Here is a 288,358-nt window from a genome sequence, read left to right on the forward strand (position 1 = left end):
CATACAAAGGCCATAACATCCCATGATAAGGCAGCGTCCACCTTAGCAGCTACTCAGGCTGGGCCCAGGCGCCAGCAAATCAGAAAGTTATTTGGGCAGCTGGGAAAGTCGGCCATTCCTACAACCTGAGGAGGCCTTCTGCTAATTGAGCAGCCCTTCTGTCAAAGAGACTAGAGAGCCTCTTCCCTTACAATGGCAATGGAAGCCCCTGAGCCGGCTCGCCTCGGTTGACACATCTGCTGCGTGGCCCACGGGCTCCTGGGCGTTTCCGGTCAGCAGCCAGTTACGTGACGTCGCCGGGAGACTACGCCCTTCAGAGCCCAGCACCGCCCCGCTGCTGGCCGTACGTGACGTCACGGCGCCCGGACGCGCCCCGCCCCCGGCCGCTGTCGCCGGGGTCCGCTCCCTGCGAGTCTCCTAGGCAACCAGCGCTCCGCCCCTCCGCCCCTTTAACCTTTAGGGTGCGCGAGCGCCGCGTCCTGCGCCGGTTCCTCCCTCCCCTCCTTGTTGTCGCTTCACCGGTGCTGTCTCCGCCGGAAGCGAAGATGGCGGCGGCGGCGGCTGGCGCGGCGTCCGCCGAGCTGGTGATCGGCTGGTGCATCTTCGGCCTCCTCCTCCTGGTAGGGGAGGCGCTTGGCGTTCCCCGGGGCCTGGCAGGGGGACGGGGGCGGCCCCGCCGCTGGGTGCCGTGGCCCCGACTTCCTCGTCCCGCCCCTCCGGCTCCGGCGGCCGCCGCGGAGGCGCCGGGTCGGGACCGGCCGCCGGAGAGGCGCGCCGGCCGCCGGCTGAGGGCGCGGGGTGGTCCCCGGGGCGCCCCGGACCCAGGCCGGACGGAGGCCCCTACGCACGGGGGAGCGGGGCGCCGAGAGGACGGGCCCCGGGGGCAGGCAGCTCCCGCCTGCGCGCCCGCGGGCGCCGCGTCGTCGGCCCGCGAGCCGGCTCTGCGCTGGGAGCCGCTCCACTGTGTCCCTGCCTTTAGCGCTGTGGGGTCGGTCCGCAGCCTTCTCTCCCCCATTGTACGGTACTGCCTTGTTGACGTGCGTTCTGACGCCGGCTTTCGCCTTCCTTCCTGGCCCTTGATGGCTGAGACACCTGTGCCGCGGAGCTGGGGCCCTGGTTACTTCCAGGGTCAGGGTCTGTGTGCCCACCTGTCTGACCTCAGGTGCCTCCATCCCAGCCGCCTGACTCCTGCTTATCCAGGCAGCAAAACGTGGGCCAGACGGCCTAGCTTTTATTTCCTGAACCCACGTTAAAACCCTTTTAATTGGGAGTTCCCCTCCCGAGTCTCACTCTTCCCGGTAGTCTTCAGCCCAACTTGCTGTTGCTTCAGTGTCCCGAAGTAGTAGTGCCACTTGGTAGTAGGAAAACAACAAAATCAAACCAAAAAGAAAAAAAAAAAATCCGGTTTACTTGTTGAAATCAAGATTTGCCTCATTTTACTTTACTTTCTAGATTCTGTTACGGTGTCTGCAACCTGTATAGTATGTTTTTTCTTGTAGATGTTGTAACAGAAACGACCTCCTTCCTTGAGTGTGTGAAAACTTGAAAAGGTTTCTTTTGTAGCCTTTACCACCTGCCCAGAGAGTAATAATGCCTTTACCTTGGAACATGCTTTATTCTGCTTGGAGGAAGTGAAAGATCTGAAGGTTGGCTTTGGTTTCCTCAGCCTGTACTTGGGCTTTTCCAGACTGTTGTATTCACTTCACTTTGTAGGGGAGCAGAATTTGGCACCCCAAAATGTCTCTCTGGCTTGGGGACTAGTTTAGGCTGGTTATTTGTAAGAAACGGAAGACTCAGGAAATATTTCTTTTTACATCTGCCTTAGCCGCTGGAAGAGTTTAGATCAGGGCCCTGTCTTCAAAATAAGTTTTATCACCAGAGATACCTGCAAAGAATGTGAGCTAGGTGTGGTGGGCCTAGAGCTCAGAGAGTCCCTCTGTGTCCTTTTGTCCCTGCGTGGCCCAGCAAAAGTTTGTTTACCAAACTTTAGCTTTCTACTTGGATGTGAAGTGCCTTCCTCCCTGATGAGGTCCCAAGCTGTCACTTCCAGCATCCTCTGTCTATAACTGAAGGTGGTATTTAAGGTGAGGGCTTTGGCCATTTTGTTAAGTTCTCTTGGGTATCTCCCCTGTACAGTATACATGTTATCAAACATTTGATTTTCTCCTGTTGATCTAGCTCATGTCAATTTAATTGTTAGACCAGCCAAAAGAACTTAAGAAGGAAAAGTGAATTTCTTTCTTCCTGACAGTTGAGAGGAAAACAAAGGAGCACATAACCTGTATCAAAGTCCAGGGAGAATAACTTGGCAATTATCAATGAATAAACATTTCAGATACAGCAGTTATGCTATAGATTGTAGGAGGATGCAAATAAAACAAAATGTGGCCTTTAAGAGGGCCTGAAGATAGGTGAGAAAATAAGAGTTTTTGAAACAGGTCTATTAAGGACTGAAAACCAAAGTATGATTTTATAAATAGGACTTGAGAGAATAGAGAAGAATTTTGGGAGAAAGTGTAATAGAGGCAAACTTTGGATGGAAAAGGAAGGGAAAGCATTTAAGTTGGTGATATTACAGCAGGAACAAAATAAAATGAAATAGAATTAAAGGTTTGAAATTCAATGTTAGTATAGGAATACATTACAAATGAGGGCCATTGTTTAATTTTCTGCAAATCTCTTTAATTTGTGGATTATTAGAAGAGAACTGGATTCTTGTGTCTGCTTCTGCCTCCAAGCTTTTGAGAGGTTACTTTGGTTGACATACATGAGGTTTTAGTGATATGTAGTTGGAAGCTGAGTATCTTTTAGGTCACTGTGACATTGTTCTATATAATATCACATCAAAACTCAGTAAGTAGAAGCTTCTTAGTATGAAATATGGGATTTGAAACCCTATGAATGAACTTTTGTTCTTTCCCCTATGGGTGGTTTTATAACATGATGTGTTTGGTCATTTAGAAAATAACTGGTTCTCCGAGCTAAGCAGATCTTTGAAATACGGATATATTTCATTACATAAATCAAATATCACATCCATCAGTATCATCACTGATCTTGCCAGAAGAAATGTCTCAGAAATAAGTATTGAGAAATTGCCCAGCTTACAGTCATGGATACATAGTCGTTTGCGCTTTCAAGTGAAAATGTTGTTTCTTGGAAATAGTGCCTCCTTTGGCTTTCAGCTCTTAATATAGGGTGCTTTTTCCTGGAGACAGCCATCACTACTTGAGCACATTCACGTTTTCCTCCGTGGAATATTAAAGTCAGGGGTTGAAGTTTAATGAAGTTGACATTTACTGCTTTGTCGATTGTAGTTTTAAGTTAGTGATTCTTTCCTTCTGTGAGTGTGTGGTGGTTAAAAAAAAGTCACTACTGGCATGTTTGGTTCCATTGTTTTGATTTGTGCTTAATTGGCCAGCAGTTTTCCCTACCATTGGGTTTCCCTAGTGGCTCAGCTGGTAAAGAATCCACCTGCGATGTGGGAGACCTGGGTTTGATCCCTGTTGGGAAGATCCCCTGGAGAAGGGAACGACTGCCCATTCCAGTATTCTGGCCTGCAGAATATAGTCCATGGGGTGGCAGAGTCTGACAGGACTGAGGGACTTTCACTCCCCCGCCCCCTATAACTTACGCACCACGAGTGCAAATATCAATGTGGAAAGGGCAAATGACATTTTAGTAGTATTGTGAGAATAGTTTTCAATTTGCAGATCCCCAGAAAGAGTTGTGGGACTGCCAGGGGTCTGGGGACTTAACGCTTTGAGAACTGCTGCTAATCACCTGTTAAAGATTCAGAACACATTGACATTGACAACTTTGTAATCTTGGGCAAACAGGATGGACTTCATTTTCTTCTGTCACATAAGGAAAGGTTAGACTCAGCTCCTCCAAGCCTATAATTTAATTGTCTACATTTACTATATCAAATCTGAGCCCTTCACCCTAGTCCCCACACCCACAGGATTGTCAGTACGTTGGCTTACACCATCTCTCAAATTGCATTTCCCATTACTATATTAGACTGAGTCGTCCTTTCTGTAAAGCAAGTTTACTTTTGTTACTCCAAGTGAGGGGATCATCTGGGAACTTGTTAGAAGTACATATAGGGGACCCCAGCTCTGCGGAATCAGAATCTGCAGTTTGACAAGATCCCAGGCAGTGTGTGTTCCTTGATTCTCCTGCCTCTTCCCAGGTACTTCTCCTCCTGTCTCATTACAGACACCTGGGGAGCATTAAAAGCCCTAATGCTCAAACCAGTTAAGTCAGAATCACTTGGGAGGGGTTGGGGACTGTTCTATATCTTTCCTTATGACTGTTAGCAGAATTATATACTAGTTTCTTTTATGAAATCCTCTAAAATGTTATTTCATATGACATTTAATAATATTTGCTGCTCTTTGTTAAGCAATTACTAGCTCAGGCACTGTGCTAAACTCTTGACATTCAATTCCTATAACCTGCTATGAAAGAAATATCTTACAAATGAGGACAGTTGGTTTATTTTATAATGTGGTAACTATTGATAGATTTAACCTGAAAACAAAAAGCTCTTTGAAGTCTGTTTTCATAAAGTTTCCCCAAACCCCTAAAAGTTTGGGAACCTCTGGCTGAACTGTTTTGCTTAGCTTGCCCTTTTCCTACTTGTCTGGCTGTTATTGGCAAACTCCTTCCTCTGCAGTAATACCTACTGCTTCAAACTAAGTACAGATCTTCTTCAAGTCCAACAAAAAGTTTATTCAGTTTTTTGTCTTAGCTGCTGCTAAGGATGGAAAGGCTCATCTTCCAGTGACTTGCAAAGTAATTTGGGGAAAGCTATATTTGTCAATTTAGAAACAAACCCATTAAATATTAATATAAGTAACATTTTATAAAAGAATATTTTCCAAAAGAAAATGAAATTAATAAATTGTTAAGCCAGAATTTGATTAAAGATCTTTTTCCTTCCTTTTTTCCTCCTTCCCTCCCTACATTTCCTTTTATTTCTCTCTCTCCAACATCCATGTTCCAAAGTGCACATTTTTCTTTTCACTTTATTTTTTCTGCTGTTCTGACACCAACTGAAACGTTAGTAATGTAAAGAAATTACATGCAACAACTTGGATGGATTTAAAATTCATTAGGTTAAGTAAAAGAAGCCAGACTCAGAAGACATACTGTGTAAGTACACTGACATTTTAGAAGAAGCAAAAGCTGTGAGTGCAGATAATAGATAGTGGTTGTCAAGGGCTAGGGAGTGGTGCGTTTAGTCATTCAGTCATGTCCAACCCTTTGTGACCCCATGGACTGTAGCCCACCAGGCTCCTCTGTCCAAGGGGGTTCTCCAAGCAAGAATCTTGGAGTGGGTTGCCATGACCTCCTTCAGGGGATCTTCCCAACCCAGAGATCAAATCCAGATCTTCTGCATTGCAGGCAGATTCTTTACCAACTGAGCCTCCAGGGAAGTGGCAAGAGGGGTTAATTATGGAGGGGCAAAGGAGGTTTTTCTGCAATGATGGAACTGTTCTTTTCTCTTGATTCTGGTAGGAGAATTTGGAAACTGTAACTTGTTAGGTGGTGTTCTTAGTTCATTTTTGGCTCTTGAGCTATGATGCCCAAAAGGGAAATAACGTTACATGAAAAACTAGGTTTGCCTGTTGATGCATGTTGAGCCAGCAGACACAACCAACCCAAAGGTCAGGAGAAGGGAGAACACTGGGAGTCTTTCCTAGGGCAGTCCTCATCCTCAAGATTGGGGAAGTTTAAAGCTAAGGGTCATACATATGCATGAAGGGGCTTGAGTGGTAGACAGAATCCAAGAAGGGTCAGAAAAGATCGGCATCATCCCTCAGGTTCCAGGTGATCTCGTAGTTGAACACTCCAGGACAATCTTTAAAACAGACCTGGGAGTGTTTACAACTGATGTACTGTCTTTGCTGTAGTTACTTCTCTTGCCTGATAGAGTGGTTTGTTTCTGCATCATTTTATTCCCCCTAGATCTTTAATTACTGAGATCTGCCCAAGGGCAAGCATTGTGGCTGGGGTTAAATCACAAAACAGCTTATGCCAAAAATGTCTTCTCATATGTCAAGAAAGCCATGCCCGGATCTCTTTCTCTAGGGAACCCGTACCTTGTCTACACTGAAGTTAAATCTGTTGAAAAGTGTGGAAGGCCAGAACAAAGCTTGTGTCCTAGAGCTTTTATAGAGCTCACTTAAAACCTCGGTTCTCAAGTTTGCCTCAGACTGGGATCCCCAGTGCTGATGCCTGCAGAAGTCTCAGTCTATGATGAAGGTGATTTGGGGGAGGCCGTAAAGGAATTTTAAGTTTTTACCCAGGGGATTCTAACATAGCCAAGGTTGAGAATCACCCATTGAAGATCTGCTTGCCATCCCCTATGACTGAGTAAAGCAGAGATTCTTGAAGTGTAGTCTCTGGACCGGCATCAGCCTTCCTGGGAACTTGTTACAAATACAGGTTTTCTGGACCTTTTTCAGACCTGTTGAATTTGAAACTGCTGTAGCGGCCCTCCAGGGAATTCTGATGCCAGAATTTGAATTCTGATGCTAGAAATGCAAGAGTAAAGTCCTTTACTCTGTGTTAATTTCTAGAAAGATGTTGGTGACTGTTAGTTAAGAGGACCTGATGGATTACAGATGTCAACCTCAGTACCTCTGAGTGTACTTTTTTCCCTGGAAAGTTCCTTGTAATGCACATGCATCCGTTTTCAGTGTTCATTCTTCTTTGTTTAATGCTCTTTAAAATGTGAATTACAGTATAATACATTGATTGCATGGTGATTGTTGACAGTTAATCTTTAGCTAAATGATACTCGTGAACTGTCACAAAGGGACAAAAGTTAATTTGAGTTTTGGTGGTGTTTTGTGATGCCTCTGTAGTAAGAACAGGATAAAACAACTTTTTTAAAAAATTAATTTATTTCTCTATTGACAGATAATTGCTTTACAAAAGTTTATTGTTTTCTGTTAAACCTCAACATGAATCAGCCATAGATATACATATATCCCCTCCCGTTTGAACCTCCCTCCCATCTCCCTCCCCATCCCACCCCTCTAGGTTGATACAGAGCCCCAGTTTGAGTTTCTTAGCCATACATAAAAATCCCATTGCCAATTTATATGGTAATGTAAGTTTCCATGTTACTCTTTCCGTACATTTCACCCTCTCCTCCCCTCGCCTCATGTCCATAAGTCTATTCTCTATGTCTGTTTCTCCACTGCTGCCCTGTAAGTAAATTCTTCAGTACCATTTTTCTAGATTCTGTGTATATGTGTTAGAATATGATATTTATCTTTCTCTTACTGACTTACTTCACTCTGTATAATAGGTTCTAGGTTCATCCACTTCATTAGAACTGACTCAAAGGTGTTCCTTTTTATGGCTTAGTAATATTCCATTGTGTATATGTACCACAACTTCTTTATCCATTCATCAGTTGATGGACATCTAGGTTGCTTCCATGTTCTGGCTATTGTAAATAGTGCTGGAGTGAACAATGGGAAACAACTTTTAGTTACATCTCCTTTAGCTTGGGAAAATATATAGGGAAAAGTATTCAGAGCTAGTTATAACTGTAATGTGTCAACCATTAATGGTCATACAGTGTTTGTGAGGAAATATGTAACTGAACACTGTTACCAACAACCTTTGCTTGTTTTTTTGGTGTCTTGGCACCCCAGTGATGATGTACTGCTTTAATGAACTTGGCTTTGAAAATGATAAATCCTAACTAAGTTTTTAAGGGGTAGGGGACATCTCCATGCACATCCGAAAGCATCTTTACTTGACATAAAGTTTCCCACCGGGAACTTTAAAACACATTCTAGAATCAGTATTAGAGCATAGATAGGGCAGTAACAAAACATTTCTTTCTGTCTGTTTCAGGCTATCTTGGCGTTCTGCTGGATATACGTTCGCAAATATCAGAGCCAGCGGGAAAGTGAAGTTGTCTCCACCATAACTGCCATTTTTTCTCTGGCCATTGCACTGATCACTTCAGCACTTCTTCCAGTGGATATATTTTTGGTTTCTTACATGAAAAATCAAAATGGTACATTTAAGGTAATTATTTTGTCCTTTCATATTCTTGGTGATTAAGTATTTAATTAAATGTGTAGCAGGGCAGTGTGTGTTTTATTGTTGTCTCTGGGAATAAGCGAGAATGGAAATGCACAGAGAGGCTGAAGATGTGACAACTCACGTGAAACAGACTTTTCACTGATTTACAACCATCCAAGAAGTCTTTTTGTTAATCAGAAAATTTGCCAAGTGATCACAGTAGGTTTTATTTTTGTGCCTTTCGTGGCTCCCTTGAAGTCTGACTTCATTTGCATTATCTAATTAAGATAATTTAGAAGGACCTTTGTTAGTGGCAGACTATGGTCTTCATCTCTGTGTCATATTGAAGACCCTGAGTCACTGCGATGCAGGCTGAAGACAATCAGACCCGAGTTCTAGTCTTGGCTCCTCACTACCTAGCTTGTGTCTTTGGCCAAACTGAACTTTTCTGGACTTCATGTTTCTTATATTTAAAATGCATGGTGTTAGACTGGAAGGCTTCTGAGTTCCTTTTCGATTATGCAAATTACTTTTACATTTCTTACTAGTGTAAGCTTTATGAGATAGGAAGTGTGTCTTGTTTGTTTCTAGGTGGCCAGTGTCTGACACATAGTAGGCACTTAAATATTTGAATGAAATATTATTTTAATTAATTATCTCAGTAATGCATGGTTGCAAAATAACTTCCTGAATTGGGCCAACTGGACTTAAATAATTTGGTAATTTTTTTGAGTTAGGTTTGGCTAGATTCTAATTGCTGTGAAAACTGCAGTTCTTTGCTATAGATTAGTCATTCATTTAGCAAGTATTAATTGAGCTCTTAGTATGTGCTGAATGCTGTAGAGAGAGAGTAACTAGTGTCCATAGAGTACTTAGTGTATGTCAGACCCTCTTCTAGATGGTTTACATATCTTAATGTCCCAACAACCCACTGAGGTAGATAGTGTTATCTCTGTTTTCATGGGCAGGAAGCCAAGGTTCAGAGAGGTGACATATCCCATCTCAGGTTTGGGGTTTGAAGATGCTGTTACTGGGATTTCCTATATGCAGTGTATAATTATTGTTTGAGCAGGAGGGTTTTTTTTAATATTTAAATTTAGAATATTTGGTTTGTTTAGATTCTGTTGAATTACATTTTCATCTGGAAATTTCTAAAGTATTTTAATGAAATTATGAGCTCCCTTAGATCATGTAGTTATTCTGGGACCATGCTTAGTTTAGTAATCACTTTTTGGATACTAGATTTTTGTTTTATTTATTTCTTTTTAATTTGTGAGGTTACATTATACTTGTTTAAATAAGACTTTAGGAATTCACCCACCTAAAGAAACAGAAGTATTTCCCACTAAGACTTATGGCATTTATTCTATTAAATGCTCCATTAGAGAAGAAAATGTATAGCTGTAGTTAGTGTGGTTATTTTATGTTTGTTAAATCTACTTGTCTGCTGAGAAACCTACGTGCAGGTCAAGAAGCAACAGTTAAGAACAGACATGGAACAACAGATTGGTTCAGAATTGGGAAAGGAGTATGACAAGGCCGTACGTATATTGTCACCCTGCTTATTTAACTGCTATGCAGAATACATCATGTGAAATGCTTGGCTGGATGAACCACAAGCTGGAATAAAGATTGGCAGGAGAAGTAACAACCACAGATAATGCAGATGATACCACTCTAATGGCAGAAAGTGAAGAGGAACTAAGGAGCCTCTTATGAGGGTGAAAGAAGAAAGTGAATAAAATGGCTTAAAACTCAGCATTCAAAAAACTAAGATCATGGCATCCAGTCCCATCACTTCTTGGCAAATAGATGGGGAAAAAGTGAAAATAGTGACAGATTTTATTTTCTTGGGCTCAAAAATCAATTTGGATGGTGACTGCAGCCATAAAATTAAAAGACACTTGCTCCTTGGAAGGACAAACCTAGACAGCATATTAAAAAGCAGAGACATCACTGTTGGCAAAGGTCTATAGTGAAAGCCGCAGTTTTTCCAATAGTCACATACAGATGTGAGAGTTGAACCATGAAGAAATCTGAGCACTAAATAAGTGATAGTTTCGAATTGTGATGCTGGAAAGACTCTTTGAGAGTCCCATGGACAGCAAGGAGATCAAACTAGTCTATCCTAAAGAAAATCAACCCTGAATATTCTTTGGAAGGACTAATGCTGATACTGAAGCTCCAGTACTTTGGCCACTTGATGTGAAGAGTCAACTCATTGGAAAAGACCCTGATACTGGAAAAGATTGAAGGCAAAAGAAGGGGGTGACAGAGGATGAGATGGTTAGCATCACTGACCTCAGTGGACATGAGTCTGAGCAAACTCTGGGAGATGGTGAAGGACAGGAAAGCCAGTGCTGCAGTTCATGAAGTTGTGAAAGAGTCAGGCATGACTTAGTGACTAAACAACAACAAAAATCTAAATGTGGCACCAGTAATTAGAAGGGAAAAATTGCATTTTGCAAGGTTTTTCCTCTCTTTTTAAAAAACTTTTTCATTATCGAGGGATTCATTATTCAGCAATTGCATGGCCTTTGTGATAGCTTATGGTGAATGGTGTTGGGTTCGTGATCTCCAAAGAAGATTTAACTTCGGGACCAGGAACCAGGCTTGATCACTCACAAGCTTTTTTTAAATAGGGACAGAGAAAAAAAGGGGGAGAGAAATCTTCTGACACAGACATCACAAGGGGGATATAGAGTGCCCCCCTTGCTAGTGTTAGCAAGGAAGTTATATACTTTATTAATTGGTTATTACAGTAAATCAGAAGAATGGTTCAAGGTTGTTAAGATCTTACTAGACCCACTCCTATAACTTACATTTTAAGGTAACAGGATTAGCCAGAAGGTTTCCAGGAAGGAGAAACTGTCCTCAAGCAGGACACATTGTTGTTTTATAATCCTTAGTACAGAGTTTAAACTGAGTTGTTTGTTGCGTAATCATCAGTTCTGGGCTTGAAGAAAAAAATGTTTTATGTGACTAAGGAATGTAGACAAAAAAAAGATGTTTGTCCTCTCCTCCTCCTTGAGAATTCCAGACCTCTGTTTCCACTTTGAGAGCCCCAGACTCCTTTCTCCTCCTCGGGGACCCCGGACTTCTTATCAACATGCCTAGGAATTGACTCTCATTCCCTCCTTTTCTTTTAGGAGAATTATGTTGCCAAGGGAAAGGGGCGTTGTTTTTGTTGCATAACTACTTCCTGCTGTTGAGGGGTGTAGTCCCTAAATTGTTAAAGCAACGTATTCTGCTAATCCTCATATGGAGTGTCTCTGATTCAGGGGCCCCAAGTAATAGCTGGAGGAGGCTGTGGCACTCGTAGGAGCCTGAACAACCATTTGTAACTTAAAAGCTTTCAGATGGTTAGAAACAAACTCCATTTTAGAGTTACAGATGTAAGGCAAAACAGTCATTAAACAAGTTAAAACCTTATCAAAATTAAAAGTTACATTATGTCCATAGTTAAGGTACAATATGTTATACCAGTCCATGTTAGGATTGCTGGATGTCATCACAGAGTTGAAGAAAGTCTTTTGCTTGAAGTGGAGAAACCCACCATGGGAAGTCTTTAATTGATGAGAAGGGGTAGTGCTCCACAGACCCAGCAATTATGATTCCAGTATTATGGAATGTGGTGTAGAAATGTGCCCAGGACAGGAATGCGTTGTCTTGAGGGTCCAATGGCAGACTCAGGACTTTTGGAGTCAGCAGAAGCAAACCTACATAGATTCTCAGACCCATGTCCGTTCCTGGCTCAAACACTGGCTTGTTTGACTCAAAGGCTGGGTCAGGAGTTAACCTCCCGGTAATGTCACTGTAGATGGTGATTGCAGCCATGAAATTAAAAGATGCTTACTCCTTGGAAGGAAGGTTATGTCCAACCTAGATAGCATATTTAAAAGCAGAGACATTACTTTGCCCACAAAGGTCCGTCTAGTCAAGGCTATGGTTTTTCCAGTGGTCACGTATGGATGTGAGAGTTGGACTGTGAAGAACACTGAGTGCCGAAGAATTGATTCTTTTGAACTGTGGTGTTGGAGAAGACTCTTGAGAGTCCCTTGGACTGCAAGGAGATCCAACCAGTCCATCCTAAAGGAGATCAATCCTGGGTGTTCATTGGAAGGACTGATGTTGAAGCTGAAACTCCAATACTTTGGCCACCTCATGTGAAGAGTTGACTCATTCGAAAAGACCTTAATGCTGGGAAGGATTGGGAGCAGGAGCAGAAGGGGACGACAGAGGATTAGATGGCTGGATGGTATCACCGACTCGATGGACATGGGTTTGGGTAAACTGTGGGAGTTGGTGATGGACAGGGAGGCCTGGTGTGCTGCTATTCATGGGGTCGCAAAGAGTCGGACATGACTGAGCGACTGAACTGAACTGAATGTCTGTTGTAAAGGCTGAAAGCTGAGTCACATAGTTAGTTCTAAGGCTTTAGGACCTATGACAATATCTGTGTGCAAAACCAGTCTGTCATTGAGGTAATCCCATTTTGGGGGCAGTTCATACCCTCATTGTTAAAGGTATGGGTAAAACTAAGCCCACTGTCTTGTGTTTCCTGAGTTAGCTTACCAAGATGCCTCGTGATAATGTCATTAGTCTTTTCAACCTTTCCTGAAGATCGGGGTCTCCAGGAACTGTGTAAGTGATACTCTATTCCTAGAGCTTTCGACATGCCTTGAGTTACAGCAGCTTTAAAGATGGAGCCATTGTTCCTCTGAACTTTAGAGTTTAAGATCCCACTTACATCATGAGAAGTCAGTACATTAAGATTTCGCCCATTAGTAAACTTACGAGCTTTAGGCATTCGCAAAACAGTAGTAGCAATTACCCTTAGCCAATGTAGCCATAGCCTTTTTTCAGTAACAAACAAACTAAACTCTGATTCTATGGGCAAGCTCAAAGCGGGAGCCTGCAAGAGAGCAGTTTGAAGAGCCTTAGAAACCCTTTGAGTATCTGGGGACCAAATCAGCTTGTCGGTTTGGGCCTGCTGAGTCTCAATTATAAGTTTAGAGGCTGGGCAAATTCCCCATAACCCAGAATCCAAATGAGGCAATAGCCTATAATGCCCAAGAACCCTCTCAATCTTCTTAAAGTCATAGGTAGAGGATGATTTAGTATAGATTCAACTCTAGAAAGCAAACTTCAAATCAGTGACTAAAAAATATTTCGTTCAGTCAGAAATTTCAGACAGTGAAGTATCAGGATTAGGCACTTACTATTTGTATATCTTGAACAAGTCTTCATTTATCATTTAACTTTTTTTTTACACCCAAAATAGGAGTGCTGCATGGACTGTAACAGGGAATTAATAGTCCTTGTTCCTTTAAATTTTCAATGATGGGTTTTAACCCTTCCTTAACCTCAGGTTTTAATGGTTACTGCTTTTGATGTGGAAGTAGGTGAAGGTCTTTGAGTTTAATAACGACAGGAACAGCATTTTGTGCTTGACCCACAGTTTTTCCATCAGCCCACACTTTAGGATTTACATTTTCTTCAGTTATAAGCACAGGTTCCATATTCATGAAAACAGAGGCCTGGACCTTGTTCAGTATATCCCTCCCCAGAAGGGGTGGGGGAATCTCTGGAGCGATCAGAAACTTGTGAGAAAACAGTGCAGAGTCCTGCTTGCAGCTTAAAGGATGACTGAAATAATAGTGTTTGGCTCGTCCAGACAGCTGCCCCATTACGGTAGTGGATCGGGAGGAAAGTGGATCAAGGGCTTTAGTGAGCATAAAGTTGCCCCAGTGTCCAAAAAAGATCAATGGTTTGGCCCCCACAGTTATTAACACCCAGGGTTCCTCAGGTGTAATTAGGACGGGAGCTTGTATGGGGACCCCTGGGCACCTTCAGTCCTGATTGTCTTGAGAGTCCAACCCCTGGGATCTGTGCCTCTGTGGCAGTCTCTCTTCCACTGTGGTCCCTTGCAGACCGGACATGGAGCTGGGGGCGGCTTGGATGCCTGAAGGCAGTCCCGCCTGAGGTGCCCTCCTTTCCACAGTGATAGCAAGCCCATCCCTTTTCACCTGGGTCCCTCTGGGCATTCTTCTCAGGCTGTTTCAGAGGAGGTCTAACAGTCATGCTGGGGCTTCAGCCTTTTCCTGGTCTTTTTTTTGCCTCGTATTTTCCTCATATTCTCTACCATAATATACCATCTGAGCCAACTGCAACAGTTTAAAATTTTTAAAGACTGATTTGGTACAAATGCCTGTTTTGGTAACTTACAGTGGATATCTGGAGCCAGATGAGTGATAAATCTTTTAAGATCATTCCTCCCTCTGCACTTTCAGGATCAATGTCAGTAAACTTGTGGAGAGCCTCCCGGAGTCTATCTAGGAATTTACTAGGAGTTTCCTTCTCTCCCTGTTCTATGTCAGCCAGCTTAGCATAGTTTAGTCTTAGTGTGCGCTCACTTGAGTCCTTGAAGATTACTTCTTGCAAAGACTCTGATCCTACCTTCCTTTAGCCGTGTTATAGCCTCAGTCTGGCAGTTATGGGAACTGCTTGGCTCCCAGTAGGGAGGAGAGCTGTTTCATGTTTGCTTTTTCCCTTTGTCTCATGTTCAAGCCATTTATCTCCAAAAGCAGTAGCTTCCCCCAGAACTCGAGATCTCAAGTCAGGAGTCAGCGTCTGTCCTAAGACATAGCCTTTAAATAGTCTCGACTGCTTTGGGACTGTTTGAAATTCTACCTAGACGGAGGCAACCCCTCCTGGAAGGGTGCCCTGATCCTCAGCCTGTTCAGTTGGGAGCCCCAGATACAGGGGCAAGGTAAGAGGACAGGAGGGAGCTGAAGGTTTCACACCCAAATCCTTACCCTTAGGACATAAGTGTGGCATGTCTCACAGAGGGAAAAAGAGCAACACATATGGCACTTCTGCTCACATCTCTTGTTTTCTATGGAACTGGTCTGGTTGTAAAACAGTATCGTAATTAAGAGAACTTTCAACAGGCCAGCGTTTCCCCATCTTCTAAAGGACACTATGGCCATTCAGTATCACAGAAGATCAGTTTGGTATCAAACTTATCCCAGTTTTTTAAAATACATTGTAAAGGAGTGGTTCTGGAACTGTTAGCTCCCATCTGTAAGAGAGAAAAAAGTGGCATCCACAGCCGTGGCTTCTTTCCACCAGAAGCGTCCCTCCCTGCTCTAGGTGGGGGTGTAGACAGACTCTCCACCAAAGCTTTCCTTCCCTGGTCGGAGTTAGTCAGTCCCTTACCAAAGCAGGCATCTTACTCGTCCCCCCTGCTTGTATCACCGAGGCGGGGTGGAGATGCCCCAGGGGTAGGCCTGATAGCATCCCAGACTGATTTCCAGTTCCTTACCACCAAGACATTTGTTTGACTTGGCAGAGTAGTTTCCCGGAATGCTTCCAAGCTAGTCCTACCGGGGAAGCTTCCATCTTACACGTGCCTGTGCACATTCCTGAGTACAGTGCTGACCGCAGTAGAAGCGGTGAGTCATAAAGGGGCGGACAGCCACCAAGATGTCCCTTCTGAGTGTCGCCATGCCAGCATGTGTGACAGCAAAAGGGTCAGCCAGCGAGGAAAAAGCAGTTTCTGTCCTCAAGCCAGTCCTTCCAGTTCCTGTCCACAGATTCCACAAAAGGACTATCTAGGGAGTTGAGACAAAAGCCATCAGAGAGCCTTCTCTGGTCTGCTAAGAGCTGACACTACCAAAAGAAGCCCATTGTAATTCCAGTCTAACCACATCTTGCAATTCCCGATCTGTGTCCTCAAAATCCTTATGGTCACCAGCAGGGCCTCTGTCCACATAGATGGGAGACACAGCCATGACAGAGACTCACTTTCAGGTCGCTGGCCTCTGAGGCCGGCAGCCAAGAGAGTGACCTCTACACTGAAAGGTGTTCCTGGAGCTAGAGCTCTGCCTCGCTCCCAGACGTGCTCTTGGAACTTGCGGCTCCTAGCAAGGCTAGGTGCTTCCATACTCGGGGTCTAAGTAAAAGTACATAATCGCGGCATGGATTACAAGTCCCTTGAAAGTCCATGATCCGGCAGATTACGTTAGTAGTTCTAATTCCCCACGCAATTATGAAATGGTCAAAGAGACCAGGAAAAGGTGACCGAGAAGGGAAAGTTCCGTCCACATGCTTTGCCCATTTCTGGCTGCTCCCCTTGCAGGGACATTGGGTGTCTCTTGGCATTAGCAGGTCAGTATAAACCTCCAAAAAGGTTCCCCTTTTTGGGGCTGCCTTTGGTCATTACGAGGCACCGTGAAACTGCAGAGCAGGGCTCAATGCTTACTTCACGCAGGGGCGTATCGTCCATTCACACAAGCACACTGTAGAGTTAGTAAAGCAGAAAACCTGTGTACAGAGAAAGCAGAGAGAAAGCCCTGAGTGTTCTTACCTTGGCCTGAAGATCCCGGACCAGCCCCCAAGGTGATAGCTTACGGTGAACGGTGTCGGATTCGTGATCTCAGAAAACCTGTGTACTGAGATCGGATTCGTGATCTCAGAAAACCTGTGTACTGAGAAAGCAGAGACAGCTCTGAGTGTTCTTACCTTGGCCTGAAGATCCTGGACCAGCCCCCAAAGTGATAGCTTATGGTGAACGGTGTCGGATTCGTGATCTCCAAAGAAGATTTAGCTTCGGGACCAGGGACCAGGCTTGATCACTCAAGAGCTTTTGTCTAGCTGAGTTTTATTAAAGTATAAAAAGGGAGAGAGAAAGCTTCTTTATGACACAGACATCACAAGGGGGATGGAGAGTGCTCGCTAGTGTTAGCAAGGGAGCTGTGTATGTTTTTAATTGGTTATTACAATAAATCAAAAGAATGTCCAAGGTTGTAAAGATCTTACTAGACCCACTCCCACAATTTACATTTTAAGATAACAGGATTAGCCAGAAGGTTTTCAGGAAGGAGAAACTGTCCTCAAGCAGGACACATTGTTGTTCTATAATCCTTAGTACAGAGTTTAAGCTGAGTTGTTTGTTACGTAATCATCAGTTCTGGGCTTAAAGGAAAAAAATGTTTTATGTGACTAAGACTAAGGAATGTAGAGGAAAAAGAAGATGTTTGTCCTTTCTTCCTCCTCGAGAATTCCAGACCCCTATTTCCACTTTGAGAGCCCCAGACCCCTTTCTCCTCCTCGGGGACCGCAGACTTCTTAACAACTTGCCTAGGAATTGACTCATTGATTTCTACTTTTCATTTACTTATCAGTAGTTGTCTCTGTCTAGTTATGTTTATTTTTAGCCAGCTGAAAGCTTAGATAATACACCAGTTTTCCCCCAATACTTTGATGTATATATATTGATGTTTTAAAGTATTCTTTGTTTCCCTTTTTGTCTTGTCTCTTTTTTGGAGTGCTGGCTCGGGGACTAGTGAATTTCCTGAGTTGTCGTTTGAAGCTGGCCTGTGCTAATAGTTAAATGAGAACTGAAGAGGCTTTCAAAGAACTATGTCTGGTAAACTGTAAAGAGCATTTGCTCCAAAAAATTATTAATGAATTCTCTTGAGATGCTTAGTGAAAGACAAGAGTATTTAGATATTAGTATTTAAGAACCAGTTTCAGACTTCCTGCCATAGCTGTAGGTGTCTCAGGGTAAAAGTGTGCCGCAGCGTCTTTAATTTCTTTCATCCTTATTAAAATGTGCAGGTTGTTGTTTTCCATGATGAATTATGTTGTGGCGTAAGTTTTACGAAGTGCATTTCTTATTCTTAAATGGATATGTCTGTCATCTGAGTTTCTCAATGTCCACCTCGGATGTTGAAGCCTCTAAACCAATTAGGAACCTGCTTATCAGGTACAGTTGTTTGGAAACTCGAGATGTCGAGGACTGCTGACATTGGGCTTAGGAGCTGAGGACACCAGGCAGGCAGTCAGCTACACTTTCTCTGTTTTGTCTACTTTACCTTCCTAGTTATTTCTGCCTTCCTTTGGTCAAGGGTTTATTTTGATAATGTCTGAAGTGTTTCCGTTGACCTTTTTTTCAGCTCCTGGCACTATGAATGTTTTTCGCAAGATAATTTCATTGTTTCTAGTTTTTCTGTGTAATAATTAACTCCACAGATGAAAAAAAAAACCAAACTACAAAACCGTAAAGAATAGCTGGACGTTTTCCATTACACTGCCTTGTGTGGGTGGCCAGTGACATTGGCTCATGAAACATACAGAGTGTGTATGCTCAGTCGTGTCTGACTGCGACCCCATGGATGTGGCCCTCCAGGCTCCTGTGTCTGTGGACTCCTCCAGGCAAGGATACTGGAGTGGGTTGCCATTTCTTCCTCTGGGGGTCTTCCCGACCCAGGGATCAAACCCACATCTCCTGTGTCTCTTGCATTGCAGGCAGATTCTTTACCACTGAGCTAAAGTGTACTAATCAAGAAAAAAACAAATCAGAAATAGCCATTAACATGAACAAATCTTCTTTATTTTATACAGCGTATAAAATTAGTTAAGATGTGGCATAAAAATATTTGTTTTGGTAGCTAAAATATTCATTTCTTCCTTCCGTCCATCAGTGATTAATCTCTCTATGTCCTGAGATTATCAGGTGTTTGGGTTGAACGCTCTCCTGTTGCCTCATTCCTGCTCTCAGATACAGATAATTGTACCTTAGAACTTTGTATTCTTACTACCCCTTAAAGATATTCATGCACTTAATATTTACTAAGTATTTAATACAGACCTGACAGTTGTGGGCGCTGGAGGTTAATGATGAAAACCCATGAGGCCACTGCTCTCAGGCCGCTTGCATTCCTGAGGCCAGACCAGCTTGCTTCCTAGTGCTCGGTACTGTGAGGACGCAGAGCAGACAGATGTGCACGTCCGCTTAGGGGTGGGTACTGAGGTGGGAGAAGGGGAAGGCCAGACTGCTGAGGAGGTCCTTAAGGTGGGACCTGAGTGAGGGAGCCTTCAGGGAGATGCCGCAGCAGGACAGCGGCACTCAGAGACGTGCGTCTGGCCTGCTGGACTGAGGGGTGGCATTGGGATTGTGCTGTGGTACCAGCTGAGGTCAAGAGGAAGGGGGGGACCCAGTGTTTTTTCCTTTTAGGTCATGTTGATGGGTTTAGATTTTCTTCTCAGTGCAGTGGGAAGTTATGAAGGTTTTAAAAAATAAAGTTGACTTGGGATTAGGGTGGTGCTGGTGGAGAAAAGTGATTAAAGTCGGCATGCATTTTGGAGGTAGACTCATGGCTTTGCTGATGGATTAGATATGGAGGTGGAAGGGAAAAGAAAACTGAAGCAGTAATGCCTAGGACACTTGAGAGAAATAGGGATGCCTGGGGAATAATAAGTCCTGTGTGTGCACGTGGGCAAGTGAATTCAGTTCAGTCACTCAGTTGTGTCCAACTCCTTGCAACACCAAGGACTGCAACGCACCAGGCCTCCCTGTCCATCACCAACTCCTGGCACTTGCTTCAAACTCATGTGCATTGAGTCAGTGATGCCATCCAACCATCTCATCCTCTGTCGTTCCCTTCTCCTCCTGCCCTCAATCCTTCCCAGCATCAGGGTCTTCTCCAATGAGTCTGTTCTTTGCATCACGTGGCCAAAGTATTGGAGTTTCAGCTTCAACATCAGTCCTTCCCATGAACACCCAGGAGTGATCTCCTTTAGGATGGACCGGTTGGATCTCCTTGCAGTCCAAGGGACTCTCAAGAGTCTTCTCCAACACCACAGTTCAAAAGCATCAATTCTTTGGCGCTCAGCTTTCTTTATGGTCCAACTCTCACATCCATACATGACTGCTGGAAAAACCATAGCCTTGACTAGACAGACCTTTGTGGGCAAAGTAATGTCTCTGCTGAGGGGATGTAGAAAAAAGAGCTGCGTTCTGGACAGGTTACCTTCCAAGAGCGTGTCACATATATTTAGGTGGTGCAGTCAAATGGCGAGTTAAGCTCCAGGGAAACCTTAGTGGTGTCTGGAAGTCATCAGCACGTGGATGGTATTTAGAGCTGTGGATAGATCCATAGCTGGGAAGAGCGAGTGGTCAGAGAATTATGTGGAGGCCCCCACGGGGCAGGACTGCAGCCTGGGAGTGGGGAAGGAGGATGGAAGAGGGGCGCTTCTCAAAGGATGTGCTTCAAGAGCGATGCTGAGAAGTGGAGGGAGAGGGGCAGGGGAGTGACCCCTCGTCTTTGGTGAAGAGGAATCTCTACGGAGCAGTGAGTGGTCAGGTGGGAGTGAGCTAAGTGTGGGCAGGAAGGTGAGGGAGCATCCCGTCACTGCTCAGAGCTTTTCAGGAAGCTCTGTCCTCCAGGGGAGTAGGAGGTGGGTTGAGGGAGGGGTGTTTTTATTTGTGGTGACCATGGTGTTTGATGGAAACTACTGGAGTGTGTACACTGTAGGATTCAGTAGAGTGGGAGAGATGTTTGTCAGGGAAGGGTATCATTGCAGGCCCGATGTTGGTCCTTGCAGGAGCAGAGGGGTGCGGGCCTCAGCGTGAAAGGTGTGGCTGTGAATAGCGCTGGCACTCGGCAGAAGGAAGGGCAGGCGTCTGAGTGCAGATGGAGCGGGGTCTCAATTTGGGACTGAACTGAGTAGCTCATGTTTTTGGTCCTCAGATTATTTTAGAGAACTTCAAGTCCGGGTTTCTTAATCATTGGCTTCTGTGCTGAGTGCTGCTTTCCTGTAAGAGGTGGCCCTGTGAGTTGCAGATGTTTAGCAGACCCTAACCTCCACCTTCAGGGGCCAGTAGCATGCTGCCCCTTCCCCCAGCCCCACTGTCTCCAAGTCATTGCCAGATGCCCTCTTGGGGACAGAGTCATCCCTGAGTGAGAGCCACAGGTCTAAAGTGAGGTTATCTGGTAAAGTTAAGGGGACTTAAGTATAGCTTTGGGTTGGACTGAGCGTTTCAAAAGGTCTCCAGAAGGATGGAAAAGAGAGCTTTACATATACAAATCACTACCTTTTCGTTTCATGAACTTTATCTCCTTTTCCTTTTTTCTAAAATGTTCTTCTTGCGTATTCTCTACTTAGTATTAATTCTTGTTTCTCTCACATTCCTTTGGGTCTTCTGAAGTTTTTTTTTGGTCTCTACTTTGGGAGGCAGAAGTTTGTAAAATGTATCAAGGGCATAACTAGCCATTTTCAAAATGTAGAAGGAAGTTTCATAAACTGAGCTCTTTTGACAGTGAATCAGATACCTTGGAGGCAAGATTGTATATAAAAGCCAAATATACAAATAGTACTTGAGTGATGTTGTATATTTTACACATATTTTTGCTTTAAAATAGTAACAGTAATATTCTCTAACTGCTGCAAGATTTGGTTAAACAAAAGAACCCTTGAGGGTAAAAGACACTAAATGTCAGTGCACCTTTGAGTTTAAATTGTTGTTGTTGTTGTTTAGTGCTAAGTTGTCTGACCCTTATGACCCCATGGACTGTAGCCTACCAGGCCACTCCGTCCATGGAATTTCCCAGGCAAGAGTACTGGAGTGGTTGCCATTTCCTTCTCCAGGGGATCTTCCCAACCCAGGGATCCAACCTGCGTCTCCTGCATTGCAGGCAGATTCCTTACCAGGGAAGCCCATTGATTTTAAATTACCTTCAGTCTTTCTACTTGTGTCTTTTTTGAGGTTATTGTCTTCTTCAGTTTTTAAGTTTAACTTTTATGTGACTGTCGGTGGGTACATTAATACCTCATTGGGTTGTCTTGGAAATTGGTTGGAATCTTGAAGAGAAATAGCTTTAATTATCCTCTGTTTCAAAAAATCTTCAAGTTTCAAAAATCTTTAAAAATTTGTTTTGATATATAAACAATCACTTAAGAAACACAGCTTTTAGGAGCTGCAGTTTTGGTTGTGTTCCTCCATTTGGATACCTGAAGAAAACGTTTCTCGTCATTGGTTAGAATTCACCACAGCGCTGGTTCCAGTCTTGTGCAGTGAGCACTGCTGAGCTTTTATTTTTACCTTTCTGTAGTATATGTTGGCTGTTTCTCTGATTACATTTTTTAGTCAAAGATTGTGAGTGTTAAAGTTATTGATTGCAACTTGTTCTGTTTACCCCCATTCAGAAGTACTTCATGGATATCCATATATACCAGTTTATATACATTTTAGAGATTTTAAGGTCCATGTGGTATTCCACATTATAACTGTACAATAATACCTTTTACTGTTTCTCCCCAGGTGATTAGGTTGTCTCATTTTTTGTTGTTTCTTATTGTTTTCTAGCATTTTAAACAACATTATCCTGTTGTTCATCGGGATCTTTTTGTTGGGGTGCACACTTTCTAGCTGTGGCGCGTGGCCTTACTTGCCTGGAGGCAGATCGGATCTCACTTCCTTGATCAGGGATTGAACCCACGTCCCCTGCATGGCAAAGCAGATTCTTAATCACTGGACCACCCTGAATATTGTTGGGTGAAGAAAGATCAATCAACATTGATTGGTGGAGGCCGTAATTGATGGGAATAAGGGTCAGCAGGTTCCCACGTTCTTATACGCATCCCATTCTGGACGTGGTGAGCTTTCCCGAAGTGTGGGTGCTTCAGCAGAGGCGCCCCTGCCCACGGGGCAGGTGGAAGAGTGGCCTCAGGTAGACGGACACCGTGGACGTGGGTGCCTGGCCACGCGAGCTGGAATACCCACTGTCTGTGGGCCCTGAGGCACTGCAGGGGCTGAGCACTCAGTGCCTCTGGGCCCCTTGGTCCTGTGAGTGCCTGAGGCAGAGGATAGCCCTCCTGCTTGGTGGGGAGTGGATCTGGGCCTGTGAGCTGCCAGGCATCCCTCGGGAGGTCTTGAGGTTGTTCCGTGGGCAGAACTACTTGTTTCAGAACATCCCTGTGCATGATGTCTGTCCTGATTTGTGTGAATCTTTTTAGGACAGATTCCAGCAAAGATGATCTATGTCATGGACTGTCTTTCTTGCTATTACTGTGTGTAGATGGCTTTTCCTCCATGTTTGCCATTGCTGGATATTTTTAATGTTTTAAATCTTGCCATTTAGGCAAATGGAAGGTCACTATGATATTAATAATAGCTTTTCATGCTTTATTAATAAGGTTTAGTAATTGGCTAAATTCCTCCTTGTTGGTCTTTTACAAAAAATTTCTTAGCTCTTTGCCTGTGTGTTTTCCAGATGACTTTTAGAATCACCATGTCAGAGCATTGTCCCTGCTGTTGGGATTTTGATTGGCAGTGTATGGTTTCATGGATTTGGTATTTACAGCCTTTTCATGTGGAAACACTGACGTTTCATTTGGATCTTCTTAATATTGTGTAGTTAGTTGTTTCTTTACATAGTTAACATAATTTTAAAGTTTAGCCTATTCTCAAGTTTTTCACAGTCTTCATTGCTATTGGAGAAACAGTATTTTTATTGTACACTGTGTGTCAAGGTTTGCGTCTGTAGTGCTAAATTTGAGTTTTCCACACTTTTGTTCTTTTAGGCATTTTTCAATTAGAAATTCATAGATCTTGTTATAGGTGTTTATAAGTGAAAAAGGGGAAAAAAAGAAAAACCTAATTTTAGGATAATTAAATGTTACTACTCTGCCTTAAACAACTTGTAAGTGGTATTCTTAAAGTGTTGATGGAACGGAATTGATGTGAATACTAAAATGAGCCTTGTTACTTAATAGCAAGTCATGTAGACTCTCCAGGTTTAATTTTTTATATGCGTAAAATTAGGGTATTCAAAAAGACTTGCTATTATACCTCAGTTCTATTTAATTAATGCAGTTTTTTTTTAAATTTGAGATTAATTTGAATTTTCTAAATTAAATTAATAATTAAAAAATAATTGGGTTGAATGCAAAGGAGTTTAATTTACTCTCTTAGGTATTTTTGAAAAATGTATATTATGCTGAGTATCTTGTTTCTAAGTTACAAATCATACCTGTCACTCTGCATAACAGTATCGCGCTGCTTTCCGTTGCCCTCCAGACAGAGGCCAGAGGACTTAAGGTGACTCACAAGTCCTCAAACCTGCCCCCTGCCCTCCCTCGCTCATCTGTTTTCCCTTCCCTTTCCAGCGCTCTGGTGATTCTATATCTTGCTTCTTTGCAGGGTTTTCAGACTCTCCATGTATGTTCCTCTCGTCCCTCCTTCCCGCTGTGTCTTTCAGATCCTATTTAGTTGCCCTGGGAAGCCACCTCTGAAAGTCAATCAACTTCCATCTCATGAACTTCCTCACAACCACCTGTTCACGCTTGCTCACATTTAGCTGCTAATGAAATTGTCCTTTTACTCATCTGTCCCTCACTTCTTGAAGGCACAGACCATCCCTCTCTGTGTCGATGATACATTTTAAAGTGATATTCGATCATATTAAGACTTAAGTATAATTGTGAAGCAAAAGATGTTTCATTAATATTTCTGTTGTTTCCTTTCTGTCCTAGGACTGGGCCAATGCGAACGTCAGCAGACAGATCGAGGACACTGTACTGTATGGTTACTATAGTGAGTAAATTTCCATGTCATTTCCTGTCTGGGCTGCTCACCAAAGTGTAGAATAAAGCTACATATAAACTTTAATTTTGATATTGCATTTGAGATGACTGTTTCAGCACCAGAAATAAGTAGTATAGAATTCACCTAGTCATCTTGAGGCTTCTGTAAGGTACTTTGCTTCATTACGGTTAGCCTGCCACCCTTCTCTGTAGAGGTTTAGTCATGTTAAGTCTCAGCTCTCTGCCTCTGATACCCTTGTTTGCTAAACTTCCTTACCACTTTCCCCCTTGAAGTGTTGATTTTGAGTGTCTGTATGCCATAAATTTCTTCTAAGTTTTGGCAGTAATAGAGTGTACTGTCTGGGAGTTTGCAGCATCACTTTTTTTTTTTTTTTTATATTTTTGAATCTTCTTTCTCTTTTACTTTTTAAATTATAAAAATATGATAACACATCTATAGGAAATTTGGAAAAGACAGAACAAAGTTACATATAGTTACACCATTTATTACAATTATTTTTTTAAGTTGAAGTAAACTCTGCTAATACCGTAAATTAAAAAGAGATGAGTGATTAGGAGAAAAATAAACTAGGACAGGAGGATTAGTTATATGGGAGAAGGAATTTTTGGGTGGCTAGAGAAGACTTTGCTGAAATCAGGTGGAAAACATGAGAGGAAATCCTGACACAGAAGAATAATTCACAAGATCCAATAGCTGAAGAATGGGATTTTCAGCAGAGAATTGACAGAAAGAAGAAATAATAGAAGACACTTCCCATAGTTAGTGGGAGAAAATTAACCAGTTTTTCTACTTTACAAAGGATGAGAATCAAGGTGGTATCAGATTGTTCATAACTGGCAGTAAATCTAAGCAATGCGCCTTTTTTATACTCTGCAGCGCCTGTTAATCTGGGAGTCGGGGGGGGTTGGGGCTTCCCTGGTAGCTCAGCTGGTTAAGAATCCGCCTGCGATGAAGGGGACCCCGGTCCGGTTTCTTGCTCGGGAAGCTCCCCTGGAGAAGGGATTTCGGCTGCCCACTCCAGTATTCTTGCCTGGAGGATGCCCATGGACAGAGGAGCCTGGCGGGCTGCAGTCCATGGGGTCGCAAAGAGTCCGGAGCGACTGAGCTACTGAGCACAGCACAACAGCACGGTGGTCTGGGCCCTTCCATAGTGCTGGGTTAGGGGAGCTATTGATAAAAACCACTTAAGTGTTCCCCAAGTTTTTTCTTTGAAAACATATAAATGAGCTTTTTAAAAACGTTCAAGTGCTGAGTTAGAAAAGGTATGTCCTTTTTTTTTGGTCAGCAGTGAATCAGGAGGTTGAAAAAAATTTTTGTAGGACACTGAAAAAACATCTGTAGAAGTTTCTGTTGATAGGATGAGTTTTTCAAGGATGTCATTGGATTTTAATTTAGCTGCTTCGGCTCTAAATTTGTCTTTTACCTATCTAAAATCTGAAGGACCTATGAAATTCTATTTCTTTGCTATCAGTTCAATTCAGTTCAGTCGCTCAGTCGTGTCCGACTCTTTGCGACCCCATGAATTGCAGCACGCCAGGCCTCCCTGCCCGTCCACCAACTCCCACAGTTTACCCAAACTCATGTCCATCGAGTCGGTGATGCCATCCAACCATCTCATCCTCTGTCGTCTCCTTCTCCCACCTTCAATCTTTCCGAGCATCAGGGTCTTTTCCAATGAGTCAGTTCTTCACATTAGGTGGCCAAAGTATTGGAGTTTCAGCTTCAACATCAGTCCTTCCAATGAATACCCAGGACTGATCTCCTTAAGGATGGACTGGTTGAATCTCCTTGCAGTCCAAGGGACTCTCAAGAGTCTTCTCCAACACCCCAGTTCAAAAGCATCAGTTCTTTGGCGCTCAGCTTTCTTCACAGTCCAGCTCTCACATCCATACATGACTACTGGAAAAACCAAAGCCTTGACTAGACGGACCCCAAAGTAATGTCTCTGCTTTTTCATATGCTGTCTAGGTTGGTCATAACTTTCCTTCCAAGGAGCAAGCGTCTTTTAATTTCATGGCTGCAGTCACCATCTGCAGTGATTTTGGAGCCCAAAAAAATAAAGTCTGACACTGTTTCCACTGTTTCCCCATCTATTTCCCAAGAAGTGATGGGACCAGATGCCATGATCTTAGTTTTCCGAATGTTGAGCTTTAAGCCAACTTTTTCACTTTCCTCTTTCACTTTCATCAAGAGGCTCTTTAGTTCTTCTTCACTTTCTGCCATAAAGGTGGTGTCATCTGCATATCTGAGATTTTTGATATTTCTCCCGGCAATCTTGATTCCAGCTTGTGCTTCACCCAGCCCAGTGTTTCTCATGATGTAGTCTGCATATAAGTTAAATAAGCAGGGTGACAATATACAGCCTTGACGTACTCCTTTTCCTATTTGGAACCAGTCTGTTATTCCATGTCCAGTTCTAACTGTTGCTTCCTGACCTGCATACAGGCCATCTGTATGCCATGAAGTGATGGGACCGGATAACGTGATCTTAGTTTTTTGGATGTTGAGTTTTAAGCTAGCTTTTTTCACTCTCCTCTTTCACCTTCATCAAGAGGCTTTTTAGTTCCTCTTTGCTTTCTGTCATAAGGGTGGTGTCATCTGAATATCTGAGGTTGTTGAGATTTCTCCTGGCAATCTTGATTCTAGTTTGACAGGATATAAATCCCCTCATCAAAACAGTTCTGTGGGTGGGGCCTTTCTCTTTGTGACACCAATCTGCATTTGTGCTGCAAATCGTGACATGATAAGCCTATCTTATCATGATTTTATCTAGGTGCAGTCCAGGTTTAGGAACCCTATCTTATCATTGAACCTAGAGGCTACTGGATTGATCCATTGTAGCCAAGGGTACAAAGACTTCTGCACTGGAGTGTTAATTCATCAGTCTTTCCAGCTTGTTTTATAGAGAGAATTAAGTCTATAGAAAATGATTTGTGATAATTTTTCTTAACCCTCCTAAGGATAGTGTGTCTCTAGTGTTGTTTTAAATGCATGGGGAAAAATTAGTCTTTATAAACAAGATGACTTAGGGATTTAGGGTTTGATTCTCTGTATAATTTGGATTGTAGTGAGAGGCTACTTTGGGATAGGATAGTTGAGTCACTGATCTAGGAAAAAATTTTGCATGAGAAGCCAAATTATGAAAAAAAGATTTCCTGATGACTGTGGAATGAAGCAAGAAGATTTAATTTAATAATATTAGTGGTTGTTGTCATAAAGTTACTTAATTCCATTTTAGCTATGACTAGTAGGTCTTTGACTCGGATGATGACCTACAGCTAAGAATCATAGCTTTTGAGATGGTAACTGTCCTCCAGCCCAGCTGTTTCCTAGAAATGCTCGATAGTACCTGACTGCCCATTATTTCTCTTCTTCTGCATCCTGAGCGCCACACAGGTTCCAGAGCCTTCAAAGCACTGTTTTACTGTTCCCTTCTGTGAGATTCTGTAGTTGCTCTAACCTCCCGACATACCAACACATTTGCGTTGCCTGACCTTGCCAGGCATTGTGCAAGGCTTTCACATTCAGCGTTTTCTTTGATCTTCAGGAATGTCATTCTGTGGAGGTATTTTCTACATTTTACAGGTGAAGAAATCGATACCTTAAGATGTTACCGATCACCTTATTAGTGAGTGATTAGTCCAGAATGGGTATAATTATAATATTATTATAATGTTTCCTAAGCTGGAGCTTACCGTGAAGTGAGCTGTCTTTTAATAGACTCTTCTGGAGATGTTTGTTACCTATGGGAATGCTTAGCATGGAACCTCTGGGGCAGCTTCAATACCATGGACTACTAGATCACATCCAGAGAGCCTCTGATTACGTTGGCACTCTGTCAGCATGACCAGTCTTCTTATCAGAGAAGCACTTACGTGTTTGGAAGGATGGAAGGCTCCAGGTGCTGGATTCAGCTTTCCCCGAAATCTCTGATCCTCTCTGGGGACCTCAGGTTTGATCACCAGCAACAAATACGTGACAGGTCCACTTCGTTAATTTCTGAGAGAGTCTGCCTAATACTCCAATCTGGATGACTATTGCTTTTCTGTCCTTTGTTCTTTCAAGCGAAAATGATACTATTTGAGAAAAGTGCCTGATGTAGCTCACAATGGAAATAGCACTAGTGGTTCTAACAAGTATGCTGTATGTACACTTCCTTAAACACGGAGCTTTAAAAAGATGAGCGCTGATCGTGGACATCTCAGAGTTATTTCTGCTTAAGGGTACTTTCCTGATTACAAGTTCCCCGCGCTGGTGAGTGCCACGGGGTGAAGAATGTAGTAACTGCTAGTGGAAAGGGAAACAGCATCTTAACGTCATGAAGGTGATTTCATGTGCAGACACCCTGTTTATCTGTGCTGCTCTTGAGGTCCTGAAACCACTTTTTTTTTTTTTTTTTTGAAAAAAAATCAGTCCTGTGTCTTTATTAAAGAAAGTTAGAAAGAAACTAGATCTGACAAACAAGGGGTGAGGTGCTGGCTAGAAGGGAGGGGGCTGAGCTCAGGCCCTGAGGATTCAAGGGCAGACTGATGGCCGGGGAGGGACCAAGAAGATCAGGTCCTGGCAGCAGCTGAGGAAGTGCCTGAGGATGAGCATTCAGGCACTGGGGTGGGGCATGGGGGTGGGTTATCAGCTGGTTCTGCAGGGGGTCCAGGGCCGTCCTTGGACCCCTTTCTTGAGACCACCCTTTCTTGTCTACCTAGATCATCCACTGGTCCTGATCCTGTTCGTTGCCTTCCATGTCCACCTCATTAACCTCTCCATCATCAGGTGACTCATTGTAGTCATTCATCTCATCCATGTCCTGCATGTCCTCATCATCCTCTGAGTCCTCTTCACTATCCTCATCGTCATCTTCATCTTCCTCTTCCTCGTCGTCATAGTGCTCTGAGGCCGGCTTGCCAATAGGTACCAGGTTGTTGTCTTTCTCTGCAATGCTCTGGAGCCAGGCCTGATGCTGCTGTTCTTGCTGCTGCAGCTCTGTCTCCTCCACACAGGGTCGATCCAGATTAAACCACAGTGTCTCAGTCACACGGGGGAAGAGTGAGGGGAACAAGGTGGACATGGCTCCTAGACGCGCTGGGAGGCGGCAGCCGGCGGCGACCCGGAAGCACTTCTTTCTGCCTGACCGGAAGAGCACATTTTTAAAGAAACCACATTTTTAAAGAAACTTCTGTTTTATTAATAGAACTTTGGGTATTTTTTTCTGCAAACTTTGTAGAAGTGAATCCTGCTGCGGATACCTCAGCTGCTGATTGGTTATTACCAGTCTGTGGTAACTGAAGCTGCCTACAAAGACACAGCTTCCTGGAGCTCACAGAAGGCTGAGAGGGTAGAATAGCTTGTGTGCATGTGTGTGTGTGTGTGTGTGTGTGCGCGTGTGTGCGTGCGTGCCCATGCATGTGTGCACGCGTGCGTGCTAAGTCACTTCAGTCATGTCTGATTCTTTGCAACTCTATGGACTGTAACGTGCCAGGCTTCTCTGTCTGTGGAGTTCTCCAGGCAAGTATACTGGAATGGGTTTCCATGCCCTCCTCCAGGGAACTTCCCGACCCAGGGATTGAACCTGTGTCTCTTATGCCTCCTGATTGTCAGGCAGGTTATTTACCACTAGTGCCACCTGGGAAGCTGGTGATTTGCCTACTTCTGCCCCTTTAACCTGTACTCGTGGTAACCCTGTCCTCAGAAGACTGTCTCATCAGAGGATGTTGTGCCCACCCCAGAAACACTGACTCGTTTTTCTTTTCCTTTGGAATATTTTTGTTATTCATCTTTGCCTTCAAATTTCTCTGCTATTTTCTTTTAAAGCTTCTCTTGCCTGAGTCTTTGGCTCTCAGTTCTGTTTGAGTCTCACATTTTAGCCTCTTATTATCTTTTAACTCCTCTGTATATGTTTAGCCTTTTATTTGAGCTCTGTTTTGCCCTCAAATTAATTTTTATCTTTATAAATTCTTGCTTTTTATTTATTATAATTTAATGTAAATGTTTTTCTTTCTTCTCTGTTTTTGAAATTTTTAGTTTTAATTCTTTCACCATGTACTTTCCTTTAGTTTCTTTTAAGTGAATTTTCCTTTTACTTAATCATTTTTCTTTATGCATGTTTTGATTTTGCTGTGAGTGCAGGGCGGTTTAGACACAGGGAAAGCCCAAACCAAGAGCAGGGGTGTTCAAGGCTGTTGTGCTGGCTTGTCTGTAATTGTCCTGTCACTTGCTTCTAGCGACCCTGTCTCCTCTTGATGCTGATTTGCGGGCTGTCTTTTTTGTGTACATAAAAATTGAGTCATAGCCTGTGTGTCCTTTCCTATTTGGCCTCTTTAGTGCTCAGTGTTACATATGAAAATCATCCGTACTGTTGCAGTAACAGTACCTTGTTGATTCTTGTTGCTGTATAATGCTTCACTGTAATGATGTATCGTGGTTTATCCATGCTCCTGTTGGTGATCAGATGGCTGGTTGAGCATCTGGCTGTGTCCAGTACTGCTGCTAGGAGACTTGTATATATGTGTGTGGGGAGTGGGTGTAGGTATACTGCATTGTTTCCCATTTTATGGAGGCTGTTTTTCAAACAACCCCACATAGATTATTTAATAAATCCTCACTTTTTGCTGTTAAGGAATTCTATAGTGGAAATAGAGTTTGCCAAGTGTGTGCGTATTTAGGTGAGTTAAAGTATGGAACTGAGGAAAATAAGATTGGCCAAGAAGGTTTCAAACTGAAACCTTGCACATCAGATTTGGACTTGAACCCACATATCCAGGCTCGAACCCAGCCAAGACCCAAACTGGGGCTTGTACTCATGATCTTCTAGTTGAGATCACGATATACCTGGTCTCAGAACTTAACGAAACTCAGGGTCTTGATGTCTCGTCATGGAAGGAACTCGGTGAGAGACACAGTGACAGGTAATAAGTGGATTTATTTAGAGAGAAACACACTCCACAGACAGAATATGGGCCATCTCAGCAGGTGAGAGGAGCCCCGGGGCATGGGATGGTGTTTTATAGGGGTGGGTAATTTCCTACGGTAATGAGTCATGGGAGGACTATCCTAGCTATTTGGGGAAGGGCCAGAGATTTCCAGGATTGAGCCACCACCCAATTTTTCAATGTTATGGTCAGCCTTGGAACTGTCACGGTGCCCATGGGTGTGTCGCTCCGTCTGCTGGTGTGTTACAGTGAGCACATACTGAGGCTCAGGGTCTAGTGGAAGTGGACTCATCTGCCATCTTGGACCCATTTAGTTCTAATCATTTTATGTTGTATTCTCAGGCTATGTCGTTCTTTTAAAGGTTGTGCCTTGCCCACATCCATCCCATTTCAAAGCTCTTCCTGTGCCAGGCATTCTGAAGCACCTAAGAGGGTTTCCCACATGGCACTAGTGGTAAAGACCGCCCCTGTCATTGCAGGAGACGTAAGAGACACGAGTTTGATCCCTGGGTCGGGATGATCCCCTGGAGGAGGACATGGCAACCCACTCCAGTATTCTTGCCTAGAGAATCCCATGGTCAGAGGAGCCTGGTGGGCTACAGTCCACAGGGCTGCAAAAAGTCGGACACGACCCAAGTGACTTAGCACATGCACAACAGAGGTTTCAGGACATTTCTCCTCTCTCCCAGTTGGTTAGTTGCTGAAAACTTGTAGCTGGAGTTTATACAGTTATTCTGAACTTGCTGTCTAATTTGTGAATCTTGCCATGGTACCTTGAGGTCCCTTCACTTCTCTCTGACTTCTCCATGTGTGCGACGACGCTGGAGCAGTGCCTCTGCACCATGGTAGGAGCGTGAGATGTGTGAGCGCTGAGCAGGTGTCACTGGCCTGCAGACCTCTCTTGAACTTCATATCCGTGTCTAGTGGTCCACTTGACAATTTCTACCAAAAAGGTCACATTTCAAACTTAATATTTCTAGAGCAGCTCATCCTCAAGCTGTTAATATTCTATAAATTTCCTGGTGGTCAGTGAATCGCAACAGAGATCAATCAGTTCAGTCGCTCAGTCATGTCCGACTCTTTGCGACCCCATAGACTGCAGCACACCAAGCTTCCCTGTCCATGACCAACTCCCAGAGTTTACTCAAACTCATGTCCATTGAGTCGGTGATGCCATCCAACCATCTCCCCCTCCATCATTCCCTTTCTTCTCCTGCCCTCAATCTTTCCCAGCATCAGGGTCTTTTCAAATGAGTCAGCTCTTCACATGAGGTGGCCAAAGTATTGGAGCTTCAGCTTCAGCATCAGTCCTTCCAATGAACACCCAGGACTGATCTCCTTTAAGATGGACTGATTGGATCTCCTTGCAGTCCAAGGGACTCTCAAGGGTCTTCTCCAACACCACAGTTCAAAAGCATCAATTCTTTGGCGCTCAGCTTTCTTTATGGTCCAACTTGCACATCCGTACATGATTACTGGAAAAACCATAGCCTTGACTACTGAGTTACCTCAGTCCAGAAAGCATCTTTGAGTTTATTTTTTCACAAGTTGTATCAAATGTGTATAATGTTCTCTTGTGCTTGGCTTTCAAAAATTTATCCAGAATCTGGGAGTTCCTGGTGGCCTAGTGGTTATGATTGCAGGCTGTCGCTACCATGGCCCCGGGTTTGATCCTGTCAGGGAACTGAGATCCTACTAGTCGCAGGTGCAGCAAAAAGAAAAAGAACAATTATCCAAAATCTGACCACTTCTCAGTACTGTCTTAATCAGTTGGGGCTGCTATAACAAAAGCATTGTAGACTGGGTGGCTTAGCAGCAGACATTTATTTCTGTCTGTTCTGGAAGCTGGGAAACCTGAGATCAAGGTACTGACAGTGTGGAGTCTGGTGAGGACTTGCTTCCTGTCCTGACACAGCACAGTGAGAGCCAGCTCGCTCATGTGCCTCTGTCACGCACGGATCCCATTCACGAGGGCTCCACTCTCATGACCCAATTACCTCCCTCCTTCAAACACCAACACACGGGGGTTAGAGTCAGTGCCTGAACTCTGGGGAGACAGAAACGGTCCATCTCACTGTGGACACGAGGAGGGATCATTTGTCCTTCCATGTGGTTAAGAGTGAATGGTCTGGTTGGGATTGTGACTTCACACATGGCCCAGTAAGAAGGCGGACAGAGCGTCTCCCCAAAAAGCAATACAGAATTGACAAAAGAACAACTTCAATGCTTTGGAAATCAACTAGACAGAGGTCTGTTTATACTTTCAGACTGGTAAGGACAGTGGTTAGTGTGTAATATTTTAGACTAGGTCTGTTGCCTTCCTTCTAACCACTTCTTCCCTCCTCAGCTTGAACTGAATGAGAATAAAAATACTGCATATCAAAATTTACAAGGTGCAAGTAAGAGAAAACTTGATAAATTCTACTTTATCAAAATTAAAAATGTGGCCTTTCAAAAGACAGTTTAAAAAAAAGAAGTCACAGACACAATATTTGCAAATCGTATATGTCGTATAAGGCTTGTATACAGAATATAATAACAGTTCTTACCAATCACTAATTAGACAAACCGTTAAAAATAAGCAAAGTATTTGAGCATACTTTCATCAATAACGATTTCTAAATTGCTTATAAGCACATAAAAAGATGTTCAACATTGTTAATCATTATGGAAATGCAGATTAAATCCCCAGTGAGATAAACTGCTGCACACCCACTAGAATGATTATCTCAACTCAGGCTCTGTAACAAAATACCGCAGACTGGGTGACTTAAACATGTGTTTCTCACTGTCGTAGAGGCTGGGAAGTGTAAGATCATGGTGCCAACAGGTTCAGTTCCTCTCTTGACTTGCAGAGGGCTACCTTCTTGCTGTGTCCTCACATGGCACCGGGAGAAGGAGAGCGAGACAGAGATGGGCCCTCTCTTCCTTTTACCCTAAACACTCAGATCATGTCATGGAGTCCCACTCGTGACTTGATCTAATCCTGATTGCTTGCCAAAGGTCCCACCTCCAGATACCATCACGTTGGCGGTTAGGGCTTCAACCTGTGCATTTTGGGGCAAACCTGCATTCAGTTCATAATGGCTGTAATAAAAACCAGATACTATCCAAGTATTGACAGATCCAGAGAAACTAGAAAGTTCAAACACTGGTGTTGGAAATGTCACATGGTGTGTTGGGTTGAAAAGCAGTTTTCAACTTTCCTAAAAAGTTAAGCTGAAATCTAGATTGCAGTGAGAAATACCAATAACCTCAGATATGCAGATGACACCACCCTTATGGGAGAAAATGAAGAGGAACTAAAGAGCCTCTTGATGAAAGTGAAAAAGGAGAGTGAAAAAGCTGACTTAAAACTCAACGTTCAAAGAAGTAAGATCATGGCATCTGGTCCCATCACTTCATGGCAAATAGATGGGGAAACAATGGGAACAGTGACAGACTTTATTTTTTGGGGCTCCAAAATCACTGCAGATGGTGACTACAGCCATGAAATTAAAAGATGCTCCTTGGAAGAAAAGCTATGACCAACCTAGATAGCATATTAAAAAGCAGAGACATTACTTTGCTGACAAAGGTCCATATAGTGAAAACTATGATTTTTCTAGTAGTCACATTTGGATGTGAGAGTTAGACTATAAAGAAAGCTGAGCACCAAAGAATTGAACCAAAGCTGAACACCAAAGAATTGCTTTTGAACTGTAGTGTTTGAGAAGACTCTTGAGAGTCCCTTGGACTGCAAGGAGATCCAACCAGTCCATCCTAAAGAAAATCGGTCCTGAATATTCATTGGAAGGACTGATGTTGAAGCTGAAACTCCAATACTTCGGCCACCTCATGCGAAGAACTGACTCATTTGAAAAGACCCTGATGCTGGGAAAGATTGAGGGCAGGAGGATGAGATGGTTGGATGGCATCACCTGCTCGATGGACATGAGTTTGAGCAAGCTCCAAGAGTTGATGATGGACAGGGAAGCCTGGCGTCCTGCAGGCTTTGTGACTATGGGGTCACAAAGTCGGACACGACTGAGCGACTGAATTGAACTGAACTGAAAATGTTAAATTTTTAGTTTAAACTATGTGATCCAGCAGTTACACTTCAAGGAATATGTTCAAGAGAAATGGATATAATGTCCACATGAAGCTATGTGTGCAAATTCCACGGCAGCTTTTTTCATAATAGCACAGAACTGGAAAGAATCCGCATGTCCAGCAACCAGTGAGTGTGTAAGTGTAATGTATTCTGTGTATGCAGTCTAAGTCAGGGGTCAGCAAACTGGCATTCCTGTTTTCTGTGGTTACTTTCATGCTCTAACATCAGAGTTGAGTGGGTGTGACAGATGTATAGGCTGCAGAGCTGAAATGAGATCTGACTCTTCACAGAAAAAAAGAAAACTCTCTCAGCCCCATGCTTAGTAAAAGAAGCCAGATGCAAAGACTACGTCTTGTTTAATTACTTCAGTATGAAATGTCCAGAAAAGGCAAATCTCTGGAGACAGAAAGCAGATCAGTCCTTGCCTCAAACTAGGACTTGGAGTGGGGTTATTTGCAAAATGGCACAGAGCAGCTTGTTTGAGGTAATGGAAATGCTCTAAAAATGGATCATGGTGATAGTTATTCATCTGTATACATTTATTAAAAATCATTGCATTGTGAACTTAAAATTTGTGCGTTTTGTGATATGTCAATTTTATTACAAAGTTGTTGGGGAAATACTTAATGAGCAGATATAAGTGAAGAGTATAGCACAGTGCTGGATATATGATAGGCTGTCAGTGCAGGGTAGCTGCTATTATTATGACCTAAAACTTGAGGGGACTTGGATTTTTATGATTTCTTTTTATTTTCTAAAGTTAGAATCTTATGCGAAAAATGAGGCTGAAAAGTTATGAACTACCAAGGTTTTTAAACTGAAATGTGGTTCTTTGTGTATCACACAACATGGCTTCCAAGAATTTTCAGTTAGTAAGCTAATCTGCATTATGTCTATTTATGTACCGTTTATGTGTATTTTATGTACTGGTATTTCAGCTAATGTTTCTAAGTAGCTTTGGCGTCAACAGTCTAGTCATCATTAGTTTCTACACAATTGTGCGTTACACTGTAAATTGCTTAGCCTTTTTCCTGACTGTGTAATTTAACAATTTAACAGTTTCTTGTTACAAAAATAGCATTGCCACATAAAGCTTGGAATTAATTCGAGAGAGAGACGAAACAACCAAGCAAAATAGTCCTTAAGAGAAACGATTGTTCTTCAGAGGACTTCAGATGATGTATTCTTAATTTAGAACCTATAAAGGATTTTATTCTGAAAGTTCTATGCTGTCAGATCATGTATCGGAATGTTTTAATCACTTTGCTATGTTATCAGCAGAGGTGCTAATGATCTCTTGTCATGTAACGAGTTGCCCCCAAACTTCTCAGTTTAACACCACAGACGGATGTCATCTCACGTCCCTGTGGGTCAGGAGTCCCAACGCGGCCATCAGCAGGGACAGCGGTGTCCCAGGTGTGGGCAGAGGTGGCCTCAGGCCTTGGCTGTCTGTGTTCAGCAGTCAGCTTTTGCCGTGTGCACTTTGCATAGGGCGGCTCATAACGTGGGAGCAAGCAAGATGGAAACCAGAGTTTTTTAGTCACTCATCCTCACTTTGGTCATGCTCTGTTATCAGCTGTGAGTCTAGTCCAGCCCATACGCAGAAGTAGGGCGTGAGTATCAGAGATGTTGGCCGCTTTAGAGGCTGCCCGCCACAGCTGTTTTGCAAATGTTGAAAGCTTTGTTATTTACTCAACACGTAATACTTTTATACTTGCAGAGTATTTATTAAGCAGACAAGGTATGAGGTTTGAAGGCAGCGTTTTGCAGTCCCCTATGTGCCTTTCCCCAATGCCATCTCCTCCCCAACCCCTTAGAAATAAACACTGTTTAAATTCAGTCTGTGTTAATTCCTTACTTGCCTTATAGTGTTACCATGCTGAATCCTTAGTTACACATTTTTGGAACTGTATATGAAATTATTTGCTTGTTTTCGTTCAAGTCACGTGTTCCTAGGATTCATACATGTATGAAGGTGTAGTTTCTTTTCATTGTGTATGACTATATATTACATGCTGATCATTCTGGATATCTGGACAAACAGTGAATGTGTTTGTACACGTTTCCTGTTGCGTGTGTGCAAAAATACATACATGTAGTGGAATCAATGGGTCATATGTCATGTGCAGCTTCAACACCCTAAATAGTGCACTATCATTTTTCTGAATGTACCAGTTTAAGTCCTGTTAGGAGGCTCTATGCTTTCTAGTTGTTCTGTACCCAGAACTTTGATATCACCATGTATTTGTAGTTTTTGCCAGTTTGGCAAATGTGAGGTGATCATTCACTAATGTACATTTTTCTTATTTGGAAATGAAGTTGCATGCATGTCTTTTAAGATTTATCGGCTTTTTTAGTTTTCTACTTCAAGTGCCTTTTGGCAGTTGGGATGTGTTTTTGTTACTGATTTAAGATTTTTTTTAATGTACTCTGAGTAGTTTAATTTAGTGATTGTAAATATTTTCTTTTCCCCACTAGAAGTAAGCTGTGTGAGAGGAGGGAAGATGTGATCTTTGGTCCATGACCCCTAGAATGATGCTTGGAACATACTCAGTAGATGTTTGTTGAATTGAATGCATTTGTCAGGGGAGATAATCATGTGAAGTTTGTTTCATGTTTTAGTTCTTCTAGTGATGTGTTACATGAATAGATTGTTCTTAAACCATCTTTGCATTCCTTGGATAATCCTAGATTGGTCTTGGTGGTGTCTTTTTGGGTTTGATGTTAATTTTTTTGATAGATTTCATTTGCTGCCATCTTGTTTAGGATTCTTTTAAAGCTTGATTTAGAGGTGAAACTGGTCTGTGATTTTCTTTTATCTTTTTCTCATCAGGTTCGAATATGAAGACTCCGCTAGTTTGCTAAAACGAATCTAGAGGTGCCCTTTCCGTGTGGTAGAGTGTGCTGTGAGCCACCTTGCACTACCATGTGGTTCTTTTCTCCCGTAATCTGTTTACGCGTTACTGGTAACTAGGCAGTGGATGTTCGCATGGCAGTTTGTACTAGTATTCCTTGTGAACCTTTCACAAAACTGTTACTCTTCAAACCCTGCAGCTGAACTCTGCTGTTTTTAGAATTCTTTGTAGCCATAAGGGAATACTTTCAGCAAGGGTGAAAACAGTGGTTTCATCAAATTTTTGATGTTGTTAGTCACTAAGCCAGTAAATTGTGTCCAGCTCTTTTGAGACCTCACGGACCATAGCCTGCCAAACTCTTCTGTCCATGGGATCTCCCAGGTGAGAATACTCCAGTGGCTTGCCATTTTCTTCTCCAGAGGATCTTCCTGACCTAGGGATCGAAGCTGCTGCTTCTGCATTGGCACACAGGTTGTTTACCACAGAGCTATCATAGAAGCCCTTTCATCAAATTAGGAGGCATGATTTGTATCTGACCACAACAGGCATGATTGGCCTTGGAGCACAAAATGAAGCAGGGCTAAGGCTAACTGTTGTGAGAAGGCAGTAGCAAACACCCTCTTCGAACAACACAAGACATGACTCTCACGTAGACATCACCAGACAGTCAATACCAAACTCAGATTGATTATATTCTTTGCAGCTGAAGACGGAGAAGCTCTATACAGTCAGCAAAAACAAGACCAGGAGCTGACTGTGGCTCAGATCATGAACTCCTTATTGCCAAATTCAGACTGAAATTGGGGAAAACTACTAGGCCATTCAGGTATGACCTAAATCAAATCCCTTATGACTATACAGTAGAAGTGAGAAATAGATTTAAAGGACTAGATCTGATAGACAGAGTGCCTGATGAACTATGAATGGAAGTTCATGACATTGTACAGGAGACAGGAATCAAGACCATCCCCAAGAAAAAGAAATGCAAAAAAGCAAAATGGCTGTCTGAGGAGGCCGTACAAATAGCTGTGAAAAGAAGAGAAGGGAAAGGCAAAGGAGAAAAGGAAAGATGTACCTATCTGAATGCAGAGCTCCAAAGAATACTAAGGAGAGATCAGAAAGCCTTCCTCAGTGATCAGTGCAAAGAAATAAAGGAAAACAATAGAATGGGAAAAACTAGAGATCTCTTCAAGAAAATTAGAGATACTAAGGGAACATTTCATGCAAAGATGGGTACAATAAAGGACAGAAGTGGTATGGACCTAAAAGAAGCAGAAGATATTAAGAAGAGTTGGCAAGAATACACAGAAGAACTTTAAAAAAGAGATCTTAATGACCCAGATAACCACGATGGTGTGATCACTCACCTAGGGCCAAACATCCTGGAATGTGAAGTCAAGTGGACCTTAGAAAGCATCATTACAAATAAAGCTAGTGGAGGTGATGGAATTCCAAGTGAGCTATTTCAGATCCTAAAAGATGATTCTGTGAAAGTGCTGCACTTAATATGCCAGCAAATATGGAAAACTCAGCAGTGGCCACAGGACTGGAAAAGGTCAGTTTTCATTCCAATCCCAAAGAAAGGCAATGCCAAAGAATGCTCAAACTACTGCACAATTGCACTCATCTTACACGCTAGTGAAGTAATGCCCAAAATTCTCCAAGCAAGGCTTCAACAGTATGTGAACTGAGAGCTTCCCAATGTTCAAGTTGTAGTTAGAAAAGGCAGAAGAACCAGAGCTCAAATTGCCAACATCCGTTGGATCATAGAAAAAACAACAGAATTCCAGAAAAACTAATTTTGCTACATTGACTATACCAAAGCCTTTGACTATGTTGATCACAACAAACTGTGGGAAGTTCTTAGAAGAAATGGGAATAGCAGACCACCTTAACTACCTCCTGAGAAACCTGTATGCAGGTTAAGAAGCAACAGTTAGAACCGGACATGGAACAACGGACTGGTTCCAAATTGGGGAAGGAGTACGTCAAAGCTGTGTATTGTCACCCTGCTTGTTTAACTTCTGTGCAGAGTATGTCATGCAAAATGCCAGGCTGGATGAAGCTCAAGCTGGAATTAAGATTGCTGGGAGAGATATCAATAGCCTCAGATATGAGGATGACACTACCCTTATGACAGAAAGCGAAGAGGAACTAAAGAGCCTCTTGATGAAAGTGAAAGAGGAGAGTGAAAAAGCTGGCTTAAAACTCAACATTCGAAGAAGTAAGATCATGGCATCCAGTCCCATCACTTCATGGCAAATAGATGGGGAAACCTTGGAAACAGTGAGAGACTTTATTTTCTTGGGCTCCAAAATCACTGTAGATGGTGATTGCAGCCATGAAATTAAAAGACAGTTGCTCCTTGGAATAAAAGCTATGACCAACCTAGATACCATATTAAAAAGCAGAGACATTACTTTGTCAACAAAGGTCTGTCTAGTCAAGGCTATGGTTTTTCCAGTGGTCATGTATGGATGTGAGAGTTGGACTCTAAAGAAAGCTGAGCACCGAAGAATTGATGCTTTTGAACTGTGGTGTTGGAGAAGACTCTTGAGAGTCCCTTGGATTGCAAGGAGATCCAACCAGCCCATCCTAAAGGAGATCAGTCCTGAATTTCATTGCAAGGACTGATGCTGCAGCTGAAGCTCCAATACTTTGACGATCTGATGCAAAGAGCTGACTCATTAGAAAAGACCCTGATGCTGAGAAGGACTGAAGGCAGGAGGAGAAGGGGATGACAGAGGATGAGATGGTTGGATGGCATCACTGACTTAATGGACATGAGTTTGAACGAGCTCCCAAGAGACAATGAAGGACAAGGAAGCCTGGCGAGCTGCAGTCCATGGAGTCGCAAAGAATCTGACATGACTGTGTTACTGAACGACAATAACAGATTTTGGTTTCTTTATTCCATTGAGTGATCAGGCAATAATACCTCCCATTTCAGCTGGAGAGCCTGGTGTTTATTAGAGGACTGCTGATTATCAGGGGAAGTATGTTTTGAACCTGGACTAAGTCGCCCATCACAACGCTGCCATGTTCAGGGGCACAGACTAATTGATCTTCATCTACTGACCACTCTCAGGACCACCAAGAACGTGATAGCTCAGGGGTGAATGTTTGGGTTACTCCATTTCTCCTACAACATTCTATGCTGCTGTAAACAGATTGGAAATAAATGGCTTGAATGGTTCTTCAGTCTCATTTAAAGTAAGACTGAGAGAGGTCCCCGGGCTGGCGTGGCAGCCTTATGCAAGGCCTCTGCTCGCTTCCCTCTGCTCTCCATCCTTAGTACCTGATGTCCACCTCAAAGTCACCTCACACTGCAGAGACGTGGCTGGCGGTTAAGCTGTCATGTGTACAATTCAGGCAGAAAGTCAAACGAAGAGAGACAGAAAAGGAGAGTGAGCTGAAAGGAAAATGGGTGTTGTGTGTGCAGCTGGCAGTCTTGACCCCAGATCGCTTCAGCTGTTTAGAAGGCTTTTAGAGTTCCCAGAAGATCTTAATACTTTGACCCTCTAAAACAAAAAGCTTTGTAATGATTAATTATACTACTACAATATTGACAGAGCTATTCTATGTCTCAGATTTCTTATCAGTAGTCGGAAGGAATAAAGAATGTCTAGAAATTCTGAAGCCTGATTTGTCCCAAGTTAATTCTTGTGTGAGTTATAGTCTAAAAATGCAGTTTTCAAAAGATACGTTGTTTGCTTTGTGTGTACTTAAAAAAATCATGAGAATTATCATGTATTCTTTGCCACAGTTTTTGTCTGACTTTTGAGAGTTGACGGCTTTCTTTTCACTTGTTTTTGCTTGTTTTGTTTTAAAAAAATAACTTGTTTTATGAGTTTAATTTCTGCCAATTTCTGTAGACATGAGGTTTAAAATTTCTTTTTTAGTGTGTTTTCTTTGATATTAGTGGGGCTATTAAACCAAAAAGTCTGTTTATCTTTTACTTGTTAGTAGCAATCTTTTACGGAGAAGGCAATGGCACCCTACTCCAGTATTCTTGCCTGGAAAACCCCATGGACAGAGGAGCCTGGCAGGCTGCAGTCCATGGGGTCGCACGGAGTCAGACATGACTGAAGCGACTTAGCAGCAGCAGCAGCAGCAGCAGCAATCTTTTAACAAAAACTGTTACAAGTAAAATGTATTTTATAAAGATGTGAAGATTTGAGTGTGTCATTCCTGTTGGAGTTAAGAATAATTTTCCTTTGACAGTAGCTATCAGTTTGAAGTATAACTTTACAAGAATCAGTTTCTCTGTTTCATGATAGCATGTTTTTCATTTACAGATTATGTAGTACCGACTGGGCATTAGAACTGATCTGAAACACATGACAGTGTTAATGTATTTTTGGTTTCCTTCTTTACACTTGAACATTTACACGCTAAAGGAAGAAATCTTTTTGAAGGACGCTGAAAAAGCAGTCTGATTCCAAGCAAATGGCCCAGGATGTGGTGTCAGGGTGGCCCCGGACAGAGCCATACCCCAGAGCAGTCTGATTCCAAGCAAATGGCCGAGGATGTGGTGTCAGGGCAGCCCCGGACAGAGCCATACCCCAGAGCAGTCTGATTCCAAGCAAATGGCCCAGGATGTGGTGTCAGGGCGGCCCCGGACAGAGCCATACCCCAGAGCAGTCTGATTCCAAGCAAATGGCCCAGGATGTGGTGTCAGGGTGGCCCCGGACAGAGCCATACCCCAGAGTCTCCTCAGAACCATGTGTCGTCCCTCTTCCCTCCTCAGCTGTCAGTTCCTGGAAGCTTTCTCTGGATATTCCTACCAGCAACGTATGAGATTTTTGGTTGCTGTACACCTTCATGTCTCTTTATAGTCAGTAACTGCCCCAGAGACTTTTTTGACTTGGGTCATAATAAGCCAGTTTTGCTAGTTCTGGAACATGTTTAAGATGTACTAGAAGGTACTAGAAGGTTTGGGGTTCCCTGTGACTCAGCTGGTAAAGAATCTACCTTCAATGTGGGAGACCTGGGTTTGATCCCTGGGTTGGGAAGATCCCCTGGAGAAGGGAAAGGCTATCCACTCCAGTATTCTGGCCTGGAGAATGCCATGAACTATCCATGGGATCACAAAGAGTCGGACATGACTGAGTGACTTTCAGAAGGGGTACATCTTCCAGTGTCTGTGCTACTTTTATTCAGCCTAAGGTCTGTGAGGTCCATCCTTATCACAGATATTCATAGTTTTTACCTTTTTATTGCCATTTGTATGACTGTACCACTCAGCTTATCTGTTCACCTGTTGATGGACATTTGGGTCATTTCCAGGTTTTGATCACTGTTAATAATATTTCTGTCAACTTTCTTGTTGTGAATCAGGCTCGATATCGTTTCCCTCTCACATGTCTTCAGGGGGACCTGCTTACGTGGGTTACTCTCGACCAGTACCTGGGAACCTGGCCCTTGGATGTCACCTGGTGGTACTAACTGATGAGTGGACATGTACCGCTGAATACAGGACCGTGCAGTCCAGCTTGGTTAGACTGTTTGTCTATGTGACTTGTGGTACTACTGCTTTCCTTCCTGGAGTTTGTACTTTGGTAATCTTAACTGGTCACTCAGGCAGTTGTGCCTGCATCATAAATCACCAGTAGGAACCCTGGACTCTGGCACTCAGGCAGGTGTCTCTGGGCAGAAAGACGGTGCGTCTATCACTGCACTTCATTGCTGGGGGCGTGGAAACGTCTACTTATATGGTAGGTATATGTTAACTTGGTGAGAGACGACTAGACGGTTCTCTGCAGGGTTTTGCTGTTTATAGTCCTTCTTGAAAAGCATGGGGAAGTATGTTGTTCTGCATCCTTGTCAATACTTGGTAATGTCGGTTTAATTTTAGCCATTCTGGGGTCGGTAGCATCTCATTATGGGCTTAGTTTGCATCTTCCTAATGACTAATAATTATGAAAGTAAGGAAAGTGAAGTCACTCAGTCGTGTCCGACTCTTGTGACCCCATGGACTGTAGCCTACCAGGCTCCTCCGTCGATGGGATTTTCCAGGCAAGAGTACTGGAGTGGGTTGCCATTTCCTTCTCCAGGAGATCTTCCTGACCCTGGGATTGAACCCAGGTCTCCCGCATTGTAAGCAGATGCTTTACTGTCTGAGCCACCAGGGAATAATGATGAGCACCTTGTTAATGCTTATTGGCCACTGAATACTGGGAATGCTTATGAAATAGTCACTGGGCTCTTTGGCTGTCAAGGCCAAGGCCACCAAGTCATAGACACACAGACATGCTGAGGCCAAAGCCAGACCTTACTGCTATCTGTCAGTGTATCAAGCTTGGCATATGGCTATCAGCCCAGTAAACTCTGTTATAATTTAGGGTTTTTCCTATTCTTAACAAATTACTTGATCATTTCAGTCCTAATACTGATATAGTGTTTAAGGTGTTTATAGTACTTTCCCTTTTATGTTTAATTTTTTGAAGCTTTTTGTTCAGTTGCTCAGTTCTGTCTGACTCTGCCACCCTGTAGTCTGCAGCACGCCAGGCTTCCCTGTCCTCACCGTCTCCTGGAGCTTGCTCAAACTCACGTCCATTGAGTCAGTGATGCCATCCAACCATCTCATCCTCTTTCGTCCCCTTCTCCTCCTGTAATCTTTCCCAGCATCAGGGTCTTTTCCAGTGAGTTGGCTCTTTGCATCAGGTGATCAAATATTGGAGCTTCAGAATCAGTCCTTCCAGTGAATATTCAGGACTGATTTCCTTTAGGATTGACTGGTTTGATTTCTTTGCAGTCCAAGGGACTCTCTCTAGCCTTCTCCAACACCACAGTTCAAAAGCATCAGTTCTTCAGAGCTCAGCTTTCTTTATGGTCCAACCAGTATTTTGGTACTTTTTTGAATACTTGTTTATTTCCACTGGCTCTTAGATTCATAATAAAAATGTTAATTCTGGCTGCTCTCTGGTTTATAGTAGAAACATCAGTATTCATTACCCTTAAATATTTACTGTCATTTTTCAGTTCAGTTCAGTCGCTCAGTCGTGTCTGACTCTTTGCGACCCCATGAATCGCAGTATGCCAGGATGCTGTCCATCACCAACTCCAGGAGTTTACCCAAACCCATGTCCATTGAGTCGATGATGCCATCCAACCATCTCATCCTCTGTCGTCCCCTTCTCCTGCCCTCAATCTTTCCCAGCATTAGGGTCTTTTCCAGTGAGTCAGCTCTTTGCATCAGGTGGCCAAAGTATTGGAGTTTCAGCTTCAACATCAGTCCTTCCAGTGAATTCCCAGGACTGATTTCCTTTAGGATGGACTGGTTGGATCTTCTTTCAGTCCAAGGGACTCTCAAGAGTCTTCTCCAACACCACAGTTTAAAAGCATCAATTCTTCATTTTTAGTTTCTTAAAATATTAAGAGGCTGCATAGATTTCACAAAGTATCTATAGTGCTAAAATTCAGTATGCTGGCAGTCATGTTGTGATTGGGCAGTTTAAAGTAACTCTGACCTTTCTATCAGTTATTTAGAGTCTGGTTTGTTCTGAGTTATTTTTTAACTGTGTTGCATTTAGTGGGGGCTGTTTCATAAGTGACTTCCAGACAAATGAAACAGTGCTAGCTAGTATTTAGGTCATGTTTAAAAATTCTGTAATTTATACAATCATTCTTCCCAAGAGAATGAGTAATTGAGATTTTTTATACATTACTAATAATACTTTTAATTTGTTAGCAATTAAAAGTAACAATACTTTTAATTTGTTAGCAATTAAAAGTAGCTATTTTAATTTGTTAGTAATTTACTTTAAGTATTATATATTACTAACAAGCCTTTAATAATACTTTTTCAGATAAAGGAGTATAATGATTCTTATCCTGTGGTTCCTTTATATAATTGCATAGTCTCTATTTCGCATGAAATAGTGTATGAAAATAAATGTAAATACACAGATTTCTTAGGTTTCTTAAGTCTGAAAAGTTGTTTATGTTTTTATTTTAAATACTGTATCTATAGCTGTTGAAATTTCAAGTTCTATGCTGAATTAAAAACAATACTTTGACTACTGGTTGAAAGTATCTCAAATCTAATGTTTTTTTAAAGCAGATAAATAGAAGTTCGTATCAGTTAACTTTGAATCTGATTTTACTGTCTCTTACATTTTCTCTATCCTGGTTTTTTTTATAAGATCAGTTTCATAGCATTGCATATTTTAAACTTTGTTGCTCAGTCTCTGGGTCGTGTCCGACTGGTCCTGACGCCATGGACCACTGCGTGCCAGGCTCCCCTGTCCTTTGTCATCTGGAGTTTGCTCAGATTCATGCTCATTGAGTGGATGATACCATCTGACCATCTCCTCCTCTGCCCCTCTATTCTCCTTTTAGACATAGATTGGGGAAATTATTTGTAACAAAAGGATCATATCAGTTACAGCTGTTTCTTTAACTTGAGTGACTGGCAAATGTGTCAGCTGTACCCAGTATTAAGTTGGAAAGAATATAAAAGTTGAAGTTTATTTACATAAGATCGTTCACAGGAAGTTCTTAGTATTGTGGTGTGTACATCGTAAGACCTGAGATGTTAGGCCACAATTTATTGACACATTTAGTATTATGATTGTTGCTAAAAATTGCCCTAAAGTTAACTTGAATTATGATTTGCTGTGTGATAACAATGGTGTTGATTTCTTGAAACAGGGGTCAGAAAAGGTTGATTTGGATATTATACATACATATCAAGTTGCAGGTCTAGGAGTCAAATAGGGGAGTGAATTTGGAGTGTGTGTTCCGAAATGTTTGAAACGTTTGTTAAGTTCGTGTGTTTTTATTCTATCTCATCTCATTCTTTCTACAGCCTTATATTCTGTTATATTATTCTGTGTGTTCTTCTGGATCCCTTTTGTCTACTTCTACTATGAAGAAAAGGATGATGATGATACTGGTAAATGCACTGTAAGTAGCTTTATTTTAGAGGTCTCAATTTAGGGGGGAAGGGATTATTTCCTCCTGTTTTCAAATAATGTGACTTTGAATTTGTTATCGAGCAGTGTTGTCTAATAGAAATATAATGTAATCCACATGTGAATTTAAAATTTTCTGGTAGCCACAATAAAATAAGTAGAACAATTAAAATATTTTTCATGACACATTGTATTTAATATTATATGTTCGAAGTATTATTTCAGATAGTCAAAAACGTTATTAATGAGACGTTGCTTTTTTTCACATTCTGTGAAATTTAGAGTGCATTTTACACCTGCAGCACACCCCAGGCCAAACCAACTATAATCCAGTGCCCAGGAGTCACGGGGTGCTTGGGGCTGTTGCTCTCGAGCAGTTCTGCAGCTGGGCCAGCAAACTTATTTCTGTATGAGGCCAGTACTAAGTGAGCATGATGGTGGTAGGAGGGGCCGCGTGTGGCCCACAGGATGCGGCTTGCTGACCCGTCTTCTAGGACGGAAAGGGGGACTCGCAGACTGTCCTTACTAATCCCACAGTAATACAGAAACCTGATTGGCAGAGCACATGTGCATGCCCAAACCTGCAGACCAAGGTCACTTAGGTCTTGGTATAAAAATCTTCACTGAAACATTAGCAGGTAGAATTCAGAAGTATCTTGGAAGCACGTTAATATAGTATATAACTGAGTTGGGCCTGTCTCTGGAATGCGTTGGTGGTTTAGAACCAGCACTTCTATTAATATATAGTAATTTAATAAGTCTTAGAAGAAATTGTATGTTGAAAGGTATTTGCCAAAATTGAACACTTTATTTCTAATTTAAGGGAAAAACATCATAAAAAGAATAAATTTGTTTTATCTTTTTGTTGAGTTACAGGAATTTGTTTTATAACTTGTTTTTGGTTTGTAACATTTAAATACATAAGCAAATATATTCACTCAAAAGCCAGCATTAGGCATAGCTGTGCTTATTAAAACTTTACAGCATTTGCATTAAGATCATTAGCAAAGTACATCAGCAATATTTTAAATGATTCCCAGAGTGGTAGTCAGTGCAATTTGTTAGAGGAAAAAATGTTTAAATATTTATAAAGAAAGTTGAATTATTATCTGCAGTGCTGTGTGATTCTGTATTTGAAAACCCAGGATGTGTAAGGTAGAGGCTAGTCACAGACTCGCTGTTGAAAATGGGACGGGCAGGCACTTCTCTCTTTACTGCTTCTCAAGTGCATCTTCCCATCCCCTGTGGTTGACCCTCCTGAAATTTACCTCAGGCATTTTCCTAAAGACTATCTCAGCTCCTTTGTGAATAAGAATTTATCATATGAAGCATAAAGGTACATTTTAAAAGGTGATGATTTTAGAGATTTCATTAGGCTGATAGACAAGTCATGTTTTCTTTTCTCACTGATGTAGCTTTTCCTTTGAGTTTAACTTTTCTTTCCATTTATTTAGAGTGTCTAGTCCATGTTTTTGGTAAACTTGGCTTGCTTTATGGGTACCAAGCAAAGCAGAGATATTAAAGAACTGAGTGCTTGGTTTCAAGTCCTTGTTTAGTCCCTTGGCACCTGTGTGACATATGGTAAATTATTTAACCTCTGGGTGACAGTTGCCTTATCTCTGAAGCAGGGATGGGAATGCCTATCTCAGGGGTGTTGTAAGTATGAAATGAGTTTAACATATGTAAAGTTCTTAGAAACCAATCCTGGCATGGCATGTGCTTTATATATGTGTATGCATATTTATAAAATAAATTTTTATAAGTATATGTTTTATATATTATATATATCCAAACATATATACATTAAATATTATAATTGTTGCTTAATTATTACTTAACCCATTTTGATGAATTGGGGTATGGGCATTGTAGATTCTGATTGTTCCCTATTTTGAGGAATATTTTATTAAATATTCTGGTACTTATTAAAGTAAATTAATTACTGTTAAGTCTCCCACAAAGAATTAATTATATTTTAGGTGTACTGCCTTTTCATGAGATCATTGAAATGATTTAAAAAATCTAGAGTAAAAAAAAAAAAAATCTAGAGTAGTGTGAAAGATACTTAAGATGTGTTATATACATTGTTTTTCAATAAAGAGGAACTTTGCACAATTGAATATAAATGGACATTGGACATGAAAGTACTGTTACACTGTAGCAAGAATACTTTATATTTTAAAAGTTTTACTAAATGGAATGTTTTTTCTCCTTTGACATCTAGCAAGTTAAAATGGCACTCAAGTATACTTTGGGATTTGTTGTGATTTGTGCACTTCTTCTTTTAGTTGGGTAAGTTTTGATTTTTCTTTTCTTGAAAATGGAAATAGCATTATTTTAATAATGATAATAGTAATAAGGGCTCATTAATAAAAGTCCAAGAAAGAAAATCAAGAAAACCTTAAAAGAACAGACTACCTTTTATATCACCAACAATCGATAACCACTACATTGTTCTATCTAGATATTTTTTAGTGTACTCAAATATATGCAGAAAGCCCCTTCTCCCATATACCCTCTGTGTTGTAATTTTACACAGATGTGATTACTTTTTATGTGATTTTTGGTAATCACTGCTTGACATATTACAGGCATCTCTTCAGGATAGATGCATCAATTTTGTGTGTATTGCATTCCTTTCTTAGAATGTAACAATTTATTTGGCTGGTCTTCTAGTGATGGCTACTTGGACATGTATGATGTTTGCAGTTTTTCCATTTTTGTAAGCAACACTTTGATGAAAAATCCTTGTCTGTACCTCTTTTCAGATTTGATACATCAGTCTTTAAAACTTTGAATTAATCTTTGTCTTGTTAAGACAAAGAACTTGTTAAGTTCTCTCTATTTTTCTTTCTCTGTCTCTAGTCTTTGTTCCTCCCTGCTTCCCTCCTTCAGTCTCCCTTTCCCTCCCTTTCTTTGCCATACTGGGCAGCTAGTGGCATTTTAGTACCCCGATCAGGGACTGAACCCAGGCCCTCAGCATTGAGAGCATGGAATCATAATCACTGGACCACCAGGGAATTTCTAATGAGTTCTTTCTTAATTCTTTTTCCTTACATTTTTATAAACTTATATCAGTAAGTTTTTGTATATTTTTTAATACATTAAAAATTTTCATTTTGGAAAACATCCCTCTTAATGGAAGACACTTATTGTTGTTAAAATAGATCTTGATTTTTTTTTTTCCAGCAGCATTTTTAAGCTTCTTCATTTATTCAGCTGTAAACACTTAATAATCTTTCCTGGTGACTCAGACGGTGAAGAATCTGCCTGCAACGCGGGAGACCTGGGTTCAATCCCTGGGTTGGGAATATCCTGTGGAGAGGGGCATGGCAACCACTCCAGGATCCTTGCCTGGAGAGTCCCATGGACAGAGGAGCCTGGTGGGCTACAGTCCATGGGGTCACAGAGTCGGACACGACTGAGCGACTGACATACACACACACACACCTAGGTGCGCCAAAGAGCATGTGCATGTACATGGAAGACTATTAGGCTGAAAAAGAAGGCCTGCCCCTCCTGGGTCAAATTGTGGGCGTGATCACAATAATCAGTGTGACTCCAAGTACAGCCAGATCCAAGCAAGCAGAAAGGTTTCAGAGATGATAAATGGGCTTTAGAAATTAAAGTGAGACAGCATAAAACCTCAATTCCTGAAGACCAAGGAATTATAAAAAGCATGCATTTGCTGTAGAAGCAGTAATGAAATAATTTTTGTGAGGGAAATTATTTTAAGATCCCCAGGATAAACAGTAAGTTGGGAATCAGTAAAAAAATTCTTGGAACTGAAGATTTCAAACTTCTGTCTGTTTGTGCCTGTGTGCTGCCCAACTCATTCCCAAAAAGGAACCAGAGTCAGATTCCTACCAACGTAAGATTCCTAAGACATGTCATTTGTCATGTTGGTTTCTGCAGAAGCTGCATCTTGTGAAGCAGTCTTTAAAAATAAAAATGAAAAAAACCAAAGAGTACCATGAGAAGCCACTTTGTCCTTCCCACTGTAACTTTGCTTTGATTTGCTCTCTAAAGATTTAAGAAAAAGCAAAATCATTAGTCTCAGATTCTTGAATTACTGTGACCTCACTCCATGGCTAATGTGGCCAAGAGTAGATGCTTTTGCACAATTAAAACTGAAGGACTTTATATCAGCAGGACTTTAGGGCTCTGGTTCCATTGTGTTTACTATAAGGTACACTAATGACAGGGTGGAGGTTTGAGAAAGAGGTGGAAACATCCATCACAGGGTAACATGACAGCTAGCAGGGCCCTAGGTAGACTTTAAGGAACCAATTTTATTCTGGCAGGGGAAACCCACATAATTAAGTTTCACACTTGCAAAATTATCACTCTGAATTCAGGAATAAGAGGCATGGGGTTGTAGATACAAATCCATCTGTAGATACTAACTTTAAATTTAGAGAAGAAAAACACTTAGTGAATTAATATTATGGGTTGGGGTTTCTTAAGTGATTCCTAAATCCACCTGTGATACAATTAACAGCTGTGATAAAAAGTCTACCATAGCCCTGGCTCAGAGGTGATCTTTAGTTTCAGAAAGTCCATCTACAGGAACTCATGTAGCTGGCTGTCACTGCTAAATCTGTTGTTTGCAGAAGCCTCAGAGCTCTGTGTTTGCTGAGTAGAGTCCTCGCCATTTAAGCTCTTCCTACATACAGGACAATGGCACCCCACTCCAATACTCTTGCCTGGAAAATCCCATGGATGGAGGAGCCTGGTAGGCTGCAGACCCATGGGGTCGCTAAGAGTCGGATACGACTGAGCGACTTCACTTTCACTTTTCCCTTTCATGCATTGGAGAAGGAAATGGCAACCCACTCCAGTATTCTTGCCTGGAGAATCCCAGGGACGGCGGAGCCTGGTGGGCTGCCGTCTATGGGGTCGCACAGAGTCGGACACGACTGAAGCAACTTAGCAGCAGCAGCACATACAGGACATGCGTCATGGATTTCTAAGCACAGCACAATACAGCTGTTGTCAAAGTAGTGGTTTCAGGGTAACTATCGGACTTCCTCCTCACCTGTGTAATCCTCTTTGCATACTGGACACTGTGAGCCCTTGTCAACTTGTTCCTGAGTTATTGTCACTGTTGGAAGAGATAGGACCTTTTCCTTGTCAGCTGGGGGAGGCCCTGTGTTTTCCAGTTGTTGAAAGGATGTGTTCTAGTGGTTTGTTATTTATTTTAGCTCTTAAATATATTTTTAAAGTCATTTTTGGCTTTTAAATCAAGCCAGATCTAGTTATGTGAATTTGCTTTGTCAGTGTCAGGGGATCCTTTATCTGTAAGTCTGAATTACTTAGAATGGAGATCAGCAAACTTCTTAAAGGGTAGATAGTATTTCTGGTTAGGGGACCAAGTAGTCCATGTAGCACTGCTTGGCGCTACTCCTGTAGCTCTACAGTAAATCACAGGCAGTGCATAAACCAAAGGGCATGACTGAGGGCCAGTGAAACTTCACTCAGTAGTTTGCTAGCTCCTTATTGTGAACATGACTGAGAACCATCAGTGAAATCACAAATCTTCATAGTAGCCAGGATATCTTTCCCAGACAAAACAGATTCTGAAGTTTCTTCTGCAATTTATTGGTTCTTGGCAGGGGGTTAGGAGAGCAGAGAAGGAAAGGAAAGACTAGGCCATGTTGGGGGTATGACACTGAGAAGGCAGGATGAGGAGAGGCTTGGAGGAGGAGGTAGGGAGCCCAGCTGTGCGTGTGTGTGAGGGGAGGGAAGTGCAGTGTTCTCTACCTGGAGAAAAGGTTGGTGAGAAGGCCCGGGGTGGGAGTGCTTCTGGTGCCTTGAGGACAAGGCAAGGGCAGGCATGAGGGGTGGGGAGGAGGCTGGAGTGGAGGGGCTGGGCCCAGCCACGGTGCAGAGGAGGGGTCGGAGCTGCCTGAGTAGGGCCTGGGGGCGTTGGCAGGCCTCTGACGCTTATCCTCAGGGAGCAGGGAGTTGCTGAGGGCGTTTGCTCATGGAGTGAGGTGATCTGACATTTCGCAGAGATCCCTGGATGGTGTGATGCGAGTTGACTTTGTGGTGGTCAGGGTAGAAACTTGCGGTCTGTTAGGAGCTGTTGCGGTCACTCAAACCAGACAGGAAGGTCTCAGCAGTGAGGAGATCCTGCCCGTGGTTTGGAGAGAGCCGGCGGGGTTTCTGACAGGGCGGGCATGGAGGGTATGAGGGGAGGAGGAAAGGAGGATGCGCCTGGAGTTAGCCCAACTGCAGCCTTCAAGGAGCACTCCCCCCACTTTTGAAACCAACTGCAAGCTGTTTGGTGAGGGTTCCTAAAATCACCCTCAGCTTTGGTAATTCTCTAGAAGGATTCACAGAACTCACTAAGCAGTTATATCCATGGTTACCAAGGGCTTCCCTGGTGGCTCAGAAGCTAAAGCGTCTGCCTGCAATGCAGGAGACGCAGATTCGATCCCTGGGTCAGGAGGATCCCTGGAGAAGGAAATGGCAACCCACTCCAGTACTCTTGCCGGCAAAATCCCATGGACAGAGGAGGCTGGTGGGCGACAGTCCATGGGGTCGCAAAGAGTTGGACATGAACGAGTGACTTCACTTCACTTGTATTTCCCACACGGGATGCTCACATGGCGTTTTTATTGCAGCACATCTGAGTGACCAATAGCCTGTAATTGCCCTCATGGTCATCTCACCTCCATGCTGAATTGCATGCTGGTCTTTCTGGCCCACCACGTGAGGTTGGGTATGGCCAGCCCCTGTCCTGAACACAGATGCCCCATCAGGTATGACATGGATGACATGCCAGAATCATGGGCAAAATTCACATCTCGCTTTGGGCAAGGCCAGGTTCTTTACTCCGCAGGAAGGGCGACTCTGTCATCCAGAGGCGGGTCTGGAGGAGGAGCACGTTTGCTGAGGGACCCTCACGAGCGCGGCTCGGTTCACAGTCAGCCAGCCTTCAGGAAGGATGTGGGGTAGGCCGCCAGGTCAGGCCGTAGGAAGCTCGGATTTTCGTCTCTGTTCTTCCAGTAGTAGCACGCACTGAGAAATAGAGCCTTGTCCTTTGTGACGTGGGAAGTGACTTAGCTGATGGCCGTGCACTACTCCCTGTGCCGCCTCCCTCCTTTGCAGTCCTGGAACCCTCTTGTGCTTGTACTGAGAGCCTTGATGGTCAGGCGAGTAGCAGGTGAGGAGGAAGGGCGTGCAGAGTTCTCAGATGGTGGGCGGCTGTGATGGGGACGGGCGAGGGCGTTTCCTCCTTTTGTCTGAGAGGATGAGAATGAGAGTTCCAGGTCGGTGCCCAGGTTTTGGGGCAAATGAAAGGGTTCCTCTCTGATGGGCTCTGGTTTTCTCCTCCGTGTTTGCGGTGGTACATCAGCTGAGGGCCCTGGGAGGGGGAATGCGGGGGCTCCTCTAGCTTGTTTTCTCCTCCGTGTTTGTGGTGGGACACGTGCTGAGGGCCCTGGGGGGAGAGCGCGGGGGCTCCTCTGTTCCTCTCAGACGGGCTCTTGCTTTCTCCTCCGTGTTTGCAGTGGGACATCTGCTGAGGGCCCTGAGGGGGGGAGCGTGGGGGCTCCTCTGGTTCACCAGCCAGCAGCCTGTGACTAAAGGACACACAGTGCTCTTTGGTTTTCTCCTTACCCCGTGTGAGGGTCTGCGTGAGGTGCCTTTAGGGTAAGTGATCAGCTGCATTTCCTGAAACTCTTGAAGGTGACACACTTCTAGTTTTTGTTAAGTGATGAACCTTTTTTGATAAAACAGTAGATAATTTCATGGCCAGAATGTGCTCTGGGTTTAAGCAGATCATGCACTGTGGAGCCCCTGTGGATATAAAGATGGAGGGCTGTGAACTCTGTCCTCACAGTTCACGTGGAGAGAGATGCAGATAGATACTTGAGTTACCATGTTTAAGGACTCTGATAAGAGACAGATGCCAGGGATTGATGGTAGCGTAGCAAACTCTGCTCTACAGAATCAGATAAGACATAAAAGGAATTAATCTTTGAATCAGAATTTGATGAAGTGGAAATTGGTCAGCAGACTAGATAAAGAAAAATGATGGATAGCAGCTGTAATGTATGGTTTGCCCTTGAACATTGAGTTTGAGCTGTGTACGTCCATTTATACGTGGGTTTTCTGCAGTTGCACACACAGTCCTGTGAGGTTGGTTGATATGTGGATGTGGAACTGTGAGTGTGGACGGACCACGTACCTGAGGACGAGTGTAACTCATACTCGAGTTCTGACTGCCTGGAGGGTTGGTACCACTAATCCCCCACATTGTTTAAGGGTCACCTGTATTAGTCTGCTCACACGGCTGTGAACAGCATGTTTTATTTTCTCGCAGTTCTAGAGGCTGAGGTCGCGATCAGGGTGCAGGCAAGTTTGGTTTCTGATGAGGCCTCTCTTCATAGATGGTCTCCCTCCCGCTGTGCCCTCACGTGGTCTGTCCTCTGTGCTTCATGGCTCTCCGTCTTCTCAAGGGACATCACACCCATTGGCTAGGGTCCCAGCATTACGACCTCATTTAACTTTAGTTACCTCCCTACACACTGGTCACAGCAAACACCCTCTTCCAACAACACGAGAGGCGACTACACATGGACATCACCAGATGGTCAATAGCGAAACCAGATTGATTATATTCTTTGCAGCTGAAGATGGAGAAGCTATATACAGTCAGCAAAAACAAGACCGGGAGCTGACTGTGGCTCAGATCATGAACTCCTTATTGCCAAATTCAGACTTAAATTGAAGAAAGTAGGGAAAACCACTAGACCATTTAGGCATGACCTAAATCAAATCCCTTATGATTATACACTGGAACTGACAAATAGATTCAAGGGATTAGATCTCATAGATTGCCTGAAAAACTATGGGCAGAGGTTCATGACGTTGTACAGGAGACGGTGATCAGGACCATCCTCAAGACAAAGAAATGCAAAAAGGCAAAATGGTTGTCTGAGGAGGCCTTAACAAATAGCTGAGTAAAGAAGAGAAGGGAAATGCAAAGGAGAAAAAGAAAGATACACTCATCTGAATGCACAGTTCCAAAGAATACTAAAGAGAGATCAGAAAGCCTTCCTCAGTAATCAGTGTAAAGAGATAGAGGAAAACAATAGAATGGGAAAAACTAGAGATCTCTTCAAGAAAATTAGAGATACCAAGGGAACATTTCATGCAAAGATGGGCTCAATAAAGGACAGAAACAGTATGGATCTAACAGAAGGAGAAGATACAAAGAAGAGGTGGCAAGAATACACAGAAGAACTGTACAAAAAAGATCTTCACGACCCAGATAATCACGATGGTGTGATCACTCACCTAGAGCCAGGCATCCTGGAATGTGAAGTCAAGTGGGCCTTAGAAAGCATCACTACGAACAAAGCTAGTGGAGGTGATGGAATTCCAGCTGACCTATTTCAAGTCCTAAAAGATGACGCTGTTTAAGTGCTGCACTCAATATGGTAACAAATTTGGAAAACTCAGCAGTGGCCAAAGGACTGGAAAAGGTCAGTTTTCATTCTTATCTCAAAGAAAGGCAATACCAAAGAATGTTCAAACTACCACACAGTTGCATTCATCTCACATGTTAGCAAAGTAGTGCTCAAAATTCTCCAAGCCATGCTTCAACAGTACATGAACCGTGAACTTCCAGATGTTCAAGCTGGTTTTAGAAAAGGCAGAGGAACCAGAGATCAAATTGCCAACATCTCTGGATCACTGAAAAAGCAAGAGAGTTCCAGAAAAATATCTACTTCTGCTTTATTGACTATACCAAAGCCTTTGACTGTGCAGATCACAACAAACTGGAAAATTCTTAAAGAGATGGGAATACCAGACCACCTTACCTGCCTCCTCAGAAATCTGTATGCAGGTCAAGATGTAACAGTTAGAACTGGACATGGAACAAAAGACTGGTTCCAAATCGGGAAAGGAGTATGTCAAGGTGCTGTATATTGTCACCCTGCTTATTTAACTTACATGCAGAGTACATCATGAGAAACACTGGGCTGGAAGAAGCACAAGCTGGAATCAAGATTGCTGGGAGAAATATCAATAACCTCAGATATGCAGATGACACCACCCTTGTGGCAGAAAGTGAAGAAGAACTAAAGAGCCTCTTGATGAAAGTGAAAGAGGAGAGTGAAAAAGCTGGCTTAAAACTCAGCATTCAAAAATCTAAGATCTTGGCCTCCTGTCCCGTCACTTCACGGCAAACAGATGGAGAAACAACAGAAACTGTGGCAGACTTTATTTTCTGGGGCTCTAGAATCACTGCAGATGGTGACTGTAGCCTTGAATTAAAGGATGCTTGCTTCTAAGAAGAAAAGCTGTGACCAACCTAGACAGCATGTTAAAAAGCAGAGACATTGCTTTGCCGACAAAGGTCCGTCTAGTCAAAGCTGTGGTTTTTCCAGTAGTCATGTACAAATGTGAGAGTTTGACCGACCATAAAGAAAACCAATTGCTGAAGAACTGATGCTCTTGAATTGTGGTGTTGGAGAAGACTCTTGAGACTCCTTTGGACTGCAAGGAGATCAAACCTGTCAATCCTAAAGGAAATCAACCCTGAATATTCACTGGAAGGACTAATGCTGAAGCTTAAGCTCCAATACTTTTGCCACCTGATGTGAAGAACTGACTCATTGGAAAAGACGCTGATGCTGGGAAAGATTGAAGGAGGGAGGAGAAGATGACAGAGGATCAGATGATTGGATGGCATCACTGACTTGATGGACTTGACTTTGAGCCAGCTCTGGGTGTTGGTGAAGGACAGAGAAGCCTGGCATGCTGCAGTCCATAGGGTTGCAAAGAGTCAGACAGGACTGAGCCCCTTACCTGAACTGAATGAATCTCCTTACAGGCCCTGTATTCACATACCATTCTGTTGGCAATTGGGGCTTCAACATAAATTTTGTGGGGACAAATTCAGTCTACAGCACTCTGTTCTTTGGCTCCCCCAAAATCCATGTTCTTACATGCAAAATGCAGTTACCTCATCCTAGCAAGGCCCAAGAGTCTTAACCCAGCATGAAATCTGAGTCTTGAGTCTCATCTGAATGTCATCTAGATCAGGTGTGGTTGAGACCCGAAGACTCATCCTGGTCAGAATTCTTCCCCAGCAGTGAACCTGTGCAACAGTACAGGTTATGTGCTTCCAGATACTGTGGTGGGACAGGCACAGGATATGCATTTCCATCCTAAAGGGAGACATCAGAAAGGAAATTTGAATGTGCCAAACCAGTTGAGAACCTAGCAAGGTAGATTCCTTTAGATCTTAAGGCTCAGGAATAGTCAGCTTCCTTGATGGGTGCTTTGCCCTCCAGGCCTACTGAGGGGTGGGTCACTGTCCCGGCCCTCCGCAGCCCTGCCCTGCCCCACCCCCTTGATTCTGGGTGTTGGTCCTGCCCCCTTGACTCTGCATCAGCTTCTTGGCAGCTAAACTGAGGCGAGGACCCTGTCTTCTGAAACTGAGGAGGAAGCAGCTTTGCCCTCTAGTCTAGTAGGAGCAGCAGCTCTGATGATAACTCAAGTGTCTTTGGGGTCTTTCTTGAAGGATGAAAGCATATTCTCAGCTAAATAACTCTGTGACCCCATCCTGACAAATCTTGCATCTCAGGGCCTTCCCTTTTTATGTCTCATCTTTGCTCCCATACCTTAGTTCAGATTGACTGTCTCTGCTGGTGTCACCCTGTCTATTCCAGTCTTCTGTGAGACAGCTGATTAAATTGATGGTTTCCACCAGTACTAATCTCCTTGACAAATGATTGTTCAGCCAAGCTCTTAGAACATGCCTTCTCATTGTTTTTGAAAGGCTGGTTCCTTTTTGCTTATCTCTCTGTCTTGCATTTTACTATAAATGGTATGGAGAAACCAACTTGCTCCTTCCAGCACTTTGCTTAGAATTTTCCTCAGCTAAATATCCAGTCTTATCTCTTACCAGTAGTTCTGCCTTCCATAAAGCACTATAAAACTATTCAGCCAAGCTGTTCGTCACTTTCTAATAATGATCTCCTTTCTTTCAGTTTCCATTAACATATTCTTCATTTCTAGCTGAGATTTCCTCAGAATGACCTTTTGTGTCCATATTTCTACCAGCATTCTAACAGCTTGTATGTCTTCTCTAAGATGATAGGGGCTTTCTCTAGAACACTCTTTTCTTACTGAGTTCTCACCAGACTTGCCTTTAACATCCACATTTTTATCAGTAGTCCGTTCAGGGCAGTTTAGACTTTTTCTGGCATGCAACCTCTGTTGTCTTTAGTCCTTTCCCTATCACTGAGCTCCAAAGTCACATGCACATGTTTAGGTATTTGTTACAAAGTAGAAACCTGCTTCATAGTACCTAAATCTGTGTCAGTCTACTTGGGCTGGAAACAATGTACATGCCTGCTCAGTTGTGTCCAACTCTTTTCCACCCCATGTACTGTAGCCCACCAGGCTCCTCTGTTCGTGGAATTTTCCAGGCAAGAGTACTGAAGTGGGGTGCCATGTCCTTTTCCAGGGGATTTTCCTGACCTAGAGTCTGAACCCATGTCTTCTCCGTCTCCTGCTTTAGCAGGTGGATTGTTTACCACTTAGCCACCTACTTGAGCTGTCTTAACAGAATACCACAGGCTTGCTAGCTTCAGCACTGGACACTTACTTCTTACAGTTCTGGAGGCTGAAAGTCCATAGTTAAAGTGTCAGCAGGTTTGGCGTCTCTGGGAGCTCTCTCCGTGGCTGGCGGACGGCCGCCTTCTCCCTGTGTCCTCACACGGCTTTCCCTCTCTGCCGGCCACCCACGACCTCTGGTGTCTGTTCCTCTCCCCACAGGGACATCAGCCCCATCAGGTCAGAGTCGCACTCTAGGGGCCCTGTGTCAAGGCACCATTCACATAGGGACTTAGCACTTCAGCGTAGTAATTTGAGGGGGAGGGGACACAACTGAGTGTATTCCATATGGTACCTGAGAAACGGAAGTTAGCATGGAATAGGTAAAGAATGATATAAAAAGTGAAATGTGAATTTAAATCCTCCCTCCCCCAGTTGTTGTTGTTGTTCAGTCTCCAGTTGTGTCTGACTCTTTGTGACCCCATAGCACGCCAGGCCTCCCTGTCCCTCACTGTCTCCTGAAGTTTGCCCAAGTTCATGTCCATTGCTTCAGTGATGCCATCCAGCCATCTCATGCTCTGGTGCCCTCTTCTCCCTGCCCTCAGATCTTTCCCAGCATCAGGGACTTTTCCGATGAGTTGGCTGTTCCTATCAGGTGACCAAAATACTGGAGCTTCAGCATCAGTCCTTCCAATGAGTATTCAGGGTTAATTTCCCTTAAGGTTGACTGGTTTGATCTCCTTGCAGTCCAAGGTACTCTCAGGAGTCTTCTCCAGCTCCACAGTTCAAAGGCATCAATTCTTTGGTGTTCTGCCTTCTTTATGGTCCAACTCTCACATCTGTACATGACCACTGGGAAGACCATAGCCTTGACTATACGGACCTTTGTCGGCAAAATAATGTCTCTGCTTTTCAACACACTGTCTAGATTTGTCATAGCTTTCCTGCCGAGAAGCAATCTTTCTGATTTCATGGCTGCAGTCACCATCCACAGTGATTTTCGAGCCTGAGAAGAGGAAATCTGTCACTACTTCCACCATTTTCCTTTCTATTTGTCATGAAGTAATGGGGCCAGATGCCATGATCTTAGATTTTTAATATTTAGTCTTAAGCTGGCTCTTTCACTTTCCTCCTTCACCCTCATCAAGAGGCTCTTTAGTTCCTCTTTGCTTTCTGCCATTAGAGTGGTATCATCCACATATCTGAGATTGTTGATGTTTCTCCTGCCTATCTTGATTCCAGCTTGTAACTCATACAGCCTGGCATTTCTCATGATGTGCTCAGCATATAGGTTAAATAAACAGGGTGACACCAGACAGCCCTGTGGTACTCCTTTGTCAGTCCTGAACCAATCAGTTAGTTCCATACAGGGTTCAAACTGTTGCTTCCTGACCTGCATACAGATTTCTCAGGAGACAGGTAAGATGGTCTGGTATTCCCATCTGTAAGAGCTTTCCACATTTTGTTATGATCCACACAGTCAAAGACTTTAGCATAGTCGATGAAACAGAGGTAGATGTTTTTCTGGATTTCCCTTGCTTTCTTTATGATCCAGCAAATGTTGGCAATTTTATCTCTGGTTCCTCTGCCTTTTCTGAACCCAGCTTGGATGTCTGGGAGTTGTTGGTTCATGTAATGTTTAAGCCTGGTGTGCAAGATTTTAAGCATGACCTTACTAGCATGGGAGATGAGTGCAATTGTCCGATGGTTTGGTAGTACCAAACCATCTTTGGTACTACCCTTCTTGGGAACTGGGATGAGGATTGACCGTTACCAGTCCTGTGACCACTGCTGAGTCTTCCAGATTTGCTGACATATGGAGTGCAGCACTTGTTTAAAACAGTTTCATCCTTTAGGGTTTTGAATAGCTCTACTTGAATTCCATTGCATCCACTAGCTTTATTAACAGCCGAGCTTCCTAAGGCCCGCTTGACTTCACGCTCCAGAATGCCTGGCTCTGGCTGACTGACCACACCATCATAGTTATCCAGTTCATTAAGATCTTCTTTGTACAGTTCTTCCATGTACTCCTTCCATCTCTTCTTGATCCTTCAGTACAAAAGAAAAAAAAAATTGTAAGATGGCATTTCAAGTGTTTGTGTTGGCAAGTGACAGATCATGACCTTAGCCACGTAGGTAGGCTCCGGATCTTACATACAGTGTTTAAGCATTGAGTTTTATCCTCCTGAGCAACTGAAAGACAGTGCAGGTATGGATGTACTGGTGTTTGCACTGATGAAAGCAAATATGTGTGAACTTTTTGCAACACTGAAGGATGCATGGAAAGGGGCATTTGGGAGCTGGTCAGTGAGACGCAAATGGTGGGTAGGAAGATCAGTCAGTTAGCTACCGCTGTTGTAGATCAGGTGGGAGGTGAGAGTCTGAACTGGAGTAGTTACAGAGAGCAGAGAGGAACAAACAGGTAGGCTATTTGGAAGATAAGTGTGACTTGGTGATTGAGTGTAGGAGGTAAAAATCTTATTTTCAATTTTGCTAAATCCCTGATTTCAATTTCATATCTACTGAAATTCATTAGCCTTTCCTTTGTCTCTTCTTGAAGAGATAATCTGTAATAAGCTAATTCACTCAGATTGGGTGTTGAAGATTTTTTCTAAGCAGTTTTACTGTTGTTAAGAGCAGAAAGGAAATTTATAATCTTGAGGATTTCAGTTCTTAGCTTGATCGTGTCTTTGAAAGTTGAGGTTCTCTGTATTCATTTCTTTGTGCTGGGATATAGTTGATTAACAGTGATGGTTAGTTATAGGTTTACAGCAAAGTGATTCAGTTAGTGTACACACTACTATATTTAACATAGAGAACCAACAAGGACTACTGTACAGCACACTGAACTTGGTTCAATGTTCCATAGTAACCTAAATGGGAAAAGAATTTGATTAAAGAAGAGATACTCGTATGGGTATAACTGTAGAAAGGTATAAACAGTTTGCTGGATCCTTTTTTTTGTTGTTTGACAGAGAGACTGAGGTTAAGAAAATATCTGTAGCTTTCAACCACACAAATCTCATTACACTTTTGGTTTCTTTAGTATCTTCACCATTCAGTAAATGCCTGATAGTCATATAACTATATAAGTAAATGCCTCCCCATCAGAGTGAATGTGTCTATATTCTGGGCTCTTCCTGCTGAAAGGGCCTCTGCATCTGTCAGAACGTGCTTGCGCGGCAGGTCTCTGTCTAGGTCTTTGTCTGTGGGGCTGATATTTGACTGGTGAACATTGCTTGACCCCTTCTGGTTGTTAGAAGGTTGAAATGCTTCCACGTGAGTCAGCAGCTACTCTTGAGTTGCCCCACTCTTGGCCTAGTCTGAGGGTAAATCTCAGTTCAGCAGGGTCTTCAGAACCAAGGGCACCGTATGTTGCCATGTGAATGCCTTTGCCATGTGAAGTGAGTGAAAGTTGCGCAGTCATGTCTGACTCTTTGCCATCCCACAGACTATAGCCCGTCAGGCTTCTCTGCGCATGGGATTCTGCAAGCAAGAATACTGGCGTGGGTAGCCATACTCTTCTCCAGGGGATCTTCCAACCCAGGGATCAAACCTGGATCTCCCACGTTGCAGGCAGATTCTTTACCATCTGAGCCACCAGGGAAGCTCAATATTCATTGTTAAATGTTTTGAATATTATTGCCCATGACATATAGACATATTTAGTTATAACTCTTGGATTCTGCTTATGGATGTTGCTCTTAGTTTATGAGAAGATATTTTGTCTCTTTTTGGATTACATGGTCCTGGTGGCAAGGCAGCTGATGAACCTGCTTAGGGTTTATGCTTTAGCTGCTCCCTCTGGTTCTACCTGCGATCATAGTGCTGGAATGTTAGCGCTTTGCTGGTTGCTGCAGAGTAAGTGTCTTCCTGAAATCATTCCGACAGTCGTCTGGGTCATTTAAGACTTGGTTTTGGTCACGTCAGGTTTCCTCCAGGTTGTTATTCTCTAAATATTTGAATTGTTTAAGAGCCCTGTTCAGCAGCTTGAACATGAAAGTGTCAAGAGCAACAGTTAATTACTTTCTTCTCCCACTGGACAAAACCTTTGGTTACATAAAACTGATACAGATACTGAATATTCTAAGTAGGAATGCTGTTTTTAGATACTTGTAATACATATTTCTGTGTTAATAGTACTGGAGATGATATTTTGTGCAACATAGAATTTTTCCCCATATTCCAACTAACAAGTTCAAAATATACTTTTCAAAAATATACACGTACAATTTTTTCCATATATATATATATATGAAAAAACTGCATCCAAATAAAATAGATGAATGTTATATAGATTTTGGCTTGATTTATATTTTTATTCAAGTGCTAATTTATAAATTAATATCATTATAGAAGTATATTATGCACGAGCTGTTCTTTATTTTTTGATTCTATCTTAATGGTTTTATTTAATTGTTTTTGATTTTATAACCAGGGAAACAAACAATGAATTTTTTACATGTGTTGCTCTTTCCTTGTGGATAATCACTTTTCTCTGTAAAAGTAGTGAGAAGTAAGTCTACAAGATTGAGATGAGTGTAGTAAATTGATGTCAGTGCAGATAGAAATTTAAATAACCTCATTATGTGTCTGCTGATTCATCTGTTTATAAGGATAAAAGATATTGGTAGTACCAAGAAAGAGCTTCCCTGATAGCTCAGTTGGTAAAGAATCCACCTGCAATGCAGGAGACCCCGGTTTGATTCCTGGGTTGGGAAGATCTGCTGGAGAAGGGTTATGCTACCCACTCCAGTATTCTTGGGTTTCCCTTGTGGCTCAGCTAGTAAAGAATCCACTTGCAAGTAAAGATTTAAAAAAAATTTTTAAATTAGAGTAATTACTTTGTTTTACTTGCATACATTATCAGAATGAATATCTTAATATATTGTTGAACTCATTCAGTATTAGCCTTTACAAAAAAATAGATCTTACCGCTTTGCTTACAGTTAGGATTATGTTGGAAAGGAGGTGGTATTAGGAGGTAGAGTTCATATGCACAATCTAAAGGGGATGCTGAGCTTTTTAATCTCGTTTTGTTTCTGAGCTAGATAATAAAGTGCCTTCCTTTTTTTGTCTGTCTCTTTTTTTCAGTTGTAGATTGAAAAATAAATGAAACTGCTTCATTATATGTATTAGGTAGTAAAAATTACCCCTAGTTCTACAATGAGATATTTACTGTTAATTCCAGTGTATTTTCCTTCTATTCTTTTTTATGCATTTAAATATACTGAAAGCGTGACTTCTGTTCTTCTGATTTAACAAGAGATTCTTAACCTTTTTGTGCTGTGGACAAAATAGCTTTAAATGCAAAAAATAAAATATATAGGATTACAAAGGAAATTAATTATTACTGAATATAGAAATCAGACCATGAAAACAAATGTGTGATATGGTAAACATGTAGATGAGAAACTTCTCACACCCATCTGTACAAGGTACAGATTGGATTTGCTAATTCTTTGAGGGGGAAAGTTGACCTCAGCTTTAAAAAATTACTAGAAACGGAGTTTGAGGTCATTTCCTTTTATTCAACCTTTTGTCTTTAAAACCATTAAGCAGAGTTATTTTCTCCTTTGTAGTGCTTTCGTTCCACTGAATCTTCCTGATAACAAAAATTCTACAGAGTGGGAAAAGGTGAAGTTCCTGTTTGAAGAACTTGGAAGTAGTCGTAAGTATTCTTGAAAAAAAGTCCATTGTAATTCATATTTCATGATACTTGTGACTGACTTTGGAAGTTGTCTGTTTTTACACTGCTAAGAATTTAACTTCATAATTCTTTTAACTCATGGTTTAAAGGATGCTAGGCAGATTAAGAATCCATCTAGCTGTTATACAGCCAATATCTTGACTTCTTTATAAAATTGCCATGTTGAAAAGAAAATGTGATCTTCAAAGCATTTTAGCAGTAAAGGTTTTATAATTTCTGTTTGGTCTTTGATTCACTTAGGAAAATATAGAATAATATGTTAAAGAAATGTGCTAGATACTGGTTTTTATTTTTAAACTGAGAGAACCTTATATTGCTCTTTGATTATGATTAGGTAATTTTTTGTGGAATATAAATTGGAGAGGTGTTTGGGTTTGTTTTTTTTTTTTTGCTATTTTTGCCGTTTGCATTGAGGATCTTCATTTCCCAGCTAGTGATCAAAGCTGAGCCCCCTGCAGTGGGAGCACAGAGTCCTAGCCGCTGGACCACCAGCGAGTCCCTCAATTACAGAGGTTTCATGTGGATGAAATGATGCTTTATCATAAATTTACCTCACCAAAACATTTTGAAGTTCCTTTCCCAGAAGTTTTCCTTACCTTAATCAGCACAGCCTACATTTTTAGAAGGGGGAAGAAAACAGGTTTAGGAAGTCAGTTTAAGAAAGTTTTTTATCATGAAAAAATATAGTTAGTATTAGAAACTGCTATCAAATAAGAATGGGTATTTTGAGGAGGCGGTCCTAAGATGGTGGAGGAATAGGATGAGGAGGCCACTCTCTCCCCCACAAATTCATCAAAAGAACATCTGAACCCTGAGCAAACTTCACAAAGCAACTTCTGAATGCTGGCAGAGGGCATCAGGAACCCAGAAAAGCAGCCCATTGTCTTTGAAAGGAGATAGGACAAAAGATAAAAGATAAAAAGAGAGACAAAAAGAGTTAGGGATGGAGACCGATCCCAGGGAGGGAGTCTAAAAGAGGAGAAGTTTCCAAACACCAGGAAACCCTCTCACCAGTGGGTTTGGGGGAAGTTTTCAAATCTTGGAGGGCAACATAACTGGGAGGAAAAATAAATAAATAAAACCCACAGATTACGTGCCTAAAGGCAACTCCCAGCAGAGAAGTACCCCAGACACTCGCATCTGCCACCAGCAAGTGGGGGCTGAACGGAGAGGAGTGGGCGGCATTGCTTAGGGTGAGAACCGGGCCCGAATGCCCTGAGGACAATCTGAGGGAGCTAACCTGAGATAGCAACCTAAACTGTGGGATAGCCAGAGAGAGAGAGAGAACTATCCCACGAAAAGCCCAAACCTAAGGCACTGCCAGCCCGCTCACAGAACAAAAGACTGAGTGATACCAGAAAAGAGTTAGCCGGCTGTGGACTGCTCCATCTGCCCGCTGGACGCAGTGGGCAGGCGGGGCCAGCCAGAGCCGGAAAGGGGCAAACTCAGCCCCAGAGAGCAAAGACTTCTTGAGATTCCGAAGGGTTGACATCCGCCGGGAGGGTTGCAGCCAGAGACAAGCTCCCCAGAACTGACACAAGGCACACCGGAGCCGGGCATGCCCAAAAAATGAGGCTGAGACCAGGGAGGTGATAAGTCGCACCGCCCCAACAGGGGAGAGTGCACTCGCCAAACACCTGGCTGCCTGAGCTGCTCCAACTGGGGATTGGCACAAACCGCGGGCCCAACCGAGTCTGTGCCTTTGTGGAGTACCCGGGAACCTGAACCTGAGCAGCTTAGACCTGGGAAGTGCATGCATCTCAGGGCCCACTCCCCGGCAGAGTAACGTGAAGCCTGAGCAGGGCAGACTGGGAAAGCACACACGCCGTGAGTGGGGGCAAACCCAGTGCGGCTGAGACACTGCGAGCTCTCTACATACACACCAGTGATATTGGTCTGCAGTGTTCCTCCCTCCCCACAGCACGACTGAACAAAGGAACCTAAAGAGACCACCTCCGCCCCCTTGTGTCAGGGCGGAAATCAGACACTGAAGAGACCTGCAAACAGAAGCCAAATAAACACAGGGAGCTACTTTGGAAGTGACAGGCCAACAGATTAAAATCCCTGTGCTAACACCGACTACATTGGAAGGTGCCTATAGATCTTGAAAAGTATAAGCAGGAACAGGGAACTGTCTGAATCTGAACTGACCCCACACTGCCCACAACAGCTCCAGAGGAAGTCCTGGATATATTTTTACTATTATAATTTTTTAGATTTTTTTTACTTTTTTTTTTAAGTCCTCTATTACTCCTTTAATTATCATTTTTATAATCCACTATTATCTTGCAAAAAAAAAAAGACCCTATTTTTAAAGCAAACATCATATATATTTCTTATACTTTTTGTGATTTTGTTTTTTTTTCTTTTTTTTTTTAATATTGTACTTTTAAGAGTCTAACCTCTACTCTAGATTTTTAATCTTTGTTTTATAGTATTTCATATCAATTTTGTACATTTAAGAACCCAATCTTTAGTACCCGTTTTTACTCAGGAGTGTGATTACTGGCTTGATTACTCTCTCCCCCTTTTGACTCACTTTCTTCTCCCCCAGGGCACCTCTATCTCCCCCCTCCTCCTTCTGTTCTCAACCCAATTCTGTGAATCTCTGTGGGTGTTCTGGATAGCAGAGAACACTTAGGGAACAGAGTACTGCCCAGATCTCTCTCTCTCCTCTTGATTCCCCCCTTTCTCCTCCTGCTCACCTCTATCTCCTTCCTCCCTCTTCTCTTCTCTGTGTAACTCCATGAACCTCTCTGAGGTTCCAGACTGTGGAGAGCACATAGGGAATTGTTTACTGGCTAGATTGCTCTCTCCACCTTTGAGTCCCCCTCTTCTCCTCCTGGTCACCTTTATCTCCCTCCTCCCTCTTCTCCTCTCCATGTAACTCGGTGAACCTTGCTGGATATTGCTCACTGTGAGAATCTTTTCATCTTTAATTTAACCTAGAAATTTTATTATCAGTGCTGTATGGATGGAGAAGTCTTGAGGCTACTGCAAGAATAAGTTTGAAAACCAGAGACAGGAGGCTTAAGCCCAAAACCTGAGAACACCAGAGAACTCCTGACTCCAGGGAACATTAATTAATAAGAGATCATCCAAAAGCCTCCATACATACACTGAAACCAAGCTCCACCCAAGAGACAATAAGTTCCAGAGCAAGACATACCACACAAATTCTCCAGCAACGCAGGAACATAGCCCTGAGCACCAATATACAGGCTGCCCCAAGTCACACCAAACCCATAGACATCTCAAAACTCACTACTGGACACTCCATTGTACTCTAGAGAGAAGAAATCCAGCTCCACCCACCAGAACACCGACGAAAGCTTCCCTAACCAGGAAACCTTGACAAGCCAATCATCCAACCCCACTCACAGGGAGGAACCTCCACAATAAAAAAGAACTTCAAACTACCAGAATACAGAAAGGCCACCCCAAACACAGCAATCTAAACAAGATGAAAAGGCAGAGAAATATTCAGCAAGTAAAGGAAAATGATAAATGCTCACCAAACGAAACCAAAGAGGAGGAGATAGCGAGTCTACCTGAAAAAGAGTTTAGAATAATGATAATAAAAATGATCCAAAATCTTGAAAACAAAATGGAGTTACAGACAAATAGCCTGGAGACAAGGATTGAGAAGATGCAAGAAAGGTTTAACAAGGACCTAGAAGAAATAAAAAGAGTCAATATATAATGAATAATGCAATAAATGAGATCAAAAGCACTCTGGAGGGAACCAACAGTAGAATAACGAACGCAGAAGATAGGATAAGTGAGATAGAAGATAGAATGGTGGAAATAAATGAAGCAGAGAGGGAAAAAGGAAAAAAGAATCAAAACAAATAAGGAAAACCTCAGGGACCTCTGGGACAATATGAAACGCCCCAACATTCGAATCATAGGAATCCCAGAAGAAGACAAAAGGAAAGGCCATGAAGAAATACTCGAGCAGATAATAGTTGAACATTTCCCTAAAATGGGGAAGGAAATAGTCACAAAATTCTAAGAAACTCAGAGAATCCCAAACAGGATAAACCCAAGGCGAAACACCCCAAGACACATATTAATCAAATTAACAAAGATCAAACACAAAGAACAAGTATTAAAAGCAGCAAGGGAAAAACAACAAATACCACACAAGGGGATTCCCAAAAGATAACAGCTGATCTTTCAATAGAAACTCTTCAGGCCAGAAGGGAATGGCAGGACATACTTAAAGTAATGAAAGAGAAAAACCTACAACCCAGATTACTGTACCCAGCAAGGATCTCATTCGGATATGAAGGAGAATTCAAAAGCTTTACAGGCAAGCAAAAGCTGAGAGAATTCAGCACCACCAAACCAGCTCTCCAACAAATGCTAAAGGATCTTCTCTAGACAGGAAACACAGAAAGGGTGTATAAAAACAAACCCAAAACAACAAAGTAAATGGCAACAGGACCATACTTATCAATAATTACCTTAAATGTAAATGGGTTGAATGCCCCAACCAAAAGACGATGACTGGCTGAATGGATACAAAAACAAGACCCCTATATATGTTGTCTACAAGAGACCCATCTCAAAGGACACATACAGGCTGAAAGTGAAGGGCTGGAAAAAGATATTTCATGCAAACGGAGACCAAAAGAAAGCAGGAGTCACAATACTCATTTCAGATAAAATAGACTTTAAAGACTGTGAAAAGAGACAAAGAAGGACACTACATAATGACCAAAGGATCAATCCAAGAAGAAGATAAAACAATTATAAATATATATGCACCCAACATAGGAGCACCACAATATGTAAGGCAAATGCAAACAAGTATGAAAGGGGAAATTAACAATAACACAATAATAGTGGGAGACTTTAATACCCCACTTAAAACTATGGATAGATCAACTTAACAGAAAATTAACAAGGAAATACAAACTTTAAATGATAACAATAGACCAGCTAGACCTAGTTGATATCTACAGGACATTTCACCCCAAAACAGTCAATTTCACCTTTTTCTCAAGTGCACGCGGAAGCTTCTCCAAGATAGATCACATCCTGGACCATAAATCTAGTCTTGGTAAATTCAAAAAAATTGAAATCATTCCAATCATCTTCTCTGACCACAATGCAGTAAGATTAATCTCAATTAAAGAAAAAATCTATTAAAAATTCTAACATATGGAGGCTAAACAACACGCTTCTGAATAACCAACAAATCACAGAAGAAATCAAAAAAGAAATCAAAACATTCATAGAAATGAATGAAAATGAAAATAAAACAACCCAAAACCTATGGAACACTGTGAAAGCAGTGCTAAGGGGAAGGTTCATAGCAATACAGGCTTACCTCAAGAAATAAGAGAAAAGTCAAATAAATAACCTAACTCTACACCTAAAGCAACCTCTAGTTGAAATGAGGAACCCCAGGGTTAGTAGAAGGAAAGAAATCTTAAAAATTAGGGCAGAAATAAATGCAAAAGAAACAAAAGAGACCATAGCAAAAATCAACAAAGCTAAAAGGTGGTTTTTGGAGAAGATAAACAAAATTGACAGACCGTTAGCCAGACTCATCAAGAAGCAAAGGGAGAAGAATCAAATCAACAAAATTAGAAATGAAAATGGAGAGATCACAACAGACTACACAGAAATACAAAGGATCATAAGAGACTACTACCAACAACTATATGCCAATAAAATGGACAACTTGGAAGAAGTGGACATATTCTTAGAAAAGTATAACTTTCCAAAACTGAACTAGGAAGAAATAGAAGATCTTAACAGACCCATCACAAGCGCAGCGATTGGAACTGTATTCAGAAATCTTCCAACAAACAAAAGCCCATAACCAGATGGCTTCACAGCTGAATTCTACCAAAAATTTAGAGAAGAGCTAACACCTATCTTATGCAAACTCTTCCAGAAAATTGCAGAAGATAAACTTCCAAACTCATTCTATGAGGCCACCATCACCCTAATTCCAAAACCAGATGAAGATGCCACAAAAAAAACTACAGGCCAATATCACTGATGAACATAGACGCAAAAATCCTTAACAAAATTCTAGCAAACAGAATCCAACAACATATTAAAAAGATCATACATCATGACCAAGTGGGCTTTATCCCAGGAATGCAAGGATTCTTTAATATCTGCAAATCAATTATTGTAATATACCACATTAACAAATTGAAAGATAAAAACCATATGATTATCTCAATAGATGCAGAAAAAGCCTTTGACAAAATTCAACATCCATTTATGATAAAAACTCTCCAAAAAGCAGGAACAGAAGGAACATACCTCAACATAATAAAAGCTATATATGACAGACCCACAGCAAACATTATCCTCAGTGGTGAAAAATTAAAAGCATTTCCCCTAATGTCAGGAACAAGGCAAGGCTGCCCACTTTCACCACTACTATTTAACATAGTTTTGGAAGTTTTGGCCACAGCAGTCAGAGCAGAAAAAGAAATAAAAGGAATCCAGATTGGAAAAGAAGAAGTAAAACTCTCACTATTTGCAGATGACATGATCCTCTACGTAGAAAACCCTAACGACTCCACCAGAAAATTACTAGAGCTAATCAATGAATATAGTAAAGTTGCAGGATATAAAATTAACGCAGAGCAATCCCTTGCATTCCTATACACTAACAATGAGAAAACAGAAAGAGAAATTAAGGAAAAAATACCATTCACCATTGCAACGAAAAGAATAAAATACTTAGGAATATATTTACCTAAAGAAACAAAAGAACTATATATAGAAAACTATAAACACTGATGAAAGAAATCAAAGAGGACACAAACAGATGGAGAAATATACCGTGTTCATGGATTGGAAGAATCAATATAGTGAAATTGAGTATACTACCCAAAGCAATCTATAGATTCAATGCAATCCCTATCAAGCTACCAATGGTATTTTTTACAGAACTAGAACAAACAATTTCACAATTTGTATGGAAATATAAAAAACCTCGGATAGCCAAAGCAATCTTGAGAAAGAAAAATGGAACTGGAGGAATCAACCTGCTTGACTTCAGGGTCTATTACAAAGCCACAGTCATCAAAGACAGTATGGTACTGGCACAAAGACAGAAATATAGATCAATGGAACAAAATAGAAAGCCCAGAGATAAATCCACACACCTATGGACACCTTCTCTTCTTTTCCCAGCTATTTTGTAAGGCCTCCTCAGACAGCCATTTTGCTTTTTTGCATTTCTTTTCCATGGGGATGGTCTTGATCCCTGTCTCCTGTACAGTGTCACTAACCTCTGTCCATAGTTCATCAGGCTCTCTGTCTATCAGATGTAGTCCCTTAAATCTATTTGTCACTTCCACTGTATAATCATAAGGGATTTGATTTAGGTCATACCTAAATGGTCTAGTGGTTTTCCCTACTTTCTTCAATTTAAGTCTGAATTTGGCAATAAGGAGTTCATGATCTGAGCCACAGTCTGCTCCTGGTCTTGTTTTTGCTGACTCTATAGAGCTTCTCCATCTTTGGCTGCAAAGAGTATAATCAATATGATTTCAGTGTTGACCATCTGGTGATGTCCATGTTTAGAGTCTTCTCTTGTGTTGTTGGAAGAGGGTGTTTGCTATGACCAGTGCGTTCTCTTGGCAAAACTCTACTAGCCTTTGCCCTGCTTCATTCTGTACTCCAAGGCCAAATTTGCCTGTTACTTCAGTTGTTTCCTGACTTCCTACTTTTGCATTCCAGTCCCCTATAATGAAAAGGACATCTTTTTTGGGTGTTAGTTCTAAAAGGTCTTGTAGGTCTTCATAGAACCGTTCAAGTTCAGCTTCTTCAGCGTTACTGGTCAGGGCATCGACTTGGATTACCATGATATTGAATGGTTTGCCTTGGAAACGAACAGAGATCATTCTGTCGTTTTTGAGATTGCATCCAAGTACTGCATTTTGGACTGTTGTTGACCATGATGGCTACTCCATTTCTTCTAAGGGATTCCTGCCCACAGTAGTAGATATAATGGTCATCTGAGTTAAGTTCACCCATTCCAGTCCATCTTAGTTTGCTGATTCCTAGAATGTCGACGTTTACTCTTGCCATTTTCTGTTTGACCACTTCCAATTTGCCTTGATTCATGGACCTAACATTCCAGGTTCCTATGCAACATTGCTCTTTACAGCATCGGACTTTGCTTCCAGCACCAGTCACATCCACAGCTGGGTATTCTTTTTGCTTTGGCTCCATCCCATCATTCTTTCTGGAGTTATTTCTCCACTGATCTCCAGTAGCATATTGGGCACCTACTGATCTGGGGAGTTCATCTTTCAGTGTCCTATCTTTTTGCCTTTTCATACTGTTCATGGGGTTCTCAAGGCAAAAATACTGAAGTGGTTTGCCATGCCCTTCTCCAGTGGACCACATTCTGTCAGACCTCTCCACCATGACGCATCCATCTTGGGTGGCCCAACATGGCATGGCTTAGTTTCATTGAGATAAACAAGGCTGTGGTCCTTGTCTTTATTGACAATGCCAAAGCCTTTGACTGTGTGGATCACAATAAACTGTGGAAAATTCTGAAAGAGATGGGAATACCAGATCTTCTGACCTGTCTCTTGAGAAACCTGTATGCAGGTCAGGAATCAACAGTTAGAACTAGACATAGAACAACAGACTGGTTCCAAATAGGAAAAGGAGTACATCAAGGCTGTACATTGTCACCCTGCTTGGTTAACTTATATGGAGAAAACATCATGAGAAACGCTGGGCTGGAAGAAACACTGCCTAGGCTGGCTGGAATCAAGACTGCTGGGAGAAATATCAATAACCTCAGATATGCAGATGACACCACCCTTATGGCAGAAAGCGAAGAAGAACTAAAGATCCTCTTGATGAAAGTGATAGAGGAATGTGAAAATGTTGGATTAAAGCTCAACGTTCAGAAAACTAAGATCATGGCATCTGGTCTCATCACTGCATGGGAAATAGATGGGGAAACAGTGGAAACAGTGTCAGACTTTTTTTTTGGTCTCCAAAATCACTGCTGATGGTGGTTGCAGCCATGAACGTAAAAGACACTTACTCCTTGGAAGGAAGATTATGACCAACCTAGATAGCATATTTAAAAGCAGAGACATTACTTTGCCAACAAAGGTCAGTCTAGTCAAGGCTGTGGTTTTTCCAGTGGTCATGTATGGATGTGAGTTGGACGGTGAAGAAAGCTGAGCGCTGAAGAATTCATGCTTTTGAACTGTGGTGTTGGAGAAGACTCTTGAGAGTCCCTTGGACTGCAAGAAGATCCAACCACTTCATCCTAAAGAAGATCAGTCTTGGGTGTTCATTGGAAGGACTGATGTTGAAGCTGAAACTCCAATTCTTTGTCCACCTCATGCGAAGAGTTGACTCACTGGAAAAGACTCTAATTCTGGGAAGGATTGGCCGCAGGAGGAGAAGGGGACGACAGAGGATGAGATGGTTGGATGGCATCACCGACTCTATGGACATGGGTTTGGGTAAACTGCGGGAGTTGGTGATGGACAGTGAGGCCTGGCGTGCTGCGACTCATGGGGTTGCAAAGAGTTGGACATGGCTGAGCGACTGAACTGAACTGATAGACACCTTATCTTTGACAAAGGATGCAAGAATATACAATGGAGAAAAGACAATCTCTTTAACAAGTGGTGCTGGGAAAACTGGTATACCACTTGTAAAAGAATGAAACTAGAACGCTTTCTAAAACCATACACAAAAATCAACTCAAAATGGATTAAAGATCTAAACGTAAGACCAGAAACTATAAAACTCCTAGAGGAAAACATAGGCAAAACACTCTCCGACATAAATCCCAGCAGGATCCTCTATGACCCACCTCCCAGAATATTGGAAATAAAAGCAAAAATAAACAAATGGGACCTAATTAAACTTAAAAGCTTTTGCACAACAAAGGAAACTATAAGCAAGGTGAAAAGACAGCCTTCAGAATGGGAGCAAATTAGCAAATGAAGAAAGGGACAAAGAATTAATCTCAAAAATATACAAGCAACTCCTGCAGCTCAATTCCAGAAAAATAAACGACCCAATCAAAAAGTGGGCCAAAGCACTAAACAGGCATTTCTCCAAAGAAGACTTACAGATGGCTAACAAACCCATGAAAAGATGCTCAACATCACTCATTATCAGAGAAATACAAATCAAAACCACAATGAGGTACCATTTCACGCCCATCAGAATGGCTGCTGTCCAAAAGTCTACAAGCAATAAGTGCTGGAGAGGGTGTAGAGAAAAGGGAACCCTCTTACACTGTTGGTGGGAATGCAAACTAGTACAGCCACTATGGAGAACAATGTGGAGATTCCTCAAAAAACTGGGAATAGAACTGCCATATGACCCAGCAATCCCACTGCTGGGCATACACACTGAGGAAACCAGAATTGAAAGAGATGTGTGTACGCCAATGTTCATTGCAGCACTGTTTACAATAGCCAGGACACGGAAGCAACCTAGATGTCCATCAGCAGGTGAATGGATAAGGAAGCTGTGGTACCTATATACAATGGGATATTACTCAGCCATTAAAAAGAATACATTTGAATCAGTTCTGTTGAGCTGGATGAAACTGGAGCCCATTATACAATGGGAAGTAAGCCAGAAAGAAAAACACCAATACAGTATACTAATGCATATATATGGAATTTGAAAGATGGTAACGATAACTCTATATGTGAGACAGAAAAAGAGACACAGATTCATAGAACAGTCTTATGGACTCTGTGGGAGAAGGTGAGGGTGGGACGATATGATAGAATAGCATTGGAACATGTATATTATCATATGTGAAATGAATCGCCAGTCCAGGTTTGATGCGTGAGACAAGTGCTCAGGACTGGTGCAATTGGATGACCCAGAGGGATAGGATGGGGAGAGAGGTGGGAGCAGGGTCCAGGAAGGGGAACACATGTAAACCCATGGCTGATTCATGTCAATGTATGGCAAAAACCACTACAGTATTGTAAAGTGATTAGCCTCCAACTAAAATAAATTAATTAATTAAAAAAAATAGAGTGGGTATTTTGTTATTCAAAATTTCATGTACATTTGAACGTAGTAACTTTATTTTCAAAGAAACAGAAAATTTATAAACATGTGGAAAATTCTTATTGCTTTTATATTTCTTTTTAATAGGTACTATACATTCTTTGATCTGCACTTCTTTCTCTTTACCTAGATACAGTATTAAATGATGATTAAATTAAGTCTTTAAGTCTTTGGTGTACAATTTCTTAATTTTCTTGCTTTCCATTTAAGATTTCATCTTGTAAATTGTGGTCCATTAACATCTTGCTGATACCAGCAAGAAGATGGTAGCAGGCTTGGCATCTAATGATACTGCATGTCAGGATTTATGCATCTCAGCCTGTTGCTGAGAAATAAATTGCTTCTTCTCCTGCAGTTAACTCCTTCAGGTCTCTTGAGTAACTAGTCTTCTGCCTTGAACATTTTTCTCTTAAGTTTTGCTGGTCTTTGAGTGCTAGTATAACTTGAATCCCTGGTGGCTCAGACAGTAAAGAATCTGGCTGCAGTGCAGGAGACCCCGGTTCAATCCCTGGATTGGGAAGATCCCCTGGAGAAGGGAATGTCTACCCACCCCAGTATTCTTGCCTAGACAATACCATGGCCAGAGGAGCCCAGCAGGCTACAGTCAATGGGGTCGCAAAGAGTCGGACACAAGTGAGTGACTAACACATCACACACACATAACTTCAATCAGTAACTATATAGGTAGCATTATTGTTGTACAGGTAGCATTACTTGTTGTAATGCTACCTATATAATTGCTGTAATCTCTTTAGTCTTAATTAACATTTAAAAAACCTGAAATCTTAAACACTATATTTTAGAGTATATTTTGTTTATCACTGTTAGTAATATTAATTTTTTTGACTGGCTAGATATCTTAGCAGAACACTCCTCTTTATAAATTCTAAGATGCATATTTTTATATGTTTTCATATCTCTGATTTTATGATGCATTTTATAAGTGAAAATACCTTAAAATTGCTATTAGCCAAATGCCAGGCCTCTCCTAGTTGTATGAATACTTTTTGTTGATACTTTCCCTGGCATCAGTGTCTTTGATTTGGTAAAATGTAGTATTACAATTTAAAAAATTGAGGCTTAAAAATTTTCCTTGCATAGTTTCTGAACTTGTTAGTAATATGTTCTCCCTAAGTATTATATTTTAAAACTGAGATGTTAGTTTTAATATGGTAGGTCATTCTAATTTTATTATTATTTGATATTGATACAATGAATTAATTTAATAATTTGATTCCACAGGACCTACATTTAAACTAGGTCAATACTAGTCTATTAGAACCTGTATTAAAACTAGAACAATTAGTATTATTATAATTTGAATATTAGAATAATATTTAATAATATTAGAATGTTTAAGAATATATACATATTAATATTCTTAATATTTAAGAATATTCAAATTTGCATAGTACTTTATTGCATTATCTGGCATGTTTATTTGAAAGTGTCACTCTCACAACCCACTCTTTGGTCTTCCTTTAAAGTGAAAGTAAAAGTGTTAGTGTCTCAGTCATTGCTGACTCTGTGTGACTCCATAGACTGTAGCCCACCAGGCTTCTCCACCCATGGGATTTTCCAGGCAAGAAGACTGGAGTGGGTTGCCATTTCCTTCTCCAGGTGATCTTCCCGACCCAGGGATCAAACCGGGGTCTCCTGCATTGTGGGCAGACTCTTCACTGTGTGAGCCACCGGGGAAACCCCTTCCTTTAAGAGATTTCTTAAATATAACTTGTAGCATAGTATTTCTGTTTTCATATTATCTTTGAAACAATTTTCCATTTGTTTGCATTTTTCTTTTCCTAAGGGAGAATGCTAGCTCCTTTCAAGTTAACAAGGGAAATAAACTCTTTACTATTTTAGTTATAAACTATATTTTTCAAACTTGCTTGAAAGTTAAGAACAAAGAAACTAAGAGTTTGAGATTGAGCAGAAGGGGAAGAAATGGTCAAGGACAGTGACATTTCTATCAGGTTATTTCTCAAGGTCTGCCATTGAGAACGGCCAGGGAATTTTTTGGCCAACTTTTGAGCATCTAATATTCTGCTAATTTCTTTTTAGGCTCAATAGTTAGGCAATGATTTCCTTTAATTTTAAGAGGTGTGAGGGGAAAAAAAGTCTTACTCTGAAAGATCTTTAAGAATTCTATTTACGAAGAGCTATTTTTGAACTTTTCCGTTTGAAGTTAGCACTTCAAGAACGAGATAGTGTATATTGGGTTTATTCCTTTGGAATGTGTGAGAAACCCAAGTTTTATATTTATATTGATTTGTTGAATATAGACATTTGAATAGCTATATGTTTTTAACATTGTTTTTCTTCCTTTGCAGATGGTTTAGCTGCCTTGTCATTTTCCATTAGTTCTCTGACCTTGATTGGAATGTTGGCAGCTATAATTTACACAGTAAGTGTAATGGTGATAATTGAGGTAAAATTAAAGAATCACTTTATGAAGCAGTTTTTGCCGTATTAATATATTCAGTTTAGCTCTGTTTTCCTCTTTAATATTTAGTACTTTTCTTCATTTTTCTTGAGAAGAGAGTACATTTTTAATTACTTAGTCATTTTATCTGTATTTGTGAAATTTAGTATTCAGAAATAAATTTTATAAGTTGTGAACCTTGAAGTGGTTATATACTATGCAATAAGAGATATAGTGATTTATAAGCATATTAGAACTCTGAACCATAGATCAGTATCTGTTATGAATCAAGTAGATTTATCCTATTTGGGGATGGCGCTAGCAGTAAAGAACTGACCTGCCAATGCAGGAGACGTAAGAGATGGAGGTTCAATCCCTGGGTAGGGAAGATCCCCTGGAGGAGGGCATGGCAACCCACTCCAGCACAACCCACCCGGCAGTATTCTTGCCTGGAGAAGCCCATAGGCAGAGGAGTGTGGCAGCTGCAGTCCATGGGGTCGCAGAGTCGGACTCAACGGAAGTGACTTAGCATGCACGCACGTGTGTGTGCTCAGTTGCTCAGTTGTGTCTGACTCTTTGCAGCTCTGTGGACGGATTGTAGACCGCCAGGCTCCTTCGTCCATCGGTTTTTCCTGGAAAGAATACTGGAGTGGGTTGCCGTTTCCTCCTCTGGGGGATCTTCCTGACCTAGGGATCTAACCCACGTCTCCTGCATTGCAGGCAGGTTTCTTTCACTGCTGAGCCACTGGGAAAGCCCATTTGGGGATATAGGGCTTTTAAAGTCAGGTATTTTTCATAACTTGATGTTTCTCTAGTATAAAGAACCTAATCTTATACTCTCAAAAACTTGTGTTTTTTTTCCCCTTCAGTCTCTCTAGGAGTGGTATGACATGAATTATAGTAGCCTAACTTGTGTACAAACGGCTTTTTCAGTTTTTTGCTCAAATTACAGAGGAAAAGCTGGTAAAAATGCTTCTTGCCTGCCTCCCAAAAGAAAGTTGTGCAGGAAGCTTTAAACTAGATAGAACCTTTTTCAGATTAATGAAGTTGCAGATATGGAAAATACTGGTTATAAAGAAAACATTTTGAGGATTGTTCCAATGTCTTCCTTGAAACATAAAAGAAATGGGCTATTAGATAGCAGAATCTAGTTTTGTTAGATAATCATTCAAGTGTCATAATGTGTAATAAAAGAAGTCTGAAATATGTGCATTTTAGTATCTTTCATGCTTATTTGAGTACTGTTTTCTTATTCATTACCATTTTTGCTTTTTTCATGTTTACTACACAAGGAAGATATCAGCAGGTAGTTAATCTCCCATCTGACACAATATATGTACAGCAGGAGAATTGTCTTTTAGAAAACATTCACAAGTTAATAACATAATAGGGTTAGACCTGAACTCTATTTGCTGAACTGTGACTGATCTGTTACACTGATCATGGGTTTGTGTTTTACCCTTCGTGGGTCAATGTCTTCCCTGTTAGACGAGAATGAAAAATAACCTCTTAAGGATTTTTGAAGGTCCATGTCAAATGATACTTTTTGTAAAATGCTTTGAAAACTATAGGGAAATGAGGATACAGCAGTCAGTGAAATTTTAGTCAAGAGAAATGATCAGAAAAAGAGGAAACCAACAAGCGGGATCTTCATCAGGAACCAAGACGAATCTGCAACTTTCCCTGACTGCTACGATTCCATGGGTGTTGGTCAGAGAGGCAGGACTGCTTGTCGGGGAACTTTGTTCCCCAGCAGTAGCGGTAGCCACGGGACCACATTGTCCTGCCCCAGTTTCCTGAGCCCTGACCCTCACAGGGCGACATGAGGAGCACCCAGCGAGACTATCACAGAGCTGGGACCCCAGAGTGCAGGGGAGCTGCGTCTTTCCAATGGCCAGGAGACGTGCCTGCCCTTGCTCCAGAGGAAGATACTGTCTTCGTCTCCCAGGCTGTTTGCCGCACAAACATTCTTGAAAAGATTGTGCAGGAAAAAAGAGGGCAATGAGTACCTGGCTTGCGAGATGTGCAGAAGTGAGAGACCCACGAATTGTCTTCCGACAGTCAAGAGGCGGATGCTGTGAAGATACAGAGCGCAGACGGTAGTGAGCGCTGGAAGTAGCTTCTCTGACCTCCAAGCAGATTGGATTGAGGTGGATGCACAGAGCTGTGTGGGGAGGGCGGTGCAGGCTTCTCGGGAGGGCCCTGCCCTCTGCTCAGACGGGAGCAGGGGGTGCGGCCAGCCAAGCAGTCGCGGCTGGGCGGGGCGGGGAGGGCGGTGAGTGCCCAGAGAAGCGGCCGGAGGGCAGCTCTGCACGCCCTGGGGGCCGTGCCTAGGAGTTTGGATTTTATTCCATTGAGATGAGAAGCCACTGGAAGTTTCTTAATGGAAAAGTTAATAGGTTCTGACTAACATTTTAGCAGTGTTGTTTGGTGGGGCTGATGAATGGGAGTGGGGAAAGTGTGGGAAATGATTAAAACTCTTTGAAAGAGAGCTTCCCTATAGGAACAATATTATTGTTAAGGTAAATATTTCAAACTCATTATTTCATATTGAAATGGAAACTGAAAGGTACCAAGTATGCCATCAAACCAAGTATAATGATCATACTGGCTTGGTTAAGATATCCTTGTGCCTGCGTGCTGAGTCACTTCAGTCGTGTCTGACTCCTTGTGACCCCGTGGACTATAGTGTGCCAGGCTCTTCTGTCCATGGGATTTTCCAGGCGAGAACACTGAAAGTGGGTTGCCATTTCCTTCTCCAGTGGATCTTCTTGACCCAAGGATTGATCCGAGTCTCCTGCATTGCAGGGGAATTCTTGACTGCTGAGCCACTAGGGAAGCCCTTGACCCTGAATACAAGAAATTAATTATTAAAGGTAAAATCATATCTGTTCTAGAATCGGTAGCTATTAGTATAGAAACTGCAGAAGCTTTTGTAATATATGTGTCAGTTGAGTGTGAATTTCTTAGGTACACATTGTCGTTTAGTTCAGAAACTAGTTGATTATTTAAATTTTACTAAGATAATATCCACTGTACCACATCTAAAGGAATAGCCAAATAATTGGGCACTCAATTTTAGAAGAATGTCAAACGACATGTTATGTTACATAGTGTTTTCAGCTTAAATTGAAAGAGAATCTGCTACTTTTTAAATTTAAAAAAAAAAAAACAAAAAAACAGAACCTCTAGGCACAATATTTTATGCAGACACATAAATTTTTTAGTGCCACCAAGTGGGGAAATGTAGAATAATGCTGTTTTCATATAAAATGTATCATACGGACCACTGAAACGCCTATAAATGCAGAGACTACTGTACTTTTTCTTATGTACTTGCATGCTAAGTCGTTTAAGTTGTGTCAGACTCTTTGTGACCCTATAGTATGTAGCCCACCACAAGCACCTGTGTCCATGGGATGCTTCAGGAAAGAATACTGGAGTGAGTTACCATGCCCCTCCACCCCCAGGGGATCTTCCTGACCCAGGGATGGAACCTGTGTCTCTTACATCTCCTGCATTGGCAGGCAGACTCTTTACCGTTGTGCCACCTAGGAAGCCCTTTTAATTATGTACACTTACCAGTAAAAAAAAAAAAAAATGAACATGTCTTCCAGCAGTTTATGCATTATGTATATACATATGTATATATTTATGCTAAATGTGCTGTGCTTAGCGCTCAGTCTGTCCGACTCTTTGCGACCCTGTGGACTGTAGCCCACCAGGCTCCTCTGTCCATGGGATTCTCCAGGCAAGAATACAGGAGTGCGTTGCCATTTCCTCCTCCAGGGGATCTTCCTGACTCTGGGATCGAACTTGTGTCTCTTGTGTCTCCTGCGTTGGCAGGTGGGTTCTTTACCACTACACCACCTGTATAAATTTACTATAAATGAAACTAATGAATTAAAGAAAATTGTGGTGTTATTTAGTCACTAAATCATGTCTGACTCTTTTTGTGACTCCATGGACTGTGGTCCTCCAGGCTTTTCTGTCCGTGGGATTTTCCAGGGAAGAATACTGGAGAAAATTAGAGTGATAAATTAAGGATTTGAAAATAGAACGAAAGCAGTGGTTCTCAATAACCTTTGAGGACAGAACTCTGCTTTAAATGTGAAAGCTTTTCAGCCTTCCGTGTGACAGCGTGTGTCCCCGAGTCTCTGACCTGACTGTAAGGCGCGCCTCTCTTTCATGTGCTTCCCTGATGGCTCAGCTGGTTCCACTGTAAGGGAGAGGCCCCTGCCATGCTGTCCTATCATTTATAATGTTTGCTTTATATCAGTGACAGAAGTGTTTTAGCTTTACATACTTAAAAAATCATATCAATCTTCTTCATGCCAAATAAGGCAAATATATGTGAAATAAGTTGTAGAGGTATTCCTAAAACTTCGCATTTGGAACCTGTCTTCTGAATCACTTTTTTGGATTGACTGTTCATGTCCATGTTTCACTATAGAGTGTCTTTTGTGCTGTCAAGAGAATTGATGAGGCAGCTTTTCTTGTGTGTTCAACTTGTCTCTTGGAATTTCTTTGAAGCTGCTGACACACCCACTGTGTAAATTTAAGCTGCTTTTGGTTTTGTTTCATTATTGTTTCTTCTGTTGTAACCTGAGTAGCAAAATACAAAAATGTCTTCTGCTTTGGGTACCTTCCTTTCTTAAGCTTATAAAGCCTTTGACTATTGCATCGCGAGAAAATGTGGAATCATAATTGTTCCAGTAAATTTTTGCTTCAGTGCTTGCTCTTTTGTTCTGTTTCCTTACACATTAACTTTTTTTTTTTTAACTTTTTGCTTTAATGTCAAATCTGAGTACTATCTTATAAGACGTTGTAAGTGACAGTTTAACTCAGTATTTGTACCACAAATGCGTGTAACTCTACTAGAGAAGTAATTGTGATATAACCAGCTATGACCAAATTTGTGAATGTCTGGATAATGACCACTGTGCCATGACTTCTGCCTTGTCTGTGTTCATAAGACGCATTCAAATTTTGCTGGTGTTAAATGTGAGAAAAGAAAATACACACACACACAGAGCTTCCCTGGTGGCTCAGTGGGGAAAGAATCTGCCTGTAATGCAAGAGACCACCAGCAGTGCAGCAGCCCTTGGTTTGATCCCTGGGTTGGGAAGATCCCCGGGAGAAGGAAATGGCACCCCCCTCCAGTATGCTTGCCTGGGAAATCCCATGGACAGAGGAGCCTGGCGGACTACAGTCCATGGGGTCGCAGGAGTTGGACACAGCTTTACAACTAAACTACCAACTACACACACACACACACACACACACACACACACACACACACACACATATACACACACATACATACATGTATTTTAGAATCAGTGAACATTTAGACTGGAAGTCTTCACTGAATAAATGTTGAGTTGTTTCACTAGTTTCAGCATCCATGTCCTTGAATAATAGGTTTTATAAATATATGCAGGACATTTTTTCAGTTTATAGGCAATGCTTGGCGTTGTCTACAAAACGTAGAGAGAAATGGCAGGGAAAACGTGCTGTTTTCATGGGCAAGAGCATATTAGAAATGTTTTAGCTTGTATATGTGCTTTCAAAACATTTGAGTTTTAAAATGCAGATGGCGGTTAATTTTTGGAAATTGAAACATGATATTAAAGGCAAGTATGGCTGACCTGGAAGCATTTTAAGTGATATAATCTCTTTAGCCTTGTTGATTTTTTGGTATTTCACTAGAGGGCAGTAGTAAGCAATGAAAGTTTTGTGCTTCTGAAAAATGGTAGTCTTCGTACAAGTTTTTCAAAGAAATCTGAGGTTAAAATCAAAAGATTGTTGTTTAAGGATCTTAAAGTTGTAATGAATAAATACTTTGTATAGTGTGTTATGTCGTCTATCATAATCTAAATGTTATAGTTAAATTTCCTCATGGTCATTGAAACTTAAGCATGTAATCCAGAAACAAGCTAGGTAACCAAAAGAGTAATTGCTTTCTTTTACTTGTTCTCTTAAGACAGTAATTCCCCCAAAAGATGTTGTATTCTGGCCTTATGTTACCACAGGGTTTTGTGAAAGACATACATTTTTTTCCCCAAAATTTTTGTATTACTCTATTTATGTAAGCTAAGGAATTCAATTTAACTCTTCTAAAAAATGTATAAATTCCATGTAAGAAAGAGAGTTCATGTGAGTAAAGAACTCTTTAAAACATTTTTTTGGTTAAGTATTGTTTTCTTAGAGAAGTTATTTTATGTTCGCTCTTGGAATAAAGGTAGGAAAAAGAAAAACAGACCTAGTCCTTACATATCAAACGGTCTACTGCAGTTGTCACTCGTTTGGCTGAGAAGTCTGTCTTGTCAGGAACTTGCTGCGTGATTCTGATAAGTTACGAGTTTGGCAGACCTAGTGATAAAACAGATGTGCAGAACAACAACAATGTTCATGTCCAGTGTTCTGCACTATAATTGAATTACAAGCCAAGCACATTTACAAATCAAGGAAGGTTTCTCAGATGTGGTGTGATTAAGCTGAGACCTGAAGGGCATTGGACTTGGCTAGTGAAGTAAGATGAGCAGGGAGGCATTTTGGATAAGGCACTGCAGGTTCTGGGTGTGGCCCCGGGGCAGAGCTGAAGGCTGAAGCTGCAGTGATTAAGAGCTATGAGCATTTAGAGGCATGAGACCAGGGTGGCAGGGCTGGGTCTGGAAGAGCTTTTGTAGGCCAGGATTAGAGAATAGTGTCTAGTCAGAAGACTGGTAATCCTCTCACTGGGAAAAAAAAAAAATTGCAAAACTGCTTTTTCAAGCAGTCATTCGTGAAATTCTGATATATATAAAAATAGGTGAACAGAGTAGCCTCGCTCTGGCCGGAGTGACCCCAACCCCTCGTTTTCCTGCCCTCTTACCCACTCTGTTGGTTCTGATGGCGCCAACCCAGAATCCCAGGGACTCCTGCTGGCGCAAAGACCCTTATCGGTCCTGGGGAGTCTCAGTGGATGTTAGCTAGAGGAATGCCATAATCTAACTTGAGTGTTAGAGATCGCTTCAGAAATAGTGTGGTCTTAAGATGGATTTGTAGTGAGGGAGACCAGCAAACTGGTTAGGAAAATTTAGATTACTTTGTATTTGACAGTAAACTCTAAGTAGGGGCCACGTTTTTAATACTGAGTACGATACAGATTCCTTAGGAAATAGTAATGAGTTCTGAGGTTAGTATATTTAGAGATCCGGATCCATCAAACAGAACAGCTAGCATTGGGATAAAATAAGCCTTGTTTGAAACTGATTGGCAAGACAGAGAAATATACCTGGGCATAAACTGGGTTCAGCAAAATATTTTTTGCCTTGGCAGTTGGTTATAAATAGCAATATGGACTTGTGATAAAATGGCATGTGAGACTAGAGAATGAGTGAATGATCATCATGTAATACTCATCAAAGTCTTAAAGTATTTACTTTTTTCAATAGTGTTTAAAAGATGTGGAGCTACTCAAAAAACAGGAATAGGGAATAAGGGAATGGTAACAATCTCTGTGGCCTGCACTCAAGGAGATCCAACCAGTCAATCCTAAAGGAAATCAGTCCTGAATATTCACTGGAAGGACCAATGCTGAAGCTGAAGCTCCAGTACTTTGGCCACCTGATGCAAAGAACTGACTCATTGTAAAAGACCCTGATGCTGGGAAAGATTGAAGGCAGAAGGGGATGACAGAGGGTGAGATGGTTGGATGGCATCATCGACTCAATGGACATGAGTTTGAGCAAGCTCTGGGAGATGGTGAAGGACAGGGAGGCCTGGAGTGCTGCAGTCCATGGGGTCACAGAGAATTGGACATGACTGGGCGACTGTACAACAACAACAGCAATCTCTGGGCACCTTGTCTTCCATAGACATTTTTCTGTACACTTTCAATGTTTTGAGAATATAAAATTTGTTGTTAAAAATAATTTAAACCTTGTTGTGTATTTCTTTTTTATATTTTACCAAGGTCATTAGGGGTATAAACTTGACAAGAATTTAATTAGAAGAAAATTATTCTATTCTGTCTAAATTATATATTTTTTTTCAGATACAAACAGAACCTTTCCCCAACCTCTCCTTTTTGTTTTACTTGTTTTTGGTGATGTGGAAATCGTGAGAACATTAACTTATGTTTTAACAATATTTAAAATGGAAGGTTTTAAGTGGAAATCGTGAGAACATTAACTTATGTTTTAACAATATTTAAAATGGAAGGTTTTAAATATTTCTTCTTTAGAAAATACAAGGATTTGTGTATTGGGTAATAATTTCAGCTAGTTAATTATCTAAATACAACAGGCTATAGAGTTGCTCTTACTTGATAGAACTGGTGATTTCTAAATTCCTTTTAATCGTATTCTTTGCTTGCATTCTCCCTTAATTAAAAAGAACGCTGATATGTCAGAATTTATGGTTTCATATATGAATTGTGATTTAATGTCTAAAGGAGACACAGTGAGAATATCAAAATGATTCAAAATGACGCTAAACATATTTGAGATCATCCTGGGAGTTGAAAACCAGGTAGCAGAGCATGAGAGAAAATCTGCAGGGTCACTCAGGACATTTTAGAGTTTGGGGTTAAGCCTAAGAAGTAGTAGCATTGATCACTTCTGCCCACATTCATTATTTGAACTCAGTCTCATAACCCTGCCTAACATGATCCTGCTGGCTAAAGTAGTTTGTCAGTATCTCAAGTAGAAAATGTAAAAGATTTAAATACATAATTTTGTATTGACTTTAGAGCCTGTTGCTGCAAGGAGGAGATGATGGTTGTCAGTTTTACTTCTGAGGATTTAAGGTCAATAATGATTTTGAATAATGGTCATGTGGCAATTGCTATTAAGTGTTTCTAGTAGTTACAATAAAACTTCACATTTGGGACTGGCTAGTATAGAATTGGGTAGTATAAAATAATGTTTATTCTTAATGCTGATTAAAATTTTAAAATTTCTTATAGGAATTAAAATACTTAGCAAAAAGTTATAAATATTTAGAACTTACAAATAAACTACATAGAGATCATTTGTATGCTAATCAAATAACATGTATATTAAAATATATTTTACTAAGAGTTTACTACATTTACTTGGATAAAATTGTTTTTTTCCACAGAAAATAATTTTGTAAATTGTTTTTACTGATTTTAGACTATCTTAACCCCCGATTAGCCTGCAATCATGATTTATTACTTTGATAGAGTATTATATTTACATTAATTTTGTAACTTGTCCTTTGAGAAATAGATACTGTCTACACTAGGAGTAGTTGGTATTACAGACATAACTCGGTGCAGCTACCTGTGTAATAAGCAGGAGAATCATGAGTCCACATGGTCACGGCTCACTGCCATTACTCTGTCCTGCAGTGTCTGTGCCCCTCACAACAGTTTACTCTTTGTAAAGTAAAGACTTTTACTATTACTTCAGAGGACATTTATTTTCAGAGGACATTTATTTTACCTGAAAATTGTGTATTAATATATTTAAAATAGTATTACTAACTTAGTCGTACTTTTGTCTCTTTCAGGCCTATGGCATGTCGGCGTTACCGTTAAATCTGATTAAAGGCACGCGAAACGCTGCTTATGAGCGTCTGGAAAACACTGAAGACATCGAAGAAGTGGAGCAGCACATCCAAACAATTAAATCAAAGGTGAGTTGGTATTTTACTGCTGTTGAGGGTCATAAAAGTACTTTGTCTTTGAGCTGCTTTCTGTTGTGACTTACAGTGAGCCTATATTTTGATACTGTTTGAATTTTTGTGCAACATATCCTTAAAGTACCATATTTTTAAAAAACTGTCTTCTGTAAAATGTGGGACACTGACAGTTTGAGAATTTTTATCTCAAAAATTTTTAGTTGTCTAACAACTAAAACACAGAAGTTCTACTTACGTATGGCCATTACTTTGCTAGTTCCCAGGTTGCTGATTTCATGTGCAATATCGGAGTGCACTGTATCACTTATGTTCAGGCTTTATGTACTAGTTTTTCTTCCTCTATCACCTTCACGTAAGATGTAATCTTATTTATAGAACATAGGAAAAAATGGAAAGTTCTCTAAATTATTCTATTAAACTATGATAATCCTGATATAGAAACCAGATGGTAATATGACACAAAAAAAGAAAACTGTTTATATGACTGGTCTCTCTTATGAAAGTAGAGGCAAATAATTCAATATAAGTAAAAATATTAGCAATTCAAAAATGATGCTGTAGTAAGGAAATATTTCATAATTGTCAGATTAGGTTTTTCCCAGGAATGCAAAGATGGTATATTAGAAAATAAAGTAGTTTAATATATTGAGAATAAATGAGAAATATAAACATCTTAATAGATGCCAATGAGTCTTTATTTAGAGTCAATTTGTAGTTACTATGTTTAGAGAAGACTCTTACCAAATTGGAAGAGAAGAAACTGTTTAGCAAAGGAAGCCTCTGTGAGCTTCGTGCCTAATGAGGAAAGGAACATTTTTGTTAAAGGCACATATAGGACAGTAGTGTCTGTCCTGTTCCTGGAGGTCTTGGTCAGATAAGAAATGTGGGAGGGAGAGGGGAGAAAAGGGAAGTAACTTGTGTTATTTGAAGATCTTATCTACCAAAAAAATCTAAACGAATCAACTGACAAGCTAATAGAACTAATAAAGGTTCAGCAAGGTGCCCATTCATATGTGCAAAATCAGTCACCAGGTGGAAGATGTAATGGAAAACGACCTCATTCACAGTAACTGTGAACTATAAATAAAAAGAAATGTCAGAATCTTCCTAGTGAAAATTATAAAATTTATTAAAATAATGTAATAGAAGACGGAAATAAATGAAGAACTTCATCAGTTCCTAATCGGGAAGATTCAATAATGTAGAAATGAGAGTTTTTCATACGTTTAGGTGGAAATTCAGTATCATATATAAAAGCTAAAAAATGAAATTTTCATAAACTTCCTACCACGTAATAAAACAGATTCAGAATTTAAATCAAATACATTTAGAAAACATTAGGAGAAAATAAAAGTAAAATTGTAATTTGTTGTGTAGAGGAGTTTTCTAAACAAGACTCAGAACTCAAGTGCAAATTAAGAAATTGTTGAGTTTTAAATTTTTATGTTTTTAAATTTATATACCCAAAAAAGTGGCACCAAAAGGAATTTAAAGAACTAACAGTATTTTGAGAGGAAATAATCTGCAATATAGGTGATATATACTGAGTATCTGTAAGTCAAGAAGAAGAAGGGACAAGCAATACATAGAAATAATGAACAAAAGACCTAAATAGACAGTATATTGAAGGAGAAATTAACCTCAGTGAAAGTATGAAATGATCTTTCAGCTCACTAGTAATGAAGTTCACTAAGATCCCACTTTGTATGGGCTGTGAGGAGTTTTCCAGAACATGGGACTTTCAGTGCTAAAACCAGAATGGCTGGAAATTAAAGCAACTCAGTATTTTTTTTTAATCCTTTGAAAGTCTTAAAAATTTTACCTTTGTTATGTGAGAATATGGGGATAGACATACTGTTTGTGGGAATATAAAATACACAGATTTCTAAAGAAAATTGAATGTTGTCACATGTGCCCAAACACATAACATGTACCTTTTAATAACTAAAGTTTAATATAACAGTTTGGAGAAGGCATTGGCACCCCACTCCAGTACTCTTGCCTGGAAAATCCCATGCACGGAGAAGCCTGGTAGGCTGTAGTCCATGGGGTCGCTAAGAGTTGGACACGACTGAGTGACTTCACTTTCACTTTTCCCTTTCACGCACTGGAGAAGGAAATGGCAACCCACTCCAATGTTCTTGCCTGGAGAATCCTAGGGACGGCAGAGCCTGGTGGGCTGCCGCCTGTGGGGTCGCACAGAGTCGGACACGACTGAAGTGACTTAGCAGCAGCAGCAGCAGCAGCAATATAACAGTTTGCACCCATTCGTGGATCACAGCATTGTTGTGGTGACGGGACTTGCGTGTGTAGGGCCACCCAAGATAGACATGTCGCGGTGTTGAGTTCTGACAGTGTGGTCCACTGGAGGAAGAAATGGCAAACTACTCCTGTATTCTTGCCTGGAGAATCCCATGGACAGTATGAAAAGGTGAAAACATTCGACACTGGAAGATGAGCCCCCCCTGAGATTGGCAGGTGTCCAGTATGCTATTGGGGAAGAGTGGAGAGCAACTATGAATAGCCCCAGAGAGAATGAAGTGGCTGGGCCAAAGTGGAAATGATGCTCAGTTGTGGATGTGTCTGTTGTTGAAAGTAAAGTCTGATGTTGTAAAGAACAATATTGCATAGAAACCTGGAATGTTAGGTCCATGAATCAAGGTAAATTGGATGTGGTGAAGCAGAAGATGGCAAGATTGAACATGGACATCTTAGGGATGAGCGAACTAAAGTGGACTGGAATGGGTGAATTTAACTCATATGACCATTATATCTACTACTGTGGGCAGGAATCCCTTAGAAGAAATGGAAAAGCCATCATAGTCAACAAAACAGTCCAAAATGCAGTACTTGGGTACAATCTCAGAAGCGACAGAATGATCTCAGTTCTTTTCCAAGACAAACCATTCGATATCACAGTAATCCAAGTCTATGCCCCACCTCCTTGAAGCTAAAGAAGCTGAAGTTGACTGATTTCTATGAAGACCTACAACACCTTCCAGAACTAACACCTAAAGAAGATATCATTTTATCTTTGGGAATTGGAATGTGAAAGTAGAAAGTCAAGAGATACCTGGAATAACAAGCAAGTTTGGCCTTGGAGTACAAAATGAAGCAGGGCAAAGGCCAACAGAGTTTTGTCAAGAGAACATGCTGGTCATTGCAAACGTGGTTTTCCAACAACTGAAGAGATGCCTCTACACATGAACCTCACCAGAAGGTCAATACTGAAATCAGACTGATTATGTTCTTTGAAGCCAAAGATGGCTAGAAGCTCTATACAGTCAGCAGAAACAAGACATGGACCTGACTGTGGTTCAGATTATGAGCTCCTTATGCAAAATTCAGGCTTAAATTAAAGAAATTAGGGAAGACCACTAGGCCATTCAAATATGACCTCAGTCAAATCCCTTATGATTAAACAGTGGAGGAAATGATCAGATTCAAGGGATTAGATCTGGTAGACAGAGTACCTGAATAACTATGGACAAAGATTCATAACATTGCACAGGAGGAAGGGACCAAAACTATCCCAAAGAAAAAGAAATTCAAGAAGACAAAGTGGTTGTCTGAGGAAGCCTTACAAATAGCTGAGAAAAGAAGAGAAGCAAAAGGGGAAAGGGAAACCCAGCTGAATGCAGAGTTCCAGAGAATAGCAAGGAGAGATAAGGAGGTCTTCTTAAATGAACAATGAAAAATGACAGAGGAAAACGATAGAATGGGAAAGACTAGAGATGCCTTCAAGAAAATTGAAGATATCAGGGAACATCTCATGCAAGGATGGGCACTATAAAGGACAGAAACAGTAAGGGCCTAATAGAAGCAGAAGAGATTAAGAAGAGGTGGCAAGAATACACAGAAGCACTGTACTAAAATGGTCTTAATGACCCAGATAACCACAATGGTGTTGTGACTCACCTAACATCAGACATCCTGGAGTTTGAAATCAGGTGGGTCTTAGGGAGCATTACTATGAATAAAGCTAGTGGAGGTGATGGAATCCCAGCTGAGCTATTTCAAATCCTAAAAGATGATGCTGTTAAAGTGCTGCACTCAATATGCCAGCAAATTTGGAAAACTCAACAGTGGCCACAGAACTGGAAAAGGTCAGTTTTCATTCCAGTCCCAAAGAAAGGCAATGCCAAAGAATGTTCAAACCGTCACACAATTGCTCTCATTTCACATGCTAGCAAAGTAATGCTCAAAATCCTTTAAGCTAGGTTTCTACAATACATGAACCCGTAACTTCCAGATATACAAACTGGTTTTAGAAAAGGCAGAGGAACCAGAGATCTGATTGCCAACATTGATTGAATCACAGAGAAAGCAAGGGAATTCCAGAAAAACAAATACTTCTGCTTCATTGACTATGCTAAAGCCTTTGTGTGGATTACAACAAACTGTGGAAAATTCTTAAAGAGATGGGAACACCAGACCACCTTACAAACTGCTCTCTGAGAAGCCAGTGTGTGGCTCAAAAAAACCAAAAACCAGAACTGGACATGGAACACCTGACTGGTTAAACATTGGAAAAGGGATCCATCAAGGCTGTACATTGTCACCCTGCTTATTTAACTTACATGCAGAGTACATGATGCAAGATACCGGGCTGGATGAGTCACAAGCCGGAATCAAGATTGCTGGAAGAAATATGAACAACCTCAGATATGTAGATAATACCACTCAAATCTCAGAAAGTGAAGAGGAACTAAAGAGCCTGTTGATGAAGTGAAAGAGGAGAGTGAAAAATTTGGCTCAAAACTCAAAAAACTAAGATCCTGGCACCTGGTCCCATCACTTCATGGGAAATAGAAGGGGAAAACGTGGAAGCAGTGATGGATTTTCTTTTCTCAGGCTCCAAAGTCACTGTAGATGGTGACTGCAGCCATGAAATTAAGAGACTTGCTCCTTGGAAGGAAAGCTATGACAAACCTAGACAGCATATTTAAGAAGCAGAGACATCACTTTCCCAACAGAGGTCCATATAGTCAAAGCTATTATTTACCAGTAGTTGTGTATGCATGTGAGAGTTGAACCATAAGAAGGCTGAGTGCCGAAGAATTGATGCTTTTGCGCTGTGGTGTTGGAGAAGACTCTTGAAAGTCCCGTGGACTGCAAGATGAACCCAGTCAATCCTAAAGGAGATCAGTCTTAAATATTCATTGAAAGGACTGATGCTGAACCTGAAGCTCCAATACTTTGGTCCCCTGATGCAAAGAACTGACTCACTGGGAAAAAAATCTGATGCTGGGAAAGATTGAAGGCAACAGGAGAAGTGGGCAGCAGAGAATAAGATAGCATCACTGATTCAATGGACGTGAATTTGAGAAAACTCTGGGAGATAGTGGAGCACAAAGGAACAACAGTTTGTACCCTGGAACCTATCTTATTGGATTGAATGTCTGCATTTATACCCAAGTGAAGAAGTATATTCATGTCGCTGCCCCTTCATAAAAGAAAATAATGTAAATGTTCAAAAATAAGGTGTTTGTTGAATCTAAATATCATGGTGTGATGTGCTGTGTAATGATGAAAAGGAATCAGGCAGCTTTATATAGCTTAGAGAACATATGAAATTTAACTTCTTCAGTCTAAATTCTGGCTCTTCTGACCATGCATTTAATATCTGTAGGCCTTATTTTCCTCATCTAAAGCTATGACCAACCTAGACAGCATATTGGAGAAGGCAATGGCACCCCACTCCAGTACTCTTGCCTGGAAAATCCCATGGATGGAGGAGCCTGGTAGGCTGCAGTCCATGGGGTTGCGAGAAGTCGGACACAACTGAGCGACTTCACTTTAACTTTCCACTTTCATGCATTGGAGAAGGAAATGGCAACCCACTCCACTGTTGTTGCCTGGAGAATCCCAGGAATGGCAGAGCCTGGTGGGCTGCTGTCTCTGGGGTTGCACAGAGTTGGACACGACTGAAGCAACTTAGCAGCAGCAGACAGCATATTAAAAAGCAGAGACATTACTTTGCTAAGGTCTGGCTAGTCACAGTTATGATTTTTCCAGTAGTCATGTATGGATGTGAGGGTTGGACTATAAAGAAAGCTGGGTGCCGAAGAATTGATGCTTTTGAACTGTGGTGTTGGAGAAGACTCTTGAAAGTCCCTTGGACTGCATGGAGATCCAACCAGTCCATCCTAAAGGAAATCAGTCCTGAATATTCATTGAAAGGACTGATGTTAAGGCTGAAACTCCAGTACTTTGGCACCTAATGAGAAGAAATGACTAATTGGAAAAGACCTTGATGCTGGGAAAGATTAAAGGCAGGAGGAGAGGGGGATGACAGAGGATGAGATGGTCGGATGGCATCACCAACTGGATGGGCATCAGTTTGAGTAAGCTCCGGGAGTTGGTGATGGACAGGGAAGCCTAGCATGCTGCAGTCCATGGGATCGTGAAGAGTCGGTCAGATATGACTGAGCGACTGAACTGACTGAATAAATGAATAAATTGCCATTACCAGCCTCAGAGTTTTATTCTGAAGATTTAAGGAAAATAAATATAAAAGAACAGATCAGTTTTAGGCACAGGAAATGTTAGCTATTACGTAAACCATCTGCATGTTTGCATAGAGGGACACGTGTATATACATAGGATTTTGTGTTGGATGTTGTTGATCTCTGTTGGTTTCTGTGACAGTGGTAACCTCAAAGAGGGAATGGTCACTGGGGGACCATGTGAAGGGAAACCTTTTTGCCTATATACAATGTAACTACATTTTTTCTCCAAAGGAAATAATTGGTTGACTGCTGGGTGCCTTTCCTGATGTGTGTTTGAGCAGAATTCTTCTGACATTGGTTTATGTTGTTAGCACAACAGAGCGGGCTCCCTCCCTCACTCAAATAGGCAGATACATTGAGCTTGTTTTTCAGTGGATCCTTAAATCAGTTTACTAAAAAAATATTTTTTCCCTGAAATGGCGAAAGCCAGCAGTGAAGTAAATCTACCTTGTTGGTGTCCTTTTGATATTAGAATGGCAGTTGTGAGAAAAATTGTGAAATACCACATGATTGAAGTGCGGTGGCCTGGATCATCTTGTGGAGGGAAGTGTTTCCTTCCTCTAGTCCTCAGAAAATACCCTTCTGTAAGGTTCCTTTGAGGATGCACTTTGACAGTAAGCAGGAGAAGGCAATGGCAACCCACTCCAGTACTCTTGCCTGGAAAATCCCATGGATGCAGGAGCCTGGTAGGCTGCAGTCCATGGGGTCGCTAAGAGTCGGACACGACTGAGCGACTTCACTTTCACTTTTCAGTTTCATGCACTGGAGAAGGAAATGGCAACCCACTCCAGTGTTCTTGCCTGGAGAATCCCAGGGACAGGGGAGCCTGGTGGGCTGCCGTCTATGGGGTCGCACAGAGTCGGGCACGACTGAAGCGACTTAGCAGCAGCAGCAGCAGCAGTGTACTTAAAGCAGTGAAGATAGTTAAATATAGTCCCATGTAATCCCTGTTGGCTTAGCCGGTAAAGAATCTGCCTCCAATGCAGGAGACAGGATGTGATCCCTGGGTCAGGAAGCTCCCCTGGAGAAGAGAATGATAACCCACTCCAGTATTCTTGCCTGGAGAGTTCCATGGACACAGGAGCCTGATGGGCTGCAGTCCATGGGTTGCAAAGAGTCAGACATGACTGAGTGACCAACACTTTCCACTTTCCATGCAGAGCATGGTCTCTGGACCAGTAGCATCAGCACCTCCTGGGAATTTGGTAGAAAAGCAAATTATAGGCCCCACCCAAGACCTAACTGAGTCATATTCCCTCGGGGTGGGGTCTAGAACCCTGTGCTTAAGGAAATGCCTATTGATTGTTAGGTGTGTTGAGGCTTGGGAAACAGCATAGTAAGGGATGGATGGCTGGTTCCAGCAGAGCTTGGCAGGGCCTCTGTGTGGAGGTCATTGTGACCACGCGCGTCTCTTGATGAAGGGGTGTCCGGGCACTCTCTGCACGCATCTGTTACTTCACACGAGGGTGCTCCAGGCTGTGTCACAAAGCGCTGTGTGCTGTCTCTCCCAGCATCCTGTTTGAACCTTGAAAGGAGTTTAACATTCTAATTATCTAATCTCTTTACCCTTTAAAACGGTGCTGAGCATTTCCTGGCAGTCCAGTGGTTAGGACTCTGCGCTTTCACTGCTGAGGACAGGGGTTCCGTCCCTGGTCAGGAAACTAAGACCCCACACGCCGCATGGGGCCGCCCCAAAATTAAAAGGAATAAAAATGTCCTATGTAAACATTTTCTTGGTCCTTCCAATAAAAGCAAATGTACATTTCACCTTCTTAGTATTTAGCAGTTGTCTGATTATTGTGGTTTATTACTGCACCTGGTTGAAGGCACTTTGGGGCAGGGGGTGTTCACGAGGGAAGGTGTCCCTCAGATGCCACAGAAAGTGCTGCTCACAGTTACAGTAATATCATATGAAAGTACAGGGGAATTATCTTTTGGAGAGGTCAGCCAAAGAAAACCTGACTCATTTGCAGAGGTACTTGGAGAGTAAGAAAGTGCCAGTGCTTAGCAATTGTTATAAAATCTTACGCTCAGCACATCCTAATCCTACATCCCCCTGCTGGTGTTTGAGTCAGGGACCAAGAAGCATCAGCCCAGGTAAACACTGGATCACAATCTCTTGACCAAGGGGAGGAGGAACATAGGGCTAGGTGTGTGAAGGGATAGGATGAGGAATTTGGAGGTGAAGGAGAGGAATCAAGCAAAGAACATAAAGTGCCTCATAAAAGGGGTGTTTAAAAAAATATTATCTGTCTCCACATAACTTTACCATATTGAATATTTGGAAAAAGGGATCAAGAATAGTTCAGCATTAAATGTGCACGCATTCTCATCACATTTTGACACTGACCTTGGTTCAGAGATGTGTATTCTCACATAGAAGTTGTCGGGTTTTGCTTTTGTCTTTCGGTTTGTAAATTTGACTCAGGAGTCAAGTCCAACCTAAAAAAGTTTTTGTTGTCTGAATCTGGTAAATCTGATGGGTACTTTATTAAGACCTTAATGGTAAAAAAACTGTTTTATTTTGATCTGTTATTTGCAGAGCAAAGATGGTCGACCTTTGCCGGCAAGGGATAGACACGCCTTAAAACAATTTGAAGAAAGGTTACGAACACTTCGGAAAAGAGAGAGGCACTTAGAATTCATTGAAAATAGCTGGTGGACAAAATTCTGTGGTGCTCTGCGTCCCCTGAAGGTAAATGGAGTTTACAGAGTTACGCTGTCACTCTCCCAAGCTGATGTAGTACCTCTCAGAGAGATTGAGTTCTTGTGGAAGCGTTGCAGCCTGGCGCCTAGAGCACGGATTTCAGAGTTAAAATCATCTGGTTTTAAATTGCAGCTCCAATGCCTGGCAGTTTGGGTAAGGTGCATAACCTCTCTGAGCTTTATTTACTCTTGTGTAATGTAAGTGCTAGAGGCTAGAAGAAACTTAAAATATAGGTAAGTAATGTAGTATGCTTCTAGTTTTACAACTTTGTACTTTTCTAAAGGAGATCTGGGACCCATATTAGAACTTTTTCAATCAGATAGATTTCAGTATTCAAATTGAAAATTTCAACAGAATTTGCTTCATTGTGTGGTGGCATGTTTCTGAAAATATGTACAAGGTATTAAGATGAAAAACCATTAATTTCCCTTTTTTTGAAACCATCATTTGCTAGCCTTAAATTCTTCAGACTGTGGTCTTCCTCTCATAATTCAAAAGGAAATGGGGAAATGACCTGACTGCCTACCCTAAAAAGCTCCTTTTCTGAAAGAGTTCTTCAGAAACATAATCAGTTAGATCTACTGCATATCACTAAAACTTTCGGTTAGAATCAGTTTCTTTTTTAAAGACTTACCCTAGTCTGTTTTCACAAGGCGGTTGTTTTCATACCACCAAAGGTATAAAGAAACTGTGCTCACCCTTAATTTAATTTTAAATTGTTTATATATTAGCTTCTTTATAGATATTTATAATCTGGTCACTAACATTAGCTGCCTTGTTTTATATGCTCTGTGCCATTTCACTGGACCTGTGTTTAGAGGGACTTTCACAACTTTATTAAGTGTGCAGAATGATTTCACCAAATATAGGCTGTAGATACAGAAGATCCACATCACTGCATAAAGCGGTGTGTCCTCCCGGTCCCATCGCATCAGGCCCCAGACAGTCGCTGACGTCCTTCTGTCACTGAGGGTAACTGTTACATGTTCTGCGGAATCATGGAAGGTACAGACTTTTGTCTGGCTTTGGCTCAGCTCGGTGCTTTTGAGGTTCACCCGTGTTCCTGCATTTCTTTTCAGTGGTTCTTTCTGTTTTCTTGCTGAGGACAATTCTGCTGTGTCTGTATCACAGCTTGTTTATCTGTTCGCCTGCTAATGGGAATTCAAGTTGTTTCCAGTTTGAGGCTCTTATGATTAATGGAGATGTGAACATTTGTGTACAAATCTTTGTGTAGACATTTACACATTCCTTCATTTTTCATTTTTTTCTTTTGAATTTTTTATTTCGTATTGGGGTTTAGCAGATTAACAATATTGTGATAGTTTCAGGTGAACAGCAAAGGGACTTATTTTTCTTTGTTTGTACCTCATTTTTTCCAGTTTTTTTTTAAATCTATTTTTATCTGGGGGAAATTGTTTTACAATGTTGTGTGCCATACAAAGACACAAATTAGCCATGCAATTCAAGGAATAAAATTAGTTTTGAGTTGAAGAGTCTTGCAGAAATAAGCATTTAATTAGAATAAGTTAATGGATCCTTAAAATAGTGTTTATATATAATACTGAGCACATTTCTAAGCATACAGTCTGTGTTATTCACTTGATTAAACTTGCCCTCTGACAGATGCACATTCTTCTAGTGTATACAACTAATTGGCCTGGATAACCTAAAGCTCCTTATACACCTCTTGTTATATTTATACCTCTTATATTCATATAGAAAGTTATAAATTCATATCCATAGTTATATCACTTATCTTTTCAGACTTTTTATTGTGGTAAAACATATATAACATATAATACACCATTTAAACTATTTGTCGATGTGGCATCACATACATTCACAGTGTTGTACAATGCTCACCACTGCCTATTTCCAGAACCTTCATCGTCTCTAACAGAACACTCAACGTAACTCTCCATTCCTACCTCCACCCCACCCCCATCCCCCTGAAACCATACAACTCAGCCTGGGACTTCAACCCACTGTCTTTTAACTGAGATCACACACCTGGTCTCAGGACTTAGTGAAGCTCAGGTTCTTGATGTCTCATAGCAGAAAGAATTAAGTGAGAGACAAAGTAATAGGTAAGAAGAGGATTTATTTAGAGAGAGACACATTCCAGAATTTGATCTGTCTTAAAAGGTGAGGATGGTGCTGGGAGAAATACACTCCTCAGACAGAGAGTGGGGCGTCTCAGAAGGTGAGAGGCCCCAAAATATGGAGTGGTTAGTTTTTATGGGCTGAGTAATTTCATAGGTTAATGAGTGGGAGGATTATTCTAACTATCTTGGAAGGTGTGGGGCTATCCAGGAATTGAGCCACCGCCCACTTGTTGACCTTTTATGGAACCGTCATGGCACTTGTGGGGGTGTCGTTTGGCTGATGTAGAACAGTGAGCATATAATGAGGGTTAAGGTCCACTGGAAGTCGAACCTTCCTCCGTCTCAGAGTTCGTTTTGACCAGATTGTGCCGTATCCAACACTCTGACTTCCTTTAAAGATTGTACCCTTTAAAGGTTGTACTCCTTGCCTCCTGATTCACCTGCCCAGCTCATATCCCCTAATGACCTCTATCCTGCTTTCTGTCTCTCTGAATTTCCTATTGTAGGTACCTTATATAAGTGAATTATATATTCTTTTATGTCTGGTTTATTTGACTTCACATAATTTCTTCAAAGTTCATTCATGTTTTTGATGTATCAAAATTTCATTCCTTTTTAAGGTTGAATAATATTAATTTTGTTTTTCCATCCATCATTTTGTTTATCCATCCATCAGTTGGTGGACATTGAGTTTTTTCCAACTTTTGGCTATTGTGAATAGTGCTTCCAAGGTAATTAGTGTACAAATACCTGTTTGAGTCCCTGCTTTCAGTTCTTTTGAGTATATATCTCTAAATGGAATTGCTAGATCTTGATCAATTCTGGTATAACTTTTTGAAGAACCTACTATTTTCCAGTGACTGCACCATTGTACATGCCCACGAGCAATGCACAAGGGTTCTAGTTTATCCGTATCATTGTCAACACTTATTTTCCTTTGTTTTGGTAATAGCCAACCTTATGCTTGTGAAGTGATATCTCATTATGGTTTTCATTTGCATTTCATTTGATTAGTGACATTGAGCATCTTTTCATTAGATTGTTGGCTTTGTATGTTTACTTTGGAGAAATGCTTATTCAAGTTTCATTTTTAATATTCTGAATACTTGTTATCAGATACATCATTTGTAAATATTCTCCTATTTCTTGGCTTGGGTTTTCACTCTGTTTTTAGTGTCTTTTGATACACAGATTTTTAATTTTGATGATGTCCAATGCATTTTTTTATTTTGTTACCTGTGTTTTTGTGTCATATCCAAAAAATAATTACCAGATCCAGTGCCATGAAGACTTTTTTCTGTAGAGTTTAATAGTTTTAGCTCTTATATTTAGATCTTTGATCTATTTTGAGGTATTTGTATATAGTGAAGGGTTAACAGTCTGATTTCATTTTTTTGCATGAGGATGTCTTCTTCCCAGCATTATGCTTTGAAAAGACTGTTCTTTCCCCATTCAGTGACCTTGGCCCCCTTGTCAAAGCTCATTTGAACATATGTGTGAGCATTCATTTCTGGAGTCTTTTCCACTGGCTGTATGTCTGTCTTTATGCCAGTACCATGCTGTTTTGGTTGCTGTGGCTTTGTAGTAAATTTTGAAATAGGGAAGCATGAGTCCTGTAACTTTGTTGTTCTTTTTCAAGATTGTTTTTGACTATTTGGGGTTCCTTGAAATTCCATGTGAATTTTAGGTTGGGTTTTTCTGTTTCTGCCATAAAAAAAAAAGGGTCACTGTGATTTTGGTAGGGATTGCATTGTATCTGTAGAACACTTTCAGTAGTATCATCATTTTTAATGTATTAAGTCATATTAAACCATAAGTATGGGCCAACTTTACATTTGTTTATGTCTCATTAAATTTCTTTCAGCGATGTTTTGTTGTGGGGGAGAAAGAAATTTTTTTCTACTTTTCTCGATTCTTCTCTCTGGTCTAAGAATTACTTGCCTGGAAAATCCCATGGACAGAGGAGCCTGGTAGGCTGCAGTCCATGGGGTCGCTAAGAGTCGGACACGACTGAGCGACTTCCCTTTCACTTTTCACTTTCATGCATGGAGAAGGAAATGGCAACCCACTCCAATGTTCTTGCCTGGAGAATCCCAGGGACAGGGGAGCCTGGTGGGCTGCCGTCTATGGGGTCGCACAGAGTTGGACACGACTGAAGCGACTTAGCAGCAGAGACAGGTTAACAGGAGAATTTCAAACAAAAATTTGATAACATGTATACACTGGAGAGACCCAGGAGAACTGAACTGAGTCTTAGGAACTAGACAGCACTCAGCAGTATGCTTGAGGGCTGTTTTAAACAACAAAATTGCCTACAGAAAGTACAAAAATGCAAAGAGTGTAGCAGTAAATAGTCCACTTACAGGATACTTGTTTATAGTAAGAGAGCTGAAACAAGAAAGCAGAGTGTTGCCTGATTCAACCTCAGCTGGAAATGTGAGCATCAGGGACTTAGTACCTCTTTGCATGTATCTGCAAGGACTTCCCAGGCGGCGCAATGGTAAAGAATCTGCCTGCCAGTGTGGGAAATGCAGGTTCGATTCCTGTCAGGAAGATCCCCTGGAGTAAGAAATGGCAACCCACTCCAACATTCTTGCCTGAAAAATTCAGTGGACAGAAGTAGTCTGGTGGGCTACAATCCATGGGGTCACAAAGAGTCAGACATAACTGAGTGGCTGAGCACGCATGCACAGTGTATCCTCAAAAGACTTCTAAGAGCTGTGTGTATTGATTTTAAAGCCATAAATAAATTTTAGTGAGCAGCAGGTTTATAAATGTAGAATCCGCAAATGAGAATCAACTACTTATAAGTAAAAACAGTAAAAGACCCCCCAAATCCAGCAAGTTTTCTCTCTAGCTCTTACTACGAAACTTTGTGTTAAACAAAGACAGTCTGGGAAAATTTTGGTAGAAAGAAGAGGAAATTTGGAGATGAGCCTATGATTGATCTCACCCAATCTTAGGTGAGATAAGCCAATCACCAAAAGGCAAATACTGTTTAATTCAACTTTTAAGAGGTACCTGGAGAACCCCAGTGGTTCTCCAAGGGTCGGGGGGCAGGAGGTCTAGGGAGTTGTTTTATGGGTACAGAGTTCCAGTTTTGCAAAATGAAAAGAGTCCTGGAGATTAGTTGCAGAACAGTGTGAGTGAATTTAGCACAACTAAACTGTACACTTAAAATGTTTGAGATGGTAAAATTTTTTTTAATTAGTTTATTTTCTATTTTTTAGCTTTACAATATTGTATTTGTTTTGCCATACATTGACATGAATCCACCATGGGTGTACATGTTTTCCCCTTCCAGAACCCCCCTTCCACCTCCCTCCCCATCCCATCCCTCTGGGTCATCCCGGTGCACCATCCCCGAGCACCCTGTATCATGCATTGAACCTGGACTGGCAATTCGTTTCACATATGATAATTTACATGCTTCCATGCCATTCTCCAATATCATCCCGCCCTCGCCCCCTCCCATAGAGTCCATAATACTGTTCTATTTATCTGTGTCTCTTTTGATGTCTCGCATACAGGGTTATCTTTACCAATTGACTAAATACCATATATATGTGTTAGTATACTGTCTTGGTGTTTTTCTTTCTGGCTTACTTCACTCTGTATAATAGGCTCCAGTTTTTATGATATTTTTATTTTACCACTATTTAAAAAGCAAGAAAATAGAAATGGCAAAAAATCAGATAGAAATAGAGTTGAACTCAGGGGAAAATACACTTAATTTTATAAATGAAAACAAATTTGAGGTGTGTCCAAAAGAGAATAGAATCAAATAAAATTTAGTAAGAGGGGATGTTTGAAGAAAGGCAGACGGATAACCAAGAGAAGGAAAATAAGATGAAGCAAAAAGAATCAGAAAAAGAGTAGTGAAATGGAAGTGAAAGAAAAACTACATATGTGTACTGGTTTCCATGCAGTGGCAAAACAAAACAAATTAGCAGAATATTTAAAGGTATAATGCCTGCCCCCAAAAAAACCCTAAAATAAATAGACATGAATCCACGTTGTGGATATTCTATTTCACGAATAGACAGGAAATAGCCACTTTGTACCTGGGAAAATTTATGTGCAATCTTCTGGTAAAACCGACTTCAAATTTAAAGAAAATCCTCAAGATTTCCAAGCGAAAGGATCGGCTCACGAGGGCAACATTATTAGACTTAGACTTCTCAAGAAACATACAAAGCTAGGCAGGAATGGAGGAACATTAAAAAAATAAAATCTCAATGAAAATGTATGAACTGCCAACTGAAAAAAAAACAAAAACACACAGTGTGAGAGTTGTGAGTTAAGTTTTATTGGGGGTAAAATGAAGACTAGCCTGGGAGACAGCTTCCAGGTAGCTCTGAGGAACAGCTCGGAAGAGGTGAGGGAAGGTTAGTATTGTATATGATTTTAGTGAAGGGGTGCATGCAGTCAGGCACACGTGTTGGCAGAAGTTTATTGCCAGTCATGAGGAGCAGAAGTCAGCATTAATGATTTTAGTGCTAGATATGAAGAGATTCGAGAATCAGGCTCACACAGTTGTCTCCTGAAAATACCTAACTCCTTGAAGGCCTATTCTGCCAGTTTGCATGGATCACAGAGTGCCTCACTCCTGATCTCCACCCTGAAGCCTTTTTAGGGGGTGTCAAAAGTAGGCAGCTGCAGCAGTTTGTGACTTAGTCCTTGCAGAGACTGATGGCAAATGCCCAGTTTTAGTTGGCAGAACCAAGGAATTTGTATTTAGCCAAAATATCCTTTAGAAAAACAGTTTTTAAACATTTAAGTACTCTGGGGATTCTGTACCCCTGAGCTCTTGTTGAGAAATCCTGGTTGCCAAGTTTTAGCCTATTAAGAGATGTGAAGGTAAACACCAGCAAAAGGACTATGGTGAACATTTAATATTGTATGAAGAGAAGGTGTGGGCTGGGGCAGAGAATGAAGCACAAACATATGTGCTGAGGAATAGAAATAATTAAGGGAGAGAAAGAAAATAAAATTTCTCATAGATTACTGTGTAGGCAGTAGGTAGGAGTTGAACACATAAGAACCAATACATTGTTTAGTAAAGGAGTGAATAAGAACTTGGGGGCTAGGAGCACTTGAAACCTCAAGTACACGAACAAAAATATAAACTTTCTTAACACAAAAGGACTAAAAATCCAAGAGCAAGGAATTCATATTAGCTGGAGAAAGAAACACAGGAAATACATACATCATTATCAAACAAGATATTTTCAAAACTAAATGTGTTAGTTGTATCAATAAATGTGAATGGGACTTCCCTCTGTTCCAGTGGTTAAGACTCTGTGCTCCCAATGCAGGCGGACCAGGTTTGATAACTGGTCAGGGAACTAGCTCAGGAAACTATGCCACAGCTGAAGATTCCACATGCCCCACCCAAGATCAAAGATCCTGAGTGCTGCCACTAGGACCCAGTGCAGCCGGATAAAGAAAGACAGAGAACCTCCATGGCTAGAGTCGGAAAGATGTAGTCAAGTGTAAGAAAGAGACGCTCGGAACTGAGCTGCCGTTACTGCTTTGAGGATGGAGGGAATGTGAAGAGGGATGCACTCGGCTTCCGGGACTGAGAGGCTCCCAGCTGATAGCCAGCAAAGAGGTGAAGGTCTCAGCCGTCACCCTCAAGGAGCTTTATTCTGTTCCTCAAACTTGATCATCTAAATCAATTCATCTTCCTTTAATGATTCTTTTCTCCAGACTGGTCAAGTCTGCTGAACTTTTCATATTGTTTTCTAGTGAGCTATTTGTTTCAATTACTGCATTTTTCATCTTGAGAAATTCTGTCTCTTTGTTGATATTCTGTGTTTAGTGAGACATTATTTTCGATTTGTTTTAGTTCTTTTAGTTCAGTTAAGTTCAGTTGCTCAGTCATGTCCGACTCTTTGGGACCCTATCGACTGCAGCACGCCAGGCCTCCCTGTCCATCACCAACTCCCAGAGTGTACTCAAACCCATGTCCATTGAGTCGGTGATGCCATCCAACCATTCATCCTCCATCGTCCCCTTCTCCCACCTTCAATCTTTCCCAGCATCGGGGTCTTTTCCAATGAGTCGACTCTTCACATGAGGTGGCCAAAGTATTGGAGTTTCAGCTTCAACATCAGTCCTTCCAATGAATACCCAGGACTGATCTCCTTTAGGATGGACTGGTTGGATCTCCTTGCAGTCCAAGGGACTCTCAAGAGTCTTCTCCAACACCCCAGTTCAAAAGCATCAATTCTTCGGTGCTCAGCTTTCTTCACTGTCCAACTCTCACATCCATACATGACCACTGGAAAAACCATAGCCTTGACTAGACGACCCTTTGTTGACAAAGTAATGTCTCTGCTTTTTAATATGCCATCTAGGTTGGTCATAACCTTCCTTCCAAGGAGTAAGCATCTTTTAATTTCAGGGCTGCAGTCACCATCTGCAGTGATTTTAGAGCCCAAAAAAATAAAGTCTGACACTGTTTTCATTGTTTCCCCTTCTACTTGCCATGAAGTGGTGGAACCAGATGCCATGATATTAGTTTTCTGAATGTTGAGCTTTAAGCCAACTTTTTCACTGTCCTCTTCACTTTCATCAAGAAGCTCTTTAGTTCTTCTTCACTTCCTGCCATAAGGGTGGTGTCATCTGCATATCTAAGGTTATTGATGTTTCTCCCAGCAGTCTTGATTGCAGCTTGTGCTTCATCCAGCCCAGCGTTTCTCATGATGTACTCTGCATATAAGTTAAACAAGCAGGGTGACAATACACAGCCTTGATGTACTCGTTTCCCGATTTGGAACCAGTCTGTTGTTCCGTGTCCAGTTCTAACTGTTGCTTTCTGACCTGCATACAGATTTCTCAAGAAGCAGGTCAGGTGGTCTGGTATTCCCATCTCTTTCAGAATTTTCCACAATTTGTTGTAATCCACACTGTCAGAGGCTTTGACATAGTCAATAAGCAGAAATAGATGTTTTTCTGGAACTCTCTTGCTTTTTCGACGATCCAGTGGATGTTGGCAATTTGATTTCTGGTTCCTCTGCCTTTTCTAAAACCAGCTTGAACATCTGGAATTTTGCAGTTCACGTATTGTTGAAGCCTGGCTTGGAGAGTTTTAAGCATTGCTTTACTAGTGTGTGAGATGAATGCAATTGTGCAGTAGTTTGAGCATTCTTTGGGATTGCCTTTCTTTGGGATTGGAACGAAAACTGACCTTTTCCAGTCCTGTAGCCACTGCTGAGTTTTCCAAATTTGTTGGCATATTGAGTGCAGAACTTTGACAGCATCATCTTTTAGGATTTGAAATAGCTCAACTGGAATTCCTTCACCTCCACCAGCTTTGTTCATAGTGATGCTTTCTAAGGCCCACTTGCCTTCACATTCCAGGATGTCTGGCTCTAGGTGTGTGATCACATCATCGTGATTATCTGGGTCATGAAAATCTTTTTTGTACAGTTCTTCTGTGTATTCTTGCCACTTCTTCTTAATATCTTCTGCTTCTGTTAGGTCCATACCATTTCTGTCCTTTATTGAGCCTGTCTTTGCATGAAATGTTCCCTTGGTATCTCTAATTTTCTTGAAGAGATCTCTAGTCTTTCCCATTCTATTGTTTTCCTCTATTTCTTTGCATTGATCACTGAGGAAGGCTTTCTTATCTCTCCTTGCTATTCTTTGGAACTCTCCATTCAGATGGGTGTATCTTTCCTTTTCTCCTTTGCCTTTCCTGTCTCTTATTTTCTCAGCTATCTGTAAGGCCTCCTCAGACAGCCATTTTGCTTTTTTGCATTTCTTTTCCATGGGGATGGTCTTGATCCCTGTCTCCTGTACAATGTCGTGAACCTCCATCCATAGTTCATCAGGCACTCTGTCTATCAGATCTAGTCCCTTAAATCTATTTCTCACTTCCAGTGTATAATCATAAGGGATTTGATTTAGGTCACACCTGAATGGTCTAGTGGTGTTCCCTACTTTCTTCAATTTAAGTCTGAATTTGGCAATAAGGAGCTCATGATCGGAGCCGCACGTGTTTAAAACAGTGGCTTTAGAGTGTTTGTCTTTTAAGTTTGGCGTCCTCAAGGACTTTGTCAAGGACAGTGCCTATTGGTTATTTTTTCTTCTCTGTATTAGCCATACTTTCTTTCTTGCTGCTTTGCATGTCTCTCTCTTTTTTTTTTTTTTGGTTAAAATCTGAGAAATTTTAAATAGCATAAGGCAGTAACTCTGGAGATTAAATTCTCCCCTGGATTTGCTGTTATTACTTTTTTTTGTTGTTTGTTTAGTGACTTTTGTGCATCCTATGAAGTCTGTTTTCTTTCTTCTTGCGGTCACTGAAGTTTCTGCTTGGTTAGTTAGTTTATTATTGGACACAGATTTTCTTAAACACCTGGAATCCCTGAGTCTCGCGGTCTTGCTGAGGGGCCGTATGTGAGCGCAGACATGACTCAGGCACTCAGCTGCACTCACATAGCTGCCTTAGCCCACCCGTCCTGCTCCTGCAGACGGAACCTCAGGGCCGAGCAGAGTGCACACCGAGGCCTCTCCTCTCTTCCTGAGCATGCCCAGGAATATGTGGTAACTTTTCAGAGCCCCTGTGGACATCTCATTCCTTAGGTTTCCATTTTCATATTTTTGGTTGGTTTATTTTTTGCCTGATACTGACTAGCTCTTGTGGCCATGAAGTTCACTAGTTCCTAGGAAAAAGGAATTTTTGCACTGTATAGGCTCCATTTCAGGCCAGACACGGTCTTGCAACTGGGATCTTCCATGTACCCACCAGGCAGGTCAGGTAATGGCAGTTCTCTGGGAAGGAGACTCTGAAAGAGCCCCAGCGCCTTCTTTCTCAGGTGGCTGCCCAGCTGACAGTGATGAAGGGTTGGTACTAGAGCAAATCAGAATGCCACAGTGTTCTGTGCCATTACTGAGAGTCAGCCGTTTTCCTTAAATAAATGCTCCTGGATTGTTGCATGCTTCTGGTTAATTTTTATAGTGTTGAAAAAGTTGATTCTGACAATTTGTGCCAGTTTTTAAATTGATTTTAAGGGGAAGGGATTTTCAGAGATTCCTACTCTGTTACTTTGACTGATGTCATCTCTTTGGCTTAATTATTTTTTCAAAATTGATATCATAGCTAGTGTGGAATATGTAGCGTTTAGGTCAACCCAAGGTGGTCACCACTGACTTCATAATATAAGTACTACTAACTTAAGTTCTCATATTTAAATATATATAGTTTCCTTGGTTTTTATAAAACATTTATCTTTTTAATATTTTTCTTTGTTTTGTTAAGTAGCTATGGTTAAACAGTCTTAACTCTGGGTCATTTGTCTCAACAGATTGGCAATATAGCTAAGGATTTTCTTTTTCTTTTCCTTCTCCACAGTGGGCATCCAGGCAGGGGAATGCTGATTTCTCCTGCTCTCTGGGCCGTGTTCCTTTACTGTTCACTGGCAGTTGGTGCTAGTACTACCTCCTGCTACAAGCTATTTGCTGTCAACAGGCTGCTGAGAAATAATATGTTTCCTCAGTGTATGCATATCGGCTTCAGTTCTCCTGGATATTAAATACAGTGCTCAAACCTGGTAGAAAAAGATTGTGTATGCTCCTTTATACCTGCTACTAATAATCTTCTGTTACTGTAAAGGAATCACTTCAAACTTACTTAGCAATGAAACATTTTAGAGTGAATGCTCATGTGAAATCGCAGTATGTAAAATGGATACATGCAGTATATTTTGAGTGACGGCTATAGCCTTTTTGGTCCTCTTGCGAAGCTGCTTCTTCCAGTGAGCTCTAAAGGTACTCTTTCAGAACCAAAGAATTCCCTAGAACACAACCCTAAGATTTATTTCCAGATTTATCTTTCTATGCTGGGTAGGATAATGTGTTGTTATTCTACTTTTCTTTTATCATATCAGAATTCTAAAATATTCTTCAATGATCATGTGAAATAAGATGAAAAATCTCCCTAACATTCATAATGTTTTTCATCTATTTCTATCAGTTCCAGGCAGAGGAGAAACCAAAACAGTTCAGTTCAGTCGCTCAGTCATGTCCGACTCTTTGCGACCGCATGGACTGCAGCACGCCAGGCCTCCCTGTCCATCACCAGCTCCCGGAGCTTACTCAAACTCATGTCCATTGAGTCAGTGATGCCATCCAACCATCCCATCCTCTGTCATCTCCTTCTCCTCCTGCCTTCAATCTTTCCCAGCATCAGGGTCTTTTCCAGTGAGTCAGTTCTTCCCATCACGTGGCCAAAGTATTGGAGTTTCAGCTTCAGCATCAGTCCTTCCAATGAATATTAAGGACTGATTTCCTTTAGGATGGACTGGTTGGATCTCCTTGCAGTCCAAGGGACTCTTGAGAGTCGCAAACGTAGATTTCATCATTTTTATTCTGAAACTTTATTCCCTAGGGACACAGCTTCGATCACTGTTTTCCTTGTATACAGCTCATACATATCCTTTCACACGGTCAAGTTCATACTTAGAGTATAAGGAAGTATATTCCGTCTATTACAATACTTAGCACATTTTTCCACAGAGGTAGTTTTATGTGACATTTTCTTCAGTGCTGTTAGCACTCTATTTCAAAAATATTACCAGCAATGTAGACTTTTCTAGAGCTGTGATATAATTTATTTATAAGATACAAGCTGTTGACCCATGAACGTGTGGTTTGGATTGCTCAGGTCCACTTACACGGGGGCACTTTTCTGTAGGCCATGATACAGCGCTCTGCCATGCACAGCTGGGGGACCATGTGGACATGGAGGAGCTGCATGGCAGAGGGCTGACAGTGAGCTCTACACAGATTTTTGACTATGTAGAGGGTTGTCCAAGAGTCAACAGTATATCTCATTATTTTTGTGACTAAATGTTACAAGTTCTCTATTTTCACAACAGGTTAATATAACTTGATGAGTTTCTTGGTTTTGGTTTTCTATGTATGTGTATTAGTCTTATTATAGTTTTCAGTTAACTTCCTGTATTTGAATATAAGTCAATATGAACTTTTATTTGACCTAGCAAAGTCTTATTTGTTACTTACCAATGAAGACTTTAAATGCTTTTTCTCTTCTGTGTATTTGTTCTCAGATAGTCTCATAATGAAAATTTAGTGACATATGCCTAGGGTTATAGACTAAGTTAAAATGTATTTTTAGGTCATTTTTTAGATCATTTTCACATGATACCGACTCATATGTAGCATAATGGTTTTGTACTTTTAATATCAACTTTTAAGAAGTATATTTTAATGATTTTTTTTTTTTGCTTTTAGATCATTTGGGGAATATTTTTCATCTTTGTTGCACTGCTGTTTGTAATTTCTCTCTTTCTGTCAAAGTAAGTACAGTAGACACATTTTCTAAAGCACTTACACATCTCCTGTGATATTCTACATTTTCCATGTTGAATTCCATTAATGTAGCCTATTCATCTTAACTAGCTATTTTACTTGAAGTGTTCTACAGCATTAACTCAAAGAATGACTAAAAAGGCCCAATAATAGACATTATTTCTTTGGTCTATATCAATTGAACAATATCTGTAAGATATTTAAGTGATGTTTGATTTGTTATTCGTGGGTTTTCTTGGACTAAGTTGAATGTACATACTTAAGTTATGTTATTCTTTCTAAACTAACTGAAAATGTGATGGTATAATATGTAAATTCACTATATACTTCATTATAGCTTGGATAAAGCTCTTCATTCAGCTGGAATAGATTCCGGTTTCATAATTTTTGGAGCTAACCTGAGTAACCCACTGAATATGCTTTTGCCTTTACTACAAACTGTAAGTAAAAAAAAGAAAAATCAGTCATTTTATACTTTAGCAAACACACTGTCAGATTATTATGTTGACAAACTTGTTAATGCTTTGCAGTATATGCTTGTGCTCTCTGTTGATTTGGCTTTTTATTTACATATAACTTCTACATTGATATGTTGTTCTAAAAATTATTGTATTGATGTATTACTGAACTCTTTAAGTTATATATTATTTGAATTGGGGAGACATTTAAACTTAGGGTGAACTTTTCCAAGTGTTTCCTGATTTTACCTTTTAATGAAGTCTTTTATTCCATATATAAATGTAATTTTTTAGTTTAATCTATTATAGGATTTTTGTTAGGATAATAATATTGAACAATTTGGTAATAGTTTGGTAGTTTGCTTCTTGGAGGTTATTATTATTATTATTTTTTTTGTATTATCATAGTAGCCTGATCAGGGTTGATATTTTAAACATTGCCAAATGTGAATAATGAAGTTTTCACTTAATTGTATTCAGTGCATGACTCCTGGAGCCCTTATTGTTTGTGTATTAAGTTTAATTTTATCTTTTTCCAGGTGTTCCCTCTTGATTATATCCTTATAACAATTATTATTATGTACTTTATTTTTACTTCAATGGCGGGAATTCGAAATATAGGCATATGGTTCTTTTGGATTAGAGTGAGTATATGTTATAATATTTTTTAATTTTTTCTATCATTTTGTATATAACCTCCATTATTGCAAATTATCTTAGATTTATAATACAGAAGTTATAAATAACTTGATACCAAAATGGTGGAAGTAATAGCCTTTTCACTTCATGTTAACATAAAAGTGCTCTTTGTCCAGAGCGTGCATGCTTAGTTGTGTTCACCTCTTTGTAACTTCATGTACTGTAGCCCACAAGTCTCCTCCATCCATGGGATTATCCCAGCATGAATACTGGAGTGGGTTGCCATTTCCTCTTTCAGGGGATCTTCCTGACCCAAGCATCGAACCTGCGTCTCCTGCATTGGCAAGTGGATTCTTTACTGCTGAGTCACCTGGGAATCCCCTTTGTCTAAAACAGCCATTCTTAAACAGGGGCAGTTTTGCCTTCCTGGTATATTTGGCGAAGTCTGGAGATGTTTTCAGTTATAACTAGGAGGCACTCCTGGCATCTGGTGGGTGGAGACCAGAGATTTGGGTCAACATCCTGTATTGCATAGACAGCCCCCGCAACAAAGACTTCCTTATCCAGCCTTGTAGTCATCAGTGCTGAGGTTGAGAAGCCATAGTTTAGAAGTTGTTATTTTCCTTAGTGTTTGGCTGTAGCACAACCACATTGCAGCACAACTGGATAGACTATAGTTCAAAAGATGCCCTGCGACTGGGAGTGAAAGATTCCTGTGCCGTTGGAGAAAGGGTTATTTTCTTCTTAGTCTCATTTTGATATTAAAATGAGATATATCACTTCATACTTCCAGCTGTGTGTAAAATGCAATTAACTAGTGACTTGAACTAATGAAAGACTTCCTGCTGTGGAAAATTTTTTAAATCTAGCGTTGCTTCAGTAACTCACAAACATCAAGTCTAATATCTCTGTATTTATTCCTCTTGACTTCTCCCTCATGGTTGAAATTTGGCTCCTTCAGCCCTATTTATCCTGTCTGTGTTCTGTGAGGAAGAGGCAGCTAGGAGAAGGGGTGACAGAAGGTGTGACTTTCCCAGAAATCTCCCGCATACTGCTTTCTTTCTGATGTGTAATGTTTTGTCATTACCAGCCACTACTGGGCATAGGGAAGCCGGGAAAGGTGCATGTTTAGGTGACCATATCCCATCCAGAGTTAGAGTCCTGTTACTCTGTATTGTACTATCATATTCAGTCGAGTAATAAAACGGGGAGGCGCTGTCTTAGTCGCTCAAGTGTGCTCTGCCATTGAGGTGAGAGACCTGTCCCCAGGCTGCTTGTGTCTGCTCCCACATAGTTCAGTTTCCCTCCATCCTTACAGGATGCACATGAAAATAGCTGTAGTCAAATGATCATAAATTACCATAAGCTAGATGATAGTTTTATAGTTGAGTATAACATGAGGATGGGTTTCCCAGATGGCGCGGTTGGTAAAGAATCTCCCTACCAATGCAGGAGATACGAGAGACACAGGGTCGATCCCTGGGTCAAGAAGATCCCCTGGAGGAGGAAATGGCGGTCCACTGCAGTATTCTTGGCTGGGAAATGCTGTGGACAGAGGAGCCTGGCAGACACAACTAAGCATGGGCACGCGTGTGCGTGCACACACACACACACACACACACACACACACAATATGAGGATATCGTGAGTATTTCATAGAAATGAGTATTTAAAACATGACGTGTCTGTCCTTGTGCAATAATATATAGAAAACTATATTACTAATGCTTACAGTTTAAACTCACTCCTTTAACCTGTAGATAGAATTAGACATAGTTCACTGTTCTTCTTAGCTCTATGAATGTCTAACAGATGCTATTACATAGTAAGTTTAGAAGATTCTTTGAAACAAACCGTGAAAATACTAATATATTTCTCTAGGTCTTGAGTTTTTAAAATAAACACAAATCTGAATCTAAAAGCCTTATTGGGAAAGAATTGTCTTTGTTATTCTTATAGTTATCTGGAAAGATTGAGAAATCTTAGTATTTATTTTGGAAAAAAGAATTGGTGGATTGAACTGCATTCGTTACCCCTAACAAATGAGCAAGACTCGGTGACTTCACACAAAATGTATTGCTGAAATATTGTCGCTGTGCTTTTTCTTTCCAGTTGTATAAAATCAGAAGAGGTAGAACCAGGCCCCAGGCGCTCTTATTTCTCTGCATGATACTTCTGCTTATTGTCCTTCACACTAGCTACATGATTTATAGTCTTGCTCCCCAGTATGTTATGTATGGAAGCCAAAACTACTTAATAGAGGTAAGTACAAACTTTTTAAAAAAGTCATTATTTGGACATTTTAAACATAGTAATATCTAAAACCAAATTCTAATTTGTAAAAGCTAGCATAAAATATTAGCTCATCAAATTAAATTTAATAACTGCTAAAACTAGTTTTACATTCCATTGTTGGGCATATTTACATTTGTTTCATACAAATTCTTTTTAAAAATAGCACTGAATTTCATAATAGTTGTTCCTTAAATGGATCCCATGCTGCCAAACTGCTGAGCTTTATCTCAGCACTTTACTAGAAGTCATAATATTTGCTTTAAAATAATATTTTAAGTAAGTTTATTAATATGGCTCCCCAAAATGTTTTGGTGAGCAAAGAGCAAAAAATGTCTGCTTGTTGGTACCATGAATCCCATAGGAGAGACTTTATAAATGTTTTATTTGTGGGTAATTATGTTTTCTCTTATCCTGATGGGGATCCTCTTACCCTGATTCCTTGGTGTTATCTTTCAAAAGCCACCTGTGATTCCTAGTTGTAACTGGAGAGCTAGTTTGAGTATTTTGACAGTTTAAAATGTTTTAATGATATCTAATTTGGCCTTGATTTAGTTTCCTTTTCCTAAAATATCTCTTGCTCTGCTTTCTAATAGTTCAAATCAAATATTTGTTTTAGGGCCCAGTTCAAACTTAATGGAATCTTTCATTATTGATCCATTCTGCCCAGATCATTCCTTTTTTATCCTTTATTCTTTCTTTAACATGTAATTAGTAGTTAGTTCCGGAGAAGGCAATGGCACCCCACTCTGGTACTCTTGGCTGGAAGATCCCACGGACAGAGGAGCCTGGTGGGCTGCAGTCTATGGGGTCACTAAGGGTCGGACACGACTGAGCAACTTCACTTTCACTTTTCCCTTTCATGCATTGGAGAAGGCAATGGCAACCCACTCCAGTATTCTTGCCTGGAGAATCCCAGGGACGGGGGAGCCTGGTGGGCTGCTGTCTATGGGGTTGCACAGAGTCGGACACGACTGAAGCGACTTAGCAGCAGCAGTTAGTTCATTGAGATCAAAGTGTAAGTGGACCAGAGATAAGACACACATCACGGTAGAGGTACACAGATGACCCAAGTCTGGGAAGTACACTGTTAAAGATCCCCTTAGTCATTCTTCTCATTTCGTATACCTTTATTATCTTCTTGCTTTATCCCCTGCACCTAGTTCTCTAGGTGCAGACCCTGATGCTGGGAAAGATTGAGGGCAGGAGGAGAAGGGGACGACAGAGGATGAGATGGTTGGATGGCATCACCGACTCAATGGACATGGGTTTGGATGGACTCCGGGAGTTGGTGATGGACAGGGAGGCCTGGCGTGCTGTGGTTCATGGGGTCGCAGAGTTGGAAACGACTGAGCAACTGAACTGAACTGATGAAACATTCTTCTATGAATGGATGAAATAAGATCATGCTTCTGCATGGATAAACAGTATTCTCTTCTTGTTCCACAGTGGAAAACCAAGGGCTGTTTTCTCTGGGCAGAAGATCCATTGATTAACACAGGGCCTAAACATTGTTGCAGGAAAGCCTTAATGTCAAATTTACCATGAATCTTTTTATTCTAATTGCAATTTTACATAAAATTTACATTTTAGAATATTAGCCAGATGTAGTTTAATAGAAAACAGGGTATAAAGTTCATAATGTGATCACTCTGTAATCAAAATATATATGTTAATATAGTATTTACATTTTAACTGTATCTTCATTTTTTAGAGCAATGTGACTTTCAATGACCATAGAGGCAATTCAACCCTTTCTGTGCCAAAGAGATGTGATGCAGATGCCCCTGAAGGTAAAGCAGTTTGTGTCACCTGTCTTAGAATTTATAACTGTGTAAGAAAAGGTTTGTTTTCAATTTTGGTGTCTTAAGCATTTAATGCATTTGTTGTCATATGTGGTGACAAAGGAACTTCGTTGATAGGAAGCAGTTGGTCTCTTCAATAGAATCTCTTGGTGATATAATGATTTCCATTAGGGAGAGGATCTTTATAAATTAGTTACCCTTGAAGAACAAAAGGTGGTTATTATTTACATACTTAACTGGTATAATAAGAAATCATTCTTAAATACCTTTTTTGTTGTTATTTTAAAAAATTCAAGAGACTTTTGGTAGAATATGTAATTTTTAGGACTGAGAACAAAAGTATCTATAACAACTTTTAACCCATCCAACTCTGGTCACTTTAGTTAATAAAATAATAATAAAGTTAATGATGACAGCAGTTAACTTTTAAGAATGTGTAATTGTGAGCCAGACTTTGTAAGTGTTTCATGTGTATTCTGACAAAAGGTCTAAGATCCTGTGCTTGTCACCTCTGTGAATTTTGAGATGGTCTTTTTTTTCTATCTTCTGTTTGCTAACATGATTATTTTTTCCTTTTACTATTGTAGTAGTCTGTCCTGATTAAGGATTCCAGATTTATTCTTTCAAGATATGCAAAAACCTTTTTCTACTTTTGCCTTCAAAATGCTTTTATTCCAGAGTAAAGTAATATATTTCTTGTTTAGTCATTCAGGGCTACCATTATGAAAAAGATAAATCTGGAGTTTATTAGCAGAGTCAGCTCTAGAATGTTGTGGAATAGGTACAGGAATAGGTACAGAACACTGGATGGCCCAGTGAGGAAGGAATGAGCCCTACCTGGAGGTCACTGTGGGCTGGTCAGGAAGAAAGGCTGCAGACAAGGGCTGGTGGGGCTGCCTCTGGAGGTGAGAGCAGAATCCAGGGAAGGCTGCTCCAGGCGGAGGAACACAGTGCACGCGTGAAGTTACCGTACACTGCACAGTTTTGTGTTCAGACAGTTTAAACACTTTATTATTGTTTTGTTTTTAATTGTGGAGGTGCAGGGGGTTGGAGGAAAGAGGAAATGGGGTTGCCGAGTTGGAACTCGAATCAGAAAGGTCTGGGAAAGAGCCAGTGTATGGTTTTACACAAGAAAGTGGAAACTGTGGTCTGGCTTGTTTTCAGTAAGTTAAATTATAGAAGAGAGAGAATGGATTTGAGAAATTGAGACCAGAACATAGAAACCAGGTGGGAGAGGTGCCAGGAGGAACAGTTTACAGCAGTTTACTGCTGTCCAGGAGAGATGGTGAAAGCCTGAGGTAAACGGTGGTCTCAAGAATTGAGAGAAGTTCTCCTTGCTCAGATCTAGAGTGGCAGGGGACGCAGAATGTTCTGGAATGGCCTCCAGTTTCTGAGTAATATGGTGAATTTCGGTATCACCAAGCTGAGGTAAAAATAGATACTAACATTAAAGAAAAAAGTATAGATATTGCTTAGCTGACTTGAGATGGAGATTTCACGGGCAGTTGGATGTTTACAGAATGAACTCAGAGGACAGAGTGTGAGGAACCTGGAGACCTGAGCAGGCGGGTAACAGAACTATGGGGGAGCGAGCGGAAAGAGGAAGGAGAGATGTGGATGCTGGAGGTGAAAACTACCTGCAGTGAATAAAAAGGAATATAAAGTAGTCACTGAGTGTATAGTCGTCACAGAAATTCTTCATAGAGCTTGAGAGGGATTGGATGGAAACTAGAGAAGGTATGCAGCATCAGGAGGAAATCTTTTTTTTTTTTTCTTTTTAAATGAGGAGGACTTTAGGGATGATGGGATGAATTCATGGAGCAGGAAAAGTTGAAGAAAAATATGAGAAAGGATGAATGATGAGCCAATGTCATCCTGTTCTGGAGGAGATAGTAGTTAGAACATCAAAGAATGCTTTAGGTAGAAGGAAGCATCCTTCTTTCTCTAGATTGCAAGGAAGGAGGCAACAATATGAACTCAGTAATTTCTTAGTGAGGGTGAGCAGGAAATTCAATATGATTGTCTCATCAAGGGGCAGAGATGAAATTATCTCTCTGCATTTTTGCTGGACATGTCTGTACAGTTGGTACTCTTCTCCATCAGAGACTAGGCTGTCTGGGAAGATGATTTGAAGGACTGAAGGAGGATGAGAGTTAGAGACAGGACAGGCTGAGAGTTAGAGAAGGAAGAGACCAAGCGCGGAGTCCGGGGTGCAGGGGAAAGACGAGAAGAGACCAAAACTAGGAGGAAAGAACAAGATCAAGAGATGAGTCAAAATCAAAATCGAGGGAAAGCAGACGTGGAGAAGTAGTAGTAAAATGTTTCTGTTATAAATAAGTATAACTTAATTTTCATGGTCTGCTTTGGTAGCAACAAAGACACTTTAGTCCTACATTTTTAACTTTGAAATGCACACAGCCCCACCCCGCGCCCCCACCCCCCACTTCCCACACACATCACAAGTAGGGTTGATAGGTGAAATGCTTTGGGTTGTCATTTTTTGCTAAATGAGAATGGAATGAAAAAGTACTGTTGAGTTGATTTGTAGTTTTTTGAGAGGGCTCTGATCTTGAAGATCTAAAGTAAGTTCTGTTTCTTAGATTCTTACTTTTTTGAAACCTTAGCAGAAAAGCAGGTCAAACTTTCAAAATCAAGTTGCACTGGTAAAAGGGGCTTTCAAATGCCCCTGTATTGCTGAACTGAATGAATTTGTGTGTTCTAGATCAGTAAGCTTTAGTTAAATGATACACTTGGCCATAACTTTTATATGAATCTCATTTGGTATTTTTCTTTTTCAGTCTAGTGTATAGTGGTTTAAGTGACCTCCTTTGAATTGTTAAATATTTTTCTAAAACATTTTAGTTGATTTATGCTTTGAAATGTTACTTTGCAGTACAAAACATACCCTTTAGATTTACGGATTTGTCTCTCTCAATATTTTGTCTTTGTTCTCTGCCGAACCTGTAAATGTCTGATTGTGCATGCTTGGAAGAGGATGGTAGAAACACGATCATTAAATTTGGGGTGTCAGGGTAGGTTTCTTCAGAGAGGAAATAAAGACAATGACGGGCTCCTGCCAGATTCGAAATTAAGCATGCTCTGGGTGCTGCCACTCATAGAGAAGGTACTAATCCTACTAACTCATATATCAGTTCAGTTCAGTTCAGTCACTCAGTTGTGGCCGACTCTTTGCGACCCCATGAATCGCAGCACGCCATGCCTCCCTGTCCATCACCAACTCCCAGAGTCCACCCAAACCCATATCCATCAACTCGGTGATGCCATCCAGCCATCTCATCCTCTGTCATCCCCTTCTCCTCTTGCCCCCAATCCTTCCCAGCATTAGGGTCTTTTCCAATGAGTCAACTCTTCACATCAGGTGGCCAAAGTATTGGAGTTTCAGCTTCAACATCAGTCCTTCCAATGAACACCCTGGACTGATCTCCTTTAGGATGGACTGGTTGGATCTCCTAGCAGTCCAAGGGACTCTCAAGAGTCTTCTCCAACACCACAGTTCAAAGGCATCAATTCTTCGGCGCTCAGCTTTATTCACCGTCCAACTCTCACATCCATACATTACTACTGGAAAAGCCTTGACTAGACGGACCTTCGTTGACAAAGTAATGTCTCTGCTTTTAAATATGCTATCTAGGTTGGTCATCACCTTCCTTCCAAGGAGTAAGCATCTTTTAATTTCATGGCTGCAGTCACCATCAGCAGTGATTTTGGAGCCCCAAAAAATAAAGTCTGACACTGTTTCCCCATCTATTTCCCGTGAAGTGATGGGACCAGATTCCATGATCTTAGTTTTCTGAACGTTGAGCTTTAAGCCAACTTTTTCACTCTCCTCTTTCACTTTCATCAAGAGGCTCTTTAGTTCCTCTTCACTTTCTGTCATAAGGGTGGTGTCATCTGCATATCTGAGGTTATTGATATTTCTCCCGGCAATCTTGATTCCAGCTTGTGCTTCTTCCAGCCCAGCGTTTCTCATGATGTACTCTGCATATAAGTTAAATAAGCAGGGTGACAATATACAGCCTTGATGTACTCCTTTTCCTATTTAGAACCAGTATGTTGTTCCATGTTCAGTTCTAACTATTGCTTCCTGACCTGCATTCAGGTTTCTCAAGAGACAGATCAGATGGTCTGGCATTCCCATCTCTTTAAGAATTTTCCACAGTTTATTGTGATCCACACAGTCAAAGGCTTTGGCATAGTCAATAAAGCAGAAATAGATGTTTTTCTGGAACTCTCTTGCTTTTTCGATGATCCAGCGGATGTTGGCGATTTGATCTCTGGTTCCTCTGCCTTTTCTAAAACCAGCTTGAACATCTGGAAGTTCATGGTTCATGTATTGCTGAAGCCTGGCTTGGAGAATTTTGAGCAATACTTCACTAGCGTGTGAGATGAGTGCAATTGTGTGATAGTTTGAGCATTCTTTGGCATTGCCTTTCTTTGGGATTGGAATGAAAACTGACCTTTTCCAGTCCTGTGGCCACTGCTGAGTTTTCTAGATTTGCTGGCATATCGAGTGCAGCACTTTCACAGCATCATCTTTGAGGATTTGAAATAGCTCAACTGGAATTCCATCACCTCCACTAGCTTTGTTCATAGTGATGCTTTCTAAGGCCCACTTGACTTCACATTCCAGGATGTCTGGCTCTAGGTGAGTGATCACACCATTGTGATTATCTGGGTAGCGAACTCATATATAAGTAAATGCAAATGGTTGTTTTATATGTTGAAAAGTTTAATAAAGGAGAAAGATGAATGAGCAGTTAACATGAGATTTGACATGTGGGATGAGGCTGGGGTAGAATGTGTGGTGAAAGACTGATTGCACCGTGTCCATTTACTAGGAACTGGAAACCTCAGCTTGTGAGAAGAAAATCAACACTGTTTGTTACTTGTGACATTTTGGTGGGCACTTTGACTAAGGTGGATGATACTGTGATAGAAATGCCCGATAAGGTACTTGATGCCACCTTTGTTATGCACCTGTTGCAAGTAATAGTTTCGGAGAACAATTTTTCAATTTAGAAACAGAAAAGTTATAGTTTATTGTGTTGTACTTAAATTTATTTCTGAGAAAAGGTAATCTCCCCAGAAAGATGTTAAAGCAGTGATTTTCTAAAAACACATATATTGATGTCTTACCAATACTGAGTACATTTTAGAGATCTTTTTTTCTTAGGTAATACTGCGTTCATATATGAGGTAGTCTGGCATTTTTAAAATGTTATAATGTTTGAGAATCAAAAGAGTCATCTGAAAATAGTTAAGGTTTTTTGTGTTTAAAATGATCTCTTAAAGAATAATTTAGAGTTGTAAACAATGCCTATCATACCATGTTTACAAAGTTCTCTTAAAGCAACAATTTTTAAATTTATCCTTTCACATAATGGATTGTTTATAAGTTCTAAGTGAGCCAGCTGAGCAAAATAGAAATCCATTTTAAAATTTTATATGCAGTTATGACAAAAGGACTTTTACATTCTTAGTTTTATGTTCTTTAATTGCTACTTAATCTAATAGACATTAATACATGGACAATTTATATGCTAGTGTGAGTAAAACAGTTAAAACAACCACAGAGTTATGAAAAGTAATATAAACATACAGAAATATTTGAGTCTGGATGGGAGGATGAATGATCAGTGTCCCTTTATGGTCTGGCAGAATAGAGCACTGGATAGGTTCTCGGAAAGAGAGACAGCCTCAGAGACATACACACAGCCCCTGCCTTTAGAAAGCGAACAGCCTAATGGGCTTGGGTATGAAAATAAATAGTAGTAATAGAAAAGTAAAGGGCATGCTGTAATGAAATTACAGGCAGAATGCCATGGGAAGGCAAAGGGGGTAATGGTTTTCCCTACAGTGTAACATTCTAACTGGGCCCCAAAGCGAAAGTGAATCTAAATGAACAAACAGAACGCTGGAGCCCGTACCAAGCAGAGAAGGAACCTGTGTTAAGGCATAAGGACAAATTTATTCGGCATGTTATGGAAAAAGTATGTTGTGGCAGGAGCATTGAATGTTTGGGAAATACAGAGAGGAATGAAGCAAGATTATATCTTTCCAAATGACCATTTTAAAAAAACTGTGAACCACAAGTTTAATTTCTGCCATACTGTTAAATTATTTTACCTTTCCTTGATGTGAACTTGTCTTCAGTTCAGTTCAGTCGCTCAGTCGTGTCCGACTCTTTGTGACCCCATGGACTGCAGCATGCCAGGCCTCCCTGTTCATCGCCAACTTGTCTTATTTGGACAGTAAAGCACCTAGAAATGCAATGATATGTATAAATCACACTTGATTTTTGTGGGATACTCTGGTTAAGTATATTTGTTAATGTATATAGCCAGCCCTAAAAATCATTAATCTGTGGCTTTAGATTTTAGCACTAGGATATAATTTCACTAGGACAAATGGTTAAGATGACTTAAGTTAACTGATAATGCTAAAATAAAAACTGATGTGTTAAACTAAAAGCTGAACAGATTTAAAATTAAAGAGCCTAAGCAGAGTTATAATTACATATACTAACTACAAAGGGAAAAGTAAGAATGATATTGAATAGCTAAAAGATAATGTTAGAGGAAAATTAATAAAGTAAAATGTGCATACTTTTACTCTCAATACTTACTTTAGAGACTAGTTGAATACTAAGTTCTGAAGTAAACAAGCTCATTATCAGGGAGGGCTTCAAAATACATTCTGTATAAATAAAATGTATTTACCGTGCTGTTTTGCTTTTGTCATTAATAAAAGCAAGTTGACCTGTTTTCTCAGAACTTCAAGTACCTATCCTTCTGCAGACTTTTCTCTAAGATATTGTGTCATCTAAGATACTATGTCAGTTCGCAGGTAGAAAGAACCAGCTGTGAGAGTGGGATGATCATGGCATGTTTTCCCTGAGGTCCGCCAGAAGGACTCGATCAGGAAGGGCTGTCTGCTGGCCGGCTGAGAAGAGGGCAGACTTTGGAGGCCTGGCAAAAGAGGGAAATCTAAGAGTTACTTAAGTCAGATCAGCAAGTGTCTTGTTCTGATTGATCAGTGTGGACAAATAGCTTAGCTAATCTTTTGTGAAGAGAAGGCTGAGACTGTTGGGGGCTTGTGTCTGGCTTTTTTGCAGGTAAACAAGGGGGTGTCCAAGAACCTTCTCTACATCATACGTTGTATCCTTCTTCATACTAAGTCTTCAATACCTTGTGTATGTTTTATACTTAAGGAACATTTTAATTCAAACACTAAATTTTCATTAAGTTAATGTGACCATTTAAGTAAGTTAAAGGTGAAATACAGTTCTACTAAAGTACTGCTTCAGTTTTTAGTTTAAATTAGTTAAAAGTACGTAATGTTAGAAATTTAGTTCCCTAGTCTCAGTAGTCATATGTCAAGTGCTGAAAAGTCACAAGTTTCCAGTGGTGGTATTTTGAACAGCATAGTCTAGAGCCTGCATGAGTGGTTGGCATCTCATAGGAAAGAGAGCCTCTTACAAAGCGGAGCCCCTCCCTCTCCTAAGATGGCACCATCACGTGAGGGTGAACCACAAATAAACTTAACTATATTACTTGCAAAAAATGGAAAGCAAAGTTGACCTTAGTGTCAAGAACAAGGAGAAAGAACCAGATTCCAAAGAAATTGTAGCTGCAGACTAGCACTTTGCAGCTATGCAGGCCAAATGCATGTCAGCAGAATGAATTTGTTTCATTGCAGTTTCAGACTGGCAGTGCAGTAAATGGTGCAAGTAAATACAATCCTCACTAGAGGAATGTACCTTAATTCTTGGCTTCACAGAGTTCCCACAAAGGAGCACAAGTGAAGATGTCAGAGTCAAATATTCAAGCACACAAGGAAACAAAGCACCACATATAAGAGAGCTGACAGAAGTAGCAGAGAAAGACCTGCCAGGCTCTGATAGTGGAGTTATCAACACAGACTATGGAACAGCTAACATGATGAAAGAAATAAGACCAGATCAGCATCCGCAGAGGGCCACAAAGTATTAAAGGACGAAGGAAGAATGAGTGACACCCTAGCAAATGTATCAGTGGACCAAATGCAGTGTTTGAAAATGAACATACAGTAATTGAAATTAAACTCAGTGTAGAGAACTACAGAGTAAATCCACAACGAGGCATCTCCACTTAGCGTTCATTAACTGTGGGAGGACGAGTGGTAGCTGAGGTAGCTCATCTCAGGGAAAAATGGGCACAGGCCCCACCAGGGAAACAAGATGAACCCCATCCAGGGGCAGCACCCCTGTGCCTCAGGGCATGGCCGCCTGGGACGATCAGAGAACGGCGCTCCGATCCTGAGGGTCAGAACACAGACCCAGGTTGATGGCCAGCAACTGTGCCGTAAAAGCGGTGCTTTAGGTCCGTCACTGTCATCCAACACCAGGGGCCGAGGGGCTCACAGGGTCAGGGAAGTAAAGAGACATCGCAACCGAATGTGACATGTGGTCCTGGCTTGAGTCCTGCCCTTAAGGGATGAATGTACAGTATAGACCATAGGGCCAATTTTTAAAAATACAATATCAGTATTAAAAGTCCTAAATTTTATAGCTGTTCTCTGGCTATGTAAGAGAAGGTCCATCTGATAAAAATGCTGTTTTATGTGGCTAAATTGCATAATGTATGGTTCAGAAAACAGAAGTAAATATTTATATTGAGAAAAAGATAAAAGGGAGGAGAAAAAATGAGGCCCACTACATACCACCAGATGGCTGTTATTATTGTTCAGTCGCTATGTAATATCCTACTCTTTGCAACCCCAAGGACTCCATCATGCCGGGCTTCCCTGTCCTTCACCATCTCTGGGAGCTTGTTCAAACTCACATCCATTGAGTTTGTGATGCCATCCAACATCTCATCCTCTTTCATCCCCTTCTCCTCCTGCCCTCAATCCTTTCCAGCATCGGGGTCTTTTCCAATGGCCCCTCAGGTGGCCAAAATAATGGAGCGTCAGCTTCAGCATCAGTCCTTCCAATGAATATTTAGCGTTGATTTCCTTTAGAATTAACTAGTTTGATCTCCTTGCAGTCCAAGGGACTTTCAAGAGTCTTCTCCAACACCACAGTTCAAAAGCATTAATTCTTTGGCACTCTTTATGGTCCAGCTCTCACATCCATACATGAGTACTAGAAAAACCACAGCTTTGACAAGATGGACGGTTGTTGGCAAAGTAATGTCTCTGCTTTTTAATATGCTGTCTAGGTTGGTCATAGCCTTTCTTCCAAGGAGCAAGCGTCTTTTAATTTCATGGCTGCAGTCACCATCTGCGGTGATTTTGGAGCCCAAGAAAATAAAGTCTGTCACTGTTTCCATTGTTTCCCCATCTATTTGCCATGAAGTGATGAGACTGGATGCCATGATCTTAGTTTTCTGAATGTTGAGTTTTAAACCAATTTTCTCACTCTCCTCTTTCACTTTCATCAAGAGGCTCTTTAGTTCCTCTTTGCTTTCTGCTATAAGAGTGTGTGTCATCTGCATGTGTGAGGTTATTGATATTTCTCCTGGCAGTCTTGATTCCGGCTTGTGGTTCATCCAGCCTGGGATTTTGTATAATGTACTCTGCATATAAGTTGCAAGGTAATAATATACAGTCTTGACATACTCCTTTCCCAATTTGGAACCAGTGTGTTGTTCCATGGCCGGTTCTAACGGTTGCTTCCTGACCTGCATACAGGTGTCTCAGAGGCAGGGAGGGTGCTCTGGTATTCCCATCTCTTGAAGAATTTTCCACAGTTTGTTGTGATCCACACAGTCAGAGGCTTTGGTGTAGTCAATCAGTGAAGCAGAAGTAGATGTTTTTCTGGAACTCTCTTGGCTTTTCTGTGATCCAACATATGTTGGCGGTTTGATCTCTGGTTCCTCTGCTTTTCCTAAATCCAACTTCAACATCTAGAAGTTCACAGTTCATGTATTGTTGAAGCCTAGCTTGGAGAATTTTGAGCATTACTTTGCTAGTGTGTGAGAAGAGTGCAGTTGTGTGGTAGTTTGAACATTCCTTGGCATTGCCTTTCTTGGGGATTGGGATGAAAACTGACCTTTTCCAGTCCTATGGCCACTGCTGAGTTTTCCAAATTTGCTGGCATATTTTGAATCTGCTAAAAATAATTCATCTCTCACATTTTCCTGTCATTTCTGGTATAAATTGTTAGCAACAAATAAACCTTGATTTAATTATAAGGCATATTCAGCTGTGGAAAATGAGTTATTCTTTGACTTGGTTTATAGAATGTATTCCGTTTGAGGTTCTGTAAAAGGACAGTTTAAATCCACAAAGAACGTATTAAAAACTCGTCAGAAATTAAACCTCTAAAAGCACATAGTACTTGAAAACTTGTTGAATTTTTTCATATTTTAAATAACCCACCAATTTAAATGCACAGATGATATTCTGTAGTTGGTGATACAATTAAACAATTCAAGATGTTCTTATAAAGTTCTCACCTATTTTTAAAGATAGAGCAATTTCTACACTTTCTTACGTGAAGCATGAGATGTTTTCCATATTTAACTCCAACATTTTATCTATTCCAGGGCATTCTGTTGTAACAATTCATAGTAGACTATCTAAAGTCTAAATGATTCCCAAATGTTGCTCAATAAGTTTTAAAAGCTTTTGAATCCCATAAAACGTGAGGAACTGACACCAATATCGTGTTGCTAATGCTTAACAGACACACAGATGCCCGCCTCTGCCCTCGGGTTAATACCACTGAGGACAAACACAAATGGCTGACAACTCCTGACTGTGAAACAACTCCAGTAGCCTCCTTACCAAGATAAGTTGCCTAAGAAGGCTTGCTTTGAGACTTGTCATTTCACTGCATCCACCAGCGTAAAACTTGTGTCATAAATGTAGCCCAAATGTAGTTCTCCACCTTTTACGACCCTGGTTAAAGTGGCCCAGCCCAGGCCCTTAAATCTTTTCTTTGCCTTTCCCCTTCTTATTCTCCCTCACAGTACTTAGTCTAATAAATATAGTTTTACTAAATGAGGTTTTCTAAGTCGTGTTTTGAAGTGTTGACAGTTGACAATAAATAAGCCTAGTGATGCTGGATAATTTAAGGGGGATTTAATAATTTAGTCAGTAAATTAAGAATCTTAGATTTTTGTTCCTGTTTTCTGACCACCATCTGGTTTACATATAACAACATGCGTGTCCTGCTGACCTCTCAAACCTCAGTTCCCAGGCTGAACTCCCTTCCTTCTCTCTTCCGTTTAGCTTTTCCACATATTACCTCATGTCATAGGGTAGGAAAAGTTGCCCTGTGCCTTTTGTGTGCCCTCAACTATTTATTTACTCAGAAATCTTGAAATCTCTTTTGCATTTTCTTACTTTTCCAATGCTAACTATTTTCTGCATCTCACCAAGGTTAGATGAGAAATGGCAAACAAAAAGAAACAATTGGGTATATACCCATCAGTGAGGATACTTGAAATACATTGCATACAGTGTAATAATACAGCTTGGTATGTTTTCACAGAACAATATTCACCACATGATGATAGTGGAAGAGTGTATATATTATCTCATGTTTTATGTTTTGTGCATAAATAGTGTAATAGTCAAGCTGCACGTTTACAGGGATAGTCCAATATATGCAGATCAATCAAATGATACACCGAATTAAGGAAAGACATGAGCATTAGTAGACACAGAAAAAGCATTTGACAAAATTCAACATCCATTCATAATAATTCTTAGCATAGTGGATATAGAGGGAACATATCTCAGCATAATAAAAGCTATGTACAACCAACATAATATTCAGTGCTAAAGCTGAAAGCCTTTGTGCTAAAATCTGGTGCAAGACAAGAATACTCACTCTCACCTCGTCTATTCAGCATAGTATTGGAAATCCTAACTGCAGACAGACAAGAGAAAGAAAAAAAAGGGATCCAGATTGGAAGGGAAGAGGCAAAATTGTCATTATATGCACATGGCATGATACTATATATAAGAAACCCTCAGGTCTCCACACAAAAACTACTCGAACTGATAAATGAATTCAGCAAGGTAGCAGGATACAAGATTAATATACAGAAATCGGTTGCATTTCTTTACACTAATAATGAAATAACAGAAAAGGAATGTAGAAAAATAATACCTTTTAATATTGCATCCTCAAAAATAAAATACTTAGAGTTAAACCTGACCAAGAAGGTGAAAGACATGTGCCGAGAACTATAAAAATGTTAATAAAGGGAATTGAAGATGATTCAAAGAAGCTTGGAAAGATATCCCATGCTTTTGGCTTGGAAGAATTAACATTGTTAAAATGACCATACTACCCAAAGCAATCTACAGATTTAATGCAATCCCTATCAAATGACCCTGGATGTTTTTCACAGAACTAGAACAAAAAATCCTAAAATTTATATGGAACCATAAAAGACCCAGAATTGCAAAAGCAATCCTGAAGAAACAGAAGAAAGCTGGAGGCATAACCCGTCCAGACTTCAAGAATGACAAAGCTACAGTAATCACAGTAGCTGGGTCCTGGCACAGACACAGACGTGTGGATCAGTGAATCAGAGCAGAGAGCCCAGAAACAAGCCCACCCCACAGTCGATCAGTCTCTGACAGAAGAGACAAGGTCTACAATGGAGAAACGGTGGGCTCAGAGAGCCCAGAAACAAGCCCACCCCACAGTCGGTCAGTCTCTGACAGAAGAGACAAGGTCTACAGTGGAGAAACGGTGGGCTCTTGAGCAAGCGGTGCCCAGAGAGGTGGGCGTGCGTGTGTGCTCAGTCACTGAGTTTAGCTGCATATGAATCAATAGAGTTAGACGTAGCCTCACACCATACACAGAAATAAACTCAAAATGAGTTAAAGACCTAAACATAAGACATAACGAGAAACTCCTAAAAGAAAACATCAGCAAAACATTCTCTGACATAAATCATACCAGTGTCTTCTTAAGTCAGTCTCCCAAGCAATCGAAATAAGAACAAAAAATGGGACGTAGTCAGACTTCCAAGCCTTTGCACAGCAAAGGAAACCATAAACAAAATGAAAAGACAGCCTATAAAATAGGAGAAAATATTTGCAAATAATGTGACCAATAAGGGATTAATTTCCAGTATACACAAACAGCTCGTACAGTTCAACAACAAAACAGACCAATTAAAAAGTGAGCAGAAGACCTAAATACACATCTCTCCAAAGAAGACATGCAGATGGCCAATGCACATGAAAAGATGTTCATCATCGTTAATTATTAGAGAAATGCAAATGAGAACTACAATAAGGTACCATCTCACAATGTCCATCATTGAAAATTTTACAAATAGCAAATGCTAGAGACAGTGTGGATAAAAGCGAACCCTCTTGCACTGTTGGTAAAGACGCTGTGGAGGAGAGTAAGTAAGTTCCTCAGAAAACTAAAATTAGAGTTAGCATAAGACCCAGCAATACTACTCATAGGGATATATCCAGATAGAACTATAATTCAAAAAGGTACATGGACGTCTGTGTTCATAGCAACACTATTCACAGCACCCAAGACGTGGAAACAACCTAAATGTCCATCAGCAGAGGAATGAATAAAGAAGAGGCGGTTCCTGTGTACAATGGAATACTGCTAGCCATAAGAATAATGAAATAATGCCATTTTCAGCAGCACTGATGCAAACTCGAGATTATCATACTAAGTGAAGTAAGAAAGAAGAAGACAAATACTCTATGATATCATTTAGATTTGGAGTATAAAATATAACACAAGTGAATCTGTGTACAAAACAGAAACAGACTCATGGACATAGAGAACAGGCTTTTGGTTACCATGGGCTGGGGAAGTTTGGGGAGGGATGAACCTGAGAGGTTGGGATTCGCAGATGTAAGCTATTGTATACAGGATAATAAACAACAAGGTTCTACTGTATTTTGTTGTTCAGTTGTGTCCGACTCTTTGCAACTCCACGGACTGTAGCATACTAGGCTTCCCTGTCCTTCACTATCTCCTGGAGTTTGCTCAGATTCGTGTTCATTGAGTCAGTGGTGCTATCCAACCATCTCATCCTCGGTTCCCCTCTTCTCTTCCTGCCGTCAATCTTTCCCAGCATCGGGGTCTTTTCCACTGAGTTGGCTCTTCACATCAGGTGGCCAAAGTATTGTAACTTCAGCTTCTGTGTAGCGCAGTGAACTCTATTCAATTTCTTAATGATAAAATGGAAAAGAATATAAAAAGAATGTATATGTATGTATAACGGAGTCACTTTACTGTATGGCAGAAATTAGCAGTGTAAATCAGCTCTGCATCCTAAATATATACATATATATATATGTGTACACACAAACAGCATATAAGTCAGGCTGTACCTCAGAGAACAAAGTGTGGAATAAGGACAAGAAATAAGTACATTGTTTTTTGTTATTGTTAAATGGCTTTTATTCTATAATTAAAGAAAAAAAACATGAATAAGCCTTTTTAAGGATGAAAACAATGAGAGCCCAGAGAGTGGCACGCGTCTGTCTGCTCAGTAGCTATTGGTTATAGAGAAGACCATGAGAGTCCATAGAGTGGCATGCGTCGGTCTGCCCAGTAGCTTTTGGTTGTAGAGAAGACCTTTTTCCTTCCAGTTTGTTGAAAAGTGGCAGTGGAGAGGGTAGTTTCTGAGACTTTGAAAAAAATGTAATTCTCAAGTTCTTGGTAGCATTTTTTTCCTGGAATATGAAATGTTTCTTTCTACTTATACTTGGTTCCAGGAAATTTTATTTAGAAGTCAAGGTGACTAAGCAAGATTGCTCAAGTACTTACATTATCACCAACAATGGATTCAGGTGATTTTTTTTTTCCACCTCTATGTCACCTCTAAGCAAAAAAAGAGAAAAATGTGTTTTGCAGGAAAGACTTATTTCTGTTTCAAACTAATTTCATTAGAGGAGTTACTGTACTAGTTTACACTTGATGTATAGTTTTCAATAAAAAGTTCATTTTAAGGAAAGCTAATGTAAAGAGGCTGAAATGAAGCTGGTCAAGGAATTTCATTAGAATCTTAACCTCATGGGCTGAGGTTAAGAATGGACACTGATGCTCTGAGAGGACAGTATTTGTTAATGTCTCTTGTGGTGCTTAGTGCCCAAGTGTGTGATCTATAAACATAATTTGAAATGAAAAATGGTACCAAACTCTTCCTTTGTGGATTTAAAAGACAGGTTTGAATATGGACTTCAGATTTAATACCTCCTACCTACTTCATATTAAGTATAGCTAATTAATTTTCGCTCCCTGGAGTTTTGTAACAAGAAGATCCAATTTGAGAGAACATAAGGCATTCTTTCCCTCTGACTCAAGTACATGGAGCAGTGGCCTTTAGAAATACTACATGGTCTTTTTGTCTTATACTCTGCACATTTTGAGGGAAGAGACGAGATAGTTTAGGACAGTTAGATTTAGTCTAAAATGAGGATAAATGAAGTCACCTAGAATTATAATAATTTTGATAGGCTTATTTAGAATGCTATCCTATTTATTTAAGGAATACAAAATTAATAACAGCCTTTGCAATTTAAACACATTTGGAAGATGTTGACATATCAGTTTTCATAATACTGAGAATCACAGTCCTGTGTGTCTTGAAATTCTAAAATTTATAAATGTCTAAATTTCCAAGATTCTATTTGTTGTTGTTGTATAGTCGCTCAGTTGTGTCCAGTTCTTTGCGACCCCATGGACTGCAGCACACCAGGCTTCCCTGTCCTTCACTATCTCCCAGAGTTTGTTCAGAGTCAAGTCCATTGAGTCAGTGATGCCATCCAACCATCTCATCCTCTTTTGACCCCTTCTCCTCCTACCTTCCATCTTTCCCAGCATCAGGGTCTTTTCCAATGAATCACCTCTTTGCATCAAGTAGCCAAAGTATTGGAGCTTCAGCATCAGTGCTTCCAGTAAATATTCAGGGTTGATTTCCTTTAGGATTGACTGGTTTGATCTCTGTGCTGTCCAAGGGACTCTAAAGAGTCTTCTCCAGCACCACAGTTCAAAAGCATCATTTCTTTGGCACTCAGCCTTCTTTGTGGTCTAAGCTCTCACATCTGTACATGACTACTGGAAAAACCATGACTTAGACTATACAGACTTTTGTCGGTAACGTGATGTCTCTGCCTTTTAACATGCTAAGTTTGCCATAGCTTTTCTTCTAAGGAGCAAGTGTCCTTTAATTTCATGGCGCAGTGATGTTGGAGCCCAAGAAAATAAAGTCAGTCACTGTTCCCATTTTTTCCCCATCAATTTGCCATGAAGTGATGGAGCTGGATGCCATAATCTTAGTGGTTTCAATGTTCAGTTTTAAGTCAGCTTTTTCACTTTCCTCCTTCACCTTCATTAAGGGGCTCTTTATTTCCTCTTCGCTTTCTGCCATTAGGGTGGTGTCATCTGCATATCTGAGGTTATTGATGTTTGTCTCTGCAATCTTGATTCCAGCGGTGTACTCTGCACAGAAGTTAAACAAGCTGGGTGACAATAGACAGCCTTGACGTACTTCTTTCCCAGTTTTGAACTAGTGCATTGTTCCATGTTCTAACTGTTGCTTCTTGACCTGCATACAGATTTCTCAGGAGGCAGGTAATGTGGTCTGGTATTCCCATCTCTTTAAGAATTTTCCAGTTTGTTGTGATCGACACAGTCAAAGGCTTTAGCGTAGTTGAAGGAAAAGTAAATGACTGTTTAATTTTTCTCATCTACTTTTCCTTGCTTTTTCAGTTAACTTTTTAAATTGGTATCTATTATGCAGTAGGCACTATTTGTATTCTGATACAAAGCTAGTGATACTAGTGAACAAAGCTCAGATGTGCTGTCCCTATGGAGCTCATTTAGAAGGAGACAAGTATATCAGGCAGTAATGATTATGAAGAAAAAGTACCAGAGTAAGTGGTGCCCGGAAGGAGGGATGGTTTGAAATGTTGAGTAGGGTAGAAAGGAAATCCTTACTGAGAAGCTGACATCTGGGCACGGTGGCCTGAGGGAGGCGAGGTCAGGTACCTGGAAGGAAGGCAGAGACGTGCAGAGAAGCCCTGCATGCCACGGTGACGGCAGGGGCGGGGTGCCCAAGAGGGGAGGGGAAGGGCCAGTCAGCACAGTGAAGGACTGCGGCTTTTCTGCTCAGACGGGAAGTCTAGAAGACCGAGCGGATGGCCTGATGGGCCTTATATCCTCAGGGGGTCACTCTGACAACTGTGTTGCATGTAGACCAGGGCGTGGGAACCTTTTTCCTGTAAAAGACCAGTTAATAAATATTTTAGGCTCTGTGGGGCCTGCAGTAGTGTCCACACTGCTCAGCTGTGCCCCTGAAGCACAGAGGTTGCCATAGACAGCGTGTCATGTTTCAGCATAACTTATAAAAACGGGTGATGGACTGAGTGAAGCCTTTTGGGGTAGAGTGTACTAGCCCCTGAGATGACTATAATAAACCAAGGGCAAAGGCAAATTGATAGGACTTTTGCTGGAGTCCAAGGCAGAGCTTGTGGTAGTAGAATTGCAGAAAGTGGTCGGATTCTGGGTAGATTTTGCAGGTAGAGCCAGTGTGATTCGCCAATGCCGTTCCTCCAGTGGGAACCTTGACTGCTCCCCTACACCACCTGTACCACTGTCCACCGAGGACTGAAAGATTCCGCATTTTCACCCATCCTGCACGTTTCCAGTCTTTTTCCATGAGTTTTCTGAACTTCGTCATCTTTTCCATCATCGCTTTGCAACCGTTTGTTCTGGAAGCGCCACAGCCGGTTTCTGCCCAGCTCCTGCCAGCTTCATCAGTCAGATTCCTGCTCCTTTTACAAGATTTCTTTCCAACCTGACCCTCTTTTTGAATTTCCAAACATGTGTACAGTTCTTCCTTTTTTTCACTTGGATTCCCATAGCAGTTTTACTTCTTATGGTGTGACCTTTACTCTGTCTTAATCTATAGTCATTGATGTATCTTATATCTATCCTACTCTTTTGTAGGAATGTCAGCTCCTTGAATTAAGAAAACATGTTAATATATATATGAAGTATATTTTTCTGTCTTGTTCAACCAGCGTTTGTAGAATTGAATCACTTTTTAAAATTTGTTCCTTTTTTATCTTGTTAAAACATGTTCTTGAAATAACATAAGATTAACATCACCTAATATCTTGTTTCTTCTTGCTCACTTTATCTGTTGAATGAAATCCATTGTATTAACTTCCTGCTCGGTACCTACTGACCCCTTTTCTTACTTGGATCAGTTGCTTTCTAATTGTGCTATTTAGCTCTAATGTTAAAATTTCTGTTCATTGGACTTCTGATGCATTAGATACCATATCTTCTTTCTGGATTTCCTTCCCAAAGCTTAGTTTTCCAAGAGTTTAAAAAGATAAAGAAAAGAAATGCTTTGTGCAAAATATATCTCTGAAAAGTCCTTGGATATCAACATCCTCACAATTGATGATATGATGGGCAATTTGTGCTATGTAAAAAATCTTTTTTTTTTTTTTTTAAGAACTTTAAAAGTATTGCACCATCTATGTTTCATTTCTGATCGGTAAGAAATCCAGTGCATCTATTTCTTCTTTTGAAGTTAACTTGATAGTTTCTCTTTTCTCCATTTTCCCTTTGGGGAGCTCTTGTTCATTAGTTCCCAGATGTCTTCAATTGATCATCTGTCTCCTCTCATATTTCATATTTTCTGCCTCCCATTTTGCTCTAGATTCTTGCGTATGTACTCAGTTTTATCTTCAAACTATACCCTGAATTTTTTATTTCATTTAACACATTTGTACTTTCCTTGAGGTACTTTATGTTTCTGATTTTTTTCCAAGCATCTTTGTTTTATGATGTAATATCCTTGTCAGTATATGAAGATACTAAACATTTTTCTTACTGATTGCATTTAAGTAGAATCACTGTTCTGTTCATCTTGGAGCAGTTCTGTGTTTCTCCTTCTTTCCCTTCAGGCTGATAGTCTCCTGTATATATCTGATGATTTATTCATATTTATGTTAATTTGTGTTTAAGTATCAGGAACTAGGAAACCTTGTCACAGGGGGTTCTATGATTGGCGTTTCTTGATCCTTAAGTTGTAGTCTTAGATAAATGAGAGGGAAGCCAGCTGTTTCACTGGAGACCTTCTAAGTGTGGCTTTCCACCTTCCAGAATATTGCCAAGGTCTTCTGTCACCCAGTGGCCTTCCTCCCTTTCTGTTTGCTAGTAACAGTTGCTCCTGGCTTTATTCATGTTTTGTAACTTTAATGAGGCCCTGGGAAACAGGACAGAAAGCAAATGACTGTTCTCTTAAACCTCTTCTGTTCAACGAGTTAAAATGGTTCTTCATGGTTAAGTGCTATAAGCTTATAATATTTTACTTGACTTAGAATAACTTAGTGTCGATAGCCTCATTCGATTTAATTCTACCCATCAAAGGGGCAGAGCAGTACTGAAGTTAGAGTGATGAGACAGAATTATTATTTAAGAATCCTGTCATACCTTGATCTCCAGCATCTGTATTTGACTCTGGATAAGTAAAGAGAGAGTCAACTAAAGTATTAGCCAGATGGCAGTTTATTAATTTACCATAAGAAGTATTACATTAAAGAAGCTAGAGGCTCATGGTTAGTGAATTCCCACCAGAAAGAAGGAATCCGTATGGAGAGCTAATTTTACAGTCACATAGTTTCTAGGTCGGCCTGGGGTCAGGAGAGGGCCTCAGTGATACTGGCTGGTGTCATCCAGCTGAGAAGGCCACATGTGGTGTGTCCACTGTCAGGTGAGGTTGCCGTGTGTGCGTGCATGCACGCACTCAGTCATGTCCAACTCTTTGCGACCCTGTGGACTGGAGCCCACCAAGCTCCTCTGTCCAGGGAACTTCCCAGGCAAGAATATGGGAGTGGGTTGCCATTTCCTTCTCCAGGGGATCTTCCTGACCCAGGGATCGAACCCGTGTCTCTCGTGTCTCCTGCATCGGCAATCGAGTTCTTTACCACTGAGCCACTGGGGAAGCCATGTAGACCAGAAAATTAAGTATTGATCAGAGCATATTTCTCTTGGATTTTGCTTGAGATACAGAAAGTCTCTTTATTGTCAAAGTTCTTTTTCTAGGTGACATTTTGATTGTTTTGATAAAAGTTCAGCAGGGACGGTACAGTGAAGTTAACTAGGTATAAGGTTTCTCAGTTTTCTGGAGTCCATGCTAAAGCAGCCCAGGTGATTTTGTGAAACTTCTCAGCTACTTTCTGCAGATTCTTGCTTAAGGATTCTAACTCATAAAACATCAACCTTTTTTAAAAATCGTATTTAGAATTCTCTCAAAATTTAACTCTCAGAAGGTCAGTTTATCTTATCACAATCCATCACAAGCAGATATTAAATCAATGACACTTAGAAAGAAACTGACTTAGACGTTCAATGACTCAGTCCAGAATCTCATAGTAAATATAAGCAGTGGACTCAAGAACCAAATCTCAATTTTCTGTCTCTAATATTTTCTACTATACCCCTTAAATTGCTGTCATTTTATGAAAAAGATAAAGTAATAGAAAACAGTTGCTTTATATTTTTACCATCTTGGACAATTAAGAGTAATAGAAATCTCATTAATTTAGAATTCACTAAATATAGTTTGAGATTGTTTCTACATTAATATGCTAATGCTTAGCTTTGGAACTATCTTTTGTAAGTTGTGTATGGCCAATTGTATTTTATATGGTCAGGACAAATGAAATTAGGTGCATTCTTTCTTAAAGGAGCAATACCTATTTTAGCATCTTTGAAATATATTAAACTCACTTAAATGTAATCAAAGCTCAACACAAATTATTCTGGTTCTTAACACAGTCGCTGTGAGACTTATTTTTCAGTGCAAAGCATGTGGCCAAGTACTAGTTTTGTTAGCCTGGTACACTTTATATATTCATAAAATATAATCTATTCCCTTTAGAATTTCTGTGACTTTTGATGTTCACCAACTCTTTCTTTCCCTTTTACTCAGTTCTTGCAGTGACATTTAACAAAACATGATTTACATGTATGCCATTTGTTGAATTTCAAGATAAACCTACAATTTTGGTTTTTATGCAAATATTTAAACTAAAAAAAATTTCTTCTTCCCTCCCTTTTCTTACTGGATATATGTTGCTGGTTCCTCAAATCTTTCTCTGTGTGTATATTTCATATGCTATAAATCCATTTGACAGTGATGATTAACTGGGGCTTTAACTCCCCAGATTCCCAGGTCTAGCCTTCCTTCTATCCCAATAGCATGTTTTCCCCTTTCTCAGAACCATTTGATAAATGATTCCTAATCATATCACGGTAAAGCCCAAGGTGCTTAGCCTGTTTACATTTAAGATTTGTATGTCTTTTATAGATATCCAATAGTAACAAGACCTAAAGTTAGCATAATCACACGCAACCATGAGAAAGCAAGCGTTGTTCTAAGGAATCCAGTCTTCTCCCAGTTCTTTTGTCACTAAAGAAATTGCTTTAAAATTCTCTGCAGTACATGAATTTTCCCAAATACCCTCTCTCTACTACATACGTATCATAAAGATTCATTTTATAAATAAAGCACAAATAGAGACATAATTCTAAGCTGATTTCAAGTGAAGGTGTAACATGATGATGACTTAATGGTGGCTTAAATCAGCACTAAATGTTGTTTTTCAAAATATATTTAAAGTAGAAGGTGCTGTTTATTATAGTTAATAACCTAAGTTATCTTAGTGGCATTCAGCACACACTATCAGTGACATAACCAGCAATCTAAAAGGAAATAAGAAGTATATAAAACCTATCAGGTATATTTGTAAAAGCTGTTGCTATATGACAGACAGAGGCTTAATTGTACTTTCTGTTGGTTATTCATCTAGTTTGATAAGTGAGAATAAATGGGAGAAGGTGGTAGAAGCAGGAGTCAAGTCTTTGGATTTTTTTTTTTCCCGATAACTTCCGTGCCCTTTCTTGGCTCTTTTAATTTTGGTCTTTTTCATATGGTCACCTTGTCCGGAAAAAAAAGCTTTTGTCTGAACCCCTCTTTTTAGTTGTTAGTTGTAAACATGCACTCTTTGGTTTAAGTGGAAGTTTATGTGTCCCTTTGAGGAATAACAGCCAGAGTCTCTTGAACACCTGTGATTTTAGAATGCAGTTCCTAAATTGAGCAATTCACATTTACTTTGAAGGTCAAACCAAGTTCAAAATACTTATTCCAGTGTTTCAGGTAACAGTAGAAAGACCTCTCTAGATCTCCTAGATACCTGTGATGCAGACGATCAGCTAGGAGAGGGCAGATGGGGAGAGGAGAGAAGCCCCTCCATGTATTACTCAGTGTGGAGTTGTAGCTTGAACATAAAATATTTGCATGAGGATTATTAACCAGAATTCCTCTGTGGACATCTGCCCCTTTACGTGCATATAAATATACTGATAAATACATATAAAGATAAGTATAAAAGCTGTTACATACTTTTCAACAACAAAGCAGAATACAATGATCATACTTTTTTTTCTTGTATTTTAGAAGGCTTGTGTCAAATCTTTAAACAATGGAAGTGGTAAACATGTGAAATAATGTGATACGAAAAATAAGATACACTCTTTGTGGAGGACAAAGTATCAGCAAGTGTAGCCAATTTAAAGTGTCACCGAGTGGCTTAGTAGAGCCCTGGGAAAAGTCATTTGATTTCACCTGCTTCTGCCAGTTCAGCCACCGTTCTGTTCCTGTTCTGGCCCTAAAACTTCCAGTTCACTCTAGTGCTAACTGCTGCCGCCCCCCATACCTTTAGGTGTGGAAATGAGTAATAGAACTTTTATTTTCTAAGTTTAGAGCATTAGCAATGTTGAGAGGGTTGAATAACTTTTTAAAGAACAGGTTTGTGCTTGAACAGCAGAGTTTATGTAGTACTTAACCCATGAAAGATACTGTTGATGTTTTTAAATTAATTGTGAATAGGCATTTTTTTTTAAAAACAGCCTGTTCCTCTCTTCATTACAAGTTGGTTATTTTTACTTAAAGGTACGTTACTGTTTAGCAAGTATCCTTTTACTGAATTATACACATTTAAATTACACCAATGCCTGGAGAACCCCAAGGACGAGGGAGCCTGGTGGGCTGCTGTCTATGGGGTTGCACGGAGTCGGACACGACTGAAGTGACTTAGCAGCAGCAGCAGCAGCAAATTACACCAAATCCATTGTATCTGTTTTGACTGTAGAGACAGAAAAATAATGAACATGTCCAGAGTAGTAATAGCTAAGCAAGTATTTTCCTTAGTACTAAGGAGCGCTAGTCACTTTCGGAAGTTTTAAGATGAGTTTTTATTGGCACCATTTGAACAGCTCTTGAAAACTGTATTCTTTATCATGGGCTTGGTTATATCTTAAAGAAGAAAAAAGAAGAAAATCAATATGAACTGCCACTCTGCAGACTTCATCTGGTCTTTAGGATGAGCCCAAAAGGAAAGGTGGTGACACGCATGGAGGTCAGTGATGGACGTGGCTGCTCACGTGGCAGAGAAGTGGGCGAAGGAGAGCTGGCACCAAATCTGTGAAACCAGGGTCTGCACCTCCTTTCCCGTGCTGGACATTTTCAACATGGATTCAAGTGCCTTGTTTTGACATCCTTGGAATCTTCTCAGATTTTATCAAAAGAAATTAGAAAATACATTATTTATCAGTATGATTTTTAAGTAAAATACCTCCCTTTTGAACAATTTAGTTTATTTCATCAGTCATATTAAATATGAGTGCCAGGTACTCTGAGGGGTACTCTGGAATACTCAGGCCAGTTTAGTGGGAAAAGTGACAGATTTCGTCAGTGACTTCCTGTGAAGCACGTTTTATGGCCATTGGGAGGGGCAGGGTGACTGACCAGCGGCTTTCCCGCCCAGGAGGCTCTGCTGCTGCCTGAGCTGCAGGGCCTGGTGTGAAGCCGTCACCTTGAGAGCCAGGAACTGTGGAACTGAGGGGAGGGAAACATTGGTTCCACAGTGCTGCTCGATTCCTTCTTGGTTTTCCTTAGGAAGCTTTGACTATTCATTCTAGACTTTTCTGTTGAGAAAGAGAAGGAGGAATGTGCAGGGTGGCCCTCGGAGTTCAGTAGATTGGCATTAGATTGGCAGCCCTGCCCGTGAAACGAAGGTGCGTCCCTGCTACACCGCATGTCTTCCTGCAGGAAGCAGAGGCTGTCTGTCCAGCTGGCCCTTGAGCCATTCAGAAGGACATGCTGAGCTTCATGGGAAAGGAGGAGGAGACTGGGATAAAATAGGACCAAATGCTGCGTTTCAGAAATCCATGTCACAAACGGTTTTAATAAACAAGTATTTCCTTAGATGTCATATATTAGATACACAAAGGACTTTGTAAGCTAATGGGAACAGTGAATTTAGATAAAATAATATGGAGTCTCACAAAGATATCAAATAACCGGTCTGCTGCTTTCTCCTTAAGAGTTAATGTGTTTTTTTTTTTTTTGAAGGAAAAAAGTAAAGATTCAGGTTATAATACTGTCTAAAGTTCAGGGAGTAAGCAAGTCAGCCATCTTTTCAATAGCATTCTTAAGAAAAGCTCAAAAAGATCTCCCTTTAAAGATATCATCACTTTATTTTAATTATTCAGCTAGAGTTTATCTGTATATCGTGGCTGTGCTGGCAGCGCGTGGGCTTGTCTGGTGGAGCCTGGGCTCTGGAGCCCATGGGATTCGGTAATGTGGCTTGCAGGTTTAGTTGCCCTGCGGCGTGTGGGATCTTAATTCCCCAACCAGAGATCAAACCTGGGTCTCCCACGTTGGCAGGCAAATTCTCAACCACTGGACCACCAGGGAAGTTCCCCCCAAAATCTCTCTTTTTTTTTTTTATAAATTTATTTATTTTAGTTGGGGGCTAATTACTTTACAATATTGTAATAGTTTTTGCCATACATTGACATGAATCAGCCATGGGTTTACATGTGTTCCCCTTCCTGGACCCCCCACCTACCTCCCTCCCCATCCCATCCCTCTGGGTCATCCCGTTGCCCCGGCCCTGAGCCCTTGTCTCATGCATCGAACATGGAATGGTGTTCTGTTTCACATATGATAATATACATGTTTCAATGCTATTCTCCCAGAACGTGGCAGGCAAATTCTCAACCACTGGACCACCAGGGAAGTTCCCCCCAAAATCTCTTAATTGGATTCTTGAAAAGTGCAGCTTAATACTAACCACATCTGCTTACTTTCTTCATTTGGTTTTTTCATTCTTCATCAGGAAAACTGTTTTGTTTTCGGATTTGTCTGGCATTCAGGGTTAAAATGCTTTTTCTAGTTTAGATACATTGAACTAGCCAGTATAATTTTTTTATACCTAACAGCAGGAATTACATTGGTGGTGCTCGCTTTTAAAAATGTCCTGTTATATCAAGGTGGTTGAAAGAGTGGGCTTTGGAGATAGACCTCGAGTTCCATCCTGTCTCTAATGCTGATTTAGTTTTGGTTAATAACCGCTTAGGTAAAGTATTAACAGTCTATTTCAAGAGAGAAGCCACTTCCCCGTGGTCCTTTATTTGCTTTCACAGACCAGTGTACCGTCACCCGGACCTACCTGTTTCTTCATAAGTTCTGGTTCTTCAGTGCCGCCTACTACTTTGGGAACTGGGCCTTTCTTGGGGTAAGTACAGGCGTCCCAGGGATGCCGTGGCCCATTTGTGGTTGGGTTTGCATTTTAAAGTCAGTACTTTCTGGGAGATTTCAAGTTTGAGAAATAACACACAGCTTGTTTACCTGTACAGGTGTTCATAGTTGGATTCATCGTGTCTTGCTGTAAAGGGAAGAAGTCAGTCATTGAAGGGGTGGGCGAGGATGACTCAGACCTGAGTGATGATGAGCCCTCTGCCTACTCCGTTTGATGGCCTCTGTCCTGCAGCGTTTACAAGGCGGACTGCATCTCATGTGTTTTTCAAAGTGTCAAACTAAAATTAGGGTGAACTGACTAGCTTTCATCAAAAATGGGAGCATGGCTATTAAAAAAACTATATTTTTTATGTTTTCTGAAGTAACATTATTGTATCATAGATTAACATTTAAAATTGCTATAATAATAACTATGTAAATATAAAACTACCGGCTTTGTGAGGGAATGTTCGTGGAGATTTTTTTCCTCTAGTGTATAATAGTGTGGAATTGATTAAAAACCCTCCAGAATTAATATTCCCTCCATCACTTTTAAAAACATAATAAATCACTTGTATCTGTGCCTTTTGGTCTCTAGAGTACTGTGGAATTTTCAAGTGTCTGTATCTGATTGTCAAAAAATAATGTTCACAGTATAGCTGATAACTAAATATTACTCATTTATGCAGCTTGTTTTCTAGTTTCTACATTAAATTACTAGTGCCATTGAAATAGATTTCATGAGCAAATTTCAGGCTACTTGGTGTCTCAGATTTATTAGATTGTTCATATAGTAATCCATTAGATATATTGTCACCTCTCAATATTTAAGGCACATACATTGTTGTAAATAACTGACCTCAAAATTTGTATTCCAGCATAAATGGGAGTATTGTCAAGAATAAGTAATCCTGAAACAATGAGTGAACTGATTAATTTAAAACATATGACATCATATTTTGGCATTAAAGGTAGTTTTTCATTCTAAAGATTTAGAATTTGCAAAAGATAAAGGGAAAGCTGGATAGTGTTGATAGGGCATTTTAAACACATTCTGGATACTGAGAATTCATCACAACTTATATTCTGATTTACTAGTTTACTAACACAGGCAAATTAGAACTCATAAAAAGCACCTAGTATGATCCTTGGAATAAAATATCATTAAGTTTCTGGAAAAGACGTAGGAATTAACAACCATCTCCCACTCAGTTCTCTCCATTAAATGTTTATACCACCTTGCTCTGATAGACCTTCACACCCTTCGTTTGGTGAGCCTTAATATTCTTCACCAAGATTCTATTCCCCTCTGTCCTTATTTCACATTTTCTTTCTGGACGATCTCATATACCATTGGTTTCCATCTACAGGCATTGTTGCATTGGAGGAGTAGGGGGGCTGGGTGCTGAAACTAAGATTTCAGAGGACAGAATGGGAGAGGGCTGTTGTTGGCTGCACAGAGACAGCTTGAAGGGGATGGAGTGTGCTGTGGCTGCAGCCAGCGGTGTAGGCAGAGGAAGCCCAGTCTGCTGTAGAAGCGAGCCCAGATGTGAGTGGAGCGCATCGGGAGGGGCGGGGCCATGGCAGCCTCACTCTGGGCTCGCCGTGGCTGTGATCCTGCCCCTGAACCCCCACTGTCCGCACGCGGGGTGGGGGTGGCCTCTGGAGCAGCCTGTTTCTCCAGGCGTTCTCATCTGACCTGGTGCCACCTCTGCCGGCTCTGCTAGTGCATGAGCGCCAGCAGGTTGCCCACATGCCAAGGTGGAGCTGAAATCAGAGCTGACCCCCAGGGGTCAAATGGCTTAGGAAGTAGGGGTGAATCTGAGGCCCCCCCGACACACAGCTGGGCAGTCTGTCACCAGTTTTGTAAACTCAGCACCTACAGGACATCCAAGTGGACTCCAGGTGCCCCGCAACTGGGACAGGTCTGGCCTTAGAAGCTGCGGGCATGTGTTCATGAAAGCAGGGCTGGGGTCTGGTGTGCCTCCGTGATTCCCCGGTGAGTCCGCGTATACAACTGCTGTGGCCCTGGTGCCTGACTTCAGTGGCTCTGCACTAGTGGCCTTGTGCACAGAGCACCTGAGGGGCACAGATGGTTGCTGGCATTCCCACGATTGAAGCAGGGCTGATGGCAGTGCCCGCAACAGTGTCCTTTGTGAGCCTGCATAACGGGTTTCAGGTGATACCACAGAGCACACTCCCCAGTGGACGCTCCAGCGAAGGAATGCTCCGTGGCCCCTGTCTCAGTGGGAGAGCTCTGAGCCCACTTGTTCACCCCACAGCTCAGAAGGGACTTGGGGTATTGTACTTCAACCACTAGAGAGCAGACACCGTCCACAACAGGGCGCTGACAGCACAGAGCACAGGGGAGGCCCTGCCTGCTCACCGTCGAGCGCAGGCTCATCAACCACACGAGTCATACCCTCTGTTGGGGTGACGGCCAGAGTGCTGATGAAAGACGTGGCAGGCATCCACACACAGTCAGCCCTCAAACCCCCAATGCTAAAGCCATGCAGTCTCCACAGGCATGCTCCCACGTAAATCAGCCCTTCAAGACCGCAGTGGATAACTGTTCCTTCTCAACTCATGAGTGAAGTGAAGTTGCTCAGTCCTTCCAACTCTTTGCGACCCTATGGACTGTCGTCCACCAGGCTCCTCCGTTGATGGGATTCTCCAGGCAAGAGTACTGGAATGGGTTGCCATTTCTTTCTCCAGGGGAATCTTCCTGACCCAGGGATTGAAACCAGGTCTCCTGCATTGTGGGCAGACCCTTTACCGTCTGAGCCACCAGGGAAGCCCCTAAACTCATAGAGTCAGAGAAATATAAGTAAAATGAAAAAGCAGAGGAACCCCTCCCAATAACAGATCACTAGAATTCCCCTGAAAGAACAAAAAAAAACAGACTTCCTCAGTCTAATAGACACCAAATTTTAAAAGGAGATAGTGAAAATACCGGAGGAATTAAAGTTTACTAAGAGAATTCCCTGGTGGTCCAGTGGTTAGGACTTCACGCGCCTTCAGTGCTGAGGGCCCAGGTTCAATTCAAGGAACTATGATCCTACAAACCAGAAAAGAAAAGGGAGGGAAGGAGGGAGGAAGCAGAGGCTGTCTGATCAGCTGGGCATCAAGCCATTCAGAACATGCTGAACTTCAGGGGAAGGGAGGAGAGGAAGGAAAGTTATCAATAGAAATGCAATTTTTATGCCAGCCTGGATGGGAGGGGAGCTTGGGGGATAACAGATACATGTATGGCTGAGTCCCTTCACTGTTCACCTGAAATTATTACAACATTTTAATCAGCTATACCCCAATACAAAATAAAAAGCTTTAAAAAAAGATGCTGATTACTGTAAAGAGGAACCAGAAACTAGAGAGCAGCCAAGAAAAATTATAAAACTCATTTGCTAAGACAAATGCTGAGCAAAAGAAAGTGAATGAAAGTGAAAGTCGCTCAGTGGTGTCCAACTCTTTGTGACCCCATGGCCTGTACAGTTCATGGAATTCTCCAGGCCAGAATACTGGAGTGGGTTGCCTTTCCCTTCTCCAGGGGATCTTCCCAACTCAGGGATCGAACCAGGGTCTCCTGCATGGCAGGCAGATTCTTTACCAGCTGAACTACCAGGGAAGCACTTAGATTGAATAATTCAGAAGAACAAATAAGTGATCTGGAATATAGAATAATGGAAATCACTCAATTAGAACAGCAGAAAGACAAATAAAAAAGAAAGCAATATAGGAGATCTATCCGATAGTATAAAGTGAACCATATACACATAATAGTAATCCTAGAAAAAGAGAAAAGGGTTTGAAAGTGTATTTGAAGAAATTATGGCTGAAATTTTCGCAGACCTAAGGAAGAAAGTATATCCAAGTACAAGACACACAAAGGGTCCCAAACAAGATGAACCCAAACACAAAGACAATCAAAATAACAAAAGTTAGAGGATTCTAAAGGCAGCAAAAGAAAAGCAAGAAGTTTATTACAAGGGAACCCCCATAAAGCTGTGAGCTGATTACAGAAATTTTGCAGGCCAAAAAGGAGTGGCGTGATATATTCAGAGACCTTAAAGGGAAAAATATGCAATCTAGGATACTCTACCCAGCAAGATTATCATTTAGAATAGAAGAAGAGACAATTGCTCAGAAAAGCAAAAACTAAGAGAATATAGCAATACTAAACCAACCCAAAAAATTTTTTGAAAGGCCTTCTCTAAATAAAAAAGAAGAAAGAATCTATAGGAAAGAGAAAATCATAATTGGAAAGTTAATCACTTAAGCCAGTAAACAGATTTTTTTTAAGTATTTTTTTATGAAAGTGATGATAACCACAATAAACAGCAAAAGGATAAACACAAAGATATAAAAGAGGACATCTAAATCAAAACATGTCAGGGAGGAGAGTAAGAAAATGCTGATTTTTTTTTAAAGAATATGTTTGAGCCTCTATGACTAACGGTCTAAAGCAAGTAACTACAGGAAGGGGTTAACACTTGAAAAACAGGGTAACTGCAAATCGAAATCAAACAATAGATTCACAAAAATCAAAAAGAAGAAAAAGAAGCATTATACAAAAGAAAATTATCAAATCACAGTAGAAACAGCAAAAAACAAGAAAGGAAGAAGAAATACAAATCAAATGGAAAACAATGTTAAAATGGCAAAAAAAAAAATGGTTATGTATCAATAATTACCTTAATGTCAATGGCCTAAATGTTACAATTAAAAGTCAGAGAGTGGCAGATTGGATAAAAAATCAAGAGCCTACAATGTGCTGCCTACATGTGACCCACCTTAGGGCAAAGGACCCAAATAGATGGGAAGTATCAGAATAGAAAGATATTTCATGCCAAAGGAAATAACAAGGAAGCAGAGGTTGCAATACTCATATCAGATAAAATAGACTTTAAAACAAAAAAATTAAAAAAGGAAACTATATAATGATAACAGGATCAATAGAAGAAGAGGATGTTACACTTGCTAATATATATGCTCCCATAGAGGAGAACCCAAATACATAAATACTAAGAGACATAAAGGGAGAAATTGGCATGAATACAGTAATAATAGACTTTAACATTCCACTCACATCAACGGACAGATCTTCTATACAGAAAATCAGTAAAGAAAGAGAGATCCTAAATGATCTAATAAAAAGCTAAACTTAATTGATAATTTCAGCACATTACATCCCCAAGAAACAGTACACACACATTCTTTTCAACTGTACATGGAATGTTCGCTAACATTGACCACATCAGTTCAGTTCAGTCACTCAGTCATGTCTGACCTTTTGCGACCCCATGGACTGCAGCACGCCAGGCCTCCTTGTCCATCACCAGCTCCCGGAGTTTGCTCAAACTCGTGTCCGTCAAGTCAGTGATGCCATCCAACCATCTCATCCGCTGTTGTCCCCTTCTCCTCCTGCCTTCAATCTTTCCCAGCATCAGGTTCTTTTCCAATGAGTCAGTTCTCATCAGGTGGCCAAAGTATTGGAGTTTCAGCTTCAACCTCAGTCCTTCCAATGAATATTCAGGGTTGATTTCCTTTAGGATTAACTGATTTCATCTCCTTGCTGTCCAAGGGACTCTCAAGAGTCTTCAACATCACAGTTCAAAAGCATCAATTCTTTGGTGCTCAGCCCTCTTTATGGTCCAACTCTCATATTTGTACATGACTACTGGAAAAACCTTAGCTTTGACTAGACAGACTTTTGTCGGCAAAGTGATGTCTCTGCTTTTTAATACACTGTCTAGGTTTGTCATATCCTGTCTTCCAAAGAGCAAGCATCTTTTAATTGAATGGCTGCAGTCACTTCAGCAGTGATTTTCAAGCCCAAGAAAATAAAATCTGTCACATGGCTCAGACGGTGAAGAATCTGCCTGCGGTGCAGGAGACCTGGGTTTTATCCCTGGGTTGGGAAGATCCCCTGGAAAAGGGAATGGCTACCCCCTCCAGCATTCTTGCTTGGAGAATTCCATGGACAGAGGAGCCTCACAGGCTACCATCATGGGGTCGCAAAAGAGTCAGAACAACTAATCCTTTTCCATTTTTTCCCCTTTTATTTGCCATGAAGTGATGGGACCGAATGCCATGATCTTAGTTTTTTAAATGTTGAGTTTTAAGCCAGCTTTTTCACTGTTTTCTTTCACCCTCATCAAGAGGCTCTTTGGTTCCTCTTCACTTTCTGCCATTAGAGTTGTAGCATCTGCACATCTGAGGTTGATATTTCTCCTGGCAATCTTGAGTCCAGCTTGTGGTTCATCCAGCCTGGCATCTCACATGAGGTTTGATCCCTGGGTCAGGAAGACCCCCTGGAGAAGGGAATGGCAACCCACTCTAGTATTCTTACCAGGAGAATTCCATGGACAGAGGAGGCTAGCAGGCTACAGTCCATGGGGTTGCAAAGAGCTGGACATGATTGAGTGACTAACACTTTCACTTTCACTCACTCTGCATATAATTTAAATAAAGAGAGTGACAATATACAGCTTTGTCTTACTCCTTTCCCAATTTTGAACCAGTCAGTTTTTCCATGTAAGGTTCTAACTGTTGCTTCCTTACCCACATACAGATTTCTCAGGAAACAGGGAAGATATTCTGGTATTTCCATCTCTTTAAGAATCTTCCACAGTTTGTTGTGATCCACACAGTCAAAGGCTTTAGTGTAATCAATGAAGCAGAAGTAGATGTATTCCTAGAATTCCTTTGCTTTCTCTAGGATCCAATGAATGTTATTTGACCTTTTCTAAATCCAGCTTGTGTATCTGGAAGTTCTTGGTTCACGTACTGCAGAAGCCTAGCTTGACAGATTTTGAGCATAGCCTTGCTGCTAAGTCGCTTCAGTCGTGTCTGACTCTGGGCGACCCCATAGACGGCAGCCCACCAGGCTCCGCCGTCCCTGGGATTCTCCAGGCAAGAATACTGGAGTGGGTTGCCATTGCCTTCTCCAATGCATGAAAGGGAAAAGTGAAAGTGAAGTCACTCAGTCGTGTCCGACTCTTAGCGACCCCATGGACTGCAGCCTACCAGGCTCCTCCATCCATGGGATTTTCCAGGCAAGAGTACTGGAGTGGGGTGCCATTGCCTTCTCCATGAGCATAGCCTTACTAGCATGCAAAATGAGCACAATTGTATGGTGGTTTGAACATTTTTTGGCATTGCCCTTATTTGGAATTGGAATGAAAACTGACCTTTTCCAGTCCTGTGGACACTGTTGAGTTTTCCAAATTTGCTGACATATCAAGTGCAGCACATTAATAGCATCATCTTTTAGGATTTTAAATAGCTCAGATAAATACTAGAGCACATCAGTGAACCTGTTAAAGATATTGGATAGAAAATTAACGTACAGAAATCTGTGACATCTGTATAAATTGCCAATGAAATATCAGAGAAAATAAGGGAAAAAAATCCCACTTACCATTGCATGAAAAAGAAGAAAATAAATAGGAATAAACCTACTTAATGAGGTAAAAGACCTGTTTCTGAAAACTATAAGATGTTGATGAAAGTAATTGAAGATGACACAAGCAGATGGAATGATATACTGTGTTCTTGAACTGGAAGAATCAATATTGTTAAAATGACTATAATAGCTAAGGCTGCTGCTACTGCTGCTGCTGCTAAGTCGCTTCAGTCGTGTCCGACTCTGTGCAACCCCATAGACGGCAGGCAGCCCACCAGGCTCCCCCATCTCTGGGATTCTCCAGGCAAGAACACTAGAGTGGGTTGCCATTTCCTTCTCCAATGCGCGAAAGTGAAAAGTGAAAGGGAAGTCGCTCAGTCGTGTCCAACTCTTCAAGACCCCATGGACTGCAGCCTACCAGGCTCCTCTGTCTATGGGATTCTCCAGGCAAGAGTACTGGAGTGGGGTGCCATCGCCTTCTTCCAACACCTAAGGCAATCTACAGATTTAATGGAATCCCTATCTAATTACCAATGGCATTTTTCACAGAACTAGAACAAAAAATTTATCATTTGTATGGAAGCACAAAAGAACCCAAGTCACCAAAGCAATCTTGATAAAGAACAGAGCTGGATAAATGAAGCTTGCTGACTTCAAACTATAGCTTCAGTCATCAAAAGCCAGTATGGTACTAGCACCCAGCAGAACATAGATAATGGAACAGGATAGGAACCCCAGAAACAAACCAGTGCATTTATGGTCAATTAATCTATGACAAAGGAGGCGAGGACATATACTGGAGAAAAGACTGTCTCTTCAATAAGGCGTGCTGGGAGAACCTGACAGCTCCATGTAGAAACGTGAAATTCCAGTGTTCTCTAACACTGTATACAAAACAAACACAACAGGGATTGAAGACAGTGCATTTGTAAGACAATACTGTAGAACACTGTTTGACATAAATCAAAACAATTGTTTTTTGGATCTGTCTTCTAGAGTAATGAAAATAAAAGCAAAAATAAAGAAACAGGACCTAAACTTAAAAGCTTTTTGCACAGCAAAGAAAACCTAAAGAAAATGAAAAGAGAACCCACACAAGGGGAGAACAGGTTTGCAAATGATGCTACCAAAAGGGATTAATTTTCAAAACATAAAAATAGCTCATATAGCTTAATATCAAAAAGCAAACAAGCCATTTAAAAAATGGGCAGAAGTCCTAAATAGACACTTCTCCAAAGAAAACATATTGATGGCCAACAGGTATGTGAAAAGATGCTCAATTTCACTTATTACTGCTGCTGCTGCTCAGTCGCTTCAGTCGTGTCTGACTCTGTGCAACCCCGTAGACGGCAGCCCACCAGGCTCCGCCGTCCCTGGGATTCTCCAGGCAAGAAAACTGGAGTGGGTTGCCATTTCCTTCTCCAGTGCATGAAAGGGAAAAGTGAAAGTGAAGTCGCTCAGTCGTGTCCGACTCTTAGAGACCCCATGGACTGCAGCCTACCAGGCTCCTCCGTCCATGGGATTTTCCAGGCAAGAGTACTGGAGTGGGATCACTTATTACTAGAGAAGTACAAATCAAAACTACAGTGAAGTATCACCTCACCCTAGTCAGAATGGCCATCATCAAAAAATATAGAAATAATAAATGCCAGAGAGGATGTGAAGAAAAAGGAACTCTACCATACTGGTGGAATGTAAACTGGTGCAGCCACTATGGAGAACAGTATGGAAGTTACTTAGAAAACTAAACATACAGTTACTCTCACACCTGGGCATATTCTGTGACAAGTCTAATTTGAAAACATATGTGCACCTCACTGTCCTAGCAGCACTATTGGCAATAGCCAGGACATGCAAGCTACCTAAGTGCCCATCGACAGATGAGTGAATAAAGATGTGGTACCTATATACAATAGAACATTAATCAGCCACAAAAAGAAGAAGGAAACCATGCCATTCCATCAATATGGATGAATTTAGAGATGATCATACTAAGTAAGGCAGCTCAGACAGAGAAAGACAGACATCATATGACATCACTTCTATGTGGAATCTAAAGCAATGATACAAATGAACTTATTTACAAAATGGAAATAGACCAACAGATATAGAAAACAAACTTACAGTCAGCAAAGGGGAAAGAGGTAGGGAGGGATAAATTATAAGTTTGGGATTAACAGACACATAGTACTATGTATAAAATGGATAAACAACAAAGACGTACTGTATCACACAGGGAACTGCTCAATATCTTATGATAACCTATAATGGAAAAGAATCTGAAAAAAAATGTATATATGTTTAATTACTTTGCAGTACACCTGAAACTAACACAAATTTTTAAATCAACTATACTTCAATAAAAAAAAATCATTTTACTAAAGGTAGTTTTAGTAAACCAAAAAAGGTTGGCTAATGACATAATAATAAAACTACAGAAGGGGCACTGGTAACCTATGTGAAAGTTAATTTTGTTCAAATGCTTATAGCATGCTGTTGTATATTTTTTTCATGATTAAACATAACTTTGAGTTTAAAGGTGATATGAACTTGTAAAAGAATTCAGACAACTCACAGGTTACAACTGACCTAGAGAAATAATAATAAATAGAATATGCAGTGATCTCTGAATTTATTTGATCAAGTATTTATTTGTCCTGTATCTTCTCATATGGAGCCCAATGGGAGAAATAATGGACAGAATTTGTCCAAGCTACGTTCCACTTCCAATATTTGTGTCCTATGTCTCTCTTTTGGTCAAAGAGAATTATAAATGTGACACCAGGATTGAAAATTCTGAGTACAGTTGCCCTCTGGTATCTGCAGGGATTGCTTCCCAGACACCTCCAGTGGGTACCAAAGTTGGTGGATTCTCAAGTCCCACAAGTAAGATGGCAGAGTGTTTGCACATAACCTACTGCACCTCCACCCGTATCCTTTACGCCATCTTTGGATTACTTGTAATACCTAACACAATGTAAATGCTATGTAAAAAGTTGCTGGTGTACAGGAAATTCAAGTTTTGGTTTTTGGAACTTTCTGGCATGTTTTCTTTCTGAATGTTTTTGACCCCTGGTTGGTTGAATCTCTGGGTGTGAGACCCTCCCTTGTGAAAGGCTAGCTCCACTAGTCATTTTTCCTCTCTGTGTCCCAATTGGGATAAGAATATTATTCCCTTCATGGGATTATTGCAGGCACACAATTAGCATAAAATGCTTAGTATAATGCCTGTTAGGTGATAAATTCTCAATATGTATTAGCTTTTACTGTTATTTCTAAGATGCTTTCCTGTATTTAATAATGCTCTTCAATAATCAGGGCCCCAGAAATTTTACATTCACGAAATATTCCTGCACCCTCACCTCTAGTTTAAGTACCTAGTAGATTAAAAACATTTTAATTGTTATCATGAAAGCCCAGAGTTTGAGAAACCCTGGAGAGGAAGTATCCTTGAGACTTAAACTTTTGTCACATGAATGATCACTGTTAATGCCTGTTTCTTTCTGTTTAGAGATCTTATTTTCTCAAGTTGTATTTCAAAACTCCAAATAATGAAACGCAAGAATAAAGCATCCCGGCTACTTCAGACATAGGAGCAGTGAGTTCCACTCAGAGCACTGATTTCCATGCCCAGCTTTGTGCGCTTCCTTCTCCGCCTGGCTCCCTCGCTGGGTCTCCATGAAAAGACCACAGTACAGTCTTTGTCTACTAGATATTTTGTCTTTCTGTTTGCCTAAGTGTACAGAGTGGAGAATTTCTCTTCAGTTTCTCTTGGGAACATTGTGAATTCAAAAAATTACATTTGTAAAGCTTTTTTCTCTTTCAGAGTGAATAAACATTGTACACATCCCTGTGGAGATCAAAAACAAAGTGAAATTAAATGAAACATCCGTCACTTTAACGGCTAGAATTTGCGATTTATTACCTAAGCTTCTGTTTCTTCATACTCACATCTCTGACAGACTTGCTTCCATCGGCAGTGTGAGAAAAGTAGAAAGAGAAGAAGTCTGACCTGGGTCAAAATCTGACCTGAGGTGCTTAGTATCTGGGTGAATTTAGGCAAGTTATTTTACTTCTATATGCCTATTTCTGTATCTGTAAAATGAGCTTGCACTGCCTATGCTGTTATCAAACCACTCTGAACATGGTAGGCACTCAGCCAGTTATCACCAAAGACCAATCTATAAGCTTTAGGAAGACATAGGAAGGCACCGGGTTTCAAACCAAAATGATTGTGAGTGCTTTGGGTGGGGTGTTTATTTTCCAGGTGGCCATACTGCTAACCCAATAGCATCACACATGTGCAAATACAGGCGTCAAGAAGCTTTCTGAATTTGGCTGTGGATTCTGTCCCAGAGTTCAGATGGACAAGCTTCCCAAAGGAGCAAATCAACAGCACGGGTTTCTCTCCCCATCCATTTTACCACTATTCCTGTGGGCCGACCGAGCAGAAGTGGAGACCTACAAAGATGTATAAGAAATGGACCCCTAGGGCAGGCTGCTCTAACATGTGCCTCAATGGCATATTGATAATTCTGAATTAACTTTACCTAAGAAACGGCCAATGCAAAGCAGACACTGACTCTCCTATTTGTCTCCATGAAAGCAGTATCTCTCCTGTGAAAGAGAACCTGCCTGCGTCTGGAGGCAGAGGGACCCTCACCCCCAGACACAGGGAATCTTGGCTGAGAAGCCTGTGCAAAGAAACCAAACCGCGCTGCTTCAATTTTGCCCCAAACGCACACTCTGTGTCAGTTCTTCACTAATTAAGCTCCCGAAGCCTCAGTTTCTTTGTCCTATCAATTCATCACAAATGTATTGTTTCTTTTCCTAAAAAGTATAAAAAGCTACCTGCTTTTGGTCAATCTCTGAGCATCATTTTATGATCCCCTGTGCACACAATATTGAATTGATTTTTCTCCTCCTAATCTGTCTTGTGTCAATTTTATTCTTATTCTAGCCACAAAAGCTCAAGACAGGTAGAGGGGAAATTCCCCACTCCTGACACTCCCATCCAAGGAACTTTTCCATTCAATGACTTTGTAACAACTGGGATTAAAATTGCATAATATATTATGATCAGATATGTGTGGCAAGAGAAGACAAGAGAAGACTCTACACGTGGACATCACCAATGGTCAACACCGAAATCAGATTGATTATATTCTCTGCAGCCAAAGATGGAGAAGCTCTATACAGTCAGCAAACATAAGACCAGGAGCTGACTGTGGCTCACATCATGAACTCCTTATTGCCAAATTCAGACTGAAATTGAAGAAAGTGGAGAAAACCACTAGACCATTCAGGTATGACTTAAATCAAATCCCTTATGACTATACAGTAGAAGTGAGAAATAGATTCAGAGGACTAGATCTGATAGACATAATGCCTGATGAACTATGGATGGAAGTTAGTGACCTTGTACAGGAGACAGGGATCAAGACCATCCCCAAGAAAAAGAAATGCAAAAAAGCAAAATGGCTGTCTGAGGAGGTCTTACAAATAGCTGTGAAAAGACGGGAAGCGAAAAGCAAAGGAGAAAAGGAAAGATATACCCATTTGAATGCAGAAATCCAAAGAATAGCAAGGAGAGATAAGAAAGCCTTCCTCAGTGATCAATGCAAAGAAATAGAAGAAAACAATAGAATGGGAAAGACTAGAGATCTCTTCAAGAAAATTAGAGATACCAAGGGAACATTTCATGCAAAGATGGGCTCAATAAAGGACAGAAATGGTAGAGACCTAACAGAAGCAGAAGATATTAAGAAGAGGTGGCAAGAATACACAGAAGAACTGTACAAAAAAGTTCTTCACAACCCAGACTATCACGATGGTGTGATCACTCACCTAGAGCCAGACATCCTGGAATGTGAAGTCAAGTGGACCTTAGGAAGCATCAGTATGAACAAAGCTAGTGGAGGTGATGGAATTCCAGTTGAACTATTTCAAATCCTGAAAGATGACTCTGTGAAAGTGCTATACTCAATATGCCAGCAAATATGGAAAACGCAGCAGCGGCTACAGGACTGGAAAAGGTCAGTTTTCATTTTGATCCCAAAGAAAGGCAATGCCAAAGAATGCTCAAACTATTGCACAGTTGCACTCATCTCACATGCTAGTAAAGTAATGCTGAAAGTTCTCCAAGCCAGGCTTCAGCAATACACGAACCGTGAACTTCCAGATGTTCAAACTGGTTTTAGAAAAAGCAGAGGAACCGGAGATCAAATTGCCAACATCCACTGGATCATCGAAAAAGCAAGAGAGTTCCAGAAAAACATCTATTTCTGCTTTATTGACTATGCCAAAGCCTTTGACTGTGTGGATCACAATAAACTGTGGAAAATTATGAAAGAGATGGGAATACCAGACCACTGACCTGCCTCTTGAGAAACCTGTATGCAGGTCAGGAAGCAACAGTTAGAACTGGACATGGAACAACAGACTGGTTCCAAATAGGAAAAGGAGTACGTCAAGGCTGTATGTTGTCACCCTGCTTATTTAACTTCTATGCAGAGTACATCATGAGAAACGCTGGGCTGGAAGAAGCACAAGCTGGAATCAAGATTGCTGGGAGAAATATCAATAACCTCAGATATGCAGATGACACCACCCTCATGGCAGAAAGTGAAGAGGAACTAAAAAGCCTCTTGATGAAAGTGAAAGAGGAGAGTGAAAAAGTTGGCTTAAAGCTCAACATTCAGAAAAGTAAGATCATGGCATCTGGTACCATCACTTCATGGCAGATAGATGGGGAAACAGTGGAAACAGTGTCAGACTTTATTTTGGGGGGCTCCAAAATCACTGCAGATGGTGATTGCAGCCATGAAATTAAAAGACGCTTACTCCTTGGGAGGAACGTTATGACCAACCTAGACAGCATATTAAAAAGCAGAGACATTACTTTGCCAACAAAGGCCCATCTAGTCAAGGCTATGGTTTTTCCAGTGGTCATGTATTGATGTGAGAGTTGGACTATAAAGAAAGCTGAGCCCCGAAGACTTGTTGCTTTTGAACTGTGGTGTTGGAGAAGACTCTTGAGAGTCCCTTGGACTGCAAAGAGATCCAACCAGTCCACCCTGAAGGAGATCAGCCCTGGGTGTTCATTGGAAGGACTGATGTTGAAGCTGAAACTCCAATACTTTGGCCATCTGATGAGAAGAGTTGACTCATTGGAAAAGACCCTGATGCTGGGAAAGATTGAAGACAGGAGGAGAAGGGGACGACAGAGGATGAGATGGTTGGATGGCATCACTGACTCGATGGACATGTGTTTGGGTGGACTCAGGGAGTTGTTGATGGACAGGGAGGCCTGGCGTGCTGCGGTTCATAGGGTCGCAAAGAGTCGGACACGACTGAACGACTGAACTGAACTGAACTGAACTGAATGTGCGGCAAAATTTAAATGCACACAAATACCAGAATATAAAGAATTAATTTTCTGTTTTAGCTTTAACTCTTCTCAGCCTTAATTCTAATCTCTTTCTCCCAAAGTTTCAAAAATGAAAGCTCTAATTTTTTATCTATGCTACTTTAGGTGCCAGTTTTCCGCGTAAGAGTGAAGTTTCACACAATTAAAGACAAATGACCCCCAGGACCCCTCCTGGACCTGGCAGGGATGTGTTATCTTAGTGTTGCCCTGTTTAGTGGTGAAAGTAATTTCCTCAGGAAACTGTGTGCTTTGCTCTTTCAAAATTGTCTTTCTCTTCCCTTTGGTTTGACAAAAAAAGAAGAAATTTCAACCACGGAGGCTCCACATTTCCCAGCCATGACTCCACTCTTCTACTCAGTAAAAGCAATTTCTCACTTCCAGGTTACAGTCAATCCTCTCCTCTTGAATTTTTTTATAACTACTGCAACTTTTTTCCCTGATCCAAGTTGTTCAGATGTAAAAGAACCAGACTTTCTCTCCAACTATATTAAAACAATGTTGAAACACACATTTCAACAATTTAATGCATTTTGGACCTAGACATAAATGTGTCCTACTACCATACATTTTTAAATGAAGTAAACAAAAGCCAAACAAAAATCAAGATTTGCTCACTTCATAAAAATCATAGGAACCTCAAGGTTACAGTCTTGTCCTGACTGTCCTTTTGAAATAGATATACATATCATATACTTATAAGATTAAGCACTTTTAGAATCATTGAAGAAAAGAAAAATAAGTTAGATTCTATAGAAATTTCCAGAAGGCCCCATAAAAGAAAGAGCTGGGGTCAAGGGCTTGCCCTAGATGTATCCTCCGAACATCTCCCTACCACAAGGGATTTTCAGTCTGCGTGGCCGTTTACACAACAACCCCAACGTCCCTAAGGTGACACCTGGCTTTTGTAGACATTCTGTGAAAGGTAGTTGCTACTACTTCATACACTGATGTTCCTGCCAACAGAACTCAGTCTATCCAACCATCTCTCTGTCTTAGTAGCTGGGAAATGGTTACTTGATTTCATCTATCCATGTCCCCCCACCTTCCTGGATAAAAATCGTCACTGTTGGGAATGTGCAGGCGTTATGGCACAGCAGATGTCTTCTGTGAAAAGAAATGTTTGCCATTGTCTTAAGAGTTATGTTTTTTAAGAGTATAAGGCCCTCCCTTAGGCAGAGTCTTGTTCAACCTGCAATTAACTTGTACCAAAGAAGTAATCTCACTGTGGCTATTTAAGCATTTCAAGATACGTCTCTCTTCACATTTACAGCAGCATTCCTTTGACATTATTTTCCTGAGTGCAGGCATTATTATAAGGAGTCATGGTGACTTAACAAATGCCATGCACTTTCAATAGAAACATATTGTGAACATTTACCATGTGCCAGCTTCCAGGAGATGCTGAGATTACAAAGACAAATGCAGCCTTCTAGACAGAATCCTTTCACAACTTGAGGAAGTCTCATGTTATAAACAGGCTTGCTCCAGAACTTTCAGAAAAGCAGATTGCACGACTCTAACTGACAGAGCCTGTGAGGCCAGTAACATCAACGGCCCTCATCGCCAAGGCTCCTGCCCACCTCGGGTTGGTGGCTGTGTACATCATCTCCAACATTCCTCAGCATCTGGTCCATAAATAATTTATGAGCTTTGCTTGCCAAAATTTCTTTATGTGATTGTGAATAACTCGATGGCATTTTCTATCAATCAACAGGCACCCTAGAACCCACCTTGGCAAGTACACGTGTACACTTCTGTTTACACTTCTAACTGTACCCAGCAAGCTGACAGTCGGTACTCCTTGCCATTTTTATTTTCTGTCCAAAATATCCACTGTAGCTGTTTCTTCCACTTCACTGATAATGATTATGGTTTCAGTGTGTCTGCCGTCTGATGCCCTCTCGCAACACCTACTGTCTTACTTGGGTTTCTCTTACCTTGGACGTGGGGTATCTCTACACAGGTTCTCCAGCAAAGCACAGAGGCCGCCCCTGACCTCAGATATGGGGTAGCTCCTCTCGGCTGCTCCTGTGCCATCACAGCCTGGTGCTCTGGGCCACCACGCAATAAACTGTGGGAAATTCTGAAAGAGATGGGAATACCAGACCACCTGACCTGCCTCTTGAGAAACCTGTATGCAGGTCAGGAAGCAACAGTTAGAACTGGACATGGAACAACAGACTGGTTCCAAATAGGAAAAGGAGTACGTCAAGGCTGTATATTGTCACCCTGCTTATTTAACTTCTATGCAGAGTACATCATGAGAAACGCTGGGCTGGAAGAAACACAAGCTGGAATCAAGATTGCTGGGAGAAATATAAATAACCTCAGATATGCAGATGACACCACCCTTATGGCAGAAAGTGAAGAAGAACTAAAGAGCCTCTTGATGAAAGTGAAAGAGGAGAGTGAAAAAGTTGGCTTAAAGCTCAACATTCAGAAAAGTAAGATCATGGCATCTGGTACCATCACTTCATGGCAGATAGATGGGGAAACAGTGGAAACAGTGTCAGACTTTATTTTGGGGGGCTCCAAAATCACTGCAGATGGTGATTGCAGCCATGAAATTAAAAGATGCTTACTCCTTGGAAGGAAAGTTATGACCAACCTAGACAGCATATTAAAAAGCAGAGACATCACTTTGCCAACAAAGGTCCGTCTAGTCAAGACTATGGTTTTTCCAGTAGTCATGTATGGATGTGAGAGTTGGACTATAAAGAAAGCTGAGCGCCAAAAAATTGATGCTTTTGAACTGTGGTGTTGGAGAAGACTCTTGAGAGTCCCCTGGACTGCAAGGAGATCCAACTAGTCCATCCTGAAGGAGATCAGCCCTGGGTGTTCATTGGAAGGACTGATGTTGAAGCTGAAACTCCAATACTTTGGCCACCTCATGCAAAGAGTTGACTCATTGGAAAAGACCCTGATGCTGGGAAGGATTGAAGGCGGGAGGAGAAGGGGACAACAGAGGATGAGATGGCTGGATGGCATCACTGACTCTATGGACATGGGTTTGGATGGACTCCGGGAGTTGTTGATGGACAGGGAGGCCTGGCGTGCTGCGGTTCATGAGGTCTCAAAGAGTCGGACACGACTGAGTGACTGAACTGAACTGAACTGATAATGAAGCAGGGAAGAAGTCAGGAGTTTTACAAATAAATGGAAGGTGTGAGGATCCTTTGAAGTTCAAAAACTTTAGGCAAACACCATGTCAAAAGTGAAGGATTAAGAAATATTAATGCTGGGCTTTGACTTATGATGTTAGGATTTTGAAAATAAATATTTACAGAGGGTAAATGAATTATTTCATAGCAGAGAGGAGCAGCTGCTCCATCCTTTACCTGGAGAAAACATAAACGGTGGTGGGACCTCCATGTCTCTCTCCCTCTTGCTCCTCCAGCCCCAATGTTTTATGATTTGGGTTCAGTGTAGTTTGTGCTTTATTGTAAACAATGCTCAAAATATTACTCAAATCCACTTTTCAAAAATATACTTTTTGCCTAAGTGTTCAATCTTATATTTTCATTCTTATCAAGACTTGGAAACATTTTTGAAAGGAAAGCATCTCCAGTTAAAAGTGAAAAAGGTCGGTGGGGAAAATATATCTTGATTTCCAGAAACACACCACTCTTTGGAAGTTTATTTTAAACTGTTCAGGGAGATATGCCTGGTGGACACATCAGCGTTAGGTTGTGTGTTTGACTGAACAGTGATAGAAGGAAGCTTGCCAGCTCAAATAACAATCTTTTAGGTCAAATTTCTTATACTCTGCTCTTCCTTTTGGAAAAATGTTAAGTTTAGGATGGTGTGACGAAATAAGTTATCTCTATAATTTTACTCGATTTAAATATCTTTATTTACTTTTTACATATGGCTCCTTTTGTGGAGTTTCGGTTATTAAAAACTGAGTTAACGTTTGCAAGGCATCAAAGCAGCTTTGTGGCGGCTGTTTGGGACATGATTCCTCCAACTTCATGCTCCTCAATGTTCAGCTCCCAGACCAGAAGCAGCGTCACAGGAGAAGGAACAGAGAAGGGAGCTCGGGTGCAGTGGGTGATCCACATGGCGCCCGGAGCCGTCTTCCCCTCTGTCCCTTTGTTCCCTCCAGCACTCTGTGTTCTTCCTTCATATTTTGGATTATTCTTTATTTTCCAGACTAGTAACCCTGTCCTCAGCTGTGACCATCGTCTCTTTTAGTTTGTCCATTAAAATTTTAACTATTTATTATATAATTACAAGATTGCTGCTGCAGCTAAGTTGCTTCAGCCGTGTCCGACTCTGTGTGACCCCATAGACAGCAGCCCACCAGCTCCTCTGTCCCTGGGATTCTCCAGGCAAGAGCACTGGAGTCGGTTGCCATTTCCTTCTCCAACGCATGCATGCATGCTAAATCACTTCAGTCATGTCCGACTCTGCGACCCTATGGAAAACAGCCCACCAGGCTCCTCCGTCCACGGGATTCTCTACGTAAGAAAACTGGAGTGGGTTGCCATTTCCTTCTCCAATTAGATGATTATATTATATAATTATAGTAATTAATGAAATTAGTAGTATATACAACTCTATGATGTACTTATTATGTGTTTAATAATTACATGATTTTAATTAAATGTCATATGCCAAATTATTAAATCAGTTCAGTTCAGTCGCTCAGTCGTGTCTGACTCTTTGCGACCCCATGAATTGCAGCACGCCAGGCCTCTCTGTCCATCACCAACTCCCGGAGTCTACCCAAACCCATGTCCATTGAGTCAGTGATGCCATCCAACCATCTCATCCTCTGTCATCCCCTTCTCCTCCCGCCCCCAATCCTACCCAGCACTAGGGTCTTTTCCAATGAGTCAACCCTTCGCATGAGGTGGCCAAAGTATTGGAGTTTCAGCTTCAACATCAGACCTTCCAATGAACACCCAGGATTGGTCTCTTTTAGGATGGATTGATTGGATCTCCTTGCAGTCCAAGGGACTCTCAAGAGTCTTCTCCAACACCACAGTTCAAAAGCATCAATTCTTCGGCACTCAGCTTTCTTCACCGTCCAACTCTCACATCCATACATGACCACTGGAAAAACCATAGCCTTGACTAGACGAACCTTTGTTGGCAAAGTAATGTCTCTGCTTTTAAATATGCTATCTAGGTTGGCCATAACCTTCCTTCCAAGGAGTAAGCGTCTTTTAATTTCATGGCTGCAGTCACCATCAGCAGTGATTCTGGAGCCCAAAAAAGTAAAGTCTGACACTGTTTCCATTGTTTCCCCATCTATTTCCCATGGAGTGATGGGACCAGCTGCCATGATATTAGTTTTCTGAATGTTGAGCTTTAAGCCAACTTTTTCACTCTCCTCCTTCACCTTCATCAAGAGGCTCTTTAGTTCTTCTTCACTTTCTGCCATGAGGGTGGTGTCACCCGCATTTCTGAGGTTATTGATATTTCTCCCGGCAATCTTGATTCCAGCTTGTGTTTCTTCCAGCCCAGCGTTTCTCATGATGTACTCTGCATAGAAGTTAAATAAGCAGGGTGACAATATACAGCCTTGACGTACTCCTTTTCCTATTTGGAACCAGTCTGTTGTTCCATGTCCTGTTCTAACTGTTGCTTCCTGACCTGCATACAGGTTTCTCAAGAGACAGGTCCGATGGTCTGGTATTCCCATCTCTTTCATAATTTTCCACAGTTTATTGTGATCCACACAGTCAAAGGCTTTGGCATAGTCAATAAAGCAGAAATAGATGTTTTTCTGGAACTCTCTTGCTTTTTTGATGATCCAGCGGATATTGGCAATTTGATCTCTGGTTCCTCTGCCTTTTCTAAAACCAGCTTGAACATCTGGAAGTTCATGGTTCACGTATTGCTGAAGCCTGGCTTGGAGAATTTTGAGCATTACTTTACTAGCATGTGAGATGAGTGCAATTGTGCGGTAGTTTGAGCATTCCACATCATTTAATTGAACAATGTGCATCCTTTTTCCCAGAAACTCTACTTCTGTGCTCTAATATCATCTCATTAAGATTTGTATTTAATTTTTTGTGTGTCTTCACTTCTTCCTGAAAGGGAATGTTTTGTTCCACGTGGTCAATTTGACTTTTTTTTCGGGTTACACATCCTCTTAAGTGTATTCTGATTTTGCTTTGCTTGCTTACTCATGGTACGTTCCCTGTTCTGGACGCTCCATCCTTGTCATCAGGGAATGTCTGGGCGATCAGGAGACAACGAGTCCTCACAAGGACCGAGGTCGCAAGCCAGCAGTTTCAGCCCCACACTGCACCCGCGCTCACCCTGAGAACCACAGGCACTCCGACCTGCCTGAGTCCTGGAGGAATGTACCCGAGTAGGACCCTACAGGGCCGTCTGGGACAGACCACTGTCCCACATCCACTACTCCCTTCCCCCCCGAAGTATCTAAATAATAGTGTCTGATGCACATTCCTCAGCTGTTTCACAGTTAGTTTTAAATGATAGAAATGAACTACTTGGTGACCATGAGCACATAGCCCCCAGACCTCCTAGAGTCTGAGGGTTGATGATGTTAATCCCTATGACACAGCCCTGTGACCTCACCACCAACCAGCCAGAGAATGTGCACAAGCTGATCACACACCCTAGGATGCCCTCCGCCCGACCTGGCCTTTAAAAATGCTTCCCTGAAACCCATCAAAGAGTTCAGGTTTTTTGAGGATGAAGCTGCCGGGACTCCTCGTCTGGTTCATACAGTCCTGCAGAAAATGCTGCACTTTCCTTCACCACAACCCAGTGTCAGTAGATTAGATTTACTGCATACAAGCTAGTGGAGCCCAAGTTTTGATTTTGTAACAGGAAGACAAGGCCTGAAACCAATTCTGACACATCAGATGTCTTAGACATCAAGAACACAATTCCTTATTAGAATTAGAACGCGAATCAAAATTGTTGTGGTCCTTTAATGGACCAGAACTTTGGGGTACAGAGTCGACTGATAAGAAAGTGAAAGAAGGAAGAAAAGAGGCTGATATTCTCTGGTTTACACAGTGTGCCAATATAACTCTAGGACAAACAGCTAGCACTGTCTACGTAGGCTCAGGGTGCCCTCTCGAAGAGGTCTTGAAAGCCTGGGCAAGTAAGTAGACACGGCGGACACCTGTGCTCCGTGGAAGCAGCCTGAAAGGTAGAGGGAGACAAAGGCATTTATTTAACATATTGTGGGCATATATATACTCTCTTACAAGACAGCCCTTTTTAGCAGAAACAGGGATAAAAAATCCTACAAGTTATTCAGGAAGCTGGAGGCTAGAATCATTTTCAAGAGAGGGGATTGTAAAAGTTACTTTCCATATCAGAAGGGAAGAGAATTGTAAATGGCTGCTTATGAGATACATATACAGAAATTCCTATTGTTCCCTAGAGCTGGCTTGCCAGCTCTTCTCGCACCTATATTCAGGGGCTGTTAAGGAACAAAAGGATTTTTTTCAAGACCGAAAACAGCATACAGGTAGCCTCTGGTTAAATGCTACCTTACACAAAACTACAAGTTATCACCTCATTCCCATCAGAATTTGTTGTTGTTTTTCAGTCGCTAAATTGTGTCCAACTCTTTGTGACCCCATGGACTACAGCATGCCAGGTCTCCCCGTCCATCACCAACTCCCAGGGTTTGCTCAAACTCATGTCCATCGAGTCAGTGATGCCATCCAACCATCTCATCCTCTGTCGTCCCCTTCTCCTGCCTTCAATCTTTCCCAGCATCAGGGTCTTTTCCAATGAGTCAGCTCTTCACATCAGGTGGCCAAAGTATTGGAGCTTTAGCTTCATCATCAGTCTTACCAATGAATATTTAGGGTTGATTTCCTTTAGGGTTGACATGGTTGATCTCTTTGCAGTCCAAGAGACTCGCAGGGAGTCTTCTCCAACACCACAGTTCGAAAGCATCAGTTTTTCTGCTCTCAGCCTTCTTTACAGTCTAATTCTCACATCTGTACATGACTACTGGGAAAAAACCATAGCTTTGACTATATGGACATTTGTCAGCAAAGTAATGTGTCTCCTTTTTAATATATTGTCTAGTTTTGTCATAGCTTCCTTCCAAGGAGCTAGCATCTTTTAATTCCATGGCTGAAGTCACTGTCTGCCTGGCCATCATCAAAAAGTCAACAAACAACAAATGCTGGAGAGGGTGTGGAGAATAGAAAACCCTGCTACACTGTTTGTGAGAGTGTAAATTGATGTAGTCAGTATGGAGAACAGTAGGAGGTTCCTTGAAAAACTGCAAATAGAGTTGTTATATGATCCAGTAATCCCATTCCTGGGCATATATCTGAAAAAGAGACAAACTTTAATTGAAAAAGATACATTCACCCCTATGTGTGCAGGACTATTGCAGTACAACACTATTTACAATAGTCAAGACTTGGAAGCAGCCTTAATGTCCATAGATAGATGAATGGATAGAAGGATATACTACGCAGCCATAAAAGGTGAAATAATGTCACTTGCAGCAACATGGGTGGACCTAGAGATTATACTATGTGAAGTAAGTCAAAGAAAGACAAATATCATATGATATCATTTACATGCGGAATATGAATGACAAAAATGGACTTACCTACAAAACAGAAGCAGAGTCACAGATATAGAAAACAAATGGTTGCCAAAAGGAGAAGGAGAAAAGGATAAATTAGGAGTCTGTGATTAGCAGATACAAATAACTATATATAAGATAGATACACATCAAGGTCCTAGAGTACTGCACATGGAACTATGTTCAGTATCTTTTAACTATAATGGAAAAGAATATAAAACCCATTATGTATATATTTACTAATGCAAAAGTAGGAAGTTAAGAAACACCTGGCGTAACAGGCAAATTTGGCCTTGGAGTACAGAATGAAGCAGGGCAAAGGCTAATAGAGTTTTGCCAAGAGAATGCACTGGTCATAGCAAACACCCTCTTCCAACAACACAAGAGAAGACTCTACATGTGGACATCACCAGACGGTCAACACCGAAATCAGATTGATTATATTCTTTGCAGCCAAAGATGGAGAAGCTCTATACAGTCAGCAAAAACAAGACTGGGAGCAGACTGTGGCTCAGATCATGAACGGCTTATTGCCAAATTCAGACTTAAATTGAAGGAAGTAGGGAAAACCACTGGTCCATTCAGATATGACCTAGATCAAATTCCTTATGAATATACAGTAGAAGTGACAAATAGATTTAAGGGACTAGATCTGATAGACAGAGTGCCTGATGAACTATGGACAGAGGTTCGTGACATTGTACAGGGGACAAGGATCAGACAATTCCCATGGAAAAGAAATGAAAAAAATGCAAAAAAGCAAAATGGCTGTCTGAGGAGGCCCTACAGATAGCTGGGAAGAGAAGAGAAGCGAAAAGCAAAGGAGAAAAAGAAAGATATTCCCATCTGAATGCAGAGTTCCACAGAATAGCAAGGAGAGATAAGAAAGCCTTCCTCAGCGATCAATGCAAAGAAATAGAGGAAAACAACAGATTGGGAAAGACTAGAGATCTCTTCAAGAAAATTAGAGATACCAAAGGAAAATTTCATGCAACGATAGGCTCGATAAAGGACAGAAATGGTATGGACCTAACAGAAACAGAAGATATTAAGAGGTGGCAAGAATACACAGAAGAACTGTACAAAACAGATCGTCACAACCCAGATAAGCACGATGGTGTGATCACTCACCTATAGCCAGACATCCTGGAATGTGAAGTCAAGTGGGCCTTAGAAAGCATCAGTATGAACAAAGCTAGTGGAGGTGATGGAATTCCAGTTGAGCTATTTCAAATCCTCAAAGATGATGCTGTTAAAGTGCTGCACTCAATATGCCAGCAAATTTGGAAAACTCAGCAGTGGCGACAGGACTGGAAAAGGTCAGTTTTCGTTCCAATCCCAAAGAAAGGCAATGTCAAAGAATGCTCAAACTACCGCACAATTGCACTCATCTCACATGCTAGTAAAATAATGCTCAAAATTCTCCAAACCAGGCTTCAGCAATACGTAAACTGTGAACTTCCAGATGTTCAAGCTGGTTTTAGAAAAGGCAGAGGAACCAGAGATCAAATTGCCAACATCCGCTGGATCATCGAAAAAGCAAGAGAGTTCCAGAAAATCATCTATTTCTGCTTTATTGACTATGCCAAAGCCTTTGACTGTGTGGATCACAATAAACTGTGGAAAATTATGAAAGAGATGGGAATGCCAGACCACTGACCTGCCTCTTGAGAAACCTGTATGCAGGTCAGGAAGCAACAGTTAGAACTGGACATGGAACAACAGACTGGTTCCAAATAGGAAAAGGAGTACGTCAAGGCTGTATATTGTCACCCTGCTTATTTAACTTCTATGCAGAGTACATCATGAGAAACGCTGGGCTGGAAGAAACACAAGCTGGAATCAAGATTGCAGGGAGAAATATCAATAACCTCAGAAATGCGGGTGACACCACCCTCATGGCAGAAAGTGAAGAAGAACTAAAAAGCCTCTTGATGAAAGTGAAAGAGGAGAGTGAAAAAGTTGGCTTAAAGCTCGACGTTCAGAAAAGTAAGATCATGGCATCTGGTCCCATCACTTCATGGCAAATAGATGGGGAAACAGTGGAAACAGTGTCAGACTTTATTTTTTTGGGCTCCAAAATCACTACTGATGGTGATTGCAGCCGTGAAATTAAAAGACGCTTACTCCTTGGAAGGAAGGTTATGTCCAACCTAGATAGCATATTTAATAGCAGAGACATTACTTTGCCAACAAAAGTCCATCTAGTCAAGGCTATGGTTTTTCCAGTGGTCATTATGGATGTGAGAGTTGGACGGTGAAGAAAGCTGAGCACCGCAGAATTGATGCTTTTGAACTGTGGTGTTGGAGAAGACTCTTGAGAGTCCCTCGGACTGCAAGGAGATCCAATCAATCCATCCTAAAGAGATCAATCCTGGGTGTTCATTGGAAGGACTGATGTTGAAGCTGAAACTCCAATACTTTGACCACCTTATGTGAAGAGTTAACTCTTTGGAAAAGACCCTAGTGCTGGGTAGGCTTGGGGGCGGGAGGAGAAGTGGACGACAGAGGATGAGATGGTTGGATGGCATCACTGACTCGATGGACATGGGTTTGGGTAGACTCCGGGAGTTGGTGATGGACGGAGTGGCCTGGCGTGCTGCAATTCATGGGGTCGCAAAGAGTCGGGCACCACTGAGCGACTGGACTGAACTGAACTGAACTGAACTAATGCTAATAGTTCTAATAGATTTTTCTATTTCCTATATATGCAGAAGTAATATACATATGATATCTTTATTCCTTTTTATGAACGAAGGCCGAGATTTTAATTTTATTATTTTTCCAAAACAACTATGGCTTTATGTGTGGAATCTAAAATATGACACAAATTATCCTATCTATGAGACAGAAACAGAATCATGGGCATAGAGAATAGACTGGTGGCTGCTAAGGCAGAAGGGGTTGGGGCAGGACGGAGTGTGAGTTTGGAGTTAGCAGATATAACCTTTTGTATATAGGATGCATAAACAACAAGGTCTTATTGTATAGCACAGAGAAGTATATTCAATATACTGTGACAAACTATAATGGAAAAGAATATTTAAAAACACACACAAACACACTTTCACTTTGCTGTACAGCAGTAATTAACACTACATTGTAAATCAACTATAATTCAATTAAAAAAGCAAAACAAGTGTGGTTATTTGTTCTATACAACCTAGCTGAAACTCAAGCTTTGATCCAATTTAACCTGGTTGTTCACTACAAAGAAAATGAAGACATTTCATTGCATTTCTAGGTAAGCATCATATTTAGGTTAGGAGTCAGAAGAGCGTAAGATATAAATTAGGAGGTTTAGATCCAATTCTGAAGCCATAAATAAAATTTAAAATATTTTACTGTGGCTGTTGTTTAGTTGTTAAGAAGTGTCCAGCTCTTTTGAGACCCCATGCACTGTAGCCCGCCAGGGTCCTCTGACAGTGGGATTTCCCAGGCAAGAATATTGGAGTGGGGTGCTGTTTCCTTCTCCGGGGAATCTTCCCAACCCAGAGATAGGATCTGCACTCCCTTTGCACCTTTGCAAAAGATCAGTTGTCTTTCAATGCTTGGATGTATTTCTATAATCTCTATTCATTTCTACTGAATTATTTGTTCATCTTTATGCCAATACTACCTTATCTCAATTACTTTATAGTAGTCTTGAAGTAAGGTACTGTAAGCTCTCTACTTTGATCCTCTTTTAAAATTTTTTTGGCCCTTTGTTTGTTATAAATACTTTACAACTGGCTTGCCAATTTTTACAAAAATATCTGCTGGGATTTCGATGAACTTTTACTAAAATCTACAAATTAATTTGAAGTCAATTGCTGTCTTAATGATATTGGGTCTTCTAACCCATAGACACAGTACTGTCTTTCCATTTATCTAAGTCTTTAATTTTTCTCAGCAATGTTTTGTAGGTTTCAGAGTACAAGTCTTATACATCTCCAGACACACTTATCCCTAGGTATTTCATAGTTTAATGCAATTGTAAATGGTATTGTTTAATTTCAGTTTCTAGCCGTTCATTGCTATAACAACTGATGTTTTATATTGACCTTCAATTCTTCAACCTTATTTAAGTCACTTAGCTGTTTCAAGATATTTTTTGTAGCTTCCATCTGCAAAGACAGTTTTATTTCTTCCCTTCCAATATGAAATCCCTTAATGTCTTTTTATTGCCTTTGGCATCTCCAGTATGCAAATACAATTTGGAGGTCAGTCAGTGATTTAAAAGAAGTTTTGCTTTTTTCTTTTTTCATAGATTTTGGGGCTCCTTCCAATGAATGACTCCCTCCTTTTCAGGGTTTTTCCTCTAAACTTCCAGCCACTCTGATGGCCCCAAATTCTGCCCTTCGATGCCTCAAGTCAATAAGACATTTTCTGCCTAAGGCCTAATGTCTCTGCTCATGTGAAGAGCAGAGGTTGAAGAGGGCCTCAGGGAAAAACTGTCTGGAAATGGGTCTCTATGCACGTCCGTTCTTCCAAGGATCGATTTCCTTCCAATTTTTGCCTGCTTTTGGTCACTCTCCATGGTTTTTAAATAGCTTTTTAATATTTATATTTTGTTCAGAATTTATAATTTTGTATGCAGGAGGGTGTTGAAGGGCATGTTTCTACACATTTCATGGCAGCTTTTCTCCCAGGTAATCTTTATACTGATGTTTGAATAGAAAACGACCTTGGAATATAGAAACAGGAGCTCTGTTATGCCATGAGAAGTAAAGTCCTTCATTTTTGACCTGGCAGTCTGGTTTATTGTGCCAGCATCTACGAAAACTGTGACAAACTTAACTTGCTTGCTTCAAGAGAGTTAAAATCTGACTGCCCTCAGCCCTTGACAGAGGGCTACTCATATACCTGTTTGTTGTTTAGTTGCAAAGCTGTGTCTGACTCTTTGGGACCCCTGGACTGTATAGCCCACCAGACTCCTCTATCCATAAGATTTCCCAGACAAGAACACTGAAGTGGGTTGTCATTTCCTTCTCCAGATAATCGTCCCAACCCAGGGATCAAACCTCTGCCTCCCACATTAGCAGTTGGATTCTTTACCACTGAGCCACCAGGGAAGACTCTGTACCTGTTAATCCACTATTAAAAGAACCTGAATCTTCAAGCTTTATATGTAAACCCTGCATGATAGTCCATGGTGTGTAAATACATTTATTCAATTATTCTCAGACTGATGGGAATGTTTTTTTCTCTCTCTTTCCCTCTGGCAGTACAAATAATGAATATAACAATAAATATACTCTTGTAAAAAATCCATTTTGCTCTGATTTTTTTTTTAAGTTGGATAGATCACCAAGAATGTGATGGCTTTGTCCTATTCCAATTCTGTTGTTTGCCTATTGACTATGTTTAAAATCTCTTTGCCATATAAAACACTTAATGTTAATGTAGTCAGTTAAATCTATCTGGGCCAGTTATTAAACATTTTGTTTTTAAGTCCCAAAGTCCAAAATGTCAGAGCTGAGACATCTTTAGATCACTTTTCTCCTTGAAGCCAGCCTCATGTAGAGTCTGTGGCCCCAGCTTGCAGGGTCCTGAGCTTCTGCTGTTGTTCAGTCACTCAGTCGTGTCCAACTCTTTGCGACCCCATGGACAGCAGCACACCAGGCCTCCCTGTCCTTCACCATCTCTCAGAGCTTGCTCAAACTCATGCCCACTGAGTTGGTGATGCCATCCAATCATCTCATCCTCTGTCACCCCTTTCTCCTCCTGCCTTCAATCTTTCCCAGCATCAGGGTCTTTTCCAATGAGTTGGCACTTTGCATCAGATGGCCAAAGTACTGGAGCTTCAGCTTCAGCATCAGTCCTTCCAGTGAATATTCAGGGTTGATTTCCATAGGATGGACTGGTTGGATCTCCTTGCAGTCCAAAGGACTCTCAAGAGTCTTCTCCAACACCACAGTTTGAAAGCATCAGTTCTTTGTCACTCAGCCTTCTTTATGGTCCAACTCACACATTCATACATGACTACTGGAAAAACCATAGCTTCGAGTAGATGAACGTTTGTCGGCAAAGTGATGTGTCTGCTTTTTTTTTTTTTTATGCAGACATATCTTTATTTTTCTTTCTTTCTTTTTTTTTTTTTAAATTAGTTTATTTTCTATTTTTTAACTTTACAATATTGTATTTGTTTTGCCATACATTGACATGAATCCACCATGGGTGTACATGTTTTCCTCTTCCAGAACCCCCCTTCCACCCGGATGACCCGGAGGGATGGGATAGGGAGGGAGATGTGTCTGCTTTTTAATACACTGTCTAGGTTTGTCTTAGCTTTTCTTCCAAGGAACAAGTGTCTTTTAATTTTATGGCTTCAGTCACAAACCACAGTGATTATGGAGCCCAATAAAATAAAGTCTGGCACTGTTTTCATTTTTTCCCTCTCTATTTGCCATGAAGTGATGGGACTGGATGCCACACTCTTACTTTTTTGAATGTTGAGTTTTAAGCCAGTTTTTTTCACTCTCCTCTTCTACCCTCATCAAGAGGCGATTTAGTTCCTCTTCTCTTTCTGCCATTGTTCATCTGTTTATCTGATGTTATTGATATTTCTCCCAGCAATCTTCATTCCAGTTTGTTGATCCAACCCAGCATTTTGCATGATGTACTCTGTATGTAAGTTAAATAAGCAGGGTGAGTATATATAGCCTTGACGTACTTCTTTCCCAATTTTGAACCTGACTCCTAGGCTTTGACAACACCAACCTCTTGTCTCTGCTCTCCCCACCCTAGGGTAGCGATGTGTATGTGTGAGTGTGTGTGAAAGCATGAATGTATGTGTGTGAGTGTGTGTGTGAGAGTGTGTGTGTGTGTGTGTGTGTTCACAACTGTTTCTGTAGTTAATATCTCTGGTTTTTCTCAGTGTCTCCTTCTTGCTGCTAAGCCCTCCAAAAACTGTGTACTGAATTTTTATACTAAATTCCCTCTCCTGAAATAGCTAGTGTATTTCTTTCTTTTGTGACAGGATTCTGACTAATGCACAATTTCATTAAAAACTTCTAGGCCTTGGTTTTTAAGTATTCCCTAAATACTAGTTTGTACATATTTTATATTTTCTGATAATACTTAATTCTCTGGACATTGAAATCTTTAATATATTTGAAATTTAGTTTTGGATTATTGTATAAGAGAAACCAAATTTTAATTTAAATCAAATTTTAATTTTATTCCAGATGCATTCTCGGTTAGCATCGCAGCTATTTATTAACTAATTCATCCTTTTCCCACTAAGTTATAATATAAAATTATCTTATACACTCAGATATATTTCTGGAACCCAATCAGTTTTAGACTACCTGACTACCTCTTTGCACTTCATATTGCAATATAGTATATAGTATAGTATAGTACAGTAGATTTATAGTTTTTGATATATTTAAAATTTTCCTGTTTTTATTTATAAATACTTATGTCTAGAAATTTTTAAAAGTTACTGATTTTTTTAATATTTATCTATAATAATATCCAGCTTTAGTTGATGGGCTTATGACATATAAAGTTTAATTTGCATGAAAATAGCATATATTAACATTGTTAAAACAAACCTTTTTGTTTTGCTATTTATTTTATCTAACATTAATTTGGATTTATAAGTTTTTAAAAAATCTTTTATTATTTTTTATTCATTTATTTCATACTTTCTCTATCCTATACAATCTGCATATAGCTGTATTTTTAGTTTATTTCTTAACATTTATGACAATATGTCTCTCTTAATTAAAATTTTGGCTCACTTAAATATGTGTTATTATTCATAATGTGGATTATTCTTCATATTTATGGAGGTTTTTATTTATCCTGGGTTTTTTTTGTTATTTCTTTTTTCTTCCTCTGTGCCTTCATTCTTTCTCTCCTTTCTTTCCTTGTTTTGACTTAATCAGGCTGTATTTCATTGGGGATAACAATCTCTTTCTATTATTTTAGTTCATATTCTGGAAATTTAAATTCTAAACATAGTCAGCATCCTTATGCTTCCCTTAAACCAAGGATATGTAAACTTTTTTTTAAAATAAAAAACCAGATAGTAAATATTTTAACCTTTGGGGGTTTTTTTGCAACTGCAACTCTGCCATTGTAACATGAAAGCAACCAGACACTACATAAAGAAACAGACGTAGTTGTACTCCAAGAAAACTGTATTTATAAAAATTGATGCTGAGTTGTCCCCAAGGGTCCAGAGTGTGGGGCCTTCTCCAATTCCAAAGGCTAAGAGAGTAGACTATCAAGCCACAGACTGTTGTGAGTTGAACTTTGTCCCACAAAAGGATATGATTAAGTCCTAATCCCAGTATCTGTGAATATGACTTTATTTGGAAATAAAGGCTTTGCAAACATAATCAAGATGAAGTCACACTGGACTAGAATGGATCCTAAAATCTGATGGTTAGCGCCCTTCTGAGAAAGCCAAGAGGACACAGCTGGTACACAGACAGAAGATGACCACATGAAGAACGAGGCGAAAACTGGAGTGATGCGTCTACAGACCAAGGGGCCCGAAGAGCTGCCAGCAATTATCAGAGTCTGACAAGAAACATGAAAGAATTTTCCCCTATAAATGGGGTCCCATAAGCTGCTTGATTTGGGATTTCTAGCCTCCAAAATGGATAAAATAAATTTCTATTAAATATATATATATATATATATATATATATATATATATATATATATGAGGCAGATGAGTTTCAGCCAAAGGATGTAGCTCACAAACCTCTATCATATGCTTCAAGTACTAAGTAGAATGCTTCATCTCTGGTCACCCCATGGGTTTGTAGCTTACATTCAAATGTTTCCAGACCAGCTATCTGTATCCTTTAAAAAAAAATTGTACAAAGTGGACATTATTTTATTATTATTATCATTTATTGTTTTATACTAGTATGTATTTAGATTTATCCATGTTTATAATTTTTCCTTACCCACTTTTTTCTCTTTGATATCTTTTATTTTGGTTTCTTTAAACTGAAGTATAGATGATTTACAATGTTGTGTTAGTTTCAAGTGTACAGCAAAGTGCTTTGGTTATGTGCATACACTCAGGAACCAGCTCTGCCTGACTGCAGTCAGCACCAACCCCAGCATCTAGCTGCACATGCCAGAGGTGGGCAACAGTCCCAGAGTCTTTGGGGCCCTGACTCTGCCCACTAGTGAACCAGCAGTAACAAAAGGGACCCTATAGGATTCTGCAACCAGCTGCCTTGTGACCATGCCAATTAACAAAATGGCAGAAAGAACACACATGTTGATAATTACCTTCAATGTAGTTGGACTAAATACTCAAAGCAAAAGACAGACAACAATGCTATAAGATTAAAAATTGACTACAAGAAAAAAAACTGCAAAAAATAAACATACGGAAGCTAAACAATATGCTACTAAGCAACCAGTGGATCAAGAGAAGATCAAAAAATACCTAGAGACTAGTGAGAATGAAAACATGGCTGCCCAAATCCTATGGGGATGCAGTAAAAGCCCTTCTAAGAGGGAAATTTATAGTGATGCAATCTTACCTCAGGAAACAAGAAAAGTCTCAAACAACCGAAACTTATACCTAAAGCAACTAGACAAAGAAGAAAAAACAAAAGCCAAAGTTAGTAGAAGGAAAGAAATCATATAGATCAGAACAGAAATAAATGAAATAGAGACAAAGAAAACATCAATGAAACTAAAAGCTGGTTCTTTGAAAAGAGAAAAGAGGAACTTCCCTGGTGGTCCAGTGACTAAGTCTGTGTGCTTCCAATGCAGGGGGCCTGGATTTAGTCTCTGGCCAGGGGACTAGATCCCACATCCTGCAACTAAGACCCTTTGCAGCCAACTAAATAAGTAAACAGAAAAGAATGAAATAAAAAGAATAAATCATGCCATTTGCAGCAACATGGATGGACCTAAAGATTTTCAGACTAACTGAAGTAATTTAGACAGAGAAAGATAAATAAATCATATGATATTGCTTAAATGTGGAATCTAAAAGAAAATGATACAAATGAATGCATTTACAAAGCAAAAAAGGGACTCATAGACACTGAAAGCAACCTTATGGTTGCCAAAGAGGAAAGGATGGGGGGATTAAATTAGGACTTTGGGATTAGCAGATACACACTACTATATATAAAATAGACAAAGAGCACACATCTACTGTATAGCACAGGGGACTATATTCAATATCTTGTGATGACCTATCATGCAAAGGAAGCTGAAAAAGAATATATAAATGTGCATTATACATATTATATATATGAATCACTTCGCTGAACAATTGAAACATTATAAATCAAACACACTTCAATAAAAAATTTTTAAAAAGATGCTCTATTTCCCACCCATTTGTTTGACTTCTCCCTGCTCCCATCTTTTATTAGATGGGACCTTTATAGCATCTTAACTTTCCTCCTCTCTTGTCTGTTTACTACACTCTCAGCTACATGAAACATCTGGAAAATTTTTACTTTCCTGTATCCTTTCCTCCACATCAGTTCTTTGGTTTTGTTAAATTAATATTTTAGTTCTAGATCAGAATTTCCACTGAATTTCCTTTTCAGAAATGACTTTGCTTTAGGGTGCTTATTTTACATTTAAATAATATTAGCATTAATAATAATATCATATGATTTAATGTCATATATACAATATATATTACACTAACATCATATAGTTAAAAGCATTTTCTCAGAAGGTCTAAGATAAATCCATTCAGACTCATCCATGTTCTCCATTATTTCTCTCTTCCTCATAGACACCAATTTTGAGGGCTCTGTTTTGCTCCATTTTAAAATTTTTTCTCCATTTTTTTTTTTTTAGTTTGAATAAAATCCTTTCTAGATTATTTCTCTCATTTGGGAAAGATGATATGCTCTTTAATTCTTGCATCTTTTTGACATGCTGGTGAATAATTTTTGGCTGGGTATAGAATTCTTGGATTGCAATACTTTTCTCCCATTTGTCTTCCATACTTTATTTGGGAAAAATAAGTCTGAGTTTATTATCAGATTTTCATAAGCAACACTGGTGGCAAGAAAGATGTGGGCTCTCAGAGCCTAGATTTATCCCACTATGTTATTCCTCTACCAATATTATGTATGAGAAGTCCAATATTAACATAAGTCCTCTTTTATCTATATAACTTGTTCTTCTGTTTAAAGATTTATCCCTTTGTCCTAAGAACTTGAGAATCAGATTAGAAAATGCCTAGGTTTCTCTTTTCCCATTAACCCTTCCTGAACTCATCAAGTCATTTACATCTGCAGGTTCAAGATTTCTTCAGTTTAGGTAATTCTTTTCCAGGTTTAAACAATTGCTTTTGTTCCTTGTGTTCCTTTATCTCTTACTGGAAATGACTGCAATTTTGATGTTACATATACTGGCTCTATCACCCAACTAGTCTTTTTTCATCCTTCTGTCTGGTGTAGGCCAAGCAATCCTCCCTTCAGAGATGTCCATGTTCTAACCCCTGGACCCATGAATAGGCTAACTTGCAGATATAATTAAGGATCTTGGCATGCAGAAATTATCCTAGATGATCCTGGTGGGCCAAGGTCCTTTTATAGGGATTTCCTTTTTACATGAAGGCATGTCAGAGAGGAAAGAGGATGCTGAGCTGCTCGCCTTGAAGGCAGAGGAAGGGACCATGAGCCAAGGAGTGCATGTGACTCTAGAAGGTGGGAAAGTGAGGAAACACATCCTCCCAGAGCCTCCTGAAGAAAAGCAACCCAAAGACCTATTTTAGGCTTGTGACCTCTAGAACTGCAGATGACTCTGTGTTGTTTAAGTGATTGGGTATGTGGTACTTCGTTACAGCAGCGGTAGGAAATCAATTCATCTTCTTATACTTTAAATTGCGGTTTGAGATATTTCTTGTAATGCCTGTCCATGCCTCTAATTCAAGTATCACAAGTATTAGCCTCTCTTTCCGTTCTCCTACTAAAATATTTAGTTGGGAAACAAAGTGTGTGTTTTGGTAGCACCAGCAACTTTTCTGTGCACTCTTGAGTCTCTTCAAGGGTGCCTATTATTGTTTTATTCATTTTGTCGTATGTCTCCTTTACTGCTGAGCATTCTGCCCTGCCTGATGCTTTCTCTTTCTAGGTGCTGGGCCCGATGTGAGGTTATTTTTCTTTGCCAGCTCACTGGGAATCACTCCAGCAGTGGGGCATATGTCTGTCTCCTCCGTTGGACCGACTGCAGAAGCAGGCAGGCTGTCAGCCTCCCACCAGGGCACCCGGATGAGGCCTCCATGCGTTCTGGTCTCGTCCGTCCCTCCCGCGCTCCAGGCCAAGGGGCCCTCGCCCATTATTCAGATCCTCCTTGATCTCGGGGCAGGCAGTCTGCGCATGCTCACGCCTTTCCACTTGAGACTGACGGCACTGTGGCTGTGACCGTCCACCGGGGCTTCCCAGGGCTGCTGTCCGGGCGCTGGCCAGCCCTGGGCATTAGCCTCACCTCACGTCTTTCAGGAGCCCACAGCTGTACTTGGATTTGGTTGCCTGTTGCCACCAGTGGCCATTTGACTCAAGTGGGGCAGAATGATTGAAACTGGTGCTAGGAAAGGAGGTCATCATCTTCCTGGAATTCCCAGGGTCCTGCATATTTTTAATCCTTTTGAATATTCTTCATATGTCCCATTTGCCCATTAAATGTAATGTATATCAGCACTAATTTTACATTTTTTAACCGGTCACCTCCATTCAAAATTTTGTCTTCACATCTAGGGTTCTGGAATAGGTCTTCACCTGACTCCTCTAAAAAGGTTAATGTATTTTCATATCTGGAAACGTCATTTTGGTGATTTTCCACATAAGCAATACCTTGATTCATTCAAATGTTTATAAGTGAGATTTCTTCACTTTCTGGCCTCGGTTCATCCAGAGGGGAAAATGTTTCTCTGAATTCTTATTTTCCTATTCCTTTAATATAACACTGTTTTCAAATTGTATGTGTACAAAATTATTTTTGCTGCTACTGCTACTGCTAAGTCTCTTCAGTCGTGTCCGACTCTGTGCGACCCCATAGACGGCAGCCCACCAGGCTCCCCCGTCCCTGGGATTCTCCAGGCAAGAATACTGGAGTGGGTTGCCATTGCCTTCTCCAGTGCATGAAAGTGAAAAGTGAAAGTGAAGTCACTCAGTCGTGTCTGACTCTTAGCGACCTCATGGACTGCAGGCTACCAGGCTCCTCTGTCCATGAGATTTTCCAGGCAAGAGTACTGGAGTGGGGTGCCATTGCCTTTTTACTTGTAGCCAATTATTTTTTAAAACCTAAGACATAAGTGATGCTTATTTCTAAGCTTAGTTACTATCTGATTTATTTTGCAACTTTTTAATCTACATTTTCAAATTACCAATGCCAATATGCATTCATCCTGTGTTCTTCTTTGGAAAATACTGTCATTTGTAGATTATCGCGGATTGTCATATTTTTGCAGATTTTTTAATATCTACATTTATTCCTTTGGTGACCAGGATATGGTTGTCACATTCATCGTCTACTTGATTCAGCATTTTGTTGTGAGGCCTGCGTTGTTATGCTTTTTGGTAAAATTAACATGTTTGAACTGCCTACCATGTATTAGAAATAGCTGCAATAACATTATTTTATGGTAGACCTTTAGCATGCTGTGTCATATAGCTCCAGGGTCACCATTTACGTTCCGTTATATTCCCCAGGGTTGTACAGTGGGATGTTTCTGACTAGCCCAGGATGTGCCATTAACCTCGTTTTACATATGAAGAAACTCGTTCAGAGACTGTGAAGGATTTTCTCATGGTCACATAGTGAATAAGTAACCAAACAAGTTTTAATCCCAGATTCTCGGACTCCGACTCTCACATTGTATCCACTCCATCACTCAACAGCCTCTCATAATAATCAGCTCTTGGATGCTTCCAACCGTGATTTTATTTGGTCTATTGCAGATTTCATTTTGTTTTTTTATTTTATTCTGGATTGTTTTTCTTTAATAGATGTCCTGTCCCTTTTTATCTCTTTGAGAATAGATTTTATCCCTTTTCTAAAAGCTTCTTGTAGCAAATCTATTTTGGGGTTATGTTTATCTCTGAGCTCTCACAGTTTTATTCTACTTTAGTGCTATAAAAGCTTTTCAGTGATCCAGATTATTTTTGTTCTGTTTACTCACCCTACCTTCACCTATGCGGCTTTGTGTTTCTACAGAAAATGACCTTTGTGTGAACTATTTCATTATATAAGTATTGAAATCAATATGTATAAATATATGCATATATTATATTAATAAACAAATATATGTGGAAGTAAATAAATAGAAACCTCAATTAAATAGAGTCAAGAGACCAGCAGGGGGAGCTGTCACACACTGTGATGACAGAAAGAGAAAGACTCCTCTTTTTTTCCTGGCAAGGACTCAGCCAATGAAAAGCCATGGACGCTTTGTTTACTTCAGCCCTCCTAGCTTCCTTCTCCCTTTATAAAAGGTGGTCTTTCCTCCTTGCCAGACTTCCCTGGTGGCTAAGACGGTAAAGTGTTTGCCTACAATGTGGGAGACCCTGGTTCAATCCCTAAGTCGGGAAGATCTCCTGGAGAAGGAAATGGCAACCCACTCCAGTATTCTTGCCTGTAAAATCCCATGGACAGAGGAGCTTGGTAGGCTACATTCCATGGGGTCGCAAAGAGGCAGATACGACTGAGTGACTTCACTCACTTACCTCCCCGTTGCCGTCAGGAGACTTGTATGTGGCTCACCATGTTTGCAGACCCTGAATAGCAATTATCTGCTGATCCCAAATAAACTCATCTTTGCTGGAGAAATACCTGGCAGTTTATTTGTTAGAGGTTATGTGTACACATACATGTATACACATACACATATGCATATGCATATCCACACATATACATATGCATACACATACACACATATACAACACATACATACGGATTAAGATGTAGCTATCTATGTAATTTTTGCTTGGTTGCTTGTTTATTGGCCATTGAGAAATACATACCTGCATAACATGGCAAATCTGTGAGCTTATATTAATAGTGCAAGGTGTCTGAAAAGGATGATTGCCCCTGAAGAAACAATATTGTATTCTTTTTGTTTCCTACCCTTCAAATGACCCAGGTCTTCGTAAGGTAGGGCCACTTCCCTACATCTCAAGTTCGTTGTGTGATTTCCAACAAGTTCTATTATTATCATAGTTACTTTAATTCTAATTCTAAAGCTCCTCTTCAAATTATGGGGATTAACTTATTTTGGAAACTATATTTTCTGAGTAGATGCTCAAGGTACCATGAATAAAAACTGCTTAGAACCTGCAAAATATCCACTTACCTGACATCTCTTCAAAATGGATATGGGTTTACTTTATTACATTTCCTGCTTGTCTGATAACACTTGAGGAATATTCCATTGCTCATTTAAACTACTTTGTTTTGAAGTGTTTTGCTTGGAGCGAAAATAAAAGCTAAATTAATCTCGGCTGCATATTCCTATCCAGTGACTTATGTGAAATGAAATTGATGACCTGGTCTTATGTTATACAGATGGTTCTTGCTATGGAAATAAACTCCACATGTGAAAATTCACTTTGGCTAAATATATAAAGGAAAATATTTACCTGTTCCCAATCATGGTTAGTTACTAAGGTAGCTTTTGGCCCCACCTTCTGCTGTCAAATCATTCTGATAAAAATAGTTCAGAACAGTTCAAAATGACATCTTTGCTGTTTGCATTTATAATTTCTTAGATATGCTTCATTGATGAATAAAGGGATCAAACCTTCAGAGTGAGCAATTTTCAACACAGTAATTCAAAGGTTAGCAAGCCTTCTAAAATTATATTTGTGCCTATAAACAACATTCCAATAATTCATTTATGTAAGTTTTTAATCAAGATCCAGTTTTTGTGTTTAGATTCCTCTCTCCTTCCTTCCAGAAACATTATATAAGCAGTGAAATACAGGCTTACAAGATCCCCTAAGTTACACTACCTTCCGAGGACACAAAGCAGATCACCTAGTTGATCAGGCATGACAGGCACCTTGAGGATATTTACTAAAAGATGAGATGTAGAGCAAGGAAAAATAGCAAGAAAAGTCTAAAGAAAGGAATAAAGAAGAGTAGAAAGCCTCAGAACGGTAACAAAGTGGTTTATATTGTGTTCATTAAAAACCATCTCTAGACAGGCTCTCCTATCTCACCCCCAGGTGAGGTTGCCTCATGAGTCACTGTGTTAGGCCCAAGCAAACGGGCCCCATCAAAACTGATGTGCACAGTATCTCAGCCATCAAGACTCAGACACAAGTTATTAAGAAGCCCTGGCACTTAAGTATACTGATAGTGGCAACTTAGATGGAATTTCCCATCCCATCTACAAAATTGAGGAGTCTTTAAGCATGGAATTAATGACAAAGAAGCTCTGTCAGAGCAAATTTGACCTTATAACTTACAAGGAGCTAAAAATCATCTTCCCCACAGCAGTGAGTTTTCTTATTCAAAATTCCAGTAAGTGCAGCTTTCTTACACTATGTCCTTTCTTTAACAGTATTGGCTGCTGTTCACCACACTTTGGGAATGAATTAACAAAGAGGAATGAAAATTTGGAAATAGAAAATAAAAGTGGAGCAAAGGACAGAGAGGATAAAAGATTTCTTTAACAAAGTTTTGGCACGAGGAAGGAACCTGAGAAATGGGAGTTCCTAGGACTGAGTTCAAATGTAACAGCTTTGGAAGGTCATCGTCATGGAGAACCTGAGATACATCCTTTGTACTTTGGACAGGATCCTTAAAAAATAACTCTTCAAATATCTCAACCATCTAAAATGTCATCCCAATCATCCACCACTTGTGCATTGCCCAGAGGTACCATATATATGACTGTTGGAACAAGCCCTCTCCACTCCTTAAGGATGTCAGTAAATGAATAAAAATCAGTGCCAGTAGAAGAAATCTCACAGGTCCTTTTAGCCCTTTACCACTTGCTTTTGTTTCAAATCACCATTTCTAGTTTCTGAGCTCATTAGTATTTGGTCAACCATTTTCAGTTTTTGTAACATATTTACTCTTCTCTACGAGAGTTGTAGCCTGAAATCTCCCGTCTTTCTGGTCAGTATAGAAGTCACTGCATTTCTGCATCTTGGATAATGAGCTGAGGGGCAGGAGAAGTGAATTCGCAACTGAGACATCTAATCAGAAAGGATGCCAATTTGAATGTAGAACCAGACACAGAAAAATATCCCTCAGGATGCATCTTACAGAATTTGGATTCCTACCTATCTCAGATCCAAAAGTTTTAAAAACGATGAAAAACATATGGGTTGTAGGGTTTTATCTGCCTCCCGAATGCCCAAAACCCTGTATTAAACTCTCAGGACAAAGAAGTAATGGTCATAATACTCACTTGGGGAAATACAATTTCCCCCAAGTAATGGGGGAGACCATTGCTCTTGTCCTCAAAATCCACATCATTGGTCTGATCTATAAGAATCTAGAAACAAGATCTTTTCTGCCTTTGAAATAATCATTGATTCTTTCTGCCCAGAGTCCTCAGACTCTCCTTTGGATCACTCCCCTTAGCTGGGTGCTTCCTAGGGGGATCTCTTCCATTCACCTCCTGTCTAAAATTGAGGGAAGGGGAACCTCATGTTTTTCATAGAGACTTGACATGTATGTGTTAGTCGCTCAGTCGTGTCTGACTCTTTGTGACCCCATGGACTGTAACCCCCCAGGTTCCCCTGTCCATGGAATTCTCTTCTCCAGGGGATCTCCCAACCAAGGGATTGAACCTGGGTCTCTTACATCACAGGCAGATTCTTTACCATCTGAGCCACCAGGGAAGCCCACAGAGACTTAATAGCTACTTTAGAATTAGAAAGCCCTAGGTGATTTTGTTCCTCCCTACTTCTTCCACCTCATTCTTTCCTCTCCTCCAAGAAGTCATTCCCTCCTGGTCTTTGTACTCGTGATCCCGTTTGCTTAGAATGCTCCATCTCCAGTTCTTCACACAACTGGGTCCTTCCATCAGGTCAGTTGGATTCAAGGAGGCTTCCCTGACCATCCTATTGAAAGTAGCATCCCCTCACCCAGCAGATGTTTCCTGTACTGATTATTGTCTTCAGAGCAGTTATCACGATTATTAGACTGGCTTCATTATTTTTTGTTTCTGCCCACTAAATTGTAAGATTCATGACAGCAGGACCCTAATCTCACGTGTTTACAGCTGCATCTCCAGTACCTGGCACAATGTCCAGCTCATGGTAAGTCCTTAGTAAATATTTTTGAATGAATAAATAAGTTAATAAGTAGAAACACCTTATCCATGGCCTTAAGCCTTGGGGGCCCCAAATGACCTTGGCAGTCAAACAATCCTTTGCTGAACAGAAGTTTGAATCTTCTGTGCCACAGTCTCCACATGCTGCCCCATAAATGACAAACAGGAAAACTGGCAGCTGGCATCCTGTCCATTGAAAAGCATCCACATCTGTCCAGGTTTCTGCAGGAAACTGAAGAGAAGGGCTTAATAAAGGGACTCTTTACAAAGTGGGGGCAGCACAGAGGAGAAGAAACAAAAGGTGGAGCATGCCATGGACAACTGATAACCACACGCGGCATCGCCATCCGAGAGGTGAGGACTCAGGGAGAGACACAGCCAGTGAGAAGCACCCCGGCGATGAGGATGATGTGGGGCCGGCTCTTCCCTCTGTCTCCCCCTGCTCCTGAGTCGCCTCTCTGTGGTTAATCGAGGCTGGAACAGGAGAGCAGGTGAGCCTGTGCAGGCATAAGCAAGGTGAAGTGGATCTGGAGGAGCTGAGAAAGGTCCAGCACAGGGCCCATTACCCAAATTGCCAGTGAAAGCCAGAAACTCTGAAGAGATGACCAGCATCTGTCAAGAACCAGAGAAGCCACATATCCTGATTAAAAGCTTGGGCCCTGGGGCTGACAACCGGGTCTGAATGCTGGTTCCTTCCTGTACTAGTTGTCTAACTGAATTTATCAGTTGCCTTACAGGTAAAATGGGGTTAGAGAGATTTGTCATGAGGATTAAATAGGCTAATGTGTAAAATGCTTAGAAGAATGCCTGGTGTTCACTATGTGTTGGCTTTTATGATAAGCTTCCTCTTATTTCAGTGTCCTGATATTATATAGACTCTAGGCTCTCAGAACTAGCCTAAAATGATGTAAATATTGGTTGGCTACATCAGTGATTATAGTTATAGGACTTTAAGATAAACATATCCTAAGTGTTTTTAATTTTGAGGTCCTGGTTTGACGTTTCCTTTTCTTTCTTTCTTTTTCTTTTTTTTTAAACTTAACGTCCTCAAATAAAACACTGGCTGGAAGACCACCTTTCATTTTCTATCATTGATGGATTGTGCTCTGTCTTTTCAGAATCAAAGCTCATTTCTTGTTGTAATTTCTAAAACCCTGAAGATTTTGCTTGAGGTCCAACGGAATGTATATTTGTCCTGGGACAAATCCAAGGTTGAAGCTGAAACTCCAATACTTTGGCCACCTCATGCGAAGAGTTGACTCATTGGAAAAGACCCTAATGCTGGGAAGGATTGGGGGCAGGAGAAGAAGGGGACAACAGAGGATGAGATGGCTGGATGGCATCACCGACTAGATGGACATGGGTTTGGGTAAACTCCGGGAGTTGGTGATGGACAAGGAGGCCTGGCGTGCTGCGATTCATGGGGTCACAAAGAGTTGGACACGACTGAACGACTGAACTGAACTGAACTGAAATCCAAGGAAGTCTAGTGCCTTAAGAGAATTTTCAGGCTCTTCCAATATCCTAATGAGGATGATGCCGTCTAAATTAAGTAGTACTCCCAGGAAACTCATGTCCATGGTCTCTTTTTCCATCCACACCTGGAAGAAGCAGGGCTCTCTAGCACCCACTGGAGCATTCTCCCATATTCCCCACAAGGAGATGAAAGCTGTCTTTTCTTTGTTTCCTCTACTTAGAAACTTGCAAATGCAAATCCATTAACTTTCTAGCAATCTATGGGTCACTGTAGAATGTTATTCCAGAGACCAGTGAGGCACACAGATCTGGGTTTATCCAGTTTTCTTCTTAATCATACAGGCATATCAACTGAAAAAAAAACATGCCAACAGAGTCTGATATGTGTGGGGGTGTGTATAAGTTCACACTGCAGCAGCCACTTAAAATATCTTTTCACTTAACATCTCATTGAAAAAATAGAAGATCAGGATCCAACAATAGATGGCAAATTCAACGTCAATTGTATAGAAGTATTGTTCGTTTGTTTAAAGTGTCAGTTTTGCCTTTTTATTTGACATAAATATTTAGAGGGCTTTCCTGAATTCACTTCCTACATCAGTCTCCTGAACTTTAATGTCCTAAACTTCTCTGTCCTCTAAGTTCAGGTTTTTCAGAAATCTATTCATGGACTCAGTCAGTCAGTTCAGTCGCTCAGTCGTGTCCGACTCTTTGCAACCCCATGAACTGCAGCACACCAGGCCTCCCTGTCCATCACCAACTCCCGGAGTTTACCCAAACTCATGTCCATTGAGTCGATGATGCCATCCAGCCATCTCATCCTCTGTCATCCCCTTTTCCTCCTGCCCCCAGTCCTTCCCAGCATCAGGGTCTTTTCCAATGAGTCAACTCTTCGCATCAGATGGCCAAAGTATTGGAGTTTCAGCTTCAACATCAGTCCTTCCAATGAACACCCAGGGCTGATCTCCCTTAGGATGGACTGGTTGGATCTCCTTGCAGTCCAAGGGACTCTCAAGAGTCTTCTCCAACACCACAGTTCAAAAGATTCATGGACTAGAGCTATTGACAAACCCAGGAAACCATCCTGCATAAACTGATGGCAATAGATAAAAAGGTCAGTGGGGACTGTAATCACCAAGGCCAAGAAATATGTGTGCTCAACAGGATGCAGGGCCAAAGAACGCAGAGTGGGGTGTGGGAGAGGAAACAAGATTAAACAAGGCTCGAAGTCAGAGAATGAGAAGAAAAACCAAAATAAATTAATAACCTACAAATGGAATTAATTCTATCAATGTTTAAAGTCCTTAAAATTCAAAAATCTGACCAAATGTTGATCCAGTAAAGGTATCAAATATAACATGAATAAATTGAGAAACTTCAGGAGACCAAAAAATGTGAAATACAAGTAAAACTTCGGTATAAATATACTTAGTATTGCATATATATACAGAACTGACAATGTGCATGGTATTTATTTTAACGACACACAGATGCATTCCCTGCCCCAGATACAAAAGACCATAGCCAATAAATGCAAAAGTACATGTTATTCCACTTGCAATTTGTATATAATACATATTTTAAAATGTCAGCCTACAATTTGACTCAATTTTCTTTGTAAAATTCAGGATTATGCAAAGAGGAAGTACATTCAATTCTATATAATTACAGTGCAAAAAATACTTCCAGAAAAATATAAAATACATTTTTATTATATAGGACACATTTTTACTTTAGATCTAAAATATAAAACAATGAGTCCTCAATAAAAATATCAGGTTCCAATTTTAAAAGTTATTCTGTTGTCTGGAAATAAGAGTTTCCCTTTAATGAGCTGCTTGACATCCAACTTTGATTATTTTTCCTAAAGCTTCAAGAAGTTACTCTCCTATAATCTAAAACAAGATCTTATTTTGATACATTCTGAACAAAGAAGAGGATAGAGATTAAAAGCTTAATGTCACATCGTTTCCTCTATACCCAGGTTTTACCATTTGCTGAGCATCTGCTCTCTGATTTTGAAGACGATTTTGAGAAAACTACATTTTTCCTTATGTCTCTTTTCATCATAAGGCTCTTATCTGCTTTTCTGAGTTGTTAGCATTTTTCATGTTCCATCAGGGGGTTATTTTCTATTGTGTATTAGCACATATACACACATGCACCCTTTCCTCCAGAATAATTAGACTCATTTGCCAGCTGATAGCTTCAGCTGGGCTTTGGAGTGGTGACTTAGGACAGAGTTTATTGTAATCTAATTACTCAGCTGCAAATGAAAGTGTGAATTTGGGTAGTCTTGCTTGGCATTACTATGCTTTGCCAATAAAGAGAGAATTCATTAATTTCCTTCTTTGAACATAGGGTCTGGTCATTTCCTGCAATGGCAACTGTTTTTATGTGTTGTAGTTTGCTAGAAAAGTGCAAATGTGGACCCGCTTAATGTAGCTTTCATTCTGATTGCTAAACGTGGGTGAATCCAAAGTGGTGAGCTCTATGAAGGTAGTCAGAAAAAGCCTGAACCTAGAGGTGTTACTAGAGAGGGGGAAAAACAAGTTGACATTTCCACTGCCTTTTTGAGGGGCCAGGGGTCTAAAATTTGAGTTGGTAGTTGGTGCATACCTGTGTCATGCTGCCACCAAAAAAAAGAAGCAAAAGTTAAGCACTGCCATCTATTTGGAGTGGGACATCAGCAAAGACAAGTAGAAGTGAGAAGCTTTGGAAGCAGAAAACCAATCTGCCCTGGACAACATTTTCCAAAATGTGTTTGCTTTTAAGTTAATTGATGCTCAGAGGCGAAAATGATTTCAATATCAATTTAATGACCTTGGGACCTGGACAATTGCTTGACTTTTCTAAGCCCCAATTTGCTGATCTGTAACCTGTAACTGGAGATAATCGTCACCCATGGCACTGGATTGTTCTGACAATCAGGTAAGATTGTTTAAGAGGCTCAGCATGGGCCTCATACAGTGTTAGCTTGGTAAGTGGTAGACATTTCAGGACCCTTTGTATTCCCATGTGCACTGTTGTCTACAGTTTAGTGTGATGTACACTTTTCAGTATTTTTTGACTGCAGTTGACACAGCATCACTTACTTGTAACTTTTTCTTTTATATTGGGGTGTAGTTGATTAACAAGTTGTTTTAGTTCCAGGTGATAAACAAAATGAGTCTGTTATCCATATATATATATATACCTATTCTTTGTCAAATCCTTTACCCATTTAGGCTGTCATATGATGTTGAGTAGAGTTTCCTACACTATACAGTAGGTCCTCATTGGCTATTTTTAAATATATATATAGGAATATATACATTTCAATCTGAAACTCCCTAAGTATCCCTCCTCCGCTTCCTCCTGGTAACCATAAGTTTGATCTCTAAGTCTGTAGCATCACTTAGCTCTCATTATGCATCCATGGGATTATTATTTTGAGGAAACATCTTTAGAAGACACATCTCAAGGGACAATGTTTTTTGTACAACATTACAAATATTAGCAGGTATTATAATATAAAGGTAATTTTGAGAGAGTAGCCAAGACAGAATAGACAGACTCTGAGCTCACCTTTTCTCATGAGCACACCAGAATCACAACTATTTGAAGAACAACCATCAGTGAGACCAACCAGAACCCACAGAGAAGATGGCTACTCAAAAGATAACCACAACTAAAGACATAAATGGAGGAAGTACAGGCTGGAATCAGGATTGCTGGGAGAAACATCAATAACCTCAGATATGCAGATGACACCACCCTTATGGCAGAAAGTGAAGAAGAACTAAAGAGCTTCTTGATGAAACTGAAAGAGGGGAGTGAAAAAGTTGGCTTAAAGCTCAACGTTCAGAAAACTAAGATCATGGCCTCCAGTCCCATCACTTCAAATAGATGGGGAAACAGTGGAAACAGTGGCTGACTTTATTTTTCTGGGCTCCAAAATCACTGCAGATGGTGATTGCAGCCATGAAATTAAAAGATGCTTACTCCTTGGAAGGAAAGTTATGACCAACCTAGACAGTATATTAAAAAGCAGAGACATTACTTTGTCAACAAATGTCCTTCTAGTCAAGGCTACGGTTTTTCCAGTGGTCATGTGTGGATGTGAGAGTTGGACTATAAAGAAATCTGAGCGCCAAAGAATTGATGCTTTTGAACTGTGGTGTTGGAGAAGACTCTTGAGAGACCCTTGGACTGCAAGGAGATCCAACCAGTCCATCATAAAGGAGATCAGTCCTGGGTGTTCTTTGGAAAGACTGATGTTGAAGCTGAAACCCCAATACTTTGGCCACCTGATGCACAGAGCTGACTCATTGGAAAAGACCCTGATGCTGGGAAAGGTTGAGAGCAGGAGGAGAAGGGGACGACAGAGGATGAGATGGTTGGATGGCATCACTGACTCAATGGACATGGGTTTAGGTGGACTCCGGGGGTTGGTGATGGACAGGGAGGCCTGGTGTGCTGCAGTCCATGAGGTTGCAAAGAGTCGGACACGACTGAGTGACTGAACTGAACTGAACTGAACTGAAAGACATAAAGAAGGATTCACAGTGAGACAGGTAGGAAGGGACCTCTGGGACAACATCAAACACATTGATAATCCCTTATTGGCATCCCAGGAGGAGAAGAGAGAAAGGGCCTGAGAAAGTACTTAGATAATAGCTGAAATTTTCTCAAACCTGGGAAAGGAAGCAGCCACGCAAGTTCACAAAGCAGAGAGTCCCAAACAGGATTACCCAAAGAGGAACACACCAAGAAACTGTAATCAAAATGACAAATTAAAGATAGAGAACATTAAAAGCAATAAGGGGAAAGCAACAAATAACATGTAAGGGAAACCCATTAAGGCTATCAGCTGGTTTTTCAACAGAAGCCCTGCAGGTCAGAAGGGAGTGACATGACATATTTAAAATGATGCAAGGGAAAACCTAAAACCAAGAGTACTCTACCCAGCAAGGCTTTCTTTCAGATTTGATTGAGAGATCAAAAGCTTTAAAGACAAGCAAAAGCATAAAAAATTGAATACCACTAAAGCAGATTTATAGCACAAGCTAAAGGAGCTGTTCTAGGTGAAAAAGAAAAGGCCATAACTGGAAACAAGAAAATTATGAAATGAAAAATTTCATCAGTAAAAGCAAACATACAGAAAGAAATCATCCACACACAAAGGTAGCAGAGAGGTTAGAAGACAAAAGTCATAAAATCATCATGTACAATAAGCAATTAAGGGATAACCAAAAAAATATGTAAAATATGACATCAAGCAGTAATCATGAGGGGAGGAGGGTACACGTGTCAGATATTTAAAATGCATATAAAATTAACAGATCAGCAATTTAGACATGTATATTGTTGTTATTCAGCTTCATAGTTGTATTCAACTCTTGCAATCCCATGGACTGCAGCACACCAAGCCTCCCTGTCCTTCACCACCTCCCAGAGTTTGCTCAAACTCTTGTCCATTGAGTCAGTGATCCCATTCAACCATCTCATCCTCTGTCGTCCCCTTATTCTCCTGCCTTCAATCTTTCCCAGTATCAGGGTCTTTTCTAATGAGTCAGCTCTTCATATTGGGTGGCCAAAGTATTGGAGCTTCAGCTTCAGCATCAGTCCTTCCAATGAATATTCAGGGTCAATTTCCTTTAGGACTGACTGGTTTGATCTCCTTGCTGTCCAGAGCCATAGACACACATATATACAGACTGTTATACATAAACGTCATGGTAACCACAATCCAAAAATCTATAGTATATATACACACACAGAAGTAAAAAGAATACAAACATAACTCTACAGATAGTCATCAAATCACAAGAGAAGTAAAAAAAAGAATAATGGGAGACAAAGACAAAAACAAACTCAAAACAATGAACAAAATGGCAATAAGAGTATACACATTTATAATACTTTAAATGTAAATGGATTAAATGCTCCAACCAAAAGACATTGAGTGACTGAATGGATATAAAGCTAAAAACCCTTATATGTATATTGCCTCCAGGTAACCCACTTCAAATCTAAAGACATATATAGACTGAAAGTGAAGGAATGGAAAAAAATACATGCAAACTAGAAATCAAAGGAAATCTGTATAATAGGCTCCAGTTTCATCTACCTCATTATAACTGATTCGAATGTATTCTTTTTGATGGCTGAGTAATATTCCATTGTGTATATGTACCACAGCTTCCTTATCCATTCGTCTGCTGATGGGCATCTAGGCTGCTTCCATGTCCTGGCTATTATAAACAGTGCTGCGATGAACATTGGGGTACACATGTCTCTTTCAATTCTGGTTTCCTCCGTGTGTATGCCCAGCAGTGGGATTGCTGGGTCATATGGCAGTTCTATTTCCAGCTTTTTGAGGAATCTCCACCTATTACACAGAGTGAAGTAAGCCAGAAAGAAAAACACCAATACAGTATACTAACACATATATATGGTATTTAGTCAATCGGTAAAGATAACCCTGTATGTGAGACATCAAAAGAGACACAGATAAATAGAACAATATTATGGACTCTATGGGAGAGGGCGAGGGCTGGATGATATGGGAGAATGGCATGGAAGCATGTAAATTATCATATGTGAAACGAATCGCCAGTCCAGGTTCAATGCATGAGACAGGGTGCTCGGGGCTGGTGCACCAGGGTGACCTGGAGGGAGGGGATGTGGAGAGAGTTGGAAGGGGGGTTCTGGAAGGGGAAAACATGTACACCCATGGTGGATTCATGTAAATGTATGGCAAAACAAATACAATTATTTAAAAAAAAAGAAATCTAGAGTAACAATGCTTATATCAGACAAAATAGACTTTAAAATAAAGACTGTTACAAGGAAGAAAGAAAGACAACACAAAATAATCAAGGGATCAATCCCAAACAAGATATAATGATTGTAAATATATATGCACCCCACATGGTAGTGTCCTAACATATAAGGCAAATATTAGCAGACATAAAAGGAAAAGTCAACACAGTTATAGTGGGGGACTTTAACAACCCATTTACACAAAGGACAGATAATCCAGGCAAAAAATCATTAAGGAAACACAGGTCTTAAGTGACACATTAGATCAAATGAACTTAACTGACATTTAAAGAGCATTCCATTCAAAAGCAGCAGATTCAAAGCTCACATGGAACATTCTTCAGGATTGATAACATATTGAGCCACAAAGCAAGCTTCAGTAAATTTAAGAAAACAAATCATACCAAAAATCTTTTCTGACAATTATGCTATGAGACTAAATATCAACGACAAGAACAAAACTGTGAAAAACACAAGTATATGTGGAGGCTTAAAAACAACTGATGGATCACTGAGAAAATCAAAAAGGAAATAAGAAAATACCTAGAGAATTTCCTGGAGGTCCGGTGGTTGAGTCTTCACCTTCCAATGCAAGAGGTGTGTGTTTGTTCCCTGGTTGGGGAGCTAAGAAAGATCAGTAATATACACATGTACTTATGGTTAATTAGTCTATAGCAAAGGAGGCAAGACTTTACAATGGAGAAAAGAAAGTCTCTTCAGTAAGCGGTGCTGGAAAAACAACAACTACATGTAAAAGAATAAAATTAGAACATTCTCTAACACATTCTCTACAATAATAAACTCAAATGGATTAAAGACCTAAATGTAAGAACAGATACTGTAAAATTCCTAGAGAAAAACATAGACAGAAGACTCTTTGACATAAGTTGCAGCAATATCTTTTTGAATCAGTCATCTAGAGTAATGGAAACAAAAGGGAAAATAAATAAATGGAACCTAATTAAACTTAAAAGCTTTGCACCGTAAAGGAAGCACAAACAAAATGAAAAGACAACCTACAGAATGGGAGAAGATATTTGCAAACAATGCTACTGACAAGGGATTAGTTTCCAAAACATACAAAGAGCACATACAAGTCAATATCAAAAAAATTTTAAAAATAAGCAGATCTAAGTAGAGATTTCTCCAAAAACCATATTTAGTGAACAACAAGCGCATGAAAAAGTTCTCAACATTACTAATTATTAGATAAATGTAAATCAAACTGCAGTGAGGTGAAACCTCACACCTGTCAGAAAGGCCATCATGAGAATGTCAGAGAGGCTACTGAAAAGATGTCTACGAATAATAGAGTATGGAGTAAAGGAAAGTGTCCTATGCTATTGGTGGGAATGTAAATTAGTGCCGCCACTATGGAGAATAGTACGTAGGGTCCTCAAAAATCTAAAAATAGAGTTACCATATGATTAACCACATATTTATTGGGTTTATATTCAGAAAATATGAAAGCTAATTCAAAAGATACAAATACCCCCATGTTCATAGCACCACTATTTACAATAGCCAAGACATGGAAGGAATTTAAATGCCTATTGACATACGAATGGACTAGGTGTGTGTATATAATACATACATAGATACACACACACAGTGCTATAAAAGACCCATATCTCTTAATGGAATCTAAAAATTGGGTTCAATCCCTGGGTCAGGAAGATCCCCTGGAGAAGGGAAAGGCTGCCCACTTCAACATTCTGGCCTGGAGAATTCCATGGACTGTGTAGTTCATGAGGTTGCAACAAGTCCAACAAGACTGAGCGACTTTCATTTTCACTTTCATTTACAAAACAGAAACTGGCTCACAAACAATAGAAAATAAACTTTGGTTACCAAAGTGTAAATGAGGGTACAAATTAGGAGTTTGAGGTTAACAGATACACACTACTATATATAAAACAGATAACCAACAACATCTTACTGTATAACACAAGGAACTATATTCGATATCTTATAATAAACTGTAATAGAAAAGAGTCTGAAAAAGAATATATATATATATATATGAATCACTTTGTTGTATACTCAAAACTAAGACAACGTTTTAAATTGTACTTCAGTTAAAAAGATAATTTCACATAAATAAAATAAAAACAAGTTAATTAAAAAATACAAGTAAGAACAGATTTGGCGATAGTATCAACTCTCTTAAGCCAGTTCTCAATTGTTTTAAATCCTTAGAAAACAACCGCTTAAATCATTAGTATAGCTTTGTCAAGTCACCAGACAAGTTCCTTTTTCCTGATTCCTTCTTGCTTCTCACAGCCCCAACCTCTTGTCACACACTGGCTTTCACTCTTGGCCGCTAAGGACTTCCTCTTCCACCACAAATGTAGACTTTTTGACATTATCCCCATGGTCATACAAATAGTCATTCTGATTTAATACATTTATTAAAAGGATTAATTTATATATATAAAATTTTCCATACACTGCCTTTTGATATTTTTCCATCTTGTCATAATCCAGAAGATGGAGAGAGAAAAATGAAGCGGCCCTGTTTGTGCTTCTGTTGTGCCTGCTCCTCAAGTGTGCTCCGCCCTGACCTCACTGCATCACACACCCTACTAAACAGCATGTTTCTCCTTAGGGCTGGTGGGGACTCCATCATCCACTCACCAGCACTGGGGCTCAAGAGCGGTCCTTCCCTACCAAGAGCGGTCCTTCCCTACCAGTTACCCACTTTGCCCTTGGGATTAAAGTGAAAAGTGAAAGTGTTAGTCACTCAGTTGTGTCTGACTCTTTGTGACCCCATGGACTGTAGCCCGCCAGGCTCCTCTGTCCATGGGATTCTCCAGGCAAGAATACTGGAGTGGGCTGCTATGCCTTCCTCCAGGCGAGATCCTTCTAATCCAAGGATCGAACCCAGGTCTCCCACATTGGAGGTAGATTCTTTACCATCTGAGCCACCAGGAAAGCCCTCGGGATTAAGTCAGTTGTCAAATGCTGTAGGGTCTGTCCTCATATCTGCTGACCATCCCCACTGCTAAGTCATTAGGCTAAGATCCTTTTTATCCCTTACCTTTACCATCTGAGCCACCAGGGAGACAGTGAAGAATCTGCCTACAATGCAGGAGCCCCAGGTTCAATACCTGGCTTGGGAGATGCCCTGGAGAAGGGAATGATACCCTACTCCAGTATTCTTGCCTGGAGAATTCTGTGAACAGAGGCTACAGTCCTTGGGGTCGCAAAGAGTTGGACCCGACTGAGAGACTAATGCTTTCACTTTTATCCCTTACCTGAAAATATCTTCCTACCTTCTCTCTCTGTCTTATATATATACACACACACACATATATGTATATGCACATGTATATATATAGATACCTCTCTATATATTTGCTTATATAAGATACACATGTGTGTGTGCATGTGTGCTAAGTCACTTCAGCTATGTCCAACTCTTTGTGACTCTATGGACTGTTGCCCACTAGGCTTCTCTGTCCATGGGATTCGCCAGGCAAGAATCCTGGGATGGGGGGCCACACTCTCCTCCAGGGGATCTTCCTGATCCAGAGATTGGACCAACATCTTTTATGTCTCCTGCATTGGCAAGCCTGTTCTTTACTACTAACTCCATCTGGGAAGCATGTGTGTGTGTGTGTGTGTGTGTGTGTGTGTGTGTGTGTGTGTGTGTGTGGTTGCTAAGTCATTTCCAACTCCTGTGACCCCGTGGACTGTAGCCCACCAGGCTCCTCTGTCCATGGGAGTTCCCAAGCAAGAATACTTGAGTGGGTTGCCATTTTCTCCTCCAGGGGATCTTCCCAACCTAGGGATTGGACCTGTGACTTCTGAATTTGCAGGTGCTTGATTCTTTACCACTGAGCCTCCAGGGAAGGCCAAGATGCTTATAGTTGAGAACATCTATATAGATCTGTATGTGTCACACAGATACACACATTCATATCACATAAATATATCAAATATATATATACATTTACATAACAAGTAAAATTGTATTTACATATATAAATACATAATGTATACACACACAACACCTTCTTAGCTATAAGCATCTGAAAAGTGAGACTTTGTCTAATCATTTTTGGTCTCCTCCACAGTGCATAATAGGGAGAATATAACCACAATAATGATGTATATTAAGGAGGGAGGCGCAATGAACAGGAGAAGCAGAAAGCAGACAAGCACTATATGATGTAACATATTAACATTATGTTCACAGAAAAGTATTTAATATGACCTTTCAAATGCTGTCAATTTATAGTTACAAAGCAGAGAAAATGCACATTTTGCCTTTTTCATTGTATGGTTTTTCACAAATCTCTTTTTAATGACCCTTTATTCTCCAGAGGCCACAAATCTGGTTGTATTTTGTGCAAACAAATGAAATGCTTCCTATGTCAAAGCTTGAAGCCATATTTCTGTTTTAGGCAAAGCTTCCAAAGGTACAAACTGGGTTAAGTCAAGTCCTTCACTCGAGGGGGCTTCAAACCATGCACACCTCATTTTATAGATGAGGAATTGAGAGACTGCAAACTAATCAATCCAGAGCCATGCAGTTATTTAATTATCGTTATATTTAGGATTAGTATCCAAGCCTAATGCCTCATATTTCCATGGGTCTTCTTGATGGGCGAATATGGCAGAAGGCACGAGCTTTGGTTTTCCCTAGGCCTGTATTTGGTCTGCAGTGCTTATTCTGGTACCAGTGTATCTGTGGTAGTAAAATACTGACTGTGAACTGGAACGTTGTGTTATTTCTTTAAAGTAAGTCTCCTCTGCCTGTTGGCTGAATGAAATTGTATCTATTCTTCTTTTATATTGAAATTGGCTTATATTCCAATGTAAAGTGTTGCAGCTAGGTAAGAAACTATCACAAAGCAAAAAGAACAGAAGAAATAATAGTAGGCTCCAATTAAAGCACCAAGGAAAATTACAGAAGCTAGACCAAAAGGGTTTCATTTTAGCTCTGTGAGAAAGGAAGATTATTCAGTCTACTTGATAACTGGCCAAATCTACTTTAATTATAAATTTTGAATCACCATCTAAGCTAGTCTAGCCTCTGATTTATGAACTAAATGGTACTAAAAGAAATTTGCCCATATCAAACATTTTTAATGAGATTTCTTGACATAAAAAGATATTATTGGCATCACCCTTCCAAGAGTTTAAAGAGTATCTTGAAGTCATATGAGCAGTAGCAATTTTCCATTTTTTGTTTGTTAAATAGTCCTCTGTTTTTTTTTATATTCTTTTATTTATAATTTATTAAGCACCTACTATGTGTCAGCTATGCTTTAAAAAAGAACACATCATCTTTTTTTCTCAAAACTACTACTGAAAAACTGCATTTCACCTGACATTTGCCATCTACGCACAAACAACTAAAAACAGTCACGTCATTTCAAAGCCAGTTCCGCTCCTGAGTCTCCACGGGTGACAGAAGTCAGCCTACACCTTTCTTCTCGTTTCATCCCGGCTTCTCCAGGCCTGCTGTGTCTTCTGTGTCTCTGTTGTGTCTTTTGTTCCGGGCCCTTCTTTCTTAAGGCAGAGTTCCTGAATCATTCCTGTCGGTAGGCAACCAGGCTCACACAGAGCCGTGAGAGGCAACTTGTGGTTTCTAATTTAAAAGATGACTAGGTTCCCTTGTAGCAGAGAGGAGTGGTTTTTGTTTGCTTTGTAGTTTTCTTTTCACAGGTTCACAGTAGGAGGTGGACAAGGTGGTTCCCAGAAAGAAAGGGAGGAGGGAATTGCTGCAGTCATAAGCCCCCCTGCACAGATTATCATAACAACTTGCCAGGAGAAGGCACCCCCACCTGAGCCCAGGGCTAAGATTTCCCTTTCTTGGATGTCTAGCAAAAGCCTCTGCCTGCAGGTTTGTACCACAGCCACAGTGGTACAGCCCTGTGGGACTCTGGGTCTCCACTTTTCCCATTTCCAGTCTACTTTCTCTGAGAAGTTCTCTAACTGCAGGACATGGTGACCCCAACTTATGGACCTATACTTTTGGCTTAGAGTCAGGGTTTCCCTTTTACCAAATGAAATAGATTACATTGGCTAGCTGTTCAGCTGAGGCATTTTTTTTTCTTTCATCTTCCTGGACACTAACACGGACTACAATCCTCAGACCCCCTTTCCCTTAGGCATATCATGTGACTGAGTTCTAGCCACTAGAATGTGGCAGAAAGAGCCAAGTGACCCCTGCTGTTGTTCAGTTGCTAAGTCTTGTCCAACTCTTTGCAACCCCATGGGCTGCAGCATGCCAGGCTTCCCTGTCCTTCACCATCTCCCAAGTTTGCTCAAATTCATGTCAGTCATGCCAACTCCCGGAGAACACTCAAACTCATGCCCATTGAGTCAGTGATACCATCCAACTATCTCACCCTCTGTCGTCCCTTTCTCCTCCTGCCCTCAGTGTTTCCCAGCATCAGGGTCTCTTCCAATGACTCATTTCAGCTCTTCGCATCAGGTGGCCAAAGTATTGGAGCTTCAGCTCCAGCATCAGCCCTTCCAATGAATATTCAGGGTTGATTTCCTTGAGTATTGACGGGTTTCATCTCCTTGCAGTCCAGGGGATGCTCAAGAGTCTTCTCCAGCACCATGATACAAAAGTACCAGTTCTTCGGCAATCAACCTTCTTTATGCTTCCAACTTCCACATCCTTACATGACTACTGGAAACACCATAGCTTTGACTATATGGACCTTTGTCCACAAAAGGATGTCTCTGTTTTTTAATATACTGTCTAGTTTTGTCATAGCCTTCCTTTCAAGGAGCAAGCATCTTTTAATTTCATGGCTGTACTCACTGTCTGCAGTGACTTTTGGAGCCCAGTAAAATAAAATGTATCACTGTTTCCACTTTTTCCTCATCTATTTTCCATGGACTAGATGATGGATGGACTAGATGCCATAATCTTCATTTTTTTCCATTAGTATCCATTCTCTGACCCGGGTTTCTATTACTTATTTCTGTTACTTATCTCACTCAAGGGTATTATATAAGTAGAGACGACTTCAGTACATTCTCCATCACCATTGAATCAAATGTTGGCCATATTCCCAGCATTAGGCACGATTCGCTTAACCAAATTCTCAAGTGCCTTCTGAGAGCTGGGTCTCTGACATTTAGCAGCTCCTCTTGGTGCACGACTTCTCTCACGTGGATTACTTTATTTTAGCAAATTTACTTTTTTCCTAAACATTGGTATGTGGACCAGCAGCGTTGGATCAGTTAGAACAGAAGAATTCATTCCTATTGAACTAGAATCTGCATTTTAACGAGATTCCCAGGTGGTTTGTATACTGTTAACATGAGACAAGCAATTCTCTTTCTCTGAAGAAAGATGGATTTTTTTTTAGCAAGATTTGCTGCTGTGGTTCTTGTTGTTGTTGTTTTATTTGTTTTCTCTTTTTCTTTGTCCACTTGGCTTGCGACATCTTAGTTCACTGACAGGGACTGAACCCTGGGCCCTGATATGGAGAGCATGGAGTCCTAACCACTGGACCACCAGGGAATTTCCTAGCAAGACTGTGATTGCCCCAAGTTACAGAAGAACATTAGCAACACACTTTGCATAGGATGGCAAGTTAACCAACAATGGATTTAACTTTTTCCAAGTGAATCTACTGTGAAACCAAGCAAGCTGTTCTGAGGATTTTGCTTTTCATGTGAAAATTTGTTCTTGAGATTGAGTTTGAAAGAAAGTATGCTGTTGGCTATCACTTGACAATGATTCACTTGAGATATTGCACCAGACTTTTGGAGTTTTCCATTCAGCAAGAAGAGGGCCAACTGAAATGATGAAAGAAGTCTTATCTTCTTCGTAATTTTCAGAATCTTCATCTCTATTGCAGATGATGGGGAAGGCTAAGGTTGCCAGATAAAATACAGGACACCCAATTAAAGATGAAAGTCAGATGAATAAGAAATGCCTTTTCAACATTAGTGTGTCCTAAATATTGCATGAGACATACTTATATTAAATATTCATGGGACATGATTATACTAAAAATTGTTCATTGTTTATCTGAAGTTCAAACTTAACTGCATGAGTTATATTTTTATTTGCTAAGTCTGGCAGCCATAGAGAAGGCAAAACTTGAAAGAGGCAAATTAATGGGAAATCAGAAGATAGTATTTGAATGTCATTATTTATATTTTAACATAAAACATAAAGGCACCCTTTGGGCCTCCAGAGATCACTTTCTTGGTATGAGGACAGCCAAATTTATTCCCACCAAATTGGTGAAGAAAGCAAATGGAAGAGACTTTGATTTTGCATTAATCCAGGTCTTACTTTTAAGAATGTGTATACCCTTGATGTAACACATCAAGCACCAGTCCAAATCTCATATCAATCGCTGTGATATGAGAAAACCAGGTATGTTGCCAGGCAATAAGCTGTTGATAGCTGCTAAGTTCAGCAGAGATATCTGCAGCTATGTCCTTTGAGATGTTAAATTCTGGTAGCTTTAACTGAACAGCTGTGGGGAGTAGGATTCCTCCAGCATATTATAATCAACCATCCTGTCCAAGAGCACCTGTGGCTCTTTAGGTGCAAGAAATAGGAAAACACTTGCTAATTCTGCCTTACAACCCAACCTAAATTGAATTTGACAAGTATTCCAAAAATTCATCATTTTCCAGGTAGCTGGTTTCTTCAGCAGCTTAGATGATTTGAGGAACTCATAAATTGGATGGTAATTAATACCTTAGGTAACTTATTCCTATGAACTCAGACCAGCTTAGGCTATAAAGTGCTCCTGGGTAATTGTAAAGTGAATTATGTCAGAGCAATGTTTTGCATCAGCAGTTTTTTATATATAATTAAATGCTGCAAGCAAACTGTTAAAGAGTCTAATTCTTTTTAGCATATCATATTTTGCATCATCTGAAGATGGGGAAGTTTTGTCTGTGGTAGATGGCAGAGTTGAACACTCAATTGAGAAATCCATACCTCAGGATAGATTTCCCCTTATGAATGCTTTTCTGTTGGTTATTTCAACACTGTAATTTTCATTGAAAAAATTACTCTTGTTTATAACAATTGTTTAGTGTGAAAAATATCAAACAACCACAAAAGCAGAGAATATGAAACTCCCAGGTACCCAGAACCCATCAGCACAATGTTTTCTCTTTCTCTCCATTTCCTCACTTCCATGTGGGATGGCTTGAAAGTAAATCTTAGACATCTTCTCTCACCTGTGTGTATTTCAGAATGCATCTGAAAGGCAAGGATTTCCCTTTTAAAATATAGCCACTATATTACCATTATCAATCACTGCAGATGGTGACTGCAGCCATGAAATTAAAAGACGCTTGCTCCTTGGAAGAAAAGTTATGGCCAACCTAGACAGCATATTAAAAAGCAGAGACATTGCTTTGCCAACAAAGGTCCATCTAGTCAAGACCATGGTTTTTCCAGTAGTCATGTATGGGTGTGAGAGTTGGACTATAAAAAGGGCTGATCGCCGAAGAATCCATGCTTTTGAACTGTGGTGTTGGAGAAGACTCTTGAGAGTCCCTTGGACTGCAAGGAGATCCAACTAGTCCATCCTAAAGGAAATCAGTCCTGAATATTCATAGGAAGGACTGATGCTGAAGCTCCAATACTTTGGCCACCTGATGCAAAGAACTGACTCATTGGAAAAGACCCTGATGCTGGGAAAGATTGAAGGCAGGAGGAGAAGGGGATGACAGAGGATGAGATGGCTGGATGGCATCTCTGACTCAATGGACATGAGTTTGAGTATACTCCCGGAGTTGGTGATGGACAGGGAGGCCTGGCGTGCTGCGATTCATGGGGTTGCAAAGAGTCGGACACTACTGTGGGACTGAACTGAACTGAACTGAACTGAAAGAACAATTCTTTTAATATCAACCATCTAGTGGTCATAGTGGTTTCTGCAGTATACTTGTTTGAACTGTTATCAAAACAAGGGCCTGATTCATCTGTATGTTTCTCATCTTTTTTTTCTTCCTGCTTGCTTACATTTTGTTGTTAATAAACTAAGTACTTATCCTGTAAAGATAGTTGACTGCATTCCTTTGCCATGTTCTTCTGTCCCTTCAGTTCAGTCGCTCAGTCATGTCTGACTCTTTGTGACCCCACGGACTGCAGCACGGCAGGCTTCCCTGTCCATCACTGACTCCCGGAGCTTACTGAAACTCATGTCCATCGAGTCAATGATGCGATCCAACCATCTCATCCTCTGTCATCCCCTTCTCCTCCCGCCTTCAATCTTTCCCAGCAGCAGGGTCTTTTCTAATGAGTCACTTCTTCGCATCAGGTGGCCAAAGCATTGGAGTTTCAGCTTCAGCACAAGTCCTTCCACTGAATATTCAGGACTGATTTCCTTGAGGATTGACTGGTTGGATCTCCGTGCTGTCCAAGGGACTCTCAAGAGTCTTCTCCAACACCACAGTTCAAAAGCATCAATTCTTCAACGCTCAGCTTTCTTTACAGTCCAACTCTCACGTCCATACCTGACTACTGGACAAACCATAGCTTTGACGAGGTGGACCTTTGTTGGTAAAGTAATGTCTCTGCTTTTTAATAGGCTGTTTAGCTTGGTCATAGCTTTCCTTCCAAGGAGCAAACGTCTTTTATTTCATGGCTGCAGTCATCATCTGCAGTGATTTTGGAGCCCAGGAAAATAAATTCTGTCACTATTTCCATTGTTTCCCCATATATTTGCCCTAAAGTGATGGGACTGGATGCCATGATCTTAGTTTTTTGCAGGTTGAGTTTTAAACCAGCTTTTTTACTCTCCTCTTTCACGTTCATCAAGAGGCTCTTTAGTTCTTCACTTTCTGCCATAAGGGTGGTGTCATCTGCATATCTGAGGTTATTGATATTTCTCCCTGCAATCTTGATTCCAGCTTGTGCTTCATTCAGCCTGGCATTTCACATGATGTACTCTGCATATTAGTTAAATAAGCAGGGTGACAATATATAGCCTTGACGTTCTCCTTTCCTGATTTGGAACCAGCCCCTTATTTCCTGTAAGTTGGTACTTATAGCTAGATGTTTTCATCAGCATTAGGTTTAATTATTTTGGCAGAATTACTTCATAGGTGGTGGTGCACCCTTCCATCAGGAGGTACATAAAGTCTGATTGTTTCTATGTTTCTACATATCTACAGGTATGCCATGATATCTGTAAAACAGTGCTGTGAAAATTCATTTAATAGCTGGGATAGTTGGATAAGGGGATACTTCTCCTCATTAACTATTTGCTTATGTGGAGGCCTAGTACATATGGAAAAAGTAAAAAGTGAAACTGTTATTCACTTGGTCATGTCCGACTCTTTGCGACCCCATTGACTGTAGCCCTCCAAGCTCCTCTGCCCATATAATTCTCCAGGCAAGAGTACTGGAGTGGGTAGCCATTCGCTTCTTCAGGGGATCTTCCCAACCCAGAGATCAAACCTGGGTCTCCTCCACTGAAGGCAGATTCTTTATTGTCTGAACTACCAGGGAAGTCCAGTGCATATAGAGTAAGCAGAAAAATGCTATATTCTTTCGCTTTACTTATAAGTTTTCAAAATTATGTTTAGCTTTCTTAGTATACTTCCTTCAAAGATGATCAATAAGATTTTTAAAAAATTGTCATTATATACTCATTGACTTAAACATATTTCCTGTTCTACTCTATTACTATTAGCATCCTTTTGGGTGCTCATATTGTTCCAGTAGGAGACTATTCAAATTGTCTTCTGAGTCTTGTTGACATGATCCTAATAGTCTTTGGTAACTTCATTTTGTTTTGTTTTACTTTCTGGTATACCAAGATGCTCCAGAATCATTCTAACACATTTCTTGCTCACACCTGGAATAAGTCATTTTTCCAAGGAGCCTTGGATCATTTTAGTTAGAAATGGTATTTTTGAGACAGCAGTCTAGTTGCTAGTCTTTGTTACCAGGCAGGACTCGACTTCTAGTCACTTTAAGAACTATGAAGTTTTGAAATTTTATCTACTTGTAATTTGCAGAATTTGCCTTTTCATAGTTTCATGGATATTGGTAGAAAAAAGAGATTCCTGAGTCAAAGATGAAGAGTTTATTACTCAACTCAGTAGAAGCAGCCAGAGTACCAGCATTTCTGCATCAGTATCCCCACCTTCCCATTTCTTGCGCTGTGGGCCTGATGATGTTGCATAGGAGCTGGATGTGTGATGCTGAGCTTAGAAAACCTGAATATTTTCAAATGGGCGATAAGCATCCTTCCCCTGAGCTCTGGAGGAAAACTCTGTCTTCATCTTTCAAGGCTTTTCTCTATATATGCTTAGTCGCTCAGTCATGTCTGACTCTTTGCGACCCCATGGACTGTAGCCCGCTAGGCACCTCTGCTCATGGGATTCTCCAGGCAAGAATACTGGAGTGGGTTGCCATTCCCTTCTCCAGGGGATCTTCCAGATGCAGGGATAGAACCTAGGTCTCCTGAACTGCAGGCAGATTCTTTACCATCTGAGCCACCAGGGAATCCAGAGAGGGTAAAATAAAAGGGTTCAATACTAAAGTAACTGAATGCTAAAATGTTAGAAATCATACAAATGATAGTTCACTATCACAAAGGTCTAGTGGGGAGATGGAGAAAATATTTCCAATTAAGTGACTGAAGCAATTTGTGTATTTTCTTCTTAAAAGTCTTTATCTGTTCTCTGGCATTTAAGAGGAGAATCTTCATGATTGTCTTGATTTACGGTCTGGTTCTTGTAAAGTATAGCAGCAGGAATCCGAGAAGTGATGCATAACATTTCCTTGTTTGGGGCCACATTTCTTACTGGGTGAACTGAACTACATGCCTCCAAGGAGATGCCTAACACAGTTCCAGCTCGTTGCTGAACATCCTCAGCTGGATTAGTATCTTTGGAAAAGCTGTAACAGTGCACGATGGGAAGGAGTTCACTGCCACACAGCTGTCCATCTAAGAGTGCTTTGAAAGCGCTGAGAAACTCAATAGCCTTTGCTGGCAAATTCATGACAATGTGCACAGAGTGTTTGCTTTCTTTTGCCAGTGGTCCCCTCTGACTGGTCCTTGCAGGAAGTCTTTCCCATCCAAGTTAAAGACTTTTACTTTTTGGTCCACTTTATTTAATTTACAGTTGTGCAGTAGCCATTTATGGGATTCAGGATTGAGATGATTAGCAAACACAGTGCAGTTTTTCTTTGCTGCTGGAATGGCAAAGGGCCCACCCCCAGGAAAAACATCAAATAGGACATCCCCAAGTTTGAGAAGTTCTGTGATATGGCTGTGTTCTGTGGAGAGACGAGGATTCCAAATGACTTTTGAAAACTCAAATTCATAGGTGTAATTGTTTTCTCGAACCTTGGTCATCATATTCTCCTCTCCAAATAGTACTTCCATTTGGAAATTTCGGTAGGTGTTATCAATATTATTGATTTTATTTACTGCTGAGGTGATTCCTGGATTTTTATCAATCATAACTTGGCCAATTAAATGCTTGAAAGGTAGTTGATGATCTCAAAGTTTCAGGTGAGCAATGTGTCCAACTCTGCTAAGCCCTGAGGTCACATCTTGACCTTCAGGAAGCACAGCTGTCAAGATTTGTTCTGACTTAAAGTTTTCATAAGTTAGTTCCAAATTATATTTCAATATCTGTGGATTGACATCCAGCTGCTTTAAAATACTGAGTTCTTCTTTCTCAAAGGAATCAACAGTAAACATTTTATACAGATCCAACATAATTAGTCTACCTTCTTCATCTTCTGGATCTTCAGTCACACATTTTATGCCAAGCTGCACCAGAGCATGAGGAGCTTATTGAAACAATTTGGATTCTCAAGAAGACTTCTCAAAGCGGAAAGCTGTAGAATAACTGAGTCAGCATCACTCATTCTACTACCTTGGGCATCGCTGATGCAGAAACTTAGCAGAGCACCTGGTATTTTCTTGCTGGATCAAAGAAAAAGGTTCTCAACCATGCCTGAAATAGAAACAAATCACAGAGACTCTGAATTATTTTCCCATCCTCTGATGTTCGAGGAATGACAGAACTTGATAGAACAGCTTTTAAAAAGACAGTCACCATCCCAGTGCTCAAAGTGAGGAAAGAAGTAGTCAATAAACTGATAGGATCCCTTAAAAGGGCAGCACTGCAGCGCTCAGGCATAAAAATACCAGCACTATCACTGAAAACATAAATAATATTCTTACTATAGCAGGTAAACTTCTTTTGCCTCTGTTCTTAAGGCTATACCTACAAGAATATACAGTCAACTGATAAAACACATGGCCTCAGACATAGAAAACTTATGGTTATCAAAGGGGAAAGGAGGGAGGGATAAATTAAGAGTTTGGGGTTAACAGATGCATACTACTACATATAAAAGAGATAAACAACAAGGTCCTATTGTATAGCACAGGAAGTTACATTTAATATCTTGTAATAACCTGTAACAGGAAATAATCTTAAAAAGAATATGCACACACAAACGTAAGTATATATGTATTCAATTCAGTTCAGTCGCTCAGTCATGTCCGACTCTTTGCGACCCCATGGACCACAGCACTCCAGGCTCCCTGTCCATCACCAACTCCCGGAGTTTACTCAAACTCATGTCTATTGAGTCGGTGATGCCATCCAACCATCTCATCCTCAGTTATCCCCTTCTCCTCCTGCCTTCAATCTTTCCCAGCATCAGGGTCTTTTCTAAAGAGTCAGTTCTTCACATCAAGGTGGCCAAAGTACTGGAGCTTCAGGTTTAGCATCAGTCCTTCCAATGAATATTCAGGGTTGATTTCCTTTAGGATGAACTGATTGGATCTCCTTTCAGTCCACGGGACTCTCTAACACCACAGAGTCTTCTCCAACACCACAGTTCAAAAGCATCAATTTTTCAGTATTCAGCTTTCTTTATGGTCCAACTCTCACATCCATACATGACTACTGGAAAAACCGTATCTTTGACTATATGGACTTTGGTTGGCAAAGTAGTGTCTCTGCTTTTTAATATGCTGTCTAGATTTCTCATAGCTTTTCTTCCAAGGAGCAATCGTCTTTCAATTACATGGCTGAAGTCACCATCTGTGGTGATTTTGGAGCCCAAGAAAATAAATTCTGCCACTGTTTCCATTGTTTCCCCATCTATTTGCCATGAAGTGATGGGACCGGATGCCATGATCTTAATTTTCTGAATGTTGAGTTTTAAGCCAACTTTTTCACTCTCCTCTGTCACTTTCATCAAGAGGCTCTTTAGTCCTTCTTCCCTTTCTGCCAAAAGGGTGATGTCATCTGCATATCTAAGGTTATTGATGTTTCTCCTGGCAATCTTGATTCCAGCTTGTGCTTCATCCAGCCCAGAGTTTCTCATGATGTACTCTGCATGTAAGTTAAATAAGCAGGGTGACAATATACAGCCTTGACGTATTCCTTTCCCTATTTGGAACCAGTCTTTTGTTCCATGTCCAGTTCTAACTGTTCCTTGGCCTGCATACTGGTTTCGCAAGAGGCAAGTAAGGTGGTCTGATATTCCCATCTGTGAGAATTTTCCACAGTTTGTTGTGATCTTCACAATCAAAGGGTTTAGAGTACTCAATGAAGCAGAAGAAGTGAAGTGAAGTCGCTCAGTCATGTCTGACTCTTTGTGACGCCATGGACTGTAGTCCACCAGGCTCCTCTATCCATGAAATTTTCAAGGCAAGGGTACTGGAGTGGGTTGCCATTTCCTTCTCCAGGGGATCTTCCTGACCCAAGGATCGAACCCAGGTCTCCCGCATTGCAGGCAGACGCTTTGCCATCTGAGCCACCATGGAAGCCCTGGTGAATGAAGCAGAAGTGATGTTTTTCTGGAACTCTCTTGCTTTTTCGATGATCCAGTGGATGTTGGCAATCTGATTTCTGGTTCTTCCACATTTTCTAAAACCAGCTTGAACATCTGGAAGTTTGCAGCTCACATATTGTTGAAGCCTGGCTTGGAGACTTTTAAGCATCGCTTTACTAGTGTGTGAGATGAATGCAATTGTGTGGTAGTTTGAGCATTCTTTGGCATTGCCTTTTTTAGGATTGGAATGAAAACTGACCTTTTCCAGTCCTGTGGCCACTGCTGAGTTTTCCAAATTTGTTGCCATATTGAGTGCAGCACTTTGACAGCATCATCTTTTAGGATTTGAAATAGCTCAACTGGAATTCCATCACCTCCACTAGCTTTGTTCGTAGTGATGCTTCCTAAGGCCCACTTGACTTCACATTCCAGGATGTCTGGCTCTAGGTGAGTGATCACACTATTGGTGTTATCTGGGTCATTAATATCTCTTTTTTATAGTTCTCCTGTATATTCTCACCACCTTTTCTTAATATCTTCTGCTTTTTTTAGGTCCATACTGCTTCTGTCCTTTATTGTGCCCACCTTTGCAAGAAATGTTCCCTTGGTATCTCTAATTTATATGGCTTTCGAGGTGTCTCAGTGGTAAAATAATTGCCTGCCAATGGAGGATACTCAGGAGAAGTGGGTTCAATCCCTGGGTCAGGAAATGGCAATTCACTCTGTTATTCTTGCCTGGAATATCCCACAGAGGGGTCTGGCAGACTACAGTCCATTGGGGCACAAAGAGTCAGACATGATGAAGCAACTGAGCATTCACAGATGTATATATATTCAAATATATATATATATATACACATATTTGAATCACTTCGCTGTACATATGACACTAACATGACATTGTAAATCAACTACAATTAAAAAAGAAATAGACTATACAGTCAAATTACTATGCTTTAAATTCATTTGGATTAGAACCCCTTTGTATGGTGATTACATAAGCTGAATATGTAGCATATTTTTATGTTACTTTCAGTTTTTAGGAATTGCTCTTTTGACATTTAATTTGAACTCTTAAATATAAAATATTTACAAGGTTTCAAAATCAAATATATAAAAGAAGATAAATTCAAAGATATCTAGCTTCTATTCATGTTTCATCTGTAACAAACAGAACTAAAATTCAAAGTTCTGTGGATTTATCTTTACATATATTGGCCAATCTAGCCTGGGGACAGACAAAAGTGGAAATCCTAGATTAAAGGGTAGATGCATGTACAAAGTGTTTCACAAGCTCACTGTGTTTTAAGGTTTAACAATGTCAGAAATATAAATGTTAGAAACTTACAAAAACATATCAGTTTATGGCTCAATTATTTTCTGATTTTAATTTTTCAGTCAATATTTGGCTTATTCAGAGAGCATAGAAAACCTAAAAAGTAAATAAAATTATTTAAAATTCACAATATTAAACGAATATATAAGGAATATAAATAAACATTCGAATTATTTTTTCAAAAGCTTGTAGCATTTATAGTTGTGAAGTTAAAGCTTAAAAATGCTCTAAGACTTTTGGGACACACATATAATGCTCCTAAATAATGTATTAGTTTGCTAGGCTTGCCAAAGCAAATTACCACAAGTTGGTTGGTTTAAGCAATAGAAGTTTATTTTCTCACAGTCTGAAGGCTGGAAGTCCAGGATCAAAGTTTCTACAAGTTTGGCGTCTCCTGAGGTCTCTCTGCTCAACTTCCAGATGGCTGCCTTCCAGTTGTGTCCTCAAAGGGTCTCTCCTCTGGGTGTGTCTCTCCACATGTGTGTGTCCTTATTTCCTCTGCTTTTAAGGGCACCACTCGGATTAGATTAGGATGCACTCTAATGGCCTCACTTAGCTTAATCACCCATTTAAAGGTTCCGTTTCTGAAACAGTCAAGTTCTGCGGTACTGGAGACTAGGGCTTCAACATATGAATTCTGAGAGGACACAATTCAAGCTGTAACAGCATCAAATTATACTCCATGGGGCCGTGGCATGCAGCATCCCCACCAGCAATGCTCGGAGAACACCTGTCTTCACAGCCTCACCAACAGAGTACATTGCCCAACTTTTAAATCGCTGACAAACACTGAGACATGCCAATCTTACTGCGGCTGTCTCTGTAAAGTTTTTGTTGAAGTATGACATGTATGAAGTAAAGTACACAAATCTAAAGACCCCATTAATTTCTCCAAAGTGAACATGCATGTGTATTCACTGACCAAACCAAGACGGGAGATTGACCTTGTCCCAGAAGCCTGCCTCAAGCCCCCTCAGTCACTTATTTCCTCCAAGGTGGCACTCATCTGACTTCTATCACCCCATTCTGTGTGCCTCTTTTTTGAACTTAATATAAATAATACTTACTCTGCTGTGCCTAGCTCATTTTATTCATTTCCAGGAGATTCATCCATAAGCTTAAATAGCAAAAAAAAAAAAAAAAAAAAAACACTCTTTAATTGTATAGTATCCCATTAGCTGGACATACTAACATTTATGTACCCATTCTATATGCTGATGACATTTGGGTTGTTTCTAGTTTAGTGCTACAAGTTAAGTATATTCAGTTTTATTTTTAAAGACTTTTTTAACGTGGACCATTTTTAAAGTCTTTATTGAATTTGTTACAATATTGCTTCCATTTTATGTTTTGGTTTTTGACCATGAGCCACGTGGAATCTTAATTCCTTGACCAGGGATCCAACTTGTAACCCGTGTATTGGAAGGCCCAATCTTAACCACTAAACCACCAGGGAAGTTCCTATTCAGCTTTAATAGATAATAATTAATTTTCAAATGTAGTTATGCCAATTTACCTTCCCAATAGCGGTGCTTACAACTTCTGGTTGGTACACATCCACCAAACTTTAGTGCTGTTAATTTTAAAAAGTATAGCTATTCAGGTGTGTGTGAGGTGGTTTCTTACTATAGTTTTAATTTACTTTCTCCTGATGACTAATGATGTTGAACATATTTTTATATATTTATAGGCAATTCATGTGTTCTACTTTGCAAAATACATATTTAATCACTTGACCATTTTTGTTTTTCCTCATCAACTTTTCTTTTTCTTTATATATTCTGTATACAAGTTTGTTCTTTATATTTTCTATATATAAGTGCTTTTCTGAATATGTGCTATAAATATTTGCCTCATTCTATGGTATAAATTACTTTAAAGATGAATTTTATTTTAGAACAGTTTTAGATTGACAGAGAATTCCTGTATATCCCATACCCAGTTCCCTCTATTATTAAGTCCTACATTAATGTGGTTCATTTGTTAAAATTAATGAACTGGTATTGATACATTAATATTAACTAAAGTTCATATTTTATTCAGATTTACTTAGGTTTTAACTAATGTCCTTTCTCTGTTCCAGGATTCCATCTAGGTTATCACATTATTTAGTTGTCATGTCTCCTTAGGTTCCTCTTGGTTGTGACAGTTTATTAGATTTTTCATTGTTTTTGATGATCTTGAGAGTTCTGAAGAATACTAGTCAGATATATTGTAGAATGACCCTCTGTTGGAATGTGTCTGATGTTTTTCTTTTTTTGCATTTTCTTATCGAGGGTATGTATATATATAGATACATAGTCAATTGACAAAACAGAAAAAGACCCACAGACATGGAAAACAATCTTATGGTTACCAAAGGGGGAAGTGGGGAGGGGTAAATTAGGAGTTTGGGATTAACAGATTAAACTGGCATCACGTGCTTTTCAGAGGATGACTACAGAGTGGCACTTTCATCCCATCACATCAAGAATGCACGTTATCGGCCTGATTTATTGCTGGTTGACCACTTGGTCAGCTGACTGAGGTGAGGCTCATCAGGCTTCTCCTCTGTGAAGTGTTTTCTCCTTTTTGGAGGAAGTCACCACGTGCAGACCCCCCTTCAAGTGTGGGGAGTTAAGTAAGCATGCTCTGATCCTTGAGGGCTGAGGTACTACATAAATTATTTGGAAATCTGCATGGGAGATTTGTCCCTTCTCAATTTATTAACTTCTTTCATTTATATCAATATAAACTCAAAGATATTTATTTTGTATTATAATCCACTGTCATTTTATTTTGTTGCTCAAACTGTTTTGGTTTTGGCCATAGGGAGTTCTATCAATTGATTCCTGTGTCCCTTTGATGTACCCCCAATATTATGGGCTATTTTCATTTTGGAATACTTCCTTAGTTCATGTCACTACAAATATGCTCTCGTCTCATCTTACGTATTGGAGAAGGCAATGGCACCCCACTCCAGTACTCTTGCCTGGAAAATCCCATGGACGGAGGAGCCTGGTAGGCTGCAGTCCATGTGGTCGCTAAGAGTCAGACACGACTGAGCGACTTCACTTTCACTTTTCGCTTTCATGCATTGGAGAAGGAAATGGCCGCCCACTCCAGTGTTCTTGCCTGGAGAATCCCAGGGACGGGGGAGCCTGGTGTGCTGCCATCTATGGGGTCGCACAGAGTCAGACACGACTGAAGCGAGTTAGCAGCAGCAGCAGCAGCTTACGTATTTTGTGTTCAAGTTCTAGAATAAGTTATTCTTCAATAATCCCTGATTCCTTTTTAGAGAGTAGTAAAAAACATCACAGTAATCCAAATCTATGCCTGAACCACTGAAGTCAAAGAAGCTGAAGTTAACTGGTTCTATGAAGACCTACAACAACTTCTAGAACTAACACCAAAAAGGCTGTCCTTTCCATCATAGGGGATTGGAATGCAAAATTCGGAAATCAAGAGATATCTGGAACAAAAGGCAAGTTTGGCCTTGGAGAACAAAATAAACCAGTGAGAAGGATAACAGATTTTGTCAAGACAACACACTACTAATAGCAAATATCCTTTTCTAACAACCTAAGAAATGACTCTATTCATGGCCATAACCAGATGATCATCACGAAAATCAGTTGGATTATGTTCTTTGCAGCTGAAAATGGAGAAGCTCTATACAGTCAGCAAAAACAAAACCTGGAGCTGCTGGGGCGCAGATAATGAGCTTCTTATTGAAAAATTCAGACTTAAACTGAAGAAAGTAGGAAAAACTGCTAGGTCATTCAAGTATGACATAATACAAATCCCTAATGATTACACAGTGGAGGTGACAAATAGATTCACGGGATTTTATCTGGTGGACAGAGTGGATGAAGAACTATGCATAAAAGTTTGTAACATTGTACAGGAGGCAGTGAACAAAACTATCCCCTCTCAAAAAAAAAAAAAATGCAAGAAGGCAAAGTGGTTGTCTGGGAGGCTTTACAAATAGCTGAGGAAACAGAAGGAAAAGGCAAGAGAGAAAGTAAAAGATATATCCAACTGAATGCAGAGTTCCAGAGAAGAGCAACAACAGATAAGAAGGCCTTCTTAAATGAACAATGCAACAAAATAAAGGAAAATGATACAATGAGAAAGACTAGAGATCTCTTCAAGAAAATTGGAATATCAAGGGAGTATTTCACGCAAGGATGGGCACAATAAAGGACAGAAATGGTAAGGATATAACAGAAGCAGAAGAGATTAAAAAGAGTTGGCAAGAATACACATAATAACTATATAAAAACGGTCTTAATGACCCAGATAACCATGATAGTGTGGTCACTCACCTAGAGCCAGACATCCTAGAGTGTGAAGTTAAGTGGGCCTCAGGAAGCTTTATTACAAGCAAAGTTAGCATCAGTGATGGAATTTCAGCTGAGCTATTTCAAATCCTAAAGATGATGCTGTCAAAGTGCTGCACTCAACATGTCAGCTAATTTGGAAAACTCAGCAGTGGCCACAGGAATGGAAAAGTCAGTTTTCATTCCAATCCCAAAGAAATGCAATGCCAAAAAATGTTCAAACTACTGTACAATTGCACTCATTTCACATGCTAGCAAGGGTTTGCTCAAAATCCTTCAAGCCAAGTTTCAGCAGTATGTGAACTGAGAACTTCCAGATGTATTTAATACAAGCTGTGTTTTGAAGGGACAGAGGAACCAGAGATCAAATTGCCAACATTCACTGGATCATGGAGCAAACAAGGGAATTTCAGAAAAATATTTACTTCTCTTCATTGACTATGCTAAAACCTTTGACTGTGTGAGTCACAACAAAGTGTGAAAAATTGTTAGAGATGGGACTACTAGATCACCTTATCTATCTCCTGAGAAACCCATTGCAGGACAGAAACAACAGTTGGAATGAACATGGAATAATTGGTTCCAAATTAGGAAGAATGCATGCCAAGGTTGTAGATTGTCATCCTACTTATTTAATTTGTATACAGAATACATCATGTGAAACGCTGGGCTGGATGAATCCCAAACTGGAATTAAGATTGCTGGGAGAAATAGCAACAACCTCAAACATGCAGATGATACCACTCTAATGGCAGAAAGTGAAGAGGAACTAAAGAGTCTCTTGATGGTGAAAGAGGAGAGTGAAAAAGTTGACTTAAAATTCAACATTAAGAAAAACTAAGATCGTGGCACATAGAAGGTGAAAAAGTAGAAACAGTGATACATTTTATTTTCTTAGGCTCCAGAATCACTGCAGTGACTGCAGCAGTAAAATTTAAGGGTGCTTGCTCCTTGGAAGGAAAGATATGACAAACCTAGATAATGTATTAAAAAGCAGAGGCATCACTTTGCAGAGAAAGTTCCATACAGTGAAAGCTATGGTTTTTCCCATAAGTAATCATGTATGGATACAAGAGTTGGAGTATAGAGAAAGCTGATCCCTGAAGAGTTGGTGCTTTTGAACTGTGGTGTTGGAGAAGATTCTTGAGAGTCCCTTGGACAACAAGGAGTTCAAAGCAGTCAATCCTAAAGGAAATCAGTCCTTAATATTCATTGGAAGGTCTGATGCTGAAGCTGAAGCTCCAATACTTTGGCCACCTGATGCAAAGAGCCGACTCATTGGGAAAGACCCTGAGGCTGGGAAAGATTGAAGGCAAAAGAGGAAGAGGACGACAGAGGATGAGATGTCTGGATGGCATCACTCACTCAGTGGAAATGGATTTGAGGAAACTCTGGGAGACAGTGGAAGACAGAGAAGCCTGGCGTGCTGCAGTCCATGGGGTTGCAAAGAGCCAGAACAGCAACAACAACAAAGAACTTAGCTCTGGGCACTAGGTGGGCTCATTGCTACTGGAGGGTTGGTCACTTCTTCTATGCTCTTTCAGGTGATAGAGCAAGGCTGTATATGTGCATATATCAACCTATGTATATGCATGTATTTATAAGTGATTCTATGTAAGCTGATCTCAGTTCCTATATTGTTCTGCAAATGCCTGTTCCTTCAGATTTTGAGGTGGTAATTTGCCCTGCAATTGCATTCCTCTGATAGATTAAGCAAATTCGTTTATATTCAGTTTATTTAGTTGTTTTTGTTTAAGGACCGAAATGATGACTTCCAAGTCCTTTATAAGTTAGAGATTTGGTTTGATTTTTTACACTCAATGATCTTTTGATGAATTGAGGTATTTTTAATGAAGCTTGAATTATCAAATTTTTATTCTTTTGGGGTATTACTTTTTCATCTTGTTTAAGAAATCTTTGGCTTTCCAAGGTTATGAAGCCATTTTTCTAAGTTCTTATCTAACTACTTAATTTTTTATCTTTCACTTTGATCTATAATCCATCTGAGATTGATTTTTATGTGTGGTAGAGGTGAAGTTTAGGATTCATTTTTCCCCAAGTGGATTTCCAATTGATTTAGCACCATTTGCTGAAAAGTCCTTCCTTTCTCTACTGCACTGGATTGGCACCTTGATTGAAAATTAGCTGGTGATTTATTTAGACTGTTTCTAGACTCTTAATTTTGCTTCAGTGGTCTATTTGTTTATCATTGTATCAGCATCACAGTGTTAAATTACAAAAGCTTTATACTAAGTCTTGATATTTGGTTCTGTAGTGTCAATATTTAGTAGTAGAACTCTTTTAATTTTGTTTTTCATCAAAGCGGTCTTCTCTATCCTTGCTCCTTTCAATTTCTATAAAAAAAATTAGAATTAGTTTGTTAAATTTCACAAAAATGTCTGCTGAAATTTTGAATGGGACTGTGTTGAATCTATAAATCTAATTTCTTAAAGATATTGATTCTCTCAGTCCATGAATATGGTATATCCCTCTGTTTAGTCTGTTCTTTTCAAATTTGCTTAGTTTTTTCTGTACTGATTTTACATCTATCTCAGTAAATTAATTCCCAGGTAGTTGATATTTTTGGCTCATTATAAATTATTTTTAAAGTTCATTTGACATGGGTTTTTGTCAGTACATAGAATAAAAGCTGATTTTTATATTTTTCTTTTAATTAGTTACCTTGCTAATTTAAGTCTAATAGTTTGATCTTTAAAATTTTTCCATGTATTGGGTTGGTCAAAATTTCCTTTGGTTTTTAAGTAAAAGACACATTTTTCATTTCCACCAAGAACTTTCTTGAACAATGTATTTGTGATTTTGTTCCACTATCTTCTGCTACTTTTCAGACAACTTCATAATTTCATCTTCTGAAAACTTTGTATCTTTTTGGGCAAAAAACTGTTCCAGATGTCTTTTACAGTCTTCCAGGGAATTGAAATGTTTTCCATTAAGAGAATTTTGTAAAGAACAAAGTAGGTGCAATGTCTGGTGCATATGGTGGACGAATCAGAACTTCCCACCCAAGCTGTAACAGGTTTTGCCTGGTCATCAAAGAAACATGTTGTTTTTGCATTATCCCAATTGAAGATTATGCATTTTCTGTTGACTAATTCGATGGTTTCCGTTGAGTGCAACTTTCAGCTGGTCTAATTGGGAGTGGTACTTGCTGGAATCAATCATTTGGTTTTCTGGAAGCAGCTCATAATAGAGGACTCTCTTCCAATCCTACCATATACACAACTTCACCTTCTTTGGAAAAAGACTGGCTTTTTGTGTGATTGGTGGTGGTTCATATCACTTGCCCCACAATCTCTTCCATTCCACATTATTGTGCAGTATTTACTTTTCATCACTCAACAATTTATTTGAAGAACAGAACATTTTGGTTATATTTCAGTAGAGAATCATGCACAGAAATATAGTCAAGAAGATTTTTTTTCACTTAACTTATTTGGAACCCAAACATCAAAGTGATTACCATAACCAAGCTGATGGGAATGATTGTCAGCGCTTGATTTGGGTATTTTGAGTCTGTTAGCTATCTTCCATGTGCTATGCCCTGTGCTTAGTCACTCAGTAGTGTCCAACTCTTTGCAACCCCATGGACTGTAGCCTGCTAGGCTCTTCTGTCTATCGGGATTCTCCAGGCAAGAATATTGAAGTGGGTTGCCATGCCTCGTCCAGGGGATTTTCCCAACCCAGGGATCAAAGACAGGTCTCCTACAGTGTAGGCGGATTCTTTACCATCTGAGCCACCAGCTATTATATTGCTTGTTCTCAATTAATGTCTCGAATTTGATCCCTATCAACTTCAATTGAGTTACTTGACCGTGGAGCTTCATCCAGGGAGAAATCTCCAGCATTATCTGTGAATAATGACAGTTACAGTTCTTCTTTTGCAGCCCTTGTTGCTTTTCCTTTGCTTTTTGCAGTGACAGACTTCTATCATGTTGAATAAAGTAGGCATTCTTATTTTATTCTCAATATCAGAGGGTAAAACACACTCTTTCAACTTTAAGTAAGACATTGACTGTGTAGTCTTTTTATAGGTAATACAATTGATTACATTATACTAATCAATGATAAGCAATATGTAACAAGAAATTACTTTTCATTCCTAATTTAATAAAATTATACATACACATTTATGTATTATGGATATGTATATATACATATAACGAGTTCTACATTTTTATCAAATGTCGTTCTGTTGGGTTTTTCTCCTTATTTAGTTAATGTGAAATCAATTAGTTGGTTTCATATTTTTAAAAAATTTACACTCATGGATTAAATTCAATTTAATCACAATATTTATATTCTATATAGGGCTTCCCTGGTGGCTCAGAGGGTAAAGTGTCCGCTTGCAATGCGGGAGACCTGGGTTCGATCCCTGGGTCAGGAAGATCCTCTGGAGAAGGAAATGGCAACCCACTCCAGTACTATTGCCTGGAAAATCCCATGGACAGAGAAGCCTGGTAGGTTACAGTCCATGGGGTCGCAAAGAGTCGGACACGACTGAGCGACTTCACTTCACATAGTTTGATTTACTCACTTTTTGTAGATGTTTCACATCTATGTTTTGGGAGAAATTCACTGCAGTTTTCCTTTCTTGCAAAATTCTCACCAAGTACTGATATCAAGGCTATGTGAGCCTCATAAAATATTTAGAAAGTATACATTCTCTTATAGGTTTCTGGAAAAGTTTGCAAAAAATTGATATTAAATATTTGAAAGAATTTACAAATGAAATCATCTGGTTCTGGAGATTTCTTTGTGAAAAGGTTTCAATTACAGACTGTAGTAGACTATAGCTATAGGAGCATTTAGATTTTGTTTCTTAATTTGCCATTTCTGGAAAACTGGATTTTTAAAGAATTTTTCTCATTTAATCTTAGTATCCTTTTAATTTATGTAGGATCTCTAGGGAAGACCTTTGTTTAGCTCTTAAATTTGACAATTTATGTCTTCTCTCTTTATTCAACTTGATCAAATTTTCCAGAGATTTATTAACTTGATTAGCTTTTCCAGATATCAATTTTTGCCTTTTAAAAATTCTTAATTTTTTATCTTATATTTTATTTATTTCTACTTTTTTTTCTTTCTCAAGTCCTCTCTTCTAATTTTTTGAACTTTAACTTTGTCTTTCTTTCTTCTTCTTTATTTTCTGTTTGACTTCCTGATTTAGGTTGACAAATCAATTTTGTACACCATCAGAGGCCTAGTCTGTAATGGCCTGATAAATCATTTCTGAAATTCTGTTTTACAATCATAGTAGTGGTTAACTATAGGATATAGTCATTAAAACAAGCTAAAATATTAGAATTCATAATCATAATCAAATAAATTGTTAGTCATAATGCATAATCATTTTTAGTTAATAATATACTATAAATATTTTTTCACAATACATTAAATTTCATAGCACAATTTTTAATGGCTACATAGTGTTATAGTGCAAGATCAAAGTATGTTTTCTGTTACATTAATAATTAATTTTATGTTGTTGGATAAGTCAGTTGTTTCTAATTTTTACTACTGATCCATTGCTGCTGCTGCTAAGTCACTTCAGTCATGTCCGACCCTGTGTGACCCCATAGACAGGAGCCTACCAGGCTCCCCTGTCCCTGGGATTCTCCAAGCAAGAACATTGGAGTAGGTTGCCACTTCCTTTTCCAATGCAGGAAAGTGAAAAGTGAAAGTGAAGTCTCTCAGTCGTGTCTGACTCTTCGTGACATCATGGACTGCAGCCTACCGGGCTCCTCCGTCTGTGGAATTTTCCAGGCAAGAGTACTGGAGTAGGGTACAATTGCCTTCTCCTTCTTCACTAATTGTACTCTAATTTTATTAGTAGATATACTCCTGAAAATTATATGGATCTAATTTTTGTGACTTAATGGTTATTGTGGAGAGAACAAGTATGGTAATTTACTGTGTTAAAAGGAATAATTTGTTTTCTAAAATATTTGCCCCCCAAATCTAATGTTTACAGAATAGTTTGACTTAAAGTTGGCTGATATCTGTGATGTCATGCTGTTCACTTAATTTAGCAGTTTTTTCCTCACTCTCTAACACAACCATATGCACTAATTTATAATTTTGGATTTGGCACATTTACCTCATGTAACAATAGGTTATTAGATAATGCTATACTAAGGGGTATGGAATAGCCACCCTATTACCTGAAATAGGCTGGCCAGGACCACTGAAGGGTTAACTACAGATTATAAAGTGCTTCAGAAATGAAAAATGTTCTACCAATGCCAAGGTTATTAAGGCACTTAACAGCACATATCAGAAAGTGGAAAATTTTCTGCCAAGGCATCAAATCCTCAAATTTCAATTTAATTCAACAAATACTTATTGAATACGTATGATTAGAGGACTTGTAAAGGTCAATTTTCATTCTGATCCCAACGAAGGGCAATGCCAAAGAATGTTCAAACGACTGCACAATTGCACTCATTTTGCATGCTAGCAAGGCAATGCTCAAACCTTCAAGTGAAGTTTCAGCGGTTGAATTCCAGATGTACAAGCTGGATTTAAAAAAGGCAGAGGAACCAGAGATCAAATTGACAACATCTGCTGGATCGTAGAAAAAGTAAGGCAAGTCCATAAAAATATCTACTTCTCCTTCATTGACTACACTAAAGCCTTTGACTGTGTGGATCACAACAAACTGTGGAAAATTCTTCAAGAGATGGGAATAACAGACCACCTTACCTGACTCTTGAGAAATCTGTGTGCAGGTCAAGAAGCAACAGTTAGAACTGGACATGGAACAGACTGGTTCAAAAGTGGGAAAGGGGTGTGTCAAGGCTGTATATTGTCACCCCGCTTATTTAACTTATATGCAGAGTACAACTTGCAAAATGCTGGGCTGGATGAAGCACAAGCTGGAATGAAGATTGTCAGGAGAAATATCAACAACCTCAGATATACAGATGATACCACTCTAATGACAGAAAGCAAAGTAGAACTAAAGAGCCTCTTGATGATGGTGAAAGGGAGAGTGAAAAAGCTGGCTTCAAATTCAAAATTCAAAAAACTAAGTTTATGGCATCCAGGCCCATCACTTCATGGCAAATAGATGGGGAAACAGTGACAAAATTTAATTTTGGGGCTCCAAAATCACTGCAGGTGGTAACTGCAGCCATGAAGTTAAAAGACACTTGACTTTTAACCATGACCAAACTAGACAGTGCATTAAAAAGCAGACACATTACTTTGCCAGCAAAGGTTCATATAGTCAAAGCTATGGTTTTCCCAGGAGTCATGTACAGGAATGAGATTTGGACTGCAGAGAAAGATGAGCACCGAAGCACTGGTGTTTTTGAATTGTGGTGCTGGAGAAGACTCTTGAGAGTCCCTTGGGCTGCAAGGAGGTCAAATCAGTCAATCTTGAATGAAATCCACCCTGAATATTCTTTGGAAAGATTGCTAAAGCTCCAATACTTTATCCACCTGATGTGAAGAGGTGACTTATTGAAAAAGATCCTTATGCTGGGAAAGATAGAAGGTAAGAAAAGAAAGTGTTGACAGAGAATGAGATGGTTGAATGGCATCACCAGCTCAATGGACCTGAATTTGAGCAAGCTCTGGGGGATAGTTCATGGGGTTCTCTAAGCAAGAATACTGAAGTTGTTTGCAATTCCCTTCTCCAGTGGACCACATTTTGTCAGAACTCTCCACTATGACTTGTCTGTCTTGGGTGGCCCTACACAGCATGGCTCATAGTTTCACTGAGTTAGACAAAGAGGTGGTCCATGTGATCAATTTGATTAGTTTTCTGTGATTGTGGTTTTCATTCTGTCTGCCCTCTGAAAGATAAGGATAAGAGGCTTATGGTGGTGATGGTCTAGTGGGTAAATTGTGTCTGACTCTTGTGATACAGTGGAGCCTGCCAGGCTCCTCTGTTCATGGGATTCTCCAGGCAAGAATACTGGGTGGGTTGCCATTTCCTTCTTCAGGAGATCTTCCTGACCCAGAAATCAAACTGGGTTTCCTGCATTGCAGGCAGATGATTTACCAACTGAGCTATAAGGGAAGCCTTATGGAATAGGCTTATGGAAGTATACTAACTGTGGGGAAATCTGGGTCTTGTTCTGATGGGTGGAGCCATGCTCAGTAAATCTTTAATCCAATTTTCTGCTGATGGGCAGAGCTGTGTTCCCTCCCTATTGTTTGACATGAGACCAAACTATGGTGGAGGTAATGAAGATAATGGTGACCTCCTTCAAAAGGTCCTGTGCACCCACTGTTGCGCTCAGTACCCCCGACCCTGCAGCAGGCCACTGCTGACCCATGCCTCCACCGGAGACTCCTGGCCACCCCCGGGCAAGTCTGGGTCAGTCTCTCCTGAGATCACTGTTCCTTTCTCCTGGCTCCTGGGGCACACAAGGTTTTGTTTGTGCCCTCCAAGAATCTGTTTCCCCAGTCCTGTGTAATCAAATCCCACTGGCCTCCAAAGTCAAATTCCCTGGGGGTTCTCAGTCCCTTTGTTAGATCCCCAGATTGGGAAATCTGTTGTGGGTCCTAGAACTTTCTTAACAGTGTGAGAATTTATTTGGTATAATTGTTCTGCACATTGTGGGTCATCTGCTTGGCAGCTCTATGGTGGGGTTAATGGCAACCTCCTCCAAGAGGGCTTAGCCACACACTGTGTGACCCAGGTCTGCAGCACCCAGAGCCCCTGCCCCTATAGCAGGCCACTGCTGACCTATACCTCTGCAGGAGACACTCAAACACAGTTGTGGCTCAGTCTCTGTGGGGTCTCTGGGTCCTGGTGCATACAAGGTTTTGTTTGAGCCCTCTGGAAATCTCTGGCAGGTATGGGGTTTGATTCTAAATGAGATTTCATCCCTCCTACTATCTTGCTAGGGCTTCTCCTTTGCCCTTGGATGTGGGGTATCTTTTATTGGTGGGATCCAACATTATCTTGTTGATAGTTGTTCAGCAGCGAGTTGTAATTTGGAGTTCTCACAGGGGAAGATGAGTGCACATCCTTCTCCTCTGCCATCTTGCCAGATAATAGATGGGGAAACAATGGAAACAGTGAGAGATTTTATTTTCTTGGGCTCCAAAATCATTGCAGATGGTGAGTGAAGCCATGAAATTAAGACACTTGCTCCTTGAAAGAAAAGCTATGACCAACCTAGACAGCATATTAAAAAGCAGAGACATTGCCAACAAAGGTCCATCTAGTCAAAGCTATGGTTTTTCCAGTAGTCATGTATGGATGTAAGAGTTAGACTATAAAGAAAGCTGAGCACTGAAGAATTGATGCTTTTGAGCTGTGGTGTTGGAGAAGACTCTTGAGAGTCCCTTGGACTGCAAGGAAATCAAGCCAGTCAATTCTAAAGAAAATCAGTCCTGAATATTCATTGGAAGGACTGATGTTGCAGCTGAAACCCCAATACTTTGGCCACCTGATGTGAAGAACTGACTCCTTGTAAAAGACCCTGATGCTGGGAAAGATTGGAGGCAGGAGGAGAAGGGGACAACAGAGGATGAGATGGTTGGATCGCATCACTACTCGACGGACATGAGTTTGAGCAAGCGCTGGTAGTTGGTGATGGACAGGGAAGCCTGGCGTGCTGCAGTCCATGGGGTTGCAAAGAGTCAGACATGTCTGAGCAATTAAACTGAACTGATCTGGGGGATAATGAAGGACAGGGAAGCTCGGCATGCTGCAGACCATGGGCAGCAAAGAGTTGGACATGACTTAGCTACTGAGCAACAACATATGATTTTCAAAATTTGTAGACAAAAATGAAAAAAACTTATTCCTCTCTTTAAGAGGTTTACTGTTTTAGTGCCTGGATAGACAGACACACAGCTCATTATTATAGGGGGTACATCTGAAAAGTTCCTCAAAGAAGTAGAAACAGTGCTATGGATGTCAGAGTTGGAAGGTACTTCCAACTGGAGTTAATTAGAGATTGAGTCATGGTTGAGGAGGTGTTTGATCTGGTCCTTGAAGGATGGTAACTTGTTGACAGAGCAGATACTGGGGAAAGGGCATTTTAAGCAGAGGAAACTACAGATTAAGTGGTGGAAAAGGCATTTTATAGAAAATGGAAGTTTATCAATTTGGTGCATATTGAGCAATGATTGTGCTGAGAAAGTAGGATGGGGTCAGATTATAGAAGACCTTTATTACTGAGCTAAGGAGGCAGTTGTGAGCTGTTGATGGCTTTTGATAAAAGCAAGAAAGGAGGCTGACACACAGGGCATGACTGGACATAAAAAGTAGACACTCAGTAATATTTGTGGAGTCATCCAACAGGTTACACTTTCTTAGGAACAGTCAAATGCTGACCGTGGATTTTTTAAGTGAGTTCCTCTTTGCATTCAAGTCAATGGTCAAGTTTCTGCGAAGAGCCAGCTTGTGTTAACGACATCTGCCCTATCCTTGCAGAAATACCTCTATTTCTCCTGTCTTCACCCTCCCATCTTGGTCTCCCGCCAGACTCGCTCAGCTGTCCCCTGACCCTCTCAGAATCAAAACCACTTTCCCGTTCACTCTCGTGCTGGCATCTCTAGTTGGGTTGCTTTCCTTGTCTTACTGATTCTGGCTTCTATTATTTCCCTCCAGATAATGGAGAGGTAGCTGTACCCCTGAACTTCTTGATTCTTTTTTTTTTTAAGTTTTCAAAGCTTAACATGAATCATGGTAGAGAATAGTGAGAAGTACGAGTGAACAAAAACAAAGCCCTGTGGGAACAGAGAGAAGAAGAGAGATCTTTAAAGCAAGTTTAAAAATAGCTATTAAGGAAGATAATATCTCTGCCTCAGCTTCTTCCTGTGTCACAAGGATGGGGAAAATGTCTGTTGCATGGGTTGTTAAAAAGTGTTAAATGAGTTCATATTTTTAGAAAATGGTTAGGCAAGTGACATGTACATGGATACCACTCGGTAAAGTTTCCCTTAAACAGAAAGATGAACATTTAACAGGTATCTTAAAATAATTTTAACATGGAAAAACAAGTTTGCTTTTTCTACTATCCTTATTCTTATTCTACTTTCCCAGATTCCTCAAGTATTTGTAGCCTTGAGAAAACATACCAAAACCTCTGTGTAGAGATCATCTTCTCTCCCAGAAACCAGCTAGTAGAAGGAAAGTCAAGTAGCAAGTGAAGAGACAACCATCTAAACCAATTATGTACTGAAATCTCTCCTGCTTAACTCCAAATATCATTAACTACTTCTTATATGTGAAGAATGGGATGTAGCGCTTGTAAAAAAAATAACTAGAGTGGGAAGACCAGCAGGGGGAGCGCTCATGCCCTGTGATGACAGAAAACCCAACAAGAAGGAGCAAGACTTCTCTTTCCTCCTAAGGACTCAGCCAATGAAAGCCATGGTCCCTTTGTTTACTCCAGCTTTTCCACCTTCCTTTCCCTCTACAGCTCCATTTTTGCTGGGGACTTGAACGTGGTTTGCCATGTTTGCAGACCCCAAACTGCAATCCTCTGCTGATCCTGAGTAAAATTGATTTTGCTGGAGAAATATCTGGCAACCTGTTTTAGGTCAACACTTTGTACATATTTTATCTGATAAGACTCTCATGTCTCTCACTCGGCCAATTTCACTCATAATAGCTGGGATCAGTGGTTCTCAATCAAGAGCACTTTGTCCCCCAGGGAATATTTGGCAATGTCTGCAGACTTTTTTGTTTAGCAAAACCAGGGGATGCTACTCATAGGTATAGCCCAGAGAGGCAGCTAACCATCCTACAATACACAAGATGGCCCTCCACACACACAAAAGCATAAGAACACAACTAGGTGTTCCAGTTGTGTCCAACTCTTTGTGACCCCAGGACTGCAATGCCAGGCCTCCCTGTCCCTCACCATCTCCCAGACTACTGAAGATAAAGGGCCAAGGTTGAGAAAATCTGGGTCATATTGAGAGGGGCTACCCTTCAGTGCCAGCTGAGAGTGAAGCTTTGAGGAGATGGTGCTACAGGGTTAGCAGGTGGAAAAGCAAGTTGACTACCCCACACACCTGAGTGGAGGATTCTGGACCCGGGCAGGTAGGAGGATCCTGAGATCCGGGAGAATTGCTGGCAATTGGAGTCTGCAACAAATTTTGTTTATTTGTCAATTTGGTCAAGGCAGTAGGAACAGGATATTCAGGGGCTCACATGGCTGTAGGGCAGGGCTTGGGTGAATATCTGCTGTGGTGTATATCCTCTGATGGGGGCCCTTCCAATAGGTATGAATAGTGACCTGGCGCAGGGGGGAGCATCTAGCCCTGATTGTTCGGCCTTTGTGGGCACATTGCAATAAAGTCAAGAGAGCAAGGACAAAAGATGACCTAGAACCAGAATCATTTAGAATATTTGCAATAAGAAAGATATGAGTGGTGGTATATATATGTGCAAAATTCTTTGACATTTCCTTCAACAAAGAGCCTCTTTTCCTACTCTTTGAGTTTGGGTTGGGCTTGGTTAGTCACTTCTAGTGATGGGCTAAAGAAGGATGCATGGTATATGACGTCCATGGCTGGGTTACAATGTTCGTGGTCTCTGACTTGTTCTCTCTTTTTGGATCACTTTCTCTGGGGGAAGCCAGCTATTGTGCCATGGGAATGCTCAAGGATCCTTATGAAGAGGTTTGAGGCTAGAAACTGAGGCCAACAGCCATGTAAGTAAACCATCTTGAAGCAGGTCCTTGGTCCCGCACAAATGCTCAGATGACTAATTGAGAGTGCATGGGAGACCCTGGGTCAGCGTCCCCAGGTGAGCTGCTCTTAGATTCATGGTCTTCGGGGACTTCCCTGGTGGCCTAGTGGTTAAGAATCCATTCTTCCACTGCAGGGGGCTACAGGTTTGATTTCTGGTTGGGGAACTAGGATCCCACCTAACCAAAAACAAATAAAGTGTATATATATATAATTCTTTTAAAAAATCCCTCACTTTCAGAAACTGTGTAATAATACCTTCTCATTGCTTTCAGGTGGCAGACTTTGAGATAATTCTTTAAGTATCAATATATACGTAACACATACATATTTAGGAGTGAGTTTTTTCATTAAGAACAGTTTGCAGGAGGTTTAGGTATAGATTTTAAGGGGAAGGAGCTTCATTGCCTCTTCATTGTAGAGAATTTTGATTCAGAACTGTGTGATTAGGAATATGGACTTGTGAGTAGACTGCCATAATTCCAGTGCTGACTCTCACTTACTGGCTTGTGATCCTGGGCAACTTAACCTCTTGGGATTTAGCTTCCTTGTTTTTAAAACAAAGATAATGATTAATAGCTGGAAAGTGTTTATAAGAGTATCTGGGAAATAGTGGGAAATAAACATTAGCTGCTATTATTATTGTGTCTGTAGTTGTATCACCTTACACTTAGATGGTGATTCACATTTATAAAATACTCTGCATAAGTTATTGGAAAGTTTGGAGCCTGGGTCAGAAAGGGTTCAATGAATGAATTCTCAAATTCAGCATAATGTGGACCTTGTCATACACAGTCCTCAAGCTGATCTTGAGCACAACACTCAAAGCCAACTGTGTTAGGACCATGGTGGTGGCCGCTTGTTAAATATTTTTAGAAGAACAACTTCAAGTATATTTGTGTGAGAGGCAAATAAAATGGTCATAAAACATTCATATTTTCACAGCTTGGCTCTTAGTGAATATTCTTTCTTCCGAACTCTTACAGAAAATTTATCTAACTTTAGTGCTAAGTAGGTTAACTTCTCAAAGAGACATGATCTCAAATGTCATGTCCCTTTACATACAATATATTTTTACCTGCTGGTTAATGTTGATAATGATGTTATATGGATTTAAAGTACAAATCTGATACAAATCTGGAACTCAAAATATAAAGTTGCAAAATAAAATTTAAATTTACAAAAACTCTTCGAAACCACCTTTCTATTTAAATGAGGAGTGTCAGCCCTGCTCCAGGCTATTTATTGTCTCTCTTTCTTGCACCTGTGAACTTTCAGAGTAAACCCATTGTCATGCACTAAATGCTTGTGTCCCTCCCACAATTCATATTTTGAAAACCTACCCCTCAACTAATGATATGAGGTGGCAGAGTCTTTGGGAGGTAAGCAGTGTTAGCTGGGCTCTCTTCCGAGGACACGATCAGAAGTCAGCTGTCTGCAGCTCACAAGAGGGTGCTCACCAGAACTCGACTGCGCGGCTGCCCTCCGCTCTCAGAGTGCCAGCCTCCAGAGCAGTGAGGAATAAACTTCTGGTGCCAATCGTTCATTCAGTTTATGGTATCTGTTATGCAACTGACTAAGATACCAGGCGTATTTACTAGACAGCATCACACTCGAGTAAATTGTGTGTCTAACGAGGAGAGAGTAAGGCAGAACAATCAATCACTTTGACTTTTGTTTTCTGTTTTTTTTTAGCCTAACCTTGAAATAGCATGATAAATGGAGAGAAATTTTAGAAAATTTTGTTGGAAAATTAAAATGTGAGAAAATATACCAAGAATATGTATTTCCTGCTTTGAAACAGAAATGGCAGATTTCCATCATGTTTAATAAAAATAGTAGATAAACAAAAATTAGAATAAGATAAAAGCATTTGAATTGCATGTACTTTTAAAATGTAGAAAAGAACCATACTGCTCAAGAGACATAGTAAATAAAAAAGACAACTTGGCACCTTTTATTGTGTGGGGAAGAAACTTACCTTGGCTAAAATGGACACTGTTTAGAAAATCAAAATACTACCTCTAATCACAGTGCATTTTGTATGGGTTTAACCTGTTTGCTTCAAAGATTTTACTGTAATTGTCACCAAGTCTCTGCATGACAGGCTGATGAATCCAAGAGATGAGGTGTTAAGGCAAAGAATATGACTTTATTTGGAAAGCTGTCTGACCGAGAGGATGGTAGACTCATAAGTAACCATCTTGTCAGGGTCTGGATGCCAGAACCTTCAAAGAGACAGAGAGACAGAGAGACAGAGAGAGACAGAGAGAGAGAGAAGCAATGAGAAACTAAAATGAAAGGGGCTTCAGTCTTGCAAAGCATCTCCAGAAAGGGCCAGCCTTTGGAAGGGGTGTATTTATCTCTTCTTTTGGTTGTATCTATTCTCCGGTGGGCAGGGTCAGATTATCTCTCTATGAGCTGAACAAAGAGTCTTTACTTTAACAGTCAGGCAGAGGGACAGGGTCCTATGAAGCAGTCCATTGTGTATAACTGTAGTAACAAAATCAAGAAAAGCAAGTCAATGAAACAGTTTCCAATATGGAGTTGGAATTGGCTTCTCCCTGCAAAATAATCAGTTTGACTATGTTTTGTCATTTTTACTAGGATAAATCCTTAAGCAATTGCATTTTGAATCTTTTCTTGATATAAAGTGCAAAAGTGATGGAAAGAAGAGAGAATACTATTTGGGGAAAAATGTTCTCCATTTTGTACAAAAATTTTTTTTGAAACAAATTAATATATTTTGTTTTTCTATTAATATAAATATGTATAATAATATTTTCAACTTTATAGGGTTGTTATCAAGATGAGTTGTCATTATGAGTTAATATTAATAAAGAATTTAGAAAAGTGCCTTACTCATAATGCATGGTATATAAGATCTAGTTAAGTGTAAATAAGATAATTTTTAGGATGCAATCATTTAGGGTAGAAATAAATGTTAGTGATAGTGTGGCATGAGATAGGTCACCAGAGGTGGGATAGGAGCACACCAGGCACCCAAACGTTCCTTTGTGTGATTACTTCTGTTTGCTTCTTATCAAATGAAGCTGACCCTAAGCATTCAGGCAGATCTGCAAGGTCTTCTGGGCAGATGGTGACAGGAGATGGTTTTTTAAGTGTTGAAAATTCTTTGATTTTCTTTCCACTGTTAGGGCTTTACCCCTCCTTGCTTGGTTCTCAGAGACTTGTTCAGATTTTTCTTTATGGCTTTCTTGTTACATTTCTTTCATCAGAATTTTCCCTAGCCTTATATGTTGCTCTTTGAATTAGAAGAGCACAATTTTAACATAGTGTATCTCTCTGAAACATGTGCTCACACTCATGCACTCACAGGAATATCCCCTTGGTTGCTTGGCTGTCAGAATTCATTTATCCTCCAGGGTGATTATTCAGTTAAGGGGAGGTGGGGCTGAGTGCTCTGATACTCTCTTAAGTAGGCTTAAACTATCTGTGATGATCTCAACAACACCCATTTGCTTCAGGCTTTACAGTTAAAAAAAAAAAAGACTTTTTGGAAATGGTCTCGTTTGATTCTCATAACAATCCTATAAGCATTATTATTATTATTCACTGTTTATCTGATGAGGAAACTGAGTCTCTGACATTGAATAATGTAGCCCAATTTCATCACTATACATAGAGCTGAGAGTTTCCAGACCTAAACTTTTTCCCAACTTGCTTTCAGCCTATTACTAAAACCAGAATCAAGGCAAAAAATCAAGATGTTTAGCAGTTGTTTGTTTTCTTCCTTTTCTCTCTCTTTCTTTTTATGTTTCACCCTCTCTCCATAGTTGCTTAAAACAACAAGTTTGAACAACACTTAGCCACATGTTAATGGCTTTTGCTTGAGTATTTTATATCTTATGGGAGGCAGAATTCTGTATCCTATAATTCCCATTCTCTAGTTTTCCAATCATGTAGTTGACTACTTACTGCTAGACAGGGACTCTGCTGATGTAATTAAGGTTACTAATCAGTAGACTTTAAAGTAGGGAGATTATCTTGGGTTTTTGAGAGCCCATTTTGAGGCCTGAGTCCTTTGGAAGTCAGAGAGGACATAGAAGAGAAAGCCAGAGGAATTCAAAGTGTGTTGACTCCTATGTTGCTGCTGGCTTTAAGGTGGAGGAGGCTGTGTGGGAAGTCAGAGGAGTCCTGCCAAAATCCAGTGAGTTTGACATAGAATGCTGAACCCCATATGAGAAATGCAGCCCTGCCTGGTCATTGCTGTTGCTCATTTGCTTAGTCATGTCCGACCCTTTGCAACCCCATGAACCGCAGCATGCCAGGCTTCCCTGTCCTTTGCTATCTCCTGGAGTTCATGCAAATTCATGTCCACTGAGTCAGTGATGCCATCCAACCATCTCATCCTCTGTCACCCCCTTCTCCTCCTGCTCGCCATCATTCCCAGCATCAGGATCTTTTCCAATGAATTTGGTACCTTGGTTTTAGCCTCACCAGACTCTGGACAGAGAATCCAGCCACACTGCTAGAACTTTGGCCTATAGAATTGCAAGGTAATAACCGAGCATTGCTTTAAAATGTTAAATATGTGATAATTTGTTATGTAACCATAGATAACTAACACCTTGTACTTTTGAAGTCTATATAATTCAAAAGAGAATATGTGATATTTTTATTTACTCTATTCTCGGCCCCACTGGACCCTGACATGAGAAAGTAGTAACAATCTCCATTCATCACTGTCAAAAAACACATGGTTCCAGGGGATTCTAAGTGACTTCTGCACATCTCATCAAGGGTACTTTACTACTGCCTAAGGATCAATAACATTGCTCTACCTTGTAAATAAAAGGAGTCTGAATCACTTCAAGAGGTTGTGCATTTGGGTGATTCCAATAGTGATAATGTCATCTGCCAAGATGCCTACATGCATTTCATCAACCTACTGGCCAAGGCCACATAATTCTCACCATAGGAACTCTGAGATCTTTTTTCCTTTTGTATGATTCTAACTGACCTCTTGGCAGTTGACAAATCCCTGCCTCCTTCATAGGGTTAGAAAAAAACACAACCAGAACCTACGCCTCATCTGCTGGGCATTTTGTGTGGACCAATGAATTCTCTCTCCAGATATTATAGACTGAACTGTGTCCCTCAAAAATTCACATGTTGAAGCCCTAAATCCCATTACATCAGAATGTGACATTGTGTGAAACAGGGTCATTGAAGTGGTAATAGATAAAAATGAGATGATGTTGGGAAAGTGTAGACCATCCCCAGGCCAATTTTCCTGGTATCCTTATAAAAAGGGGAAAATTAGAAACAGATACACACACACACAGGGAGAATGCTGTGTGGAAATAAAGACAGAGATTGTATTTTGCAAATACTTTTTTAGAGCAGTTTTAGGTTTATAGCAAAAAGAATAGTAAGGCACAGAGATTTTTTGGCAGCAGAAGTCAAAGAATATCAAGCATGCCAGAAAGCCACCAAAAGCTAGAAGAGAAACCTGGAACAGATCTTCCCTCACTGTCCTTAGAAGAAACCAACTCTTCCAACACTCTGATCATTGACAACACCAGATCTCCCAGAACTCTGAGACTATATATTCCTTTTCTGTAAGCTACTTGGTTTGTGGTACTTTGTCATGGTAGCCCTCACAAATCAAAATATCAAGTGGTATAGAAACTATCTCCAGACCAGCCCTACTTATAGCTAAAGAGGGGAGAGTAATCTGTCCCACAGGCTTGTGTCAGTCTAGTTGTAATTTTGACCTTAATGGCAAAACTTTTCTGATACTACCAAGAAGGTAAGCAATCTGTTGTCATCTCTAAACCTTTCACAGATTAGAGATTCCATCTCTAAACCTGCCCGTATGATCCTGTATTCATCAGATACCCTGAAGCCCCACATGGAGGTTACAGCACTGAAGATAAGTGCATGATCCATTGATTTGAGATGGGCCAAATGCTGAGATCCCCTTCATAGATCACAGTTTTGTCATGGTAAAGGGGTTTGCACAACTTGATAAAGCTATGAGACATGCCACCCAGGAAAGAAATGAGTAGTGGAGACTTCTGAGAAAATGTGGTCCATTGGATGAGGGAATGGCAAACCACTTTAGTAGTCTTGCTGGGAGAACCCCATGAACATGAACAATATGAAAAAGCAAAGAAGATATTACACCAGAAGATGAGTGTCCCAGGTCGGAAGGTGTCCAATATGCTACTTGGAAAGAGCAGAGGGCAATTATTAATAGTCTCAGGAAGGATGAAGTGGCTGAACCAAAGCAGAAACAATGCCCAGTTGTGGATGTACCTGGTGGTGAAAGCAAAGCCCGATGCTGTAAAGAACAACACTGCATAGGAACCTGGAATGTGAGGTCCATGAATCAAGGTAAATTGGAAGTGGCCAAGCAGGAGATGGCAAGAGTGAACATCAACATCTTTGGAATCAGTAAACTAAAATGGACAGGAAAGTACAAATTTAAATCATGTGACTATTGTATCTACTACTGTAGATAAGAATCCCTTAGAAGAAATGGAGTAGCCCTCAATAAACCAACAAAAGAGTCCAAAATGCAGTAGTTGGGTGCAGTTTCAAAAGTGACAGAATGATCTCAGTTCATTTCCAAGACAAACCACAACATCCAAGTCTATGCCCAAACCACTAACATCGAAGAAGCTGAAGTTGACCAGTTTTACAAAGACCTGCAAGACCTTCTAGAACTAACAGCAAAAATAATGTCCTTTTCATCACAGGGGATTGGAATGCAAAAGTAGGAAGTCAAGAGATACCTGGAGTAACAAGCAAATTTGGCTTTGGAGTACAAAATAAAACAGGTCACAGACTAACAGAGTTTTGTTAAGAGAATGTACTGGGCATAGTAAACACCCTGGAGGTGACACGGCAAACGTAGTGGAGGTGACAAATAGATTGAAAGGATTAGATCTGGTACCTAGAGTACCTGAAGAACTATGGACAGAGTATCATAAAATATACAGGAGGCAGTGACCAAAACCATCTCAAAGGAAAAGAAATGCAAGAAAGCAAAGCAGTTGTCTGAGGAAGATTTACAAACAGCTGAGGAAAGAGGAGAAGGGATAAAGGAAAAGATATACCCAACTGAGAGAGAGTTCCAGAGAATAAGAAGGCCAGGTGAGGAGGCCTTCTTCAAGAAATATGCAAATAAGTAGAGGAAAATAATAGAATGGGGAAGACTAGAGTTCTCTTCAAGAAAATTGGAGATACTAAGTGAACATTTCATGCAAAGATGGGCATGATAAAGAACAGAAACAGTAAGGACCTAACAGAGGCAAAAGAGATTAAGAAGAGGTGGCAGGAATAAACAGAAGAACTATACAAAAAGGGTCTTAAGACTTGGGTAACCACAATAGTGTGGTCACTCACCTAGAGCCAGACATCCTAGACTGTGAAGTCAAGTGGGCCTTAGAAAGTATTACAATGAACAAAGCTAGTGGAGGTGATGGAATTCCAGCTGAGCTATTTAAAATCCTAAAAGATGATGCTGTTAAAGTGATGCACTCAATATGTCAGCAAATTTGGAAAATTCAGCAGTGGCCATGGAACTGGAAAAGGTCAGTTTTTACTGCAATCCCAAAGAAGGACAACGCCAAAGAATGTTCCTTCTACCTGACAATTGCGCTCATTTCTCATGCTAGTAAGGTTATGCTCAAGATCCTTGAAGTTAGGCTTTAGCAGTTCATGAACTGAGAATTCCTGATGTACAAGCTGGGTTTAGAAAAGGCAAAGGAGCTAGAGATCAAATTGCTAACATTCATTGGATCATAGAGAAAGCAAGGGAATCCCTGAAAAAACCATTTACTTCTGCTTCATTGACTACACTAAAGCATTTGTCTGTATGCTCACAACAAACTGGAATATTCTTCAAGAGATGGGATTACCAGACCACCCTACCTGTCTCCTGAGAAACCTGTATGCCAATCAAGAAGCAACAATTAGAACCTTACATGGAACAACGAACTGGTTTAAAATTGGGAAAGGAGTACGTCAAGGTTGTATATTGTCACCCTGCTATTTAACTCATATACAAAGTGCATCATTCAAAATGTTGGGCTGGATTATCATAAACTGGAATCAAAATTGCCAGTAGAAATATCAGCAAACTCAGACATGCAGGTGACACCACCCTAATGGTAGAGAGTAAAGAGGACCTAAAGAGCCTCTTGATTAGGTGAAAGAGGAGAGTGAAAAGAGCTGACTTAAAACTCAACATTCAGAAAACTAAGATCATGGCATCTGGTCCCATCCCTTCATGGTAAATAAAAGGGGAGAAAATGGAAGCAGTGACAGATTTTATTTTCCTAGGCTCCAAAATCCCTGCGGACAGTAACTGCAGCCATGAAGTTAAAAGACGCTTGATCTTGGAAGGAAAGCTATGACAAACCTAGACAGCGTATTAAAAAGCAGAGATATCACTTTGCTGACAAAGGTCCATATAACCAAAGCTACGGTTTTTCCAGTAATCATGTATGGATGTGAGAGTTGGACCATAAAGAAGGCTGAGTGCCAAAAAACTGATGCTTTTGAATTGTTGTGCTGGAGAAGATTCTTGAGAGTCTGTTGGACTGAAAGGAGATGAATCCAGTCAATCGTAAAGGAAATCCACCCAGAATATTCATTGGAAGGATGCTGAAGCTCCAATATGTTAGCCACCTGATCTGAAGAGCTGACTCCTTGGAAAAGACCCTGATGCTGCAAAAGATTGAAGGCAAAAGGAGAAGAGGGCGGCAGAGTATGAGATGGTTAGATAGCATCACTGACTTACTGGACATGAATTTGAGCAAACTGTTGGAGGTAGTGAAAGACAGTGAAGCCTGGTGTTCTCTAGTTCATGGGGTCACAAAGAATCATACGCAACTTAATGACTGAACATCAAGAAATGCTGAGAAATATTTGATTATTTGTCATAAAAAGTATTAAATAAGATTACCAAAAGTATTTTCAAAGACATACCATAGTTTCATGAACAAACAATGGGAGGGAGTTTCAAAAGGGAGGGGGTATATGTATGTTGCTGCTGCTGCTGCTACGTCGCTTCAGTCGTACCCGACTCTGTGCGACCCCATAGACGGCAGCCCGTCAGGCTCTGCCATCCCTGAGATTCTCCAGGCAAGAACTCTGGAGTGGGTTGCCATTTCCTTCTCCAATGCATGAAAGTGAAAAGTGAAAGTGAAGTCACTCAGTCATGTCCGACTCTTCGCGACCCCATGGACTGAAGCCTACCAGGCTCCTCCATCCATGGGATTTTCCAGGCAAGAGTACTGGAGTGGGGTGCCGTTGCCTTCTCTGATATATGTATACCTATGGCTGATTCATGTTGAGGTTTGACAGAAAACAGCAAAATTCTGTAAAGCAATTCTCCTTCATCAATAAAAAATAAATACTTTTTTTTTAAGGCATTTTGTTCTGAAGTTAGCAAAATCAACTTATTGTTCATTTACATGAATATAAACATTTAGAGCAGGGAAAATACTCAGGACTAAGCTTTTACTAATTCTAATAGCTTTTTGTACCCAAGACAGAAAAGGTCGAGCATTGTGAAAGCATTTGTCTGTAAAACATTGCATAAACTTAGGAACAAATGTTGTTTTTCTTATCTACGTATTTAGTAACCCTAAAAGTTAATGTTTGAAGACAGAGAGCAAAAAGGAAAAATCTAAGATTTGGGAAACAGGTATTTCAGATCCAGTTTCTGACATTAAGGTCCATGGTTGTAACCTGCCTGGGTCCTGTATCTGCCTGATTCTTCATCTGTAAATGGAAATGGGTGGGCTGCCACTATATTCTTTCCCAGAATGTTATCATGAGATAACTCTGGAAGTTTGTTAAGTTCTATGAAAAATATATATCTTCCTAAAGAAATGTGAAAATTATTAGTATTTCTGTATGTGTGTGAAAACTCATCTGTCACTGTGATCTCTACATCACCTTTTTACTGGAATCATTTTCTATCAAGATTTGGTTAAAAAGAGGAAAGTGTGCAGGATGTAGGATAAGGGGAAGCAGTGAGTGAGACCTGTGTCAGTCCACCAAGATGGGAAGAGGACGAGGAAAGACAGCTTGACTATTACAAGGTCTCCATATAGTGCAAATATTGATATTATCAATACCTATGACATTTAGCAAAAATGCTGAGGTTGGGATGATTTTATGTATGTATGTATATGAATATACAAGTATCTATGTACACACACACACATTTTGAAGGTTCCTAGAATGACGTTTTATATAATAAGCACTTTATATACAACCTGAGCTATCAGGGAAGACCATATAAATACATGTATGTTTATATACACGAAAATGTTAGTCACTCAGTCATGTCCAACTCTTTGGGACCCCATGGACTGTAGCCCGCCAGGCTCCTCTGACCATTTTATATAAAGACTAAAGCAATATTGGAAAGACATACATGCAAATTTCCAGTTTGGAAAGATCTATCTTGCAATCTTCATCCTTACATTGATTAAATTGTGTTAAGAGATTCAGAGCCTTAAGAAACCCCTAAATACAGAATTGTGATGAGAAATGCAAGTAGAATAACTGGGGCAGGTTGATCTGAAACAGCTCATTATAAAATCTGACTCATTCTTCTAGATTATTTTCTCTGGAGTGTTTCTGACCTCCCACTCCTCATTCTGATGACCCCTGAGCAGAACTGATTCATTTCATGACCGTAAGCTTATCACATGATATTAGCTCGGAAATCACTTTCTGTTTCTCTCACATAGCAAGAGGTAGAAAAGACCTTGGCAGGGACAAATCCCTAACCCTCCTCAGCGCCAAGCAGAATGCAGGCAATGAGCCTATTTGATTCTGTTAATACATTGTGTTTACGCAGAACACTCACCTGTGCCTGTCTTCAATCAAGTTTTCACTTCTGCCTGTAGTCACTGGTCCTGCCTTCATTTCTCTGCCTTTTTCTGAGTTGAACTGTTATCCAGATCCTTGAGTAAAGCCTGGCAGTCAGTGTCTATGATGACATGCTGATTGAATAAATGAACTTCTACACAATTCGATGCTGTACTGTGTCTAGAAGTTCAATTCTATAATCAGCATTGTATTGAAATCCTATGTTGGCCACGTACTAGTTTTGTGATTACAGGTAAATCCCTCAATGCCAGTAAGGCTCATCTGTAATACAGACGTAACAGTACTTAGCTTACAGGGTTAGTTGAAGACTGAATCTTATATATAAAGTTATCCGTATGTATTTTGTATTGTCTTTTTAAGTTTGTGCCTAATAATTACAGGAATCATCTTTATTCACATATATATCTTCAGAACCTAGTCCAAAGCACCCTGCTTTGGCAGTGGGTAATTTAACGTGGATAAATGGTAGGATCATGGCAGGACACTGGAATTTTGTAAAGACTTTTTAAAAGCAGTTTTAGGTTCACAGCAAAATGAGAGGAAGGTACAGAGATTTTTTTTTTTCTGTTTTGTATTTTTATTTTTGTTTCTTTAAAAAAATTATTTTATTTTATTAATTTTTTGTTTTATAAATAATATTTTTATTATTATCACCATCATTGTTGTCTACTTTGCTCATTGAATTAGTGGCAATAACTAAGCAAGAACACTTCAAAGCACTAGATTTTAATTGGAGGCTAATTACTTTACAATACTGTGGAGGTTTTTACCATACGTTGACATGAATCAGCCATGGGCATACACATGTCCCCCATCCTGAAACCCCTCACATCTCCCTCCCCAACCCATCCCTCTTGGCTGTCCCAGTGCACAGGCTTTAAGTGCCCTGTTTCATGCATCGAACTTGGACTAGTGATCTATTTCACATATGGTAATATACATGTTTCAATGCTATTCTCTCAAATCATCCCACCTTCTCTTTCTTCCACAGAGTCCAAAAGTCTTCTTTATATCCATGTCTCTTTTGCTGTCTCGCATATAGGGTCGTCATTATCATCTTTCTAAATCCCATAATATGCATTAATATACTGTATTGGTGTTTTTCTTTCTGACTTACTTCATTCTGTATAATAGGCTCCAGTTTCATCCACCTCATTAGAACTGATTCAAATGTGTTCTTTTTTTATACCTAAGTAATATTCCATTGTTTATATGTACCACAGCTTTCTCATGCATTCATCTACCAATGGACATATAGGTTGCTTCCATGTCCTAGCTATTGTAAACAGTGCTGCAATGAACATTGGGGTACACGCATCTCTTTCAATTCTTGTTTCCTCAGTGTGTATCCCCAGCAGTGGGATTGCTGGGTCATATGGCAGTTCTATTTCCAGTTTTTTAAGGTATCTGCACACTGTTCCCCATAGTGGCTGTTCTAGTTTGCATTCCTACCAACAGTGTAAAAGGGTTCCCTTTCCTCTGCACCCTCTCCAGCATTTATTGTTTGTGGACTTTTTGATGGCAGCCATTCTGACCAGCGTGAGATGGTACCTCATTGTGGTTTTGATTTGCATTTCTCTGATAATGAGTGATGTTGAGCATCTTGTCATGTATTAGCCATCTGGATGTCTTCTTTGGAGAAATGTCTGTTTAGTTCTTTGGCCCAACTTTTTGATTGGCTCGTTTATTTTCCTGGTATTGAGCTGCATGAGCTGCTTGTGTATTTTTGAGATTAATTCTTTGTCAGTTGGTTCGTTTGCTATTATTTTCTTCCATTCTGAAGGCTGTCTTCTCACCTTGCACCTTCATTGTGCAAAAGCTTTTAAGTTTAATTAGGTCCCATTTGTTTATTTTTGCTTTTATTTCCATTACTCTGGGAGGGGGGTCATAGAGGATCTTGCTGTGATTTGTGTCAGAGAGTGTTTTGCCTATGTTTTCCTCTAGGAGTTTTATAGTTTCTGGTCTTACATTTAGATCTTTAATCCATTTTGAGTTTATTTTTGTGCATGGTGTTAGAAAATGTTCTAGTTTCATTCATTTACAGGTAGTTGACCAGTTTTCCCAGCATCGCTTGTTGAAGAGATTGTCTTTTCTCCATTGTATATTCTTGCCTCCTTTGTCAAAGATAAGGTGTCCATAGGTGTGTGGATTTATCTCTGGGCTTTCCATTTTGTTCCATTGATCTGTATTTCTATCCTTGTGCCAGTGCCATGCTGTCCTGATGACTGTAGCTTTGTAGTATAGTCTGAAGTCAGGCAGGTTGATTCCTCCAGTTCTATTCTTCTTTCTCAAGATTGCTGTGGCTATTTGAGTTTTTTTGTATTTCCATACAAATTGTGAAATTATTTGTTCTAGTTCTGTGAAAAAATACCATTGGTAGCTTGATAGGGATTGCATTTAATCTATAAATTGCTTTGGGTAGTATACTCACTTTCACTATATTGATTCTTCTAATCCACAAACATGGCATATTTTTCCATCTATTTGTGTCAACCTTGTTTTCTTTCATCATTGTTTTATAGTTTTCTGCATATAGGTATTTTGTTTCTTTAGGTAGATTTATTCCTAAGTATTTTATTCTTTTTGTTGCAATGGTGAATGGAATTGTTCCCTTAATTTCTCTTTATGTTTTCTCATTGTTAGTGTATAGGAATGCAAGGAATTTCTGTGCATTAATTTTATATCTTGCAACTTTACTATATTCATTGATTAGCTATAGTAATTTTCTGGTGGTGTCTTTAGGGTTTTCTACATAGAGGATCATGTTGTCTGCAAACAGTGAGAGTTTTACTTCTTTTCCAATTTGGATTCCTTTTATTTCTTTTTCTTCTCTGATTGCTGTGGTCAAAACTTCCAAAACTATGTTGAATAGTAGTGGTGAGAGTGGGCACCCTTGTCTTGTTCCTGACTTTAGGGGAAATGCTTTCAATTTTTCACCATTGAGGATAATGTTTTCTGTGGGTTTATCATATATGGCTTTTATTATGTTGAGGTATATTCCTTCTATGCCTGCTTTCTGGAGGGTTTTTATCATAAATGAATGTTGAATTTTGTCAAAGGCTTTCTCTGCATCTACCATATGAGATAATCATATTGTTTTTATCTTTCCATTTGTTAATGTGGTGTATCATATTGATTGCTTTGCGAATATTAAAGAATTCTTGCATCGCAGGGATAAAGCCCACTTGGTCATGATGTAAAATCTTTTTATTATATTGTTGGATTCTCTTTGCTAGAATTTTGTTGAGGATTTTGGCATCTATGTTCATCAGTGATATTGGCTTGTAGTTTTCTTTTTTGGGGGCATCTTTGTCTGGTTTTGGTATTAGGGTGATGGCAGCCTCATAGAATGAGTTTGGAAGTTTACCTTCCTCTTCAATTTTCTGGAAGAGTTTGAGTGGAATATGTATTAGCTTGTCTGTAAATTTTTGTTAGAATTCACCTGTGAAGCCACCTGGTCCTGGGCTTTTGTTTGCTGGAAGGTTTTTTATTACATTTTTGATTTCCGTGCTTGTGATGGGTCTGTTAAGATCTTCTATTTCTTCCTGGTTCAGGTTTGGAAGGTTATACTTTTCTAAGAATTTGTCCATTTCTTCCAAGTTGTCCATTTTATTGGTATATAGTTGCTGATAGTAGACTCTTATAATCCTTTGTATTTCTGTGTTGTCTGTTGTGATTTCTCCATTTTCGTTTCTAATTTTGTTGATTTGATTCTTCCTTTTTTTCTTGATGAGTCTGGCTAATGGTTTGTCAATTTTATTTATCTTCTCAAAGAACCAGCTTTTAGTTTTGTTGATTTTTGCTATAGTCTCCTTTGTTTCTTTTTCATTTATTTTTGCCCTAATTTTTATAATTTCTTTCCTTCTACTAACCCTGGGGTTCTTCATTTCTTCTTTTTTTAGTTGCTTTAGGTGTAAAGTTAGGTTATTTATTTGATTTTTCTCTTGTTTCTGAGGTAGGCATGTATTGCTATGAACCTCCCTCTTAGTGCTGTTTTTACTGAATCCCATAGGTTTGGGTTGTCGTGTTTTCATTTTCATTTGTTTCTATGCATATTTTGATTTCCTTTATTATTTCTTCCATGATTTGTTGGTTATTCAGAAGCATGTTTTTTAGCCACCATGTTTGTATTTTTAATAGTTTTTTTTTTCCTGTAGACACCTAATCTTACTGCATTATGATCAAAAAAGATGCTTGAAATGATTTCAATTTTTTTTGAATTTACCAAGGCTAGATTTATGGTCCAGAATGTGATCTATCCTGAAGAATGTTCCATGTGCCATTGAGAAAAAGGTGAAATTCACTGTTTGGGGGTGAAATATCCTATAGATATCAATTAGGTCTAACTGGTCCATTGTATCATTTAAAGTTTGTGTTTCCTTGCTAATTTTCTGTTTGGTTGATCTATCTATAGGTGTGAGTGGGGTATTAAAGTCTCCCACTATTATTGTGTTACTGTTAATTTCCGCCTTCATACTTGTCAGCATTTGTCTTATGTATTGCGATGCTCCTATGTTGGGTGTGTGTGTGTGTGTGTGTGTGTGTGTGTGTGTGTGTGTGTATATATATATATATATATATAATTATTATATCTACTTCTTGGATTGATCCTTTGATCATTATGTAGTGTCCTTCTTTATCTCTTTTCATGGCCTTTATTTCAAAGTCTATTTTATCTGATGTGAGTATTGCTACTTCAGCTATCTTTTGGTCTCCACTTGCATGAAATATCTTTTTCCAGCCTTTCACTTTCAGTCTGCATGTGTCCCTTGGTTTGAGGTGGGTCTCTTGTAGACAGCATATATATGGGTCTTGTTTTTGTATCCATTTATCCAGTCTTTGTCTTTTGGTTGGGGCTTTCAATCCATTTACATTTAAGGTAAGTATTGATAAGTATGATCCCGTTGCCATTTACTTTGTTGTTTTGGGTTCGAGTTTATACACCCTTTCTGTGTTTCCTGTCTAGAGAAGATCCTTTAGCATTTGTTGAAGAGTTGGTTTGATGGTGCTGAATTCTCTCAGCTTTTGCTTGTCTGTAACACTTTTGATTTCTCCTTCATATCTGAATGAGATCCTTGCTGGGTACAGTAATCTGGGCTGTAGATTATTTTCTTTCATCACTTCAAGTATGTCCTGCCATTGCTTTCTGGCCTGAAGAGTTTCTATTGAAAGATCAGCTGTTATCCTTATGGGGATCCCTTGTGTGGTATTTGTTGCTTTTCCCTTGTTGGTTTTAATGTTTGTTCTTTGTGTTTGATCTTCATCAATTTTGATTAATATGTGTCTTGGGGTGTTTTGCCTTGGGTTTATCCTGTTTGGGACTTTCTGGGTTTCTTGGACTTGGGTGGCTATTTCCATCAACATTTTAGGAAAGTTTTCAAATATTATCTCCTCAATTATTTTCTCATGCCCTTTCTTTTTGTCTTCTTCTTCTGGGATTCCTATGGTTCGAATGTTGGGGTGCTTAACATTGTCCCAGAGGTCTGGTATCGAGATTTTAAATGTGCCCCTTAGTCAAAAATGTAGTACCTCCCCTGTTATTAATATCCTCCCCATTGATGAAACCACACACATCACATCACAATATGAGTTGAAATAAAAATATAATTGACGATAGAGAAAAGGTGTGCCATGCAGGAAGGTTGCTTCTGAATTCAGATCCTGGAGAAGACACGTTTGGATCCAGTGATTTATTCAGATAAGAAGCAAGGATCAGAGAGATACTCTCTCAGGCGTTTCCTGCCAGGACATGAGCTCCTGAAGGGTGAATATGTCAAGTCTCTGCCTTCAACCAGGCCACACTGACTTCTAGATACTAGTGAGACAATGTGCCTAAGGTCCATAACTGTCTCACCTGAGATAAACTTTCTTCCTCTCAGGGAAAATGGTAGCAGCAGTCTGTGAAATTGCTTCTTGAAAATAAGATATAGGCCTTGCTCTTCGGGCCAGCTCAGTGATCCTCAAAATCTACTGAATTCTTGAAAAGAATGCTTCCTGAAGACAATTTTACTTTGCTATGATATTGAAAATAGCTTGTGAAATTCTCAAAAGCATAAACTTAGCATTTTCATATAATTACAAAACAATACATATATAGTGTATTAAAGTCAGAAAATATCAAAGAGCTGAGAAGATAACATAAATTGAGTATAAACATGTTGGATTTTTGGATATACATAGGCACACGTATCTTTGTGTATATAAACATATATCTGTGTAAAAGTGAAAGTCGCTCAATTGTGTCCAACTTTTTGCAACCCCATGGACTGTAGCATGCCAGGCTCCTCTGTCCATGGAATTCGCCAGGCCAGAATGCTGGAATGAATAGCCATTTCCTTCTCCAGGGGATCTTCCAAACGCAGAGATCAAACCCAGGTCTCCTGCATTGCAGGTAGATTCTTTACAGTCTGAGCCACCTGTTGAGATTTTGTAAGTATTAATTTAATTCTCATAACATCTCAATGAGTTAAGCACAATTACTTTCCATTTCACAGATGAGGAAAATGAGGCTTAGCGAGATTAAATGATTTGACTTTATTCATACAGAAAATTGTAGAACCTGAATTTTAGCTCAGGAACTATGACTTGCATATCTGTTCTTCAATTTCTGCTGTGTGCATGGGCACACATATGTATGAAGAAATTTAGGGTGATATTGTATATACTCTATGGAAACCTGTTTTTCAATTGATTATAAATATTTGACTTAAATTGAATAAAGTAGGGAAAACCACTAGACCATTCAGGTATGACCTAAATCAAATCCCTTATGAATATACAGAGCAAGTGACAAATAGATTCAAGGGATTAGGTCTGATAGGTGGAGTGACTGAAGAACTATGGACTGAGGTATGTGACATTGTATAGGAGGCAGTGATCAAGACCATCCCCAAGAAAAAAAAATGCAAAAAGGCAAAATGGTTGTCTGAGGAGGCCTTACAGATAGCTTGGAAGAGAAGAGAAGTGAAAAGCAAAGGAGAAAAGGAAAGATATTCGCATCTCAATGCAGAGTTCCAAAGAATAGCAAGGAGAGATAAGAAAGCCTTCCTCAGCGATCAGTGCAAACAAATAGAGGAAAACAACAGATTGGGAAAGACTAGAGATCTCTTCAAGAAAATTAGAGATACCAAAGGAACATTTCATGCAAAGATAGGCTCGATAAAGGACAGAAATGGTATGGACCTAACAGAAGCAGAAGATATTAAGAAGAGGTGGCAAGAATACACAGAAGAACTGTACAAAAAAGATCTTCATGACCCAGATAATCACGATGGTGTGATCACTCACCTAGAGCCAGACATCCTGGAATGTGAAGTCAAGTGGGCCTTAGAAAGCATCACTATGAACAAAGCTAGTGGAGGTGATGGAATTCCAGTTGAGCTATTTCAAATCCTCAAAGGTGATGCTGTGAAAGTGCTGCACTCAATATGCGAGCAAATTTGGAAAACTCAGCAGTGGCCACAGGACTGGAAAAGGTCAGTTTTCGTTCCAATCCCAAAGAAAGGCAATGCCAAAGAATGCTCAAACTACCGCACAATTGCACTCATCTCACATGCTAGTAAAGTAATGCTCAAAATTCTCCAAGCCAGGCTTCAGCAATACATGAACCATGAACTTCCAGATGTTCAAGCTGGTTTTAGAAAAGGCAGAGGAACCAGAGATCAAATTGCCAACATCCGCTGGATCATCGAAAAAGCAAGAGAGTTCCAGAAAAACATCTATTTTTGCTTTATTGACTATGCCAAAGCCTTTGACTGTGTGGATCACAATAAACTGTGGAAAATTCTTAAAGAGATGGGAATACCAGACCATCTGACCTGTCTCTTGAGAAACCTATATGCAGGTCAGGAAGCAACAGTTAGAACTGGACATGGAACAACAGACTGGTTCCAAATAGGAAAAGGAGTACGTCAAGGCTGTATATTGTCACCCTGCTTATTTAACTTATATGCAGAGTACATCATGAGAAACGCTGGGCTGGAAGAAACACAAGCTGGAATCAAGATTGCCGGGAGAAATATCAATAACCTCAGATATGCGGATGACACCACCCTTATGGCGGAGAGTGAAGAAGAACTAAAGAGCCTCTTGATGAAGGTGAAGGAGGAGAGTGAAAAAGTTGGCTTAAAGCTCAACGTTCAGAAAACCAAGATCATGGCATCTGGTCCCATCACTCCATGGGAAATAGATGGGGAAACAGTGGAAACAGTGTCAGTCTTTACTTTTTTGGGCTCCAAAATCACTGCTGTTGGTGACTGCAGCCATGAAATTAAAAGACAGTTACTCCTTGGAAGGAAGGTTATGACCAACCTAGATAGCATATTTAAAAGCAGAGACATTACTTTGCCAACAAAAGTCCGTCTAGTCAAGGCTATGGTTTTTCCAGTGGTCATGTATGGATGTGAGAGTTGGACGGTGAAGAAAGCTGAGTGCCGAAGAATTCATGCTTTTGAACTGTGGTGTTGGAGAAGACTCTTGAGAGTCCCTTGGACTGCAAGGAGATCCAATCAATCCATCCTAAAAGAGATCAATCCTGGATGTTCATTGGAAGGTCTGATGTTGAAGTTGAAGCTCCAATAATTTGGCCACCTCATGCGAAGGGTTGACTCATTGGAAAAGACCCTAATGCTTGGTAGGATTGGGAGCGGGAGGAGAAGGGGACGACAGAGGATGAGATGGTTGGAGGGCATCACCGACTCGATGGACATGGGTTTGGGTAGACTCCGGGAGTTGGTGATGGACAGAGAGGCCTGGCGTGCTGCAATTCATGGGGTCGCAGAGAGTCGGACATGACTGAGCGACTGAACTGAACTGATTGTTAAACCATCTTTGCCTTCATGATATAAGCCCTACTTACTATGTGATATCATTTTCATGTAGTGTGTTGAGTTTGATTTAATACGATTTTATTATTTTTAAAACTATGGTGTCAATGAACTGTAGTTTTAGTTTTATCTTTTTTAGGTGCTGTTGTTAAATTTTACCAGTTTGGTAAAATAAATTCAGATGACTGCATGTTTTTTTATGTTGGGGTAAGAATATTTAACACTAGGTTGAAAGTCTTAATAGATTCTGAAGTGTTCACTACAGTATTGCTAACTATAGGGATGATGTCATACAGAGGGTCTCTAGAACATACATGTTTTGTGCAACTGAAACTTCATACCCATTGCTTCTCCCTGCCCTCAATTCCTGGGAACTACTATTCTCTGCTTCTCTGAGTTTGGCTCTTTTAGAGAGTTCCTATGATTGGATTCACACAGTGCTTCTCCACTTGTTCTGGGACTGTCTTGTTTGACTTAGCCCGGTTTCAACTTTCATCCAATTTGCTGTATATGATAGGATTTTCTTTTAAGCCTAAATAGTATGCCACTGTGTGTACAAGCCACATTTTGTTCATCCATTCATCCCTCAGTGGATACTTAGGTTGTTTTCATGTCTCGGATATAATGAATAATGCTGCAGTGAACATGTAAGCACAGATCTTTCTTCAAGATCCTGATTTCGATGCTTTGGGATAAATATCCAGAGGTGGGATTGCTGGATCATATGGTAGCTCTTTTTAAATTGTTTTTGGGGAAACCTCTATGTAAGCTGTGTCATTTTACCTTCCTACCAACACTATACAAGATTTCTCCACATCCTCCCCCAACTTTTTTTTTTAGAATAGTCATCCTGGTAGGTGTTAGGTGATATCTCACTGTGGTTTTGATTTGCAATTCCCTGATGATTAGTAAAATTGAGCATCTTTATATCTACCTATTGGCCATTTGTATGTCTTCTTTGAAGGAATTTCTAATCGAGTTCTTTGCTCATTTTTAATAGACATTTTATAACAGTAGTGTGTCAGTCATTTACGGAGAAGGCAATGGCACCCCACTCCAGTACTCTTGCCTGGAAAATCCCGTGGATGGAGGAGCCTGGTAGGCTACAGTCCATGAGGTCGCTAAGAGTCGGACACGACTCAGCGACTTCAATTTCACTTTTCCCTTTCATGCGCTGGAGAAGGAAATGGCAACACACTCCAGTATTCTTGCCTGGAGAATCCCAGGGACGGCAGAGCATGGTGGGCTGCTGTCTATGGGGTCGCACAGAATCGGACACGACTGAAGCGACTTAGCAGCAGCAGCAGCAGCAGTCAGTCAGTTAAGTTTAACAAAGTTCAGTTCAATTCAGTCGTTCAGTCGTGTCCGACACTTTGCGACCCCATGGACCACAGCACGCCAGGCCTCCCTGTCCATCACCAGCTCCTGGAGTTTGCCCGAACTCATGTCCATTTAGTCGGTGATGTCATCCAGCCATCTCATCCTCTGTCGTCCCCTTCTCTTCCTGCCTTCAGTCTTTCCCAGCATCAAGGTCTTTTCCAATGAGTCAACCCTCCACATTAAGTGGCGAAAGTATTGGAGTTTCAGCTTCGGCATCAGTCCTTCCAGTGAACACTCAGGATTGACCTCCCTTAGGATGGACTGGTTGGATCTCCTTGCAGTCCAAGGGACTCTCAAGAGTCTTCTCCAACACCACAGTTCAAAAGCATCAATTCTTCAGCGCTCAGCTTTCTTCACTGTCCAGCTCTTGCATCCATACATGACCACTGGAAAAACCATAGCCTTGACTAGACAGACCTTTGTTGGCAAAGTAATGTCTCTGCTTTTTAATATGCTGTCTAGGTTGGTCATAACTTTCTTTCCAAGGAGCAAGCATCTTTTAATTTCATGGCTGCAGTCACCATATGCAGTGATTTTGGAGCCCCCCAAAATAAAGTCTGCTACTGTTTCCACTGTTTCCCCATCTCTTGGCCATGAAGTGATGAGACCAGATGCCATGATCTTAGTTTTCTGAATGTTGAGCTTTAAGCCAACTTTTTCACTCTCCTCTTTCACGTTCATCAAGAGGCTCTTTAGTTCTTCCTCACTTTCTGCTATAAGGGGATCTAGTGACTTTTATAAGGTTGCCAGTTATGTTTTAAATTTGTTTCTCTCTATCTAGTGATTTCTTCCAACATTCTTAAGGTTTTGGATGAATTTAAGAAGTATGCCCAATCAGAATATGATGAACTGTCCTGGATCCACAGCTTGAAAATGACAGTACCTGTATGCATGTATGCTTTTCTGTATTATTTGTTTTCAGTAATAACTTCCTGCTCTCAAAGTCTGTGGAATCTATAAGCCCAGACACACTCGGCTTTACCCTCTCTAGGGGGTAAAATCTCTCATCTTCTGCGAGGTCAGTGAGAAGCTGTTGGTAGGCTACAATCAGGGAAGGGATTCTTTTGTTTTCAGTCTCATCCTCAGAGGCAGCTGGTACTGCCAGTGACTGGGCCTTTGGGGGATTCTGTAGTGTACACTGGCTGGCTGTACCCACCCCTGGCTTCAGATTCAGCTCTTTGAATCTGTTAAGTCAATTACTACCACTCCATCTGCTTCCCCGTTTCCCAAGTTCTATTATTCCTGCTCATCTCTTTGTCCTTGTGAATTTATACCCTTTAAAAGTCAATTCCGGGAGGATTTTGTGAGTCAGTGAAGCTACCTGCATTATTTACTTTTGTGTTTTTTGTTCTTTTTTTAAAAAACTTTTTATATTAAAATTTTCCAGTCTATGAAAACTTTCAAAAACATTTCCTTTAGATGTATCAATTGTTATCTTGTTTTAAATCTCTACATATCTTTGATGTATTAGTTTTGTTTTTTTTTTTTTTTTTTTTACAAATAATTGGACAGTAAATTGCAGATGTCATGATCCTTTATTCCTAAAGGCTTTAGTATCTATTTCCTAGAAGCAGGACATTTTCTCACACAGTCATAACACAATGATAACATTCAGGAAATTTGGCACTATGGCAACACTGATGCAATGTTGTATGCAAAAGTGAGCCTGTATTCAAACTTGGCCAGTGTTCCTAGCAGTGTCCCTGTCAGAAACTCAGGTTCTTACACTGCATCTAGTTGTCCTGTTGTTTTTGTCTCCTTGATGTGGAATACTTCTTTCATTTTAAGAACTTCCTTGGTCTTTCTTCATCTTTCATGACATTGACCCTTTGAAGACTACCAGACATTTGTTTGTACATGTTAGCATTTCTGGCAAGAATGCTTTGTAAGTGATATTGTATCCTTCTAGTTATAAAATTAAGTCAAATGTTGTCAATTTCTCCATTATTCCTGATGTTAAATTTGACCACTGTTACAGGCAGAATTGAATTCCTCCCCAACTCATATGTTGAGCCTTTAACCCCCAATATATGATTGTATTGGACAACTGGGTCTTAGGAGGTAATTAAGGTTAAATGAAATCAGAAGAAGGGGCCTGACTCTACAGGACTGGTGTTCTTATAAGAAGAGGAAGGGATACCAGGAGTATGTGTGCTTAGATGAAAGACCATGTGAGGACACAGCAAGAAGGCAGTTTCCTGCAAGCCAAGGAGAGAAACCTTACTATAAACCAACCCTCTGGCCTTTGATCTTGGACCTCCAGCCTCCAGGAAAGTGAGAAAATAAGTGCCTGTTTTTTAAGCCACATAGTCTGTTGGTATTCTGTTATATCAACACATACAAGTTAATAAAACTGCTTAAGGTTCTGTCTGCAAGAATTCTCCATTTTAAAGTAAATTTTATCTTCCTTTATAATCAACAAGTAATATTTGAGGAGGTACTTTGAAGAGATACTTTGTAAATATCTTATTACTCATCAAAATTTAACTAAAAGTTTGTTTCATTAACATTCTACCTTGAACAATTATTCACTTGGTGGTTGCAAATGGTGATTTTATAACTCTATCATTCCTTCCACCTTTAGTAACTGGTAATATTCTATTTATTTATTTATCTCACCTATTAATCCACTTATTCAGCACAGCCTCCTGGATATTTTATTTTAATCCACTAGGTAGTACATTTTACTGACCTTTTTCTTCTGGGTGATCAGGATGTCCCATATTCAGGCAGTGTCACCTTCTTCAGGCTGACTTACTTTCTGGCACACGGTGTTTTTTCCTACTCCACCCCTTCTGTCTTTCATACTTAATACTGCAAGGAGATCCAACCAGTCCATCCTAAAGGAATCAGTCCTGAATATCCATTGGAAGGACTGATGCTGAAGCTGAAACTCCAATACTTTGGCCACATGATGTGAAGAACTGACTCACTGGAAAAGACCCTGAGGCTGGGAAAGATTGAAGGTGGGAGGAGAAGGGGACGACAGAGGATGAGATGGTTGGATGGCATCACCGACTCAATGGACATGAGTTTGAGTAAACTCCAGGAGTTGACTATGGACAGGGAGGCCTGGCGTGCTGCAGTCCATGGGGTCAAAAAGAGTTGGACACGACTAAGTAACTGAACTGACTGATTGACTTCATACCTGTAGCAGGCCATTTCTCTAAGGAACCCATGTTTCTCTGACTGGGGCACAAGGATGGATGTTGCAGGTGAAGTGTCATTTTTCTATGCCATTTCAGAAGACAGCCAGGGTAAAAAGTTTGAAGGAATGACTTCGGAACAATATCTGAGATTCCTGTTTTTGTCTCATATCCCTTTATTCTAATTCATTTAAAAATTTTCCTTTTTGATTGCTTTTATTTGCCAGCAAACTAAAATATGATGTCAAATTCAGCTGAGGTCAAGGAGGTAAAATAAATAGTTGGAGTTTTGAGGAAAAAGGAAATGTGAAATGTAATCACAGAGTAAACTGATGGTAAGAATATCATAAGATTGTGAGGGATGCTTGAGGGCCCACTCAAGGTTTGCAGGAATAAAGTGGATCTAATATGCACATTTCTGCGGGGTTTTTTGTTGTTGTTGTTGTAGGCCAAGGTCTATAGCTGCAGAACAAGCCAGAATTGAGCTTAATCAAGTTCAAATTTTGCTGACACATATGATGAAGTCAAAGAAGTTGAGAATAAATGCAAGAGAGGGATTAAAATGATCATGGAATCTAACTAGATAAGCAGGTGGGGGGGTTGAGATAAGCAGGTGAGTGGGGTGATGAACAGTGAAGAAGTTGCAGGGTAAAGGATGGGACAGAGCAAGAGGGTCAAAGAAAGTTGGCTTGAAAGTTGAATGATGGTGATCAGAGATGCAGATCCTTGCGATAGGCGGTCAGGAAATGCTGCTAATGTCAGCACTGAAGTTTGATTGGGGGTGCATGGTAGAGTGGACCATGTGACAAGACACTGAAGGAGAAAATAAAGGAATTGAGAGGCCAGGGTTTGGATGGGACTCTCCACGTTGATGTTGAAATAATGAAGAATCACCATAGGAGTAGTGGTAGTGTTGAAATGAGGCAGCACCCTATGGCCTTCCCACCCCACATCCTCCACCTGCCTTCCGTCTGTAGAAGAACTTTAGCCACATGATAAGCTTTATCAGAGAAGTGAGAAAATGCAGAAGCAAAAGAAAACAGTCAAATAAGACCACATAATGCTATACTCATTAAGCAAAGTCAAGGACATTTAATTGTTTCTCAGGGGCTACAGGTGATATTTTGAGCCAAATGCTTTGAGCTGTCTTGTAGATACTGAAACCTCTACCAGGTAGAAGAATTTAACTCTGTGATGACCAGACTGTTGCCATGACATAATCTGCCACGATTCTGAGAACTGGCCTCAAAAAAAAAGGGAAAAAATCAACCCTGGAACTAAAGACTGACTGTACTTAAAGCAATCAACACAGATCAGACCACTGCATGATTTATTTTAAGATGATGGTCAGAGCTGATTGTGTTGTTTCTGCATTTAGCTTCCTCTCTCTGTCTGTATACCTCTGAAACTCCCCTCTAAAAGCTCTTGCCCACTGATTATCAGGGGGATATTTGCCTTTGGACATGATTCCACCTTCTCCCCCAATTGCCAGCCTCCAAAATAAACTTTCCTTTCCACTGATCTTGCCTCTGGAGTATTGGCTTTCAAGCAGTGAGCCACCAGATGTGACTTCAGTAACAACTAAGAAAGTCACAGGCAAGTCTAAGTCAGTCTCTTGTGGGGTCACTGCTCCTTTCTCCTGGGTCCTGAAGTAATGCTCAAAATTCTCCAAGCCAGGCTTCAACAGTATGTGAACCGTGAACTTCCGGATGCTCAAGCTGGATTTAGAAAAGGCAGAGGAAGCACAAGATGGAATCAGGATTACTGGGAGAAATATCAATAATCTCAGATATGCAGATGACACCACACTTATGGCAGAAAGCGAAGAACTAAAGAGCCTCTTGATGAAAGTGAAAGAGGAGAGTGAAAAAGTTGGCTTAAAACTCAACATTCAGAAAACTAAGATCATGGTATCTGGTCCCATCACTTCATAGCAAATAAATGGGGAAACAGTGGCAGACTTTATTTTTTGGGGCTCCAAAATCACTGCAGATGGTGACTTCAGCCATGAAATTAAAAGACGCTTACTCCTTGGAAGGATAGTTATGACCAACCTAGACATCATATTAAAAAGCACAGACATCACTTTGCCAACAAAGGTCCGTCTAGTCAAGGCTATGGTTTTTCCAGTGGTCATGTATGGATGTGAGAGTTGGACGGTGAAGAAAGCTGAGCGCTGAAGTATTGATGCTTTTGAACTGTGGTGTTGGAGAAGACTCTTGAGAGTCCCTTGGACTGCAAGGAGATCCAATCAATCCATCCTAAAGGAGATCAGTCCTGGGTGTTCATTGGAAGGACTGATGTTGAAGCTGAAACTCCAATACTTTGGCCACCTGATGAGAAGAGTTCACTCATTGGAAAAGACCCTAATGCTGCGAAGGATTGGGGGCAGGAGGAGAAGGGGACGAGAGATGATGAGATGGCTGGATGGCATCACTGACTCAATGGACATGGGTTTGGGTAGACTCTGGGAGTTAGTGATGGACAGGGAGGCCTGGTGTGCTGCAGTCCACGGGGTTGCAAAGAGTCGGACACGACTGAGCGACTGAACTGAAGTGAAGAAAGTCAGAAACAAGTTACTAACAACTCACTAGCAACTGGGGAAAGGTTGACTAGACGCTCAGTGGACAGTCCTACAGGTGACAAGTCCTTCAACAAAGCTGTCATTTATGAGAAAAGAGGCAGGAAATTTGTCTGACAGTGTTATCAAGGAGCAAGCAGGACCCACTCTACCTCCAGACCCTGGAAAATATGCAGCGTTGGAGGAGAAAGCCCTCACGGAAGCAGCTATTGGCATAGTCCTCAGGATGGCGTCAGATTTCAGTTCCAGCAGCGAGTAAAGCCAAGGCTCAGTTATGAGTTTGATGATGAAGGTTATTTTGCTTATAAATAAGCTGCAAGTTGCAGAATTCCCAGCTTAGAAGGTCTCAGAGGGGTTGGAGGTTGGGTAGGATTAGGGGTCTGCACAGATGTGTATGATGATTCCAGATTATAAAAGATAGTTTTTAAGTCTGGGGCTGAGGTCAACAAAGATATAAAGCAGAACATTAATTCCAATGTTTTTTTGTGGGTGGGATGAACTAAATGAATCTTACCTTTTCATATGAATATCTGTAAAATTAGAAAATCATGTATTTAACTTAGTGGGCATAAAGAGAGATAGTGATAAATAAGGTCAAGAACTTGAAATTAAAACTGAAATTTAATAATATGGGATGAATGTTGGCCTCACATATTTGTGACCAAATGTCATATAAGGATTATATCTTACATACTCTTGAGCATTGAACACTAAGCAGGTATAACAGAAGTAATTTGAAATCATCTTTACAAAGTAGATATTCTCTGGCATGAAATGGAAGTCTTTGTTATGAGCTATTAATTATTATTTGAAAATGTTGCCTGTTGAATTATTTCATTCAAAATGACTTGCTACAGTACAGTAGGAGAATTGATAATTAGTAAAATCAGATTATCAGGACAAAATGAAAGAGTAACAGACAAAACAAAATGAAATCAGGAAACGATAGGGTTAACATTTTATTTGTGCATTTGAAGAAGAATCAGAATTAACCTTTAGAAGCAATTTGCACTTATTCACTTTGCTTTTTTTTTCTTTTTCTTTTTTCCATTAGGAAACACACTTGTTCTATGTCTCACACTCTCTGATCCCACAGTCTGGTATTTTTTTGTGTTTGGTAACATTCTGCCCCTAGCCTGCATCGTGGGCTGAGGTTATGTCGTTGGGCCAAGAACAGGTGAGAGCAAAGTGTTACGGTGAAGAGGTAGTTTCACCACCCACCAAATATAGGAGCCCGGCCCTTTGCTGATAATCCTTTATGCTATAATTAGGCTTACTCCTGTAAGTCTGATTGTCACCTGTGAATGCCAACTATGGTTCCATATCGTGTTTCACATTTTATCTCCAGAGACAGAGCGCCCAGAAAAAAAAACAAAACAGCTTAAAGAATGTGCAAATTCACACCCCTGAATTGCTTAGAAATTCCTTAGCCCTAATTTAGTAGCTGTCAGAGGAGCTATATTTGCTCTCTATGACTGATGTGAAACAGGAGTTCCAGAAGTCACTTATTTTTCATTCCATTATTACAAATGAAACTAAAAATAGAAAACAAGGGCTTTGCTCCAAAGTTTAATAAAAAAATCACCCTGAGCAACAGCTGCCACACACCAGCATGATGGCCAGCTTGGAGACTTCAGCCCACCCTTCTTGGACCGCTGAAGGCACCCACCCTTCCTTCTCTGAGCAGGAAGGTCTGTGAGGCTGTGTTTTCCTTGAGCAAAGAGGACTCAGGGCCAATGTAGGTGTCCTGGAAAATTTCATTAGGACAGGCCACTCTTCTGCAAGGTTTTAATACAGTCACCATCTCCACAATATTTCTCCTGGCATTGACATTTCCTGGGAGTAATTTGAAAAAGTGGAGGCATAATCAAGGAAATGAAATATTTCCATTTCTCTACTAACTTTAGAACAGTGGAGGAGATAAATGCCAAGGCTGAAACCGTGAAGGAAGGCTGGCTGTTCCCAGCAGAGGGGTGTTTACCACTCGATGAGAACAAGAGGGAGAGATTGAGGAAAATGTCATCTGCCACAGATAGGGCATGAACTTGAGCCTGAGGTTAGCTACAGCATGGGTCTCAGCACGTGACATCTACCTTGAGTTTAGATTTATTTCTTGGCATGCGGTGTGGCAAGAGGGCTTCCCTGGTAACTCAGCTGGTAAAGAATCCACCTGTGATGCAGGAGATACAGGTTTGATCCCTGGGTTGGGGAGATCCCCTGGAGGAGGGAATGCAACCCAGTCCGGAATTCTTTTTTTTTAAATAAATTTATTTATTTTAGTTGGGGGCTAATTACTTTACAATATTGTAGTGGTTTTTGCCATACATTGACATGAATCAGCCATGGGTTTACATGTGTTCCCCATCCTGAACCCCCCTCCCACCTCCCTCCCCATCCCATCCCTCTGGGTCATCCCATTGCCCCAGCCCTGAGCATTTGTCTCATGCATCGAACATGGAATGGTGTTCTGTTTCACATATGATAATATACATGTTTCAATGCTATTCTCTCAGAATGTCCCACCCTCACCTTCTCCCTCAGAGTCCATAAGACTGTTCTATGCATCTGTGTCTCTTATTCTGTCTCGCATACAGGGTTATCGTTACCATCTTTCAAATTCCATATATATGCATTAGTATACTGTATTGGTGTTTTTCTTTCTGGCTTACTTCACTCTGTATAATGGGCTCCAGTTTCACCCATCTCAATAGAACTGATTCAAATGTATTCTTTTTAATGGCTGAGTAATATTCCATTGTGTATATGTACCACAGCTTCCTTATCCATTCATCTGCTGATGGGCATCTAGGTTGCTTCCATGTCCTGGCTATTATAAACAGTGTTGCGATGAACATTGGGGTACACGTGTCTCTTTCAATTCTGGTTTCCTCGGTGTGTATGCCCAGCAGTGGGATTGCTGGGTCATATGGCAGTTCTATTCCCAGTTTGGTATTTCCAGTCCGGTATTCTTGCCTGGAGAGTTCCATGGGCAGGGGAGCCTGGTGGGCTATGTGTTATATGGGGTTGCAGAGTCAGACATGATTGAGTGGCCAACACTTCACTTTCACGTTCAGTGTGGCAAGAAGTCTGCTAGGATCTAGGTGGATGTGTTTGGAAGAGATGGATCCTACAAGGCTACTCTTTTTAATTCTCTGACTCTGAGTATGTTGACAGCTCGGGTCAGACAAGCAGACCCCAGCCTAAGTAATGGTGGGGAAGGAGCTAGGGAAGGGGAGGTGAAAAGGGGTGAGGAGAGCAAGCATTACCTCTGAAATAAATGCGGACTTCTCAGGACAGTTATACTGAATTTGAGCTGCTGCCTTACTCATACAAATAACGTTAAAACAGCCTTCCTCCCTCCATACCTCCCTCTCTCCCCCTTTCCTTCCTTCCTTTCTTTCTCTCTTTCACTCACTCTTTCCTCATTCCTACTTTCCTTTCTGTTTTTTTTCTTCTTTTACTTGTCAGACAAGTCATGATTTGTATTGCTTTAGTGCCATGTGGTGATGTGTGTGGGTTAAGCCTTGGTAGAGTATTAAATTGGGATCAGGCGGGTTTCACTTTGCTGATAAAAGATGTGAGTGTGAGCCCATTCCCCATTCTTTCCATCCTGTCCTCTTCCAGACGCAGAATGGTCTTTGACTTTCTTTAATTCTCACCTCCCTCACAAGCTTGTTCATTTTATCATCCACAATGACACTGTTGTCTAAATCAATCTCTCTAGAGCAGTGTTTTTCAAACTGACATACTGGGTCTTGAAATTAATTTAGTGGGCTGTAACCAGCATTTAAATAAATGAAGAAGAAGGGGATATGTGAAATTAGGATACACATTCCAAAGTGCAATACAGAGTCTTATTTTAATGAAATGGGTTTAATTATCTGCATGTGGCTATACTGTGGGCTTCCCAGGAGGCTCCATGGTAAAGAATCTGCCTACCAATGCAGGAGCCACAGGAGACATGGGTTTGATCCCTGGGTCGGGAAGATCCCCTGGAGGAGGGAATGGCAACCCACTCCAGTATTCTTGCCTGGAAAATCCCAAGGAGAGAGGAGAGAGGCAGGGTACAGTCCATGGGGTCGCAAAGAGTGAGACATGACTGAGACTGAGCATGCAAACACCATGGCTTTACTAGAACGTTATGTAAAATACACCCCTAAATGTGGAACACAGATAAGAAGGACTGAAACTCCCTGCTGAGGGATGGTGAGGATTCAGTGGTGGCGAGGGACGGTGGGGGCCCCAGGAAGGTGCCCATAGCAGCCTACGGACATGCTGTCTGGATTACTGGAGGTGGCATCTTGTTCAGATATTGTTCCTCTGTCTTCTGAGCCTCTTGGAGTTGCATTAGTTTCTGTTTTCCAAGACTTGTCCTTTAGATAGTTTTGTAAGATCCCACCATCCTTCCGGTACATTATTTTGCAGCCTAAATGAACCAGAGTTGAACCATAGTAGCTTGGAAAAGTCTGTGAATTATGCCTTCATACAGAAGAGTTAAATGTTAACCCACCTGATACTGATATGACAAGAGTTCTCAAGCGGGCAAGGTCAGTTATAACTGGTGTCACAAATCCAAAATTAATGTGGCTTACTCCCTTTCCCTTTTATTTCCATCAGGAACCCATCAGGAAAAGCCAAGCTGAATTGACTAATTGGGGTCAAACAGATCCTCCAGTGAAGCAATATTCTGATTATTGGTGATGTCATTTAAAGTTTTAATGAAGTTTAATATGCCACATCACTCTTAATTAACGTTCACTGAGAGCCTACTGTTACACTTGGCAATTAGACTTGGAAAGGATTGTAAAGGCTAAAATCACCAGATGAAATGGTTTAAAGTAGGAAAATTTGTTTCTGTGCTAATAATTCAACCAAATATTAAATACTTACAGGGTTTAGGATCTAAGCAGAGTCCTGGGCTATAAGTAAAATACATGTGTGTGTGTGTTTATACAAATGACTATAATGCAATGAAAAAAATTGACTGAAAAAAGCAAAGTGTAGAGTGATGTGCATAGTAAGCCCTATTTGGCTAAAGAAATGAGAATATTACATACTTGCTTGGTTAGAAACACCTATGGAAGGAGCCATAAAAAACTGATGCCTTTGGCAAAAGAGATTGGAAGACAGGGAAGGCTACTTTCCCATATCTTATGAACATTTTAAATTTTGCATTAAAAAAGTCAGCAAATTCAAAATTCAAAACATTTTTTTGTGTGCTAATCTTTGACCCTGGCTGTTTTGGGACTTTTTAAAAGCTTCTTTTTCTCTTTTTACCCTAGCCTTGGTATGATGAAAATTAGACTTTCAGAATTCCCCACTGGGGAGAATGTGGAATTGAGAAGAATAATGAGCCTTGATGAATCCCGAGACACCGGGGGCGCTGCAGCACGTGACCTTCCAGGATAAAGTTTGGCCCTTGTCCCTTGGACCATGTCTGTTTCGGCATGTTTGAGTGAACAGCAGCATCTGTTTCACTATTTTGCATAGCGTTTGATCACTTGTACATGTTCCTACAAATGGCAGATATTTAAACATAACAGCAATGTGCACAAATAACAAAGTTACCAATGATGAGGATTCAGTTGCTATCATAACTCATCAGTGCTTCTGAAACTGACCATTTTGTGACACCCAGGATTATCATTTGCTAAGACAGACGCTTGGTACTATCCACTTCTTATCAAGGCATCACTATGAATATACATGATGAACAAAAATGTATTTTATATTTATAAAGCAGGTGAAAAAGTCTGATGCAATATGCTGGTATTTAAAAAGGCACTGAATCCTACAGCATCAAGAACAACACTTAGACCGTAATCTTCCAAAGAGCCCAGGAGAAAAGAAAAGAATTAGATAACTTAATAAGATACTTATTTGTGCATTTGTTTAATAATTTAAACACTTATGCTTCCTCTAATCTCTATTTTTCCATATTATTTGAATTTTTCTAGTACCCAGAATGAATTAAATCCAACATGGCTCTGTATTTTTCCCTTTGAGCCTTCATTTAGATGATATTAGCATATTTGATCAATAAAAAACATATGCTGTCATATTCATAGCATATTTTGAGAACTTGACCTAAACTTCTTGACACATATTGGATAAGTGGGTGCATTAATAATATTCAAAGGTTCTATGAAGTTTTATTAGTAGAGGTATAATTTTAAGATAAAAGTTTAAACTTTCAGGTTCAACTCCATAATGTTTAATTCATTGCATGCATTTTAAAAGGTGTCATATTTTCCACTGATACAACTTTCATACCATCTGTTTGGTGAGGGAATATTTGGAGTCATGCCAGTTGGCAGCAATAGGTATTGTTGAAGCTTCAGTTTGGCACTTAATACCCTCCTTTGTACCCCCAACACTTATCCATTCATCCATGAATAAATGTACCTGAGCTAAGCTGATGGATTTAAACAATTCAGCCATCCATCTACAGGGGTTTTCTTTCTCTCAAACACAAAAGGATCATGGTAGAATCTGCAGTAAAGATGATTACCTCTTCCATTGCTGCTTATGAATTTTGGAACAGAGAATGTTTTATCTAATTATTTACCTATCTATATCACTATCTCTATGTTTATATATACATACAGATTAAGGTTTCTCACTATAGAGTGAGCCTCCAGAAGAAAGCAATAGAAAATATAAAGCAGCAGTATCAAGAATAATGAGAATTCTAGGCTGAAGGACATTGATGACTCTGGAAAAGACGAGGAGGAAGGAGAAGAGAGTTCATTTGCAGTGTAACAGATGTCTTAAAACCAAAATAGATCCTAGGTTTGGCAAGAATTCATAAAAGCTTCAGAGATAACCTCTGCTACCAAGTTGACATCATCTTTCTTTATCTAGCAATCGGTTAACTTCAGCAATACTAGCACTTTGGGCCAACAACTTGGCAAGGACACTGATTCAACTTGGAATAAAGATATTAACTTTTAACCAGAAATGCCCTTAGGTTTTATCTGGTTATAAAATTATTTTAAATAATGCAAACAAGTGAAAAATTCAAAGTAGATACTGAAAATTTTATTATAATTTCAGTTTTTTCTTGATAATAATACATGCCTAGTGGTACTTTGCCTTTTCATGCTGTTGAATTGAAGCTTTTAAACTGTGGTGTTGGAGAAGACTCTTGAGAGTCCCTTGGACTGCAAGGAGATCCAACCAGTCCATCCTAAAGGAAATCAGTTCTGAATATTCATTGGAAGGACTGATGCTGAAGCTGAAACTCCAATACTTTGGCCACCTGACGTGAATAACTGACTCACTGGCAAAGACCCTGAGGCTGGGAAAGATCGAAGGCATGAGGAGAAGGGGGCGACAGAGGATGAGATGGTTGGATGGCATCACCAACTCAATGGACAGGAGTTTGAACAGGCTCCTGGAGTTGGTGATGGGCAGGGAAGTCTGGCATGCTGCAGTCCATGGGGTAGCAAAGAGTCAGACATGACTGAGCAACTGAACTGAACTGAATTGAGTGGTGCTTTTGCTACTTGGCCTCTGGCTTCTGGAAAAACTGTGCTACATACAGAGCAATATTCAACCAGAAATGCATTTAGTCCATTTAGATAGAGGTATCTGCATTTGTTTTTCCATTTTTGCTTACAAAACATAAACTCTCACATGGATTATTCTATTGAACTATTTCATCAGGAAATATGGCAAGTGTACATTCTTGAACTGAATAGGAATACTGACCTAATTTTGAGACTAGGCATAGAGAAACACCATCAGTTTACCAATTATATGCATGAAACAGTGTTTCCTGTTTTGCTTTTGGTAGTGGCACACTCTTACAGCTGTATTCTGTATCTACATAGAGATACACAAAGAGGTCTAGAGAGTGGGGCTTTAGGATTAAAAGCATAAACTTTACTGTAAAATAAATTTTGAGGTCAGATTTCAGCTCATCAGTTATCGGTTATATGACTATGGGCAAACTACTTGAGCTGAATGTCAGTTTTCATTTGTAAAATGAGGAAATAATTATACCTACATCAGCGATAGAATTAAATGCATTGTGGATGATGTGTATTTTTCTTCTCTGGTTGGTTAATTTCCTTTCCTGTTGTTTTTTTTTTTTTGGTCTGACATTTTAATATTTTACTTGTTGATAATCAAGTTTTGTATTTAATGCCAATAACTTATTTGTTGTGAACAACTTTTCCCAATTCATACATAGTCTTGAATTTTGTTTATGATATTTTAAATGTGCAGTTTTAGAATTTTGATATTGGCAAAATTGCTTTGTCCTCTCTAGATTATTTCTTTCATTGTGTTTTATGTTAAGAAAGGCTTTCCTTATCTAGAGATTGGGTCCTCTCAGATATATATACAGTTGACCTTTGAACAATGCCAGGATAAGAAGCGTCAACCTACTTCATATCATGCAGTGCTATAGTACACACTTATCGAGGAAATCTGTATGTAAGTGGACTTGTGGACTTCACACACACACACACACACACACACACACAGTTGTCCCTCAGTATCCATAGGGGATGTCAGGACCTGCCCATGGGTACCAAAATCCATGAATGTTCAAGTCCCAAAGTTACCTTATCTGCTGATTCTGCATCCATAGATAAGGAGGACTGACTGTATATGTATTTCATGATTTTTATGCTTCATTTTGCATTTATTTATTCAACTCATTTATTATATATTTAGTGTATAGTGTCAGATGACAATTTAAATGAATGTTCTTCCAAATAATCAGACAATTTACCCAAACGCAAAAAGCTTCCCACATTTTCAAGTTTTTTAAAAATAATACATTAAGTTCTTATTTTTCTGGACTGACTTGAAGCTATTTTTTTCTGTTACATTGGTCTCTGTGTTCATTCTTCTGTCAGTTCTTCACTGTTTAAAATCTTTCTATGTTTAGAGTAGGCATTACCATATGTCAGGGCCAGCCCTACTTCATTAGACATTATCAGAACATAGCAGTCTTTTTTCCTCCTATTTTTCCAGATGTGCTTTAGACTTTGAGTAGTTTTTATAATTTTAATTTTTATGTTTTTAAAAATAGTAGCTTCACAAGCAGTGTAGTGCAGAGGAAATATTCCTATTAACCTTGACTCCCAGGTTTTCTTCTCTGAGGCAAATTATTTAGTGTTTATTAACACTGGTTCTGGAGACCAACTAACTATGTTCAAATCACAGGGTGTAGTTGCTGTATGTAAGAACTTAGGCAGATTACTTAATCTCTGCCTCAGTTCCCTCATCTGGAAATGGGGATAATAATTACAGCCAACACACTGAACTTCTTAGATGATTAAATAGGTACATCAGTTAGAGCAATGCCCAGGCTATGGGCAACAGAACTTGGCTGTTGATCTCAAGTAGCAAATGTCCTTGTAAATCCTTCTAGAGATAGACTACGCTGATGAAACACATGTACTTTAATATTTTATACAAAAAATGGAAGCAAATATGCACATTCTTCTGCAGTTCTTTTAAAAAAAATTAAACAGATCATGGAAGTCATCTTCTATAAGTATGTGTGTGGGTGTGTATATATATATATGTGTGTGTGTGTGTGTGTGTGTGTGTGGTATATAAATATAAATACATATGTATTTTTTAAATTGCTTCATAATAAATTGTCGTATATATTTATTTTAAAAGTCTATTGCTAATGAGTATTTAGATTGTTTCCTGCCTTTTGCTAATGTAAAGAGTGTGGCATTGGATGACTTCATCTTTTGCACATTTATAAGTATAGGTGTTGATCAATTCCTATAGGTATAATTGTGGATCAAAGCATATTTTCATATTAAATAGTAATAAATCTTTTTAACCTGACCTCCATATATATTATGGCAACTTGTTACAGACATCAGTGATGTAGGGTAGAGTCTGTGTCAATACTCTATTACTAACACAAAAGATTGCCAATCTTTGTCTTTGTTAGTCAAAGAGGTAAAAAATGATGTCTCAATGTTTTTAATTTGCATTTGTCTAACTATGATTAAAGTTGATTTCCTCTGATGTGCTTAAAAAATTATATTTATTTTTATTTGAACAGCCAATAAATGTCTTTTGTCCATTTTAAAAATTAGAGTTTGGTCTTTTTTTTTTTTAATTTATTTTTTTATTGAAGGATAATTGCTTTACAGAATTTTGTTGTTTTCTGTCAAACCTCAACATGAATCAGCCATAGTTATATATATCCCCTCCCCTCTGAACCTCCCTCCCATCTCCCTCCCCATCCCACCCCTCTAGGTTGATACAGAGCCCCAGTTTGAGTTTTCTGAGCCATACATCAAATTCCCGTTGACTATCTATTTTAATATGGTAATGTAAGTTTCCATGTTACTCTCTCCAAACATCTCATCCTCTCCTCCCCTCTCCCCATGTCCATAAGTCTATTCTCCATGTCTGTTTCTCCATTGCTGCCCTGTAAATAAATTCTTCAGTACAATTTTTCTAGATTCCATATATATGCGTTAGAATACAATATTTATCTTTCTCTTTCTAACTCACTTCACTCTGTACAATAGGTTCTAGGTTCATCCTTATATATTGATCTGTAAGAGCTTTGGGATATTAAGAATATTTGGTCTTTGACATATATGTGGCAAATATATTTTGTCCACCTCTTTACTTGTCTCCAATAGTTGATGAATTTTTTGAAGTGTAGACATCTGAAATTGCCCTGTGTGGCAAGTTAATATACCTCTCTGTGACTTCTGGGCTCTGACTTTTCTTCTGAATCATGGGCTTGGTCGTAGGTAACATCTGTTGCTCTCTATATCTTCTGGGTGCCATTCAGGAATGAGCTCAAGAGAATTAAGGGTTAGGAATGAGATGCTGATGTTCCGATGGTGATTTAGCTCAGTTCAATACGTTTGAAGGTGTGCCACCGGAAGATTAAAGTCATGGAGTCAGAGAAAGGCAATCACTGTCATGTTCATCTGTCACGAGGATGAGCCTGGCGTCTTCCTCTCCAGACGAGGACTCCCTGCTGGTGAACTGCCAACCCACAGACCACAAGATACAACACCATTTTCTCCAAATTGGTAACTCCCTTTCTTTGGGCAAGTTACTGTAAGTGCAATTTTAGACCCCACAATAGGGATATTCTTAAGGTTTTTGAAACCCATTCATATACTCTCTTCCATAATTTGTGGAATATGTTGCCAACAGTGGATGAGAGTTCCCTTTCCTAGTTCAGTCGCTCAGTCGTGTCCAACTCTTTGTGACCCCATGAACCGCATCACACCAGGCCTCCCTGTCCACCACCAACTCCCGGAGTCCACTCAAACCCATGTCCATTGAGTCAGTGATGCCGTCCAACCATCTCATGCTCTGTCGTCCCCTTCTCCTCCTGCCCTCAATCTTTCCCAGCATCATGGTCTTTTCCAATGAGTCAGCTCTTCTCATCACGTGGCCAAAGCATTGGAGTTTCAGCTTCAACATCAGTCCTTCCGATGAACACCCAGGACTGATCTCCTTTAGGATGGACTGTTTGGATCTCCTTGCAGTCCAAGGGACTCTCAAGAATCTTCTCCAACATTACAGTTCAAAAGCATCAATTCTTCTGTGCTCAGCTTTCTTTATGGTCCAACTCTCACATCCATATATGACCACTGGAAAAACCATAGCCTTGACTAGACGGACCTTTGTTGACAACATAATGTCTCTGCTTTAAATTTTTAAAGTCTCTGCAATCTGTAGGCAAAATATGAAATCCCATTAATTGTATAATTTGTTTTTTGTTTTTGATTGCTAGTAAGGATAAAATTATTTTTCTTGTTGTTTTTATGTTTTTTCAAAAAGATAATATACTTGAATAATTTCAAAAATTTTTGGTGTTTGACTTTTTACTGTTGATTTATAAGTATTCATTATATATTAAAGTTATTAATCCTTTAACTGTCATCCAGTGCACTGATTATTCAACAATCCAAAACTTCTCATTTTGTTAATATATATGTATATAACATACTTACACTTAATTTTTACATATCATTTTATCATCCTCTCTCTTATATATAAGTGCATATATAAATATAACCCCGTATATAAATATAAATATAAATAAATGCCCATAAATATGCATTTTATTAGATTTTAGATAACAACATGACTATAAAGGACATTAATTTACTGCAGCATATTGTTTTGAAATTTATTTAAAAAATACTATAATTATAAGTCTCTTTGTTAAAATTTTAATGTCAGTTTTAGAAGTTCTATCCTTCTTGTATTGAGGGCTAAGGACATTTGCCTCTGCTGTGTTGCTTGAGGTGCTTTCTTTTACGAAGTAATCACTTATAGAAGGAGTGACATCAGCATCATGGTGGTGTGAGACACTGTTTTTATCACCTTCAATTTAAACACAGTAAAGCATTGATAAGTCAACGAAGACTCCTCTATCTAACACACTAGGGCACCAAAGAATTCCACTCATCCATACTCCTGAAGGTGGGTGGATTGGAATAGACAGAAGAAGCGAAGCTGTTGGAATAACTGAGGAAGAACCCACAACCCAGGTAGTCCTAGACACAGCAGAAGCACCACTGTCCTTGTACCCCAGATGGCGACAACAGTGACAGCAACCCTGGAGGCTCAGGGGCACCAGCTGACATTTCTAGCAGAGCCAATGGAGGGCTTAAAAAGTGCAGATTTTCAAATACAGCCAGAGGCAGCCTAGAAAGAGAAGACAAACTCTGGTGCTATAGCGCCATCTACTGAAAAATAAGAGAAAGACATCTAATTATCAAGTCATGGAATCGTTAGGGAGCTTCCCTGTTGGCTCAGATGGTAAAGAAAGTGAAAGTCGCGTCCGACTCTTTGCGACCCCATGGACTATACAGTCCATGGACTTCTCCAGGCCAGAATACTGGAGTGGGTAGCCTTTCTCTTCTCCAGGGGATCTTCCCAACCCAAGTCTCCCGAACACCGGTCTCCCGCAGTGCGGGCAGATTCTTTACCAGCTGAGCCACCAGGGAAGCCCAAGAATACTGGAGTGGGTAGCCTATCCCTTCTCCGGGGGATCTTCCCGACCTAGGAATGGAACTGGAATCCTACATTGAAAGCGGATTCTTTGAGCCTGGTAAAGCATCTGCTTGCAATGCAGGAGACCGCATCTGCTTGCAATGCAGGAGACCTGGGTTCAATACCTGGGTCGGGAAGATCCCCTGAAGAAGGAAATGGCTACCCACTCCAGTATTTTTGCCGGGAGAATCCCATGGACAGAGGAGCCTGGTGAGCTACAGTCCATGCGGTCTCAAAGAGTCAGGCATGACTAAAAAGCAACTATTATCTTAATTAAGTGAAAAAACAAAAACAAATCCCCTCTGCCTAAGGAAGAAAGGTGCTCCGTATTTCAAGTGCACCAAAAGAGAAACAACTTATTAGGCACGTGAATAAGCATAGTGTCACGGTATTCTACAAAGAAAGTGATAATTGTGAATATTGTGATCTGATAGAGAATTCAAAATAGCTGTCATGAAACAACTCTATGAAGTATTAGAAAATTCATCAAGAAAGTTCAGCGGGCTCAGGAATAAAATTAATGAACAAAGGAAATATTTACAAAACAAATGGAAACTCTAAAAAGAACCAGGCAAAAATTTTGGAGCTGAGGAACTGAATAAATGAGATAAAGTATGCATTAGAAAGCACTGGGAACAGAGCAGATTATAAGAAAGAGAGAATTGGTGAGCTCAGTGATAGAAATGATACAGGCACAAGAAGAGGGAGAACTAAGATCCTAAAACTCTATAACAACTATCAAACTTCATTAGGAAGCACAGCATGAGGATAATGGGTAACCCAGAGGGAGAAGGGAGTAGGAGTTTGTTAAACAAATCCTAGCTGAGAGCACCCTAAATCGGGGAAGGAACAGGGTATGCAAGTATAGGAAGCTAAGAGAATACCTAGTTACCTCCATGCACAAAGACTGTTTCTAAGACACATTATATTAAAAAATCAAAAACCCAATGAAAAAGAAAGAATTTCAAAGCAGCCAAGGAACAAAGGATGGCTATTTCAGCAGAAACCCTACAGGCTAGGAGAGAGTGGAATGACAAACTCAAAATATTAAAGGCAAAAACTGTCAACCAAGAATACCCTATCCAGGAAAGTTACCCCTTTAGATATGGAGAAATAAAAGCTTTCATGGACAAATGAAAGCTGAGGGAGTTCATCACCATTAGATCTGCCTCATAGGATATTTTGAAAGGAGCCATTCACCCTTAAAAAGGAAAAGAAAGGTCAAAAGTGCAGAAAATCTTAAGTAAGGTGATAAATAGACTGAATCAGAAAATCACAACTTTGTGTCAGAAGAGGTTGTTAAACATTTAATTAGAGCATAGAGATTAAAAGGAGAAAAAACAGTAAAAATAACAATAGCTATTTCAATTTGGTAACAAACTTGCAACATAAAAAGGGATATGTGAGACATAAAAACATAAAAGAGGGAGAGAAAATGGGTGGAATCTGTATAGGTAAATAAAGACAAATTGTTATCAGCAGAGAAAGGACGATTTTAACTATGATGGTTTTTTATTTTTTTGTGGGGTTTTTTTTTTGCATAAAAGGAGTATTTTATTGTATAAAACGATTATTTTAGAAAACATCGTGGTAACCACAAAACATAAATCTAGCAGAGACAGGAAACAAAAAAAGAAGAGAATCTGAAAAAAAAACCATAGAGAACAGCCAAACTAAAATGGCAGACAGAAACACAGGCCAAAGAAACAATGGAGATGTAGGACAATCAGAAAACAAGAGATCAAGTGGCACAACTCAGTCATCATCTACCAATAATCATCCTAAATGTAAATGCATTTCATTCACCAGTCAAAAACAGAGTGGCTGGATGGATTAAACAATAAGATCCAACTATATGCTGACTCTAGGAGAAACACCTCAGCTTTAATAACAAACATAGGCTCAAAGAAAAGGGATGGAAGGTGATACTCCAAGCAGGTGGCAGGCAAAATAAAGAGGGTGTAGCCATATTCCCGTCAAACAAAATAGATTTCATGCCAAGAGAGAGGTAGCAAGAGACAAAGATAGACGTTTTATGATAAAGGGGTTAATTTTCAAGAACATAGAATCAGTTCAGTTCAGTCGCTCAGTCGTGTCCGACTATTTGCGACCCCATGGACTGGAGCACGCCAGGCCTCCCGGTCCATCAACAACTCCCGGAGTTTACTCAAACTCATGTCCACTGAGTCAGTGACGCCATCCGACCATCTCATCCTCTGTCATCCCCTTCTCCTCCCTGCTTCAGTATTTCCCAGGAACAGGTCTTTACCAAGGAGTCAGTTCTTCACATCAAGTGGCCAAAGTATTGGAGCTTCAGCTTCAGCATCAGTCCTTCCAATGAATATTCAGAATTGATTTCCTTTAGAATTGGCTGGTTGGATCTCCTTGTAGTCCAGGGGACTCTTCAAGAGTCTTCTCCAACACCACAGTTGAAAAGCATCAATTCTTTGGCACTCAGCTTTCTTCACTGTCCAACTCTCATATCCATACATGACCACTGGAAAAACCATAGCTTTGACTAGATGGACCTTTGTTGGCAAAGTAATGTCTCTGCTTTTTAATATGCTGTCTAGGTTGGTCATAACTTTTCTTCCAGGGAGCAAGCATCTTTTAATTTTATGGCTGCAGTCACCATCTGCAGTGATTTTGGAGCCCAAGAAAATTAAGTCTGTCAATGTTTCCATTGTTTCCCCATCTATTTGTCATGAAGTAATGGGCTTCCCAGATGGTGCTAGTGGTAAAGAACCTGTCCACCAATCCAGGAGAGACGTAAGAGATGCAGGTTCGATCCCTGGGTTGGGAAGATCCTCTGGAGCAGGGCATGGCAATCCACTCCAGTATTCTTGCCTAGAGAATCCCATGGACAGAGGAGCCTGGCATGGGTTGGCAAAGATTCGGACAGGACTGAGCGACTTTCACTTTCATTTTCACTTTCAATGCGACCAGATGCCATGATCTTCATTTTTTGGATATTGAGTTTTAAGCCAACTTTCTCTCTCTCCTCTTTCACTTTCATCAAGAGGCTCTTTAGTTCCTCTTTGCTTTCTGCTATGAGGTTATTGATATTTCTCCTGCAAATCTTGATTCCAGCTTGTGCTTCATCCAGCCTGGCATTTCATATGATATGCTCTGCATATAAGTTAAATAAGCATGGCAACAATACACAGCATTGACATACCCCTTCCCCAATTTGGAACCAGTCAATTGTTCCATGTCCGGTTCTAACTGTTGCTTTTTGACCTGCATACAGGTTTCTCAGGAGTCAGGTAAGGTGGTCTGGTACTCCCGTCTCTTGAAGAATTTTCCAGTTTGTTGTGATCAAAGGCTTTGGCGTAGTCAATAAAGCAGAAGTAGATGCTTTTTTCTAGAACTCTCTTTCTTTATTCTGTGATCCAATGGATGCTGGCAATTGGTTCCTCTGCCTTTTCTAAGTCCAGCTAGAACATCTGGAAGTTCTCAGTTCACATACTTTTGAAGCCTCGCTTGGAGAATTTTGAGCATTACTTTGCTGGTGCAGGAGAATGCAACAAATGCAGTAGTGAGAGGGAATTTTATAGCAATTCAGCAATTCAAGACTCAAGTATGTAGTCTAAACCTACATCTAAAGGAAGTAGGAAAAGAAGAAAAACCAGAGCATAAGGTCAGTATAAGGAAGGAAATAAAGATCATAACAGGAATAAATAAATGGAGACTAAAAAACACACCAAAGATCAATGAAACTAAGAAATGATCCTTTGGAAAGAGAAATAAAATTGACAAACATTTATCTAGACTCAGGAAAATAAAAAGAGGGAAGGCTCAGATAAATAACATCAGAAATGAAAGAGAAGAAATTGCAACAGATGAAACAGAAATACAAAGGGTCTGGAATGCAAAAGTAGGAAGTCAAGAAACACCTGGCATAACAGGCAAGTTTGGCCTTGGAGTACAGAATGAAGCAGGGCACAGGCTAATAGAGTTTTGCCACGACAATGCACTGGTAATAGCAAACACCCTATTCCAACAAAACAAGAGAAGACTCTACACGTGGACATCACCAGATGGTCAACACCAAAATCAGATTGATTATATTCTTTGCAGCCAAAGATGGAGAAGCTCTATACAGTCAGCAAAAACAAGACCAGGAGCAGACTGTGGCTCAGATCATGAACTGCTTATTGCCAAATTCAGACTTAAATTGAAGAAAGTGGGGAAAACCACTAGACCATTCAGGTATGACCTAGATCAAATCCCTTATGAGTATACCGTGGAAGTGACAAATAGATTTAAGGGACTAGACCTGATAGACAGAGTGCCTGATGAACTATGGACAGAGGTTTGTGACATTGTACAGGAGACAAGGATCAAGAAAATCCCCATGGAAAAGAAATGCAAAAAAGCAAAATGGCTGTCTGAGGAGGCCTTACAGATAGCTGGGAAGAGAAGAGAAGCGAAAAGCAAGGAGAAAAGGAAAGATATTCCCATCTCAATGCAGAGTTCCAAAGAATAGCAAGGAGAGATAAGAAAGCCTTCCTCAGCGATCAGTGCAAAGAAATAGAGGAAAACAACAGATTGAGAAAGACTAGAGATCTCTTCAAGAAAATTAGAGATACCAAAGGAACATTTCATGCAAAGATACCCTCGATAAAGGACAGAAATGGTATGGATCTAACAGAAACAGAAGATATTAAGAAGAGGTGGCAAGAATACACAGAAGAATTGTACAAAAAAGATCTTCACGACCCAGATAATCACGTTGGTGTGATCACTCACCTAGAGCCAGACATCCTGGAATGTGAAGTCAAGTGGGCCTTAGAAAGCATCACTACGAACAAAGCTAGTGGAGGTGATGGAATTCCAGTTGAGCTATTTCAAATCCTCAAAGGTGATGCTGTGAAAGTGCTGCACTCGATATGCCAGCAAATTTGGAAAACTCAGCACTGGCCACAGGACTGGAAAAGGTCAGTTTTCGTTCCAATCCCAAAGAAAGGCAATGCCAAAGAATGCTCAAACTACCACACAATTGCACTCATCTCACATGCTAGTAAAGTAATGCTCAAAATTCTCCAAGCCAGGCTTCAGCAATACGTGAACCGTGAACTTCCAAATGTTCAAGCTGGTTTTAGAAAAGGCAGAGGAACCAGAGATCAAATTGCCAATATCCGCTGGATCATCGAAAAAGCAAGAGAGTTCCAGAAAATCATCTATTTCTGCTTTATTGACTATGCCAAAGCCTTTGACTGTGTGCATCACAATAAACTGTAGAAAATTCTGAAAGAGATGGGAATACCAGACCATCTGACCTGTCTCTTGAGAAACCTGTATGCAGGTCAGGAAGCAACAGTTAGAACTGGACATGGAACAACAGACCGGTTCCAAATAGGAAAAGGAGTACGTCAAGGCTATATATTGTCATCCTGCTTATTTAACTTATATGCAGAGTACATCATGAGAAACGCTGGGCTGGAAGAAACACAAGCTGGAATCAAGATTGCCGGGAGAAATATCAATAACCTCAGATATGCGGATGACACCACCCTTATGGCAGAAAGTGAAGAAGAACTAAAGAGCCTCTTGATGAAGGTGAAAGAGGAGAGTGAAAAAGTCGGCTTATAGCTCAACGTTCAGAAAACTAAGATCATGGCATCTGGTCCCATCACTTCATGGGAAATAGATGGAGAAACAGTGGAAACAGTGTCAGACTTTATTTTTTTGAGCTCCAGAATCACTGCTGATGGTGACTGCAGCCATGAAATTAAAAGACGCTTACTCCTTGGAAGGAAGGTTATGTCCAACCTAGATAGCATATTTAAAAACAGAGACATTACTTTGCCAACAAAAGTCCGTCTAGTCAAGGCTATGGTTTTTCCAGTGGTCATGTATGGATGTGAGAGTTGGACCGTGAAGAAAGCTGAGCGCCGAAGTATTGATGCTTTTGAACTGTGGTGTTGGAGAAGACTCTTGAGAGTCTCTTGGACTGCAAGGAGATCCAATCAATCCATCCTAAAAGAGATCAATCCTGGGTGTTCATTGGGAGGTCTGATGTTGAAGCTGAAACTCCAGTACTTTGGCCACCTCATGCGAAGGGTTGCCTCATTGGAAAAGACCCTGATGCTGGGTAGGATTGGGGGCGGGAGGAGAAGGGGACGACAGAGGATGAGATGGTTGGATGGCATCACTGACTCGATGGACATGGGTTTGGGTGTACTCCGGGAGTTGGTGATGGACAGGGAGGCCTGGTGTGCTGCAATTCATGGGGTCGCAAAGAGTCGGACACGACTGAGCAACTGAACTGAACTGAACTGATAAGAGAATATGATGATCAGCAATCCACCAACAAATTGGTCAACATATAAGAAATGGATAAATTCTTAGAATCATACAACCTTTCAAGATTGAATCATAAAGAAATAGAAAATCCAATTAGACTCGTCGCTAGTAAGGAGATTGAGGCAGTAATTAAAAAAAATCTCTCAAAAAGCAAAACCCCAGGACCCAATAGCTTCACAGTGAATTATAGCAAACATTTTAAGAAGATTTAATACTGATCCTTCTCAAATTCTTCCAAAAAATTGAAGAGGAGGGAATGTTTCCTAAGTCATTTTGTAAGGCTAGCACCACCTTTATACCAATACCAGACAAGTACAGCACACACGCACAAAATTACAGGTCAATATCTCTAGTGAACAGAAATGGAGATACCTCAACTTAATATTAGCAAAAAAAACACGACAATACATTATAGTATCATAGACCGTGATCAAGAGGGATTTATTCCATGGATGTAGGATGGTTCAAATCTGCAAAGCAATTAGCATGATAATCAGATTAACAACATGAAATATAAAAATCAATTTATCATCATTAGGTACAGAAAAAGCATTTGACAAGCATTTATCATGAATACTCATTCATGATAAAACTCTCAACAAACAGTGTATAAGGAATGTGTCCTACATACTAAAGCTCATATACGAGAAATCCACAGCTAACTTCATACTCTTTGGTGGAAAACTGAAAGCTATCCCTCTAAGATCCAGAGTAAGACGAAGATGCTAACTCTTGCCACTCTTATTCAGCATAGTCTTAACCACAGTAACTAGGCAAGGGAAAAGAAAAGCATCCAGACTTGGATGAAAAAGTAAAACTGTCATCATTTGCAGATAACATGAATATATATATATATAATATATATATATATATAATGGCTTCTCAAGTGTTGCTTGTGATAAAGAACCTGCTTGGAAATGCAGAGATATGAGAGAAGTGGGTTTGATCCCTGGGTTGGGAAGATCCCCTGAAGGAGAGCATGGCAACCCAAACCAGTATTCTTGCCTGGAGACTCCCGTGGACAGAGGAGCCTGGCAGGCTACAGTCCATAAGGTCACAAAGAGTTGGATGTGACTGAAGTGACTTAGCATACACACACACACACACACACACACACACACACACACACACACGTATAACCCTAAAGTCTCCACCAAAAACTGATAGAAATGATAAATGAATACAGTAAAATTACAGGGTAGAAAATCAATAAAAAAATCTGTTTAATTTCTATACACTAACAACAAACTAGCAGAATGAAAAATTAAGAAAGTTATTTCTATATCTTCTTTGGAGAAATGTCTATTTTGGTGTTCTGTCCAGTTTTTTAATTTTTTTTAAGCTCTATGAGCTGTTGTATACTTTGGAAATTAAGCACTTGGTTGCATTATTTGCAAATATTTTCTCCCATTCCATACATTGTCTTTTCATTTTCTTGATGATTTCCTTTTCTGGCAAAAGCTTGTGAGTTTGACTAGGTTCCATTTGTTTATTTTTGCTTTTATTTCCTTCGCCTTGGGAGATTGATCTAGGAAAGCATTGATATGATTTATCACACAGAATGTTTTGCCTCTGTTCTCTTCTAGGAATTTTATGTGCTGTGTTATTTTTAAGTCTTTAAGCCATTTTGAGTTTATTTTTGTATATGGTGTGAGGATGTGTTCTAACTTCATTGATTTACATGAAGCCGTTCAGCTTTCCCAACAACACTTGCTGAAAGGACTATTTTTTCTTATTGTATATTCTTGCCTCCTTTGTTGAAGATTAAATGATCTTAGGTGTGTGGGTTTATTTCTGGGCCCTATTCTGTTCTATTGATGAATATGTCTGGGTTTTTTTTTGCCAATACCATGTTGTTTTGATTAGTGTAGCTTTGTAGTAGTGTGTAAAGTCTGGTAAGGTTATGCCTTCAGTTCGTGTTCTTTTTCCTCAGGATTGCTTTGGCATACAGATGACCAACGGTCACATGGAAAGATGCTCAACATCACTAATTGTTAAAGAAATGTAAATCAAAACTGCAATGAGGTATCACCTCACATCAGTCAGAATCACCATTATCAAAGGGTCTATAAATAATAAATACTAGAGAGGATGTTCAAACTACCACACAATTGCACTCATCTCACATGCTAGTGAAGTAATGCTCAAAATTTTCCAAGTGACACTTCAATAGTACATTAACTGAGAAATTCTAGGTGTTCTAGTTGGATTTCAAAAAAGCAGAGGAACCAGAGATCAAATTGCCAACATCTGTTCAATCATCGAAAACGCAAGAGAGTTCCAGAAAAAATCTACTTCTGCTTTATTGACTACACCAAAGCCTTTGACTGTGTGGATCACAAGAAACTGTGGGAAATTCTTCAAGAGATGGGAATACCAGAACACCTTATCTGCCTCCTGAGAAACGTGTATGCGGGTCAAGAAGCAACAGTTAGAACCAGACATGGAAGAATGGATGGGTTCCAAATTGGGGAAGGAGTATGTCAATGCTGTATGTTGTCACCCTATTTATTTAAATTACATGCAGAGTACATCATGTGAAATGCCAGGCTGGATGAATCATGATTGCCAGGAGAAATATCAATAACCTCAGATATGCAGATGACACCACCCTTATGACAGAAAGCGAAGAGCAACTAAAGAGCCTCTTGATGAAAGTGAAAGAGGAGAGTGAAAAAGTTGGCTTAAAGCTCAATATTCAGAAAACTAAGATCATGGCATACAGTCCCATTACTTCATGGAAAATAGATGGGGAAACAGTGACAGACTTATTTTGGGGGGTGTCAAAATCACAGCAGATGGTGACTGCAGCCATGAAATTAAAATACACTTACTCCTTGGAAGAGGAGTTATGATCAACCTAGATAGTATATTAAAAAGCAGAGACATTACTTTGCCAACAAAGGTCCCTCTAGTCTAGGCTATGGTTTTTTCAGTAGTCATGTATGGATGTGAGAGTTGGACCATAAAGAAGGCTGAGCATCGAAGAATTGACGCTTTTGAACTGTGGTGTTGGAGAAGACTCTTGAGAGTCCCTTGGACTGCAAGGAGATCCAACCAGTCCATCCTAAAGAAAATCAGTCCTGAATGTTCATTGGAAGGACTGATGCTGAAGCTGAAGCCCCAATACTTTGGCCACCTGATGTGAAGGACTGACTCCTTGGAAAAGACCCTGATGCTGGCAGAGAATGAAAGCAGGAGGAGAAGGGGTTGACAGAAGATGAGATGGTTGGATGGCATCACCGACTCAATGGACATGAGTCTGAGCAAGCTCCGGGAGTTGGTGATGGACAGGGAAGCCTGGTGTGCTGCAGTCCACGAGGTCACAAAGAGTCAGACATAACTGAGAGACTAAACTGAACTGAAGAGAGGGTGTGGAGAAAAGGGAAGCCTCCTATTCTATGGAAAATAGTATGGAAATTCCTTTAAAAAACTAAAAATAGAGCTACTGTGTGATCCAGCACTCCCACTTCTGGGCATATACTCAGACAAACCTATAATTCTTAAAGAGACATGCACCCCAATATTCACAGCAGCACTATTTATAATAGCCAAGACATGGGAACAATCTAAATGTCCATTAACAGATGCATGGATGAAGAAGATGTGGTCTACATATACAGTGAAATATTACTCAGGCAAAAAAGTGAAATAATGCCACTTTCAGAAATATGGATGGACCTAGAGATAATCATACTAAGTGAAGCAAGTAAGACAGAGAAAGGCAAATATTATATGTGGAACCTAAAAAAAATGATACAAATGTACTTATTTACAAGATAGAAACAGACTCACATACATAGAAAACAAATATATGGCCACCAAAGGGTGGGGAGAATAAATGAGGAACTTGACATTAACAGATACACATGATTATATATAAAATAGATAAACAACAAGGACCCACTGTATACCATGAGGAACTGTATTCAATATTTCATAATAATCTATAATGAAAGAGCATTCAGGGAAGCGATTTGGTAGCGGCAGCCAGGGAAGCAAGGGGATCCCTGAAGCTTTCAGATTCTTGCAGCTGAGCAGGGATTTAACTGCCAGCATGTTGAGCAAAAGAGCAAAGACCAAGACCACCAAGAAGCACCCCTAATGCACAGCCTCCAATGCGTTGTCCGTGTTCAACCTGTCACAGATTCAAGAGTTCAAGGAGGCTTTCAACATGATCGATTAGAACAGAGATGGCCTCATCAACAATGAAGACTTGCATGATATGCTTGCCTCCCTGGGAAAAACTCCAACTGATGAGTATCTGGATGCCATGATGCATGAGGCTCCAGGTTCCACAAATTTTACCAAATGTTTCTCACGATGTTTGGTGAAAAGTTAAATGGTGCAGATCCAGAAGATGTCATCAGAAGTGCTTTTGCTTACTTTGATGAAGAAGCACCTGGCACCATTCAGGAAGGTTGCTTGAGAGAGCTGCTGGCCAAATGGGAAACCGGTTTACAGAGGAGGAAGAGGAGGAGCTGTACAGAGAAGCACCTATTGACAAAAACGGGAATTTCCATTATATCCCTTTCATGCACATCCTGAAGCATGGAGCAAAAGACCAAGAAGACTGAAAAGAACTTCAGATTCCAGTCAAACGTTTCTTTTTGCCACTCTGAGTATTTCTGAGACTTTTTCCTAGAGCCTATTACATGCCCCTAGCTTTACAGCTTCTGCCTTTCTTGTTGTATTTATTCTCAGCCATTTGGGGAACATTCATCTCTATAATCAGACTGGATGTGGGACTTTTTGTCATTTTCAGAATAGAAAAGAGGGTAATTTAACTTACCAGCTGCCCCCTACCCCCCCTGCCCCCAATAACTGCAGTCTACAGAGGCTTCCCTGTGGCTCAGTGGTAAACAATCTGCCTTCAATGTGGGAGACCCAGGTTTGATCCTTGCGTGGGGAAGGTCACCTGGAGAAGGGGATGGCAACCCACTCCGGTATCCTTGCCTGGAGAATCCCATGGACAGAGGAGCCTAGCGGGCTACAGTCCACAGGGTCACAGAGTCGGACATGACTGAACAACTGATACACACATAGAGTCAATATATTTTTTCAAAGAACGTTATTCACTCAATTTTTTCTGAACCATAATCAAATGTTATGATAAAAAAGCATTTGAAAAAGAATACGTGTGTGTGTATACATACACACACATATATCTAAATCACTTTGTTGTATACTTGAAACTAGCACAACACTGTAAATCAACTATATTTCAATAAAACAAGAAAAAAATCTTATTTACAATCTCAAAAAATAAAAAAATACCAGGAGTAAATTTAAACACTAAAAACTGAACACCAGAAATGATAAAATATTGTTGAAAAATAAGACACAGAAAATGGGAAAATATTCTGTGCTCATGGATTGGAAGGATTAAACTGTTAAAAATGTCCATTTTTTCCTATAATAGTTTATAGATTCAATGCAATCCCTATTAAAAACCCAATGACATTTTTCACAGAAATAGAACAGAAAATTTTAAATTCATTTACAACCATAAAAGACTGCAAATAGCCAAAGCAATTCTGAGAAAAACAGAACAAAGCTAGAGGCATTATACACTCTGCTTTTAGATTATAATACAAAGCTGAATGAGTGCTATGTCACTTCAGTCATGTCTAACTCTCTGCAAACCTATGGATTGTAGTCCACCAGGCTCCTCTGTGCATGGGATTCTCCGGTCAAGAATACTGGAGGGGGTTGTCATTCCCTTCTCCAGGGTATCTTCCCAATCCAAGAATCAAACCTGTGTCTCTTACATCTCCTGCATTGGCAGGCAGGTTCTTTACTGCTAGCGCCACCTGGGAAGCCCACTACAAAGCTATATTTAACCAAAATAGCATGGTTTTGGCAGAAAACAGACACATAGATCAATGGAATAGAATAGAGAGCCCAGAAATAAGTGCATACAGATACTGACAACTAATTTACAACAAAGGAGCAAAGAATATACAATGGAGATAGATGGTCTCTTTAGTAGATGATATTGGGAAAATGGGACCCCCACAAACAAAAGAAAGAAACTGAAGCAGTATTTTACACCATAGACAAAAACTAACTCAAAATAGATTAAAGACTTGCATATAAGACCTGAAACCATAAAACTCTTAGAAGAAAACATAAGCAATACATTCTCTGATATTGGTCTTAGCAATCTTTCTGGATTTGTCTTTTCAGGCAAAGGAAACAAGCAAAAATAAATAAACAGGACTGCACTAGACTGAAAAGCTTCCACACAGAAAAAGAAACCATCAACAAGATGAAAAGGCAGCCTACCAAATGGGAGATTATTCAAAAATCATATAACCAATGAAGGATTAATATAAAAAATACATAAAGAACTCACACAACTTAAGAAAATCAGCAATAACAAAACCAAAGCTAGTTAAAAATGGGCAGAGGATCTAAACAAGAATTTTTCGAAGAAAAAAAATGACTCAAAGTCGCTTGAAAAGATGCTCGACACCACTAATTATTCGGGAAATGCAAGTCAAAACCACAAAGAGATATCATTTCACATCCATAAGAACAGCTGTTATCAAAAAGATTAGAAAGAGCAAGTGTTGGACAGTATGTGGAGCAAAAGGAACCTTCATAAATTGTTGATAGGAATGTATATCGGTGCAGCTAATGTGGATAACAATACGGAGAGTCCTCAAAATATTAAGAATAGAACTACCATATGATCTAGCTGTTTCACTTCTGGGTATTTATCTGAGGATATGAAAACCTTAATTCAAAACTATGCATAAACCTCTATGCTCATTGCAACATTGTTCACAACAGCCAAGATATGGGAACAACCACAGTGTCCATCTATGGATGAACAGATTCCACACTGGAATACTACTCAGCCATAAAAAGATGAAATCATGCCTTTTGTGACAACATAGATGGACCTTGAGGGTATTATACTAATGATATAAGTCAGACGCGGAAAGAAAAGTACCATATGACCTCACTTGTATGTGGAATTTTAAAAAATAAATAAAATGAAGAAACAAAACCTGGGGAGCAGAATAGTGGTTACCAAAGGGAAAGGGGAGCGCGAAGGAGGTGTAGTGGGTAAAAGGAGTTAAGCGAATGGCAATGGATGGACACCAAAGCAGGTGGTGAGCACCCTGCGGTGTAAGGAGAAGTATAGTGTTTCACACATGAATCATGCACTGTTATAAGCCAGTGTTGCTATTGTGCAGTCACTAAGTAGCGTCTGACTCTTTGAACCCATGGACTACAGCGCAGCAGGCTTCCCTGTCCTTCACTGTCTCCTGGAGTTTGCTCACACTTTTGTCCATTGAATTGGTGATGCCATCCAACCGTTTCATCCTCTGTCATCCCCTTCTCCTCCTGCCCTTAGTCTTTCCCAGCATCAGGATCTTTTCCAATGAGTCAGCTCTTTGCATGTGGTGCCCAAAGTATTGGAGTTTCAGCTTCAGCGTCAGTCCTTCCAGTGAATATTCAGGGTCGATTTCCTTTAAGATGGACTGGTTGGATCTCCTTGCAGTCCAAGGAACTCTCAAGAGTATTATCCAACACCACCGTTTAAAAGCATCAATTCTGCAGCCCTCAGCCTTCTTTTTGGTCCAACTCTCACTTTCAGCCATGAACAGTATGAAAAGCCAGTGGTACCTCAAAAAAAAAGAAAAAAAAGATTCACTTGAATACTACTGACATGTTTTGAAGCACACTTTTTTAGTTACTTTTAAGGTGAATTTTATGCCTCCTGTGATTAGTTACTTCAATGTGCACAGAATTTTGAGACTGAAGATGCTTCTAAAGGGCGTTTTCACTTTGTTGAGCACAGGCAATGCTGTCTTGAAATCACTAGGTTGGAAGTCCTCATAACTCAACTGTTTCTGTACTTCACAATATATGTCTTGCTGATCAGTGTACATCATTTTCCCGTGTCCTTTTCAATGCTCACCTCAAGAATTCCAGGCCTCAGTTTGTCAAATGCAGCAGCAAGTACTGTTACTACTAATGTTGTTGTTGTTTTAGTCGCTAAGTTGTGTCCTACTCTATGTGACCCCATGAGCTGTACCCCACCAGGCTCCTCTGTCCCTGGGGTTTCCCAGGCAATATACTGGAGTGGGTTGCCATTTCCTTCTCCTGGGGATCTTCCTGACCCAAGGATCGAACCCATGTCTCCTGTATTGGCAGGTGGATTGTTTACTGCTAAGCCATCAGGGAAGCTCTAATAAAATGTATTAATACTAATACTAAATATGTGTTACATGCATTGTGCTAAGTACTGTTCCAAGTGCTTTCAGTACATTGTTGATTAATCTTCAACAAAAGTATTATAAAATGAGGTATATTGTTGTCCCTATTTAGTAGATGAGGAATTTCAGGCACACAAATCATTCAGAGAAGTCAGGGTTAGATCTACAGAACCTCAAGTAAATCAGATAGCTCTAATTTTATGTAAAATCTTCAGGTTTGTTAACGTTGGTAACTAACTCATAAATTTTAAATATTGTGCAAATCAACAAAATCCCAGCAAAAGCCAATTTATCTGCCCACTGAATGCAGTATGTGGTATGCATTTGGTTTTTTGACTTAAGACTTTTAGGATTTCTTGCTCATTTACATCTTCCAAGTACTCCTGTCTTTGCTTGTCACTGCTGCCTCTTCTGCATCTTTCTATGAGCCATTTATCGTACTCTGATATCTACATTATTAAATTGAGTTTGTTCATGTGTTTCTTCTTACATTCCTGCAATTTAAAAGAACAAATAAGTGCAATTGAAGGAGGAGGTACTGTGGGCAATGGAAATACATTGATTTATCAAAACAAATTCACATAAAAGTAGACCCATGCATATATTCAAGGGTGAACTGTACACTGAAATAGATTTTTGAAGATGACTTCAGGAAACTGAAAATATTATTCTGAGATGAATCAGGCAATCTTATAAAGAAGCTGTTCCTTGCCTCTTACCGTCTTTAAAAGGTTTTTTGGGACGAATTACCGCAGTGCTATCTCATCAGTGGGGTACATTGTTTATTGTAGGCTTATGTTATCTCTCATCTCCAACCTGCTGTCTGTAACCTCCTTTTAGAGTTTGAAAACCCCTCATTTGAAGTCCTTCCCCATGCTCTTTCTTGTGTGACATTGGTCACATTTATGCTCTTTTCTTCCTTCCTTTTTTTTGCATAAATATTGCTAGTGGTACTAGTCTTCACATTTCATCTGCACTTTAATTGGGATATTTCATTTGAATCTTTAGGCTTGTCAGTTTTGTGCCGTCTTGCTCACAACAACCAGCGGAGAAGTCAGTCCCATCAGTTCTTTCCTCTCCGAGTTGACATGGTTGAAGTGCTCTACAGGAAAGGTAGGCTTTTATTCCAGAAATAGAGAGCATATTCATGAACTGAAGGGCTGGTGTGTGACCTGCAAAACCAAAAACAGGATTGACTAAACTGGGACATCTCTGCCTCTTCCTGCTGCATTAAAATAGAATCTATCCAGGTGACCCCATTTGTAGTCTGCTGTTTGAGGGCTTTGTGATAAGGGCTAAATAATTTCAGGGAATACAATCTAAATGACTGCAGGATTTAAAAGTATATGTATTTATGGAATTCCTCTAAATATATAACTGATGATACATTATAATTTTTTTAAAGGTATCATTATTGACTTTTTTTTGTAGTTGAAACATTCCCCCTCAAATTTTGTGGACGATCCTTTTTTCTTCTTATCCAATTATGCTAGCCAACCAAATATATAGAATAATACATTATATTTTATCTGTATGTTCCCAATATTCTATGCATAGTTGTTTCATATTCAGAGGGGGTAAAAAAAGACTTTTAAGGCCAAAGAAAAATGCTGGAGGCCAAGCAGAAAGGAAGCTCTTGAAGGAGCCTTCCTGAATCAGGATTTCACGAGCAACTGGATAACAAACTGCCCAGGAGCTAAGAACGATTTTTACATTTTTAGATGGTTGAACAAAATCAAAGGAAGAATAAATTTTGTGACATGTAGAAATTATATGAAATTCCAATTGCAGTGTCTATCACGTACTGGATTTGTGTGTAGTCGCCGGCTACTTTCATGTTCCAACTGAGGTCAGGAATTGCAAAAGTGACCGTGTGGCTCTCAAAGGCTAAAATATTGATCATCTGACCATTTCCAAAAAGTCTGCTGATCCCTAACCCACAGTAACTTTTTTTCCCTACAACATCTTATTCTTAATTTACAAAATCAGCGTATTTGATGAACTGCCAAGTCAATCTCTTCTAGTCCAGCTACAAGTTTTTGCGCCAGATCATTCATTTACATGTAGATGCTCTGCAAAATTATTTTCAGTCTTAAAACAAACTCTTTATCCCTATTTCTGTCTCTATTTGTGCAGAAAACATCTTGAGGCTGCACCCAGACTTCGGCAAAATGGGGAGGAAGAGACAGAAGTGAGATTGGTCTTGGGAAATACTCCCAGTGTGCCTCAGTGCTCTCTTGTTGACTCTCCACAGCCCCTGGTGGAAGTCACTTAAACTGCCAGCCTGTTGCCCAGCAACAATAAACAGCACACAGGGTGATATGTAATGCAGATTCCACACTCATTATACTGGCACACAGTGCCTGCTACAACCTAGTCTTCTGGTCCTGTCTTCCATATCCTCACTTCTGTCACAACAAGCCTCTCATTCCTCCCCATATGACTTTTGCCTTTCCACCGACTCAATCGACTTGAGTTTGAGCCAGCTCTGGGAGATGGTGCAGCTGTACTGCAGTCATCGGGGTCACAAAGAGTCGGGCACGATTGAGTGACTGAACAACAACTGGACCTCCCTGCTCATCATCATTGTCCCTAGTTTTTAATCTACTCAGAATTTGAGATGCCATCACTCTATGGTTCAGATCATATATCATCCCGATTCATTTCATTACAATGGTATGAAAATTTCACGTCTTCAAGATCAAAAACTGGTTGAAGAGTTTTCATGTCCACTAGGTTCAGTTCAGTTCAGGTCTGTTCAGTCGCTCAGTCGTGTCCGACTCCTTGTGACCCCATGGACTGCAGCACACCAGGCTTCCCTGTCCATCACCAACTCCCAGAGCTTGCTCAAACTCATGTGCATTGAGTCGGTGATGTCATCCAACCATCTTATCCTCTGTCGTCCCCTTCTCCTCCCACTTTCAATCTTTTCCAGCATCAGGGTCTTTTCCAATGAGTCAGTTCTTCGCATCAGGTGGCCAAAGTATTGGAGTTTCAGCTTCAATATCAGTCCTTCCAATGAATATTCAGGACTGATTTCCTTTAGGATGGACTGGTTTGATCTTAGCTATGCTTAGCTATGACCTTTATATTATTGGTCTCAGGTTTAGGGGTAGAAAACTGAACAATCTTGGGTGTCATTCTGGTTTTGTTTATGTTTGGTTCATGGAATAAAAAGTATATAAAATACAGAGAATTACAGGCTCCCAAACCCAGGCACTAGTAGTGTTACTCACTCAGTCGTGTCTGACTCTTTGCAACCCCATGGACTGTGGCCCTCCAGGCTCCTCTGTCCATGGGATTCTCTAGGCAAGAACACTGGAGTGGATTGCCATTCCCTTCTCCAAAGGATCTTTCTGACCCAAGGATTGAACCTGGGTCTTCTTCATTGCAGGCAGATTCTTTACTGTCTGAGCTACAGGGAAGATCCTCCCAGCCACTAGAGATGATGTCCATTTTTAGGGAATAAAAGGGCAGAATTGTGGTTTCTGATGAGACTAGTCACATCCTCCTTGAGTGTTAATCCCATTAATTCTTATCAGGAGGCAAAGTTTCAAGTGAATACTTAAACTAATAGAAGGTGTTAGCCTGGAAAATGGAACTTTAAGAGGGAAATTTGGACTTATTAGTAGTCCTGCATTTTTGTTTGTTTTATTTTTTAATTTTTTTCTGATTCAATGATTTCTGCTTTTATCTCAATTTCTGTTGTAGTTTCTCCATTTTTTAAAAATTTGTATTCACTTTTCATTTTTTTTTGCCACACGCATGTCATATGGGATCTCAGTTTCATGGCCAGGGTCAAACTTGCATGCCCTGCATTGGAAGTGCAGAGTCTTGCCTACTGGACCACCATGGAAGTCCCTGTTAGCCCCATCACACAGACAAGAAGGAAACAGCCCCATATTTACTTTAAGATCCGGGATATAAAACCTGAGCTTCCATACTCACGATCACTCTTTGCCTGTGACTTTCTGATATGTCATTTTAAAGTTATTTGATTTCACAGTGGTTCACAGTATGAGTAATACCTATAACATATAATCCTGGCAGGTTATCTCATGAGCCAACCAACTTAATTAACCTCAAAATCTGGCACATTTTAAGGCATTGTTAATATTTCCAACTCAATCTCATAGCTATGTTTATATTAGGGAAAAATCTTTTGTATCTTATTATAGTCTCCCTTTTTTAGTGAAAACATGCAAACATGTCACAGAAAAGAAATGGGTGTAGTGATCTTTGACATGCCTTGTTTCAGAACAATGGCCATATTTTGATTAATATTATTTATTACAATAAGAAAATAATTATATAGCAGGGTGATAGCAAGTTCGGGATTTTCTTTAAAATATCGCACAGGAAACAGCAAGTTCTACTTTATTTTAAGTTCAGTTTTTATTATACCTTCTAACTCTGCCAGGCAGAATTAATTACTTATCTTTTCTGTTTCACAATGTTTTGTTAGTAATAGTAGTTAGTGTGTTGTATTGTATCCTAATTTATATTTCTGTCTTCTCAGGACTATGAGCTTCTGGAAGAATATATGGTATATATCTGCAAAGAAAAGGACCTCACTCAAATGTTAGCTTTGGATAGATAGATTATTTGTGATATTTGAAAATAAATTATTTTTGTTTCTGTTTCTTTAGATTTTTTATTCTTTCTAATCAGTTCAGTTCATTCACTCAGTCATGTCCTACTCTTTGTGATCCCATGGACTACAGACCCCATGGACTGCAGAAAGAAAGCATTCTTTCTAATACTTAGTCTTTTGTTTTCCCCAGCAAGTATGTATTGGCTTTTTGTCAGTTATTGTTCCAGGCGTGGGCTTCCCCAGTGGCTCAGCAGTAGAGAATCTGCCTGCAAGTCAAGAGCTCCAGGAGACGCAGGTTCCATCCCTTGGTTAAATCCCCTGGAGGAGGGCATGGTAACCCACTCTAGTATTTTTACCTCTAGAATCCATGGGTAGAGGAGCCTACAGTCCATAGAGTCACAGAGTCGGACACGACTGAAGCAACTTAGCATGCATGCAAGCTCATTCCAGGCACTAGGTAATATATTGAGGGAAAAACAGAACAAAATCCCTGTTCTCATGGAGCTTATGGTCTCATGGGAGGAATTAGACAAAAAAGTAAAGAAGAAAAAGAGGAAGGAAGAGGAAAAAAGAAGGAGGAAGAGAGAAGATGGAGAAGATAGAAAAATAACAATAGTAATAGAGATAAGCAAAGTTTGTAGATAATTTGGAGGTGAAGCAAGCTAATGAATGATTACTAATGGGGGAAATCTTGTTAAAGAGGGAAGAATGTTAGAGAAGATATATCTGTGTGCTGGGTCAGACTTATAGCTGTGAAAATTTCATTTCAGAAGAAAAAAAAAATAAGTACCTGAAACCTCAAATCCAAGATGTGTGAAAGCCTTTCTGCTGCTCTGGGTGTGGATAGATGGAGCACTAGCCTCGCAGTTTCCCCTGACAACTCACTGGCTACCTGTGTCCCTGAAGAAATAGTGATGTAGTACATAGCATGGTAACTGTAGTTAATACTATTACACTGTATATTAGAAAGTTGCTAAGAGAGTAGGTCTTGAAAGTTCTCACTGCAGGAAAAGAAATTCTGTAACTATATATGGTGATGAATGTTAACTAGATGGACTGTGGTGTTCATTTTTCAAAATATACAAATATCAAATCGTTATGCTGTATACCTGAAACTAACATAATATCATATGTCAATTATATCTCAATAAAAAATCTATTATCTGTAGACTTGCCAGAGAAGGTGGTAGAATGTATTTAAAGGTAAATATTTAAACTATGAAAGAGTGGGTAATTCATGGGTCAAATTCTCATTTTTTGGCCAAGTCATGTGGCACACAGGATCTTAGTTCCGCAACCAGGGACTGAACCTGTGCCCCCTGCAGTGAAAGCACGGAATCTTAACAGCTAGACCACCAGGTAGGTCCCCTTGGGTCAGATTTTTATAGAGACAGGTTAGGATGTTTAGAACACAACTTTGAAGAGGAAACAGGACATAGTTCTTTGGCAAAGAGAAATAAATATGAAAAATGGGGAGTCTGTTGAAATGTAAGGATCATGTGGATTGGAGGAGTTTTTGCCCTGTCTCTTACCTCTAGAATTATCATCAAAGCTACAACAAGGCTGATTCATGTTGAGGTTTGACAGAAAACAGAAAAATTCTGTAAAGCAATTATCCTTCAATAAAAAATAAATTAAAAAAAAAAGAATCACCATCATCACCATCATCACTATCATCTTTAAAGTGAGGAATGGCTTTTTCTTAACATTATTTAAAATGCAAATAAGTGATCTTTAGAGTATTTTTTGTTCATTGGTGCCAAACAATATGATATCATTAAAACCAGTGTACTTGCTCACAAATGCAGTATCAAGATTTGGTCCTTTGTCTTCCCTTCCAGGACGATTACCACGCTACAGCACTCCAGCTTGGTGGTCAAAGGGAAGGGGAAAGAGAAGTCACATTGGATCATTTCATCTCTGTCAGGAAAAGTAGAAGATTGACTTGAAAAAAGGAAAAAACGATGTCTGCAGAGGCAATGAACGGTGTCACAGAAACAAAATGGATTTTAATAATGTAGCTTACAGACATTCTCAATCCTTACTACTTAAAAAAAAGGAAAAAATCTTATTATCTTCTTTGTTAACAGTAACAAGTAAGTAATACTCTTGCTGTATCCCTGAAAATTTACTCATTTAATCTCAAAATACTTATTTATCTTTGGCTATAAGTGTTGCTATTATTATTGTTTATGTTATTTTTATTTGCAAATACGTACTACTAATCCACAACACTAGGAAAAGTGGTTTGTGTTGAACCACCTGGATGAATACCAGAATTCTGATGAAATAAAATTTCAAATAAAGAGTAAAGATGATGGGGCCTCTTTAATGCACTGGGAAAAAGTCAAGGGTTGGATGTGACAAAAACATCTAATGTTCCAGGAAGGTTGTTGCTCTTAGCATCGATTCTGTACTGGGATCATGATGATGATAATCTATTACCTGTCCATCCAAGGAAGGTAATTTCTATATCTAATGATTGCTTTGGGGAATAAAAGGGTGACTATTCTTAGGTGAAACTGATGCTTCTACCTTGGTGCAGCTTGGGGACTAGGAATTTAGTGGATGTGACAGCTCCTTTGCTGGAGAACACTGCTTATTAGCCCTGGAGTCAAGGATCAGGTAACATCTGAGTTCCATATTTTTCACTCTGTGAGACAGAGAATTCAATTCCTTCTGTTTGGGGAGAAGACAATGTGATTTAGTCAACTGCGGAATAAAGAAATAATGAAACATTCAAGCCTGAAATATGAGGACATGCGTGCATGCTAAGTAGCTTCAGACATGCTTGACTCCTTGCTAACCTACGGACTATAGCACAGCTATAAATAAAAGTAAGATCCTTCCATGTAAAATCCTCCCGTATTCAGGGATAGACGTCAATCAACTGTTCCCACCTCTTGGTTTTCCCCCTCGCTCATTCCTGGGGAGATATCCTCCTCTGTGGCGTGAGGAGCTGGACGCCTTCATGAGACGTTGCCTGCAGACCTGCCTTTCACAGGCTGCTTCAGACCCAGTCTATTGTCCTTCTTTACCAAGATCCTCAGATTTTCTTCTCTGTCATCATGATGTCACACTGGGTTTTATGGCCTGAGTATCTTCCCCTTACCCTCAACTCACATATTGAAGTCCTAACCCTAGTACCTAAGAATGTGACCTTGTTTGGGAATAAGCTTTTGTTTGGAAATAAGTTTGCAAAGCGTTTGCAGATAATCGGGTTAAGAT

General features: G+C 40.2%; 2 protein-coding genes and 2 pseudogenes across 2 annotated transcripts; 2 read left to right on the forward strand and 2 right to left on the reverse strand.

Moving 5' to 3' along the window:
* Positions 1–443: 443 nt before the first annotated feature.
* Positions 444–142,733, forward strand: LMBRD1 (LMBR1 domain containing 1). Its single transcript, XM_081530063.1, has 16 exons — positions 444–620; positions 7,885–8,061; positions 24,382–24,442; positions 47,141–47,238; positions 49,471–49,538; positions 65,411–65,499; positions 78,933–79,006; positions 88,547–88,672; positions 97,733–97,885; positions 111,265–111,329; positions 111,680–111,782; positions 112,340–112,444; positions 114,552–114,701; positions 116,446–116,524; positions 142,056–142,147; positions 142,269–142,733. The coding sequence occupies exons 1-16, from the start codon at positions 546–548 to the stop codon at positions 142,383–142,385; spliced, it is 1,632 nt and encodes a 543-aa protein (XP_081386189.1). The 5' UTR covers positions 444–545; the 3' UTR covers positions 142,386–142,733.
* LOC145521454 (anaphase-promoting complex subunit 15) lies at positions 28,841–29,586 on the reverse strand. The gene has a single exon (XM_081530064.1). The coding sequence runs from the start codon at positions 29,517–29,519 to the stop codon at positions 29,154–29,156; it is 366 nt and encodes a 121-aa protein (XP_081386190.1). The 5' UTR covers positions 29,520–29,586; the 3' UTR covers positions 28,841–29,153.
* Positions 142,734–204,667: 61,934 nt separating the features above from the next.
* On the reverse strand, positions 204,668–237,077 carry LOC145521877 (tRNA (guanine(37)-N(1))-methyltransferase pseudogene; annotated as a pseudogene).
* A 39,282-nt stretch (positions 237,078–276,359) lies between these two features.
* Positions 276,360–276,879, forward strand: LOC145521299 (myosin regulatory light polypeptide 9 pseudogene; annotated as a pseudogene).
* The last annotated feature ends 11,479 nt before the right edge of the window (positions 276,880–288,358 follow it).

Source organism: Giraffa tippelskirchi, chromosome 9, assembly GCF_054371585.1.
Source record: "Giraffa tippelskirchi isolate mGirTip1 chromosome 9, T2T-mGirTip1v1.2.pri, whole genome shotgun sequence".
NCBI classification, from domain to species: domain Eukaryota; kingdom Metazoa; phylum Chordata; class Mammalia; order Artiodactyla; family Giraffidae; genus Giraffa; species Giraffa tippelskirchi.

Excerpts from the sequence above, each read along its gene's own strand:
- LMBRD1 (XM_081530063.1), top strand. The coding sequence starts at position 546 with ATGGCGGCGGCGGCGGCTGGCGCGGCGTCCGCCGAGCTGGTGATCGGC. Across the intron at positions 65,500-78,932 it reads TGAAGAACTTGGAAGTAGTC|ATGGTTTAGCTGCCTTGTCA; the intron begins GTAAGTATTCTT and ends CTTCCTTTGCAG. Across the intron at positions 114,702-116,445 it reads GCCAAAACTACTTAATAGAG|AGCAATGTGACTTTCAATGA; the intron begins GTAAGTACAAAC and ends TTCATTTTTTAG.
- LOC145521454 (XM_081530064.1), bottom strand. The coding sequence starts at position 29,519 with ATGTCCACCTTGTTCCCCTCACTCTTCCCCCGTGTGACTGAGACACTG.